Source organism: Zootoca vivipara, chromosome 7, assembly GCF_965207765.1.
Source record: "Zootoca vivipara chromosome 7, rZooViv2.hap1.1, whole genome shotgun sequence".
NCBI lineage: Eukaryota > Metazoa > Chordata > Lepidosauria > Squamata > Lacertidae > Zootoca > Zootoca vivipara.
The window spans coordinates 26,125,865-26,338,791 of record NC_142590.1 but is presented as its reverse complement, the minus strand read 5'-3'; the positions used below and the strand labels follow the sequence as shown (position 1 = coordinate 26,338,791).

Below are 212,927 nucleotides of genomic sequence, written 5' to 3'. Positions count from 1 at the left end.
CACCCTTCTAAACAGAGGGCAGACAAGGTTATAGGTAGGCAGGCCAGGGGAACTCCGCCTGCCCCTGAACATTGTTCCATGGAATTTGCACAGCAGGGTAGATGGGAACTTGGAGGCTAGCCAATGCTGGGAAGCCATACAAGTCCCTGAGCCAAGCCTTCCACCTTCCTGCATTTCTGAAGCATCAGGAAGCTCCTGGCCAGCATCCCAGCTTGGGAGAACTCATAGAAAACCCCCAATATTGTAGTAAAGGGGAAAGGGCTTGAGCAGGGGGGGGGGAAGAGATGCTCATTCAAGATATTGCACATAACATCTGTGAAAAATTATTAGAGGCAACATCAAGTTCATTGCTTGCATTCTCTGAAAGCAGTTGTCTTGATTTGGGGGGTGGGGGGTGGATACTCTACAATGCTGCTATCTGCCGGGTAGGGTTGGCAACCGTTAAGATATTTTATCTGCCCAGTTGGGACTTTTGCCCCAACTTCAGATTAAGGTTTTTAAAGAAAAAAATAAATATTTGTTTTAAAAAGTAACCCCCTCCCACTTTCACACTCTTCAGGGGAAGGGCCAGAGCTCAGTGATATAGCATCTGATTTGCATACTGAAGGTCTCAGAATCAGTCCCAGGTATCTTCAAGTAGGACTTAAGACTGTCCTGTCTGAAACTCTGGAAAGTCATTGCCAGTCAATGCAGATAGCCCTGAGTTAGATGGACTAATAGTCTCATTCAGGCAGCTTCTTATACCTCTCCTTGATCTGACTAGCCCCCCCCCCCCGGTCTTATCTACAAAAAAAAACAACACAAAAAAAACACAAGCCCAAAAGCAAACCACAGGCTGTACCCTAACCTGCCAAAATTCCACCAAGCTCCCAGCAACTTCACCCCCTTGTCTCAATATCTTTCAAAACACACCTAAGAACAATACATGAGTGCTTCGCTTTTCCTCTGAGCTAGAAATACCTGCTTCCTCTCTGGCCCCACTATCTTATTTGTGTCATCCTTTCCACGTCCAAAAGGGGTGCCAATCAGACCACAGCGGTCAGACACACCGTGTCCAGTTCTGGGTGCCACAATTTAAGATTGACAAGCTGGAAAGTGTGCAGAGGAGGGCAGCCAAGATGATCAAGGACCTGGAAACCAAGCCTTATGAGGAACAAACTGGGTATGTTTAGCCTGGAAAAGAGGAGACTGAGAGGAAGTATGATAGCCACCTTCTACAGGGAAGATGGAGCAAGCTTGTTTTCTCCTGCTCTGGAGGGTAGGGCTTGAACCAATGGCCTCAAGTTAGAAGAAAGGAGATTCCAACTAAACACCAGGAAGAACTTTCTGACAGTAAGAATTGTTCGACAGTGGAAGAGACTCCCACGAGCAGAGGCGGATTTAGGGGAGCACGGCCACTTTGGTCACGCTGTGTCTTGGGGGCACCACAGAGGATGCTGCAACTATTTGCTGCAATTATTTAGAATGAAGTACGAGAGGCAGTGGGACACCGAATTTTGGCGTCGCACATGTTGGTCGCCGCTGAAATTTGAGCCCCTAAGGTCTGCCACTGCTAGGAGAGGTGGTGGACTCTCTTTCCTTGGAGGTTTTTAAGCAGAGGTTGGATGGCCATCTGTCATGCATGATCTACTTGAGATTCCTTTTTAAAAAAGAATTATTATGCAATACAGTCTCCACAGAGAAAAGAACATAGCATTAGGTTTAAGGCATTAAGAGATTCCTTCATTGCAAGGGGTTGGACTAGACGATCCTTGGGATCCCTTCCAAATCTACAATTCTATGATAGTAAGAGTGTTGGCTTCCTACCAAATAATACAGCTTGACAGGAAAGAAGTCTACCTAACATGTCCGGCAATTATCTTACCTTTCTAATCTGTGACTACCCATTCAACTTGTGCATGTATGTGGAGCTGTAATTGTTGCAATTTCTTGTTTGTTTGTCTTGCATGCATCCGATTTCCTTCCATTTCACTGCAAACGTCCACGAAATAAAACCATATGCTCTGCCATAGCAACATTCTAATACAAACACAGACTAATCTTTGTTCACTAGAGTACACAGTTCTTTTTATTTCTTATTAACACAATCTGCATCTGCATACAGTTCACCCAAATTCCATAGCAACCACACAAATACAAATTAATGTTTTTGGGGGTTTTAAAAAAAATGTTTTCCGGGAAATAGCTTGGAACTTAAAAGGGCAGAATGCACTGTTTGTAAGCAAACACAGCTTGAATTGGGTAGTATTACTGGCTATAATTTTTTTTCTGTGTCTATCTCCTTGCAAGTTGAGGACTTCTATAAACTAGAAATATTTTGGTATTCATCAGTGCCTTGAAAAAGAGTGTCTCTTATACTAATATTCCTTATACATGTTATTAGAAGCAGCAGAGGCAGAAGGAGAATGCTACACAAATAAAGCTCTATTTCTGAAATTACTTGCAAATCCCACTGCAACTAGTGGGATTTATTAAGTTTGCATGTGGCTTGAAGAACTGAAATTAGATGCTTTGGATGCTAAAGCTTCCCTTACTTTTGCCTTTATATGCAGTTGAGAGAAGAAGGCAAAACCAGTCAGAGGCAGCAGCACCAAGTGTTAAATCTCGAAGACCTTTCCTACAACAAGGAAGCAGCTGAAACATTCCTGAAAGTTATCTGGAGCATTTAAAAAGACTCAAGAGTATACTGTATTGCCTTTTAAAGCATCCTTTCCATGCCTATTCATCCATACAGTGGTACCTCGGGTTAATTTGTTCTGGAGGTCCGTTCTTAACCTGAAACTGTTCTTAACCTGAGGTACCACTTTAGCTAATGGGGCCTCCTGCTGCTGCCGCACGATTTCTGTTCTCATCCTGAGGTAAAGTTCTTGACCCAAGGTACTATTTCTGGGTTAGCGGAGTCTGTAACCTGAAGCGCCTGTAACCTGAGGTACCACTGTATTCCCAATTGCATTTGAAAAATTAGCTTCCAGTGATTATGCTTGCCAAATACCTAGGGCATGTTGGTCGTTTTCAGAAGGTGGTGGTAGTAATATATTGCACCAGACAGCACTGTGTACCATTGTCATGTAGGGATGCAAGTGGCGCTGTGGCCAAAACCACTGAGCCTCTTGGGCTTGCCGATCAGAAGGTCGGTGGTTTGAATCCACAAGACAGGGTGAGCTCCCGTTGCTCTGTCCCAGCTCCTGCCAACAGTGGCGTAGCAAGGTCAGGTGGTACCCGGTGCAGAAAATTTCTTGTCACACACTCCCTGCGATCTACTCACAGTATAAAAAGACTGCCTGTGATCTACCCATTGTCATTGCCAGTTGTTGTTGAGCTTTTTTTAGGGGAGGGTTGGCCAAAGTTGTTGAGCTTTTCTGGGGGCAGCCCGGGAGCGCGAGCCTGTCAAAACGAAGGGGGAAGGCTACCCTGAGTCATTGGGGGAAGGGGGGAGCTGCTGCCTTCCCCCAATGACTCAGGGTAAAGGGACCCCTGACCATTAGGTCCAGTCGTGATCGACTCTGGGGTTGCGCGCTCATCTCGCATTATTGGCCGAGGGAGCCGGCGTGTAGCCTCCAGGTCATGTGGCCAGCATGACAAAGCCGCTTCTGGCAAACCAGAGCAGCACATGGAAACGCCGTTTACCTTCCCGCTGTAGCGGTTCCTATTTATCTACTTGCATTTTGACATGCTTTCGAACTGCTAGGTTGGCAGGAGCTGGGACCAAGCAACGGGAACTCACCCCGTCACAGGGATTCAAACCGCCGACCTTCTGATCAGCAAGCCCTAGGCTCAGTGGTTTAACCACAGCGCCACCTGGGTCCAATGACTCAGGGTAGCCGCGCCAAATGTCACCCCCCTCGGAGATGACACCAGGGCAGTCTGCACCCACCTTGCTCTGCCCCTGCCTGCCAATCTGGCAGTTCAAAAGCATGCCAGTGCAAGTAGATTAATAGGTACCACTGTGGCAGGAAGGTAAACAGCGTTTCTGTGCACTCTGGTTTCCGTCATGGTGTTACATTGCACCAGAAGCGGTTTAGTCATGCTGGCCACATGACTCTGAAAAGCTGTCTACGGACAAACGCTGGTCCCATCTCAATCTCTAGTGGTTCACTATAGAGCAGACTTCAGGAATTGCTCATAAATTCCCACATTTCCTTCTGTTTTGCTGCAGCTGTCATTGCTTACAACCAGCCACACCTTTCCCTGGAAGGGTGCAATACAGATTCATGTAGAAGTGTTTTTAGAATTGCCTCTTTGTGCACATTCAGGAAGCTGGGAAAGCAAACAGGGTGTTGCGAATCCATTTTGTTTTAAAAGGTTGCTGAGTCACACCTGGCAACTTGCCAGGAAGGCTCACCCTTTAAATGTGGATTTTTCATAGCCTAGTAAGACATTTTGTTTGGGTGGGCATGTGCAAAATATGACTAAGCCCCACCTACTAGCCCTTCTGCAAGTTCTGCCTATGCCTCCTGAGCTTTAATCACTAGTCGTGAACATACATGATTGTATACATATCTAGCCCCAGTGCCAATCCTTATTGATATGTAACATACCTTGGTTCTCAAATGCCTCGGTACTCAAACAACTTGGAACCCAAACACTGCAAACCCCAGAAGTGTCCCAGTTTGTGAACTTTTTTCGGAAGACGAACGTGCTCCATTTTTAGTGTTACAGTTCTAACTTGAGTGCTGCACTTCCATTTTGAGTGTTACGCTGAGGTCTGTCTGTTTTTGCTATTTGTTTTGTGTTTTGGTGGCTTTTTTTGTTTTGTTTTTGTGACTGTGTGGAACCCAGTTCAGCTACTGATTGATTGATTGTGTGACTGCAGTATATTGTTTATTGTTTTCATTTTATGGCTCAGTATTCTTGTTAGATAGTAAAATTCATGTTAAATTTCTGTTTTAGAGGTTGTTTTTAAAAGTCTGGAACAGATTAATCCATTTTGCATTACTTTCTATGGGAAAGCATGCTTTGGTTTTGGAACGGACTTCTGGAACAGATTAAGTTTGAGAACCAAGGTACCACTGTATTAGTTTGCTCCCGAGTATAAAACGGATCATGCTATAGGTTAAGGAAGATGTTACGTGAGATATAATTTTGTGACCCAATTTTTCAGCCAATTCATATCAGACCATTAATTCTTTTCTCATTGTCAATAAAAAAGTATTTTTCAGCAACAGCTGTATCAATTTATTCGCTTGTTCATGAAGTAGGCTTCACGCTTCAGGCAGTCACAATTTCAATCTTCCTTCCCTGTCCTACTAGCGGCCCCCACTAGGAAATACTACTAGTTAAAATCTTGGGCAGCTATCTGCAGTCAGTTGCAGAGAGTTCTTGGCCAGCCAGGCTGTTGGTCTCACTCAGTATAAGTCAGCTTCTCATAGACTATTCCTTAGGGTCCTCTGAACAGGCAGTTAATCTAGTAAACAGACCACATGAATTGTTTGGCTGTTGCTTTGGTATTGCACCAATTTTCTATGTGCCCTGAAACAATTACGGGGTTTGCTACACCGCCCCACCTCCTGTGATTTTATTTTTTTTGGTAAAACAAAGACAATAAAGTCATTGTAATAAATACTTACTCACTCTTTCATGCGAGGACAATGAGCTAATGTTTATTTAGTACTTTGAAGCTGCAAATGTACCAACACATGAGCTGAAGTTGCTATTGCCGCAGCACTTTTTCCAGTGCTTTGTCCAATCTAGCTTTAAATGACTCAGTTAATGAGATGCTCACCATTTCTCCAGGGAGATCATTGCGCAGTGCAGTTGAACAAGTTGTCAAGACTTTTAGGGTACTCATCCAAAATCTATCAACTGCTTGATTTTGTTGCGTTTTCTTATTTAAACTGAAGTCCATCCCAATCCACCTGGTCTATTTGGCTGATGCAGTTATGGCACACCACTGTCTACAGCTTCCTTATAGCACAAAAGGAGGCAAAAGTGGAGGCAAAAGTCAGCCCAGTGGATTAGGCAGCTAACAATATTCAAGTTCAGGAGATTATCCATGGCCAAATGTTATACTGAACAGCTTCAAATGCATATACTGTTTGGCTTCTCTTCTATCTAATACATTAGCTCATTTCAGAACTACAAATTAGCAAGGAACACATTGCACCTTTGCAAATAATTACAGTTGTCATTAACTAATTATAAGCTTAAACTATTAATGTGTCATTTTGAGGAGGGCTGCACTGGAGAGGAATTGTGGGAGCCTCCCCCTCCCCCTTCTTCTGATCAGGATCCTGAATCTTCCCAGGAGCATGAGGACAGTATAGATTCGGAACAGTGGCTTGCAGAGGGACATAGTTCAGAAGGCAGAAGCTGGAAAGTACTGGAAGGGGAACAGCTAGGAGGAGAAGCACTGGGAGAGATAGAGAGTTAACAGATACACTGTCTCTGGAAAGCGTTCATCTGCTCAGCCCAAGGTGAAGAAGAGCAGATAAGGTGGCAGCACAGAAAGCAGTGGTTACGGGATCAGGTTACAAGATTCAGTAGTGATGTGGGCGACTAGGGAGGAAGTGGGTGTAACCCTTAATTGGGAGCACCTTCATTCCTAGGAATGGATTCTTTGTTCTCTCGCTGTAATCATTAAAGGTTATAACTGGTAAGGAGAGTGCTTTCTCTTTGTTCTGCTTATCTACGGCCTGAAGCCTGACATCATGCAAACTATATAACACAATGCAATCCCCTCTTCTCAAACCTATTATCCCAGAGCATAAAATTCAACATGATTTGTTTCTTGAAGCCCGGTTCAAGCAAAGTTCCAGGAACATGTTTAGAAGAGGAGTGCGTTATGTGTCCTCTGAGAAGCATCTATTTGTTTCAGTTTTCATGGGCAGAAACTGAAGTCTTAATGAACCATTAAGGCTGTTGATGGGCATAACCCAGCCAAAGTAAGACTGACTTCAGATACTGATCTCACTTCACATTTCAATTGTCATCACCAGTCCACTATGGAGTGTAATTTTGAGGGCGCACAGCAGCTGATCCTTCAGGTGCATTGTATAAATCAAGAGAGAAACAAAAAAATCGCTGTAGACCACCTTATAAAAGCTAGTTGGGCTGTGAACTTACCTTACTTACCACATATACACACAGCACAGGAAGAGACCAGCTACAATGTAAAAAGAAGGGCAATCAACATATAGGGTCTTCCTGATATGAAAAGCTTGTTTGAATTACCTTTGAACCCGACTCCATGTCATCAGTTACATTACGGTAAGTTCTTGCCAGTTTAGTCCTTGATAACAGCATCTTGCCCGACAGGTACTCTTCTGAGCACATGATGAGGCAAAATTTCTCTAGATTCCATCCACTTCTGCTGCATCATGAGATTTGGCTCACTAGGTGGTAAAATCTTTCAATAGTATGTTAGAGTAGGGCTGGATCTAGACCCATCGAAGAAGCATTTAAGTTAAATGGGTTGCGAACTTTGTATGAGAAATCGGGTTAGCAAAAATGGAACTCCATAGCACCATCTTGTGTCATAGTGTTAGAATGCATAAACAATGCATATAAAGTGTTTTTTCTTTGCAAATGTAGCTGAGTCCTGGATGTCCTGGCTTTCTCTCATTTTCTTGTTTTCAATAAACTCACTAAGGGAACTTCAACACTAATCTCTCCTTAATATTTACCTTGCCTGCACTCTAGTTCAGAACTAGTCCATCTAGTTCTGTGACTTCTACATGGATTGACAGCCACTTTCCAAGGGCTCAGTGGCCTTGCCATGCCAAGCTACCTGAAATTCTTTTACTGAGATGTGCCTTGGGCTGAACCTCACACAATTCTTTCTAACAATGGTCTGGTTTGTGCATCACAAAAAGACTGGCTTAGAATGAGCACGTGAGCATGCATGCTCAAGATGATCAGAGAAGCTTTGCTTCTCCCTGGCCATTCTGCTGATGTACTGCACTAAGCCTCAGTATGTTATCCAAACCCAAGTTTGTGGTTTAGCTCTCCTTGACAAACCATGAGCCGTAGAACATAGACCAAACCTTGGGTGCAGCTCATGATTGGTTTGGAAAGAGCTAAACTGGAAGCCCAGATTTGGATGACATGTTAAGCCTAATGATGTCTAAGCACAGCGTAGCAGCAGAACAACTGGGAAGGAGCAAGTGGCTGCAATTTCTCTAGGAGCCCACAAACTCACCCCAAGCTGTTGCTTGGCTTAATGTTATGTGCAATCCAGACCAATATATTAAAGCAGGGATTTATTCCAACAAATACTTGTTTCTTTTATGAGTTGGTTGCTTCTGTTTCATGTTCTTTACCACACCCAGATATTTGTACTGATGAAAGGAGAGTTAGGTGCTTTATTAAAAGTATTTATAGCTTTCCACTTCAATAAGTGGGAAAAACAGCCAAGCGTACAAAGATTGGCAACAGAGTCCTGTAAAATTGTAATTGTTACATCAGTGATTTTCACAAAAGAAAGCTAGAGCTAGGCACCTTAATCTATAAACATAGATTAGAACATAATGTAGAACATACATTAACAGATTGCAGTGCTTTTTAATAGCCATAGGTTTTGGATACTATTAATAAAAAGCAATGCTCAAAACTAATTTGCTGAATATATGTTCAACAAGTCAGGTGCAAAGCAAGTTGCTTCAACTCCACATCCGATTTTGCTTTGTCAGGAGCTATCATGGATTTCCCCTTCTTCCTCAGACGCGTTTTCCTGATTGGATTTACTGGCATCTAAAGGAGAGAAGGGGAAAAAATACAATATTTATATATTTACTAAGCTAACCCCAGCCCCGGTTTGGCACACTCCACAAATGTTTCCTATTATTCTCTTCAATTTAAATTGATTCTTATCTACTATTTTTTTTGTATTTTTATTTATACCACTTACAAACTTTGGTGATTAAGTGATATAAAAAGAGGTGGAATAAATGAATAATAAATGCACATTTCCACAGTACATAGTTACTTGCAAAGTAACTATCAATCATTCATTCATTTATAAATTGTATACTGCCCTTCATCTGTAGGTCTCAAGGGTGGTTCACAATATAAAAACTCAGTATAAAACTACAAAATACACAATAAAAAAACAAGAACAAAAAAATCCCACAAACCAATAAACCTCCCCCCCCAAAAAACACACACATTTAAAAGGGGTATAGATGTTCATCATTAATAGGTGGACGTTCTACCAATTGTTCATGGAGTTACTCCTAAACCAATCCCTAAACAGAATCCAAGAAAGACTGCCATGTGGTGTTGGACTTCTTGCCTGAGTATTGTGTTTATTGACCAGACCTGGGCTTATAGTTCTGGAGGTGCAGGCTCTACATAGGCTTGCAATCTCTGAGGAGGTTTGGAAGTGTAGGAGGGCTTTGTAAGGGTGAAAGATTGCTTGGCTGATTTCTTGTCCTTCTCCTTAGACAGAGGAGTCAGGCTTTTTTTCTTGCCCCTAATTCCAATGAGGATAGCTTCCAAGTGGTGCTCAGAGAGTTACCTTCTTTAAAACGGGATTGCCTGTGACTGTTGCCTCACATCTACCACAAAAACTGCATACTTTTTTCTTTTTTTAAAAAAAATGTATAACTTCCTTTCTAATGCACAAGGTGGCTCACAACAATTCAAATCACAATATGAAAATATAATAAAAATGTTCCTTCTTGATGTGCTGTCGGAGACCCTGGATGCAGCTTCAAGTGAGTGCTTCTAGCAATTCGTTGGCCAGGAAGACCACTAAGAGGGAATTTTCCTGAGTGAGTTTCTTTTCTATTTCATTAAACATTTCTTTTGTAGGACAAAAGGATGTAATTCTTTCTATATAACTGATGGACAATACTATCTATTATCTAGCCTTTCCTTCAAGGAATAAAGCCAGCATATATACGGCCTTTATAGATCTTAAAACCGCCTTCGATTCCATTTCATGATCCAAGCTTTGGGAAAAATTGAAAGCCTCCACAATTGATCCTTGTTTATTACAGCTTATTTGATTGCTATATTCGAATACCAAACACATGGTACGTTGCTTGCAGCAGGACCACCTTACGAGTCCAGTGCCTACCATGCGGGGAGTTAAACAGGGACGTGTATTAGCCCCTCTATTATTTAATTACTTCATCAATGATGTCGTATCAAAACAATCGAAATTAGAGTTCCATCCACCCCAATTGGCAAACAATAAAATATCTATACTATTATATGCGGATGATGCCCTGATACTGTCTAGGACCCCTGTTGGATTACGATGGGCACTTCGCTCTTTGGCGGGATATTGTCAAGAGAACCTCCTTATGATTAACTATCAAAAGACCAAAATAATGTCCTTCGCAAAACGTCCCAAAATTCGAACATGGACTATAAATGGTCGAAGGATTGAACAAGTTCATACTGTAGTTTAAAGTATTTAGGAGTAGTGTTCCATGATAATGGTTTAACAAAAGCCCATATAACTAATGTAACAACAGAAGCTAACAAAACCGCTCTTGCTATTATAAGATTTCTAAGAACAAAAGGCGCCCATTACATTCCAGCAGCATTAAAGCTTTATGAGGCGAAGGCACAGGCTCAACTACTCTATGGGGCTCAACTACATGCCCCTATCCCAAGTTTAATCCAATTAGAAACAGTCCAGTCAAAGTTTATTAGAGCGGCTCTCCAAACAGCTCCCTGTGTGTCAAATGGCACCTTACGGTTAGAAACAGGTATGATACGGGTGGAGGCAAAAATCTGGATACAAGTGTGCAATCTATGGCTGAAATTACATCACAATCCTCAGGGCCTGGTCCCGTTGATACTGAAAGAAAACTATCGTTCACCATGGATTAGAGCCATTGAAAATAAGTTACAAATTATAGGCCTTCAACAAACCCACCTCATCTCCTGTAATTACAATATAGCCAAAAATATAGTCAAACAGAGAATAATTGACACTGAGAGGCAGAATGATTTAAATAAAGCTCCATCTTTCCCTATATTGGAAGACCGAAGAGATCTGTCGCTTCCAGCTGATTATCTAACCCACTTAGAGATACCATCACACAGAAGGGCATTTACTCTGGCCAGGTTTCATATACTGCCATCAGCGGTTCTATATGGGAAGTTTAGACAAGTTCCCCAAGAAGACAAGACTCTGTCCGTGCAGTTCTGGAGAAATAGAGACCACCGCCCATGTATTTTTTTGTTGCTCCTTTTAGAGACCTCCGAAACGAATCTACCCTAAAGATATTTTACGAGTTACCTGGATGATCTGAAGAAGTGCAAATTAAATGGCTCCTTTCAGACTCTAATCCAAAGGTCACCACTACGGTGGCAAGATTCTGTGCAAATGCTATCAAAATTCAGTGCGCCTACACAGGAAGTACTTAAATTAACTCCTGAATAGAGCCAGACAGATTCCATCCTAATTTATAGCGCAAATCAATATAAAAATAAGGATCAACGGTTGATTGATCCCTTTTAGATAAGTTATTTTGGTTTACTTTTAAAAGTTTTTAAAAAATATATATTTTAAACATTAATGATGTAATGTAAATGACTGTGCTGGACGGTGATCGTAACAAAGATTTATCTATCTATCTGAGGCTAAGAGATAGCGACTGGGTCAAGGTCACTCGGTAAGCTTTAAAGCTGAACCCGGGTGTTCCCAATCCTAGTCTGGCACTCTCAGCATACTGGCTCTCATAAGAAACTGTATTTATAAAGCAAAACTGGATTCGCGGAATACAGGGTGTGGTGATGTATCACTAGGTGGAAAGACTCAACATGACAGCCATCATTTGTAATGTCAGGCAGAACAGAATTTGGCATTTCGTTAAAACTTCTGATTTACACAGAGCACTACTGAGAATTGGTCTTGTTTCATGTTGGAACCCTTTCAACGAAACTAAGACATGACACATACATGCTGCCTTTTTGTATAGTTCAACATTTCAACATAGCGTTTGCAAGTCTGAGCCAAAGTGAAGATGTTACAGATTCAAGCTGCCCAGAGTCCCAGGACTGACTAATGTCATCATTTCCTTTTGTCAGCCTCCCCCTCCCTCTCCCACCCTCCAGTTCACCCCAATTCTCCTGCCACAGCCCTACCAACTCCTCCTTAGATGAGGTCAACACACACACACACACACACACACACACACACACACACACACTGCATGTTTGCAAAGGAAATACGCATAATCTTTCTTATGGGTGTTTTCATTTAACTAACATTGCTTAATGCCAATGTGCCTTTTTGCACATATGAGGCTAAAGGCTTCTTATTAGAGAAATATTACTAGGATGGAGTTAATGGGGAATTGCTATGTAGTCATGAAATGCTGAGCAGATGGTCAGCAGGGGTAACACTGGGATCAAGTGTGCACCTGTATAGCTTCAATGGAATCTAGACAAGAAAATAAAAGCACTTCACCCAGAAACGGCTGAGGTCACATTTTGTCTACATTAAATCTAGTGTATAATCAATTAACATCTATATGCCAGATATGTACTGAGTACTGAGATAGAAAGAAATGTTTTTGTCCCTAAGTCTTGTAATAACTTCTGTAATCCTTTAGTAATTCTAGCCGTGACTATGCTTGCAGACAGAAAGGCGAACACCTGTACTTTCTTTAAACAAGACCAACCATACTAACCCCATAAAGCAGCATAAACAATCTGATTTAAAATTACTTTTAATTTGAAGGCTAGGGCCCTTTTTCTATTACACTTTCATCGCAGAACACTGCCTTCTTTTTAAGGGGAATACTGGATTTTATTGTGTATGCATATATAAATTCAGGCTGTGTCCTTTGTCAATTTAAGCAGCGAAAAACACATACTTTCTAACATATTGCTCAGTTACAAACGTGACTAATGAAATATCAATCTTATTCAAAGACAAGAATATAAATCCAGAATTTTGGTGATCTCATTGCAAGGCCCACTGTAATATGTTTCCAAGGTGACCAGAACAGAAAGAATCTGCTGTTTCAATAGGCTCATGAATGTTTTCAAAGTTTTTGGGTCTCATAAGAAAAAACATTCCGATATTTCAATTCTAGAAGTGTTTGGTTGTGACCTGCACTTATATCCACATTACTACTGACTATCTATCTATGTAAAATAAAATAGAAAAATTCTATATAGGTGGCAACTAAAATACCATGGGAATGCAAAAGCTTGATAAGAAACAGCCAATCGGGCACAATTCACAGCAGCTTCTTAGCTAGAAGCTTTTGTAAGGTTCAGTTTCCCATTCAGATTAGCTAGTGCTCACATGTTCTACAAATGGAAAAGTGTGATCCACATTATGCTATTAGCAGCTAGATTATTATTTTTTGTTCAAGCTACTGAACATACTTATAGAGCAAGCTTTTTGGAAAAGGTTATTTTGATGTAAACCACCTTGTACTCTGGTTATATATACAAGACATATGTATACACAGAAACATAAGCAAGTGAAGCAGAATATCAGAAAAGCTTCCGTAGCCCCAAACTTATTCCAGAAGACAACAATGGCATCTTCCCTTTTTAAGATGTATGCCGTTACTGTGCCTGCTCAGCACTGCCAGTGCAACACTGTAGCCATTTACCACTGAAACCTACCCTGAAGTGTTTGATCTTTGTTATTTGTTAATTATTATTTGTATTTATAACACAATTAAATTTATAACACAATTAAAAATCATGAACTAAAAACTGCAAAAACAACCAATATCGGAACAAAAAACTGCCGCACAGAAAAGAGCTACGCTAAAATACCACAATATACAACTAAAATACAATGCAAGGGATTAAACATCGTTCCAGCTGCATTTAAAAGCTCATCTTCCATTAAGTGCAGCACCCTCAACTCCTGAAAACGTAGCAAAATTCCTTCCAAAGGAGGAAGGGAGTCTGCAGGTAGCACAAAACACTGCCTTTTCTGTGTGGTATCTTGGTATAACATGGAGTCAGTCTATGGCAGGAAAATATGTTGCTATGCACACTGGAAAGTTACTGCAGCAACCAGAGAGGTAAGGTTGTGTAGAGCTCCCCCCCAACAACAACAACTTTTTGGTACTTTTCATGTCACCCTTCGATTCTTGATTCAATTTGGACTCCAAGCAACATTTCTGTGCCAATTACTAATATATGTCTGGCTGCAAAACAGCCGGCCACCCAGATGCCACTGGGTTCTTTAAAGCTGCACTTGATAACCGGATAGCACTTTGAGATGCATTCGTTATTTTTTCTTTTGCATCCACTCTACCCAGAAATATCGGCCAAATGTATAGGCTATAAAACTCGAAATCACTTCGGCATGTTCAGATCTAGCGGATGCCTTATTTGTCATAAGAATGTAAGAGAGCCTTGCTAGATGAGACCTAAGACCCATCTAGTTCAGAATCCTGTTTCTCACAGTGGCCAACCAGATGCTAAGGGAAATCCACAAGCTGTGTATGCATGAAATAGCCCTTTTATGCCTTAGCAACTGATATCTGGACCATGCTTCCTCTGAGCCTGGAAGTAGCATATAGCCATCATGTCCAATAGAAACATTAACATATTTATGTGGCAGAATATTAAAATATTATTTCTTCCTAGCATACTGACTCTGGAATATAGGATATGACCAGGAAAAAGAAATGGAATAATTCTGTTCCAAGGTATTTTGAAGGTTTCACAGTAGAGGAAGCAAACTTTTCTCAGTTATGTAACCAACCATAATTTGTAAGAGATATTCAAGCATTGCCTGGTGCCTTCAAACTTCCAGCTACCAAGCAGGCATTTGATCTGGTAAAACAAATCAGCTGCAGATGTTAACAAATGCTATGCTGCAAAATTGTCTGGAAGGTTATTCATATAACAGGTATGTGTTTGTCTACCCTATCAAATGTGATGGCTCAAAAACCCGGAACTATGCTTTTGACGCATTTTAGGTATATTTTGTCCATGGAGTTTTCTTGGCAGGGATACTGGAGTGGCTTGCCAGTTCCTTCTCCAGGTGAATCACGTTTAGTCAAAACTCTCCACTATGACCTGTCCATCTTGGGTGGCCCTGTATGGCATAGCTCATAGCTTCTCTGAGTTATTCAAGCCCCTTCGCCATGACAAGGCATTGATCCATGAAGGGGATCAATGTTCTCGAAGCTACAAACATGAGTTTGACCAAACTGCAGGAGGCAGTGCAAGACAGGAGTGCCTGGCGTGCTATGGTCCATGGGGTCACGAAGAGTCGGACACGACTAAATGACTAAACAACAACAACAGGTATATTTTACATTATCATAAACTGGTACATAAAATGCTAATGGTATTACAGTGATTAAATGACTTGAAACCTAACTAGAAGGGATCAGCATATACACGGATAATATATATATTCTGGTGGTTCCCTTGTTGCGAGAAGCCAAGTTGCAGGGAACCAGGCAGAGGGCCTTCTTGGTAGTGGTGCCTGCCCTATGGAATGCCCTCCCATCAGATGTCAAAGAGAAAAACAGCTACCAGATTTTTAGAAGACACCTGAAGGCAGCCCTGTTTAGGGAGGCTTTTAATGTTTAATAGATTATTTTATTTTATTTTTCTGTTAGAAGCCGCCCAGAGTGGCTGGGGAAACCCAGCCAGATGGGTGGGGTATAAATAATAATAATAATAATAATAATAATAATAATAATAATAATAATCATTATCATTATCATTATTATTAACATAATTGCAACAGGGCAAAATGCTTTATTATTTACAAGCTGATGCTCATTCCTGGTTTTAACAGGATAAAGAGCCTTAATTCTTGTTTGCATAAAATGTTATTGCATTGTAATGTATAGTTTCTTACCCTGGCCAAGAATCACCATATCCGTCTGGAATTTCTTCAAAACAATATGCAAAGTTGGGTATTCTATGACAACCTTCCCTTTCAAATTGTCTCGAAGGCCTTTGCTGGCATCCAGTTCTTCGTACCTTTGAAAAAGTAATTGCAAAGGTTTATCGGCAAGCAGATATTTGAAAGCGTTAGCAAATCAAACTTATTCACAGGCATCGCGACAAATCTCCCCTCCTCCAAATCCAGTAGCGGCAGTAGGGCTGCAAAGGCGGTGTTGCACACCTGTTTTGCTGACGGGAATCACTGCTGCCATTTACCAAGGGGGGCGATGTAAGAAGCACAGAGGTGCTGGATTGGCTTCACTATGGCACCCACGCCGTGCTGCGCTCTGCACTCGTCAAATCCAAGAAAGGAAAGGGCAGTTCTGCAATCCAACATTGTGGCCAAAGTGTGGCTACCGCCGTAGTTTGTGCTGGAATAAGAACCTATATAAGTAATTCCAGGTCTCGTTTTGTTGATTACGTCATAAAAACCTCCCACTTCAGACTTCCCTTCTCTTGATAGTGCTGAAGTACCATGGCCATTTAGGATTAGCTCCACCATTTTAAGGGACAGAGTTAGAAAATAAAAATCTGAAAGGGAGGCTATCAGTGTACTCTGGGATAGATGTGAACCAAATTTCAGCTTCCTGGAAGTAAAACAAACATTTCATAACCTGTTGAGTCAGTCAACCGAAACCACTGTTTATAGATATATATATATATATACACACACAAACACACACACACACACGTAATTCAGTTTGTATGCTGTGCTGTATACATGGAGGCACATTCCCAGGCTGCCACTGGAAATCCCCCAAAGCTCATTCTAGTATTTGAAGCAGCAATTGCATGCCCACAGCTCAACATTCCGTACCAATGTGCAGTTCTCTGCTGGGTTGTTGGCCTCTGCCTCGAGACACAAACAGAAAAAATGGTTCATTTTTAGGCTCTTCAATATAACTTGGGCTGCAGGCATGTATCAAACTTTGGTTTTGCAAGTGATGTGGATATATATCACTTGCAACCCTTTTATGATTCTTTCGTTTTCGTATTCCTCTAGTAACAAGAGTGACTTGATTAAACTCAATAAATAATATGACCATTCTAGGCATGTCCGAGCAACGTGAGGGTCCTTTTGGACCTGGAAAAATGGGGGTATAATGGAGGTGGGGAATAACAGGGGGCAGTAATGCACACTGCACTGACGTGCACAGGGACCAGATTCTCTGTGCGAAATTGTTGCCGCCTATATAAATTTGCAGCTTTCCAGCCATGGCACCCGTATACCCTCCTTTGCTGCCCACCAAGGCTCTCCCATTTTCTATTTTAAAAAAAACTGGGGGGGGATGTTACCAGTTTTGGGGAGTGCTGCCTTCTCCGTCCATTTTATTTGTTTTAGTGGGATGCAGGTATTTTGCGTGATCTGGTTTTTCTTCTGTGAAGAAATGTGTCCTGGGCTCAAAAAGGTCGGGAACACATGTTTACAAGTAGCTCAATCATTTGAGGGAGATATATAAATGCTTCCTTTTCCAAAAAATAAAATAAAATCCAGTAATTAGGGTATCTTCTATCTGACTTTAGTGTTCACAACATTAAGAACTATCGTAGTTAGATGGCAAAGGTAGGATAAAATTATATCAATATACATGTGCAAAACTTTGAAAGTCACAGAACGGCACAATTATGTAGCGAAACAAAACCAGAAATCTAGTTGATGAAATTAAGAACTACAGTATTTGTTTGTGGAAATAGAATTTAAAATGCCATAACTTCATAGTATAATCCACAGCTACTCACACCAGCAGCTCCAAACTAAACTCCCGAAAGAAAACCTCATTTTATTTGTGTGTTCTGGCTCATCCATGTGATTTGGATCAGCCAGCCAATTCCATATAAGGGAGACTTTCTCCTTCTTGGGAGGATGCATTAAAAGCCAAAAACCAAACTGCGGGAGGCAGTGCAAGACAGGAGTGCCTGGCGTGCTATGGTCCATGGGGTCACGAAGAGTCGGACACGACTAAACGACTAAACAACAACAATCTGAGCAAAATAAAAAAATTCCTTCAGTAGCACCTTAAAGACCAACTAAGTTTTTATTTTGGTATGAGCTTTTGGTATGAGCTTTCGTGTGCATGCACACTTCTTCAGATACTATCTGAGCAATTACTACAAAAAAGCAAAGTGGGCTGTAATTTCTCAATTACCACCAATCTACTAAATCCAGTGAATAAAAAGTTAAGATATAAAGTATTTGCCTGAAATAGATTCCCAGTATGTTGCCTAGCCTTGACTTCCACCAACTAACTGTATTATCTATTGTAGAATTCCTTACCAGTTACCACAATATTTTAAATTGATATTACTGGTATACCTCACTTCTTATTGCATAACACTGTATCAGGAGTCAGATTTTTAAAAGTCAAGATGTTAAAAATTTGCAACTTGCTTTTCCTGGTTCTGGAAGAAAGAACTTTAAGCAATGGTTATGTCCCTCAAATCCAACTTCAATCATCATAAAAATATTTGGTTTCATGTTTCTTTCAACCCAGAGTAATTATGACCAGCTCTTTCTGAAACCTTTTAAAAAGGATAACAGTATATTGCATTTGTTATTCAATGAATGCATTCATAAGTTGTGGATTAACACATGAACAGAACCATATTTACTGATTTATTTACAGTACTTTAATGCAAAATGTGGCAATACCTTTCTATTGGCAAGAGTCTCAACACATTCTTTTCTGGTTAAGCAAACATTTACCACCAAAAGGCTAAAGTCATTCACATGCCACAATACACTTTCCATTATCTCATGTTTTAGACAAAACATCTTTAGCGTCCAGCTTGGCATAGCATAAAACATTTGTACTTTAAACTATTTTATGATAGTAAATTATTCAAGTGTTAGATCACCAAGGCATAGCTTTAAGTAAACTTTATTGGTTGACAGACAGTGACAGCTTTTGGCAAATAGCCAAGACTTTGGTGCAGTACGAAGAGCAAAAGAATCTTAAGAGAATAGTTTTTCCTGTAGGGAGCTAACTAAATCTCTGGAACTTACTATTTTATTTTGCTTTTACCTTCTTGGCTTCCCTCTCCCCATAAAACAAACAAACTGCTAACTGTATTCTGTTCTCTCTCAAATACAGCTTTGATTTGTTTTGCATTCATAAATTTAAAAGTGTCCCATTTATAAAATCTATCAACACATTTCGCTGCACTTCAAACACCCCTCCCCCAAAAAACTGTTGCAAATATTAAGTGTTTCAAAGTAAATGACAATGTTAGACCAATATTTTACCATTAATATTATTTTTATTGCTTTTGTCGATCACATTTTTGCACAAAGCAAGTTAATATTAAAAAAACCCATAAACAAACCGCATATAAAACCAGCAATAAACAAAAACAAAAAGACTCATAGAATTGTAGAGTTGGGAGGGACCCAAGGGCCATCTATACCAACCCCCTGCAATGCAGGAATCTCAGCTAAAGCATCCATGACAGATGGCCATCCAACCTCTGCTTAAAAAACTCCAAGGAAGGAGAGCCCACAACCTTCCATGGAAGACTGTCCAACACCTCTTACTGTCAGAATCCCCCCCCCGTATGTTTAGTCAGAATCTCCTTTCTTGTAACTTGAAGCCATTGGCTCAAGCCCTACCCCCCAGAGCAGGAGAAAACAAACTTGTTCCCTCACCCAAAGTATGTATTTCAAGGAACAAATCCCACCCACCCACCCAACCTTAAGACCACTTTTGGACATGTCCTTGGAACAAGTTGCACTCTCTCAGCCTAACCCACCAGTGGTTACTGTTAATGCTTAATACTGGCTCCAGAATCAGAGGCAACACACCTCTCAATGGCAGTCACTGGGGGAGAACAGCGGGAGAAGGCAGTTGTGCTCCTGTCATTGCTTGTGGGCTTCCGACAGGCATCTGTGCTGGTCAAAATGGGCTCTTGGTCTGTGGTCCATCAGGGCTTTCGACTAAGAGGGCACAATTGTAATTGGCATTCTTGAATTTTATCCTTGAGGGTGGGAGGTTTTAAGATAGATCGATTTCTCACAAGTCAGAGGCCGTGGTCTCATTAGTGACACGTTCAGGAACTTGTCTTTTAGTGAAATTTGTGGTCCACCCGGTACCTTTGGTGACATCATTTTAGCACCAGGTGAACGCTACCCTTTCCCCCTGTGCCACTGATGGACTGAGATGATGCTGTTCTGCTTGTGTGGCTGTTGTATGTTTTAAAATGGGTATAAATTGCCTGGAGACCTTTAGGTAACAAGTCTAATGATAAGTAGTAGTAGTAATAATAATAATGTAAAAGACCATTGGACGGTTAAGTCCAGTCAAAGGCGACTACGGGGTTGCGATGCTCATCTCACTTTCAGGCTGAGGGAGCCGGTGTTTGTCCACAGACAGCTTTTTGCGTCATGTGGCCAGCATGACTAAACTGCTTCAGGCGCAACGGAACACTGTGACGGAAACCAGAACACACAGAAACGCCATTTACCGTCTTGCCGCAGGAGTACCTATTTATCTACTTGCACTGGTGTGTTTTCAAACTGCTAGGTTGGCAGGAGCTGGGAAAGAGCAGCGGGAGCTCACCCCATCATGCAGATTTGAACCGCCGTCCTTCTGATCGGCAAGCCCAAGAGGCTCAGTGGTTTAGACCACAGTGCCACCCTCCCAATTAAGCAGTAATACCATTGTAAGATAAATAGATAAATAGGTACTGCTACAGTGGGAAGGTAAACGGCGTTTCCGTGTGCTGCTCTGGTTCGCTAGAAGCGGCTTTGTCATGCTGGCCACATGACCTGGAAGCTGTACGCCGGCTCCTTTGGCCGATAACGCAATAACGCCACAACTCCAGAGTCGGTCACGACTGGACATAATGGTCAGGGGTCCCTTTACCTTTTTACCATTGTAAGGAATATGAGGCTCTAGTGCCTTGATACAGGGGACAGTCTGCTGGAATCATCAAGGGCAAGCTCCCCCCTGCCCAGCATTCCTGCCAACTGGGGTTGGTGGTATCGTTTTTGCTGTTATTTGGACGTTTTGGACTTTATTGTTAGGCATTATTTCAGTGTTTATTAACATGAGATATTTGTTTGCCCTTAGTGATATTCGCATGACTTTGTGTTCTGCTTTGTAACTATTAAAGCATCATCATGAAATGTTGCATTTATTCTGTGCGTTGCTGTGAGCCACTCTTTTCGAGCATGGTTCTAGCATGGAAAAGTGACATACAAATAAGATCACGATGTACACACCTGCAATTTGTGTGTGTGTGTAAAAAGACTGCATTTTCTAGAATTGCCCTGTAACGACTACCATATTAAAGGATTTCAAACAGCGTCTGAACAAGTATCATGAGTGCAACATGATGGAATGGATTTACTTGTTGTGCCCCAAGAAAAACGATGATGCTGAAGAGAGAGAATACTGAAGAGAGAGAATACTGGCAAGAACTTTGCGCCTGCATTTTAATGCTTTAATTTTGTCCATTATGACTGACCAGAAGCCGCCTAAGCTCCGAAAGAGCCTACTGGCTTGCAAGAAGGCCAAAAAGGCAGCCAACTAATCCTTCTGAAAACTGCTGCATTCTACAGAACCCTCCATCATAAATGTATACCTCTCCCATGGAGCCTCCAGCTATTATCTTAGTGGTGAACTCAGTCATCCCTGCCAGCTCAGACAGCAGGAAATTCCCTGCTAAGATCAGTCCTTCCTGCATGTCATTTGCACAGCCTTTCGTTTTAATAACGGCATTTTTGTAGTCTGCGATTAAAGATAAAAATGAAAATCCCGTTGAGTCTACTCTCCTATGATAAAGCATGACTGCTCCATTGAAGCATCTTCACTGAAACAATGTATTTTACTTCTTGAGAGGGAAAAAAAACTCTTTTAACACAGGCTTTGAAATCCCCCACGAAACATGCTGACATCAGCATACAATGAAAAATGGAAGTACTTCCTGAAGCAGCTATGGGCACCATCCCATTTTATTGGAGCATTCCTTAACAGAAATATTACTGCCAAAACTCAAAATATAAATGAATTTCAGTACTACTGCTACTAATAATGCAGAAGGTTTAACCCCATTTTGGGAGGGGGAGTTAGAACACAGAGGAGATGTCCACAGCACTTAAGAATCCTTTCAAGTACTAGTTTTGAGGGGCTGCAGTGCTGCAGAGATAATAACTAACAGATGGACATTCATTCCTAAGTGGTGAATAACTCTTCCTTGTGGTTATGATTTGTGAACAGGAAAATAGTGAAATGCTCTTCTCAGTTATACAGCAAGGGGAAAAACTACATTCTGGATTATAAAATTCAGTTCCACCTACAACTATAGCATATCTTAAACTCTACACTTACGTTTGTCTCGTTACTAATGTGATCATTCATATTTGTGAAGTATTAAGGGAGCTAATGTTTTCCGAAAGGATTCATAAAAAGCTTTGGCACCTGAACCATAACTTGGTTTAAGCCCCTATAAAAAGGATTACAACACTACAATAAAATGCAACTTCCTGAAAATAGATATGCTTTGTACACTGAAATTATATCAAATATTCCACCTCAGCTAACCAAAAATGTCTGTGTGTACCACTCACTTGCGTATTTGCCAGCTAAAGATCAAGATGCTGCTTCAGAAGCATTTTTAGGAAGGATAGCAATTATCTTCCCTTCACTGCTACTTAGCTCCAATTAAGACATTTTGCCCAGCTAACAAAAAATAATTAGTTTAAATTGTTTGCCTCATGAAGCATATTTCACCATGAAAGCCTGACTTTTAATAGGACATATCCTTTACATTTAATTCTCTATTACATGAAGGTTTGTTTATTTATAAGCAGCCACCTTCCATTTAGAGAGGCTTTCAATGTTTAATAGATTATTTTATTTCAATTTTCTGTTGTAAATTTATACCCCAGATGGGCGGGGTATAAATAATAAATAATAATTATAATTATAATTATTATTATCTTTTGGAATATAGCTGACCCAAAGTGGCTTACAATTTCAGCCTAAAACTAGCAATGGGAGCATTAGCTACACAAGAGAATAGGTGTTGTTTAGGAGAAAGGATTCTGAAAAAGATGGGTTTTTAAGGTCTACTCAAAAAATAAGTGGCATGGACGCCACACATACCTCTGTGGGGGATAAGTTCCACTTTTTAGAGGTCAGGCTATATAACTATAATCATGTGAATTGTAAACCGGCACAGGCATCTTTGCCTATGTAAACCAAAATGGGGGACATGACAATATATGAAGAGAAAGTCCCTAGAGTGTGTCTGACATCTGAAGGACATTTTTGTCTTTAAAACATGCCACTTGTAGTCACTTAGGACAGCTCCACCACATGGCAGATGCAACAACTGGGAAGAAGTACCTTCACCACAATCACTGCTATGCAGTAGGGTCTAAGATCAGATCTCATCTGTGATTGATTGATTGATTGATTGATTGGTCAGGTCTGGTCTAGCTTAGCATCTTTGTTCTAGTCATCATTCCTGTCACTTCATTACACAAGCTCTTAATAGGGCAAGGATTTGCCTAGCTTCTAGCTTGCAGTAGGAAAACCCCAAGACCTTTCAGGAAACCACCGGGATCCACCTGGCAATGGACTATCTTAATAGATTCCCCCATGCCTACACAGTTTTAGATTCTCTGTAAGTCCTGCCACATAAAGATCTGTCCATAATAAAGGAGCCACACAAAGCTGCCAATCAATCCTGATCATCTTCGTATCCTGGATAAAATACCAGATCAAGAGCATGCCCTGCCACAGATATGACTGATCCACAATTGCTATGGAAAACATGGAATTCTGAGACACACCCGAGAAAGAGATCTTGGTATCAATGTTAAATGATGGCTGCCCCTTACACAGCTAAGTGTCTTCCTGCTTGAGCTGACTGTGGAGTTGGAATTACATCAAAGGAACCCCGATTCTGTCTCAAGAACCCAGTGCTAGGAGCACACTCTCAAAATCTCATGGCTTTTGGGCAGCTTATCCTGAAAGGGAAACAGAACCTATGACAGATCATAAGAGTCCTCCCCGCACCCCCACCATATCCAGGCAACTGATGAATCAAAAACTGAGGCGATTAAATCACCTACTATGTAGAAATCATGACTGCCTGAATCCTGCACTGATCAAGGAGAAACAGCCAAGAGAATGTTGAGGACAATAAAAAAGAAGATATGACACTCAAAGCAGGAGAGCACTTTTGATGCAGCAGTAGACAGAAGCCACTTTCCTTTCCCAGCCGTACTTTTCTGCCATACTCATCACAGGAAAAAGGACTACAGGCAAGAAGCAGATAATAGCTCACTGAGGCTCATGGGATTAAGTCATGTATCAAGACCCAGGTTTTATTGACAAGCCTGGAAAGGAAACCAATGAGCCGGTGGTTGTTTGCTAGCTTGATGTAGAAAGAGACTAAAGATTCTGGCAAACCTTAAGACATCATCATCATCCTTTTTATTATTCTGCCCTACATCTGTAGATTTCAAGGCGGTTCACAACACAGCATTACAATGTACAAGCCACAAAATACATAATAAAAATAAGAACAAACCAAACTAGGAACTAGGAGGGATAGATGTATATGGGCTACAAGGCCACAAGGGCTACAGGCCCTGATTTCTACTGAAAGGCCTCCCTGGATGTAAAGGTACAGTGCCCAGTGCAAACATTTCAGAGCCTAATCCAACAAACAGCCATTCACTTAGCAACAATCATTGTTTGTCCTGCAAGAGCAGCCACATTGCGTCTCTGTAAGTTTACAGAAGGCAGCAGCACAATGGCAGTCAAATCTCAGGAAAGCAGATGGTAGGAAAATATGCAACAAGTGAGGCACAATAGGAGGAAATATGAAAGGTAGTTAGGGAATCCCTGAAAACAAGCGCACACCCCCTACAGTTTCCAAGGGTAACACTGTTCAGTGACGCTCCATAGTGCAATGATCCAAAGGAAAAGGCTTGAAAAGCTAGTCTAGAACTTAAAAGGGGAAAAGATAGGTGGTTAAAGTTACCGCAGCCTCCAGAACTCAAAATGTCCCAAAAAGTTGGTGATTCCTGGTCTAGTTACAAAACACCAACATTGAGGGAATTTAAGATATTAACTTAAACATAAATGAAATTCATAAACATCTGTTAATTTTGTAGCTAAGAGAGATCTAATTTAATACACAGATGGTCAAAGAGTACAAACGCAGAACTTAACTATGAAGTGGGAACCGTGTAGCACATACAGAATCATCATGTTAAATCTTCTCTCCTACACCAAATGAGAACTTTTGTTTTAAAATGGAAGTTCAATACATTTCTTGTTGCTGTATAATGGTGTTATATGCTGATGAAGTTGCAAGTTGTACAAGCAAATTACCATGGCAAAAGATACATGCAAAACTTTCACATAATTGTTTTGCTATGCACTGGTAATCTAAGTGTAGGAAAGATGACACGTGTGCCACAAAAGTTATCTGGATTTATATCAACCGAAACATGTTTGAAGCATACATTTAGGAGCTTAAACTCTGGCAGCTAATCATCACTACTGATGGGAAATTGATTAGGAGCAGTAGGGCTGCCTGTCAATGGAAGTCTCCACCAAATTACTTAATCAAAAGTTTTCCCCACAAACCCTGTATCTGCCAATTTCCTAAACAGGGGTTTGGGAGAATAGATCAAAATTATTAAATTTTGATTTGGGCAGAGATGTTCCATGTATGAAATACCTAGTAACTGTTTGGCTTCAAACAGTGTCCCAGCAGTTTTTCTCTTATACCTTAGAACAGAGCTTTCCGAACTTTTCATGTTGGTGATACACTTTTTAGATATGCATCATTTCACGACACAGTAATTCAGTTTTATTACCAAACCAGAGATTAAACTAACCCCTTTCCAGCCCCGGGAGGAGCGCGGGGAGCGTTTACACAACACACCGACACACGAACATGTCATGATATAGCATGGAAAGCTCTGCCTTAGAATTTTGTCCAGAGATTTTGATGAAGCTTGTTACAGAGCAAACTAGGGCACCGTTTCAAACCACAGCATACAAATTCTCACCTTGCTTACACAATGATGTCTTTTAAAGAGAGTTCGTGCCACTTCTGGATTCATATTATGAAATTGTAAGCTGCCCTGGAAATGCCAATGTGACACTGAAGGCGCATAGTACAAATCCCACAAAAATAAGTATTGATTAAGCACAGCTTATTGTTAAAGAGTTGCCCTTGTTACTTATACCAATTCCCATGCAGATTCATTCCATCAGGTCCAACATCAGATGTAAGCAGTATATTATTGACACTGGACAGTCCATGATCTTGATATAATTTGGACATTTCTGTGATGTGAACAAATAGATTCTGTTGTGCTACATAATGTACAATTTAGCCCAAACTAAATCACATCAGTATGTGATGCCTGCTGCAAAATATCCCAATGGGATCATCTGGCCAATAGCTGAAAGACATAGAAAAACCTTGAATGTGAAAGCTATATTGACTGGCTGAGCAGTATACCATAGTCAATGATAGTCTAGAACCGTGGTTCCCAAAATAGGGCACATGCCCCACAGGGGGACAATTTGATTTTTTAGGGGGGGCAATTCGAGAATGAGTTATTAACAGTGAATGGCCTTTTAGGCTTCCTCCAAGTGAATGGGAGTTCACTTTTTGAATAATAAGAATTATATGTCACCAGGGGGGGGGAGCATCGGGATTTTAGAGATGCTTAGGTGGGGCATGACCAAAAAAAGTTGGGAACCACTGGTCTAGAATCACACTGTCTCTTTTTTAGGGGTATGTGAAGATCAATGAGTAGCTTCAGGGACAGTTGAAGATACTGATGGTGCAATTAAATAGAATTCTATCTGCACACTGGCTGACATAATGACCCTTGTTGGTTTCTGCAGCTGGCCAATTCTGAGCAACCATGAGCCTCCCATGAGATTTGGATCCAGGTTATGGATTTCAGATCTGCAAATGCCAAATAAGCTCCACTTGACCCACCACTATGTCTCCCAAACCCCCAGAATAAGGTCCTGTGTGTGTGCAAGCGTGTGTGTGTGTGTGTGTGTGTGTGTGTGTGTATACACACACAGAGAGACACACGATAGTGCTCTAATCTTGCCTAACTATAGTTATAACAAAACCTAGTGGGAATAAATAGCTGATGCAACAAGCATTACATAACGCTATGCAGCCATTTGTGGTTCTGGACAAGGCCATTGGGAACAGAAACACCGACTCTTTAATCTACTGTGGAGAGAATGAAACTTTATGAAAAGGAATAGTTACTCCTATGTATTCATTTTATTTGGCATGTTTTCTTCCATGAATAAGAGAAAGTTGAGGTTATTTTCCCAATTAACACGTACTGAGTTATAAAACACAAGTATCTTAATCTCCGTACTTTTAACATTCCCATCACAGGTCTTCACATTTTTACAAAGGTTGTATTTGCTGCCTGCCAAAAATTCACTAACCCTTGCAAAACAAACATGTTCCCTCTTCTCTGCCAAGGAAGGAAGGTCAAACCTCTCATGACAAGGTCAGAGGAACAGTTCTAGTTCATTACTGTCGGAAAGAGATAAACAGAGGGATTCCCTTTTGGCAACATAAAATGGAAAATCATTCTGGGGATTCTTTTTGACAGCAACATGTAAGATTCCCATCTCAAAACCAGTGAAAGAAACAATCCTACAAATACTATTCCCAGCTATGCCTTTATCCCCTTTTCACCTCAAAACACCAGCTCATATTCAGCTACATCTGTATACTATGACATATGTGTTTATTCCTCCATTCTAAAGTTACCAGAAAGTCTGTGGGTTGTATGAACTTTTACAAAACAGTTACAGGTCACGATGGTTAAAACGATTTCAACAAGATGGTTACAGAATAGACCCTTGAGTTAAGGCACTATCAACACCCTATAAACGCACTGTTTGCTCTGTGCAACTCTTCAGATATACAGCATTTTTCTTTATACTTTTGAAAATTCTGGAGGTGTTAACCAGAGATAAGAACTGACTAGACAGGTGGTGCTAGCAGACTGAATCACAAGGAAATGGAGATAATCAGTGAACTAATGAAAACGTTACAATGCTGGAATGCGAACATTCAAAGTGGGACAAGTTTCAATATTAAGATCCCCCATATTTATTTGAGGATCTATTGCATTTAATAACATTTAGCAACATTTTGATTGCTCCCTAATCGACTGCTTCTATACTACAAGCAATAACTTAGCAAACTTTTTGATTCATTTCTAGTCCATAAGGGGGAAATTAAACTTAGATGGTTGTTTTGGAAGGTTATTAATAAAGCAATGATGAACATCACAATCATCATCATAATGGCAACTAAATTGCTGCACTATCAACAGCCAGCACAAGGAGTCCTTAATAGTATAACAGGGCTTCCCACCCTCTCCTCTTCCCATGCCCCCAATCTGGGCACTAGGAGAAAGGGATTGAACCTGAGACTTTCTGAATGAATAGCAGATACTCTAAATGGCACTGAGCTGCGGCAACAGAAGGAGATGTCCACACACAGGTTATTTGCTGGATCAGGAACTTCAGAGGCAAATCCGATTTGTATCTGAAGGTAAGTGCTGCTTATTTGCATCCGTTCGCTTTTGATGAAGTGCATGGGCATACAAAAAGGCACCCCTATTAGTCACAGGTAGATAAATATGCAACTAGATCTGGAACAGAGCCAGTGTTGCTCTACTAGCCCATTCGCTAAAGGTTGGCCAGGTTTTTGATACAATGACACAAGTCACCCTTGCTAACATATGGTTATTTCAAAGTGCATTTAAAGTAAGCAGGAGTTTTCTTACTAAGCATATGAGACAAAGCCAGCTTGTTTTTCTGCAGAATGCAAATACCCACAAGGAAACTGACACAACATGAGAAACAAATGCAGAGACTACAGCAATGACTCTTAAATCCTTTTTGACTTTTAGGTATGTAAAGCTTTGTTAAGATCACACAAAAATGATGTACTTAAAGAGTAATTCATTTCACCAAAAGTTTACTTTTCCTTGGAACAGTGGTAAGGGAACAGGAGGTAGAAAGCTTCTCAAAAATTCTCCTCATAGACCACAAGTTTTCTAAGCCACAGCTATAAGTTAACCTGTTATGCTTGGGTGAAATTCAACAGATCATGGTTATATTTTTAAAAAGCAAAATTTGTGTCGAGGACTGTCCACTTGATTGCAGCTACTGGGTATATAATTCATGCAAGTGCTAAAATGACTGGTAGCAAGTTGTAGCCCTTAAAATATTTGCTTTCTATCCTTGGTTTCTGCATCTGCAAAGGAACTGGAAATGTGCTCTTCAGTGTACCCGATTCTTTCTCCTTCACAGCAGCCACTTCAAGTTTCGAACCACGGCTTTAACTTTCCCATGCCTAACATCTTTTGACACTGAGCCTGGGAAATGTGGGTGTGGCTCACCCAAAATGGCCTGACAGGCCTATCTCCATGGCCTTATGGGCCTAAATTTGGCCCACAGTCTGGAAGATGCCATAAAAATAGTTACCAACTTTTAAGTTATATAGGAAAATAGCACTGATAGAACTTAAGGCATTGACAAAACTGAAAGGTAACAGTCATCCTTACATATCCTTAAACTGAATTAGGAAACGTCTATTTGGGCACAAAAATGGATATCACACAGTTGAAATAAGTATCTGCTCTGAAAGTAAAACTTAAGACTGACATTTTATTGCAGAATTCACATAAGGAAAAGGATTATACTACCTCAACGAAGAACAAGGACTTCAAACAAGAGAGAGCATTAAGCACAAAAGTCTTACAAGACTCACTTGCAGTCTGTCTCTTTCCCACACTATGCTTGAAACAAGTCGCCAAATACATCTGTTCTACCACTAGCTTTAAAGAAAGTAAGGTCATCTTGAGATATCATGATTGGTAAACAATGGCCTGGTTCACGCATAAACCATGGTTTATTGCTCTAGCACCATATGCCTCAATAAGCCCAAGTGAAGCATTGCACTTGCTGCTCCCCTGCAGCTGAGAGGCTGACTGATGCTTTGTTCAGTTTCAGTTTTACTGCACCCTTAGCATTACATTTAAGCCTGGGATCCAAGGTTAAAATCGAAACCGTTCTTAAACCAAGGCGCGCTTTCCCTAATGAGGCCTCCCGCTGCCAGTGCCCTTCCACCGTTTGGATTCCATTCTTAGACCGAGGTAAAGTTGCAAATTGGGACACTACTTCCGGTTTGGCAGAGTTTGTAAACTGAATCGTTCGTAAACAGGACTGTTCTTAAACCGAGGTACCACTGTATAATGTTAAGACCAGATTCATAAAAATTAAATTCAGTGCAATAGGAGCAGGAGGATATGCATATGCCCACAGCTTCATTTGGGCCAGATTTGTTCAAGCCTGCCCACAGTGCTAAAAACATGGTTTAGCATTATGTGTGAACCAGGCCAATTAGTGCTTTCGATATGCAACCATCAAAGTAGATTCTGCAACAAAAGAAAAATACGCAAGGTGGAATTTAATGGGTGTTGCTCTGCTGATGAAAGACATCTATCAGCAAAATGGACAAAGAGACAATTTGCAGCAACCTCTCTTCCTCCACGAGCCTCTGCGCTGAAGTGTTAGGGAACCGTCCTGAGGAAGGCTGCAGAAGAGAAGATGAATGGCTGAAAATTGCTTCCTTCCCTATTCTGCTGATGTATGCCTTCTACCAGGGAATTGACACCCACTGAATTCCCATATGCTCCAATACTAGCTTTTAGGCTGGAGTCTACTGCACTGGAATCAGCAGAAGTACAGCACTAAACCAGCAGTCAATTGATGGGGTCCCCACCATACAAGGATCAAAACCCTAGAACAGTGTTTAGGTTCTAAAAACATATAGCAGAGACTCTTCACAAACGAAAAAATATATACCATTAACGGCTAGTGTAGGTGTCATGCTAGTCAACTGTTTAAGGATCTAGCACAGGCCACATGGTTTAACATCTGCCCTGATATTAACCAGACTTAACTGTACCCTTGAGACACACCTAACTGAGCATTAGAAACCAGGTAATGCTGGCATTCTATGAGAAATAGCTCGAGGGAAAGGTTGTCCTGCAATAAAACTTTGTCACAGTCAAGTGTCAGAAAGTCAAACCAGTCATTTGTGAATTATCACCAGGGTAGTGTTATACTTTGAATTAAATTAATTAATTATCTCAAACACTCATTTTGTCAATTAATATCAACTTCTTTGGTTACAAAGACTTGTCTGACCACTCTCCTGGGAAAAGGAGAAGGTGAACTTCCCCAACCAGATTGTATAATTTGGCAGCAGTTTCTTTCCTTCCTTTACTGGAAACAGCAATATCCCCTACTGCATGAAGTCATTCTGAAGGCATCCCAAACATAAAGCACTAGACAAAGTTATTAATTTATTCTGAAGAGGACAAATAGATATTTCTAAAAGGAACGCAATGAACTGCAAAAAACCATTCGGTATGCATCAGCTAAGCCCCACTTGGAACTGACTGCCCCCCAAAACAACAGGAAAAAAGAATAGTGTCACCTACTGCATTACCAGATGGCAAATTTGTTTCAGAAATTTATCCAGATTTTGATCATTGGCTTTTGCATCCTACTCAGAGGGAGAGTCTAGTACTTCGAATATTTAGCAAGCCTGTTGTTGTTTTTTATGCCATAGTATTTCTTTACTGATACCTAGCTGTTATCACCCTGAACACCTATATCTGAATTGTACAATATTATTGTATTATCAGCATTTCAGACATTATATTTTTGGAATTCTGGGTAACACACAATTCAGATACCCTCACAGAACTGGAGCCAGTCATGATTACGCAGAAGCAGATCCTAATGCTTTCAATGGAACTTACTCTAAAGTAAGGGCAACACTATATAACCATTTCCTGACTTCTCTGAGCAATTTACAATCCCATCTTCTCCTTTTCACATTCCACCCTCTCTTTTGCCTGGGACTTAATTAGTTCAGCTCCCGTGCTGCATCTGTTGTTTCTGAGGTGGGCGAGTCTATTTATGGACTTCCTTTGTGGATGCTGTTAAGCGTCTAGATCTGTGGATTTCTCTTTGTCGCCAAACCCAGAGCCAAAAAGAAAGGTAGGACTGGAAACCTGCTTGGACTGAAAAGGCCTAAAAGCCACTGAGTGGGCTGGTGCTGTAGTGAGTGATACAGGATTGTGGTGCAGATTCCCCATTCTCTGTCTACATCTACCACAGTGGCTCTAGGGGTTCAGACAGTGGTCTTACCCCTAGCCCTACCTGGAGATGCTAGGGACTGAATGTGGGCTCTTTCGCACATGAAACATGTACTTCATCACTGAGCAGCAGCTCTTCTCTAAAGTACCACAAGTTACCAAAAAAGTAACTGCGTTCTTCCATGCGTGTCTTGCATTTTGGACCTAAGGGACAACATTTCACTCCACATTCTTCTAAGCTGGCCATTTTATAGCCACCTTACTACTCAAAAGGTATATGGAGATACAGAGTTTGCTGCTTTGTAAAACAAAACTAAATCTCTTACCTGATGGAGTTTTGTGGTCTGTTTTCCACTTTCATTAAAATTCGTATGTCTGACTGAGGGGACATTGCATAGGTTTTTAATCTGAAATGAAAGGTGTAACATTAGATAAACCTTGCCATGTAACAAGAAATCTGTTTCAATCAAAACAAACCAGACCAAGTAATGTGCTTGGGCCGAGGGCCTTCTGGCGGTTCCCTCGCTATGAGAAGCTAAGTTATAGGGAACCAGGCAGAGGGCCTTCTCGGTAGTGGCACCCTGTGGAACGCCCTCCCACCAGAGGTCAAAGAGAACAACAATTACCAGACCTTTAGAAGGCATCTTAAGGCTGGTTTAGGGAAGCTTTTAAAGTTTGATGGATTTCTGTATTTTGGTGTTTTGTTGGAAGCCGCCCAGAGTGGCTGGGGTATAAATAATAAATTATTGTTGTTGTTGTTGTTGTTGTTGTTGAGTGTAAGCCACAATGCATCACAAGACTGCCCAATATGCTTTAATGACTGATTTGTATCTCAACAGAACGTTAGGATGCTAAATATTTAGAAGCACGTACCTTTGATGAATGACAGGATCAGACTCTTGAGGATCAACATACCGCTTTAGAATGTCATACAGTGGCTTATCATCTGCAACCCTTTACACAAAAAGACAAAAGTGTATCAATCATGAAGCTGAATACTGGCAAGAACTAGAATCATCAAGTTAACACGTGTGAAACTGTAGTTATATAAGCCCCAGTGTCAGAGCTGTGGAAAAGGCTGTAGCACAAGAGCACATTGAAGAAGAAAAGAGTACCTGACTTCTCTAACACTGGTCCAAGAATACCAAGGGTCTTTGGGGAAAGGCTTTCCTGTTCTAAATGTCTCCTTTCCATAATACAGAGATGAGCTGGTGCTTTAATTTTAAAGAAATCTTCCACATCTTTCAATCTGCTCTATGGGAAGACAGGCTTTCTCCCACCCTTTCTAGGTAAGAAATTATAGCTGGGAAAGTGCCTAACTGAGCAATGGTAGTCACCAAGCAAGATACAAAATGGATGGTAATAATTCAAGAAACATCTATGTGTTGCAACAGGGTCAGCAAAGACCATATAATGATCAGACCTGCCCTTGACTGCATGGTGAATGGATTAATAAAACCTAAAAACTATGGAACACATTCAGTTTTATAACAGATCAGTTACACCTCTCAGTGGTAAAGATGGACATTTTAAAACAATAGGTTTTAAACCAAGCCACAGACACAGTATTTTAAAAACAAGATTTAAATTTTATGCTATGAATTCAGTTTATTGTTTAGCGAAGAAGACTGCAGTAATCATTTTTATGAAACAAAAAGCAAAACAAACTGTGATACAATACAACAGTAGCTGTTTACATTTCATGGTAAGCAGAGGCTAACAAAAACATTTGGGTACCTTTTTTCTGTGAATTTAGCATGACTATGAGGAAATAGAAGCTTCAAGTGCCAGAAGAACTTTTGTTCCCTGAAACAAAACCAGTGCAGACTATTAATACTTCATTATGCAAACTATTAATCACAAATGCAGTTGCCTGAGCTCTGTGGCAGAGTCCAAAATAAACAAGGTGGTAGGATAAGGTTGATCAATATCACCACGAAAGGATTGTTCACATGATCACTTATACAGGTAACAAACTTCTTGAAATCACTTCCACCATGGGTTGTTTATACAGGTCAGTTCAACCCAACATTGAACAGAACTAATGACTACTGCATAATTCAAAGCACAATGGTGTCTTTACATTCTGTATAGCTTAAAATGTATGAACTGCTGCTTCCCTGATATTTAAGATGTGATAATACTTCTTTTATTATACAAGGCTATATATATATAAATACAAGTATCAAGTTTAAGAGGCTCTGATATCAGTGACTGGAAACAATGTACTGTTGCCATAGCAAAGTTACTTTGACTATTGGGCAGATAAAACATTCAGCTGAGTGCAACTTGCTACAGAAACATGCACAGTAGCAAAACAGTAGACAAATCTGTTGCTATGTACAATTAAATACCCACTTGAGATATTGTTGGATTGATCAGTATAGTAACGAGCAAAGCACTTTGCAATATTTACACAGAAAGCAAGATGCAAGTTTCGCTAGCATGAAGATGTCATGTTTTAGAAGCTGGCCAGGCAGAAAATGAGTATGCTATAAACATATTCTGGATGGGATTTGCAGTCCAACAATGGGATTTGGAGGTCCACAGGAAAGCCACCCTTGCTGTACAAGGGATCCACTCGCTTACAGAATAAATGGCAGCTGAAAGTGGATTTCCTAAGGCTATTTGTTTTCATGTCCCCATTCTCCCTTACCTCTGAGGAATCTCACTGTCATGAATGTAGGAAATTTAATCTGAATTAGTTTACTAGAATTCACAAGATCATGGAACAGGCTTACCTGTAGCTCTTTGTTGTTGTTGTTTTTTAAAAAAAAACGGTAAGAGTAATCAAAAGGCAAGTTATGAGAAAGAAAAATAGGCTAAGGTTTTGGAAACATTAACCACAAGTTATATAAACCACTTGTTGCATTGACATGGATGTCAAGTGGGGCAAAATTAAGCCAAAGTAATTATGAAAAGGTTTATTCTTCTTTAACTAGTGGTTACTTGTTTGTCCACTGGATATGGGCCACCACATGCTAAGCTTCTTCTATTTAGCCAGTCTAATCATGAGTCCTTGAGGGGGTCTGTCCACAAGGCTTCAAAAAGTAATGCTGAGGTATGTTAAGAGCAACAGTGGAGCCAAAGGAATGAGAGGGCAATAGCTACTACCCAAACATAATGTGCATTACTTCATTCTGTTCAGAACTAGACATTAAGGAGGGGAAATGAGAACCGGGATATGCAATAGCATTTTCAAACGACCCAAATGCTGCTTTAATACAGACCTTAAACTTATTTAAGAAATTTATATCCCACCTTTCTCACAGAGCCTCCAGGATGGCTTGCACCAGTAAAAATGAGGGGGGGGGGGAGAGAGAACTAGAGGAGGTCTGCAAAGGTAAAGCAGCATTCATTCCTGAACCTTAATGCATGTACAGCCAGGCTTAATTCACTTTTCAGTAAACGAGGTCCCAGCAGTGTTATATATGTCTCATAAGCTTCTGTAAACAACACAGATCCAGACTAATTAAGTGATTATAGTCTCCTGTGACCCCCCACCCCTGCCTAGAAATCTCATTAAAGTAATTGAGCACTGAGCCTTTTATGACACACCGGCCACTGAAGTGCCAGTGTGACATAGTTGAGGTCCTAAACCACGTAAGACACCAGAGGAGCCTCTGTTTTACTGAAGCTTAGCTAAGCATCAGTAACAACCCAGTAGAGATTTGACATACAAGCAAGAAAGTTTTGTTAACTTTACTGCAGGCTCACTTATTTCTTGATCCCTATAATTTGTAAAACAAGACAATTCACCTAGAACTGACTGAAGTCCATTTTCATGGTACACAAATGGCTTATCAGAAAGGCCTCACAAGAGCAGGAAAACTACCTTGCTAGGTGCACTGTAGTAGTAGTAGTAGTAGTAGTAGTAGTAGTAGTAATAGTAATAATAGTTGTTGTTGTTGTTGTTTATTTCTACACCGCCCATCTGGCTGGGTTTCCCCAGCCACTCTGGGTGGCTTCCAACAAAATATTAAAATACAAGAATTAATCAAATATTAAAAGCTTCCCTAAACAGGGCTGCCTTTAGATGTCTTCTAAAAGTCAGATAGTTGTTTATTTCTTTGACATTTGATGGGAGGGCGTTCCACAGGGCGGGAGCCACTACCGAGAAGGCCCTCTGCCTGGTTCCCTGTAACTTCGCATCTCGCAGTGAGGGAGCCGCCAGAAGGCCCTCTTGCTCAAGCATGATGCAGCAGATTTAAAATTTACAAGAAGGATAATTCCAAGGTGACTAAACAATTCTAAAATTATCAAGATTCTTCATCGATTGAAAACAATGTCTACTTTACTGGCTACATTTGCACATAAACCTTGGCTTACTACTACACACAAGCAAACTGCTTCCTGCTTCAATCCACCTGCTTTAGTGTTACGTCTGAAGCACTAATCACAGGCTGCTTTGCTCCCATTACTCTCAACAAACAATGACACAATAAAGTTTGGTCTTGGCTTACTGACCACGGAAAGTATCACAAACCCCTTGTTCGGACATATCATTAAGCTAGGGATCATGGTTTGCTTCCTCCCAGCACAAGCTCAAAGCAAGGAAGTGAGCACAATTTTCTTGTGCATGGTAAGCCAAAGTTTACAGCTTACCGTGACATGCAACTGATGTCATTCTTTCAGTTCATTTTTATGATCAGAATGGAAAAGCTACATTACTGTTCTCAATACATGGAAGACAAAAAGCACTGCAGCATTTGACATAGTACACAATTCTAACAGTCTGTCTAAACTGTATTGTTAACATGTATCTACATCAACATGAATTTTACACGTTGGGCCTTGGAGCTTAATTTGGATTCTGAAACATGAGTTCAACCATCATTGTGGAAAGACATCATGGCTTGACAACCATTGAATAATGCATTTTAAAGCTACACTTTACATGTTTTTGTTTCCCCTGATTTCTTCGGACCTGTATTGCTTGATTTACACTATATGGGTCTATTAGCATAATGAGTGTGGCTGCTGTTGATAGTATTTTGTCTGCATTCTGCTGACTGGAGAAACCCAAATGAACAGAGACCGTGATGATATTGGTTTACAGCTTGTGGCCAAGCTAAACCTATTTTTGTTAGAGGCGGAACAAAAATGGTTCAAAGTGTATGCAAGAAATCTCAATGTACCCAAAGCTTAATTCTAGACAAAAACTTGATCTGACCTGGCTAGTCTATGTGCCATAAAGCTGGGGAGTGATATAAAGTGGAACCTCAGTTTATGAACACCTCGGTTTATGAATTTTCAGTTTACGAACGCCGTGGACCCATCTGGAACGGATTAATTCACTTTCCATTACTTTCAATGGGAAAGTTCGCTTCAGTTTATGAACGCTTCAGTTTATGAACAGACTTCCAGAACCAATTACACCCATGCTTCGGGTTAAGTACGCTTCAGGTTGAGTACTCCGCAGACCCGCCTGGAATGGATTAATCCACTTTCCACTACTTTCGATGGGAAAGTTCGCTTCAGTTTATGAACAGACTTCCGGAACCAATTGTGTTCAAAAACCGAGGTACCACTGTAATCTAAAAGGCAGGGAGGCTCTGACCCACATGCCAAACTAGGAACATCAGGCCTTCACACTTGTCCCACAAGGCCATTTTGACCAAGCCATGGCAATGTGCACTACAGCTAAAGGGGCAGGTCTTGGATGCAAGGAGCTTTGCAGGCACTACCAACCAGCTCACTAGAAGTTCTTGCAAGCTCCTTGAATAGCACTTCCCAAGCATCTGACATTCAGCTGAACTTGGTGCTTTGGATGTACTGCACTAGGTGTTTTGCAAGCTTTCAAGGCAGGGGGAATGCAGTTTTTAAAAGAAGCATTTCCCCCTCTGCAGGGACTTCAAAGCGGTTTCACCTAACCGACAATCAGTTCAAGGGATGAAAATTTAAAGTAAGCCTTTTTGAAAGCCTGTTCCCAGTGCCAATCAGCTGTTTGCAGTTGAAAATGCATCTTCAAAGGAGGCTGGTCTAATTGACAATCAATTGATTGGGGGTTACAACTACCTCCTTTGATCTGTGTCAGGTGTCAGTTACCTGATCACATTATGACACCGGGTGAGTGACATGCTGGCAGTCCTACGCACCTGTCAACATTGGCCCACTCTGGTGGGGAACATAAGGATCTAGCCTGCTGGCAGGTTTCAGTTCTCCACCCGGAGCCAACGCTTGGAAATCTTTTATATTTTTCGCAGCATTATGTTAATAGGTCAACATCAGTTTTTGGAACCTCATTCTGTATTTGAAAGAAGATTCCCATTTTTTTTTGCTACCCAAATACCAACCAGCCACCTGCAAATGGTGACCCAAACAGAACCATACATAATAGAGTGTTATAGTGCAGAGCACTGGAAAAAATGTTAAGGAAACCCAGGTTCAAATCCCCACTCATCCATGGAAGTTCATTAGGTGACCTTGTGCCTGTCATTATCTCTTGGGTTAACCTACCTCACTGAGTTGAAGTGAGAATAAAATGGGATGGAGAAAACAGGGAACTCCTTGCAGGAAGGGTGGGTAGCTTATTAAAAAGAACAACTGCACATACCAAGTGGTTACATGCACATCATTGTAAATTATTACTAGCCAAATGGTTCTCTGTATTTACTTAGGATAAAATTGCTGCAAGCTAAAAGCTTGTCAGACTTAAAAATTATTTGAGTCCTGTTACTAGGAAGAAAAGATACAGCATTGTATTTTTTGGAAGAAAGAAAATTGCATTTGCTTTGCAAAGCTGCATACAGGCACTATCTTTTATATCCTGGACATAAGCCGTCAGGTAACTTTTTTGCAAATTCCTGTGATACTTTGTTGCTTAGTTCAGAAAATACATGCTCAATAGAGAACTATTTGCACTGGTTTCATAATTACTCCTTGAAAGCACATCAGTATTGGAGAATCTGTTTGCTAATATACTGCAAGAGAGACATCTACTGGTTTATAGTGAAATGTCACATTTTCCCTCCATCACTATTTGTAAATGAGAGAAGATTTTCTAGTGTTCCTTCCAAGGTATTACCCTAGGGCTTCTCACCTTCCATGTCTTTACTGTATTTGTTTTCTGAGGACATACTGTTTGCTAGAATCAAAAACAATTCCTTTGGCATAAACCACAACATAAACACGTGACCTATAAGTACCTGGTCACTAGTAAACAGAAAGCCTCTACCTACCACTAACAGAAACACAAGTGGATTAATTAAAAGGTCCCAAAATTCTTGATTGCCCCATACAGAACAAAACAAAAATATTGCAAAGCAAGGGATATCTGAACCCATGTCCCTGAGATTAAGAGACTCATGCTCAACCGACTGTAGGTACATTATGTTACTGAAAGTATATTTCTAATTTCACTTGACAATTAACATGCTGCCCAATTCACATCCTTTCGAAAAATCCCAGTATTTCCTAAAATGTGCATTGTAGTTCAGAAGTACTATGGGGTGGAATTCAATGCTGAACTTCAGCTTGCCAAATGGGATGACCCCCCCTCTCCCCTCCCCAGGCACACTGTTAGTGCAGGGTTCTTCGGACACCCCCCATAGCCAACTGCAAGGGAGGAGAGAAAGGCGGTGGGGAGTCCCATTGAGCAAGCAGAAGTCTTTGTTCCGGGCTTAAGTTGATGGGGTTACTTAGGTGAATCCTACCTTATATTCTCCCAAAAAGAAGAAATGCAAGTTATTTTCTACAGTCAAGATTTCGCTTCATCAAATATTCATTAGAATGTACTGAAACTGTTGAAGACATTGTATTAATATCAACTATATTGTTTTTATAACCTAAGTATTCATCAAGGGATTGTTCCTATTGTCGAGGCATCCCCAAACTCGGCCCTCCAGATATTTTGGGACTACAACTCCCACCATCCCTAGCCAACAGGACCAGTGGTCAGGGATGATGGGAATTGTAGTCCCAAAACATCTGGAGGACTGAGTTTGGGAATGCCTGCTATTGTCCAACTATCGCCATGGCATAAGTTTAGCACATAGTAAAGGAATTAATTAAATAAAAAATCTTTAAAACACCATGGGCTATAATCAAGCACAAGCCTTTTTTATTTCAGTGGGCTTAATACTGAATTGTGACGTATAGGCTTAAATTTAATGCATGAGAATGACATTTAGAACAGGTCTGTATAACTTGGGACCTTTCAACTTAGCACAGCCCAAACCTATTTTTGCAGTCCTAGCAAACCTTGACCAAAAAACAGGTATCGTTGAGTTTCTGATCAAGTCACTCTTTCTGGCTGACGGGCTAGCTTTAACTTGGTGGGCCGCAGGTTATTCAGAATGACAACTTTTGATGACATTATCCCCACAGTAATATTAACTGGAAACTTACTTGTTGTTAAAGAACGTAGAATTCTCTCGTCTCTTTGTGAATCCAATTGGCAAAGTTCGTAGGCAGATGTCGTACCTTCGAGCTCGGTTTCTCAAAAAATTCACCTGATTGTTTCAAAAGACAGAAAAAATAATTGCTGACAATTTCAAAGTCCAGGCTAATTGTCTTGTTTTTATGCAATGCTAAGCCATGGCTTAGTAAGTGTTACAAGAATGAGCTGCAGTAAGCTTTGCACTTGCATGTTGTGACCATAAGGAGAAGTTTGGAAACTGCTGCTTTGGTTTTTGATTAACTGATGCTTGTTGAGATACCTGAACATGGATGAAACATAGCTTATTGTAATGATCGTTTATTGAAACAACCCGAATGCAAACCAGTTTATGAAGCTGGCTTGTTTCAACAAAGCATAGTTAAGATTAACCACCGTTTATCTAGGTTTGCATATTTGTAGTTAATTTAAAACAGAAGTGGAAACTTCTTATCTCTCCTCTTTCCAGATATACCAAAAGAAGAGAGGGTGGAATGTTTGAGTCCAAGGCCCAATGCAGTTTGTTCTTGAAACACTAAACTGTGGTTTAACATTACATCCAAACACAGCCAATGAAACAGAGCAGTGGCTAAAGAGCTGAGTGAGAGGCAAGTACAATTTCTACATGAGGACCTAAACCCCTCAGGCTCAGATAGGTGTTGGGCTTAATTTCCAGGAGTTGATATTATTATTGATTTATACTATTTTAGTATAGTAGTCTTTACAGAGATCAGATAAATAACCAAAAGTGCAATTCTCAAGCTACACAAGAAGTAGCTGCTCTCATTAATGGCTCTCATTAATATAAAACATATATAGCTGGAAGTAAATCCCATCAATTTCAATTGGATTTATGTCTTAGTAAGATGTAACTAAAAGCATAATTATGCTTAAAGCTGTATTTTAAAGGCCCATCCATGTACATTTTTAGTAGCACATAAATGCCATTACTTGATGAAGAACTATTTATGTATTACTGTATAAATAATACATCAGAACTCTAAAACAAATTTCACCCATGCTGTTCCCTTAAGATTCAGAAGATGTTTGATTGGTTTTATACACAACTAAAATAAAAACTATTACTTCTGCATTAATAATCCAGACCATGATATGAGATCCTACTGCTTTAAATTCAGATACCAAGATTTAAAAACATTTGCTAAGGTGTGTGTGCATATATACCTTCTATATGTTACAATGTTGTTACCAGCAACAATTCTATAGTGTATATTGGTGTACAAAATGCTTCTCTCATAGCACCACAAATTCTTAAGTGTACAGCCAGGTTGAGAGTGGCGAGTTGCCACTTTCCCTCCCTTTGCAGGGTTCCTCTTCCTTAATAGTTACCCCACAGGAAGTAATTCAACAGGTGGCATTACCCATCACTGCATATTTGTGCTAGAAAGTAATCTACCTGTGTGACCAAATGGAGAGAGAGAGAGAGAGAGAGAGAGAGAGAGAGAGAGAGAGAGAGAGAGAGAGAGAGAGAGAGAGGAAGGGAGGAAATACTTTTTCTCACCTTGGCTCAGTGACACCCTCTTACAGATGAGTGGGCAGAGAAGATAGGCAATTTTTAAATTGGGCAAATGTTTTCCCCTGGCACCACCTTTGAATCCCACTCCCATATTTCTCATGTGAGGAACAGAAATTCATATGCCCATGTTTATTAGTAAACGATTACAGCACAGTAAAGCACTCTTCTGTGGCGTCAAAGGTTGCAGACGTTCTGCAATGTTCCTGGATATTACTCACTATATTCAACACTTGGGCCCATTAATAACTAAAACTCTATCCCACAATGTACAGTATATGCACTCTTATAACAGCTACAATACTGATATCACTGTAAATACAATGGTAAGTAGTAATGTGATTCTGTTAATCATAACAAAAATCAGATTTTGTGTTCTATTTCTTTTCAGATACTGTATATTTTAATCACCTTCTGCATATTTTTAAATACTTGTCTTTAGCAATAATTTTAATGTTTCATATTTATGTAAGCCACTTATATACCAAACTAGGGTATATAAGTTCTGTTAAATAAAAATAAACAAATAAAAATGTTCTAACCCCCTAGCAACCAAGAAAGAGGCTGAGATTAGATTCTTTCAAGTTGCCGTTTCACGGGATAGAAATGTGGGTACATTCCTTCTAAATGAGTAAAGAAAGTTTTTACCAAAATTGTTCCTGTGCTCTTTTAGATCCATGAAACTCAGTTCCCTGATCCAACCCATAAAATTTAGACATTATCAAGTTATCAGGACATAATGTAATAAGCTGGATTGGATCTTGCTCCTGCTAATTCAGGCAAATGCTGTAGTTTCGTTCCTCACATTTTTTTTCAATCTGACTTGAAGGACAAATATTTTAAAACTGCTATTAAAAAGAGTTATGAGTGCTGTTTTTGAAAGTACAAGACTGAGATGATCTTGATAGTGGAGTTAGCGTGGCATTACTCACTAAATGTGTTATCTCTGGAGGAAAACTAAGTGTGAAAAACACTTAATCTATCATTGTATCATACACTGCAACCTTTAAGTGTCAAGAGGAACTAAATGAATAATGCCATTAGATTACATTATAATGCCCAAAGGCTGCCCTCCACTTTGAGGGTAGATGTATGTACTGTATGTATCACACTCCCCAAACCTGCACAATTGTCCCTGTGAACCCTGAAGCAGGCCATCTAGCTTTGGCCAACCCAGGTGCACAGCTCGTTCTGGACCAGTCTCCAGAGGAGGTTTCATTGGGGCTACATTGCAACTGGAGAGATCCAGCTAGGGAGGCAGGCTTGGCAAGTGATGGAAAGTGAACAGTCCCCCAAACCCCTACTAAAGTTAATGTAACTTACCAAGGCAGACAGGGGAAGGGGCAGAATGGAAGAAGCCAATGCTCTACAAAAGCTGGCTTGAGATGCTATTCTATCTGGCCAATCTCTCCAACCTCTTAAAATACAGCAACATCTGGAGGACAACACCTTGGCTACTACCGGGGGGGGGGGGGCGTGTTGACACACAGAAAAGCAGCCAAACTGTCTGACTACAAACAAAATTAAGCCCTGTCACCAATTAATATCGCTACGTTTACAAATGACTAAATTCAGAAGAGATGGGTTTTTCCTGATGCTTCATTTTTAAAAAAACGCATCCTCTAAGTTAATGAGGTTTTGTTTCTTTACTTTGCTTTTAGAAAATCTGCTACCGATAGGGGTGACTGAGAGTGAAGAAGCACTGGGGAGAAGGGGCACTTAAATCTTTTCCCCACTCATTTCTCTGCTCAAAACAGCTGGATATAATTTTTGTTGTTCTTGTGGGTTTTTAAATGAACACAAACATTTGCACACATCAGGTGTGTGTATGTGTGTGTGTGTGTTAAATACACACATTTGTGTATAATTTGTACTTGAGTGATTTTTTTTAATAATTATTTTTATTAAGGATTTTCGTGGGTTACAAAGGTAGTGCAGTGTCTCATGCATCATTTTTACACATCAATTTTACTTATTAAGACATTATGAGGGAGGGGGGAAGAGGTGGGTAGGATGGGGAGTTGGGTGTGGTGGATCGTCGATGTTTCTGTTTTTCTTGCTATGTGTAGGGGTTTGTACTTGAGTGATTTTCTTTGACAAATGTATTTAAAACATTAATCTTCAATTAGAGGGATCACTTTTTGAATCTGGTTCAGTATGTTTCTCAGTTTGAAGGATAATAAGCAACTACTGTGACTGAATCAAAATTCCTCCTTCCACCCCCATCTGGTATTTGTCATTTAAGTTTCTAATACCACCATTTTGTTTTTTAAAAAAGTCAATGAACATTTGTTTTCTGTAGTATGCTCAAGGTAGCTAGAAAGACTTACAAATTTATTGCTTTTTGGTCTATGTGAAGTGTCGTCTCGAGCAGCGCCATCAGCCGTTCTTCCCACATCTTCCAGAAACCGGTAATCTGAAATTGATAAGGGCAATGGGGAAATGGCTCAAATGAAACTAGCTCCCAATACCATTTACAACGCGATTCTTAAGGGATCGTAAGAAAGTGATGGGTTTTAGCATAAGTTCACAGAAAATAAGAGAGGGTGTGCATTGAAAATTTGTCATTTGGTCTAAAGCTCAAATATGTGATATTATTGATGCGTTTTTAAAAATGTGAACCAATATCTTCTATCTGAAGCAGCAAGGACGACAAAAATGTTTTAAATGAAATAAATGCCTGTGCTAAAACCATCCTAACTACTTACCTACTGTGCATTACTTACATGCTTCATACAGGGCCAGATTTCTCTAAGGTGGACAAAGTTTGTAGGGTAGCAAGGAGTAGGAGGACCTGTTTTCTTTCATTCACCCCACAAGCTGTATTTATTGTGCCATTTAACAGCTTTGTGCAACTATACATTTGCTGATGGTGGCTATACTTAGGCTGCAATCCTAAACCCTGTTACTGGGGAGTAATCTCCACTGAGTTCAAAGCACCTTATTTATATGTAAACACACTAAGGATTGCATTATTACTTCAGTAGTGCCACTCAAGCCTTGTGCCTACTGGCAATGCAAATAGGAAACTCCAACAACACTATATAATGGTAGGTACAGAACATTGTAGATGTAGGAACATTGCCTCCTCCATGCCCACCCATCACAATAACACCCTGGGGATTTTGAACAATTGAGATTTTTAGACTTTCTCTTACCACTTAGAAGATTTAAATCACTGAACTCATTTATGGAAACGAATGCTGTCTTTTCTCTTACTCCGTTACAACTGAATGCAGTCTTATGTTTCTTCACACAAGCCAAACTGAAAGCACACAGAGAAAGCAAAGCAATGTTGTCACTCTCTTTTCAGTACACAAGAAAAATAAAAGCAAGGGGTGCCCATCAGTTTATATCTACCTGCATGAGTATTTCATACAACGGGGGCATCGATATTTTGCTTCTTCTGTATTGCAGATTTCACAACTGAAAGGAGAGAAAAATGAAGAGAGACATCTTTACGTTGGAACATGGGTGAGTGCTAAAACACCATTTTGAGAAAGTGTCCCTTCATGCTAATAAGCAGTAAAAGCAATAGATCTATTTGGTAAGTGTATGTATGTATGTATGTATGTATGTATGTATGTATGTATGTATGGGACGCGGGTGGCGCTGTGGTCTAAACTACAGAGCCTAGGGCTTGCTGATCAGAAGGTCAGCGGTTCGAATCCCCATGACGGGGTGAGCTCCCGTTGCTTGGTCCCTGCTCCTGCCAACCTAGCAGTTCAAAAGCACGTCAAAGTGCAAGGAGATAAATAGGTACTGCTCTGGTGGGAAGGTAAACGGCATTTCCATGCACTGCTCTGGTTCGCCAGAAGCGGCTTAGTCATGATGGCCACATGACCCAGAAGCTGTACGCCGGCTTCCTCGGCCAGTAAAATGAGATGAGCACTGCAATCCCAGAGTTGTCCGTGACTGGACCTAATGGTCAGGGGTCCCTTTACCTTTTATGTGTGTGTGTGTCTCCAGATGGCCCAGAACATCTCTCAATAACAAGGATTAAGTAGTATCGATATGCTTCCAGCAAAAGGCTCTGTGATACAGGCACAAGTAATATGAGTAGCTCAGAGCCTTCAGTCAGAAACAACAAAACATGAACTACCGTAACGCTCCTCTAATGAGCTGCCACTATTCTGAAAATGTTGGACAGGTATTTCTCCAACACCAAGCTTGCACTTGCTTTTTACTCAGGGTGGATTTGATTTAAATCAAACTGATTTAAATCACGATTTAAATCACGATTTAAATCACTAGTCAGTAAGGCTTGATTTAAATCATAGTTTTCTACATAAAGACTAATTCTTGCTGGTATAACTTTAATATGCAAGTAGATGAAGATTTTTAGAATAGCAACTTTTCATATTAGTTTTTTATCCCCAGTTTAATAGGTTAATCATTCATATTTGGACAACTTTACTGTTGTACTTAGGAAGGAGAAAAATAATCATTACCTTAATAATAACAATTTAAATAGATTTATTCAACTGAAACAATAACATTACAGCATATGTTATTTGCTTAAACAAACATCCATGTTTGTTAACTAATTTGGCTAAACAAAAACAATATATATATATTTTAAGAAACTTAGACTGTCAGCCCAGCCTACACATGAAAAACTTAAATACTGTCCACTCCAAACAATCAGAAACATATTGTTTCTATTCTATTCACTGAACTTCTTGAAACTTAGCACTGAAGGGGTTGTTTCTGTATTCATAGGTTTGTAGAACAATAGGATTAAGGTCTTTTTCTCAACTCTGTTCATGTTATAACATTTCTGCTGGGAAGAAGAGGCATGTGATCTCTGTTGAGTCAAATTCAGTTTTGAGAACTGCAAAAGTAAACCAAGCACCTGTGATAATATCTTGTAGGCAGAGAAACTGCCCAATAATCTTACAAAAACCTCTGAAAGAGCATGACATTGTGGATGGATTAATGGAATTTATTTACCCCAAAAATTAAACATATACAACCTTATTCTAATAATTAAAAAAACTAATCTTTATTTCATGATGGAATAACCTTTGGGTGGTAATATATTTTCCTCAAAAAGCATTTTATTTAAAAAAATCCAATTTAAATCAAAAAAATCGTTTTAAATCAAAAAAATCCGATTTAAATCAAAAAAATCCGATTTTTTTGATTTTTTTAAAAAAAATCATTGATTTTTATCCACCCTGTTTTTACTTGTCCTCTTCTATTCATTAGCAAGTAATCGTCCTGCCCTATGATGGATGATGGTAACATCTTAATAGCAGAGTCAGTGATTTTATATAAGAGTTCCTATTTTAGGGGGGGGGGAGTCTGACTGGAGCATTTGGGGAGAGAATGTGCCCAATCACAAGAAATACCTATGATCCAAAAAGTTCTTCACATACTCCCATCAGAGCAGAATGACCTTATTTACACACAGCCATCCCAACTTCTGGTTTAACTCCAGATGTTGTCATGTATCGGCATTTTTAGAAATTAAATTTGAAAGCTAGGTCAGACTGACCCAGGCTACAGTTTAACACAGTAAATTCGAGGAAATGGTTTACAGATCTGACAAAAGGCAACAGTGAACTAATAACTCTGGAACTTTGGTTTGGGGCTGCCATCCCCCCCCCCCTCCTGACAGGGTTTCTATGCCCTTTACAGCTAATCACTTAAGTGTCTTAGTTAATGCTGTCTACTTTATTGTACTCAATATGGAACAAGTAAAGACAAAATACACAAAAATCACGCATTGTTTGAGCATAGACCACCTCAGACGCACCCCAGGGCCTTGCGGGACTCGAGCCAATACAGCCTGGGTCTTCCCTCCACATGCCAGGCACTGGTGGCAGAGGGAGTCAGGCGCAGACAAGCCCTATACCCGCGATATACCTACCGCCAGGGGGAAATCCCATCACGCTCTGACCCTCAAACCGGTCCTGGGTGATGTACTGTTACATTGCCCAGGCCTATGTACAAATTTAATAAATAAGTAACAAATAAGGTGTTTTTTAAAAAAATCCATATTAAGAAAGGCATGGGCTATCTGGTATCCCTTTTAAAATAAGTTGCCCTGCCCCAAAGATAAGAGGAAGGCTAATTTAGACCCATATTATTTTCCGCAGAAGAAAACTTCTGGAAAACTACCATCCGCTGCCTGCAAGGACATCGCAACATATTGTCCCCATCCCCACATAATAAATAATATAATAAATTTATATATATATATATAATTTATTATATTATTTATTATACATACACACACATATTGTGTATGTATATACTGTGCATGTATGTATGTATGTATGTATGTGTATATATATATATGTAGATAGATAGATACTGTATGTATATATGTATGTGTGTATATATATACAGTATATATATAACGCCGCTCTTTAAATATTATCCTGTTAACTTTGCTCGCTTTCCCGTCCTTCCAGACACGTTTGCCGCGAGGAGCCCCCTGGCTTTGCGCGCGTGCCCCGCATCGCCTCCAGGGTGTGCGTGTGAATGTGTGGGCGCGTGTGTCGGACCCCCACCTCTTTCCCGCTTTCCTCCCGGCTTGAGCCTCCCCCCTCCCAAGCCAACCTAATAATAATAACTCGGGGGTAGGAGGGCAGTGGGGGAAGAGGCCAAGGAGACATTCCTCCCCACCTCACCCACACACCTTCGCAGCGACATCTTCCGCCTCGTGCTTCCTTCGGTCTCTGCCGCCGCCATGCTCAGCAAACGGACTGCCCGTCGAGTTGGCTCCCCTTCCTCTTTCTCGAAGTCCTAGACAGTCGCCTCGCCCCGGCGGTGCGCAGGGGAAAGGGAGGCTGCTGGCCCCTGGCGGGAGCTATGAGAAGTGCAGCGAAAAGGATGCCTTCGAGGTTGGGCGGTGGGAGGAGGAGGCAGGGAGTATCCTCGTTTGGGGATGCTGTGCGCAGTTTGGAGGAGCGCAGTCCCGCGCGCAGGAGGCTCCCCAAACTTTCCCCGTTTGAAAACGGCTGAGGGGAGCTTGGCGGACCGATTTGAATTGGTGTTTTGGGGGGTGTTCCCCTCCCTGCCCTTGCTAGGCAGTGCCTGGTTTGGGTTTGGGTTGTTTTAAAATTGTATTTTTTGTTGTTTTAACATTTCCCGCGGCTCCTCCTTTCATTTTTTTTTTTTTTTGGTCACACTTCGAATTCCATAGACGGTACAAAAAATGCAACAGAAGGAAAGCAGTTAAAACCTCAGCGTTAAAATATGGGTGGAAATGGGAGTGTTTTATTATGCATTTTGTGTTTTCATGTTGTGATTTTAGGTTCCATCTTCGGGGGAAGGGTGGTGTACAAGTTTAATAAGTAAAACGGTAATGCGGAACGGATGCACTGCATGGGCCGCCCGAATGAAGCTTATGGACCTCCGGCAGATTGTTCAGTTGGTTAGTTAAGAGGGTGGTTCTGATAACACCAACGTTGCAGGTTCGATCCCGTAGCTGCAAATTTCTTCATTGCAGGGGGTTGGACTAGAAAATCCTCAGGGTCCCTTTCAACTCTACAGACCACTATCTGGGGGCCTTATCTGGGAGTAAGTCCTGTTGGACCTTACGGAACTTTGCTCTTCTGAGCCGACGTGTGGGACTCCAGCATCCTTAGGCTTCCCTGCGTCAGGAAAATTCCTGACATTTTCTGGTTTCTGGGTGTAAAAATGGCATCCAGGGGGATTTTTGCCAATTTTTTGTTCCAAAAGCTTAAGGTTTCCCCAACAATTTGGGTTTCTTCCAAAAAAAAAAAAAAGCTCAGGAATTTTACTTTTTGAAATATGGCAACCCTAAGCATCCTATTGGGGCGGCACTGTGGTCTAAACCACTGAGCCTAGGGCTTGGCGATCGGAAGGTCGGCAGTTCGAATCCCCATGACGGGGTGAGCTCCCATTGCTCAGTCCCAGCTCCTGCCAACCTAGCAGTTCATAAGCACGTCAACGTGCAAGTAGATAAATAGGTACCGCTCCAGCGGGAAGGTAAACTGCATTTCTGTGCACTGCTGTTTCGCCAGAAGTGGCTTAGTCATGCTGGCCACATGACCCGGAAAAACTGTCTGCGGACAAACGTTGGCTCCCTCAGCCAGTAAAGCGAAATGAGGGCCGCAACCCGAGTCATTCACAACTGGACTTAACTGTCAGGGGTCCCTTTACCTTTAAGCATATTACTATTATTATTATTATTATTATTATTATTATTATTATTATTATTTTGTGGTGTTGGTGTTTATGTGTATTCTGCCTTTTCCCCTGACAGGTAAAATAGATCCTATTCCTTCAACTTGGCAAGCAAGTCCCATTCCACTTCTCAGGAGCTCTCCTAGTTAATGGCAGCAGATGGAAGGAGCCTCCCATCAAATACTGTCTGTGAGGTAATGTAGACCCCACTTTTCACTATATAGTGGCTTGAAGGAACTTCCCTTCCCCTGGCCTTTGTCTACAACCCACATCTGCTAAGGCTTCTTCACGTGTTATACAATTCCGGAAGGTAGAGATTAAAGGGGCAACCATGTGTAAAGGTGTAACAGATGAGCTGTGGCCTTCAGGGAGACATATTCTGAACTCCTCACCATAAGTGTACACTTGGGACTGTTTCTTATAAGTGGTAACCCTAACTATGGCTATGTAAGATATCTGAGATGTCCTTTGCAGCGTGAAAGAAGGAAGTGTTGCTAGCTACACAAAATTGTTTTGAGACAACAATCTCTCTGAGTAGTGCTCCCAGTGTATTCAGAATAATCTGTCCTGGGCTGCAAGCCTAAACACTCTTTCTAGTGAATAAGCCCCATTGAAGATACTTCTTCCAGATCTACTCTAAAAAATCCTAAAAACATATCCTACAACCATAAAAAAAACCAATTGTTTCTAGGCAAATCAAGGGATGCATAACCAGCAAGACTATGTGTGTACATGTGTTTTTAATATTCCTGATGCTTCCACCATGTATACACTCACACATCTACGCATACGAATGTGCAGAGTACCTGGAGAAGCTTAGGATATGAAAGGAAACCCCTCCTTTCTTTTCCTGCTTTCTCATTATACCCAGGATGGTTCATAACACGTAGCACAAGATGGCAGCCACTGTCTAGAATTTATAAGCCACCTCCTCTGCCATAGACACCTTTCTAGTCTCAGAAATTTAAAAAAGCTATACTGTTACTTACATTCCAGGTTCTTATGCAATATATTTTCTTTACAGCATTGGCCTTTCCTTTTGCTTCCAAACATATCCACAACTGAGCAACCTTTCGGCTTTGGCCCAGCCGCTTCATCAGCTCTGAATCTACTTGTACTTGTCTTCTGCTCTTCCTCAGTAGCATGCTGGACGCCTTCCGACCTGAGGGGCTCATCTTCCAGCGTCATAACTTTTATATGCCTGTTGTCTTTGTCCATTGAGTTTTCTTGCCAGGGATACTGGAGTGGCTTGCCACTTCCTGCTCCAGGTGGATCATGTTTAGTCTCCACTATGAGCTGTCCATCTTGGGTGGCCCTGCACAGCATAACTCAGGGGTCCTCAAACTAAGGCCTGGGGGCCAGATGCGGCCCAATCGCCTTCAAAATCTGGCCCCTGTTTGGATTCTGTTCTTAGACTGAGGTAAAGTTCACAAACCGGGACACTACTTCCAGTTTTGCGGCGTTCGTAAACCAAATCGTTTGTAAACAGGACTGATATTAAACCAAGGTACCACTGTACATATATAATGGTAGTAAATTTTCAGGATCTGTTGAAACAGAGAACTAGGCACTTATGTAGAAATCCTTAAACTCTTCAGCGGATAGAAATTACAATGCAGTATAAGCAAGCTACATTTTCCAAGTCATTTTACACTAGAATGATCCCTTTGATGAGACTCTCAAGTAACAGACTTGACCCTAGAGTTAGGGTTGTTTACAATGCAATCCTTTTTTTCTTTTTTGGACAGCAACTGACAAATTTATGAGGTGTTGGTTTGGGTGGATCTGTGAAACAGTGACACTTTACTTGTTTGCTTCCTAGCAGAAACATCTGCAATAATGATACTACTAACCAATGGATGAAGCATTAAAAACAAATGCAGTAGCTGTATTTTCAGATCCAGATGCATAAAAAAATATGAACCAGGTTCCAAACTCCATCTTTGCCGCTTAAATCACAACAAGTAAGAATGGTTTTAAACATCTGTGGGGTTTTTTTTTTGCTTCTGAACATTTAAGCCACAAAGCCCTATGTGTACGACTTTTTCTGTAGCCAACCCTTTACATCTCCTTTGTCAGATCTTACAATTGAAGCTATGGGAGTAGGGCTACATTAATGAGTTGACTAGCTTGCAGAACACCAAGTGAAGGCTTTCTGCTGCTGGTGGGCAGACTCGAGGTACCGTATATGCTTAGTAAGTTTTACCATTCCGATTCATGAAACTAGACGTCAAATCTTAGTCTTCATAGGATCTAAGAGTTGCAGGGCAGGGCAGGGCATCTTGTAATCTGGAAGAACTGCATAAATTATTTAATGCCTGTCCAAAAAGCATCCATCAGGTTTTAATGGTCATGTTGAGGAGATTTTAAAGAAGGTAATTGACAAGTATAAGCACCTAGCATAGGAAAACCAGATGGTGAGGAGTCAATAAATATCTACGAGGAACAGTTGAAATAGATTGGTACATTTAAGGCTTGCATAAGACTATTAAGCAAAAGATGGCACAGACTTGTTCTGTTTGCTCCAGAGGGAAGGACTGGAACGGATCCTGTTTAAAAACAAACACTTTCCCTCCCCAAATACAAGGAGTTGCAGATAATATTGGATTAAACCTTGTTGACAACAAAAATGAACTTTTTAAAGGGTAAGTTGCTAGACTGTTTCTGACAGTTTGATGGATAAAATATATTATGATTACAATTATAATTATGATTAGAATTCATATACCACCCTATACCCGGGGGTCTCAGGCGGTTCACAAAATAAAATCAAGATATAAAACCACAAAATTCCTAATAAAGATAAAAACAACAACCCAAGAAGTATCTCCCCCCAAAAAATATTTTTTTAAAGGGCATGGGCTGTAAATCAGATCACCAAAGGCTGGTTAAAAAGGAACGTGTTTGCCTGGTGCATAAAGGTGTATAATGAAGGCACCAGGTGAACTTCCCTGGGGTGAACATTCCACAGATGGGGAGCCACTGCAGAGGAGGCCTAATTCTCGTGTTGCCACCCTCCAGACCCCTTGAGGAGGAGGCACACAAAGGAGGGCCTCAGATGGTGACCACAAAGTCTGGGTCGGTTCCTTGAGGTATTGCGGTCTTGAGCCGCAAAATATTTGGGCTGAAATAAATATATATGTGAAACAGTATAATATTACTGGGATAGAATGCCCCAGAGGTTGAAGTAATTAAGATTATTATAATTTAATAGCAGCCATTTAAATATATGCTGTATTAACATTTTCAACAAGTTACAAAATATTTACACAATACATCATTGTAGATGGCCCTTGATAGATAAAATCTTTAACTGCAGTCCAAAAACTTCTTAAAAGACTACTGTGTTTAGTCCTCCTACAACTACAAAATCCTGATCTTCTTATAAGCACCAGATACTGTTCTGCCTCATGTACCATTTCCATGTCTACAGACAGAAAACATTTTAAACAAGGTTTTCACATAAATAATGTTTTCACTCATAATGAAGTATGTGACCAAATATTTTTTTAAAGACACAATTTTACAATGAATGCAACCAGCACATACAGTCTGAAAAAAGTAATAAAAAAACAGGACCCAAATAATCTTGACCAAGGCCACAAAGACTTTTTGAGTTGTACGGAAAGCACCAGGCAACACAAACAGGAAACACATAAGAGGTAGTGTATCATCTGTTAAGATGTCTGTGTCCACAGAGGACTGTAATACAACTTAAGTGTTTAAGGGAACGATTTGTTTTACGGTGGCATAACTCATTGTCATACAATTATAATACAAGCTATTGCACATTTGGGAGCATTAGCCAGAGTTGCTCCTAATCCTGCATGCCTCTATCTTTCCTTAAGGTGTCCCGGGACAATGCTGTTACGAAGGTTAAAAAACACTGGGTTTTCTGAAGAATTTCCAGATATATGTAGTGTTTTCAGTTCCAGCGAATAATATAAAAAGCACCAATGGAAACTTAAATACTTTATTAAGGTTGTCAAGTTCTCTCTCTCTTCTTCTTCTTCTTCTTCTTCTTCTTCTTCTTCTTCTTCTTCTTCTTCTTCTTCTTCTTCTTCTTCTTTATTTAAGAGCAATATCTCCTTCTTAGGAGGAAGTCTTTTTCTTCCTGAGATTCGTTTAGAAAGCACCAACATTTTTCTTTATATTTCTTCTGCAGTTTTGTTTTTTTAAAACCACTACTTGCAGCAGTTCCATGTTGAGAAACTCCACTCCATTTAGAAGTCTAGAGAAAACACACCGGGCCACTTTCTATGTAGCGCTGTTGTCCTTGTTTGAGATGAGGAAATTTCTGCACTTGAACAACTGGAAGCTGAGTGGTGTCTTGAGTGTGAAAAAGGAACTGGGTTTTATGCCAGCTGCCATCTTGAATCTGCAATGCATATAACAAGAGTGTTAATTAACACACATTAACAATCAGCCCCTATGCTGTTGTTTTTTTAGTATTTCCTAGGCCTTTGAGAGAAAAGCAGCAATAACAAAGGACAATTATTTATTCATTACACTTGGTCTTGTACAGTGGTACCTCGGTTTACAAACACAATTGGTTCCGGAAGTCTGTACTTAACCTGAAGCGAACTTTCCCATTGAAAGTAATGGAAAGTGGATTATCTGTTCCAGATGGGTCCACGGAGTACTCAACCTGAAGTGTACTTAACCCGAGGTATGAGTGTAATTGGTTCCGGAAGTCCATACTTAACCTGAAGCGTACTTAACCTGAAGCGAACTTTCCCAATGAAAGTAATGGAAAGTGGATCAATCCATTCCAGACAGGTCCGCGGAGTACTTAAACTGAAAATACTCAAACCGAGGTGTACTTAAACTGAGGTATGACTGTATATTAATGTGTTCAGGATTTGGTACATTATTTTATGCCATGGGTAGGCAACCTAAGGCCTGGGAGCCAGATCTGGCCCAATCGCTTTCTAAATCTGGCCTGCGGACGGTCCAGGAATCAGCGTGTTTTTACATGAGTAGAATGTGTGTTTTTATTTAAAATGCATCTCTGGGTTATTTGTGCGGCATAGGAACTTGTTCATTTTTCTTCTTCTTCAAAATATAGTCCGGCCCCCCACAAGGTCTGAGGGACAGTGGACCAGGCCCCTGCTGAAAAAGTTTGCTGACCCCTGTTTTATGCTTTCTTAATGTTATGTGAAAACAGCACCATGGAGCTACATCTTAGTACACACTTCAGGATTGATAACGTTTGAATCAAAGCCTTGTGCTATATATATATTTTTGTTTTTGCCCAACCAGTCAAAGATGTGAGCACAGTGGAAGCCATTGAAAAGTGAAATCCCCGCAGATAGGCACCTGTGAGATTCTGTAGGAATCTCTTTCTTGCAGAAAGAGTTAAAGATTTCAAAGAATCTCACAGAAAAACTGCACTTTTCAGTAACTTCACAGCACCACCTTTATCATATATCATATTTCCAGCCTGCATTCGCCACAGTTTCATAAAGAGCCAGTGTGTTTTAGTGGATAGTTTGGGGAACTGCAGAAATCTGTTTTCAGATTCCTTTGTACTTACTAAATTTATTGACACTGGACTAACATATTATCATTCAATCCCACCTCACAGAGCTATTATGGGATGTCCTTGTGTATACTAACCTGAGCTGTTTGGCGGAAGGGTAGGATATAAATATAGTACATAAAATGTTTAATAGCTGTGAGTGGAAAACTAACCAAATGGAAAATGCTGATTTGATAGCATTTTAGCACCTACTTTGCACAGCTTCCAGTTCTTTAAGGGCTTGTCATGCTGACATTTATTCTGCTCTTTGAGGTTAGGGAGAGCAAATGATGACAAGACCAGATCATGTGTAAATGGATACTTATTGGCTTTCTCAAATAAAAAACATGGAAGTATTTGGATTGCAACATCTTGTTCATAAACCAGAGGCAATCCAATAGCGACTGGGAGGGGAAAGGAGCTCCTTCAAGTTTTCATCAAATAGTCCGAAACATTCTGACTTTTTGAGTTCTGTCTTTCGTTTAGGACAGTGTTTCCCAAACTTGAGTCGCCCAACTGTTTTTGGACTACAACTCCCATCATCCCTAGCGAGCAGGACCAGTGGTCAGGGTTGATGGGAATTGTAGTCCAAAACAGCTGGAGACCCAAAACAGAGGGATTTGTGGCACTTGTGCACTGTTGCAGAAGGGATCATGGCGCCCACACACCCCTTTATCATCCTGTGAAACACTACTGCTTTCTCCCAAGCAGAGGCTTCTAAATACAGCTTGATAGGAATGTTGTAACCTGCCCAGTGAGTAATTAAGAACACCAAGGCTAACAACTCCGTGGTTACATGGAGTCTGATGCTAAGTGACGGGGAAAGAAAGCACTACAGCTGCTTGCAGCTTTTGGACAGATGTACATTTGGATTTTGCATGAGTGCTAGGTGTGCCTCTGTGTTAGTATCTTTAAGAAATAAGAATCACTGTAAAATCTTAAGTAAAATCTTAAATGTTAACAGTAGTGGGTAAAGTAAATGTCCAGAATTTCAACTCTCATCTGTATTAATTCAAACCAAACACTACTTCCACTGCAAATTTTAACAATGCAAGCAGATGGCTTACCATGCATTCATCCAGAAGCACTTTTGGTTCAAGTGGAGCATTTGCTTCAAACATTTGGCCATTCCATCCTTTGAAGCTGACAGAGGGCCTCTGGGCACGCAGGTCACTGGTTCCCCACACCGGGGTGTTTAGACAGTGGACTGTGATGGTATGGATTGCTTCTGAACTCAGCAAATGAAGGAAGTTCATCTGCACTTTTCCGGTGCCAAACTCCAACTGTTTTAACAAAAACACACGTTAGTGCGGAAAGTCAGATTGCACTTTAGAGCCACAAAAGCACGGTGATCCCATGCAATTTAGGCATACCTTTACAAAGGCTCCATAAACATTTCTTTCCACCGGTATAACAAACTATTGACATTTAATCTGCTAATGTAAACTATTTAGACAAAACGTGCATACCGCTCTCCGCAGAAATATGTCCTCCTTACTTGCACGATATAAATATGAGTAGGAAAATGACAGCGTACAGTTCATAATGTTAATGGGGGGGGGGGGGAGAAGACGGCATTCTTTGAAGCAATGCCTGCTCTTCCATATGTCACTCCCATAGGACACTTTGCTAGTGTTTTCCAATGTTTCTTCAGCTGTGTACAACATGGTCTTTTACATTAGTCTATGTCCCAGGGTGTAACAGCATTTTAAGGCACTCCTGTTCTTGTTTTTTCAAATTTTCCATTAAATCCACCAAACGTTCTGGGAGCCAGGGTGCGGTGCCACATCAAACAACAAAAATTACTGCGTGATAACTGTCATTTTATCAATAAGTAAAGAGTTTTGTCTTGAGAATTCAAATTAACCACTTGCATTTCAATGCTACGATTGCTGGAGACGACAGTAAGTGGAGCTTACTATCAGGCAGTCACTCAGAAATACTTATTTTTTTATTTTTGGACATTCATGACCGGACTAACATTTCACTGCAGCTGCATATGACATTAGCCTAAGAGTTCACTGTTGATTGCAAAGGTTACTCCCCACCAGCTTCCTCCCCTCCACCTTGGCTAATGTTCTGAACCTGATTTATCTTGCAAACATGAGCCTGCAACCCTGTATGGAGAAAAGTAGCTGACGGGGGAAGGTTAAGCATACATTTCTCCTGCCCCTTCTCCGGTGTAAAGCACCCTCTTTTGGGGACGGGCTGTAGCTCAGTCGTACAGCATCTGCCTTGAATGCAGAAGAGCCCAAGTTCAGTTCCTAGCATCTCTCGATAGGGGTGAAGGAGACATACTGCCTGAACCCCTGGAAAGCTGCCTGCCAGTCAGTGCAGACAATAATACTGAGCAAGCAGAACCAATGGTCTGACTCTGCACGGCAGCTTCCTATGTATATATTGTCAGCATGTCCAGGAGGGTGCCTACTAGCTTCTCGAGCATTCTTCAGCCTGAACGTCACAGTGGCTGGTGATGTGAAGCACCAGCACACTTTAGGGACCCGCAGAGGCTTGCGCAGTTGCGTGACAGACTCAGTAGCACAGCATTTGGCTAAGCTAGTTTATTTACATATACACAGACTCGGAGCTCTTCATTATGGCTCCCTCTCTCTAGCATTACAGGCAGTAAAGAGAATGAACAAAGGAACAACAGTCCCACTTAGGAACACAGTAAGACAAACATCCTGTCTACGTCACATCCACTCTGTGGAATGAAAACACATACAGTCATATGATATACAATAAACCTATGACTGCAGACGGGGACGGGGAATGAATCTCCCAACATATATTGCAAATATTCACTGGCCCTAATGTGGAGTTGAAGTTAACAGATTTTCAGAAAACTATCTAATCCAGTGCTAACAAAGACTCTCAAGGTATTTCCCTGTTCTTAGGTGCATACAGTGAGGTTACATTAAAAAAGGCATAAATAGAATCCAGAAGACTGTAATGTGGGTCTTTCAGAAGAGAACAATATACCTTAGTTATAGAGACAGGTGATAAGCATGTCTGGCCACCAGCGCTGAAGTTGCAGAAAACCTCAATGGCATCAGAAGGACACCCAATATTCGGATCAATCCAGTATTTTCCTATCAATTGGGGAAGGCAGAAAAATTAGAAAAGAAAATAGAATTTTCCAGCCTTATGTTTCCAGTTTCCAAGATGGGGAGGGAGGGGAAAAAATAGATGCGAGTTTAGGCTCAAATATGTTCAACAGAGAAATCCAGAAGTGGGAAAAGGTGTGACAAAGTGTTTTACAAGGTTTCATCTCCTTTTTAAAGTTGGCTCCACAGTGACAACAGCCAAAGGGTTGTACAATCATCTTGTGAGAGAAGCGAGAGTAACCTTTCTCTTGGTGATATGTTTATGTTAGCTGAATTCTGCAGCAGCAATAGGAGATTCAAGAGAACACTCAAGGAATATGAGAGCCATGTTGCAGGGGCTGTGACCTTCCAACCTAGAAACAGTACCAAAAGTGCCCAGATAGCTGAATTGAACCCAAAACCAACTGCACTGTAGATTGTGTACGGTTGCTACAGATATGATTAGGATTCATTTCAGAGCAATTAATAACAATGGGGGGCGACTTACCATCAGACACCTTACGTTCACAGTTAAGCAAATCCCTGCAGATACGTGCTGGGTTATCTCGAGTTCCCAGAGGGTTCTTAATACTGTGCAGTAAATTGCTAAGGTAATGTAATGTTTTGAATATCTCGGCACTGTGATCCAGTAATGTTACTTCAGTGTTTTGGTAGCTCTGCCAAGGGGAAAAAAAACCAACAGTTGACATTTTATGGCATCACCAAAAAATGCCTTAGTACTGAGACATGGCCAAATGGCAAACTGGCAACGTATTCATGAGAGATACTGAAAGTTACAAAAGATAAGTAATAAAGAGGGAATTTAATTTTTTAAGTGAAAGTGATTCATATATGCAGAAAATCTACACATGCTACCCCCCCAATCCAAACAAGTATACCCCAATGACATTTTTGTCTTCGAAAGACAGAATAGCTAATCACTGTTCTAAGGCAATAGCATGAGATCCTTCCCATACATAATGGCGCATGGAAGGAAACAAGAGATTGGATGCTGCTGCTGCAGTAAATAGGAATACAGTGGTACCTCGGTTTATGAACACAATTGGTTCTGGAAGTATGTTCATAAACTGAAGCGTTCATAAACTGAAGCGAACTTTCCCATTGAAAGCAATGGAAAGTGGATTAATCCGTTCCAGACGGGTCCACGGAGTACTCAACCTGAAGCATACTTAACCCGAAGCATGGGTGTAATTGGTTCTGGAAGTCTGTTCGTAAACTGAAGCGTTCATAAACTGAAGCGAACTTTCCCATTGAAAGTAATGGAAAGTGAATTAATCCGTTCCAGGTGGGTCCACGGTGTTCGTAAACCGAAAATTCGTAAACCGAGGTGTTCATAAACCGAGGTTCCACTGTACTGCTTTTCCTTTTAAGGAAAAGAATAATAACAATAATAATGCAGATTTGCATTCCTATCCTAGAGAGGGTAATAAGAATTGTGAAATGAAGAAGGGAAAGAAACCACCACTTCTTCAAAGGTTAGATGGGTGCTTTGTCCCTTAAAGTAGGTTGGATTTTTTTAAAACAAACAAACAAACAAACAAACCTTTAAAAAAACAAAAACATCAAATGGCTCAGGGGTTGAGATATTTATTTAACTATTCCACACAGCGATCGTAATGGTGGTGGACGTGTTTGGAAGAACAGCGTTCCCCAAAATCTGAACCTTGGGGGTCTGATTTCTGACAAATTGGGAACTCTCTGCAGAAGAACATCATTTCAGCCCCCCCCCACAACGAAGACTGACCCCCACAAGCACATTTATTACACGAACGGCAGCGATGAAACAACCTCTGATGGAGTGGTAAGGTCCAAAGACAAACCATCAGTACATTTTATAAAATACGCTTTGCACTGTGTGCGTACCTATCTCAAGTTGCAGCCTCACAAAAAACCACAATACTTCATTCATATAATGTGTTTCCAATTAAGCAGACCACTATTGCACAACGTTCTGAGCATTTAGGTCAGAGGTCTCAGCTACAAAACTTATTCTCTATACCCTGCAGAGTTTATATGAATAGTTTTCCCCTCATTATTCCTGCCCCTGCTAAGTAGTATGATATTTGTAAATGTGTGGTAAATTAAATATTTGTGAAGACATACATACAGCTTATCAGTGAAGTGACTTTATAACATGTATACATAATGTGAGAAGCTAAACATGCAAATATTTTTACCTCCATCTGCAATGCAGCATTGGATTCAATCAAGGCTTGAATAGCAGCACTGATGTCAACCTGCTTCTGTATATAATCAAACATTTTAATATCAGCAGCATAACAAACAAACCAGAACATCAAAAATTAATTACGCACATTTTTAGGCTCCTGCCACATAATTAAAATACGTACTGCCAAAGAGTATTAATATTGCTGTTGTTGTAAAAGGGATTATTATTATGACCGGAATGCAATTGAAATTAAAAAGAGTTTGGAACGCAGGAATAAAGAAAATGATCAAACCAACAAATCTAGCATGTGGGGGGGGGGACTTTATCTAAATTATATAATTTGGTATTTGAACGATTGGTATTAATAATTGTATTATAAATTGGTATTGTTGTAATGAGGCTATTATTTGACTGTAATTGAAAACTAATTAAAAATATTATAAAAAAGAGATGGCTTTTTTGGGAGTGAGGAGAGTGTGCTAATTTTACTACAATCTTCCAGGCTTGCTTGCAATTCCTACAATTGCCATTTCTATGCTTCAAGGTAGTTTGTGCCTTGTAATGCAGGGGGCTGCCATAAATCACACGTTAAGGCTTGTGGTGAAGTTGTGACTGAGGGCTGGTGGATACTGGTTAAAAAGAACAAAATGTGGCAAGGAAGGGAGAAGGGTTTTTTAAAAGCGTGAAATACTTCGGGTGGCACACTTCCGTAATACTCGGAGTAGATGCAATGGACTGAAGTCAGCCATGATCTACCCTTAGCATGCATTAGCATGATACTGCCTTTTAGGAAGGATCCCTAGGAACAGCATGATGTGTAATATTTTACAAAGACTCAAGATATACATTATACACAGAACATGAACCAAGTGAAAGGCAAACCTTTCCATGCCCTGATGCAGCTCAAGGCTGCAATCCTAATGCACACTTTCATGGGAAGTAAACATGCCTAGGAGTAAAAAGGTAAAAGACCGCTGGGTGGTTAAGTCCAGTCAAAGACGACTATGGGGTTGTGGCGCTCATCTCGCTTTCAGGCTGAGGGAGCCGGCGTTTATTCACAGACAGCTTTCTGGGTCATGTGGCCAGCATGACTGGCACAATGGAACACCTTGACGGAAGCCAGAGCACACGGAAAGGCCATTTACCTTCCCGCCACAGTGGGACTCCAGGGGTCAGCAACCGAAGGCCCATGGGCTGGAAGCGGCCTGCGGAGGTCGTTTGACCGGCCCACAAGCTGCCCCCGAACTGCCTGCTCGTGTGCTGCGCTAAACCGGCGCATGATATGGGGACTCGCTTCCGTGGTGCCAGAAATTGCAACTGCGCATGCGCAGACACCGAGAATAATGTCTGCCCAGATGCAGATGCCGAAAATCGTGGGCGCGTGATCTGGCCCACAGAGGGATCTCTGTGGGACCGATCCATCCCAGGCAAGATAAACCTTGCTGACCCCTGATCTACTCACACTCACATGCTTTCGAACTGCTAGGTTGGCAGGAGCTAGGGCAGAGCAACAGGAGCTCACTCTGTCGCGGGGATTCAAATCACCAACCTTCTGACTGGCAAGCCCAAGAGCAGGGGCCGGCAAGGTTTACCTGGCCTGGGTGGTTCACTCCAGCGGAGATCCCCCCGTGGCTGGATTGCGTGTGCGTGTGAGTGCGCGCACCCACAATTTCCAGCATCTGCGCAGACGCGATTTCCGGAGCCGCAAAAGCGAATCCCCACACCATGCTGCTTTAGTGCAGTGTGCGGGGACCCACCGAGCGGACGGCTCAGTTCGGGGGCAGCTCATGGGCCAGTTAAACAACCCCCGTGGGCCGCTTGTGGCCCATGGGCCTTAGGTTGTCTACCCTTGCCCAAGAGGCTCAGTGGTTTAGACCACAGCGCCACCCGCGTCCCACTACACTGCATTGCCCCTGCTCAGTGGGGAGAGTCCTCCAGAATCTCCTCCTAGGCATGCTTCATTGAAAGGGGTGGTGGCTGGGCAAGAGTACTCTTGTCCACTTCCCATTCATTGTTCTTATTATTTATTAAATTTGTATACCGCCCTTCATCCGAAGATCACAGGTCGGTTTGCAACATAAAAATACAAAAACGAGAACATGAAATACACTCCTCTCCCCAGGGAGAGTTCGTCTGGCATCTTCAGTACCAGGCCTTTGGCTGATTCATGTTCTACAGCCTTTTAAATGTATTTGTGTGGGGGGGGGGTTAAAAAAATTATTTATTTGTGTTTTATCTATATTTTTATCTATGAGCGTCTCCACCCCCATCGTTCTGCCCGGACACTGAGGTCCAGTACCGAGGGCCTTCTAACGGTTCCCTCATTGTGAGAAGCCAAGTTGCAGGGAACCAGGCAGAGGGCCTTCTCGGTGGTAGCGCCTGCCCTGTGGAACACCCTCCCATCAGATGTCAAAGAGAAAAACAACTACCAGACCTTTAGAAGGCATCTGAAGGCAGCCCTGTTTAGGGAGGCTTTTAATGTTTGATGGATTTCTGTATTTTAATATTTTGTTGGAAGCCGCCCAGAGTGGCTGGGGGAATCCGGCCACATGGGCGGGGTATAAATAATAATAATAATAATAATAATAATAATATATTATTATTATTATTATTATTATTATTATTAATGTTTAATTGTTTTATTTCATTTTTCTGTTGGAAGCCGCCCAGAGTGGCTGGGGAAACCCAGCCAGATGGGCGGGGTATAAATAAATTATTATTATTATTATTAATTATTATTATTATTATTATTATTATTATTATTATTATTATCTTGTCAACCACCCTGAGATCTTTTAATGAAGGACGGTATATAAATCTTACAACAACAACAACAACAACAACAAACTAATACCACTACCCCTTCTTAATAGTGACTACAGAAGTTCTAGAGGATAGTGCCCCAACTCTTTTACTATTCAATGCTGAAACCATCATAGAAAACATATCCAACTTACTCTTGGACCAGGTGGCCCCGGTGGACCCTAAAAGGTAGGAGAGAGGGAAACACCATATAAGAGTGGTTTGTACAATTATGCAGTTATGCAAACTTTAAAATAATGCATTATTCACTTACAGGTAGACCTGGATGGCCTCGTGGTCCTTGAGGTCCCTGAGTAAAAAGAGATGATAAAAATGCATGAAATATAGTTTTTCTTTAAAAAAAAAAGTAAAAAAAATCTCTATATACCACCTTGGAATGAAATGCAGTTTACAAAGAAGACTGGTATGTTTAAATGCATATATTAAACTAGCTGTAAAATGGACCAGGACGACAAAGGCTATTCTCTACCAGCTATGACCTACACAAAGATTTCTTAGTGCACTGTAGACCATTTGTCTGAGTTGCTGTATACTTTTTAAAGCAAGTCTGTGTACTGAGTAAGCTTTCTGTCGAAGGTGTCAGCCCAATACGACTCAATTACTGAAGTTCTCTGTTTATCCAGTCCTCCCCCCTGTGAATACTGTGGGTGCATTTAGCATTTAAAAATGCTTTAATAAAGGATTTAAAGCATGTCACGAGCAAGCAATTCTGTGTGTTTTTCGACCAGCCAGCCTGTTAGTAAAAAAAAAATCATTTATTAAAATTTGTATTATTAATTTATTAGTCATGTATAATGTACACTGTGTTTTTCAGAAAATTAAATAAGCATGTCATATAGAGAAGCAGCACCTCCCCATATAATGTCTACATGCTGTACCACGGGATGGGTTGAATCCATTGGTTCGGGTCCTAGCCTCCAGTGCAGGAGAAAACCAGCTTGCTCCATCTACCCAGAGACAGATATTGGAAGATGGCTGCCATATGTCATCTCACTCTCCTGTTTTCCAAGCTAAACATTCCCAATTCCTTCAACCATTCCTCATAAGGCTTGGTTTCCAGACCCTTGATCATCTTGGTCACCCTCCTCTGCACAAATTCCAGCTTGTCAATGTCCTTCTTAGACTGTGGTGCCCAGAATGGGGCAGAGTATTCCAAGTGTGGTCAGACCAACACAGAATAGAGCAGGACTATGACGCTATATGTCTGTTGGTGGAGCCTGGAATGGCATTAGTTTTGTTTTGTTTTTGTTTTTGCTGCTGTATCATACTGTTGGCTCATAAAACCATAGAATTGTAGAGTTACTTTCTTGGGCTCCTTGATCACTGCAGATGGTGACAGCAGTCACGAAATTAAAAGACGCCTGCTTCTTGGTAGAAAAGCAATGACAAACCTAGACAGCATCTTAAAAAGCAGAGACATCACCTTGCCGACAAAGGTCCGTATAGTTAAAGCTATGGTTTTCCCAGTAGTGATGTATGGAAGTGAGAGCTGGACCATAAAGAAGGCTGATCGCCGAAGAATTGATGCTTTTGAATTATGGTGCTGGAGGAGACTCTTGAGAGTCCCATGGACTGCAAGAAGATCAAACCTATCCATTCTTAAGGAAATCAGCCCTGAGTGCTCATTGGAAGGACAGATCGTGAAGCTGAGGCTCCAATACTTTGGCCACCTCATGAGAAGAGAAGAATCCTTGGAAAAGACCCTGATGTTGGGAAAGATTGAGGGCACTAGGAGAAGGGGACGACAGAGGATGAGATGGTTGGACAGTGTTCTCGAAGCTACGAACATGAGTTTGACCAAACTGCGGGAGGCAGTGCAAGACAGGAGTGCCTGGCGTGCTCTGGTCCATGGGGTCACGAAGAGTCGGACACGACTAAACGACTAAACAACAACAACAACAACAAGGGACCCCGAGAATCATCTAATTCAATCTCCTGGAATGCAGAAATATGCAGCTGTTCCATACCTGTCCCAAACCTGCAACCTTGGCGTCATCAGCACCACGCTCTAATGTTAAACTTGTGGTCCATACTAAGACCATTAGATACTTTAGCTGAAATTTTTGCATAGCAGGGGGTTGAACTGGATGACTCTTGGGATCCCTTCCAATTCTACAATTCTTTGATCTTCCCCCTTGAGTTTCCCCCTTTTCTCCTCCTCCTCTGTCAGCCTTATTTCCTCTGTGTATGTATCGCCTTCTCTGCTACGCCAGTTTCCCTTATCTGCTCTGCCTCCCTGTTTACACTGCAGAAACTAAAAAATGATTGTCTGTATAAGCATCGCAAGGCTTCAGAAGCCTCAGTGTCACTCTGCGGTCTCATTTCTGGTCTGTCCAACCCTATTATCGGGTAGGACCACCCAGGATGCAGCATGACAGTTGGCTGTAGTCTCTGTGCTCTCCAGACATAGATACAAACCATAAAACAAAAACCACATTAAATATTTAATAAAATTAAAATAATAAAACCACGACACTACAGGTCAGTAGGTAGGTGGCAGTAATAGGGCCTTTCCTCTGCCATTGAACTCAAGAGAAGAATAACTTTGCCCTAGCTTTGCTTTGCAGGCTCTTCCACAGGACCAGAACAGGATAGCTATGTGATGCTGAGTATGCACCATAATTTTGAAGAACATGGCTTTCCCACAAAGAATCATGGGAATTGTAGCTTGTTAGGGGTGCTGGGAACTGTAGCTCTGCAAGGGTGTTAACTATAGTTCCCAAGATTCTTTGAAGGAAGTCAAAGGTATGTCTTAAATGTGTATTGTCTATTCAGCCTGACTTTCTAATACTGAAAAGGAGAGAGAGAGGTTTGAGATATATTATACCTCTTATAGAACTCTTGGGACCTCCATTATAGTTTGTTTCCCTCGTCCTTGTATCCAGCCTTTTCAGACTCAGTTACCATTTTCTGACTATTGATGTCCTTGGTTTCCCCCCGCCCCCCAATGTGAGCAGAAGACTATAATCCTGAAACTCAGAGAAGCATAATCATGCTGTTTCTGCACTGCATATTTTTTGCTGTACACTCTCCTTGTCAGTACTGAACTGACAAAAAATATTGTTTCCAGGAAACACAGTATACTTTTGACTTCTTGTTTATTCATAGAAAAAGGCTACCCCTTTCTTATTTATTGTTTTTAATTGCTCTGCTCAGAAATCCTAATACCATCCCGTGTTAAAAGCAATCGGGCATCTAGGAAGGATGCCAACAGTTTTCTTTGCTTCAAAGGAATGTGTTCAGACTCAGTACAGAGCTGAACGAAAATAATTTGATGTCTGTGAAAATACATGGAAATAGAACTTTTCCTCCTGGCTGTAAAGGCAAAGTTAATTGCTTTGTGCTGCCAACAGTCGCGTCCCCCTTTTCTGACAAGTGGCTCACGCAATGAATTCGTGATGGAAGGAAATTGCTAATTGCCAGCGGTGCACAATTTCAAAGGCAAAAAGAGTACTTAAATGATACAGAGACGCCTATTTTCCACTGAAACGCCCTGGAAAGATCCATTAACAATGAGACGTGTTTATGTGACAGCAAAGTAGACTATCAAGCAAAAAAGAAGAGGAAAAGTAGGAGCATCTTCGGACACTGAACATCCATAAAAATATAAAGAACACGGAAGAATTTACTTCTGGTAACCATGCATGGAACATGTCTGCTGCCGAAAACGCAAACAATAATGATCACAGAAACCAGTGATTGTTTTGAAGGTTTGCCACGAACTTGAAAGTTATTAGGACCAGACTACTGTGGGTTCTTATATGGGAAAGACACTGGGATGTACCATAGTTTCAAAAGGTCTCTGATAATTGCTTTGCTCTCAAGTAAGATGGAGCTGCAAGGATTTGACGTTAAAGATGACATTTCTGAGAAAGGAAAAAGTCTGTACTCTCTGGCCTACGTTGCTCCATCCCTTAGTACTAAAATCAATCTCAATAAAGGTCACTTATTGTGGGTTGGCCCAAGAAATTTTTGCTGTTCCAGTCATCTATGCTATGATCTGAGATAAGTGTCTCAAGACCCCTGAACAAATCTTGAATTTCACGGGTTGTTTTTAAAGTTGGGCTGGTCCTGATCTTCACTCCAGTCACTGCATTGACATCAGAGTTCAGGATTAGTCTGAGTGCTGCTGGACTTGGCTACTATTCTGTGAATGTATTAACAAGCGTCACATAAAGACGCTCTCAACAAAAAAGCCCATATTACTACACAGCAGCTGCAAGCATAACTAACGTTCCTGGTGACATTCTACAATTCCTGGCTACGCAGAGGGACATCTATCTACCACTAGGACTTCTGTCCCCACAAGCTATGTAATCATGATGTTGCAGGAAGCACTGTACTGTAGGTGAGTGGTAGAGTACGGTATATCCTTTGCATGCAAAAACTCCCAGGTTCAATTCCTGGCATCCAGGTGAGAGCCCTGCCTAAAACGCTAGAAAGCTGTGGCCAATCAGTGTGGAGAATACTGAACCAGACAGGCTAGAGACCTGACTCAATGTAAGTGCATAAATTTCTTTCATCTGAGCAGCTGGAAAGATGCAGATAAACACAGCCTACAACTTTTTAAAAACAAGGAATTAGTAAGGAAATTATGATCCCTCTCCCCAACTTGATATGTTTGCAGGATGTGGGTGGAGCAGAAATCACCCCAAACAACTCTGTTTTTAACATTACAAACTTTATTTTCACGTACCATTTCGCCTCTGGATCCCTTTTCACCCCTGGGTCCCTGAAATTAAAAGAAATACATGTCATCTTAAACCCCCCCAAATACAGTGAATTATAGTCACTCCAGAAACCCATTTATTTCAATGTGTTTTACCATTCATTTCTACAGAACAGAAGGATATCTAAGTTTACTTCACTTATGCATGACATTTGTGCAGCTATATTGGAATGGCTCAATACCACCTGAACGAACTAAGGAGAAATACTTACGGATTATAGCAGCCTTTGCCAACCTGGTGCGCCCTCCAGATGTTTTGGACTACAACTCCCATCATCCCTTGTTATTGCCCATTTAGGCTGGGGCTGATGGATGTCCAGAGAACACCAGGTTGGCAAAGGTTGGATTATGAAGGGAAATCAGTGCTCTCATGTTCTTCTCTACAAAACAAGTCTTTTATCTTGCATGCATGTTACAATGCAAAAGAATTCTCATCCATTTGCTGTTCAAAGTGTGGAAACCTTCATGCGATGAAAAGCAATGCTGGGAAAGACCAAGCACTTACAGGTTTGCCTGCTGGACCTATGATGCCTTCATTACCAACAGGGCCAATGTTTCCCTAAAAACAAAATGCAAATAAATTTTTAGAGCAATAAATAATGAACGACAATACCGTGCTGTGTGACATTTGACTATTTAAAGAACATACAATTCCATGCCTGGTGAAAATTAAACAATAGTGAAATGATATGAGATGAAATTCATATTCAAAGAAGGCCAATTCTGTTTCTGGATATAAGAAGGGCAAATAGACAAGATAAGTTTGCATCCCTTTCATTTGCACACCAAATCTATTGTATTTCTGAGCATGCATTTATGAACACCTGAAAAGTGAAAAGAACTTGACCTCTGCTGTTTTCTAAGAGCCCTATCTATATGTGATGTAATTTTCAGCTTAACAAACAAAAAAAACCATTACTTGTAATAAGTAATGAGAGAAAGCGATCCTTAACTGGTATGCTTGTGCAACTTGCACAGCGATCCATTTGGCAAGTTCTGAAATGTTCTGGCTAGTTAATTGCTGGGGATTGTGTGTGGGAGCAGGATTACTATTAATCTATGGTTAAAGCAGGCACCCCCAAACTCGGCCCTCCAGATATTTTGGGATTACTATTCCCATCATCCCTGACCACTGGTCCTGTTGGCTAGGGATGATGGGAGTTGTAGTCCCAAAACATCTGGAGGGCCGAGTTTGGGGGTGCCCGGGTTAATGCTTCAATGGTGCTGATTAATTCATTAAATCTTGAAGAAAAGCAAATTTTGCCTCCATGGTGATTAGAATTAAAGTAAATAACTGGCAATGTGCTACCCTCCCTTGGGTAACCCCCAAATTTTCAGTCAGAAGCAGGTCACCTGACCCTGCCTCAACCAGGGTCAACCAAGGTGTAAGTACAACTTTCACAAATTCTGCTCTGGGTCACCTGTCCACGAATTCAGCTGTTCCTACTTATCTGCTGGCATAGGAGGAAAGTGGTCTGAGTTTTCACTACAAACCCATGGGAACTGCAGAGATGTCAGTTAAGATTGTACAGCGAACAGTAAGTTTATTAATAGACAGAATCACTTACTATTTGTCCTACTGGGCCTTTAGGTCCCAAAATCCCAATTAAACCAAGGTCACCTTCAGGACCCTAAAAAATGAAAAGAAAAAGCTTAGTCATAGTACATCTGATACACTATTTTCAGTCAAATTACTGTAGTTATTTCACAAAGTGAAATATTATTTCCTTTGCTCTCGGGGAAATTATGAAGTGCTCGCTGAAGATCTTTCATGCACGACAGATGTCTTACAGTTCAGCTTTAAAAAAGGACATGACCCAGCCACACAAAGTTTAAGATGAACATGTTAGGTCCATTCGCTCCAATGGGAGGGTTAAGGGCATGTTTAACTATTTCCCATTTAATGGGATGTAAAGAGGCTTAGCTTTGGGACTGGGCTCAAAGTGAGCACATACCTTTGGACCGGGGAATCCCTGAAATCCCATCAAACCATGATCTCCAGGTTGCCCCTGGAATATTAGCAGATAGGAAGATTAATATATGAAATTGCACCCGAATGGTACTAAGAACTGTTTTACAAACAACAGGCGGTACATACAGCATGCCCCTTGAGGCCAGGATCTCCCGGGGGGCCTTGATCGCCTTGGGTCCCAGGATGACCTCTTTTACCTTGCTTTCCTAGATGACCCCGAAGCCCTTGTTCACCCTGAAATAAGACGGAAAGCACCCATTCATTATTAGTCTTATACAGGAGAAGCATATGGTGCCTCGGAATTTCTTCATGAAGAAATCATAGATAATGATTGCTGATGCAGAATTCACCCTGATTCTGAGGTTCAGCGATTAAGGGATTCTTTCAAAAACTGTGCTTAGGATCTGAATAAGACATAGCCTGATCTTGGTAATGGTGGTAGACATCTGTTGTTGTTTGTGTTATGTCATTAATTTTGGCCCTTGTTTTCTGTTGAATTTTGAAGGGGGGGGGGAAGCAAAAAAATATCAGCTAATTTGGACTGAATGGTGAGACTTCTTGCATTGCGTGTTCATTAGGGTGATGACTTTTTCATTTTTTTCCTCAAAAATTATTTCCTGTAGCACAAATGGATGAACTTTTGCCTATTCATGACTAAGATGAGGTATATTCCATTAAAATATTTTAAAAGGTCACGCACAAACCATTTTTAATTTTTTTGCATGCCATTTTACCATTTCATAAAATTGTATTAACAATTCTATATATATTTCATATCTAATTTGGACACAACACCACATTCCACAATGGGGAGTGTTTTTAGCAACATAGGGTATACAAATGTCACACCTGCGTGATGTAAAAGCCCCTTTTTGGGACCTCAAAACTCAGCCAGCAGACCCTGCCGGGCATGCAGGGAAAAGAACCTACAGGAGAGGTAGCAAAACTTCGTCCTCTAGCGGCATCTATACTGTTACTGCAGCTAAAAAAAGCTTCCTTGTGTGTTTGATGACCCTATATAATGTTGTATATATGTGACTCTAAAGCTTGGGTTCACAGGGCCGGCTCTAGGTAGAGTCCTGGTGGTGCGGGGCGTCAGGGCGCCGGGCCGGTAGGCAGGCCGCTGCGCGGAAGCCATGCTGTGCCCTGCGAGGACGAGGGCGCCGGAGTGATCTCCGCCCCTAAGCGCCAGGGCACGCGACCTGCTTGAGAGTGCCCTGTGGGTTCAGTTTTATATATGCTTACAGTGACTTCAAAAATGGTCAAAAAACTGATAAATATTTTTTTTAAAAATCATTTTGTGCATGAGAGATTTTTTAATCAAATCTCTTTGAAAGTAAGATTTTATCTAATCTTCAATGAAAGCTCATTAAATTATGATACAGGGAAATGAGGTTGTAAAAAAGCCATCACCCTAGTGTTCATAGAAGGAAAGCTAATGCTGCTGAAATAAAATAAACCTGGCAGAAGAACACCTTTCAAACCTGGCAGAAGAACACCCTAATACCCACTCCACCAGGCATGTAAACTGAGTAAGAATATTCCTTCCCACCAACCACCAACCACCCCCCCCCCCCGGATCTTTACTGCTAGAGGGGGGTTGGGATATGGTGGAATCGGCACACCTTCAGCCTGGGGAGCTGGGTGGGTTTCACTGCTGCAGAGACCCTTATTGTGCCAGCCAGATGGGAAACAAACACTGTTGGGTCTTCTGCCACTGATGGAAGCCAGCAAAGAACCCTGATATGGGGCATTTCAGGGTGGGGAGGAGCAGTGGTGCAATTGAGTCCAAAAGATCCAAAGTTGCATTGATTTCCCCAAGCAGGGAGTTAGGGTTACTCTGCTGTTTTAATGTGCTCCCAGCTGGCAATATAGCAACCAATAAAGTGACAACCCTACATTCCTCCACGGTACTGTATTAACAAATGCAATTATAACGACAGTTACAATTACCCCCTCCCCTCCCCAGCAGTTCGCTTTAAGTTTGATTCACTTATCATGAAAACAGAAAGCAGTCTCTTTTAAGGCAATTAGTACAAACTAATTGGCCTTCCTTTTGGTACAGAGAGTAGGCTGTGCCTATCTTTCTTTCCAAACCGCTGGGAAATTAAATGCTCTCTCTCTCTCTCTCTCTCTCTCTCTCTCTCTCTCTCTCTCTCTCTCTCTCTCTTTTTACCCTTTCAAAAAGCCTTGTCTTGCTCCTGAAGTAAATTCAGAGAGATAGCACAATTTGCACTGGGGCTGAAGAAATGTCTGTACCACTCCTAGACTAATTAGGGCTTTCAAATTTCACGGGTCTCCCTTGTGATCCTATAAAATGCTAGTGTGAACTGCGAAAGTTTGTAAAGAGCCTATAAATAAATAAATAAATAAATAAATAAATAAATAAATGGGGAGCCCTATAAGAAAAAACCCTTTTGTTTTACGGCATGCTTACATACATTCATTTTCAGAGAGGGAAGGAGTGTACTTCCACATTACCAGGTGCATAAGCTTTGGTACAAGCTGCAATTCTGCCTTTGATATTACTTCCGAATGAGCGGGCAGAAGGATTTCAAACACAGTGCCAGCCGGCTTGAGAAGCTCCCCATTCGAAGTACCTTTAGTCCTGGTGGTCCAGTGTTTCCTGGCATACCTGGTAACCCCTTTGGTCCCTGAGTTCCAGGATATCCTGCCAGTCCAGCTAGTCCCACGCTTCCTCTGTTACCCTTGACAAGCAAGTTATACATAGTCACATCAACCACTGGCTCCATTTGTTTTGAGCAATATGCCAAATACATGCTTTTGTTTCTTCAAAGTAGCCATGCTCATTACACACAACATCGTACATCTACCTGCATGCACACTCTTACACAACATCAGTACAATGATGGCACCTATAAATTGTTATCTAAATAATTATGGTATTCTATTATTATTATTATTATTATTATTATTATTATTATTATTAATTACCCCACCCATCTAGCTGGGTTTCTCCAGCCACTCTGGGCAGCTCCCAACAGATTATTAAAAACATAATAAAACATCAAACATTAAAAACTTCCCTAAACAGAGCTGCCTTCAGATGTTTTCTATAAGTCAGAGAGTTGTTTATTTCCTTGACATCTGATGGGAGGGCGTTCCACAGGGCAGGCGCCACTACCGAGAAGGCCCTCTGCCTGGTTCCCTGCAACCTCACTTCTTGCAGTGAGGGAACCGCCAGAAGGCTGGAGGTACTCCTTCAGCTATACTGGGCCGAGGCCGTTTAGGACTTTAAGGGTCAGCACCAACACTTTGAATTGTGCTCAGAAATGTGATTAAATGATGGTGATATTAACAACACTATTTAAAATGAGGACATGCTATCTATTGAAAAACATTGTTACGTAGAAGTTAACTTTTAACATTTCATAAATAAGCACTAATTTCGCCACCCCCTAATGACTTAGGGAAATAAGGCCCTAGATCAAAGCAGACTAGGGTGATCAGGTGTAAAACTGGTCAGGGTTACTGCAGCCATAGAAAGTGTTGTTTCAACAGGTGTATCCCACCCTGGTATCTGTGTTGATGAAAGGTGGGTTGCAAATATGCAGGAATATGCAGCTGTCCCGTACGGGGATTAAACCTGCAGCCTTGACATTATCAGCACCATGCTCTAACCAGCTGAGCTATCCAGGTGTTGTGAAGCTACAGAAGCTCTGTGTCTTTTGCACCTTACCGCTCTAAAACAGATTGGGGCCCCTGGAACTGATTTTCTATTGCAGAAAAAAAAAGGCACTAAGGTTGTGCAGAAAGGTGGCCAAATCTGATCAATATGTTCACATTGCAGTATGTGAGATACTTCTGCTTAGTTGGGCCTACACCACAACGGCACGGAACAAGAACCATACTGGCAAACAAATGATGTAGCTACTTCTCAAACAGGAGGAAATTATGGAATTCTCTTCTTCCATATGGTTCTTGCTTACAGGTGTTTATGATGCACTGAGAATATTTAAAGACTTTTTCATGTGGAAAACAACCATGCAAGTACTACTCACAGGAAGGCCCTGTTGTCCAGGTAAGCCAGCCTTTCCAGGATTCCCAGGAATGCCCTCTGGTCCAGGATAGCCTTGTACACCCTTCTGACCCAAAGGACCGGATATACCCTGAAATAAATTTGAGATGTATTAGGACAGCCCTGAACAGCACACTATTTGCAACTAAGCTATGCTAAACATGATTTTACACAATTTTTTAAAAAGTACAGTTATATACCTCGAGAAAGTTACTTAAGTTTGAGAGCAGACAACTTTAATTTGTTTTTTAGATATGCTTCCTCTCTGGAATGGATGGAGACACTTTATATTCTGGATTTTCCTTCTTTTGTTTTAAGGAAATAATACTGGCTAATGCCTTATTTTTTTAATCAGTAGGACTGCTAAAGTGCAACACCTTGCAACATCAACTACAACCACTCTTTCCATCCAGGCCATTCAGCTTCTACAGCAGAAGAACAAACATGTTGTACACAACCATGCAACTATGGAAAAAATCAGAAAAGAGGAAAGATCCATATTAGAGGACTTTCCCAGGGGGGGGGGGGGATACTTGAAAATGTGCCAGGGAGTTCCCACCCACCCCCGTCCCACTTGTGGGTTTCATTACAAATCACCATTGAAATCTTAGGGCTTCCTTTTGTATCTAGGAACAGGTTCATGCTTTAAAGCACCGTGTCCAAGCATGCTACTTTTTTTTTTGGCCCTAGTGCTTTCCCTGCACTTTACCACTGAATCAGAGCAAACAGCAAATTGGGAAAACCCTAACTGCCATTTGTTCCGATTCAGTGATAAAGAGTGGGCTTTCGCAGGAAAAAAATGCAGGGGCAGGCAGGAAAAAAAGTGACCAGCCCTTTGTAGGCATGCCTAGGACTACAACAGAGACTTTATGAAGTGCGGCTTTATTAGACTGCAATCCCAAACACACTAACTAGGCAGGAATCCCCATTAAGCACAGTCCAAGTAAACATGCTGTAAGGGCACTGTGTTGCCTCCTCACGAGTAACGCACTCCAAACTCCGTGACTGGTTCTTACAGAGTTTTATTATATACATATGTACAAGACAGAGCGATAATGACCATGACTGTCTAGTCCAGGTCAGAATCCGGAAGTGGCACATGTCTAGATTGGCACCAACAAAGGAACTTGGGAGCCCTCAGCTTCTGCTTCTGCTCCCGCGTTTATCCCCCCCCTGCGCTCCTGGGGTGAAGGGGCGGGGACGTGTCCCCCCCCTGAACAGGTTCTCTGGTCTCTGACACTTCTCCCTCCACAGCGCTCAGGTCTGACACTTCAGACCTTCCCCACTGCTCCTGTGAGCCATCAGCATCCCCGAAGCTCTCCTCCGCTGCAAGAGCCTCAACACCACCTTCTGAGCAACACTCTGAAGCAGCAGCGTCTTGGAGCCCTTGCACCATCCCTCTGGGCTCCCTGCTGACCCCTGATGGTCCCCTGACACATGCATAGAACTGAGATATAAAGGTGAAATATACACAAGGTACAATTTAAACCAATTTTTCTACTTTGCATGTTAGTGAATATAACTCCATCTGATTAGCTGTTTTTCATCACTACATGTCACTGCTTTCTTCTTCTTCTTCTTCTTCTTCTTCTTCTTCTTCTTCTTCTTCTTCTTCTTCTTCTTCTTCTTCTTCTTCTTCTTCTTCTTCTTCTTCTTCTCCTCCTCCTCCTCCTCCTCCTCCTCCTCCTCCTCCTCCTCCTCCTTTCTATACCCCACCCATCTGATTGGGTTTCCCCAGCCACTCTGGGTGACTTCCAGCACATATAAAAACATAATAAAATGCCAAACATTTAAAACTTCCCAATACAGGGATACTTGCATTTGCGGTGGGTACCTGATACCTGAAATCTAGTGTGTGATTAATAAAACATTTTGCTTACTTACAGACATCCCAGGTTTCCCAGCTTGACCGCTCATTCCTTTTTTCCCAGCAGGACCCTAGAAATTTCAAAACATGTGTTTACTGACAAAGCCAATGAAACATAAAAGCAGTATAGAAGCTAGGAGCATATTATCTAGCACTGGGGTCAAAGAACACAAGAATCACTTCAGTTTCAGGGGAATCTAAGATCATAAACCGGCTGGATATTCTTTCTACTTGAGTACAAAATCTGTCAAAATACCACATTCATTCACAAAAGCACATTATCATTTCCCCGAGGTTATTCTGTTTCAGCAATATGTCGCTCATGACAGAGCATAAATGCGCCGGACAGAATTACACCCACTTTGCTTTTTGTTTTTTAAAAATGTCCCCTATTTATGGGGTTTGCGGTATTTCATATTAATAAATGAAACATCCCTGGAGTACTTTAAACTTTTAACTGCTCTATATTAGCCCAAGAATAGATTGTGCCCCAGCCAGAATACATACTGCTTCCGTGCTTAAGACTGTGTAAAATAATACAGTAGTTCTGTGTAATCCAAGCCAGGAAAACTGGTTTAATCTCTGCTTACTAACCAGGGCCGAAACGATGGTTCATTCAGTCTGAACCAGGACAATGTCATTTTACTTAACGATCATTAATTTCTACAGCAGCTTCTTTGTTATAAATGTAAGCTATATTATTATGCATCATTGTCTTTTGAATCACAGCTGCTGCCCGCCCGACGTTAAAATTGCAATATCCATAAAGAGAAGATAAAGCACGCTGGGCTGGGTCACACAATCTCATTTCTCAATCTGTGTATGTTTATTGGGGGGGGGGGAACAGGATTATACACATGTCCCTCCCTGCTTTGGAGGTAATGCTAAACCCCAGTGCATTCTAGGGACAAACCTAGGTAAGCCTCACGGCTGAGAGTTTGCAAGCTTCTGCTTCCATTTTTGACTGGCCACAGTTTGCAGGGTCATCTGAGCCCAACAAACTGTGGTTAATATTAACTAGGGTTTGATGGAACAAGCCAACTTTAAAACCAGAGTTTAAGAAAATGATTTGTTTCAATAAAACCCAATAGTTAACTCTAGGTTAAACGCAAATCTGCAGTTATTTTTTAACAAGGAAGCAAATGTTCCTATCTCTTCTTCATGGCTGCACTGATGAGAGGAGGGAGGAATTTGCAAGATTTGCTGAACTAATAGTTTATAAACTACGGAACTTGCTTCCACAGGAGGCAGGGATGTCAACCAACCTAGACGGCTTTAAAAAAAGGATTAGACAAGTTCATGGAGGAGAAGTCTATCAATGGCTATAAGCCATAGTTGGAGGAACTAACGCTTCTGAATACCAGTTACTGGAAAGTGCTCAGGACTTGCATGCAGGTTTCCCATAGGCCACTGTGAGAACAGGGTGCTGGACTAGATGGGCTATTGGCCAGATCAAACAGGCTCTTATGAACATTGGCTATGAACCCTCCTACGCAATTTTACATTTGTTACCAATTTGGAGTCCATGTAAAAGAAAAGCAGTTCACGTATTATTTGGATTCCTGTTTTGTACATGATGCATTTTGCAGAACTTAGCAGCACAGAATGGTTCAACTTATGGACACAGGTTTAACTGCAGCCTTAAGATGTGCATTTTTCATTAGGCTTCTGGTTGTTAAAACTATTTTTAGGAATAAACTCTGATATAAAAATTTCAGCCTAAGGGACATCATAGAAAGTTTGAAAGAAGTCCAAAGAGGCTGTGGATTTGGGGTTCTATATTATGCACACCCTGCCAAAGCAGCTTGGGATCACAGTGTAGGCTTTACAGAAATACTGAAATATGCAAGTTAATAAAATGTGGTTTTGCTTTGAGTCACAGATTATCACATACCCTTCAGAAAACAACTTTATTGCAGCAAGACTTGGTGGAAAGTGGAAGTATGAAGGTGCAATGGGGGATATTAAAAGCTGTTCCTTATGTAATCCTTTAAAAACATATTAAAAGTCACTCTGTGGCAGAGCAGAGCATTTTTTTGGCAGCTTTCACTGTAGCCTCAATTCAAAGTATTATCCAGAAGTGGAACATTTATACTTGGCGCTCTGGAACTTGCCCAATATACACATTACGCCAAACATGTATGTGCTGTGCCTTCTTTACAAATGAGTCCAAATGCATTTGTACCATGGCCAGAATCCAGAGAGCTCCTATGGATCTCGTGCATGCTCAGTGGGATAGCAAACTCCCCGTGCCCAAGAGTAGCAGCCCCCAAATGCCACACCTCTGCTCTTGAAATGGACCTTATTTCCAAATGTGCTGGAGGGCAGAGGAGGGGGAGGGGACTGCTGGTAAAAACTAGACAAGGCAAAAGTTCTGCAAAGGTATGCAGAGTTTGTTGTGTGGTTCTTTTGATGATGCCCTTTGTCAGCCCAAATGCTCATCCAGTTCTTGCTTCCTGAGTTTACTTTTAAAGTCACAAAATAAAAGGATTCAAGGATTAAAGTCGCAAAATAAAAGGATCCCCCCCCCCCCGGGAAGAAGCATATTTTCACACACACACACACACACACAATAGAGAATGGTTAAAAATATCTGCAGAGATGAAGCCAGAAAGGCAACTGTCCATAAATGCTGCTGCCCAATGTATCACTGATGTCAGCACTTAAGATCTTCATCTGCTTATTTTCTAACAGCTTCGTTCTAGGAACTGCCTCTCAAGATATCACACCACAATGAAAATTAAGCTCCCTGCACTTGAGATAAACACCTGGAGTTCTTGTTCCTAGATCCTAGATCCCTGCAGGTTGCCACTGTTTGCTGAAAAGTGCAGCAGGTATCACCTAATGCAGGGATTGGGAAAAGCTGGAGTCTTGGTGACCACAGGTTCCTCTTCCCAGACATAATGAGATATGCAAAGCTAATTGCAACATCTTGCCCAAGGCTTTTTCACCAACAGTGGCCGAAGAGTTGCCTCTGAAAACTCAAAGGTACCTCTTTCAAAGTGCCTTTTTAATGTAAAATTAGACAGATGGGGTTAAGGAAAAGGACTTTCCAGCAAATGGCACTCTCATTATGAATCATAGCTGCCAAGTCTCCCGCAAAACCCCCGTTTTTAAAGCCGTTTCCCGCTGTCATCCCGAATGGCGAAATATCCCATAATTCCCCCGTATTTCTTTCAGTGCCACTCTGCCCATGTCTGGGCACTGGAAATTGGGCAGCGCTGCTGATCCCGTATTTTTCTAACAGGGACTTGGCAGCTATGTTATGAATACATATCCCACTTTCAGAGTAGCTTCAGCAACATATTATAATTCTTTTATAGTTAATGGGTTCTGGAGACAGAAACAAGCTAACAAAACAAGCAGGCTTATAAATGAAACTGCTGGTCTGTCTAGTGTTGCAAAGCTCTAATTTCAAGTATCACAAAAAAGTGTCTTGCTCTTTTCTACCTACTTGAGATCCTTTCTCTCCTTTTAGTCCTGGTTCACCACGTTCACCTGGCTCACCCTTTGGAAAAAAAAAAGCAATATGAATAAAGCCTAGAAGACGTCAAGGCAAACAGAAAAAGGAACAGGGATTTCCCATCTGGTTAACAAATATAGAAGCACAATTCGTTTTGTTATATTTATCAAACACAAAGTCAACCTACTTCACAAGAGACTTACTGGTGGCCCTTGTTGTCCAATAGCACCTCTAAGTCCTGGAAGCCCTGTGTGACCCTAGAAATAGGAAGTGCAACATATTATTGGGCAGGTAACTAATACTATCAGTTTCTGGTGAGAGGACAAGCCTGAGAAGAGCCAAGGTGTACTCCAACATGTTTTTTTCAATGTATTTCAATATATTAATCACCTTATTGGAACTTGGTCTTCAAGATATATTCCATCTCCCCAGATGTTGTGGACTACCACTCCCATAATCCCTGACCACCGGCCATGCTGGCTGGGGATTATGTGAGCTGTTGTCCATAGCATTTGAAGGGGACCACATTAAGTACCCCAGATATACCCCATTCAACCTGTTTTGTCCTAAAGCATCTATCGCAACATATTGCATTAATCTAGTAATGCTTTGCTCCACCTATTGGTTCATAGCCTGGTAAATCTCTCCCCCGCCTTCTATACAACCACTTGTTCATCCATCTGGCTTTTGCCATTGGAAAAATGCTCACATGCCTTTATGTGTCCATATTTCTGGTCTGTATCTGCACTACCCCTACAACATATCCAAGTCTTAAAGCCATGCTACTGCCCACAATCCCAAGGGGTTGTTGTCAGATAGCATTTGGCCCAGGCTTCAATCCTATTCATCTGTTCTGGCTCCTGCCCAACACATACATGCAGAGGCTCTAACCTGAAAGTAAGAAAGGGATCTCTATTCAGACAAGTAGCAGTACAGAGTCAGCAGCAAACAAAGAGGTTCAGGATCAGGGCAAGGCGGTTAGAACTGAATGGAAGCAACACAGATGTCCCAACAAGTTTTAACCCCATTCATCCGTCCAGTTCCCAAATCTTTACCCAGTTTTCCAGTGGTGACCCTGATACAGTTGAACCTGAATTCTGATTAGCTTATAGTATCACATCCTGTCCATAATTTCTTTGGCAGTAGTCAACTCTAGTCCTGTCTTTTGCAATATCACTTACACTGTAATTCTATTCATATCTAGACTGAACAAAGATTCTTAGAGTTTAATGGAATTTACTCCTCGGTAAGTTAGTATAATGTTGGTGATATTGTACTTAACATGCATTAACATGTACGAAAGAGTGATTTCCCCCCTATTGCTGTTTTAAAATAAACTACAGAGTACATCCCATATAAATACAAATGAAAGCAGGATTCTACCTTGTAACCTAAATCACCAGGTTCTCCTCTCTCTCCACGTTCACCAATAGGGCCCTAGAGAAATAACCACAAGAAGTCCAGGTGGTTTAAAATTTCTTTGAAATATGGCTGCTATAGAATAAATAAAAAATAAAAAATGGGAACTTAAATTCAAAAGAAACTTTGGGCAGGCCAGGGGAGCGGGAAGAGAGAGAAGAGAGAAAAAGAAAGGAAAAGGAAAGGAAAGCAAACATAGTGAATACAATAAATGATGTCTAAAATTATTTGAACTATGGCTAGTTGAGGTTTTGAATCACATATATGTTAAACAAAAAACAAACTAACCGAAAATGTAGGTTTGCTCTTCCTCATATGTCAGAAAATTTCAAGAAATTAGCACTAATCATACTTTAGTTATTGATAAGAATATTTTAAAACTGCAAACTCACTAAAAAAATAACATTCTGTGTACAATAAATTATCAAAATGCCACAAAATTACAAAATCATAAAATGCAAAACCAATTATCATCATGGAATCAGATTAATTCTCTAAAAACAAAGGCAAAGCAAAATTGTTTTGAGCAAGCGATGAAACAGAATTGTAGGCACCTGCCTGGTTTCTATAGCAACAGTGTTTTAAATTACTGGTACTGGTGCTACTACGCTAAAAAATCTTTGTCAGACTTAGCATTTATACAGAAGTTCGAACCCTCTAAAATGCTTCGTTTAACATTACCTTTGGGTCAAACTAGATGAGATACTAAAAGTGTTAAAAACTATGTTTTACTTTGAAAATAGGTCCGATTCTCATCAGAACTGTGACTGGGGAGGAAAACATTAAACCTCATCTCCCTGTGCCCTGCTATCTCTGTGAACCCCCACCCCTGCCCTCACACCCCTATTATTAAATGTCTGACAAACCCTGGCACAGTTTCTAATTACACATTTAGTGCCACTTCTAGTTTAACCCCTTGGTACCCCTTACGTTTGCTGCTTTCCAAAAAACAAACAAATATGCAATTGCCGGTACCAATGAAAAAGCTGGAACCTGTACAAATCCAAACATAGGTATTTCAAAGCAACTACACCAATTCCACACAATCTTTGCACAACATGAGTGTAGTCTCTGGAGGGAACTGTATAATTTTGGGGAACACTTTCAATTCTGAATCACATATAGAGTTTTCTGGATAAAGAAAGACCTACTGGTTCACCTATGGGCCCAGGTGGTCCCAGCACTGTGCTGTCTTCCCCCGGGTAACCCTGTAATAGAGACAAATCAATGGTTTATTGGCAATGAAGCCTCAGGGTATTGTTAGTAAACTATGCATGAAAAATCGAAATATACTTTGCTTCAGGATGAGAACAGAAATCATGTTCAGGCAGCGCAGAGGCAGCAGGAGGCGCAATTAGCTAAAGTGGTTCTTCAGGTTACAAACAGTTTCAGGTTAAGAATGGACCTCCAGAACGAATTAAATTCTTAACCAGAGGTACCACTGTAATCTTTTGCCCAACGTGCAGCTCGAACCCACAGCCCTGAGATTAAGAGCCTCATGCTCTACCGACTGAGCTATCCCTGATTTTTACAGATTCTTATTTTAAAACTCTGAGCGAACAATATTGTGTGATGAGAAACCTCTGAATATTATGAATGAAATGACTTGGGTTGGGTTGCACACATTTATGCCAAAGCATAAATCCTCTGGTTTGTTTTACAGCATAGATGCACTGATCCTCAGCCATTCTGCGTGACTGAAGATATTGTGCTGGGAGCAGGGCTCGTGCTGATTTTTCTAATTTCTGGGTTAGTGGAGTTTGTAACCTGAAGTGTTTGTAACCCGAGGTACCACTGTACTGCGTTGCAGGGGGTTGGACGAGACAACCCTAATGGTGCTTTCCAACTCTACAATTCTAAGTGGATGGTGGGGGAATGTGTAAAATATATGCTTATTTTGTGAGCCTCCGAGACTTCTAGCCAACTGCAACAACCTCTGTCAACTACAGTATTTGCTACCACTTGTTACTCTTCATACCTTCTCTCCTTTGGCTCCTGGTGGGCCAGGAGCTCCTGGCTGACCCTGGTGACCCTAGGAAAAGAAACAATTGAACATAAATGTCATGCTGTGTGTGCAATATGTTTGCATTGTTGTGTAGTCAATATGCTGTCAAAGCTGACATGTCAGGCAAACAGGATAGTTGGACAATTGAAGACAATAGACCACAACATTTGGGAACAGAAACCAACAGTTTTCAACAGGCCTGGATTCAGTTTTAGTTACATGTGTTTTCTGGTCTTGTTGGGATTGATGAAGGATGCCTTTTGATCCGTGGTGGAAGAAAGGTGAGATATCTATGTTTTGTTTTTTAAAAAATCCCAACAAGAAGTCAATAAAATCTAACATGCGTTTGTCAGTTTGTCTTTTTGATAATTTTCTTGAAAAATGGAAGTTTCCCCAACAATAAATAAATAAAATGGAGCTATCTAATGTGTGTGTGTGTGTGTATCAGTTAGATTTTTTAAAATATAATTTTCTTGAAAAATGAAAATTCGATGGTTAATTTAAACTGCATTTTTTAAAAAAGAGAGAGTTAAGTATAGCTGTGGGAAGAATGGCAGCTTTCAATAGGCTTCGTTCAGAATGGCCATCTTGAAGCAGACAAGGGACAAATGGGCAGAGCAATCCGCACACATGCCTTGATGCCAGGCTGCATGTGCGACTTATGTGGCGGTGTAGTTCTGTCCAGCTCTCCTGGCTAAGCTGGCCTCCTGCCAATGGTAACCAACCTCTCCTTTCTGACTAATGAATGGGTGGGCGAGTGGCCCCCACCAGCGGGAGACAGCAAAGCACCCAAATTGGGGGGGGGGGTTATAAGAATTTTTTGCACAAGTCAATGGGCCATAACAAATGTAGCACAATGTACACAGATGGCAGCCAACAAACTCAACAGAAAGTACAGACAGACATTCAGGAAGTGCATCCTACCCCGTAACCTGGAATTCCTGGCTCTCCTGCAGATCCCATTGGCCCTAAATGTCCCTGTATGTATAAACAGCAGTAAACACATTTTAATTAGTTAAGCTCTCAATCGATGTTGCACTTCTGATCAGAGAAACACAAAGGGCATAATCCCAACCCAAGTTAAGCAGATATAAATCCTGTTGATTTCAAATTGTAAAAGTCAAACACATAAAAAAGGTAAAGGGACCCCTGACCATTAGGTCGAGTCACGGACGACTCTAGGGTTGCGGCGCTCATCTCGCTTTATTGGCTGAGGGAGCCGGTGTACAGCTTCTGGGTCATGTGGCCAGCATGACTAAGCCACCTCTGGTGAACCAGAGCAGTGCATGGAAACGCTGTTTACCTTCCCGCCGGAGCGGTACCTATTTATCTACTTGCACTTTTTGGGGTGCTTTCGAACTGCTAGGTGGGCAGGAGCTGGGACCGAGCAACGGGAGTTCACGCCGTCGTAGGGATTCGAACCACCGATCTTCTGATCGGCAAGCCCTAAGGCTCTGTGGTTTAGAAAGAGTCAAACACATACTGTCAAACTAACTTAAATATGTAAATAGTGGCTGGCTCATGCCCGATGATTTTTTTCTTTTAATGTAGTAATATTTATACAACCAAATGCCCCGGGAACCCAAGTGTTTGAAGGTGTAGGATATACATTTAAGAAGTTAATAAATCATACGATTAAAAAAAATGCAAACACGAGGTCTGATGGTGTTCTCTCCTGAAAAGCACCTAAAAAGGTATAAGCATGCACATTCTAACTACTTTTTTTTTTAAAAAAAAACCCACACACACAGCCTAGCAGGTAATCAGAATAAACGCAGCTTAGATTAAAGTCTACCTTCAGCATATTTGAACCAGAAATAAATCTTTTAGATAAAAATAATGCTGTAAGCAACACTAATGTCTCACAACAAATGAAACTGATCTGTAGAAAACACAACTTGAAAAAAGAGACAATGCATGTATTTTTGTAATTGACGAGATCTTTAATAAAAATATATTTATAAAATAAAATAAAAATAATGAAAACACATATAATATAGGTATAAATAATTGGTGAAAGTAGATGCAAATTGCTTCTTTGAATACACCATTTCAGAATATATATCTGCAAATAGGTATAAGCACAATGTTGTTGTTGTTGTTTAAAAAAGGCATATGCATTAAAAAACCCCACCCAAAGCCTATACCCTAATGAACTAAAAATATAGGCAAACAAGCTCTATATAAGAGTTTAGATAAACAAATGAACAGAGAGTCAGAGTGGCATGGTGGAGCAGGAAGATCAAGGTTCAAATTCCCACTCAGCCATTAAACCGACTGGGGGTCCTTCAGCCAGTCACATTCTCTGTCTCTGTCTCTGTCTCTCAGTCTAACCTATTTTACAGGGTTGTAGTGAAGGTAATAGGGAGAACAACTGTATACCAACCATTGGGCCTCTAGTTCCTCTTGAACCCTTTGGACCAATTTCTCCAGGCTCCCCGCGGTCACCTGTGGCGCCAATCTCTCCTGGGGGGCCATGCTGTCCCTTTCCCCCCTTTTGGGGAGGTTAGGAGTCAAAGATAAGACAATACAAGATGTTATTCCAAATGCAAACCGCACTGGAGAGCCAAGCAAGACTCCCAACATCCTGCTAACATTCTGTTTCAAAACTGTTTGTTTACGACCTGTCCATTATTAATAAATAAATGCTAGGCCCTCAATTAATACAAATACATGACAGATGAACAAAGATGAATTACCTTTTTTCCTGGGCGGCCCCTTTGACCTAGATTTCCTGGAGCTCCTTCGGGCCCCTGAAATATTTGTTATGAAGGAAGAGAGCTTTGAGAACATGTTTAAACTTTGGTGTGAACTGCATAATCTTAGCAAGGACTTATAACATTCAGCATGAGGGTTATGGGAAACTCTTATTAAACATTAGTGTGACTGTTCTGTTTTGGAGAAGAGTGATACAATGCTGGTGATTTTTATCAAGCCAGTGAAAATGCCACAAAAATCTAACATGTCTGGACAGAAAACAACAGCTGGAGACTAAAATAAATTTTGTGCTCAAGCCAAACACTTCATTTAGTAGGGAACTATATTCAATCAGGGAAGGACTAAAGAATGTCAGATTCAGGCCAGAGAAGCATCACCAGTGGAAGTAGATGTATTTGCATTACTACAGTTCCTGACTGTAAGATCAAACCTATCCATTCTTAAGGAAATCAGCCCTGAGTGCTCACTGGAAGGACAGATCCTGAAGCTGAGGCTCCAATACTTTGGCCACCTCATCAGAAGAGAAGACTCCCTGGAAAAGACCCTGATGTTGGGAAAGATTGAGGGCACAAGGAGAAGGGAACAACAGAAGACAAGATGGTTGGACAGTGTTCTCGAAGCTACCAACATGAGTTTGACCAAACTGCGGGAAGCAGTGGAAGACAGGAGTGCCTGGCGTGCTCTGGTCCATGGGGTCACGAAGAGTCAGACACGACTAAACAACAACACAGTCCTTACTAGGCTTCAACAAGGGAGATACGGTAGTAGCCAGCTAGGGATCAAGCCCACTGGGGCAGACACATGTCCGGTCTTCAAGTTTTCCTCCTAAGCAATACAAGACATGTTCAATCACCCCTACAAGTTCTTGATTGGGAAAGCTTTTGGGAAACAACAAGATATTCTGCATTTGCCTTGGCATGGTGCAAATCAAAGGCTCAGGAACCACCACAACTGAAGCAATATGCAGTCCACTAATACTAAATTTATTATGTAGCCACCGTCGCCATATTCCCAGTGTTTTGCAAGAGCAAAGAGGTCAACAAGTGTCCTCTCATTGAGCAAGTTAGCGCTCCCCTTTTATGTGGCAGTCAGGGATAAAAGCCCCAGCTACCAATTGGCACAATGGAAAGAGAACTTTCCCCTCTGGTCCTGAAAACTCTCCTTCTCTTTGTCCCACCCAGCTCTTTCAAACACCTTCCATGGCACCAATATGCACCTATATTAAATGTAGGAGGAAATTAGAGTTGCTATAATTCAAAAAGTTGTTGAGCTTTATTGGAGGAGGGAGCAGGGTAAGTTATACAGCTTTTTTTTTTGCAAAATCTCCACACACAAAAAAAGAAATTTGCATTAAAAAATCCCAGATGTGCCCAGGAAGTTTTGGACATATGACAGTCCTAAAACAGTTCTAGCAAGAGTGTTCGCTCATTCTGGAAATGATAGCTCAATTATCATTGATGAACTATAGCTTAAAACTGGAAGCCACAGTTCCTGGCCTAGGCATGAACAGTATTGTGTACCCGTTCTCAGCCGCACGGCAGGACTTGGTGGAGGAGCCATAGCTCAGCAGTAGAGTATTTGCTTTGCTTCTAAAATCCAAGCAAGTCACTGCTACACAGTGTTGATATTACTGAGCAAGAAAGACCACTGTGTGTCTGACTCAGTAGAAGACATTTTCCTTTCCTATGTTTCTAATCATTTTGTTGTTGTTGTTTTGTCTCATTGATTTCCTTTGCATACATTAAGTGGATGCTTCATCACTCTGTTTAATTTCCCAGCCCCCACCATCCGTCTTTTTTATGGCTACAGGAAACAGTAATTTAGGAATGGAGGAAAGCTGTTGATTGCCACGCTACAAAAAAACAAACAGCACATCCAAAGTAAGATTACAGCAGCCATTTTCATAAACAGCTGACTTCCGCATTAGACTCATTAACTGTTAACACTTTGGATATGCTTGGTGACTAAGAAAAATAACTAGAGGACAATGTGTTGCAGCTGACCAGATTTTGTTTTTCTCATTTTTGGCTTTTCTAGCCAACGCATCATGCAAAGCAAAAGCATTTCTGGTTTGTTCCAAACCATGTGGTTATCTTGAAAGATCAGCAGCATTGAAGGCCAAGCTAGACAAGATGCCAATCATGCAATGAACAGCTCCCGTATAACATCTGTGACCCCACAAACCATGCCAGAGTCCAAATTAAGATTGCTGCTCCCTCCCTGTGCCCACTATTTACTTTTCAAAAGCCATTCACACAATAATTGCTAGCTGAATGAACGGCATGCATCTTGTTTTTATCAGCCAGGTTTCCTTTAGGAGGGAGGATGGGACAGAAATTTAACAACAGTAACAATCTCATTGAGTTTGGTCCTGAGATAGAATGGCCGTGCATATGTTCCAGTGCTTAGGGGAAATCTATATTATAAATTGCATCTTAAATGGATAGTAGCAAACAAGTGTTCTGATTATACTATGCTGTTAAAATGTCCTGCAAAATTTGAGACAGAAAAGGGGCTGCGTGGAGCATCTTTGGAATACATTGTGCCTTTTCATTATATAAAAATATACAGTGAAACGGTATGTGACATGCTAAATCTATCCCATGGTCCAATCAAAAATACTGGCATGAATATATGTTGGGATGTACTTAAAATGAAACTGAACTGCATCAAGCCGGCATGCGCATTGACTCTGAGTAACCAGGATAGGATTGCCAAATGAACCAGAAAATTCTGGTAATGTCCGGGGTAGCTATTGGCGGGGTCTCTAAACCTACTATTCAAGTACGAAGTTACTATGTGATAATGTGTGGATAATAATAATGTGAAGGAAGTGGATGTGATTTACTACATTTTACGTAGACATGTGCAAAGAATGAATAGCGGGGCTGACACCAACATCAAACATTTGGTTTTAACTAACCTTGAAGATACATGCTACATAATGAAAAGAAGATTTAAATCAGGAAGAAATAGCACCAGAACATTTTACAGCAAAACAATAATCATAGCGCAAGGAAGAGACGCTTATAATGTAAGCTACACGTCTACTCAGAAGTGAACATGACTGAATTTAGTGAGACTTACTCCCAAGTAAATATGTATAAAATTGCAGTCCCAAATCCTTTGATTTTATGCGTTGTCTCTTGAAAATCTGCATCTCTGAAGCATTTTTTTTTAAAAAAAAGAAGTCAACATGTGGAAAGCTCTGGTTTTGAGCGGGATTTCCACACTTGATTTCATTCTAAGCCAAACAACTCAGTGCAATGAGTAATGTTCTGCTGGATTAAACCATTGGGATGAAAGTCTGTTTTGAGACCAGAGTCTTCCCATAGGATTAGGTGGGGCTTTGAACATTCAACAAGCCATGGAAACAGGAAGCAGAAGTGAACATGCGCTTTTTGTTTTCATGCTTCTGTGCAACGTCTGAAGCGGGAGCACAGATGTGTAGAAACAGAAACTGGAAGGATAAGTGCCACTGCTTATTACGTGAAGTCAATCTGAGACACAGTTAATTCTCCACAACCATCCACAGTGGTGGTCCCATTCCTGTGCTTGCCAACAGAAGTGATAATTAGTGCTAGCTGTGAGACAGAAACCTATCCAAATTGAGCTGGACTGGAATCAACAACTCCTGCCCTCCCCACTCAGCTGTTGCAACTTTGGCCATGGCTTCCAAGGCCTATATTGACAATTTCTGTACACTAAACCTGTGGTTCTGATGGGGGAGTGATTGGAGAGGATCCCAACATTCCCCCCCCCCTTTGAGGCAGTGTTTCTGATATGCAGGAAACCATATTTTCTAGCACTCGAACCACATTTTGTTCCTGGGAAATTGCAATTCCCCACCACCCACCCCATTGGGGATGTGTGCATGCAAGTGTCATGGGAGGCACCTAGTGGCATCAAAGGCGATAAGAAAAATAACTCACCACCCCAAGCTGTTTCATGGTTTTGTATTTAACTCTTTATTCGCCTAATACACCACTCGCACAAGAGACCACTTCATATAGCATGCTTATCTGCCAAGTTCTCTTGGAGCGAATAGGTCACATTGCTGTTATTTGCACTATAATTCTGAGAATACTTACGGGAATGCCCCTTATGCCCGGTGCACCTGAAGGGCCTGGGATTCCTGGGATTCCTGTCTCTCCTTTTTCACCATCTTCTCCAGGAAGCCCTCGGTCTCCTACACTGCCCTAAAACAGCCACATGCATAAGCAAAGGTCAAGAGGGGATGGAATCTGTTTATCAAGTTCAACCACCTTGGAAGTGTATATTTGATTCTGATCAAAACTAAGCCCCCTAGAGCAAAAAATACATAGGAAGCTTAGTTTGGTCAGAATCAAGTATACACTTCCAGAGTCAACGCTACTACCACCATCGCTGCTAGAGGGCCATGAAAATTTGTGCCCGGGCTTTTCAGACTCGTCTACCCATGTACTATCTGAAACCAAAGGGTTGAATTGGTTGCCAGATGTGAATTATTTTTTCCTACCCCACTAAATCACCATCTTAATCCTTCCATTTTGTTGCAATGTCTGCATGAAGCCTGCTTTACCAATCGCAGGAAACCAGCCTGAAATACATTTCAAAATACAGTGAAGGAGTGGTGACAACAGCTCTTTTGGACAGGAATTATGCGAAGATGCGAATTCTCTGTGCCTTTTGTTTCTGTGATTTCTCAATGAGCGTGCAGCATCAGTGTGACATTGCTGGACAACTTCTATGTACACAAATGCGGCAATGCTCTATTTTGTTATATATTTTGTTTAAAGAAACATGGTACAAAGACAACGCTGGGGCTGTTCAGTTGTTAAAATGTACCTTTGGTCCATCTTTCCCTTGGACACCATCTTCCCCCGGTGGTCCTGGCACACCCTATTTTTCAGAAGAAATAAATTCAAATGTTGTCACTTCCCAAAACTGTGGTGTACAAATACCTATAATCGAGGTAGGTTACCCCAGGGAACAACAGTATAAAGAACACCATGTGAGGGGTTGGGATAAACAACTTATTGAGGGGGGTTGCCGCTGTCTTGTCTTGTCTTCCCACAACACCAAGACCTGCCTGAAAAGGAGAGGGGATAATCAGGGACAAACCTCCTGAGCATATCTTGGTAGAGTGAGTTGTGAACGACAGTTCAATAGGGATTTCAGCTCCCTATACCTGAGATGTGTGTTGCCGGAAGGGGTGAGCAGGAGGGAAGGAGGGGGTTACAGGGGTCTGAACTTTTAAAGCAAGGCTTAGCACCCTCCGCAAAATGGGAAATTTCTATGGGCTTACATCATAATTTGAAATACGTCTGAAATGAAAGGGCTAATGTGTTTATTGGCAAGCAGCATATTCCTTTCACTTATTCAAAACAACTTAACATTCTGGAAGAAATGGTTTTATGTTGATGACAACAGACTGCTGGCTTTCGTATTTTCGAAAGGGGGAGTGGTATTTGCCTCCTTTTCACAGAATGCCCTGGTGCAACCTGAGACTGCTAAGATATACAGTATATACAATCGGGCCCATTAATCGGCAAAGCAATGCTTTCATTATCATTCTAAGATTGTAGCTGGGTTTCCATCGTGTCTTCTACCAGAAAGGTCTTTTTCTAGCCTGAAGACGAGTTCATTATCTTTGCTTGGATTGAATAACAACATTATTTCAGTGTCTCCAATGATGACCATGTATTTTTGTTGCCTTCATATTGAAGAGAAATCAGGATTATAGAAGACTAGAATGCAGCAAAACTGTCAAATGCCTACATAGTTTAAAATGAGCTATAATAAACATACCACGCCACACCACGAGGTAGCGATCGCCAATACATCTGGCCATTGGGTTTCCCTCCTCTTTGTCACTTTTCATATTCTATCTATGGGTCCCTTGCTGTGGTGCCATGATTCCAAAAAGATTTTGTGCCCCACAAAATATTTACATTATTTTAAAAGCTATTTTTAATGACAAAATGTCTTTGTAACCCCATCAAAACCCATCCAAATGTGCACCTTTATACTTTGGCCACACTCATTTTTACATGCAGCCCTTGAAGGGTTAACCAAAGGGGCCAAAGGGGTCCTTATGCCGAAAAAGGTTAGCCACTGCTGCCTTAGATTTATGCCTCCTCCTCTTACAAAATCCGATCCAATCCGCAGTTTGCCATTGCATACAAATCAACAAACTATGGTTTGCGCTTGACCTCCAAACCATAAGTGAAAGCCAATATTTTGACTGTGATTTCCAATTCTGGTTTGGAGGCAAGCAGAAACAATAGTTTGCTGTAATTATGAACTATGATTTGCCCTAAACAAGCAGATGGGTATGGAATTACAGTACACAAGGATAGGAGGGAGGGGAGGAAACGAACATGCAAATCTAATTCAAGTAACACTAAGTGATGGTTTGACAAGTGAATTTAACCATTGTGTTCAGGTTTCTTGGACCAATATTAATATCTTTTTCAATGAGGAACAAGGCCCAACTGTGCTCTTTGACTCATCATTAGCCAAGACTGAAAATAAAACCAACTCTGATATGAATTAGAATGCCTATTGCAGTTACTCCCAAAACTGTGTTCAAGGCCGCATTGCTACAATGAAAAAGAAATATGATTAATTAAGGTTTCTTATGAACCTGTTTCTGTGCAGGATTTACTGCTCTAGCCTTCCTTGCTTCCAATGCATCTCTGCTGGGAACAAGTTATTCTTTTATCACCAGGTGTGACTGGATCTTGCCATCCATTGCTATGGGCTTAGGTAAAGGTAAAGGGACCCCTGACCATTAGGTCCAGTCGTGGACGACTCTGGGGTTGCAGCGCTCATCTCGCTTTATTGGCCAAGGGAGCCGGCATACAGCTTCCAGGTCATGTGGCCAGCATGACAAAGCTGCTTCTGGTGAACCAGAACAGCGCACGGAAACACCGTTTACCTTCCCGCTGGAGCGGTACCTATTTATCTACTTGCACTTTGATGTGCTTTCGAACTGCAAGGTGGGCAGGAGCTGGGACTAAACAATGTGAGCTCACCCCTTCACAGGGATTCAAACCGCAAACCTTCTGATCAGGAAGCCCTAGGCTCTGTGGTTTAACCCACAGCTCCACCCGCGTCCCTGGATCTTGCCATCCACTGCTATGGGCTTACCTTTTTCCAATAAAGAGGCACACCCAGATCACTGATTTAGAAACTGATAAGGGAAGGAGGTAAATCTTACTCAAGAATGCTCTAAAAAGTAATCCTATTCAGGTGTAAGAATGAACTGTGTTTCCATTTTTCATTCCGGAAAGAAAGGAAAAAACACATCTCAGTTATGAGAAGTTTGGATAAGGCTGACCTAAAGCCTTCTTATACCTACTGTAGTCCTATTAACATTAGTTTATTGTCTTTTTCAAAAATAAGATAGCTACACTATTCATAACTAGTCATATTTAAGCCTCTGCTTATTATGATGCTGAGAATTTTCCAGGCATAGGAATCCAAGAGTCTCCCTTCATCCCTTCTCTGGTGTCATAATTTGCATACCACTTTGCATTTCTAAAATTCAGGACTCTCTTTAGTTCCAAAATAGGTTTCATATTTACCACTTACTCTTAAACCTTGTTCTCCTGATTCTCCAGCATTGCCAACAGGTCCAGCATCACCCTATGACATACAACACAAACACATGAAGCCTATGGACTACATAACAGGAGCAACAGAACAAAAGATTATATCTAACATGGCAGAAGTCTTGTAACAAAATAAACCCAAGCAACAACAACATTTTGTTTTGCATGCAAACAGTAAACATATATTGTTTGGTTGGAGAACTAAATTGCAAAAATCGGAAAACTGTGAACTTTTAAGTGTTTCTGTTGGCTCAAGAAGGCAGGACTCAGGCAGCATCTTATTAAAATGGTAGTAAAATCAATTTCATCCTTCATCCTTACTTAGAAGTGTGTCTGTTTCCCACATTGCTGGGCTTTAGACATCAATCTGAAACATTTTAAATTTGCTCAGGCTTTCACAAATTAATAAGGGGTACATCAATAATGTACACCAATAATGTACATATTTCTTTTCAAATTAAACTATTACAAATGCTCTCTCTCTCTGTGTGTGTGTGTGTGTGTGATTAGTGCTGGTTTATTGCATTTTTTTCATATGTTTGATTTACATTGTCCTGGGCTCTTACTGAGAAAATGTGATAAAGAAAGAAAGAAAGAAAGAAAGAAAGAGAAAGAAAGAAAGAGAAAGAAAGAAAGAAAGAAAGAAAGAAAGAAAGAAAGAAAGAGAAAGAAAGAAAGAAAGATTATTTTGCAGCAACACAAGCTGGTAGATTTGCAACAAGTACTTTAGAATTTTGCAAGCATCTCTATTGGTCTGCCTTATTTATACCTCACTCACTCAATTATATCAATAGAGAAATTGGCAGCCTTTCTTCTTTCTTCTCCTGGCATGCATACCTATAGCACACAGGCCCATTTTATTTTCAACAATAGCCATTCATCTCAGCAAGAACATGCCATACTCAGGTGCGCCTGAGATCTAATCAAATGTGGCCTGAGAGGCAACTCCCCACCTCTTTCTCCCCATATCCCAGAAGGTCTCCCTGAAGCAGCATGCCAACAATTACCTTTGTGCCTGGTTCTCCTTGTGGCCCTGGGTCCCCCTCTGGGCCAGGTGGTCCCTGAATTGAAAACATAAGCAAGCTTATTCACTGTCCACCACTAAATGCTTCCCAACATAAAAGCAAGATGGAGCACACAAAGAGGATCATACAACTAGAGGGGGAGGGATTAAAATTGGAGGTACACTTCTCCCAACAGGTTTGTGCATTAATAGGGGGCTTCTACAATGTCCCATAAAACCTAAGGTGCTTAAATGCTATCTCTTCTAGAGGTCTTGGTGTTTCTTACCTTGTCCAGGTCAACAATGGCCACTGATGATCCCTTGCACCTGCTTTCCTTCCAGACATCTGTCCTGTTCACATCCCAACATCCTTCCCTATGTGTTGCATCCTAGTTGTGTTGCATAGCTGAACATCTGATAACACTCTTCCAACCCCTTTCCCAGAAAAACTATTTCCCTGTGTGATAGCCAACGGGCACACTTAATCGGCATCATTCTAATTCGCACACCTGTTGCCTTGGAACACTCAGTTTTGCTGAAGGTGGCTATCCTAAAACTGTATGCATTTCCTCCCTTTTTTTCAATAAACTCATGCCAGACTCCTGGCACTTCTTTGTCCTTAGACCGTCGGGGCAAATTGTGACCCAGCCTTTCCTCTTCTTCTTCTTCTTCTTCTTTCTTCTTCTTCTTCTTCTTCTTCTTCTTCTTCTTCTTCTTCTTCTTCTTCTTCTTCTTCTTCTTCTTCTTCTTCTTCTTCTTCTTCTTCTTCTTTACACATATACAGAATGCACGCATTATGAAGTGTACAATAAACCTAGCCAGCTCCCCTCCCAGGGCCAGCAAGTGACCGGGCTGCCTGAAGACAGTCACACCCGTGTCTTTGTAAGGAGCAATATCTGCAGAGCACAGTAACTCGAAGCGCAATAAAACAAGGTGTTCCTGTGAAATACTTACTTCAAAGCCTGGTTCTCCTACAGGACCAGCATCACCTTGTTGTCCCCTTGGTCCCTAGTGTTAAACAAAAGTTTATGTAGGCATGCCATTCAGTTATCTTTTGTAGGAACTAGTACAATATTTACTACAGCAGCTCTGCTCATAAGAAGTGAATGGAAGTGTTGCTTTTATACCTGCAAAATTAGCGCAAATCAGAATATATACGAGAATCAGTCTGCTCCGCCTAAGGATTATTCTCTTCCAACTTGGACCAGAAATAAGCTTTCTGTCTCTGTTATTCTGTCCTCCTTTTGACTAATACAGTATAGACTTTGTTTAGATAGGACGTAATTTGTTTTCTGCTTTGTTTTGTTAAGGCAGCCTGGAATTTAATTAAGTGAAAGTAACTACAAATAACAGCCTTGTTAGTCGTTAGTTCAAAGAAAAGAGTGAGCATTTATTATTATTATTATTATTATTATTATTATTATTATTATTATTATTTGTAAAAAAACCGCCTACGGTACATGTTAGCCTAGTGGCAGTTTGGAAACTTTTACATGCAAATTAACCAGTGCTAGTCTTTCACCTGAGTTCGGAAACTGTTTTTTTTTAATAACATGGGAGGGTGATTTTGTGGAAGAAACCTGGCTTTCCCTGTCATCTGCATACTTCCCCCCGTCATTCTATTCACCACCCCTCCTCTCTAATCTCTAGCAAAACATACAAGATGGGGAAGGGGACCCTTATCAGTTTTATCTGCATATTTACAAAACAAAACAAAACAATGCAAACCACCAAGGGTGAATGAAACCCTGTATCTTATTTATTAATTATTATTTACATTTTTACCCCACCTTTCCTCCAAAGGGTTCAGGGAGGCATTTTATGGTTCTCCCTCCCTCTCGTTTTATACCCATAATAACCCTGTGAAGTAAGTTATCTAAAAAGGCTGTGACTGCCCTCTAGATTACCTAGTGAGCATCCTGATTGATGTGAACTGTGGTCTCCCAGATTCTAGTCCAGAGCTGCCATCGTCTCAAGACAATTGAGGGGGCCCAACACTATATCCCGATGTAACAAGGAGCCAGAGGGCAGAGCCGAATGCCCTCTGAAGATTGATGGTGCCCAGACTCCTAAAACAAATATTGGCCAGAGTGCTGAAACTGCTTTGGCCCCTAGGAGTTGGCACACCTGTTCTAGTCTAACCACTAGGCCACATTGGAGCAGGAGGAGAAGGAAAGCCTATATCGCAAAGTGGGGAAAGCAAATGAACCCATGGAAAAGCTGACAGAAGGCAGAGAGACAGGCAGAGTAGCAATCACAGACAAAGTTAAGTGGTGGGGTAGGAAATTCCTCTCCCCCCTAGCACCACAGTAAACAGGATACTGCTGAGAACTTATCAACAGGTGCCTTCCTGAATTTTAAAACAAGGTCCAAATTACTTCAAGGAATTGGAATTTCACCATTAGGCAGAAATCCATATGGCAACCTAAGTGCTTTGAGCACCTCCGCTGTATTCTGCTGCTTCGGGTGTCATGAAGATTAGGGTTTGATCGAACAGGCAAATGTTCCCCCCCCCCCCATACTATTCCCACGGAGCTCAGACAGGCTTGGCACAGACACCTTTTTCTCATGACTCCAGTGGAAAACCAGAAGTCAAAGCACGCAAGTGAACAATACTGGAAAGCTCAGGTGCAACTAAGAACACGCGGTCACCAGCACAGATTTTAATGAGGCGGTGTGACACTGAGGTGAAATCCCTTTCAAAGTATGGCCAGTACTACTTTGCAACCTCAGTGGAAGGGACTTTGTTATGCACTAAAAAGGGCACAGAATTCCAGAGCAAATGCCCATCAGTCATGAATGATCTAGTTGAGATTCCTGCATTGCAGGGAGTTTGACTAGATGATCCTCAGGGTCCCTTCCAACTCCACAGTTCTATGATTCTATGACTGGTTGCTTAGACGCTGGGTTTCTCTAACTTGGGTCTCCAATTGTTGCTGGACTACAATTCCCATCATCCCTGGCCACTGGTGCGGCTAGCTAGGGATAATGGGAGCTGTAGTCCAACAACAGGTGAAGAGCTAAGTCTAGACCCCTGGCTTGGAGCATCTTGCCCAAGTTTTTAAGAAGACAGAACAAGCACCTCTTTGCTTTTTGTAAAATAAAAAAAATTCCTTCAGTAGCACCTTAAAGACCAACTAAGTTTTTATTTTGGTATGAGCTTTCGTGTGCATGCACACTTCTTCAGATACAGTGAAATGGAAGTTTCCAGGCACTTATGTAGAGAAGGGGTGGGGAGGGGTGGGGATGGGGAGGGGGAGGGGGCATCACTCAGAAGGGTGGTGGAAATGGGTGATTGACTGACTGATAGCTGTTGATGACTGCAAACGACTGCAAATGGTTTTGCATGAAAAAGCAAGGGTTGAGATGGCTGAAGATCGCTTATCATGTATAATGAGATAAGAATCCGATATCTCTGTTCAAACCAGGTCCCTCCATGGTTTTGAGCTTGGTGATAAGTTGCAATTCAGCAACTTCTCTTTCCAGTCTATTTCTGAAATTCTTTTGTAGTAAGACAGCTACTTTGAGATCTTGTATAGAATGTCCTGGGAGATTGAAGTGTTCTCCTACTGGTTTTTCTGTCTTCTGGTTCCTGATGTCAGATTTATGTCCATTTATCCTTTGGCGTAGGGTTTGGCCTGTTTGTCCAATATAGAGAGCTGAAGGGCACTGTTGGCATTTGATGGCATACACAATGTTAGAGGATGAGCAATTAAATAGTCCTGAGATGGTATGTTGGATGTTGTTGGGGCCAGTAATGGTGTTGTCTGGGTGTATGTGGCAGCAAAGTTGGCATCTGGGTTTATTGCAGGCTCTGGTACCAGTGTCCATGTTAAGTCTGGTGGTTGTATTATTGTGGGTGAGGAGTTGTTTAAGATTGGGTGGCTGTCTGTAGGCAATGAAAGGTCTTCCTCCCAGAGCTTGAGAAAGGGAGCTGTCATTGTCCAGGAGAGGCTGTAGATCTCTGATGATGCGTTGTACTGTTTTAGCTTGGGAGCTGTATGTGATGACTAGTGGTGTTCTGTTATTTTCTTTTTTGGGTCTGTCTTGCAGCAGGTTCTCTCTAGGTATCTGTCTGGCTATGTTGATCTGTTGTTTAACTTCATCAGGTGGATATTTTAGTTCTAAAAAGGTTTGCTGTAGATCTCTTAGGTGAGATTCTCTGTCTGTAGAGTTGGAACAGATGCGGTTGTAACGTAAGGCCTGGCTGTATACGATGGATTGTTTGGTATGTTTGGGATGGTAGCTAGAAGCATGTAGATATGTTTGTCGGTCAGTTGGTTTTCTGTATAAGGTGGTGTCTATATGTCCATCCTGTATTTTTATAGTAGTGTCCAAAAAATGTATTTCTTGCATAGATTGGTTCATTGTTAGGTTGATGGTGGGGTGAAAGTCATTGAATGTCTGGTGGAAGGTTTCCAGGGTCTGTTGTCCATGTGTCCAGATAATAAAAATATCGTCAATGTATCGCAGGTACAGGAGAGGTTTGAGTGGGTAGGAGTTAAGGAAACGTTGTTCTAAATCTGCCATGAAGATGTTGGCATACTGTGGGGCCATGCGGGTGCCCATGGCTGTGCCGCTGATCTGGAGGAACAGGTCATCACCAAATTTGAAGTGGTTGTGGGTAAGGACAAAGTGGCAGAGTTTGGTAGCAAAGTCCGCTGTGGTTTTATCTGGAATGGTGTTCCTTATGGCTTGTAAACCATCATTGTGTGGGATGTTGGTATATAGAGATTCCACATCCATAGTGGCTAGTATAGTATTGTTAGGAAGATTGTTCAAATATTGTATTTTCCTCAGAAAATCTGTGGTGTCACGTACGTAGCTGGGAGCACTGATAGCATATGGTTTCAGAACAGAGTCCATATAGCCGGAAACACCCACTGTAATGGTGCCAATACCTGAGATGATGGGGCGTCCTGGGTTTCCTGGTTTGTGTATTTTGGGTAGAAGATAGAAAGTTCCTGGCCGAGGTTCCGCTGGTGTGTTTGTGAGGATCTGTTCTTGGATGTGTAGGGGTAGCTCCTTAATAATCTTGTTCAGTTCTTTTTTGTATGCTTGTGTGGGGTCTGAGTCCAATTTCATGTAAAAGGCAGTATTGGAAAGTTGTCTGTGGGCCTCCTGGATGTAATCAGTTTTGTTCATGATGACGACAGCTCCACCCTTGTCTGCCTCTTTAATTATAATGTCTGGGTTGTTCCTGAGATTTTCTATGGCTCTCCTTTCAGCATGGTTTAGATTTTGTCATTTCAACCTTCTGACACTGGGATGGGGAACCTGTAGCTCCACAGATGCTGCTGGACTGCAATTCCCATCAGCCCCAGGCCAGCATAGACAATGGTCAGGGATGATGGGAGTTGGAGTCCAACATTCATCTGGAACACCTCACGGTCCTCATCCCTTTAGCTGCTCACATTTTCCTCCTGAGCTCATGCAGTGAAAATAGGCATGAGGGATTGTCCCACATGATATATAGATAACACACTCACCCCCACACATATATCTGTATTTTCCCCTCACTATGCTGTGAAATATGATTTTTCTCACCCTCTGCCTGCTAGATTTATATTGTATTTCTAGCCAAAAAAGGTTATGCAACAAATGCCTGCAGGCACACTTCTGAGATAAGTAGGCACAAAGCTAGACCTTGAAAAATTCACAGTGGTGTAAATCTTAGAACTATATTGCTGATGTACATCACTTACTGGGAAGGGTACTTTTTTCAGAACAATGAAATCTCAGAATTAATGTTGACTTTTTGACATGTGAAATAATAGTGCTGCCTCAATCAAGAAGCAACATACTACTGCATGACATTTGTTCGCCTTTTCTGGATTTCATTGTGTTTACACCTTTCAATTGATTCTACATTGTATTGCATTTTCAGTAGTTTTAAACAAATGAAGATCCATATGGAAATGAGAACAAGAAGACATTCTTCAGCAAAAGAATGTCTGGTGTTTACAGCAGAATACTTTTTGATAAAGTACTAACAGGCCAATTGCATGCAGCTCTAAAATTACAGAATGTCTAGAGGCAGAGGCAACACAGAAGCCCCTAACATTAGCATTTAAAAACTATTTATATAAACATGTAAGGTAGATGTGTCTACCTCCAAGCAACACGGAGCTGCATAAGAAAAGGACTGTACCAACCTAACTTCTGTTGGATAAGTTTTGCTAAAGCGATGCTCTTAAACTCAGACCAACTGCTTATGCATGCTGACAACCTCACACAACAATGTGGGTGAACAGCATAATAACACAAACAGTATTTTATACAGCAGCATCAATGTACACAAACAGGAAGGGAGAAGGAGAGAACATTGATATCGCCTACTTCAGGGAGGAGGAAGCTGTAGCCCTCTAATTCCCATCATCCCCAGCCAATATGGCCAATTGCCAGAGATGACGGGATCTGCAGTCCAGCCATATATGTAAGGTCACAGTTTCCCTATCTGTGATCTAAGTGTTCTAGGAGAGTGTTCCCATAAGGGGCACTGCTGGAATAGAGATGCAGTCATTTAAGGATACAATGGAATTTGGGGAGCGTGAGAAAGGTAGAGTTGGAGAAACAGAGGGCATGAGCAGGGATGCAGAGCAGCGACGTGAAAATCTTCGATTGCATTGCTCTTCCATTTGACTGAGTTGTATGTATCTTCCAACCACATGCAACGTTAGGTGCCTGTAACATTACTGCAGGCACTGCAAAGTTATATGCGGGGGTGCCAGAAAAAGCCGACTGCTTCATCTGGTGGTGGGTGCAAACGATTAGACTACTACAAGCTCAAGTAGCTAAGCACCAATATGAGCAGATTTTTCTCATGCACTACCATAGGCTAAAATAATCATGTAAACAGACTGCAAGTACAAATTAGTATGTGTAAATGACAGGTTTAGCAACACAAGCCTATACTTGCTTACTCAGAAGCAAGCCCTATTGAATACAATGGGACTTACTCCAAGGTATGTGTGCAAAGGGCTGAAGCCTTAGTGTAGCTCCTTTTACAAGGTCTACTTAATTACAGTGCAAATGCAACATCTGTTTTCCAAGGAATTCGGCATGGCACGTGAAAGTGGAGAAATCATAGAAATCAACTTACTGGTTCACCCATAGGACCACTGTCTCCTGTGTTTCCTGGAGGACCAGGCAAACCCTAAAAGCAGAAAGCCAACAGAGGGAAAAAAGTTGTTTCAAATTCCATTTAAAAGGCATTACATTCCTTGGCCTACACAATCAAATCACTGCTCACAAAATCCCTTCATGGACATTTATGGCTTTCTCCCCAGCTCTTACCAAATTAACTCTTGTGGTTAATTGGTTAGCTGCTTTGCCAATTAAAAACAGAAAAAAGCTTAATAGTATTTGAAGAAATGAATGCACACAAAAACTAAGTTCAATAGGTCTATTTTGAGTCAAATACTATCCATGATAACTGAATAGAAATTTAAAAAACATCAAAACTGGCTATGCCTACTGTAGCTTGATTTTACATATCATTCTTAAAAGTTCAAAATGGAAGCAATAATATGCCAAAGCAGATGGGCATAGCAACACGTTTAGAAGGCAAAACAATGCACCTCTTTTATAATGCTGAAAAGTGTTTCTTCTCTGTAGGTTTTCTTACTTTCTAGTAAACTGTGTATTTCAAATGTTCTTCAAATGAATACAATAAAGACCATGCTTGTGGCACTTTAGATAGCCACAGGAAGGGGGCAGCAGATTTCCAAATTAAACAACAACAACAACAAAACAGCAGGAAAACATGTCAAGTAGATCAATGGCAATGTTAATCAGAATGACTGAAGTGTAACAGTGCATTGCAAACACACCAGCTTTTCTCAAGAAATTTTGGGTTTCTCTAGATTTTTATTTCCCCTTTTGCAAACACACCAGCTTTTCTCAAGAAATTTTGGGTTTCTCTAGATTTTTATTTCCCCTTTTAAAAAAGCCTATATTCTTTGGAAGTTCTCTCATCTTTTTAAAATGACTCTCCAAGAAAACCCCACATTTCCATGTGTGACTTTGCCGTATTCTCTTAAGAAAGACGGTTGAGAAAATACAAGCTACTTTGCTCGATCAAGCCAAGGTCCAGCATTCTGCCTACAACGGTGATCAGCCACAGATATCCACAAGTGTGGAATGGTGGAGTTCCTATCCATAGGGTACTCAACAGTCAGTTTAGATCCTACACTGCAGAACTGGCTCTTCAGATAGTGTGGATTTGCTACACAAGCTTCTCTGCTGGTGGGCCTCTGTTGCTGACCAGGAGGCGGAGAGGGAGGAGGTCAGTACAGTGCAAATGTACTGGAAGGAGTGCAAGATTGGCTGCATCTGTGTGTTTGCACCATGCCTACCTCCCTCCGCTCTCCTTCCAGTCAGCAACAGTGACCCTCCTGCTGGAAAAACAGCTGCTTCTGCTAACATTGCCTCGTTTGCCATTCTGTCACCAGTTCAATCAGCAACAAATCATTTCCCCTGTCTGCTCCTTCTGCCACTTTTTATAACATTTGAAAATCAAATCTCTTGGGCAAGTAAATTTATATGCCTTTTTATTATTATTTTGAGCAAACCACTTGAACTCTGTTAAAGTGCAAACTCACAACTGTCCCCTCCTCTTCCCAAGGTTTTCTTTTTACAGTGCAAAGCAGCATTTGATGGCTTCAGTGTGAACAGAGGATTGGCAGGAGAGGGGAAGCGGTTGTTCAACTCTTTATTTGCCAAATACTTATTTGCTCAAACCTGCCCCCACCAGCTGCTTTTCTTTCGGGGGGGGGGAGAGAGAGAATATGCTGCTCTGATGTTCTTGCCGTATTGGGAAAAGTGTTTCTGGAAGTCTGAAGGGGATTAACTGATGTCAATGAAAGTGTTAAATAGTCCCCTACACTTCTCTCAAGTCTCTGCTCAATCTGAAGCCACCAGCCCCCCCCCAAAAGGAACAATTATTCTGTCCTCAGTAGCAGATAATAATATAGCAGGGAAGCTTAGTTAGATCATAACTGAAGTCCTTCAGATGAAAAATGCAAAATAATACAGGCACACATAATTAGGTTTTGGGCACAATGGCAATATAAAGAAATCTTCTGCCTAAGTATGAAGAACTTACTGCTGTTCCTGGGCTACCTCTTTCTCCAGGGTTTCCAGCTTTGCCCTGCTCAGACAAAATTAAGAGAATGGTAATGTAAATAAATAAATAAAAATTCTAAGAAGCATTCTGGCTACAATTGCAACTGTAAATATAAATGCTGAAAGAACACTACTTCTCTGGCACGCACAATGAGTCCTGGGATGCCTTTCTTCCCGGTGTCACCACTCTCTCCCTGGGGGGAAAAAAGGCAATGTAAAGCCAATTTATTGTAAATTTACAATGAGAAGTCGACAGTTTCTTCAGTTTGTCTTTTAAATCCTAAACCAGCCATAGGCAAACTGCAGCCCTCCAGATGTTTGGGACTACAATTCCCATCATCCCTGACCACTGGCCCTGTTAGGGATGTAGTCCCAAACACCTGGAGGGGCGGAGTTTGCCTATGCCTGTCCCAAACTATGGGCCTTTTGTCACCATGTACATAGACATGGAAATGCAGAGATCAATATTCTACTAATAAGTCCCATCAGAACAAGGAATTCTGCTTGAGCCATGGGACCTTCCCTCTCCTGCTTTGTATGTGGGAACCCCAGAACAGATTTAGGGGAGTGGGGGGAGGAGGTAATGGAAAAACATTATTGTGCATAAGGAAAAATCCTTGCACTGATGAAATGTTCACCTTAGTGCTATGCTGAATTCCACCAAGCACTCCCATTGTTTATTTTAAAATGTATACATCACTTCCACACTAGTTCTCATGAGCAGCCGACAAGAATGCTCAACACAGGAACCACACAGAGCTGAAAGCAACAACATCTCAACAGTCTCCGCTTTCATTCACCTTCAAGCAGCATGATGACAAACTTTCTGAAGTGCAAAAGAAGAACAAATTAATATTACCTTAATGCCTTGTGTTCCTTGCTCTCCCAGAGGACCATCCTGGCCTCTTGGTCCCTACAAATTAAGAAATGAATTTCTGGTATATAAAAAGGGCATTTCAGTACTGGTGCAATTGTGTGTGTGTGTGTGTGTGTGTGTGTGTGTGTGTGTGTGTGTGTGTGTTAGGGAGAAAGGCTTCTCTCAAGTTGGCAGCATTTCCAGCAATAGCTCTCTTACTGTTTTCATGAAAACAAGTTGTTTTGTGCACTTTCTGAAACAATATGTGAACTGAAATTCGCACATCTTTGAATTTTGCAATGCAGTTCTGCAACCAAGTAATGGGTACAAAAATGTATATAGTAGGGAAAGTATGCATAAAACGCATATATTCATGAAAATAACTTATAAAAATGCATTATATTGGGGGAAAGTGTTTTGCAAAAATGTGTATATCAGACAACAAATCAACACTAACACCCTGATGAATTTTCATAATGACCTTAAATAAAAAATTAAATAAAAAATAGCAAATTAATGTGGAAATGTGGTAAGGAATATGCAGGAAAGGGTAAGGAGTTCCATTACAATTATATTATCCCTCTTGTTATTTGCTATGGCCCAAATCTCAATTCATTTACATGGAAGGGATATGTCAAAAGCAAGGCAGAAGATAATGTAATTATTTATACCATTTTTTGTGCATGCAGGTGGATAGCATCCTGCTGTCTCTCCCCTCCCCCCCCCGGCCATTCAAAGCAACTGCAATGTGGCTAAAACTACATCCACACACTCACAAAGAATTCAATATAAATAAAAGGCTCACAAAATGGCATATCACTGCTGCTTTTCACTTTTAAAAAAGCGAAGCGCTTCTGTACAGGAGCTGTACAGCAATAAAGTGTACCTCATCCAAAAACAAATAATTAACAATAAGCACAAATTCCATCATGGGTCAGAAATACTTCTGTAACCACATTACAGGTGAAACTCGAAAAATTAGAATATCATTAAAAAGTGCATTTATTTCAGTAACGCAACTTAAAAGGTGAAACCAATATATCAGATAGATGCATGACATGCAAAGCAAGATATATCAAGCCTTCATTTGTTGTAATTGTAATTATTTGTCGTTAGGCGAGTTAATTATAAATGGAATGTAATTAGTGAAATGTAATAGCGATGTTTATTTTTGTATTATTGTAACTATTTGTTTTATTACTGTGGAATTTCCAAAAGAAAGCATTTGTAAAAATTAAAAGAAAAATAAATAATAATAAGTTGCATTACTGAAATAAATGCACTTTTTGATGAAATAATAATAATAATAATAATAATAATAATAATAATAATAATAATTTATTTATATCCCACCCATCTGCCACTCTGGGCGGCTTCCAACAGAAATATTAGAATACACCAATTTCTTAAAGATTAGAAGCTTCCCTAAACAGGGCTGCCTTCAGATGTCCTCTAAAAGTCTGGTAGTTGTTTTTCTCTTTGACATCTGGTGGGAGGGCGTTCCACAGGGCGGGTGCCACTACCGAGAAGGCCCTCTGCCTGGTTCTCTGTAACTTGGCTTCTCGCAGTGAGGGAACTGCCAGAAGGCCCTCGGCACTGGACCTCAGTGTCCGGGCAGAGCAATGGAGGTGGAGACGCTCCTTCAGGTATACTGGACCGAGGCCGTTTAGGGCTTTAAAGGTCAGCACCAACACTTTGAATTGTGCTCGGAAACGTACTGGGAGCCAATGCAGGTCTTTCAAGACCAGTGTTATGTGGTCTCGGCGGCTGCTCCCAGTCACCAGTCTAGCTGCAGCATTCTGGATTAATTGTAGCTTCCTGGTCACCTTCAAAGGTAGCCCCACAGAGCGCATTGCAGTAGTGCAAGCGAGAGATAACTAGAGCATGCACCACTCTGGCGAGACAGTCCGCGGGCAAGTAGGGTCTAATTTTCTGAGTTCCACCTGTATTGGCTTCCTGCAGCCAATCAGAAGCCGCACTTTGGTTTCCAAATGTTTTGGAAGTCGAATGGACTTCCAGAACAGATTCCGTTTGACTTCCAAGGTATGACTGTACTGGAATGATGATGCTAAAGGCTATTTCTTGTTGTTATCAAGCGATGGGTCTTGCCAACTCAGGAACAACCAATGATGCTCTTCCATAACATTATAGAGGCCCTAGAGAAAACATCCTGAAGAGTTAGTAAACCATCACCCATCACCGCTGCCTGGGAATTATCTACGGAGAATGAGGAGAGTCACTCCAAATCAGTTCTCAGGAGCCACAATACAGATAATTTTTCTAAACCTTTCAGGTGCAATGGGAAGAGGCCCTACATATTTGTTCTAATACAAACAAGCTGGTTATGTACACCAGCAGGTACCAGGAGTTTGAAACTGATATAAACCCCTTTGCTATAACAGACCAAAATAATAATACATTTGGAGTGGACTCTTGGACTTCCCTAAAAAAAGAAAGAAAGAAAGCAGAGTTGTAGTATTTCTATAAATAGCACAGTGTGACTCACTGCTGGCATCCCACATTTTCAGGGAGTGCACAATGGATGCACTAAGCTACTTGGCTATGGTCACTTCTGCTGGGCTGTCTGCTGTACGATTCCATATAAACAAAGCAGTCAAAAGCGTAACTTTGCCAAACAGCAGCTACTGCCTGCCCCGCCCAGTGCCATTGAGTCAGCTTTGTTTCGAAGAAAAGTTAACAGGACATTGCACACTTAAATGTAGTGTTTATATTGAGTTGTAAGAAGAATTTAAACATCTAATATCCAAAAATGTTGCAACAATCTTCTAGGGTAGATTGACTTCACTGTTCCCATACTGCAAATGAGGGGCTGAGAGATACAACGCTACATAAAGTTGACTTGTGAGTCCAACAACACTTTCCCCTCTGTCCCATTTTTCCATTCCCTCCCCACCTCCACCAAACAGATGCTCAGTGTATTTTGGCCACTAAGCGTAGCCCACTCTAATAAAGAGAACTCAGAAGTCTGAATGCCTTTCAGTTTAGAAGGGAAACAGGGCCACTAAAAACAAGACTGTGTTTTCTACGTGCTCAGAGGACCCTCAAGGTATGCAGAAACATATATAGTGGTACCTCGAGTTACGAATGCCTCAGGTTACAAATGCTTCAGGTTACAAACTCCGCTAACCTGGAAGAGTTACCTCGAGTTGAGAACTTTGCCCCAGGATGAGAATGGAAATCGTGCTGGCGGCGCAGCGGCAGCAAGAGGCCCCATTCGCAAAAGCACGCCTCTAGTTAAGAACAGTTTCAGGTTAAGAACAGACCTCCGGAACAAATTAAGTTTGTAACTAGAGGTACCACTGAAGCACCATGATGGTTATTTCATTTACTTATGCTTTTTGCAGAAAAACAAATCATTTGAATTAACAGCTGTATCTTTGAGTAAGCCCCATATATACACCAAACCTATTATTTTTGTCTACATTCCAACAAACACTTGTGAGCTTATACTCTTGGTCGCAATTGAGCATACTGAAAAGCAAGTGGGGGACGGGGGTCTAAAGCAGGAATAGGTATATTTCTAGTGCTCCAGATGTTTCTGGACTGTGACTTCCACCATCCTTGACTTCTGGCCATGATGGCTCAGGCTGATGGGAAAGGAGTCCTGACCTAAGGGAACCAGAAATCAGGTAGACCATGTCTCCATGGACGACAACAATTGAGACGCAGAATATTAGGCTAACAGTATCGTCTCCGTATCATCTCTCTATCCTTTCTGTATACTAAATGAGGTCAAGTGGTTCTTAAAGTTTGGCATAAGAGTTCTGAATGTTAACACCAGCTCCTATGTGTGCAAAGGCTTATTAGAAAGCACTGTACTAGTATCGGTGACTTGGAAGCAATAGCACTGTAAAATAAATAAAACTTACATAATAAATTATTTCCTTCTGATTCTGTTCAGATTACTTAACTTCAGAGTAACCAACATCCAGATGTAAGCTTTTCCGCTACATTTCCGACATGAATTGCAAAACTGGATTTGACAGTACAATCACTCAAATCCTACTGTTTTCAAAAGTTCTCAACGACTGCATGAGTTCCATTTTCCACAGCTTTCTCATATGGTGGATTGTATTAACTAGTTTGCACGTAATGCAAAGCCAAATCATGGCTTAGCATGAACATGCAAAGATAAAGATAACGTGCTAGTTATAAGGGAAAGAATAGTTCTTCTTTCTTGCAGTTTTTCCTAGTTTTAGAAAAGCTTTTAAAATCACTTAAATACTCTTCAAAAAGCTCACACAGATGTACTATGGGTCCTTTATCCAGACCAAGGAAGGAAATCTGCATGTGGAAACAGACTTTCACCTGTGATTTGCCCTGCATAGTGTATTCTATGTGTATTTAAAATGTGAGGGGAAAAATGTGGATTTAGAACCCAGGAGTATTCAGTGTGTTTATCCTACCTAGATTACTGGCATGAGCTCCTTTCAAAACACCAATTATAGCTGTAGGGACTGGAATCATATTTCAGATGATCTGAGATTTATTTTTTTGTAGGCTACAAATAAAATAAATAAATAAAATACTACTACTCACTCTTTGACCTTTGGGGCCCTGTAGTCCAGGAGGTCCTCTTGCCCCTGAAGGACCCTATAAACAAACAAACAAACAAACAAATATATTTTCAACGTTAATAATTTCAGAAGGCCAGTTGAGGCAGCTAGTGAATACAATCTAATTTTTTGCATAGATAAGTGCATTCCGAAGTGCTTCAATACCAGCCAATGGCAATCAATCAATCAATCAATCAATCAATTAAACAATAATCCTCCCATGCCTATTCCAAGTTGCTTAAGCAATTCGTTTTGTACAATTTTTTCCTAGATGGGAAGTGGTGATGATGTAAGCACATTAATATGTTGTTTATAACTTTATCCAAATAGCATTGCAAGCAGTGGGTTCTTAAGAACCATGTTGCTAAATGAAAGGAAATTGATTAGATCCCCTTTAGGTCACTAGCTCAACACTAAGGACAAAGTCGTTTATTGTTAACTGAGTAGGAGACTGCATTTAATATCATATTTTCTTCCAACCTTTCTTATAAAAAACTCACTTTGTAGCAGACCGAATATGAGGGCTCTCTCTAGGTTAGGTTAAGACTTATGTAAAGCTATCCAAAGCTTTTTTTATGGCAGAAAAAATATATCCCCCCCCCCGATTTCCCAAGTAAAAGAATCTATTCACACACAACTTTTTAGTGATATAAGTTCCACCACCTTCCAAATATTTGTTGATGTTGGTTGAGGAAGCAGATTAAGGAAAACTTCTTGTATGAGAGTCAAGTTGTTATTATTTTAATATGTTTTGTGAAGTTTCTTTGATATTTTTTAAAGAAGCACAATGCAATAACATAGCAAGTCATGCTGTTCCCACTTGACTAAAAGGTCAGGAATTTTAAACGAGTTACTAACAGGTGCATACATTTCCAAGTCACTACAGTATCAAGTCATAGTGGCAAAGGATAAAATCTGTCAGGCTGGATGTAATGGTGCCCTTCATTTCATGGAAGAAGCTCCAATTCAAATGAAACGTTCATATCATAGAAATGGGGAAAAGTGATTTTGGCCAGTTCCCCCTTCAGCCCAGCCCATTCAACAAACCTCTCACACTGTTCCAGGGCTTGAGAGGAAACGTGCAGGGAGAATAATAAAATATCACTGTTCCCGCTGATAAATATGCTGGTGACACCCAGCTTTATCTGTTGATGGACTCAGCCCCGAACACACTGACTAGATGCTTGGAAGCTGTGGCTGGATGGCTGCGTGGGAGCCAGTTGAAGTTAAATCCTTCGAAGACAGAGGTCCTCTGGCTGGGTCGGGACGACATGGGGTTGGGGGGCCAACTCCTATCTCTTGCGGGGGCTCAATTAGTGCCAGCGTCTTCTGACAAGAGTTTGGGTGTAACCTTTGATACCTCCCTTTCTGTGGAGGCGCAGGTTGCAGCCACAGCAAAGGTGGCATTTTTCCATGTCCGCCTTATTAAGCAGTTTGGTCCCTTACCTTTCTTGCCCTGATCTGACCACAGTGATCCATGCGACGGTCACCTCCAGGCTTGATTATTGTAACTTGCTGTACGCGGGGCTGCCCTTGAAACTGACCCAAAAACTCCAGCGGGTGCAGAATGCCATGGCGAGGCTCCTTACGGGGTCCTTGCCACGGGATCACATTCATCCAGTGCTTTACCAGCTGCACTGGCTCCCAGTGGAGTACAGGGTCAGGTTTAAGGTGCTGGTTTTGACCTTTAAAGCCCTATGCGGCCTAGGACCCTTGTACCTACGGGACTGCCTCTCCTGGTATAACCCGAGGAGGACCATAAGGTCCATAAATAACAACACTTTGGAGGTCCCAAGCCTCAAGGAGTTTAGATTGGTTTCAACTAGGGCCATGGCCTTTTCAGCACTGGCCCTGACGTGGTGGAACACTGTCACAAGAGACTAGGGCCCTGCAGGATTTGACATCTTTCCGCAGGGCCTGTAAGACAGAGCTGTTCCGCCTGGCCTTTGGCTTAGACTCACTCTGACCCCTTATATGGGATCTGGTATAAAAAATTTTCCCTTGGCTTTTTTGTAGGACCAGCATGAATAGCTGGCTCGGGTGAATATCTGATGTTTCCTCCCTTTATGGTCTTGATTTATGGGTCACTACTAAAATGAGGCTGCATTTTAAGCTGCATTTTAAGCTGTAATTTAATTAACTGTTTGTTGTTGTGTTTTTTTGTGCCCCCCATTATGTTTTATTGTAATTCATTCATATTTGGTGCCAGCCACCCTGGCTGGGGAAGGGCGGGGTATAAATAATAATAATAATAATAATAATAATAATAATAATAATAATAATTATATCAAAGCCCCTTCTGTTAAACATGCACTTAAATGTCTTCTTCTGAGCTGACACTTGCTGACTATTAATTATGGTGGTATAGTATGGCTGGTTTTGTCTGGCTGTGTCTGCATCCCACCCCACAATTGCAGTTGGTGAATTTTCATCAGCTTTCTGCAATGATACACAGTATACCAACAAAGCTAGGGTTAATATGTAATTGTCGGGTGATTTGTATGTGTGATACACTGCACCCAACAAACAAAAATAAGTTTCACTTACAGGCAATCCTTGTGGCCCTATACCCCCAGAGCCTCCTGGAGGACCTGGATATCCCTGAAATGGAAGGAAATGGTTAGTCTGGTTGAATGGCAGTCACCGAAATGCTCTCATGTGTTTTCTCCCACTGCTCACAATTCAACTCCTGTGACTGCTTGAAACTTACCAGCACCATGTTCATTCTGCAGGTCAGAAATACCCAACAGACTCAAGGCTTTAACCTTTGGGTCTTCACAAACACATGAGAATATTTACGAGGGAGGAGAATGGCTATTATCAGAAACAATTGTCGCTAATTGCTCTGGCCGGATGCTTATTTTTGAAGTAGGAGAGTTGGCTTTCCCAGAGCTTCAGATACTTTAGATTTTTATTCATATGCCTGGCTAATTTATCATTTCTGAGACTTCTTGTGTTGCCCTGTCGATTATATCCAGGCGCACACTCTATCCCAGTGAAAGTGGCAAGTTGTAAATTGCTTCTTGAAAAATCGGGCCACAACAGGTTTTGTTTCGTTTTTTCAAAAATACATGTGTCTACTATTTTCTTTGATATGACAGCTTCTCATTTTGTATTAAATTGAGGCTATTTCACACAAATGCCTCTCCAAGCAATCATGACTTTAACACCTTGAAGTTAACATGTGACTTGGTCCTAAAACGCTTCTTTAAAAAGGATTAACTAACACTGCTTTTCCTTCTTTTTCTTGCAAGAGTTCTTTCCAAAGTAGAAAATTTCCAGTAAGTTTCTAAGTACTAGATTTCTCACTGTTCAGGCCACAAATAACATAAATATGCATATAAAGTTGCTTTCCATTAATTACTTACCATGATACCCTTTTCCCCAGGAGGGCCAATTGGGCCCGGACTACCCCTCTCTCCCTGAAAGGTAAACAACAACAAAAATGAAACTTAGTGATATGTTGTCATTGCATTTTTCTTTCTCTGTGAGAAAATACAAGGTTAGTTGTGGGAGAATGGGGCTTGGTCATATAATTCTTCTGCCAGGGTGGAGAACGCATGGCCCTCCAGATGTTGTTGGACTCCTGGCTAGTTTTCTGGAAAATTTTGCTTACAAAAAGTTATAGATCCTGAAGATGAAGTGCTCAGTTTCTCAATGTATTCCTGAGTTGGTTCCTGTGTGGCTCAGAATACTGGGAGGTGGGAGAAAGAACCACTTGCTCGTTGGCTGGAAGAAAAATGATGCCATGAGGGGACATCTTTATTCCTGCATGGTCTTCTGGCTAGCGGAAGCTCTCTTCCTGCTACTGCTTTTCTTTTCTTTTCTTTTGGCTTAAACTGAGCTCCGCCTGCTTCCAATGAAGTAAAGAAGGAATTTGGGGTTCCCTCCTCCAAAACAGGCAAACTGGAAACTGTCTTCTTGGCCTTGGATGAGGGACCTTTTTTCTACTAACTGTCTTCCTCTACTTGAAGAGAGAAGTGATGATTTTATGGAAGAAGGCGCCAATCAGATTTATCTACATGGCAATATTATGAAGGATAACATAGCATGCCGCAGCCATATTTTCCATAAAGTGCTCCTGCTAATGATGCCGTATTATCATGTATCATCGTTCCCAGGATCATTGTTGTTGTTTGGTCATTTAGTTGTGTCCGACTCTACATGACCCCATGGACCAGAGCACGCCAGGCACTCCTGTCTTCCACTGCCTCCCGTGGTTTGGTCAGACTCATGTTGGTAGCTTCGAGAACACTCTCCAACCAACTCGTCCTCTGTCGTCCCCTTCTCCTTGGGCCCTCCATCTTTCCCAACATCAGGATCTTTTCCAGGGAGTCTTCTCTTCTCATGAGGTGGCCAAAGTATTGGGGCCTCAGCTTCAGGATCTGTCCTTCCAGTGAGCCCTCAGGGCTGATTTCCTTCAGAATGGATAGGTTTGATCTTCTCGCAGTCCATGGGACTCTCAAGAGTCTCCTCCAGCTCCATAATTCAAAAGTATCCATTCTTCGGCGATCAGCCTTCTTTATGGTCCAGGTATCACTTCCATACATCACTATTGGGAAAACCATAGCTTTAACTATACGGATCATTAGCAAGCCTATTTCCCCAAGGGCACTGCAGCTCTGTTGCTGTGTACGCTGCTGTTGAACCATAATTTTAATTTAGAAATTAAAGGGTGGGGGACAAAATTAAGAACACAGCCCTTGGGTGGTTAGTAAAGTACTATAACCTTGCATCATCTGATTTCCCTGGCTTGGCAACAAACCTCTGACCCTGCTCTCAGTCTGGGAATAGTTTCATACTTCTGGCTGACCACTGCCCCCCAAGTATTGAAAAACTCCCATGTTGTGAAGCATCATGAGATGTACAGGTATAGTAGGGCGATGCACCAATCTAAATAATAACAACAACTTTGGCATACAAACACTTTGTGTAGCCCTAATGGAATGTGTATTAAAATAAAATTATCAACAACAGACAAAAAAAGGTGTTGCACTATCAAAATACACTTTACAATAATACTTTCATGTGTGTAAAATAGTTTTATGAGAAAAATATTTCAGCACTCTATGTAAAACGATATGTTACAGAGAAATAAGCAAATGCTGTGATAAGGATAAGTGCCTCTTAAGGGTTTCTTTCCATTTGAAAACCGATTAATGACCCCAATACTTTATTCTCTTGATTCAAAACTTTCGTTTTATCTGAAAATAATCTTTTCAGTTTATCCTTAAGTAGCAACCAATTGCAATTACTGTGTCATACTGTTTGGCATTATTAAAATCCATCTCTTAGTTATATCCTGAAGAGAGGAAATAAGTTTATTTTTCAGTTATTTTACTTTGATGTTAACATATAACAAAAGTGACTTTTCACATTTTTCATGTCAGATACAATACAATCACAGAATAAAATTTTGGGGTGGGATGCCACTAAGTTGTTGTGTGCACAGAACAAGGTCCACTTGTGCAACAGGACTTCTCCCCTCTTCCTCCCAAATCTGCCCTGACTTAGGGGGAGGGGTGGGAGGAGAGATAGGGGACAGCCCCATTGCGTGAGCAAACCTCGTTCCCTGCATACATTGTCCACATAGCGCTATGCTGGATCCCTCTCTTTCTCTAGAATTTCCTTTTGAATTCCTGCCATTAAGCTGGCTGAAATAATTTTTCCCTTCAGGGTAGAAATAACAAATATGCTAGATCACACTGAAAAATATTTAGGTTTCTAGCATAATGAAACCTGACATCCATTTAAATAATAGTTTCCTGTTTTCAATTTTAAGAAAAGGAATAATGAAGAATTCTTCAGAAACTTAAAGGGCTGTATTAATAAGAACATTCGGAAATGTAACTTAACCCTACTGTAAAATAAAAAAATTCCTTCAGTAGCACCTTAAAGACCAACTAAGTTTTTATTTTGGTATGAGCTTTCGTGTGCATGCACACTTCTTCTGAAGAAGTGTGCATGCACACGAAAGCTCATACCAAAATAAAAACTTAGTTGGTCTTTAAGGTGCTACTGAAAGCTCATACCAAAATAAAAACTTAGTTGGTCTTTAAGGTGCTACTGAAGGAATTTTTTTATTTTACTTCGATCCAGACCAACACGGCTACCTACCTTTAACCCTACTGTGTATTCTAAAATTAGATAAGGCTATTAATCTCCCAGACGTTCCAAATGCTCTTGGAATAAAACTTCTTGCTTTGCCAGTCTTTTATTTTCATGCAAAATAAAAAAAAATTCCTTCAGTAGCACCTTAAAGACCAACTAAGATTTTATTTTGGTATGAGCTTTCGTGTGCATACACTCATCAGATGCCATACCAAAAGCTCATACCAAAATAAAAACTTAGTTGGTCTTTAAGGTGCTACTGAAGGAATTTATTTTCATGCAGTTCTCTTCTCCCTCAACCTTATACTATACAACATTAAAGTCTCACATTCAGTATGACTGTTCTACAGACAGGACTTTACAATCTGAAAATTGAGACAATGTACGTATACTCTTGTAACCATAAAAAAAACATTTAATAAAATATAACAACAACAACAACAACAACAACAACAACAACAACAACAACAACATTACAATTCAACAGACACCATAGGCAAACACCACTAATATGTGTGCATGTTCAAAAGGTGTCTAGTTTGTAACTTAGGACCAAACTTGACAAGACACCAAAGATCAAGGGTGTAGATTTCCATTTTTCAATTGTTAGCAGCTGCTGTAGACTTTTAATCTCAATTGGGGTCACACAGGCCCTCCAAAACCCATCCTCCCTCATACACTTTTTTGATGAAAGTCAACTCTCAAAGGTGCTATTTGCCCCATTAAGGAAACCTTTCAAATAAATGTAAGCTTCCCCTAACTCCTTTAGGAGTTCCGCTCAGAAAACTAACTGCTCCAGGGGAAGGGTTCTTTATAATTGGGGAAATGGCACAGGGGGAACTCCTATTCTCCATACTGGGAGGAGGCAGCAGCTGATTTTAGTGAAAAAGATAAAGAGGTGGGAGGTCCAAGCACAGGTCTTCATCATCTTGGCAAGTTTGGCAAGATTAACCAAGATCAAAACCCTCAAATGCAGCTTTTGCAATTTTACTGTATTTGCAACATTACGTGTGCCAGAGTGATTATTACATTATCAGTACTAGCATCTCATTATACACCTTCTCGCCGGGTCCTCCAGATGATCCAGTTTCACCAGGTAAGCCGATGGGACCCTACAGGGAAAACAAAAGTAGATGGGTTTCTAATTTCATATCTTCATATTTGAGCATCAGCTCATGCCAATTACCGGAATCATCAATGTATGTGCTTTTCCCTACACCCAAAGATACAGAGTTTGGTCCACTGGGGTTTAGTGGGAGCTAATTATTATTTCCTCACGTCTTCTAGTGATTTCATCCGTATACATTTCAACTTTGAGATTAGTATTTGAAGAGCATGAATCCTAATAGCATAGCTGTTTTAATATCACTTTAATCCTAGCCCATCAAGCTGCCATAAATTCATCACAAGTGTGTCACTGGAATGACACTACAATGAATGGGTCCAATCTTTATTTTAAACGAGCTCATGGAACTCATTAGTGTTCCCTGTGGGGGGTGGGGGGCGCTTAGCCCAAATTCATTTTGCTGAACTGTCACACATTATCCGATTTTCTGGCCTAGGAGTGGGGAACTTAGGGCTGCCAACACTATATTAATATAACTAATAACTCCAATCAGTCTGGACAATTATTCAGCTTGGTGGGTAAAGATTGTTTACTACTTTAAACTGTGCTTTCTTGTTATTGTATTATTATTTATTTTGCTGAAAGGTGCCTCAAGACTTTGGAAGGGGAGAATACAAATGTCTCAAACCATATAAAATATGAGCGAGAGAGACTCTCAAGTTTTACAAAAAGCTTATTCACATGGTGCCTTTAAGGCAATCCTTATGAACCACAGGCAACTATTTATAAGCCTCACCCAAGACTAATTTGGCTAACAAAAGCACAGAGCTTTCTGCCTGCCCCATAAACTGTTTGCATGCTATATTTCTACAGAGGAAGTTTAGCAACCGCCAAATAAGTATTCTGGAGGTCATAATTCTGGCTATCTTCAGAGCAGAAGGAAAGGACAAGAGCAAAACGAGTGCAAGTTCTGAAGCTTCTTGCTTAGGTACTGGGAGTCTCATCCAAGAAAAAAGGGTAGTTGCAATACAGATGTGTTTCTGTGTATAAATGGTCTCAGCTGCAATATTTTCCTTCTTCCCTGGGAAAATACCTTTGAGACTTCAAACAATAGCAGTACCCAAACTTTAGGAGGCTCAAGATGCTGTAATTGTAAAACAAGTATTATTGGAAACATCGAGTCTTTCTAAAAGCTTCTAAAATTGGTGTTTGATGGAACAGCTCTAAGAGCCCGGGATCACAAATACCGCTAACAGAAGCTGACAATCTTTAAAAGATTTAAACAAGGTATTAGAAGTGCAATGTAGCAGACTGATATGCAGGGCTTTTTTCAGCCGGAACTCACTGGAACTCAGTTCTGTAACCTCTCAGGTGGGCACCATTGCTTGGGTGATCACCTTCCTCTGGGTTGTTGCGGACCCTCGAACTCAGTCGCCATCCCCGGGCAGTGAGAAAGGAATGCACATAGCCAGGCGGCCACAGAGGGAATTCTCATTGGCCGCTTGAGTAGCTAGCGTTGAGTTTCCACCAGCTGCTGCATTTCAAATTGGCCAATGAATGGCCTCTTCTGGGGAGGGGGGTGCCTTGCAGGCTGAAAAGGCATTGGTTGCACACATGCCCTGGCAACCAGGGAGGCATAAAAGCCTGCAGCACCATCCTTCCTCAGCACATTTAATGCCCATTTAATAGACATCACAAAACCAATTGGGGTATATTTTCACATCCATCTTAACACGTGCAGCAAGCCTAATCTTTTTATTGATCATCTGGACTTCTAAAAAGTGCTACTCTCAGATGTTTTCCTGAGAACATTTTAATTAGAGGGTGGTTTTTTCTTCTTTCTTCCATAGTGGAGAAGTTGGAGATTGGTACTGCATTATGCACTCTATATTTATAAAGGCTAAAAGCCAAGTTGTTTTTCCTCTGCTTGAGAAAATATTCCCAAGGCCCATGAGTGCCAGAGACTGACTGGCATGGTCCAGCCCCCAGGGCAAGTGACAAGCTATAGATTAAACTTGGGGGGGGGGGGAGGAATTAAAAAGTTCAGAATGAAATGTATCCGGAAAATGTCTAATTAAAAGGCAGTTGACAAAATATCGTAATGAAACCCCATCCAGGACAAGCAGAGATTCAGATCAGGTAGGTTTGAAATGGGAGTGCCTAATCACCTCATCTGTCTCCTGAGAAATCTCTATGTGGGACAAGAAGCTACAGTTAGAACTGGATATGGAACAACTGATTGGTTCAAAATTGGGAAAGGAGTACGACAAGGTTGGATATTGTCTCCCTGCTTATTTAACTTATATGCAGAATTCATCATGCGAAAGGCTGGACTAGATGAATCCCAAACCGGAATTAAGATTGCCGGAAGAAATATCAACAACCTCAGATATGCAGATGACATAACCTTGATGGCAGAAAGTGAGGAGGAATTAAAGAACCTTTTAATGAGGGTGAAAGAGGAGAGCACAAAATATGGTCTGAAGCTCAACATAAAAAAACCAAGATCATGGCCACTGATCCCATCACCTCCTGGCAAATAAAAGGGGAAGAAACGGAGGCAGTGAGAGATTTTACTTTCTTGGGCTCCTTGATCACTGCAGATGGTAACAGCAGTTATGAAATTAAAAGATGCCTGCTTCTTGGGAGAAAAGCAATGACAAATTTGGACAGCATCTTAAAAAGCAGAGACATCACTTTGCCGACAAAGGTCCGTATAGTTAAAGCTATGGTTTTCCCAGTAGTGATGTATGGAAGTGAGAGCTGGACCATAAAGAAGACTGATCGCCAAAGAATTGATGCTTTTGAATTATGGTGCTGGAGGAGACTCTTGAGAGTCCCATGGACTGCAAGAAGATCAAACCTATCAATTCTGAAGGAAATCAGCCCCGAGTATTCACTGGAAGGACAGATTGTGAAGCTGAGGCTCCAATTCTTTGGCCACCTCATGAGAAGAGAAGACTCCCTGGAAAAGACCCTGACGTTGGGAAAGTTGGAGGGCACTAGGAGAAGGGGATGACAGAGGACGAGATGGTTGGACAGTGTTCTCAAAGCTACGAACATGTGTTTGACCAAACTGTGGGAGGCAGTGGAAGACAGGAGTGCTTGGTGTGCTTTGGTCCATGGGGTCACGAAGAGTCAGACATGACTAAACGACTAAACAACAACAGGTTTGAAACTAGAAATTAGGTTTTTTAATATAATCAAGACTGGAGCACAGAGGGGATCAGAGAGCCAGAACAAAGCTGAGAAATAACAAGCACAAAAAAGCAAAACTGTAGGATTTGAACACAAAAATATTCAAGCCAGCATCTGAGTCAGAAACAATGGGCTACCTAACGATAAAAGGGATCATTTCAGCACTCCCAAAGGCTATCACAATTTAAGCACAGGGTGAGAACCAGAAGCTGCTGGGTGCTGGTAAAGTCACTGTCCCCTGAAACAACTGGTTTCCTGTGCGATATCGTACTAAAGAAAATGTCACACCCTCCAGTTCCCTAAACAGCATACATGGACAATCTTAAACTGAAGTGGAAGGCGCTTTTAAAACAAGTACAGAAAATATTGTGCCGTGGTTTCTGTTTGTCTCTCTCTCTAACGGCAAAGATGACTTTTTAGAAGCCTCCTTGACACATGCGTTCTTCTGGAAAATTAATCAGAGGGTAGATCCCACATCTAACACATGCTTAAGTCAGGCAAAGCTTTTGCCAGGGCATCTGCTGTGTGTTAAAAAGTTGGACTACAGTAAAATAATTGGAAACATGCTGCATGCTTAGTGGGGGGGGGGGAGACACTTGAGCATGTAATAGCAACGATAATCATGCTTCAGTAGACCCTTTTAGAAAGAAGATTATAACTAGGTAGCTCCATGAATTCCCTGCACAAGCAGTTACTTATCACGTATATTTATATACACATTACTTCTTCCTGTACCTCCAACGCAGAATTTCTACCAGTTTTCTGAAGGGATTCCAGATGCTCAAAACAATTACCTCATCTACATTTATCTTATCATTTCCCCACTACTGCTATGCACACTTCTCATTTGAGAAAGCTGATTCATTGGCTGAAGTTTGTGCCTTCCTTTCTGGCATGATATGTTTTTGAAAAGTGCACTTTTCACATACAGTTGCTTCCAACAAGAGAGCAATGGAAGGAAATGCCTACAGGCACAAAATACCTCAAGTTCAGGGAGTTTAAGGGGTGGAGTGGTGGAACACCAAGAATAGGAAGAGTTAGGAACTAGCAGGTGGATAGTGTTGCCTCTTTGGTGGAAAGCCATACTGGTAGTTAGCTATTGCACCCCCAAATTAATAAAGCCTGCATTTCAATTGCATTATCTTGCTGTGCTAATGTTGCATCCAAACAAGCCTTAGCGTTGCTGATGCATTACTTTTCTGTAACTAGCTGGAAGTGGAATTAAATCAGGGAGTCCATACAGCCAGAGAGAGAACTGCCACGTTACCCCGAAATGCCCTTCCCTATGGCCAACATTTTTCTATAATGCTTACTTATAGTGTGTGGTTAAGAGCGGTGGTGTAGTGTAGTGGTTAAGAGTGGTAGACTCGTAATCTGGGGAACCTGGTTCGCGTCTCCGCTCTTCCACATGCAGCTGCTGGGTGACCTTGGGCTAGTCACACTTCTCTGAAGTCTCTCAGCCCCACCCACCACACAGAGTGTTTGTTGTGGGAGAGGAAGGGAAAGGAGATTGTTAGCCGCTTTGAGACTCCTTCGGGCAGTGATAAAGCGGGATATCAAATCGAAACTCTTCTTCTACTTACAATCACAGCTTGTTGGGCAAAGGTCCTACACAAAGTCAATTAATAGTTTCCCGATTCAGCTTTTTCCTTCCTTATTTATGTTTATTACAGCTGGGGATTACTAATCATCAGCCTGCTAATGGCATCATTGTTGGTTTCTGCTCCTGCAAGGGTGAGGAGCTTTAATTATTGGTTTTCTTTCCATTTTTATGTCAATGTTTCACTATATAAAAAAGAAAAATATATATGAGAAGGTAAACCCTTCCATTACCCCACAGCATGAATACAAAGCAATGTTGGGGCCATCAGGGCTAAACAGCCCTGTTTAGGGAAGTTTTTAAGGATTTTAAGGTGCTGTATTGTTTTAATATTCGATTGGGAGCCGCCCAGAGTGGCTGGGGAGACTCGGCCAGATGGGCAGGGTATAAATATTATTATTATTGTTATTGTTATTATTATGTTTTAAGATATGTTGTAAGCTGCTCAGAGTGGCTGGGGGAACCCAGCCAGATGAGTGGGATATAAATAATGAAATTATGATATATCGAGTAAACCTATTAATCACTAATCCCCCAACTAAGATGTATCGCTGTTCTTCTTGTTGTAAAGGCGGCATACAATTATGACAAACCATGATCAACAGGAAGCAATTAAATGGACTGGATCTGCAAGTAAGAAACTTTAATTAAACACACAGGGGCCACAAAAAGCCTTGATAGTACTTTGCCTGTCCACACTGGACAGTGTTTTATTGCTAAAATGTGGGGAGGGGTGGGGATCACCACAGATCAGGCCTGGAGGGGGGACAACACACAAAACAGACTGCAACAATTTGACATTGCATGGATCCTCTGCAAAAAGTTAAGTGGACAGATGGTAATTCCAGGGAAAACGACTAGCATGGAATTAAGGACATATGTAACAGAACCCTGATCACTTTTTTCTTTTCTTTTTTTGGTAAAAGAAAAAGAAACACAGATTTTCTTGAGGCAGCGGAGTTATAAAAGTATTTCAGACAGCTTGTTCTGTATACTGAAGCACAAGACGTAATTTTCCTATAAAAGGAGATCTATCAAATTTGAAGAATTGCAACACATAACTATCCTGGAGAGACTAGTGTGTTTCATCATTCCAGATGGATCAATGAATCAGGAACAACTGTTCATTTATAGGAACTTTAATTTGTTGTTGTTGTTGTTGAAACTGATGTTTCACAGGTGATTACAGGTACTGGTATGTACCGTGATTTCTCTATATGGATAAAAACTCACAGCAGTACAGTAAAGTACAGTACTATTTGGATATAATTTGAGTCTCCTTATCTGTTGTCCAGCCTATTGTTTTTAAAAGAGGAGCAACTTCAAAGAAGAGCTGCAGTCTTTTGTAATCGCTACCTATAAAACTACAAGTGAGGCCTGTAACAAAATATTGCAGTACAGTATATCTTTCTTCCTATTCAGAGTTCCAGGCACCCATTGTCTCCAAGAAGGGCATTCCAATCATCTCATCCTGTCGCCCCATTCCATTTTTCCTTTTCCAACATCCCACGGTACATTCCATGGCTACTGATCATGCTCAGTCCTCATTGGGCTGCTTAAATTTAAATACCCCCAAATGCATATGCATGCGAGTCCCCACCCCAACAAACCCCATTAAGGTAGGAGTCATATACAGAATTTCTAGAGAGTAAGCAAACTACAGGCCGTACTTCTGTGTAAAGCAGCTATTTGCCACAAGCATGTCATCTTAAGATTGTAGAGTTTTCCAGACCTAACAAAACCATAGTTCATTTGGCACTAAGTTATAAGGCTCCCTCGGCCAATAATGCGAGATGAGCGCGCAACCCCAGAGTCGGTCACGACTGGACCTAATGGTCAGGGGTCCCTTTACCTTTACCTTTACCTTTATAACAGGGACCCAGGTGGCGCTGTGGTTAAACCACTGAGCCTAGGACTTGCTGATCAGAAGGTCGGCGGTTCGAATCCCTGTGACGGGGTGAGCTCCCGTTGCTTGGTCCCAGCTCCTGCCAACCTAGCAGTTCGAAAGCACGTCAAAATGCAAGTAGATAAATAGGAACCGCTACAGCGGGAAGGTAAACGGCGTTTCCATGTGCTGCTCTGGTTTGCCAGAAGCGGCTTTGTCATGCTGGCCACATGACCTGGAAGCTGTACGCCGGCTCCCTCGGCCAATAATGCGAGATGAGCGCGCAACCCCAGAGTCGGTCACGACTGGACCTAATGGTCAGGGGTCCCTTTACCTTTACCTTTACCTTTATAACCAAACCCAATACAGTACTCAATTCACAGAGTAAGGGCTGCTTCACTCCATCAGACTGACAAGCCGGAATTTTTGTGTGTGGTCCTTGGGTTGATGCCTCACCTTCATATTTCAAACTCAATTTCCTGCCACTTAGCTGAAGTACTAAGAATGTTATGCCAGGCGCACCAGGATCCACAGAAACTCACTCATGTTGGGAATATGATTATAAAGGTGTGTTTTCCTTCTAAAGGTTCCAAAGAACTGAGTCGGGTTGACGGTTGTGTTAACATTTTCCGACTTGTGAAATCTTAACCTGGTAGCAAATCAAAGGTTCGTGAGTCAGGGTAAAAACCTGTGTCGTTAACCCACCACTGGGTTAAATACATTTTGCAAGATGAACCACGCGGCGTCCACATTTCAAATGTGCATTTGAAATAATATAGGATCAGCCAAGGATTCTCAAGCAAGGAATTCTCATTTCGTTTCAGAACCAACCTAAGCAAATGAAAATATGGTTCAAGTCACCCCAAACACAAACAACTAAGTTTTTTGGGGTTGGGGATTACTGGTTTGTTTCGTTCTTGTTTGGCAGTAGCAATAGTTGAGAGCTGGGACGAGGAAGGAAAATTAACTTCTTGGTCCCTTTTCTGCTATTGCTGCCACAATCCCTGGAAGGGAAGGGAAGGGAAAAGAAGGAAAGGGTGCTTTGGGGGCTGGCAGGGACAAGCAAGGGTGGGTGGGTGGAAGCAATGCACCCATCTCTAATCCAGCTATTGCTCTGATCCAAATAAGGTCGTGCATTGCTCAGGGGAGTTCATAAAAGCTTGCCTCTCCCGCAAGGAAGTGTTTTAAGAGCCCTGAAAGGCACTCCAAGTCAGGAGTGGTTGAATTTCTGGAGCAACCATAGGAATCAACACAGGGCACTTAATACACAGAAATTATATAGCTCTCTAGGCTCAATTCCCTCAGTGTCATTTTCTCAAGTTTCTTCTGCCACCTTCAGTATTGAAAAAAAAATCATCACAGACTACCACTTACTTTTCGGGCACAGATCAAAGTGCTGATTTTTACCTATGAATCTTAAGTGGTCTGGGCTTAGGGCACCTGAAGGACTGTCGGTTCTCATCCAAACATGCCCCGTTCGTTATTGGTGTTCTGAGGTGAGGTGATGGTGAAGGCAAGGCCTACTTAGTTGTTCCAAGTCTAAGGAACGCCTTTCTCCTGTCCGCGCCAGTAGCATGCTCTTTGATGGCATTTAAAGGTCAGCTAAAAATGCTGTTGCTTTTCCAGCCATTTAATGAGATTAAAAAAATTAAAAAGCCTTCTGTTTTAAATTGGATTTGCTCCTGCTGCTTTAATTGTAAATTTAATTTGTTGAGGCCTGTTTCTGATGTAATGTCGTTTGGACGGAACACTGAAATATAACAAATGGACCGGATCAAGTTTTAGGTCAAGCAATCACCCCATTTCTCTGGCAGACGTCACGAGCATCTGCTTCTGGGTTTAACCTTCAGTAGCACCTTAAAGACCAACTAAGTTTATATTTTGGTATGAGCTTTCGTGTGCATGCACACTTCTTCAGATACAAACTTAGATATAAACTTAGTTGGTCTTTAAGGTGCTACTGAAGGAATTTTTTTATTTTGCTTCGACTCAGACCAACACGGCTACCTACCTGTAACTGGGTTTAACCTGTTTCCTTAAACAAATAAAGATACACTGTGGTCTATGGTCCTGGCTAGTTCGAATAAACTGTAGTTTAAACTAACCACAGATCCCGGTCCAGACATAACAAAGTGTGGTTAGCTTAAACCAGGAAACAGATGCTTCCTGTCTCCTCCTCCAGATGACGCAAATAGACGGGTATGTGCTCAATCACAAGGCCGCACATTTGAACTGCACCTATGTGTTTTGTTGCAATTCTTTTTTCATGTTGTGAGTTACCTTGGAATGCATGGCTCAGAGACTTATGACCCATGTGATGCTACAAACTCACACTCTTGCAATACAGATGTTAATTTTGAAAACTGGCTTAGATAGTTATATCTTGTGCTAATGAAACAATAGCAGTCCAGTTCTTCTGCAATCATATTGCAGATTTATTGCTTTGCCTTCTATTTCTTGGCTCCCTATCTCCAAACCTGAGGCATTTCTACAAAGTCCGAAGAATTTGTTCTACTCAGCATCTTCAAGTCCTCAATCATTTAAAGCAATTTCAATTTTCCTTTTAATTTTGGGCATAGGCAATTATGATTTTCTCTCCTAGATAAATTGGGTATCCTCAAGGCCTAAAACAAGTTTAGCAATGAGGCAGTTAAGTGCAAAGCTTCCAAGCAAGCAGGTCTATAAAAAAAATATTGGCCATGCCTTTTCTTAAACGTGAGCCTGTTATAGCTCAACCAGGCATATCATTTCTAGCAGAACTCCTGTACATTGTTTTAGTTACCCTCTGTGTGTTTGTTGCTAGAACAGAATGCATATACTTGTAATGAATACCTGTCTACCAACAGATTTATGTATTTAAATACAGTTTGCAGGCATTTGTTTGGTGGTATCCCATACTATAACACTGGACCACATGCTTTGAATGCAAAAGATTCCAGGGTTGATCCTGGGTTTTATCTCCAGTTTAAAGAACTCACTGGGTTAGCAAGGGCCACTGCTTGAGGCCTGAAAGAGCAAATCAGAACAGGCAGTACTGGGCTGGATAGACCAATAGGAAGCTTCATATGCTCATATGACATTCTTATTTGCCCTTCTGACAACAGCTCAACATTCTTGCACTTTATGGTCCTTTGGTCTGCTCAATGTGCCAAGACATTTTCTATCTTGGTCTGACTGTCTGCAGACTGAATTTTATATTGGGCTTCTCTACAAGGGACCCACATCCATGTAAATAAAATATTCAGAGGGTGTTCCCTCCGCCCCTTGGCAATGAGTTATAATGTTTCCAAGTAATAATGGCAGCCAAGAAACATAACGCTTTTGTAGATCACATTAGTTTTCATGTGTGAAAGAATGTAATCTTTCAATCATCTTTTTCAAACGTCTAAAGCCATTCATGCAGTGGATTATGCTCAGCGATAGACAAGACAGGTTACATGTGTCTGCGCATAATACAATGTGGTTTCAAAGTTTTGCCAGCTAGTAATTTAAAAATCTGGAACTCAACTGTGCATGCCAGCACAGTTGAGACTTTTCTCCCTCTAATCCAGGGGCAATTTTCTCAGTAGCTGAAGCCAATGTTTTTCTTGGCATCGCTTAAAAAAAAAACCAACCCAAAAAAACACTTTGTCTCATCAGCATTGTAAATCTGCTCTGGCTGAACTCTTTTAGTTCTCATTAAATTAATCAAATGCTGTCTAAAGGAATCTGCTGATTCTGTAAGAGGTGGCTAATCTTACCAGCCAGGGAAAGCTGCAGAATTCGACTTCAGGTTTTAAATTCTATTCTGTCAAAGTCATGGATCTAATAAGGATCTTAAACAAATTAGCTTCCCCTTATATAAAAAAAAGCCTGTTGCATTCCAAGGCTCACAACAACAATGAAGGGGGGGGGGAACCAAGATACTGGCTTGCTTGGAAGTGTCTGCAGACTCATTGTAAGCAATAACTGTGGCAAAGACAACTTACATGCATATCCTCCACATATGAAAGAACTATGGCCAGCTGTGCCTGTTAAAATCCTATTATAGCAAGGCATTCCCATTATTCCTGCAGAATTTTCCACAACTTTTATCTGCTGCTTCAAAAGTTTCATGATTTTCAGCACATCAGACACCCATTTTATAAAGCTTCCTTGATGCCCTTCCACTCTGGAAAAGCCAGAGAGAGGTAAACTGTGCACACATTTAATGCTATTCCTATCATCTATCAGTGGGACTATAGATACCATCCACATTCATGCATACATCACTGATAAAAGCCAAGAAAGGATTTCAAAATCCATATATACTATTTCAGTCTACCCTTGGTCTGGAAGCTGCGCGCCTGGTACAGAATTTGGCCAGGAGAGCTGTAAACGGAATAGGGAGGCTCAGTTGTTCAGCTCCATGGATTTGTCAAGTTTATGCACTTATGGTAATACTGAACCAAAGCCAAAAAGTTCTTTCCATTACTATTCGATGTTATCATCTACCTCAAAAATATTCCTTAAATGCAGTAATTGCAACATTTACAATTAGGTGTTGTGTACACAACTCACCATAGTTCACTACGATTGTTTTTTAAAAGCATTTTTCTTTTTTGGCTACTGCATCATATAGGCCAAATGTGCTGTTTATTTATTTGATCATTTCTAATGAAGTAAAGTTGCAAGATGAGTTTTTACAATAAATATACGTCTGGTTATATATTTGATTGTGTAAATACAGCTTTGTTTCATGAAAAGAAACCAAACAAACAATACATTTGACATACGTTGTATGCAATATCGATAATATTTTTAGAGGGAATTAAGGCCGCTTCTGTACATAATACTCATTTGTAAAGTAGGGGGCAAAGGTTACACAAATATATATGTGGTTTGGAGGCAAATAACGTGGGATTCTATTTTAATGTGAGTTATCCCTTTCTCTCTCTTGAGTATTTCATCCTTCAGACCACTGTTCTAATATTCTGTATTAGTTTCTATGTGTTCCTAAGGGGACGACTAATATTTTGTCTCCAGTAAAGGTAAAGGTAAAGGGGCCCCTGACCATCAGGTCCAGTTGTGTCCGACTCTGGGGTTGCGGCGCTCATCTCGCTCTATAGGCCGATGGAGCCGGCGTTTGTCCGCAGACAGCTTCCGGGTCATGTGGCCAGCATGACAAAGCTGCTTCTGGCGAACCAGAGCAGCACACGGAAACGCCGTTTACCTTCCCGCCAGAGCGGTCCCTATTTATCTACTTGCACTTTGATGTGCTTTCGAACTGCTAGGTGGGCAGGAGCTGGGACCGAGCAACGGGAGCTCACCTCGTTGCAGGGATTCGAACCGCCGACCTTCTGATCAGCAAGCCCTAGACTCTGTGGTTTAACCCACAGCGCCACCTGGGTCAGAGCGCAAACATTTAAGACTCAACTAAACAATTCATTCAGTTCTACTTTCACATTCAATTCTGTTGAAAAATTCTCAAATTTTAGCAAGATTCATCTTGTCATCAGAACCTGGGAGATAGCCCAGTCAATCAGTTCATGCACATGAATCACATATGCCTCAGCTGTCCTGATTCCATTTTTTCTTGCGAGAGCATGGCAGCCATTTTGGGCGCCGTGCTCTCGCACAATTTCTGGCCACTATCTCCCATTCCCCAGCACTTTTTCAGGGCCACGATCTCACGTGGGAGGGCCACGATCTCATATGGGAGTGCAGCCCCGAAAGATGGGGTCTCAGATTGTCCCTGCGTCATATATGGAATCACAGTTTAAGAACCTTGTGAACAACTACCATAGAATTATTTGTAAAGCTCCAGGAAACTTCAGTCACCGACACAGGATACACAACATAGCTCGAGGAAATGCCGAAATGCCACAAACTGATTGAGGTCCAACACAGAGACAGCTGTTGTTTTTTTTGTTTTTTAAAAAAAGCTCAGTAGTTCCACTAGGCCAAGAGACAACTTTGGGATTACCTATACAAAATATCCGTAAAATTTAATTACAGTGTGGATTCAATAAAAAGGCTGAGACCAGATGCTAAACTTTAACCCTGTTTTGCTTTATATTCCAAGGCATACAGTTTCTTACAAAAGAATACCAATGAATCCATGAACATTTCTCCATAATTCTTTCCAGATAGTATGCCACACTGGTATTTTGGATTGGACCTCCCCTGTTCATCTTGGTTAATGTCTACCTCAGATTCTTGATTTGTAAAATGAGGGGCAATAATATTTACCTATGTCTTTACAAGAAGCAGGGATGAATGTCTGCCAGTATTTTGAAGAATGAAACGATAAAGTGTGTGTGTGTGTGTGTGTGTGTGTGTGTAACCACTATTCCAAAATTTATTTCACTTGTGGTGATATTCTCCAACATCTGTTTCAAAGTATTGCAAGACATGCCATCTAAAATACTTTTCTTCATATTTTATTAGCTCCATTGCAAAATTTGTGCCCCAGCAGATGAACATGTTTAGTAGTGTCTTGTGTTAATATTTTCGGAGTTTATAACTCGATCTCCTCTTTATTGTATATGAAATATAGGCATTGCCCTAAATATTATTTATGGAAAAACATAAGCACCAACGGCAACTTGAAAAAACCCCAAATTCCAGTAAACTTCATTATGTGCACATGACCATGCTCTTAAGGTTTTTTTGTTTTTTGTTTTAAAGTAATTACTTTGCACCACACTTGAAGGTACATCTCCACACTGTTATCAAGAAGCTTGGTTTAGCTGGAACTCTGTGCATGTCTAGCGCCCATTTGTTTGATTTCGCTTTTCTCTGAGTTATATCAGTAGAGCCCACCATGGTGGACAAAGGAAGAAATAGAGTGAATGTGAGCAAATAATGATATTCATCTTGAGTAGCAATTATTTCCAAAAGCCAATACCAAAGCTAATGCAGAATAGCATCTATAATCAACATACACACCCAATCGTAAATTAATCAAGACTTTCTTTCTTTCTTTTGTTTTCTTTTTGTGTCACCAGAGAAATACAAGCTCCTTCCCCTCAGTGGAGCAGAGGCACATTACTCATGGTCAGTACTAATTATTCTGTTTTGTGTTCCTTTCAGGGCTGTCTTAAGCATATGCGGTGCCGGGGTGCAAAGATCCACCCTGCACGCACGCCTCAGGTTGCCCAGCCCAAGGCACGCAAGAGGGCGGAACCGGTCGGCTGCCTCAGCATCTCGCTGGCTCGGGCACCCCTGAACTCACGGCGCAGAGCCGCCCGCAGCAGAAGAGCCCATCACGGCTCTCCAACCAACAGACGGGCTCTTCCCTGGACTCAACTCTCGGGCCCTGAACTCTCAGCCTGGCGCCCCTGAGAGTCCAGCACCCAGGTGCCCCGCACCCCTAGCGCCTACAGGTAAGACGGCCCTGGTTCCTTTCAAACTTCATGGGGATCTGAGGGCCCCCGGTAGTGGTTGTTGGGAACAAGAAAACTGGTATTGTTTATGGACACCATAAAGGTGAATTAAAGCATGTCTACAACAATGTCAGGTCTTTAGGTCAACTATTGAAAGAAAGCGCTCCTACAGAATCTGTGAAAAGAGGTCAAGGAAGTCCTAATTATAACAGTGAGCACCTTTGTACCATTTATACAAACCAAATTAAATGTGATATTGCATGCAACTTTGCATGTAACATGCATGTTTTTAAAAACGCAAATAGCAGCTCTTGAGAGGGGCTGATAATTACCGAGACTGCAGCAGATTGGGGGCAGGAGTTTAACACTTCTGAAGAAAACAGAAGAAAATTGCTCTTCTTAAGCTGCTATTGGGATGCCATTGAAAACTGCAGCCCCATGCCAAGTTCTTCCCCTGCCCCCAGCACCACTATTTACCGTAAGTTGTAAGTTTTCCCATTCCAAATCACTGGCTACCATTACAAAACATACCATATGGTGAATAAAACATAAATTTATCCTTACTGTTTCACCAATTTTCCCAATAATTCCTTGATCTCCTGTTTCTCCCTGTGAATTAAAAAAAAAATAGATTTAGTAATTTAGCACACAATTTCATTTTAACAGAGAGGGAGTTTTCAGTCCTTACTTACAGTACCTCAAACAGCTTAATGCATTTCCTCTCCCTAAGGCATGAATGAATGAATAATTTATTACGGTCGGAGACCAGCGTCCCTAAGGCAGTTTATCAATGCACAGAATAAAATATTTTTGCTTTTCCAATACTACTCATCTTTACAAGTTTGCCATGTTAAAATAAATTGGCTTTATTTTGCATTTTGTAATAATGATACTTGGCCAGAGCCCCCTTTTAAAAGCACAATATATTCATTGATTATTTGTCGGATGAGGCTGATTAGTTCAGGAAGAAGTAATGCATACATGTTACTCAAAAACTGAGGCAATTGTGTACTTGGCAGGAGGCCTTTTCACTCCATCTTCCATGGCCCACAGGTGAATGAACGCACACAGCACCACACCAGATGCTACTCACAAACATGCCTATGCGCACCTTCAATATACCTATTCCAGGTAAAACTGTAAGGTCATTTGTGGAGAAGCTTTCAGAGACATTCAGAGGCTTCAACTGGTGCAAAATGACTTGCATCCTGAAGGAGTGGGTCATAAGGAGTACAATGCACCATCGATCCCAACCTGACTCCCGACTACATTCCAGGTTCAAGCAGAGGTAATTTTGATGACACATAAACCACTAAAAAAACAAGCGTATCGAGGAGATTTCCCCCCTGCCCCTATCCTCCACCATGTCTAGGGACACTTAAAAAAAAAGTACACCATCAATGCACCAGGTCAGATCTACAATGGCATCTCTTGTGGGCATCAATATGTTCTTCTCCTAGACACCTGCCACAGCCCAAGCCTGTATATTTTTGAGAAGCGGTGTAAGTTGTTTTTACTCAAAGTGGTCTCTAGATAGTGGTTTGCTGGTCTGGATAGGGAGAATAATTGACACATTGTTGCCTGCTTTGAAGTCCTGGGTTGGGGACAGCAAAAGCAACACAAGCAATCCTCTGCCTTAAACATTTCATCACATTAACCCTCAACCCAAAGCTTGCTGGGGTGGGCTAGAGTGACAGGATTCCTGCATTGCAATGGGTTGGATTGGTGATGACCCTTGGGGTCCCTTCCAACTCAACAATTCTATGATTACGTATATGATTTGTTCCTGCTGACTATGGTCTCTTGATTATGGGCGCCTTCACCATTTGGACTTTCTTTATAAGAGTGGACACCGCTGTGTGTTTTATGGGCAGGTGGCCAACATGTGCACAAAGTCCTACACACTTGGAGATTATGGCTTGGAGCCACAGAAGGGAAGCTTCCTATCACCTTCTCCCTCGGGTGCCCATAACATCCCCAAAAGCCTCTCGGGTGGATCAAGGATCATACTGAAAATGTTGGTGGAGATAGGAAAGGCTGCTGGAGAAGAGAAGGTGGGGATCTTCTACTTATCCTTGGGTATGTTGGGGTGAAGTTGAATCAGAGAGAGTGGGGGGGGGAGAGAGAAATAATTTTTGGTTTATTTATCCTTGTTCCGAATGCTCATTTTTGTAAGTCACTCTGAGTTTCATTTTTTTGGGAAAAGGAACAATAAATTGCAATAAAAATTGATATATATTTTTAATAGCTTTCAGTTTTCATCTCTGAACCTAGTATTAGCTAGACAATATATATACTATATATATATATATATATATATATATATATATATATATATATATATATACAGCAGCAAATTCAGAAAAAACTCAACCCTACCTTCAGGCCTTCTGGTCCCAGTTCACCTGCATAACCTTTTCGACCAGGCTTTCCCTGCATTCAAATAAAGAAAAACCTCTGTTTTTGAATGGGTTTGGAATAATGAAATGCACCAGAGTTGCATCATGCCTGACACAAAATACCTGCCCATGCTTCAATGGACTGAGCTGAGTTACGCTGACACAGTAAAAGCAATGCTTAGCTAAACTTTGCCACTGTTGATTAGCTAGAACTGAAAATTGAACATATAGAGGCTCTTGTATTTATTTGAACAAAAGAAGCTTAAAGTAACACAGAATATGCTATATTACACACAGTAACAACCTGGGCAATTTGATGTGCGCTAGGTTTGGGAACTCTTGAGAGTCCCATGGACTGCAAGAAGATCAAACCTATCCATTCTTAAGGAAATCAGCCCTGAGTGCTCCCTGGAAGGACAGATCGTGAAGCTGAGGCTCCAATACTTTGGCCACCTCATGAGAAGAGAAGAATCCTTGGAAAAGACCCTGATGTTGGGAAAGATTGAGGGCACTAGGAGAAGGGGACGACAGAGGACGAGATGGTTGGACAGTGTTCTCGAAGCTACGAACATGAGTTTGACCAAACTGCGGGAGGCAGTGCAGGACAGGAGTGCCTGGCGTGCTATGGTCCATGGGGTCACGAAGAGTCGGACACGACTAAACGACTAAACAACAACAAGGTTTGGGAACAGAATAAATAATGTGCAGAAGAATCTCAAATATTACTTTTATAAAAAGGTCGCATTAGCAGAGTATTTTAATGGATTAAAAATTAATAAACATAATAAAAACTTGAATTTATTCCTTAAAATTATTCCTTAAAATTCATTGAATTTATTTCTTAAAATCATACTGAATTCTGGGATGTTCTTACAGTGAAAGACAAGAAATGGAATATGGAAAACTGGTTGCTATCAAAGGTGCAAGGATAAATTTTAAGAGAATGAATTTCCAGCAATTGCACCATTAATATCAACTCATTAGATAACCGAGGAACATGTTTAGCATCCTACTCATCAAGCAAGGTTCCAAAAATATTATAAAAGTGTCTTCTTGTGAAGCTCTAGAAGAACATCTAATCAGCAGATGCAGAAAGTGTTATGAGATTGTGGCAAGCGGCACGTGCAGAAGAGATTAAACTAGGGATATATTCCTTCATATTATTGGTGAAAGCATTTGCCTGGGCCTTTTTTTAAAAAAAACTCCACATCTATCCTGGGTCTTCAGAGGAAAAAGCAAACAGAAAATAGAATAGAAAACTTGTTTAATTAATTAAGTGTACATACATTTCAGTAGAGCATATATTTTCAAAAAATAATAAAAAGCAAAGTGATATCATTCAGCTTTCATAAACCTTGACATTTTATATATTGTTTTCCATCTGGTACCTTGTCAGAGCCAAACCAGAAATGACACCATTCTTGCAGTTATGTGAACACTGTCCTGTCAACTTTGGCCCTCAGATAAGAGGCAGGAAGGCGAAGAGCAGAAAACATGAACTACTGCTGCTTGCAATAATACCATTCCCATTTCAGTGCAACTTTCACATCCAGATGCAGTATACCTTTGATGACCAGATGGTGGCAACAAACATCAAGTGATGGCTGCTTCCATTACCCCCCCCCCCCAACTTCTCTGAACTTCTCTGAGGGTCAAACTACATGTCATGCTTGATGAGTTGGGATCAAAACACACAGAGAAGGTACAATTATCCCTTCTTCCCAACTGCAGCCTCCTAAAATTGCCTCCCCAAAGTGGTAATGAGTCTTTGTAAAAAAGAAGTAATGTTTGATGCCAATAAGAGCTTCTCTTCTCTTCTCTTTGTTTTCTTTTTACTTTTCTTTCCCTCTTTTCTTCTCTAGGCCTCCTGGTGTAATATTGTTTTTAAAGCTTTTCCATGTTTTACTGCTTGCCTATTGTTGAACGGTGCCCTGATGTTTCATGAGATGGAAGTATATAAATAAAATAGGGGGTGTGAACGGTGATTTTCAGAAGGATCACAGCTGAGCGGCAAAGAGATAACCCTCCCTTCCCTGCGCACTGCAATCCAGTAACAATGGGGGACATGGCTGTAACTAATCTTAGAAAGACAAAGAGACAGCTGCATGTGGTGCAGTAAGGGCATCACGCAGTTTTACCCTGAGGCACCTGGCAGATCACTGATGGAAGCAGAAAACTGGACAACACTGACTATGTTCCCTTCCCAGCTTTCATCTGAACCTCTCAGAGCCCTATGAGGCAGGGACGTCAAGAGAGAGTTTCATGCCCAAGACTACCTAGCAAGTGTCACAACCAAGCAGGGATCTGAGGGTTTCCTATGCCCTATTGATCCACTTAGCAACAGGACGACCCCTCTAAAAAGTCAGTGACAGAAATATAAACCCAACTCATGCCCATCAGTCCACAATGGCAAACAGTTGGAGAATTTCACTTCGAACAGGTCTTCTACGGCGGTTCTAAAATATGAAGTTACTTACCCTTGGTCCAGCTCCCCCGATAGGGCCAACAAGTCCTTCTTCTCCCTGAAATAGAAACAGGTTAGCCATTCTTCTCCATTCTTGAAAACTGTGTTTATTTTAAGCACAATTCTCTTAAACACCCAAATGGGTCTGTGTGCAGTTAAACATGAGGGTGTTTGTTTGTTTTTAAAAAATCTTATAACTAGCAGTCATAGATCCAGAAACAGGAGGGAAGGCTGTGGCCTTCCAAATGTTGTTGGACTACAACTCCCATCAGCCCCAGCCAGAGTGGCCAATGGTTAGGGTTGATGGAAGTTGTAGTCAAACAACATTTAGAAGGCAATTGGTTCTCCATCTCTATCTCACTCACACACACCAAGTATTTGATTGGCTGTATTTACTGGAATTCTCAAGGTAAACACATATTCATTAAACCAGGCATCCCCAAACTTTGGCCCTCCAGATGTTTTGGACTACAATTCCCATCATCCCTGACCACTGGTCCTGTTAGCTAGGGATCATGGGAGTTGTAGGCCAAAACATCTGGAGGGCCGCAGTTTGGGGGTGCCTGCATTAAACCCTATGTGGATGCTACTTATACCTATGTTTCTGATGGTCACAATGTTACGATATCTCCGCTGTCTCCACAGCAAGTGGAATATCTTTTAACATTAATACCTCTTAAAACTAACCTTACAAAGAAAAAAAAAATGTATGCACTCAAAAACTTCATTCAATTTATTTAGGCATCCTGATCATTCTTCTTCAGAATGTGAAACTTAATTCTTCAGTATATCTGCAAGCTGCCAGATTCAGCTCATCTAAACAGTGCATAAGGAATCAAAAGAAATAAATAGCACAGTGATGTGTAACAGTTTCTATTCAACACCTGCCAAAACAGAAGGTCGATATCTTTGCAAACAAAAGGAACCACGTTAGTGAAAATGGAGTCCAATTTCAAGGGAAAAAATGGTGTGAAATTAAGGGAACAATGTAGCTTTCTTACCTCAACACCTTTGGGGCCTGGTGGTCCTGGAGGTCCTCTGTCACCTAGAAATCCCTAAGTAACACACACACAAATATTTAGATTAATGGATGAGCATGTTAAGTCTAGACAACCTAGAAAGAGTGATGCCATAAAAGCTAAGACACTTCACTCTATTTTATTCTTTTAAGCGTTTCCTTAGGAAGCACATTTGTGACCATTTTTATTTCTTAGTAAAACTACAATATGTATACAATTATCTGCATATGCATTTCAGTTGCACAGAACAAGGCAGCTTACAATGGGGAACTAACTGGTTATAGCGAGGGAAATCTGATAACCATTTCCTGCTGATAGCACTGATCTGTATGAATCCATATTTTCCTATTTTAGGTGAGAAAGAAACTGGGAAAGGCGTTTTGGACACAAACATAGCTCCATGGTAAGAGTCTCCAACAGTTTTGCTGCAGCAATCAAATTGATAACTCCTCAAGACTGTAGTATCAATTCACTAACAGCCTGGAACGAGAGGAGTGCATTGCACAACTTATTTAAAGTTGGCCTCACAGCTATAATTCGACCATAAAATATCCAGTTGTGTGTCTCATTTAAGAAGCATAACATCATCTTTGCTATATTATTCAGTATGCATTCAGTTATTAAAATGCTACTTAAATAATACACAAGCAACCCACGCTCTAAGATTACCCACCACCGGTTGTTTTCTGCAAGCAACTGCTCTGAGCATAAGTCCTGATCAAAAGGAGAAGTCCAGAGTTGCAGAGATGCAAGAGGCAGCTTCCCCTAGAGCTGGATAATTACGCTGCATTTGTGCACTGCAAACTGCTGAACAATCCAGTAATACTTGCCGGAGACGTGGAAGTACTGCTACAGCAGAAATGTATAGGAATGAGGCAATGCTGGAGCAGTTAATCATACAGAGACACAAGGAGAAACCTCTTTTGATGCATTAGAAGTAACTGAGTTAGATGCCTCTCACCAAATGTAGGTATGTGGCACGTCTGCCAGCCCCAGCTTTGGCTGACATGAAGCAGGAAAGCCCTGAACACTGAATCATGCAAAAATGCAGGTCTCCTCCTCCTCCTCCTCCTCCTCCTCCTCCTCCTCCTCCTCCTCCTCCTCCTCCTCCTCCTCCTCCTCCAGGGATGGGTACTTGCAGGTGCATTACTTAATTAATGTTCTTCTTATAACGTATCAGCAGTTCTCTCAGAGCAGACCAGCGTGCCCCTGTGTACAGTTTGGAAACTGCTGTTTTATACAATCCAGCACCACAATATAGCATAGCCAATACAGTGGTACCTCGGTTTATGAACACAATTGGTTCTGGAAGTCTGTTCATAAACTGAAGCGTTCATAAACTGAAGCGAACTTTCCCATTGAAAGTAATGGAAAGTGAATTAATCCGTTCCAGATGGGTCCGTGGTGTTCGTAAACTGAAAATTCGTAAGCCGAGGTGTTCATAAACCGAGGTTCCACTGTAATGTGACTTCATCAGGGAAAATTATTATATTGTTCTGGGATACTTCAGGGTAGAAAACAAGGGTTGAGGAACAAGTTCAGCACTATGAGGAGGTCTGGATCCAGTGAAGCACTACTGCTTGTACCGTAAATGGCAACAGCTTTGCCATTTCACATTACACCACAACCAAGCTGTAGATGGGAGTCCAGGTGTTTAGCTTCGTCACTTTCACCACTGTTTTGCAGGGCTACCCTAATATTCAGGGATATATTCAGAGGTAAGTCCCACCCTCACACGTTTCTGATTGGGTTGAGAAGTTACAAAACTGCTCAAATAATTACACGCACAACTATAACAGTACTAAGTTACTACTCAGTAAGTGGTCAACTGCTTTCACCATAGGGGAAGTCTACTTTAAAATCACTAACAGTAATTACTACAATCAGTTTGCCACATGATTTTTCAGTATGGTAACTGGCTTACAACCTCCTTCATCAAGCTACATTTCCAAAAATTTCTCACGATAGGGAGACGTGCGATTTCAACAAGTGTTTACAAGGCTAGAACCGAATTCAACCAATCGTTAGCTCGCCACGTTGCTTGCTCCCTTGTGGTAGGTTGTGTGAACCACCCCAAAAACCAGGAATGTTCACTGAGAAACACAAAGTTCTGTATTGTCTACCTTGATTGGCAGCGGCTCTCCGGAGTTTCAGACACAGAACAGCCCCATCCCTACATGGAGATGCCACAGATTGAAGCAGAGTCCTTTTGCATGCAAAGCAGTTGCTCTGCCACTGAGACACAGTCCTTCTCTTCATAGGCAGGGCAGTTGTCTAAATGCCATTTTAACAGCTATTATCTGGGAACAACAGCCACTGTTATAACGGCTGTGAAAATTCTGATCCTAAACCTCTGCTGCCTTGTGCCTATACTCAATCATAAGAAATGGTTTGGGAGTAAACCCTGAGGGAAAATCCATACTCACTCCCTTGCAGGAAATCTTCAGGCTCAAGAAAAGGCTAAGGAGTAAACCCTACAGAATCCCGAGTCAAGTCCCTAAGACAGTTGGACTTGGATGGCGTCTCCTTCTGGCAACTCCTGCAGCCAATTTGGTGCAAAATGTATTGCTCTACTTTCCTTTGGACCACATCAGCTAGGCCCAGAGAGAGGGCTTGTCATCTGGGCAGCACAAGACCTCCAGACACACTGCCCAGGCTTGCGCCCCAGAGAGGTCTATTCAGCGTTGCTAACGCAACCAAAACAATGTGGGATGCAGCAGTCACAAGTTACCAGTCTCTGCAGCAGTGTGAACTTCTCCCTCAGAGGCGCCCTCCACCGTCTCTTGAGACAGATGGGTGCCAGCATATACTTCTTCTTTTAATTGAACACATCTCCAGTTTCCAGCCTAGTGGAGTTTGGCTGCCCAGCCTCTGTTGCCACTTCATCCTTTCTCCTTGGAACCACTCTCAAGCCAACTCCCTGGTCTTGGACTATGTTTTATCCTGCTGACCCAGCTAAACCACCCATCTAGTGGATTGCCAGTTTATTCCTCTTGGACCAAATGATCCTGCAAACATACATTAAACCCAATCATGCAAGGTATAGGTAAAAGGATAAACAGATCCTCAGGTCCTACATGACCCTTTTGAGTTAATGAACCACATTGCCAATGAGATCTGCTAGACTGTGGTTTGTACAATGCAGCCTCTGCTTCTACATTCAGCATAATTTTAAAATAATTTCTGAATGGCTTGAAGAGGGCCAGAAATGGCACATACCAGATCCAAAATTCTTGGAAAGGGCCAAAAAACACATTCAAACATTGACGTACTGGGGAAATATAAATATTACTAAACGGCTGTTGGTTTTCTTTCCCGTATGCCTGTCAACGAACACGATATACTTTTCACTATTAATTAATTAATGTGATGCAGATGGGCAGCAACTTTCTTTGCTACTGGGGATCTTTAGACATGACTTATCCAGTTTGCAAAAAGTGTTTCCAGACACTATCAGGATAATTGACTGAAGTTTCCATTCCTTCTAAGAGTTTCAACTAAAAAAAGAAAGTAAGTGAAGGTCTTTCAGAGATTTATCAAACATGCCAGGAAAGAATCTAGAGAGTCTACAAAGAGTCATATATACTTCACATTGCTATGTAACTTCCCCATTAGCTTTCTCTTACAGGATTAGTGAAGTTCTTAATATCATGTAAGCAGTCCAAACAAAACACCAGAAAGTAATGGAAAGAAGCTACCAGCTATTTCCATTTTTACAGCATGCGTGGCAGTTAATTCTCAAATAAGTGTGCTGAAAGACATAAATGAATTAAATAATTAAAGGTTCCCGTAGGCGGCCACAGATGAAAGGCCCTGCACTTACTATCTGAATGTATACTTGATATAGGCTTGCTCCCTTCTAAATCCAACTCTGCTAGAAGGTTAGATACCACTGCAGTGGGCATACTTGGATCATTCAATCACAAAATTACATAACTCCAGAGGTTGTTGCATCGTTGGCCTGAGTCACTGCTCTAGGCCTGCCCATTTTCAATCAGGAGGCATGTCAAGATCGCTGACTCATGTAGAAACCTGAGTGGCAGCCTCCTCTGAGGACAGGCGGTTCTTACTCTTACAATAAAGCTTTTCGGGTGGAAAAGAAAACCATCTCTCCAGATTTACATTGGAAAGAAGACAGCCTTGCCTTTCAGCAGCTTGTGGAAAACACAGTGGTAATGCATGCAGTGGGCACAGTCATGAAATTTCCCTCCCAACACTGCTTTACGGGACATACAAAGGTCGGGGACATACAATTGCACCAGTAGAACTAACAATCTGGTACTGCTGTTGGCACAGCCACGTGGCCCCAAGCTCACCATGGGCCTTGCCCATTCTGGTCCAGGTTGGCTGCAGAGATACCACCGTCAGAAAGGGTGACTCTGGTGCTCTGCCCCATCACACACTCTGCTTTTGGGTGTATGGTTAAATGGGACTGGATGCCCATAATGGCAAATGCTGTTTCCCACATCCCCACCAAGCGCACCTTTGTCGGAGTCAACAGGAAGGGCTTCAGAACCTGAGCCAAGTTATTGTGCAGGTTCATATGGGAATAGATAATTTGTAGTCCATTAATCATATCAATATGAGCCGATTATTTGATTTATCAGTCTATTAAATTTGCATAAAACTTCAGACGGGGGGGAAACATTCTCTCTTTGTTCTGAGGGTCACGTCATCCAAGGCCAAACTAGCTGTGATGAGGATGCAGCTGAATTTGCACATACTTTGATCCTTAGAAGACACATTGCCACTTTTAGTACACATAGGATGAAATGCCTCTTTGAAGATGGCAATTGCTATCTGCAGTGTTTTTTTAAAAGTATAGTAATTAATATTAATTATCAAAAAATCACTTGAGATAAAATCTGCTTAAATCTGTTAATTCTGGAGGCACCTTTATATTCAAAATGTTTTTAATTGATTCATCTAACCAATTAGCATCCTTACGTCATCTGCTCTTGTGATGGAGAGGCCAGAGACATCATCAGCAAACACAACTCAAGGGAAAGCACACATAACAAAATCAACCGCCAATAGGTTCTTCTAAAACTAATGAAATGAAAATACTTCCAACGATGTTTGGATGTTAATCACAGGACAACAGCCCAAGGTCAAAAGCAAAATGTTGTTTACAAGCTGAACTTTATGTTCAGATCATGGTCCATAATAATACAATTAAAATATACCAGGGAATTACATTTGTTGATTACTGTAGGGATTTGGAAAAAGAAATAGAAAAATAATAATGAACAAGCCAGTCTAGTGTTTGCAGACAGTATGAAACACGGATATCTTAAACTAGTGTTAACACAAAAGTTCTGTAATCCTTTCTTGGCAGTTAGCATACATTTAACTTCTGTGGAAGCATAAAAACAGAAGAATGAGGAAAAGAGAGGCTTAGCAAAGCTTTATTCCAAAAATAAAAGAGAGAGGGAACTCCTCAAAACCGCAGTCAGCACAAAGCAGCTGGGAGTGCTAAAGCTGAACATTTCCAGTTTCATGTAGGCCTCGACTCTTGGTCTTACAGACTGTGTAAAAGCTTTTCCATTTTGTCTAACGCTCATCTCAAATGTAAGACACCAATTTTTCTCTGATTAGAGATGGCTGTCTGAGCTCTCCATGTATAAGAGCCAAAAAAATCTATGGAGACCATAAAGTCTCTTCGTAAAAGTTATTATTATAGCAAACAACATTTGACGTTTCCAACTAAGTAATCAACATTTTGGCAGGGATCTGAGAGAATAGCAATAAACTAGAGCAGTGAGGGTTGTGACAGTATATTTTAGTAGGGAGAAATGTGAACATACTTCCCGATTGCAGATATTTGTACCCAAATAAATGGCTGAAATGTTGACATAACATCAACATTAATATCAACATGTGTCATTGGACTTGGACAATGATTGCAATCAAGTTGTTGCTGCAGGAGAGGTGCTTTTTCTAGCTCTTAGCCTTGGGAGAAAGTCATAGTCCACCCAAGGTGTATTTAGAGTTGATAGGCATTCTAGCAGAAACTTGGGGCAAAGTCATACGAAAATTTCAACCAATGGCAACCATGTTTTAAAGCTGTACCTGCCAACTTCTAAACAAGTCATAAGGACCAGCCTGTTGGATCAGGCCAATGACCCATCTAGTCCAACATCTTGTTCTCACAGTCGCCAACTAGATGCCTGCGGGAAACCTCCAAGCAAGACCTGAGCACAAGAGCAGCGCTCTTCTCTCCTGAGGTTTCCAGCAAATGGTATTCAGAAGCATCCAACTGCAAACCAGGGAGGCAGACCACAGCCGTCTCTTACAGCCACTGATAGTCTTCTCTTCCATGGATTTTGTCTAAACCTCTTTTAAAGCCACCCAAGTTGATGGCCATCACTGCCTTCTGTGGGAGCAAGTTCCATAGTTTAACTATGCACTGCATGAAGAAGTCCCTTTTAAAAAAAATCTGTCATGAAATCTTCCAACATTCCGCCTCATTGGACATCAATGAGCTTTAGTGTAAAATTTTTAAAAAAATCCCAAATGCTGCAACCTTTCCTCATGGATTGAGTCGCTCCAACCTCTTAATCATTTGGGTTGCCCTTTTCTGAATCTTCTCCAGCTCTACAGTATCTGTTTGGACATGAAGTGACAAGAACTGTACACAGTATTCCAAATGCAGTCACACCAATCGCTTTGCCTAACAGCATTATGATACTGGCAGTTTTATTTTCAATTCCTTTCCTAATGATCCCCAGCATGAAATTTGCATTTTTCACAGCTGTGGCACACTAAGTTGACATCTTCATTGAGATGTCCACTTTGACCCCCAAAGTCTTGTTCCTGGTAAGTCACCACCAGTTCAGATGCCATTAGCATATAAGTGAAGTTAGTACATTTTTGCTACAACATGAATCACTACACACTTGTTTATACTGAACTGCATTTGCCACTTGACCGCCCACTCAGTTTAGAGTGGTCCTTTTGGACCTCTTCACAATCTCTTTTTGTCTGAATGACCCTGAACAATTTAGTATGATGAACAAATGAGGCCATGTCACTGCTCATCCCTAACTCTAGATCGTTTATGAGTAAGTTAAAAAATACAGGTCACAGCACCAGTCTTTGGGATACTCCGCTTCCTACATCCTTCCATTCAGAGAACTGTCCGTTTCTTCCTACAGTTTGCTTCCTGCTACTTAAGCAATTCCTGATCCACAAGAGGACCTGTCCTCTTACTCCATGACTGCTAAGCTTACTCAGGTGTCTTTGGTGAAGTACCTGAAACTCCATGTGCACTATGTCAACCAGATCACTATGTCAACCAGATCACCTCTTAAAGAACTCTCAAGGGTTCGTGAGACAGGACTTGCCCTTGCATAATCCATGCTGACTGTTTCGGCAAAGCTTGTTCTTCACCATGGCCTAGGTGGTCACATGCATGCTGACACCATACGTTCAGTTCATCTTTGGGCATTTGATTGCAACCACTTGAAAATCCAAAGTCCCTTTGAGGCAGCTTCGAAGAGTACCCTCAAAATTCAGTGGATTCTGTGCCAGTGTCACCCCCAACTGACCTTTATCAAGATACAACTAGCATTACCTTGGTTTCCCTATTCCCACTGGATCCAGTGTTCCTGAAGCCTATCCAAGAAGAAGCAGGAATAAGCTGCTGAGAACAAGGCATTTTTTCACCTGAACCCAACTCTGTCACAGTTCTGATAGTGCTGTCTGTTTATGACTCAATGTGTTAGTCATTCAGCCACAAAGCAAGGATACTAGATCATGGCTGGGGAAACCACATTCTTGCCCTCGTTCTAGACAGCCTGTTTTAATTAAGAGTCCAAAATTCCTGGTAACAGTGGATTAGAAAATGTTAATAGCTGCATCAGAGAATTTAGGATTCAGGCTTACAGCTCCCTTGCATATTCATCTTACTGCTGTCTTCATCATCCATGAATGATTAAGAGATCTGGCCCTGCCTATGACTAGGTAGTCATAGACTAACGGTCTCAATTGTAAGCTGAACACTGACCATGCCTAGAACAGCGTCAGAAAGTCTATGGAGTCTCCCTTCTGGCTTCAGGGATCCCTTGATAAGGGAAGTGGGCTTTTTGTGAAAACAACTAAGGCAGGATCTGTTCCTACAAACTCCTGCCTATTTTTTTTTTACCCTTGCTTCCTTCATACATCCAACTGGTAGGATCCAACAGCTGTGCCTATTTTTCTTCCATTTTCCTCTCCTACTGTGCTTTTGAGAGAGAACTATACAATTGGATTTTAAAGAGCAGCAAGTTTACCTATATCAAGATCTAAAAGATTTCTCACAGACCGACCTCTGTATAAAAGTTATTAGAAGCAAATAGATAAGGACTTCAAAGTAAAAAAAATAATAATACACTTTTTCTAAGCAAGAAATACTGATATTATCCTGCGCTCTGAAAGAGCTTACAACAGTACTTCACATATGCTTACCTTTGGGCCTTCAGGGCCATTCAAACCAGGAGCACCAATATCCCCTGGAAAACCCTAGAAACCAAGAAATAAATAACGCTTTTATTTTGCTGACTCAGTTCTAAAATCCAACAGGTCTATAGAGAAAATGTTGGTGTGGGTGATGCAATTGAGAAAGACTTTACTAATTTCACGTTTTCTAGATCAAGCTAATACAATAATTTATTTATTATATTATATTATTTATTTATCTAATAATAACTTACTTTATATCAAACCATTCACTCTTAGACATAAATACCTAGGAAATGTAAAAGTCACTCTGCAAATCTTTTCACATTCTGTTCCCCAGCCCATATTGTAATGGTTTCTTCTATTTTGCTACATGAGAGAAACCAATCTACCTCAAAAGACTCAAAACGATGTTATACGCTTAACTGCTCTGCTACATTATGCAAGCCATATGCAAAGCTATTGAAAATAATGATTTCAGAAATGAAAATATTCCTTCAAAGAATCTGTAGATTTTGCATTTTTAGTAGTTCATAAAGTTCTGTGGCAAGTAAAAGGAAGGAACTACTTTGAGGAACAAAGTTATCTCCAAAGCTATTTTTCTAGAAAAAGAGGTGCCAGAACTCACCATGAACACACACACACACACCCCGGTTCTCTCAGAATGGCAATGACGCCCACCTGAGAGGTGCCGGAACTGAGTTCCGGCGAGTTCCAACTGAAAAGAAGGCCCTGGTTATTTCCACCCTTTCCTTTTTTGTTCACAAGCCACCTCAAGGTCATCATCGACTATCTTCCTCTGCAGAACCAACAGGTTTGTTATAGGAAACATGGGGTGCCTCCTTCGACCTTGGGTGAGACTACTGGTGTTCTATGGGTCAGCAGCAGTGACTGGCAACAAACGTTTCAGATGGATTTTTTTCTTAGTTCTACTTGGATTGAACCTAGGAACTTCTGCAGACAAATCACGTGCCCTATTACTTTAGTAAAAGGTGACAGATTTATACATTCTGAAGCAAAACCAAGAGTATGTGCTCTAATACAGTGCTATGGCTGTTATGCATAAATACAAAATATCTCAACGTTCTAGGAGTTCCAAACCACAGAAGAATCAGTGAAATTTAGGAATGGTAACGCAACTGCTTTGTGTCTAAACAAATGTCAGCTAATTTCCCCATTAACTAAATAAAGCTTCACACACACACACAGCCTAACAACCAAAATAAAACCATTGCTTGAAATAATCCAAAGAGGTCTTTAGGCTCACATGTTAGCCTAGCTGAATGTTTGCTTTTCTTTGAACAGCAGACCTCTTATATCATAACAAGATGCTTAAAAAACTTCCCTCAATTTTAAAAGTGGTTCATACCGTGGCATTTAAAAGGACAGAAGAAGTTACTGTTTGAGGGAAAATAAGTCTAAAGCCTCCAAGTGTGTGTGTGTAATTGTTATAATTTTAGTTTCACACTTCAGTCATTGCCTTTCTGCGAGTCTTTATTTTCACTTCTGCAAGTCAACATTAAAATATTCCATCATTGTACATGTCATTAATTTTACTAGAGCTGCTCTGCAAAGGAAAATCTGCAGGTGTTCTTAATGTCAAACACAGAACTTAAGCAATGCTAGCACATTTCTGTTGGAAATATGAAAGCCCCGGAACATGTCGTGTTTCTTGTGACCAGGTCTGGAATTAATGAAAAGTTCATTTTTCCAGTACAGTAATGGTTCATATATTCAAAATCACCCATGCTATGCAGTCATGTCACTGTAGCTGCATGGAGAAAATAATATATGTGCTAAATGTTCCACAATGACATCTTGCTTTTACAATTTCTGTTACCAAAAAGGGGGGTTAGGGTTGGGATATCTTATCCCTGGGACCTTGTCATGTGCAGATATTGTCATGGAAAGCCCAGATCACCTTTTACCACCACCAGGCTGTTTGAGCACATGAAATAGGGCAACAAGTCCTGAATGGTAAAACAGACACTTCCTGTCAACACAAAAGGCTGTGCACAGCAATTTAAATTGTGACGTTTCCCATGAGGAAAAGACAATCAATTGCCTTGAAAGGAGGTTTAGAAGACAATAATGTTTTATGGATACATAGCGTAATTTCATTCAGTGCTAGCCACTTGTTCTGTACTATAGAATTTGACAACATTTTAAAGATTTTATTGTACACCACCATGATAATTCTTTTTAATGAGATGGTGGTTTCGAAGGAGTCTTATAAAAGATATACAAGTCCTAAAGCAAAACTGGAAAGTGAGTGAATGGGGCTATATGCAATATATAGTGACCAGACGCCTCTTATGTGTCTAATTTCAGATAACTGCTCCATAGTTCCCTTGGTGTTTCTTACTATTAGAATTTCCACCTAACAAACCTTGCTTTGAAAATATAGGTCGAAGCACCTTAATTAATTAAAATACTCTTGGCCAAAAGCACTTGAGAATCAAGAGATTCAAAGCACTCTCATGTTACAGGAAATTATGCAGAAGCACTGATAACTATAACTAACTACCAGCTGTTATGAGGTTGGTTTTTTTAAAAAATATAAGTAATAGTAAACAGAAGTTATTGGATATCCCAGTGCTTACAGCATTGTCTGCAGAACCTCAAAACGTCACAGTTTGAGATGAAACATGGCTTGACAGTAGACTTTTGGGAGCACGATCAGTGATTCGTGCGTAAGAAACATGCATTTTGCTGCCACCAAAGCATGAGTCAAATCAAACGTGCCCCTTTTCCTTTGAAATTCCCAAGCTCTGTGCACAAAACATATGGCAGCCGACTCCCATATGGCTGACCGTCCTGAAAAAAATTAAGTGCGCAATTTCAGATCAAAACAATTTATGGATACAATGAAGTATCTATTGAAATAAATGACTTATGTTTTCTTTACTCCAGATGCAGTCTGGAGTAAAACCCCTTGAGGAAACAATAAATTCTGCTTTGAAAGAAGTTTGTGGGATGCAATGCAGGGACTTCCCCACCAAAGGGGGAAGAACCCCACGAAGACACAGAGAAGTTCAGTTTGCCGGAGTTGGCAAGGAATCCTTTTTCCATACACAGGATAGTGGTTTTAATCAGATGGCTTTCCAATGGAGATAATAGTAACAAGACTCCTGTTTTCATGAAATTCCATTTTAACAGCAAAAATAAAAATAAAGTCTTTAAACTCCCTCTCCCTGCTTTCGGTCAGCTGACCCTCATTACCCACCACTGAACACAAGCTACATGAGAAAATGCTTGTTGAAGTACCCTGCAGTTTGCCATGCAACATAAGCATTAGATTACATTTATGAGCCTTAGATTATATTTATGAACTTTTGAACGTATTTCTGCAATACAGTGTAACCTCAGTTTTCGAACGTAATCCGTTCGAAAGACTGTTCAACTTCTGAAACGTTCAAAAACCAAGGATCAATGGGCGGTCGGCAAAATCCATTGAAATATTGGAAAAACATGCAGCGGAAGCTGTTCAACTTCCGAGGCATGTTCAAAAATGGAAGTAATTACCGTATTTTTCTGTGTATAAAACATCCCCGTGTATAAGACAGGGGGGGACTCAAAATAAAGAAAATGCACTATGCATTATCCGGGTATAAGATGACCCCTTATTTTAAACTTCAAAAATTTAGGAAAAAATATAGTCTTATACACGGAAAAAATATGGTACTTCCGGGTTTTCGGCGTTTGGGTTCTGAATCGTTCGTCAATGGAGACGTTCGAGAACCGAGGTTCCACTGTACCGCAGGAAACAGCAATGTATTAACCAAATATTACACCTAGTTAAGGCAGGTAAACCAATTTTAAAGGGTTTTCTTCTTCTAAACAACTTATTGGCTCTTAAGCAATTACACTCCTAACTTAAATATATTTATGTATTGCAAAACATGAAAAGGATCCCAGCTTACTGGATCCGAGCCAAACTGTATATACTGCTTTCCAAGCAGGTACTGAATAACATCTGCATTAAACGAAGAATCAGCAATGGCTATTTATTTATAACATGTATACACCTCCTTTCTTCTGGGGCATCCAAAGTTCCTAAGTGGTCTCCCATTCAGGCACTGACCAAATCCAGCCCTTTTCAGCTTCAGTACAGTTACTGCATCATAAGCCAAGTCAGCCACCTTTCATGCATGAGCAGTGAAAGCTTGGCCTAATTGTGCAGTTTTCAGTGCAAAATAGGATGCATTATTTACTTCTTTAAATAGTTCCTTACCTCAGGTCCAAGAGGTCCCGGTGGCCCTCGGGGTCCTGGATCTCCTGTTTTACCCTAAAATTAGAGCATCCATTATAAATCCAGGTTTTTCCTGATGAGTTCTGCATAAGACGTTTCCTATTTCTTAACAAAAACGTACATCTGAACAATTATCAAAAGAAAAGTTTGTATCTATCTATCTTGATTTTACAGGTTTCATGGTGAAATGGCTCCCGTTTTTGGTAAATTTTAATTCGAAAATAGAGGTGTATTAAAAGGTATCAAGTATGACTTGTCTTGGATACAACCCCTTTATCTATTTATACCATTTGTTATATTTTCACCAACAGACAGTCCAAGGAATATAAAGTTCCCTATTATCGTTTTAGATATTGCCAATGTATATGGCTCCACTCTGTACTGGTTACTAATTTATTATTTAGTGATTAAAATAATGTCAATGCACGCATATCGGAAAATATAACTAGGATGCATCAAATTCCAACAAATCAAAACAGTTCAGTTCCTGTCACATGATCTCCCCCCCTCCTTTCTCTTATATGAAACAAATATGTTAATGGTTTTGAATCCATTGGGTTCTTATTTTGTTCAACCAATCAGATTCTGTAGGTGTTCCTCTTTCTCCCTGGTTTCTTGTTGTTATTCATTTGGTCAGAATTTTTAAAAAATCATTTACGTTCTTCAAATTTATAAACGATCCTTGCTTGCTTGAACTAAGAAACACTTATAACCAGTATCAGGACTTCAGATTATGAAAGCTGAATGCTCCCCAACCACATACACATCCCAAATATATTGCCCAATGATTTATTTCCTTACTTCTTATAAATAACATGCATTGTATGGCAATGTGCCAGATAAGATTTGGTCAGCAACCTTTTATATATTACCAAATTGTCAAATAAGTGCTACTAAGTTGTCAAAGTGCAAATGAAGTGTTAAGACATACCGGGGGTCCTGGTTTTCCTCTGATTCCTGGTGGCCCTGGCAAACCAGCTGTACCCTTTGAGAAGCACAGTAAGAACGGTGAAAATTTAAGTGAGATTTAAGTGAAAATTATGGCAGTACATTCCCATTAAAAATAGAAGGGAGATGGTTTTATAAACTATCTGTCAGAGGACTTGTTATGCTTCCATTTTTGGGATAAAACATTCCTATAGAAATATAGGGAAATCCTGCCCAGATACCGCCTAATTCCGCAGCTCAGCTAAAAAAGAAAAAGGGAAAAAAAGATTATTTGGCTTGTCCCCATAGATATTTTGCATTACAAAGCTACATGGGGGCTGAAAAGAATAAAAGACAGACATTTATATTTTCTTCTTTTCTTTTTTGCCACTGCTACAAAACATTTTTCTTTGAAAACCAATCCACCTAGATAGATTTTAAAGCAAAACAAAATGTCTTGCTTCCCTCCTGTGATTATCCTTCCCCATTCTGTCATAGAAACATAGGTTGCTTCCAGGCAACCTGTTAACTGAGCAATCATCCTGATTTGTTTGCAGGGAGCTTATCTAGAGGATATACGGCAGGCATCCCCAAACTTCGGCCCTCTGGATGTTTTGGACTACAATTCCCATCATCCCTGATCACTGGTCCTGTTAGCTAGGGATCATGGGAGTTTTAGGCCAAAACATCTGGAGGGCTGCAGTTTGGGGATGCCTGACATACGGGGAAGGGGAAAACGTTCTGTTGAGCAAGGGAAAATCCTTGCACTAATGCAATTTTAGCCTTAGCACTATCTTGAATTCCGCCAAGGATGTTGTTTTCTGGAAGGCAGCAACATACACTTTGGAATCAATCTGCCTCAAAAAATACCACAGGCAAAATGCTCCTGACCCCGAATACAGTGATTGAAGGCATCCGTAGCAAGGTCTTATGCATGGCTTGCCCATGGGCAGTCCTGCACACAGAGTGCCGAGTGGGTAAGGATGCCAAACACCAATTTAGACCAGTGCCTGGGAATGGGTGGCTTATACAGCCAGGGAGAGGATCAGAGGGAAGTCAGAGATGAAGTCTTCCCTCTGGTCTGCCCCCCGGGTCATGCCCCCAAACTCACCCACGATTGGATGCGACCAGTCAGTGCAGCCGAAGGAAGACGAAGTGATGTCAGCAAGTCTGAGAATGAGTTAGTTGGATACCACCCATGATTAATAAACACAACAGTTTAGAACGTAAGACCACTCTGTATAGGCATTTGCAAATCAATAACAAGCTTCGATTTAAAGTGTAGCACATTTCCAAGAAGACTAAGACTTATAGAAGTTGGTCAAAACAGAGCTGTTATGAATTACCTTGTCTCCTGGGTATCCCAGCTCCCCCATCTCTCCTGAAATGCCTTGTTCGCCCTAAACAATGTATTAGTATATTAATATGGGAGAGGGAGGAGAGAGAGAGAGAGAGAGAAGGGACACTTTAATAGAAAGTTTTATAAAGTCCAACAGAAATATGTCAATATGGCTTGTTATTCACAGCCCAAATGCATTGCACTGTTGCACAAATGAATACGATTTCAGAACCTCTCTAATGGCTAAAACAGGTCTCAGCATTTGATGAGATTATTCACAGTAATAATAGCTACAGCAGCAGGAAGTGTGTGTTGGCACAGATTCTTAGCCCTGAGCAGCTTGTACAAAACAAAGCGGCGGGTAAAATGCAGAACCTTATTGCAGCTTCTTCCCCCCCACCCCCCAAAAATAGAAAAGTAAGAAAGGGTTCTTTGCAGAATCACATTAGGAGGTGTAGATAAGGTTCAAAGTTAAAAGAGCACCGATAATGAAACTATTTAGATCACCTTATCACCTTTCAATCCAGGTTGCCCCATACTCCCTGGAAGACCCTATGCAGAAGAAAGATAAAAGAAATTACAAAACACAATTGTTCAACTGTTTGGCGGAAAAGGGCTTTCAGCAAAATACTTGGGTATGAGCTACAAGACACTGTACCAGAGGTCCAGGAATCCCAGGTGCGCCAGATGGTCCGGCTGGTCCTACAACACCCTAAAAGACAATAAATAACATGACTGCTCTGTGTGTTTACTCTCAAAAGGGAACTAAGTCATACAGAAAGCCTGTATAACAGGAGTATCCAGCAAAGAATCCGCCATATGCATTTGGCCCACAAATCCTATCAGTCCCAGTCAGCACGGCTAATAACCAGGGAAGATGTGGGTTGTAGTCCAACAACATCTGGAAAACAACATGTTCGCCACCTCTGTCATAAGACAATAGAGTGTATTTGCTGCTTGAGTGCTGGTTTTCTTCTACACCATCCATGCTAACCTGTCTGAGAGCTAATTAAACAACAATAAAACATCCAAGATGTGCATGTAATTATTGCCGTTCTTTTTCCTCAGCTAGGAAATACATTGCAAGGATATCCTGTCTGCCTGATCGACTGGAAAAGGGCTGAACAATACAGCCAGGGTAGAACTTTCCTGCTCTTTCCAGATAGGGAAATGTCTATGCTGAATGATGGGATAAAAAGGAAGGATCAGGAAGTGCCACTCATTTGCTCGCAAGTGTGGAAGGTCACGTTAACCGATTTCACACCCTATTAGCATGCATTTGGGAGAATGCACATAAGGTTATCTGCAGGTGGTACCCATCCCTCCATGCCCTGAGCAGAATTACTAAAACAACAAGCTCAGTTTGCTGGAGGAGGGGGAGGGGATGGGTACATCCACCCATATGCAGTGGCCTTGCCCCATTATTCAGTCTTTCAACTCTTTATTAAATAAGCCTATCTTACATTCCAAACGTAATCAATGGACCCAGTGATGGCCCTTTTTTGAAAATTCAGAAGCAGAGTTTTCCAATAAAGAACTACTTTGATTCCTTTGGTTCACAGCTGCCACGCTTATAGTGGCCAGACAATTGAAGTCAGCTACAGGGGATATATAAGACTATTGGTACGACATCCGAAAATGAAGGACAACTTTTTTAAAGTTTGGCATCCATTTACTGAATGTATTAAAGTAAAGGAACAGCCTTCTTCTCATGAAAAAAAACATTCTGGGATAATATGCCAATAAAGGACAATTGTCTGGAACTATAATGCTATTTTTTAGAATAAACCTAGAGAGCATCTTAAAAAGCAGAGACATCACCTTGCCGACAAAGGTCTGTATAGTTACAGCTATGGTTTTCCCAGCAGTGATGTATGGAAGTGAGAGCTGGGCCATAAAGAAGGCCGATCGCCGAAGAATTGATGCTTTTGCATTATGGTGCTGGGGGAGACTCTTGAGAGTCCCATGGACTGCAAGAAGATCAAATCTATCCATTCTTAAGGAAATCAGCCCTGAGTGCTCGGACAGATCCTGAAGCTGAGGCTCCAATACTTTGGCCACCTCATGAGAAGAGAAGAATCCTTGGGAAAGACCTTGATGTTGGGAAAGATGGAGGGCACTAGGAGAAGGGGACGACAGAGGATGAGATGGTTGGACAGTGTTCTCGAAGCTACAAACATGAGTCTGACCAAATTGCGGGAGGCAGTGGAAGACAGAAGTGCCTGGTGTGCTCTGGTCCATGGGGTCACGAAGAGTCGGACATGACCAAACGACTAAACAGCAACAACAACAAACCACTCCCTCCTCTCTTCTCATAGCCTTCCTTTCTTCCCCTCATCTTGCTTTGGCAGTTTCTCTTTATTGTTGTTATTTTTGCTTTTTGTGTATCAGAAAATGAAAACAATTACAAAATAAATAAATAATGACAAACACTTTGAACTAAGCTCAAAATATGACATGGAGTTAGTGAAGTTGGTAAAAAAAAACCACCCACAGTTGAATGTTTTCATTTCGTTTTGTATTTTTTAAAAAAACTGGCCTTGGTCTGAAGTGTAGCTACAGCATTTTGTACCAGCTGAAATTTCTGAACACACTTCAAAGGCAGTCCCAAGTACAGCCTGTAACAGCAAACTAGCCTTGATAAAATTAAAGGATGAGTGACCCAGGCCATGCATTCTTTCTGCAATCGCCGCTGGGACACAAGCTTATGTTATACCAAAGCTCTCCTAGCAGAGCCAGAATACGGTTTTCCCATGGGAAGTCCAAGTCTAAAGGTACTCATAGGCTATGAACCTGATTCTTCAAGGGCACCGCAACCCTGTCCAAAATTGGCTGTATCTCTATGCTACATCAACCATTCTACCAACAAGAGCATTTCTGTCTTGTCTCAGTCTCAGCTTGCTCTCCTATATCTGATTTCAGACATCAGTTCAAGATCTGAATGTTTTGGAGGGCTAGCTTTCTAAATACAAGACATTCATAGGGAGCACTGGGAACATATAGGACTTTTAGAACAATTTAAAGTGGGTCACTTATGAATAACTCATACCTTGTGATTATTATGAGGGTGTAGATCAGGCATCCCCAAACTGCGGCCCTCCAGATGTTTTGGCCTACAACTCCCATGATCCCTAGCTAACAGGACCAGTGGTCAGGGATGATGGGGATTGTAGTCCAAAACATCTGGAGGGCCAAAGTTTGGGGATGCCTGGTGTAGATCAACTCTGAGTAATCACCCAGGCCAAAACTCCTCTGAAGAGTGGGTTGTGTCTCAGCAGAGGCAAAGGGAAGAATGCCACTTAAATGGATTGTGTATTTTTCAAAACAGAAATGGACTAAGTAAACCAACAGTAAAGTAAGTAAATATTCCCCTGAAAATGAGTGTAGATAACTTTTTTTAAAAGCCTTTTTTACTTCAGGTTTTGAAGCAGACATTTGGACTAGATTGCCCTGATGTGTAATTGGCCCTTTCATTTAAATGTACATACATGTTCTGTCACATCATTTATTCCTAGAAATCAAAAGCAGCCACCATACCATTAGTCTTAGTATTTTTTGGCCAAGTCCACCTTGGTTTCGTTTCCAGTTATAGATTTTTTTGGAGTTTGTTTGGGTCTTTTTTTAAACAGTAGAATATTGGGACCTTATTTTAACCACAACTTGGAATTGATTTCATCACTGATTTCACTGGGACTTGCTTCCAAGCAAGTGTGCTTAGGATCTCAGCCATAAACTGGAAGCCTTAATCTGGCAATGGCTAAATGTACTTTTGTCTAGAAACAGCCAAGCCAATGTTGATGTTATGGAAATATCCATATGGCAAAGTCCTGCGCCGACTTGAGAGCCAGCTGAAACTATTCCAGCTATAAGAAAGAGAAAACTTAGGCCCAGTGTGTTGATCTACTGTAGAGTAGACTCACATGTGAGCTTGGATGCAAACGAAGGCTTTCTACAAGCACAGAATGGGAATATGTTTCCACCGAAGGGAAGAAATACTTGTGCTACTTGCTCCTTAGCAACATCCAAGAAAAACACATTAAAAAAAAATCTGTTTTAGGAAGCAAAATAAAAGAATGCTGTGAAGAATCAAAATTATGGCACTGAAAGGCAGATCATGTAACATGATGACTAAAGGATACAAGCGCTGCTGTACATAAGAACTCATTTTGCTACTTAGAAAGTAAGAAAAGAGACTACTTTTAATTTGTAAGGAGCTTTGTCAAAAGTCTGAGCAGGTTTTACGAAATCAAACCAAAACAATATAGTTGAATCAACATCCTATCATTTTTGTGTCGCTGCGTATATTTCAGGATGAATGACCAAACAGCATACATGAACAAATTTGCAACAAATGTGCAGCTACTTTTGCCACTGGTGTGAAATGGCTAAGGATTTCGTGCACGAAAAGAGTTTCTGGCCGAGAGACCATGTTTTAACATAACTAAACATGCAGTTGGGCCTTTATACTGTCTTTCTCAAATGCATTAAGATGCAAAAAGACTCTTGAGATCAAGAATCGGATTTTAAAAGCTCCTTCTAATGGCAGAGCAGTTAATTTTGTCCGGGGGCCAGAGACAGAGCACATAAGTTTGGCAGTGAACCAGCACTTCCAGATGCTACACATGTGCTATAGCCTTGCACTCTGATAAGCACATACTCCTATCATGCGTCTGCCTGAGTGGTTGTGGCACAGAGGACGGGGTGGTTGGCCACAAAATGCCAACACAATCCCTCCCTCCTTATTGATTGCTTGATGCATGTTTCCTCTGGAGAGAATTGGCGTTGCCATGCATCTGTGTAGGTGGCTCATGTTTTCAGTTACATGCTAAAAGACTACAGTTCACTTCTTCCTGTTCAGTAAATAGCATATAGGCATATATCTCCAAGCCGTGTTTTCTCTACTCTAACCCATTTAAGCACTGGTATTTTTCCCGGAATTAAAATAAAAAGCTTCTCTAATAAACACGCATAGTTTGTGTTGCAGCATGACCTACTTTGCTCTTTATTTCAAGTCCATTCATCCTTACTGCAAACCTCCCCCACCCCACAACCTTTTGCTTTCTGTTCCGTTTCTGTCTTGCCCCAGCTCCCATTCAGCCAAATGTGCCACTGTGTATGGTTTCAGCAGGAAGCACTAACACTCAAGCACAGCCCCTAGTGTCACAGCACAGGTTGCCACAATTCAATCACATCAGTTATGAGATCACGACAAAGTTAAAATAACCACAGATCAGGGCAGCCATGTACAAGTTGCATGCACATTAGTGAACTACAGAAAGTTTGTTTATAAAGGTTTGTGCAAATCACTATCCCTCAATATTTGGCAGAAACGTCTGTGAATGCATGGCACAGGGGCCATAAGTAATTAATTGAACTTTTGAAAAAAGGATGAAGCATATCTACTCACTCGAAGTCCAGGAAATCCAGGAGGACCGACACCACCAACAATTCCCTTTGGGGGGAAAAAATGGGCGTAAAACAATTAGAACTGTGTATGTTTCTAAGCAAAAGTTCAGATGGTGAAAAATACAGGGCACAGATTGCAGAATAGGAGTTCTGCATAGGGGAAAAGAATGTAAGAGCCCCGTTGGATCAGAACTGTGGCCAGATGCCTACAAGATGCTCACAACATCCAGAGGCATGTTGCCTCTGACCCTGCAGGCGACAGACAGCACTCATGATCACAAGCAGCTGATTCGCCATGAATCTGTGTAATTACCATGTAAAGCAGAGGGTTGGTTCCCAGCTCCCCAATGGGGATCCCCCTTAATAAGGGATTAAGAAAGTCTACCTTCTAACAGTAGACCCAGCTTCAGGGGTCTGCTGCTTGGCAACGCTCACAGGTTTCCTGAGGAGCCCACCGGGACTGGTCCATGCTTGTAAGTAGGCTTGTAAATTCAGGGCAACCCCCTGTGGACAGACCCCAGCACATGGGCAAGGGGCCTTGGACTGCAAGTGAGCTGCATGAATGGGACCTGCCCTGTGCCATACAGCCACCCAGGTTGCTGTAACCCAAAATAAAAATTGTGGCCTTGTCTCCATGACATTTATTGCTCTGACACCCCACCTTTCATGCATCTGGGCACGTGATTTTTGTGACAGCAAATTCCACACTCTGTGCAAAAAAGGTGCTTTGCTCTGTCTTTCCATTTATATGCTGCTTTATCTGTTCAGTATGCAATGGAATCAAGGTTATTGCTTCACATATTTCCATTTGCAGTTCTGAGGACTCGCTGTTGATTGCAAAAGCCCTCAATGTGTGAAATATACCATTTTATTTATTTATCGTCATGCAGACTACTGCTGCACTCAAGGATCTGTGAGGGTGGTGGAGGTTTACCTGTAAGTGGGACTGACAATTCTGTTGCACAGTTACAATAATTCCTACTTCACAATCAACATTATTTTTCAAATAATGATGAGAGTTCACATTCACTGTAAGTGTTCAAAGCATTCCACACACACCCTTCCACCACCGTGTAGAAAAAAACCCCAATAGTATTAGTCCCATATGGCAGATGGTTGACGTGGGAGCATGTTTTAGAGGGGGACTTAATGAGATCTAAAAGGATTAACTGACATCAAAAGTTGAAGCATGATTCGAACCAGGGACTTCTTGATTTGCACTCTCACATGCTATTAAGCCACAAAGAACCACAGAGAGGGGTTTGTTTTGTTTTGTTTCTTCCATTCGTGTCAGTCATTGGCATTTTAAACAGCTGTCATGTGGAAACTCAGGTGGCCAAATCCGTATCACGGAGTTGGTATACCCTCATTTCCAGTTCCTATTTTCAAAATGGTGATGTAGAAAGGCAACTATAACTAAAACTATTCTTTAGACAAGCATTTGCTCTATTATAGCAGAACACGTGGGGCAGAGGAAAGTATATAGCAAGGGTTGCCAATGTTTTGGGCCTGTGGGCACATTTGCAAATGGTATAAGGCAGGGGTCCACAAACTAAGGCCCAGGGGCAGATGCGGCCCAATCGCCTTCTAAATCCGGCCTGCGGACAATCCGGGAATCAGCATGTTTTTACAAGAGTAGAATGTGTCCTTTTATTTAAAATGCATCTCTGGGTTATTTGTGGGGCATAGGAATTCGTTCATATTTTTTTTCAAAATATAGTCTGGCCCCCAACAAGGTCTGAGGGACAGTGGACCGGCCCCCTGCTGAAAAAGTTTGCTGACCCCTGGTATAAGGAGAGATCTGTAGTTGCCTTTATCTGTGACTTATCCAAAGTGCTGGGTTTATGTATGACATCTAGGTATGTTTTAAGCATAGGTTTCTCTTCATTACCAGCTGCTCAAGTTCTAATGTCAGAGTTTGGAGGAAACCTGCATTAGCTTCTGAGCAGTCCCACATTTTTACTACAGTAGGTGCAATAGCTATCTTATTAGCATTTGCAACCCTCCCCACCGTAGCAGCTGCAGGCTTGGCAGCTTGCCTGAACCAACCCTGCGGGGCAGGCTTGACTGGTTGTTCAATGGCAGCAGCTGTCACAGACAATTAGAAGGAACTCCTTTGCAAACGGATTTATTGACTTTTCTTCTTCTTCTTCTTCTTCTATATAAACGTTCTCAGTTGCACTGAATAGTTTTTGTCTCTCTCGCTCTTTTCGAATCCAGGTTCTGCCAAGTTTGATTCTATAATTAAACTGTTTATTCTGCAGCAGCATTTGCAAAATATTTTATCTGAGCATTTATAAAGAAGCAGCTGCTAGCAGTTAGCTCAGGCTTCTTACATGGCCGAAGGTCCAAGGTATTTTCTTTACTTAACAAAACTAATCCCACAACAAACTAATTCAGATATAAGCAATTATTAAGACGCCCCCATAAAATGGTCTGACAAGTGTCCGGAGCTAACAGCATCCCAGACTACAAACTCAAGATTGCTGTGAATTCCTAGTCATCCAGGACGACATTCTTCATAAGTCCTAGTTCAAGTGTTCAGTTGTTACAGAGCTGCAGTTTGGCTTGGCTTGGTGGAGCCGAGTGACAGAGATGCCCTCCCAACATCAGCACTGCTGAACCTTCCTTGGGTGGGACCGAAGTGGGGTAACACTGAGGTCAGGGCTGCACAGATGCACTGGCAGGAGTGGCGGATCGGCTCTGCCACAATGCCATGATCAGGAGTGCTGGTCCACAGCTCCACAACAGCAGCTACTGTTATAAAGGTCTATCATGAATACAACCAACAAAATCACTTGCCTTCTTTCTGATGACATCCCCAACAGCAAAATGAAACACAGTTAAAGGCTTGACCTAATCTGTCTATCTGTATTAACAATAGTAAATAATGATCACAATAATCATACAGTCAAGGGAGGCCCTGGTTTAGACTGGGACCGCAACATACGAGAAAAAGGACGAATACATCCACATAATAGTGTTCTCCTGAAGAAAAACACTGCCATTCACCTTCAGCAGTTGTGCAGCTTTCAGATGCTTAAAATACTCTGCACACAGACTCATAATGCAAATTTGCATATGCTAATATATATGTGAACTCTGGCTACCAGGGCTATCTGTGAGCTATGCAATGACAGCAGGATTTTCTGAGCCTGGTACACTGTTTGTGAATTGGACCTTCCTAGGAATTTCTGGACCCCTAAGAACTGCTGCTCATGTACATATTAAAGCGGAAATTGTGCCTCTGGGCAAATTAAGATGATGGGTGGCTGGGATCACACTAGCACTGCTCTTTGCAGTGTGCATGTATGTAAAGTTGTAGTTGTTTGTTGTAGTTGTAGTCGTTGTTGTTGGTGGTGGTGGTACTAATGAGTTTCATAAAAGCAGGGGGGAAGACATGCCACAAAACAAAAAACCTTGGGCCTTGGGCCTTTCCCAAACAATGTCCCTGGCATTGCGGGGAAGGGGGTGGATTCTGCTATTTGCATCCCCAGTAGCTCACCCGTCCCCTACACAAGGCACATAGCAAAAAATAAGAATAATGATGGCACAAGGAGCAAAGTGAAATTCCCTTTCTCCTCCCATTTTGCATGCCAATTACTCCAAGGCTGTTATTAGTTTAAAGATACACAAACACAACCATGCATTTGACCTTAAAATGTCGCTCTGAAAAGATAGGGACCTAGGATGCTCAATCTCTCCAACCTATATTAACGTCATATTAGGTAAATGGGGCCTCTTATAGATAGGAATGTGTTATAATCCTGGAGCAAGGCCTCTTACAGGTTGTCAGACACTGAATAAGCTCGAAAATTCCATCTTATTGTTTTCTGTCGCGTGACATCATACTTACAGGACTTCCATCAGGACCAGGGGGGCCTCTATTTCCAATATCACCTGGTAATCCCTGGTTAAAACATCACCAATAGTTTTGTTAGAAGTCACAGCATATAGGAGTGCATATTTAACATTATATGTTGAGAGTTGAGAGTAAGCTGCTGGTGATGGGGACTTGCTCTTAGGAATCTTCAAACCAAATAGTGTTTAGGGCTTATTCATTGATTTACTAATTTAGTCTCTTATGGGCTTTCCAGCTCTAACAGTCTGATTCCCACATAAAGAGCCCCGGCATATCAGGCCATCTAGTCTAATCTAACCCACTTAGTCTTGCATCCTGTTGTCACAGTCAATCAGAAGCCTGTGGGAGACCTGAAAGCAAGACATGAACACAACAGGACTCTCCTCTCCTGTGATTTTCAGCCACTGGCATTCAGATGCATGCAACCTACGACGGTGGATGTACAACTTAGTAGCCTCTGATTGCCTTATCCCCCATGAGTTTGCCTAATACTCTTTTTAAAGCTGTCCAGATTTGTGGCTACCCCTTCTTCTTGTGAGAGCAAATTCCATAGTTTTAACTATGCACTATGTGAATAAGCACTTTCTGCCATCTGGCTTGAATATTTCAACATTCAGCTTCATTAGCCGAAATGTTAGCATTTCAAGATAGAGAAGTTTCTCCCTAGCCACTTCTTCCACATGAGGCATACTTTTATATCACTCTGCCACACTGACCTCACCACTGCCTCACCCCTTCCATTCTACCTCCTGGTAACCAGTAGTGACACAACCAACTAGAGGTTAGGTGACTGCCACTGTGTTTGCTACTGGAAGCAAGTGGTGAAGTAGGAACTCCTTTTTGAGTGTTTCTCTGGATTCTTACTGTGTTAATGACCCCCTGGGAATCAACTTTTACCGTGACCGCGATCAGTCAACCACTGCAACTCCACGCCATGCCAATTTAAACAAGTCAGTATTATATAAAAAAGCAAGACAGAACAGAGCACAATTCTATTCATACTACTATGAACTGCTACAGCAAGGCAATTCTTTAATTCTCAAATATCGGTTGGCGTTGTTTTAAATCCAACACTGTTCAGAAAACTGAGAAGTCCTAAAAATCAGGATCCAAAGAATTACATTGCTAGCTTTGCGTTCCCAGGGGTGCTTTCAAGTTGTGTTCCTTGAACAATACTCCACTATAACCATTCTCTTTTGACACTGAGGCTGCTTTCAAAAGAAGTATCTGATACGGCATGGCAGCAAAGAGACAGTCCTCAGCTTAAAAAATAATAGCAATAACAGTCCAAAAACTTTTGGGGATACAAAAATAACTCTTCAGATGCCAGTCTAAATCTCCCATAAGCCACTGTCAGGATTTGTTTTTTTAAAAAATGAGTTATCTCCCATTACATTTTAAACATCCCTGTAACAATTCAGGTGGTACACTGTTCTTTAGCATTAAATAGTACCAGTTGCTGTGCTTCTGTAGAACATCCCTAGGAGGAAGTCTATTAATATTTTACTAGGAACTATGATTGATTGTTCTTGCAGCTACAGTGAGTTAAACTGGAAAACTGTAAATTCAATTTATGAAGTGTCCTAAATCAGATTGACTTCTAGCTATATAGAATAATTCCATGTATAAGAAAGCCCTCATATAATTTATTCTCCCGACCAAATATAACGTTTGCAAAAATCCTGTGTATCAAATATAATACAATTGGCAATAACTTTCAAATACAGTAATACATGCCAGTTTTCATATAACATACATAATGTGGAAAAGAAACTTGATACATATGTTTTGAATAACAGAGTGTTTTTATTTAAACATACTATACATTCAGAATATTAAAAACGCTTGTAGCCCAGACCCTATAATTTTCTTAATAATAAAACTAACCAGTTTAATAATTTGTTCCACTTCACGTATGCCAAGAATATTTGAAGTACTAATCACAACTGCTCTCTTAGCAGAATCCCTTTTTCTCTCTCCTAAAGTCTGACGTTCTAATGCTACTGCCTATGAAACGGTAGCAAAAGAGTAACCAAGATGGAGCCAAGATCATTCTGAAAGGAGTAAATCAACCTATATATTGGCGGGGAGTGGAAATCATATCTATCCCAGGAGCTGTTACGGCCCAGGTGGGCAAGCCAGGCACCACAAAACTACTACAGCTGCTTTTTGGATTTCAAGGAGTGTAATTCACACATGGTGAAAGGTGCATAGGAATGGCTCTCCCCGTCATTTAAACTAGCCTGATCCATTTCAAATGCCGAAATCTTTCTTTAGGAGCAACCCTACTTATCATTTTTTTCACAGAGCGCTACCTCTCGTGCTGTCTCTCACTGCACAAGTCTATGAGACAGCATGAAGCACTACTTTGATAAAGCTAAGTTGTTCTCGAAGCAAGGTTTTACAACTAAAGTGGGGAGGTTAAAACGTTATTTGCTCTTTCCAAAATCCTGCTGAGGTCCTCTCCATTCAGTCTGCACCCTTCTGCTTTGATACGGTCCTCTACTCCCTCCCCTCTTCTCTTTTTCAGGCCTTTGTACAGAACATCCTTTTAATAAGAAACCTTTCCTCCAGGACAAAACCAAAAAATAATATTAAAAAAAGCTGAGGAAGCAGCATTTTAACATTGTTAAGACAGAATATAATAGGGAACAACCAATCAAATTAAATAAGCAGCAAACTAAGTACAGAATACATTGTGCCGATAAAGGCTGAATGAATTAATGAATGAAACATTGAGGCACTTTACCTGTCTCCCTTTAAGACCTCTTTTTCCAGGTAAACCTGGGATGCCCTGAAACAAAAACGTCACAGAATGGAATCCTTGCAGGCTCTTTGTTAATGCCATTTGTTTCTATTACTGTTCTTGTTATTTGTTTACAATCTTTAATGAATAAATCAATTAATTCCATAATGTTTATAGCCTGCTTATTTTTTTAATTTAAAAAATCTAAGTGGTGTATACGAAATAGCATAATTTTGAATAATATGCAGCTAAAATTAGCAAATTTTAAAAACAAGTATGAGTAACTAAACTATACGTCCTGCTGAAATAAAGTTTTTTTTAGTAGGCATCTAAAACATTATATTAAAAGGGGCCTATCTAATGTTACTAGGCAAGCACAGATTTAGAACATGAGGCTGCTGGCAAAAACTGATCCCAAAAGCCAAATTAGTAAACTGTACACAAAATGATAGCTATCTTTTGGGGGTGGGGGTGGAGATGGAGATATACACCTGTGGGTACTATTGGCTCCTAAATGACTCCATTTATATTGACATTAAAAAAAACTGAGTAATTTGTCTATTGCAAAAATAGACAAAGTATTGCCTCTGTGTTCAATGGACAATGAAAGACCAGATATCTAAATATATGTAGACATGTTGGCATCTGCCTGTCCCGCAAGACGATGGAGTTTGCCTCATGAGGCGAAGTCAACTGCTGGAGAATCACAGCAGTTCGTGTGCATGCATGGTATCTGAAGAAGTGTGCATGCACACGAAAGCTCATACCAATGACAAACTTAGTTGGTCTCTAAGGTGCTACTGGAAGGAATTTTTTTATTGATTGATTTTGCTGTTGTTGTTAAATTAATGAAGGAGAGGACATGACAAATTACACTTCCTGGAGAACTGAGTTCCCTTACAGCAGCTGTTTACATTTTATGAAATGAGCACATGTCTAGTTTGGCCTTCTGTTTGGTGTATGTGAGGCAGAGTCCTATGAAATGCATATCACATTAAGATTTTATGGTACTTTTTTATCATAAATGCGTAAAAATTCCATAAAACCTACTCTTTCTCCCTCGGGTCCAGGCAGTCCTGCCACACCAGGGGGCCCAATGAAACCCTTGATAAACAAAAGAAATAAGCAGATCAGAAATTTTTTCTCCAGCACAAAGTCACTTACAATTTGCTACACTCATGGATGACCAGCACCAAATGCTACATGCAATTTAACCAAGGAGGAAAACATGTCGCAGAGAAAACCCTGTTGTTGAAACTAAAGGAACTGATCAAAAGAATAAATAGTCATTTGTCTGGGTGCCCATGGCAAGAAAGATTCAAGAAATGGGTTGTTTAGAAAAGGAAATCAAGACACAACTGAGTGACTAATATGAGGAGAGAGAGATCCTAAAATCTGTCACTGGCTACTAACTTTTGTATACTTATTTCCATGGCTGAACTATCCAATAAAGTTATTTTAATTCAAATATTGAAGAAACACCTAGCTTTTATTGCATAATTTTCACTTTGCGAATTGTTCTTCCAAACTAATTTTTTCCCAATCAGCCTATTGTCTTTTAAATATAACTAAATTTTCCCCACCAATTTAACAGCCAACTGTATCGATTTTGATGCATTTTCCAAACATGGCATCAGAACAGGAACTGAATCTGTATGTCCAAGTAGTCTATACTTATGGTGTCAAAATATAGAAAACTATAACTAAAGACAACTGTTCTCAATTGTGCACATGATACATACACACACACACAAAGAAAACCCACAAAGGAAAACAAAATCTGTGCAGTAGTAACCAGGGTGACAAGCAAATGTTTATTGAGAAAAAGAGTCTTATTTCTCAGATGTTGCCACAAAATATTCCACTAATCGGCAATTAAAATGAATAGACTTAGTGGTAGAAGGATCCCACGTTCTATTCCCAGCATCTCCAGTTAAAAATAAACTTCATGCACACCAGAAAATGATGGGATTGATAATGCTGAGTAAGTTGGGCCACTGACTTACATTTAGTGTAAAACAGCACTTAAGTCCTTTAACTTCACAGAGCTTGTTGTCCCGTTGACTGTTGTTGACTAGCTATTCAACTCGTTCAGTAGTGACTCCTTAGAATCTGAAGTAACCTCTTCCATGTACAGTAAAAGAAATGAGCAAACTAGTTCCTAGATCAAGTGCATAGCTGCCAGGTTTTCCCTTTTCTCGCGAGGAAGCCTATTCAGCATAATGGAATTTCCCTTTTAAAAAAGGGAGAACTTGGCAGCTATGCAAGTGGCAGGTGTAGCTAATCCATGGCCCTTAAGATACTGAACTACAGCTCCCAACATCCCTCATCACCAGCCATGCTCAGCGGCTGAGCTTCATGCAGGCGCGCTGCCCCCAGTGACGTGGCGCGTGTTCTGGGGGTGGGGCGGGGTGCACATTTTGGGGGCAGGGCACGCCGTGCGCAGTGGTGGGGCGCGCGTTTTGGGGCGGGGCTCGTGTTTTGGGGCGGGGCACGTGTTTTGGGGGTGGGGTGGGCAGCGGTGATGCGTCGCTCGTGGTGCACCACCCCTATCTTCCTACTGGCTGGGCCCAATGGGAGTTGTGGTTCAGCAATGCTCGAGGGACAGATTAGCCACCATTGCCTTACGGCAACACTGATCATGCCCCTGCACCGTTACACCTTTCTGCTAAAACTGCTATTCTAAATAGAATGATGGATTGCTTCACTTTTCGATGGCACACACATAACTCTTTAAGACATTTTCTGCTTAGCAAGTTCAGTATCCAGGGTCAAAGGAGATTTCACATTCTTCTGGGTCAGTTACAGAGGGACTGGGTGGAAGTACACAAGCCCAAGACCTCCTCACAATCTTACTGCGTTCAGAGGAGAAATCAGGAAAGTATCGTCCAAACACACCTTTAGTTTTGCAAACCTGATAACTGTGCGGAAAGTCTGTTTTATTCTTCCATCCTGTCTTCTTAACAACACAAAATCAATTGTTTCAGGCACAAAATGCCCAGCATCCATACATGCACATCCACACAATGTTCCCTCCGGGGTCTGTCTCTCTCTGTTTATATTCCAATCAAAAATGGAGCACTAGCATGGATAGACTGTAGACTGTGAGCACAATGAAACAAACCCTTCCATGAATGTTAATGAAACACAGTTTGTAAATAACTCACATAGTGACCCAGTGAGCGGAAAAAATAGTAAATCTGGATGAAGTATCTGCAGTTCCATGCTACATTGTGAATGGGCAAAAAATAAAATAAAGTCATGCATGTCATAATCCTTTAAAAATGCTTACTTACTCTTACACCTTTAGGGCCTGGGTTACCTTCTGGTCCTGCTAAACCCTAGCACAAGAAGAAATGCCTTTTACTTCATTTTTAATACACAGAGATACTATATTTTAAAATGCCATAGCTATTCATTTGCAAAACTGGCAAAATGCTTTTTCAAAAATTATGAGTGTGTAAGTCAGAACTCTCTATATGTAATCAAATTTGCAGAGGGTTTCTTTTAAAACAACAACATGTAATTCTCTTGGTATGGGTGCAACTTTCTTTCTTTTTCTTTCAGTTCATTATTTGCAGGGATCGCACCTCACCCCCTTTCAATTAGAGACTTGGCTTAATTTGACTTCACAACCATTTTATTAATAAACTTTTAAGCTCGGATGCAATTACAGACATTTCCCGGAACAACATGCTGATCCCAGTCATTCAAAGTGCTTGATAGTTGGGAAGAGCTGGCAGGCTATTATCCTGTTGCTATATAAACTATTAAATATTTTAATAGTCCCTATTCATGACTGTGAGTTATTAGAAACCAATTATCAGGCACAGAAACACTGCAAAAGCCAAAATTAAGGGATAAAACTGACCCCTTTGTATGTGTACATTGGAATTCAACTTCGTTCCTGATATTAAATGTATTAATGAAATCCTGTGTCTATGACGATGGATATTTTAGTTGGTTCTCTCTCTATATGTACTGACTTAATGGAAAGAGTCGTTTAACACATTAACGAGCTTATAAAAGTTCCAGTGGTTAAAAACAATTAAGAAACCAAGACAAATATTGAAGGGAAAGTACAGTGCATTTGAAGTAGTATTTTTGTTGTTGTTATTCCAGCGCTGGTTCTCAGAAGGCTCTTCAGTTCTTGACTTGTTCCATATTTATAACCCTTTGTTCCCTACTGCTAACTTTTGGCAGTAGCCCAACCGTGAGGATACGAACCATCACCAACCATTAACACTTTATATCTAATTGGTGAGCCACTTTGTGTCTCTCTCCTAAATTCTGAGGACCACTGTGAGGGACCTCAGTCTGTGCTATTCATGATGATTACTATTTAACCTCCTTGACCTGAACGACCAACATTTAAAAAGTACATAACACCTTCTTAGGTGGACAGAATTCAAGCTTGCTGGGTGAACTTTTGTTTTCTGATAGAATTCTGAGATTCACCAGAAGAAACCAGGAGCAAAGTAGCAACTCAATGGGGTGGGCCCATTTAACAGTTGAGCACACACTCAGCCTAGGAATTTGTTTTTGATACCAGAACAAAGTTCACACAAACCACACCATTCCCCAAAGTTCTAAACCACACCATTCCCCAAAACTTTCTTCATCTCAGCAGTCTCTTATTCTTTTTTGGCAAGGAATGCCTTTTTCTTATTGGAAGTCAGAGAGCCTTATGGATTCGTTGAAAACTACCCAGAGATCTACAAGTGCCACATCTACTTCCTGCATACACCCCATGAGCCTGCAAAGACAGTTGCAACTGTTATGCTCTATCATATTATTCATTTCATTCAGCTTCCTTTGCAGTTAATGTCTGTGCTTCTGAAAAGTACAGCCCCGATCGTGGTTCTTCCTGTTGACATCTGTAATTAAGATGTTAACAACATGGAGGATGCATGGTTAGCCGGCTCTAACACCTGATAATGAGTCACTGGATTTCAGCTGGCCAACAGCAGTGGCGTGTGGAGGACTGATCTGGTTGTTGAGGTTTTAAGAACCGGCAGGACCTGTTTCTCTTTATAGGAACTGGCCCCAGGCAAAGAGCTGTGGAAAAAGTAATGCAGAAGCATCCATCTTGGATATTTTGGACCATGGCTTGAACTGAAGACAGATAACATAACTGTATGCTGTAACTACTTTGCTTATTTTCTCCAATCTGGGCACTTCACATGACAAACACAACTGGTGTTTCCCACAGGGAACACTGACACTATCGATGCCTTAATCTCATGTTTTACAAAGGGCTTGGATGTCAGTATTCTCAGATGTCTTTAAGGATTTGGGTATGTCATCCACAGGGCATTTATTTTCTGCACATGTTACATATTTGGTACACCTTCAGTGTACACATAGTAACTGGGTTTGCCAAAGAAGGCCTGGAGCCAGTTTTAAGTCGGCAGCGCAACTGGCCAGTTTAAAAAAGTAAGCTATTATTTTGCCAGATGTTCTTTTGCTCTCTTTTAATCATGAAACTCCTTTTTGCGAGAAGATTCAGTCAGTGAGAAGCAAGACTCCCTTACAGTTTAAAAATAGGCTTTTATGCTTTCTTGGAATTAAACCCGCAGAGCCTGGGGGAGAAGTTGACAGGGGTGGCACAGAATCTAACAAAAATGTTTTTGGTTCATGCTTCTTTCAGGCTTTCAGCTTGGCCAGTATTGAGAATCTGACTCAAGTTTTGCCTCTTTGCTTTTATATAAATAAAACTACGCTAGTGGCAGCTGTTAATAAATATATCACACTCCCAGATTCAGACTCTGGATAGACTCTGGTGCTAAAAAATATATTCCCATCAGAATTGGGGTTGAAAACCAGCAGGTGCTTCTTACTGTCCTAAAGTGGCTTATCACATAATTATTCCCTCCACAAGAATCAAAACAGATGCTGGGGAAAGTGGGGGAGAAGGAGTTTTTGTAATTTCTGAGTGTCTACTGAGCTGGTTATTTGGTTTCTAACATTTCTGATGGAAGGCAGGTGTGTCTCAGAATAACACAGAAACAAAAACATTGAAGGAGCATGAGAAAGAGCTGTAAACAAAAGAAAAGGAGAGCAGGAAACAAATATTAACATGGTTGTTGCTCCAATGGGGGAAATATATCAAAGCCTATTATCTATGTATCTCGTTATGCATAGAAGTTTAAGACAAATGTTGCATAGGACGAACCAACAAATTCAAACAAAAAATAGAGTGACCAGGGGGTAGCCTAATTTATATTAATAATCTTTATCAACTTTACCAGAACACAAAACTTCTAGATTTGTAAACACAAATGCACACACTATATCCTGACACAAAACTCCACATCTCTTCAATACAGTCATACCTCGGTTTAAGTATGCTTCAGTTTGAGTACTTTCAGTTTAAGTACTCCGCAGACCAGTCTGGAACGGATTAATCCACTTTCCATTACTTTCAATGGGAAAGTTCGCTTCAGCTTAAGTACAGACTTCCGGAACCAATTGTGTACTTAAACCGAAGTACCACTGTATGCACTTTACTTAGTATAATATCTCTTTCAAGGATCTTTACAATACACCAAAGCCAGAATCATAGTTCGCTTTGCTCCTTACAAAACATGGTGATATGCCAAGGTTTGTTATTGGTTAATTGACTGTGTCTTGTGATCCCTGGTTTGGGCATATTGCTAATCTAGGGATCACGGTTTGTTTCTACCAAGTGCAAGCTGGACAGTTTAAATTTGAGGGGGGCAGGATTTCCCACCATTCCTTGCATACAGCCAGGAAAATTCCCCAGCAGCCGGCTGCCATGTTGGGAGCGTTTTACCCCAGGGAGTTAGGGGGTGATGGGCTGCAACCACCGTCCACCCCAAGACTAGGTAAGTGGTCATTCTTTTATAACTGTTCTGTGAATAAACTGTGCAAAGAAATCAACAAGCTTAAACAGCGCAATAAACAAATTATTGTGGGATTGTATTCGTGTCTGTATTCTTTAAAAAAAGAAAAAACTGATTATTTGGGTATTTAGTAAAAAAGGGGGGGGGATAGTTTAGGTTTGAAGTATAGTTACTGCACCTGCCTGCCAGGGTAACCTGGAGCCCCGGGATTGCCAGCCATTCCTAGAATTCCCTGAATTGAAGAAAAGGGGTGGGGGAAAGAAGAATTAATGCATTTTCTCACTTGTAGGTAAGCCCTAAACGTTCAATTCAAGACTGCCTTTCACATAACTTACCGAAAATGTCAATCCTGTGCATCAGCATGATAACTCAACCAAGCAATGGAACATGAATCTCAACAGTTAGTGGGCGGAAGAGGAGGGCCGTGACATTCAGTGGTGAAATGTGAGACACAGGCTGATTCATGAGGGAAACTGTTAGACCACTTTTCGGAAAAAGTGAAACATGGAAGATTCCCTCAGGGGACTGTGATTTATAATGCAGATTACAGAAACTGAGCCTGAGCTTGGTCATACGATTGCTATTTACACTGGGGTGGGGAACCATGTGAGAAGGTATTCAATATCTACATAAGAATTTACTCAACGCTGTCTGCTGTCAGGTACCCGGTGCAATAGTTCAGAAGCCAAATTAAATCATCTGCCACTTCAGTATCTGAAGCTTGGCCCAACTAGTTCAATATTACAGTGAGGGGGAAAGTATTTGATCCCCTGCTAAATTTGCCCGTTTGCCCTCTGACAAAGAAATGACCAGTCCATAATTTTAATGGTAGGTTTATTGTAGCTGTGAGAGACAGAATAACAACAGGAAAAACCCCAGAAACCCAGAAGACAAAAGTCAGAGATTGATGTGCATTATAATGAGTGAATTAAGTATTTGATCCCCTTGCAAAAGATGACTTAATACTTGGTGGCAAAACCATTGTTGGCAATTACAAAGGTCAAACGTTTCTTGTAGGTTTGCACACATCTCAGGAGGCATTTTGTCCCACCCCTCTTTGCAGATCCTCTCCAAGTCAGTAAGATCTGGGGCTGATGTGTAGCTACTCGAACCTTCAACTCCCTCCACAGATTTTCGATGGGATTAAGGTCTGGAGACTGGCTAGGCCACTCCAGGACCTTAACGTGCTTCTTCTTGAGCCACTCATTGTTACCTTGGCCATGTGTTTTGGGTCATTGCCATGCTGGAATACCCATCCTCAACCCATTTTCAATGCCCTGGCTGAGGGAAGGAGGTACTCACCCAAGATTTGATGATACATGGTCCCGTCCATCGTCCCTTTGATGCAGTGAAGGTGTCCTGTCCCCTTAGCAGAAAAACACCCCCAAAGCATATTATGTCCCCCTCTATATTTGACAGTGGGGATGGTGTTCTTGGGGTCGTAGGCAGCATTCCTCCTCCTGCAATCACAGCAAGTTGAGTTGATGCCAAAGAGCTTGATTTTGGTCTCATCTGTCCACAACACTTTCACCCACTTCTCCTCTGGGTCATTCAGATGTGCATTGGCAAACTGCAGACGGGCCTGTACATGTGCTGTCTTGAGCAAGGGGACCTTGTGGGCTCTGCAAGATCTCAGTCCTTCATGGCGTAGTGTGTTACCAACAGTTTTCATGGTGACTATGGTCCCAGCTGCCCTGAGATCATTGGCAAGTTCCCCCCGTGTAGTTCTGGGCTGCTTCATCACCATTCTCCTGATCACTGCAACTCCACGAGATGAGATCTTGGATGGAGCCCCAGAATGAGGGAGGTTGACAGTTATTTTGCGTTTCTTCCATTTGCGAATTATTGCACCAACTGTTGTCACCTTCTCACCAAGCTGCTTGGCTTGTAGCCCAGTCCAGCCTTGTGCAGGTCTACAATCTTGTTCCTGACATCCTTAGACAGCTCTCTGGTCTTGGTCGTGGTGGCTACTTTGGAATCTGCTGGATTGATTGCTTCTGTCGACAGGTGTCTTTTGTACAGGTACTGTAACGAGCTGGGATTACAGTTACGGTCTTCCCCTTACAGCAGGTGCTTCTAATCTCAGTTTGTTACATACAGTGAAGATACCAGGTAGCCTGATATCTGGCTGGTTGATAGGGGATCAAATACTTATTTCACTTATTATAATGCACATCAATCTCTGACTTTTGTCTTTGGGTTTCTGGGGTTTTGTTATTCTGTCTCTCACAGCTACAATAAACCTACCGTTAAAATTATGGACTAGTCATTTCTTCGTCAGAGGGCAAATGGGCAAATTTAGTAGAGGATCAAATACTCCCCCCCCCTCACTGTATCTACTGTGACTAGCAGTGGTGCTCAGATACCAGAATATTCCCCAGTCCTGTTTTTCTGAAATCCTTCTAGCTGGCACTGCCAGAGATTGAAACTGGCCCCTTACTCATGTAAAGGATGCTCTACCACTGAATTTTGGTTCCTCCAAAAATTGCCTACGGTATCAGCCTCACTTTCCCAAACTCTGACAGAAAGCGCTTATTAAATGAGAGGTGCATTATAAGAGACGCATCAGATTGTGACTGGACCACTTACTTGCTCTCCACGTGGCCCCGGTGGTCCTGGATACCCCGTGGGACCCTACAGGTATGAAAGATAAATGTTTCAATGAATGCTGAAATGATCATACACACACACGTCAGGTATCGACAATCTGCTTACCCCTCCCCACCGCACCCTTAAGCAAAGAAAATTTTGCCAAGCCTATTTTCATCTGATATCAATATAGCTTAGTTTTAACAGCTGACGTCTGAAAAGACAAGTCTATTGGTGAGAAATGGGGAGAGACTTGTATCTCCATACTCTTTATCAGCTTCTTGATATGCCAACCTGAAATCAAGCAGAGGTTTGCAATAAGAAACACGTAGATGAAAAAGACCTCCAGGAGCAATCTGCTTGTAATTACTGAATGTTGGATCCGGTCCAAGAAGTTTCCCCCCATGCCAAATCCTTTTCGCAACACTCTGAGTAATACTGTTTCAGTGAGGTAGCTATAGAGAAGTTTTTTCACAGACAGCTCCAAGAAGCTATCTAGGAAAAAAGATTAAGATAATTTTACACACGTAAAAGAAAACATCAATATTCCGATAAATTTGGAATATTCAACAAGCCAGCTTATGCAAGCTGTTGTCTCACTACTTAAATAGCATTGTCCTAAACTGAATTATACAGAATACCTCTGATGAAGTGTGCATGCACATGAAAGCTCATACCAAAATAAAAACTTAGTTGGTCTTTAAGGTGCTACTAAAGGAATTTTTTTATTTTGTTTCAACTCAGACCAACACGGCTACCTACCTATCACTTGAATAATACAGAATTATTGCTATTTAAGAAAGTGAACTAAACCTGTAAATTTTACTGTCTGGCTTTGGGGAAATAATGTGAGTTGAGAAAGTTTATGATCACCAAAAAACAACAACCCAAAATTACGCTCTGATCAATACTTTGCTATTTCTATTCTTATAACAGTAGAGGAATTCATTCCATTGTAGAGTCCACCTGCTCATCTCACCAATTTCCCTCTTCTTCCACACAAAAGATCCCAAGGTATGTTGTGGCAGTTGTACACAAAAAAGCACAAAATCCTTGGCATTCTGTTTGTAAGCACCTTTCAAACCGTGGGTAGAAGAATTACCTTGTGTTGTGCATGCGTGCACACACAAACACACGCACGAGGCTAGCTTTGGGGTGGTGAGCAAAATGGCTGTTGGATGTACCCCTCTCTCCTCTACTGGTGACCCTGGCAGGCATACCTGGCAGCAATGGCAGGCTGCAGCAGCAACACCATCTTGCTGGGGCTGGGCCACTTTCATGTCTCATGATGCTCTGGAGCTACATGCTTACATTGGGGGACATTGTGGAAAATCAAAATGGCAGCTGCCCAGTGCTCCTTGAAGAAATGTAGCAAGGGGCCCAGGGCAGGCATCAGAAGTTGGACCTGCCAGGGTACTGGTGCCCTGACAGACCCCCAAGGATTCCAGGTGCTGACAACCAGTCCTTACACACACACACACACACACACACCACACACACACACACACACACACACACATGAAGTGAAGACACATGAAGCCAGCCACAATATTTAAAAGGCTAGTTTCTTTTTTAGCGCAATAGGTTTTTTTTAAAAAAGTGAGTGGGCTGGATTTCAGCTCCTTCTCATTGGAGTCCTCCCCATTAAGTGACAAAACCAGGAAACACATGCAAATAAGTGTGAACTGCAGGATGGATTACATAAAATGAGGTATATTTTGCACATCCGCTGAATTTTTCTATTCTATTCAGGCACAGAAGTGTCCCTGAAACTAGATAATCTGGGCCATAAATTTTCTCGACTTTAAAAAAACACACACAACCAAACACCTCTATGCATGCAATTGATGGTGAACATTTTATTTCTATTTCATGATTATTTTATGTAAAAAAAAATCTAAATCACATTAAACGTTCTACTTACAAGATAATGTACAAATTGAACATTTCCCCCACCATGTAACAATTACACATTAAGCTTCCGTCTTTTACTATTTCAAGTTGCTAACTCATCTCTTGCTTACAGTTCTGCTTAATTAGGCATATTATATTTGTTCTGTGTCTGGAATAGATTCTAGAAGCAACAGTGAGAAGCGGTAGGCTTGAATCGCTGCTTTATGGCTTCCATAGAATTGAGTCAGATGCTTCTTACAGTCAAACCAGCCCAACTTTGCCTATACATAGAGTCCAGACTTCACATCCAGCATGAGGAAAAGTGCACCCAAAATTACACCCAAAGAACCCCAAATGCATGCCTTCCACATATACATAGAACTTCAGCTGTAGCCCTTAACACAACATTGAATTCCTCTCTGGGAATGTCTCCTCTATGACTCTCATGGCTAGCTTTTGGAGAGGGAGGGGGAAAGCTGCTTTGAGGAGGCAGATTTTAAATTTACTTCAGGTTCTTTAAGAGAACTATTTTGGTCAGCAAAGAAAAGAGCATGTGCTGACAAATATGACCCTATCAATTTGCATTATATCTGCAACCTTCCGAATATACTAACTGCAACGTGGTTAATTAATTTCACAGCTTACTGCAGCTGTAATCATAAAAAAGTACGTCAATTGTGCCTAAAATATAGACCAGATGTATTGGCCTACAACAATATAAAGAAGCATTGAAGGATACTTTAGTCTGTGTGTGTTTTCTTGCATCACTCTGAATGGAAAATGAACGCTATTTATGTATATACACTTCATCAACATGTCATCAACAGCCCATCCACATTTTCCATTTGCAACTAGAAATGGGCATATTAGGATTTTGGAGGGGGGGAAATCTGTCCATGCATAGTACATTTTTAGGTTGCTCTGAAATGTGACTACTGCAGTCTGTACCTCAATCTGGCAGAGATGATATAAAATTTCTCTTTAAGATCACTTAAAGAGTCTCACTCAGCGCACACCATTTTGGGATAATCTACATGTGTCGTTTTTGGAAGTGAGGAAGTTTTGAAATTATATCTCAAAATAAAAAGCAGACTAACAGATCTTGAGACAAAAGCATGGTCACCAACATGTTTTAATTGGATTCATTAAGCCTAACAATAAGAACGTATTTCCTTGTATGACACGTTATTATTATTTAGCCCAGGGGTGCCCAGATTTGAGGACCAAAGTTGTTGAGCTTTTTTTAGGGTTGAAGTTGTTAGCTTTTTTTACGGTTTTACCCTGAAGTTGTTGAGCTTTTTTAGGATTTGACACCAATAAATAAACTGCCACAAGACCCGGATAAAACCAGCTGGATTAGGCCCCTGAAACAGACTTTGGACATGCCTGGTTTAGCCAATAACTTGTTCCTCATCTTCCCATCACCCCTCATATTTGAACTTCATACTTTCTTTTCCTACAGTAGCCAAGGCACCATGAAATAATTTTACTACAGAAATTACTGCTCAAACGCTATGGTGAAGTGAATAAAAGCACACTTAAAAAGATTTTGGTTCTTGTGATGTATGAAAGCTATTTCAATGGATAAACATGCATCACCCCTGTGGTTTTAGAACATAACTTATATTGGAACTTTTAAAAGACCACTGCAGCACGTACTTCCAGTAAATCTATAGGCTGCCCTGCTATTTTCTACTCAGATGGTAGAGGAAATGGGAAAGGACGGAACTGTAGTTTTGTACAGTTCAAAATGCTTCACTTTTTACAAGCAGCTCCTCATAGCAAGGTTTATAGATATCATTTGCTAAATTAGCGCATAGATTTGGCAAAGATCTCTATCCTGCCAGCCTAGAAAGCATGTCAACTGTGGACAAAGCAAATGACAACAGCACTAAATTCCAGTGCCGAGAAATTAAAACAACTGCAATTCCATTTCTTGTTTGCTGCAGCGCACAGTGGAGAAGCTGCCTTCCATACGCGATCATTTAGCTAACCTCTGTGACAAGAGCTAAAACAGTACAAGCTTGAGGATCCCATGGCAATCAGTCACAGAAGGGACATTAGATCCCCGCAAAATCAAATATTAGAATGAAATTCCACAATCTCATGTTTTCCCAAGTTAGCGCATTAAAAAAAATTGAGATTTCTTTAGATTGGGTTTTGTGGCAAATGATTTTTTTAAAGGCTTCTGGAAAAAGGTATCGCTCAAGACTTGAGAGCCACAATTGTCCCTGAACAATTACGCTCTGATCCAAAGCTGTGTTTGCTCACTAGCAATCTTATTCATGGGCAGCTTTGCACTGGTCTGTAAGGAAACCCTTCCTTACACTGAAACTCTGTGAAACTCAAGCATTCTCTGTTTGTAGACTTCCAGTAATAGCAGTAATAATGATGATAATAATAATCTTACCTTTTCACCTTTGATGCCTACAAGGCCTGGCAAGCCTATTAGTCCTGTATCGCCCTGTAATTTCAGAATTCAAACAATCATTGTAACCGGTCACAATATTGGGAAGGGATGAAATCGTAACATGTCTAAGGCTGGAAGACATGATAAAGGTCACTATGTCCCCCTCCCTGAAAAATAGAGCCATTCAGTCACCACAGGAGTCTCCCACCTCCCCAGCCAGTTCAACACAAGCAAACCCACACAACACCATTTGGCATGCACAGAACTGGTGTAAATCATCAGCAATATCTCCAAAAGACAAGAAAGGAGCCATATCTCCATGGCACAGCACATGCCTTGCATGCAGAAGGTTCAGGGTTCAATCCTTGGAATTCCCAGTGAGGAAAAAAGTCTTTTCTATTGCCTGCTACCTGGATACTTTTTCAAGCAAGAGACTACCAATTGAACCTGGAGCTTCTTTGCACATGAAGCATGCATTCTATGACTTAGCTAGGTTGCCCACCACCCCACCTTATTTTCTCAGAACTCTGATTTACACAAGCACCGTTGAACATATTGAAATGAGATTTGAGTTGATCTAGCACCATTTTCTGAACAATGTAGCTAGGGTTATTAGGCTTTCCAGATTCAGATTCAGATGGGGCTTCAAGGCAAGAAAGGGTATTTCCACACCTGCTTTTGATGTCTGCTTTAACACAACTCTGACTTTGGCACTAGTTCTGATTTGTATCTAACAATAAAATATAAATGTTTTCCTCCAAGTTGCAAATTCCCCAGTATAAACAAGCTACCTGTAGTTTGTTACTGAAAACATTCAGGAGAGACTTAAATTTTATGTCATGAGTACAAGAATATTGGCAAGATTTCAAACATTTGTGGAGATGGCTCTTTAAAAATTAAACTAGTTACCTTTTCCCCACGTTTTGCTTGTCCTGGGGAGAATCCTGGATCACCTTTGGGACCCTGTGGTTGAGAAATTAAATAAAGAGTTGAAAACAACAACAACATATGATTGGTATCATTACTTAGGAGATATGGATAATTTGCTTCAACATGGTATAATATCTAAAACGCGCCCAGGATTTTAATATCTACTTTTTTGTATGTTTACTGTTGCTACGATAATTGTTTTTGTTTCTGATGTTTTTGATCTGTTTTATATTTGTTTCATGGTTCTCTTTTGTAAGCTACCTTGAAAATCTAGATTAATAAAATTACGATTTTTTTAAATAAAAAAAATGTATAATGGAAATCAACTGATTAAGTAGGCCATTGTTTCCCAAAATTAATGTCATACATAAATGGTTTTATATATGCATTTACCATGTCAGAACCTCTGGAGTTTTTTTGTTTTTTGTTTTAATGGATGACTTGGGTTTCACCATCTACAAGAATGCAGCAAAGTATATATTTTTGGCCTCTGCAAACTAGTTTCAACTTAGTCAATACAGCACCAGAAATTATCCGAAACATACATTTCATAATAGTTGTTGAATAGACAACACGGTAAATGTCAGGATGGTGTAGTGGTTGCTCACGACACCAAACTCCAACCTGAACGTTTACAGGTTTAATGTGCATAATATGTACAGTGCAGAGCTACAAGTTCATGTCTGTCTCAGTCACTCGCAGAATCTGGGAGTGCCCCCTTCCGGTTTCAACCCCAACATAAGAACTTGGGCACCCCTATCCTCCGCCTCCCCTCTTTGCGTTTCAATCCCCATGGCAATTGGGGCGACGGAAGTAGCGTCTCCCTTTCTGAGCCCTCTTGGCTAAGGTGGTGCAAGGGCTCAGAGACAGCATCCTGAAGCCCTCTCTCCTCCGTGCTAGCCACCTCCCTCTCCTCCCCGCTGGACGTTTGGCTGCTTTCCAGGCTGGATGAGGTGCTGCTCGACAGAAGGGGCCGAGGCTCCCTATACTCCTGTCTCACTCCTCCCGCGAACCCTGTGGGCGGCCCCTGACAGTAAATGAACATGCAAAATTGTTCTGTGGTTGCAATCCCAAACACAGTTGCAAGGAAGTAGGCCCCATTTGAACACAGTAAGTAAATCTGAATGTGACTACACCATTAAGTCTCTACATACTATTACAATTGGAAGGAAAGGGGTGATGAAATATACTCGGAGTCCTGTAAGTGACTTCATGCTCTTTATTGCAGCTTGTAAAACGGTGAATGCCCCCCCCCAAAAAAAAAACACCTCAGGCTTTTATATACATTATTTACGCAATGAGTCCTGTCTGATTGGCTGATTCTGCTTCCCTCCTGGAGCCTGATTGGTCTTTTCCTGCAGGCCAATCAGCTGTTGCATTCTAGGATCCTACTTGCCTATTGTTCTAGGACCCAAGCTTAGTACATAACAGGTGATTAAAAAGCGTTCGGCACCCTGAATCAGTATGTCAAGACCTACAAATTAGTAGTAGTAATTTGAGCAGCAACTGGCACTGAGGTGACACTAGCTCTCCATGGAGCTACAACTTCCTCAACTTGAGTTTTGATGATACAGTCACCAGTTGCCAGGCAGAAGCAACATCTGATAAACAACAGGCACAATGCCTGCACTACATTCAATGGTGTTTGGTCCGAATTCGAATTCTCATTGGGGATTTTTTTTTTTTAAGAAGCCACTGCTCATATATTGATAAAAGTGCTGTGGGTGCCAGCCCAAAATGGCTGCCATGGGCAACCAAACTAGAGGTGCTGACAGTGACTACTGTCACAAAAAAGCACTGCCTATTCTGGATGTCTCTGGTGTTTTCCCCCTATTCCTTCTCTCATTCCCTAACTAACTCAATCAATCACCATTCTTCACTTTTTCCTCTTCTGTTATTTCCTGGGTTTGGGTCATAGGAGGAGTATATGTCGCTTTGTTTTGCATTCTAATAATATATATGCCATGACATGTTCTGTTTTGTATACAGTACGTCCAAATCCTGAAAAAAGGCAGCTGACAGATTTTGTCAGTACTAAAGGGGGGGGGGGAACCCTGAAGTATATAGTAATACTGTCAATCAAAGAACAGTAAAGAATGAGAAGGAACATCACGACTTGCTTCCTGCTCCCTCCTACACCAGGCAAAGTGCCAACATCCAGGTTTCAACCTCACATTCACCAGTTTATTTATTTTAGGCAACAGACCAGAAATAAGACCAAAAATAAAACTATACAATGCACCATAATCTTACATGCATGATAGCAAATGATCTCAGTAACCCCTGAAAGTTTTAACCTCAGTCAGCTGTCAATAAACAGGGGTCAGCAATGAAATGGGATGAGGTGGGACTTGGCTCTTTGTACATTTATTCTGCCTTAGAATGGTTTAGTCTCTGAACTCCATTAACTATTTGCTGTATCTCCTTTCTGAACTAAATAGCTTGCAAACTGACAACTTGCTCCAGTCAAAGGGAAGTGGCATTAAACCAGGCATCCCCAAACTGCGGCCCTCCAGATGTTTTGGTCTACAACTCCCATGATCCCTAGCTAACAGGACCAGTGATCGGGGAAGATGGGAATTGTAGTCCAAAACATCTGGAGGGCCGAAGTTTGGGGATGCCTGCATTAAACAGATGTCTCTAAAACAATAGCTATCACCTCTCATTGCCTTCAGACAGAAAGGGGGGTGATGCTTGTACAAATGAAATGAAAATATTGAGCTTTCACAAATGTTGGATTTTTTGCAGTAGAAGAAAAAACAAGGGGTGGTGTTTGTTCGTTTTTAGCACATTAATAGTAGCCGAGTAATGATGATATTGTGTGGCACCATGCCAAAAAACTGCCAAAAATCAACAACCAGCATCTATACCATTAATAAATTATTATTATTAGTAGTAGTAGTAGTAGTAAGTGCAGAAAGGCCCAGTGGGTAGGTTCTTCTTCCAATACTTTGTTAAGGTATCATCCATGTAATCTACTACCCAGCTGCTATTTTGCCTTTATTTATTTATCAAAATATTTGCCATGCATATAAAATATATAGCCACAGAATATTAATATGTTAAATAATTAATGTGTGGCTGGTTAATAAATAACTATCCTTGGACTAAGAATTCAGCAGGAATTGGGATTACAAAAGACACAAAAACCCCATGGAACAAGTACAAAACAATTCTTGCTTTCTCAACTAATTAAGTACAAAAAACAAAAACAACACCCGGTAATGTTAGAACCAACAAAGCCTTAAAAACTGGATTTGGTGAAGCCAACGTTTCACCTCAAAATACCAGCGACCTTGTCACTGAAAAAGAACGTCATAGGATATGTCCAACAAGCCAAAGCTGTCAAGTTCTCCCTTTTTTAAAAGGGAATATGCTGAATAGGCTTCTTTCGAGAAAAGGGAAAACTTGACATCTATGCCAACAAGCAGCTTCTGATTGGTCTGCCTATATTTTAACTCAACGTAAAACCCGCACAGATAGAACTAGTGACCTTTACATATTCCACTTACCTGCTCTTAAAACACCAGATGCTAATAAGAGGATGTCCAACCATCATGGGCTACTTTGTTTTACAATGTCAAACTGTGAGAGCCTTATTTGATATATTTTCTTGGCCCGGAGCAATTTTTAACACCTGTCACTACAGGTCAGATTCCTGCCATGAGGAATCACACTAAAACAAATCATGGTTGGGGCTCCGTTTCCCCCCACCCCACCCCCTCCAACATATCTATCAAACTGTTATAACTAAATATGAGCTGAAGGCATTCCACAATGGCACAAATCTGTCTAAAGCTATTTACGTAGCTTGCGCTCCTCTGGCTTGAGTTCGGAGTCGCACACTAGGCCTTAATCTGTCAAAGCTTAATATTGTCTTTCCAGTTTAACCGTCACTGAACCTTTGACGCAATTTGGTGACGTTTTCCATCTGAAACGGTTCTCACATACAAAAATTAATGATGACTTAAAGGACCAAAATCCATATCAATATTTAATTCTTTGGGAGTTTAAAAAAAAAATCTGCAGTACTGTCTGTTTGCACTCAGGCTTGCACTTGTTTACTAGCTATATTTGCTGAGAACCATTTATAATCAGGACCTCATTTATAAACCAAATACATGACTTTCATTAATTTCAGTGCAAGCAGGTTTTAACCGTTCCAAACATGGACATATCAGAAGAGTGCTGGATTCACACAGTAGTTTATGTGCTTACCTTGGGACCAGGCAGCCCTGGCAGCCCCGGGTTCCCGTGTGGACCTGGAATACCCTACAGAAAGCAAGAGGAAATGTTACACAAAATAGTAAGAGTAAAGGAGTGCTTTGTGTAAAAAATAACAAACAGCCGTTCTGAAAGATCATTAGTTCAATAGTCAATAGTGTATGGGGGGTATCTCCAAAAAAATCCAAACAGGTTAATAACTTGCTAACTGCCTTATTACCTATATTATTTAGTTGCTATTACTGTGATTATTATGGTTATATCCTCCCTTTCTCCATTGAACAGACCCAATGAAACAGTTCTCAATCAAAACAAAATTCATTTAAACTTTCTCTACTTTACCTTTCTACCTGAAATACCCAGGCCAGTCAATGAAACGTACTCAAATAAAAATGCAGTAATGATAAAAAAATTAAAAAAGAAAAATCCTAATAAAACACATCGGGTGAATGCCAACTCAAAACTAGTTAAGCGTTGAAAGAACGAAGGACATCTAGCAAATGTCTCTGGAGAGGGAAGCCTGAGAGCTACCACCGAGAAATAGTTGTTCCTACACAACATTCACAGAGCCTCTTACAGCATGAGCAACTGGTTCAGGGCCTCCGTTGATAAGCATAGTAAAATGGACATGCTCAGTATTTGCAATATTTCATGTATTAAAGCAATGCAAATAGATGAAGAGAATAATATTATACAGTATATATAGCAGCATATCCACAGAGGTCCTCTCTGGAGTATGATTCAACAATATATGATTTCTTTACCACTGCCTGATTGGGTTGTATTTTTATACAATGAACTTTCTTTGTTTGTTTACATTTGTTTGTTTGCTTAAGATTGTTGCTTTCCACTGTTTAGCTATTTTTTGTTTAACTGGTGAATAGAGTTGTATAATAAATAAAAGAAAAACAGCAAAGCAGGGTTATTCCATTCACACAATTGGCCTTCCTTGACTAACAAACAAGGGCCTAAGTGAGGCCGCCATGTTTATTATGGCACCCTCAACTGTCAAGTCAGTAGAGGGGCCAACCTCTTGCTCAGCCCTTGTTTCAGTCTCTCAGTCCACCCTCAGCTATTTCTACATATTCTCTTCCAATAAGCAAATAGGTGGTTTATGTGGCCCTGTATCATCACTCTGCTCAGCAAATCCTAGTGATTTGTTTAACTTGGCCCCACCATGTTAAGCAACAGATAATGAAGTAGCAGCAGTAGTAGGTGGTAGGGTAGGGTTGCTAAGTCGCTGCTGAAAGCTGGATAGAAAAGTGGGCAACAGTGAAATGCAAAAGTGCCTGAGGAGCCAACCTGGCACTCTTACTGGCACGGTGGCACTGAGACACGCCCCCTCCTTCTCTGCCCCAGTAAGTAGGACCAACTCAGTCAGAGAGGTCAGATGAATGGCACAGCCCGGGACTGAGTAATGGTAATATATTATCATTATCATTATCATACCGCTTTATATTTTTAAAGGGGGGGACCTCAAAGGGGCTTATAATGTACATTAAAACATCAAATGAAAGAAGCCAAAATAAAACATTGTAGCCTTATCAGCTACTAAGGGTCCTTTAAGTTGCGCCCAGGCAGGACAAAGATAGTCAAAACGACACCGGGGTTGAGTTCCAGAGAAAGAATTTAATTCTTAAATTTAAGAGACTCTTGGTGACCCATGTTTCACGACAAGAGTAAAGAAACACAAATTGCAAAGCTTCTTATACACTTCTTTGGGCTCCTTTCCCCCTCCCTGTAAATGTGCGCACGCAAGGGGGTAAAGGGTTGCAAGTACATATATGGATCTTCCTGTGTCCGGTCATAAACACATTACGCCATGTGCGTAAACACATGCTGACTCATGCTACCCTAGTAGCATCCTCAGGCAGCCTTGACTTATCTTGCCTGTTCTGCGCATCAGACTGATAGCGTCAGACAAAGCCAGCCATCCAGCCTTGAGCTGGGCATCCTGTTCCTTTTGCTTTGCACTTTGACACACTTTGGTGCAGAGACGCAGAGGCACTGAAAAGCATTTTAAGAAATAAGGCATCCGCAGAATAGGAAACTATATGATCAGATTTGGCTGATCAACATCAATGAAGAAAGTCAAACACAAAGCAACACAAGTTAACAAAAAATATATTTTAACATTTCCGAGAAAACCATGCTAAAGGAAGTCAAACGTAAGATGTGCACTAAAAACACAATTAGCAAGAGAATGAAAAATTATCAGAAGTTCAACATGTTGCATATTTCCCCCCCAGCAAAAATAAAATAAAATAGAGAGAGGGGTCAGCAGGAAGTGTTCTGCTCCTACCCAAATAGAAGTGCGTGGATGAAAATTAGAACCCCATAGTTCTATTTGTAATGTATATAAATATATGTTTGAACAGAGATGCTGTTCAAATATACTCAATTCAATTTCTGGACATGTTTCACATATGCTAGTTCAAGTAACTTTCCACACCCTCATGCAAGTCTTTACTGATGAAAATGAGATGAAATAACCAAGTCCCAGTGATTTCAACAAACACCAAATTCCAGATCATTATGCTAATCAAGAAAGATTAATTAATCCATGTGCAGAAACATGCTCCTTTGTATAGAGGCCACCTGTTAGGAATGGGTCCAAATGCAATGAGAGTGCTGTGGAGTTCTGCACCATGTGCGTTTCTGCACCACATATACTTAGCCCAAATAATCAGTCAGTGCAGCCAACTCTGATACTGCTGAGGTAATAAGGGCTGCCAAAACTGACACCTTCAGTCATTTGGCAAGGAGACCTTCATATGCAGCTTGCCAATACATGTGGGAATCTCTGCATCAGTGCCATTGTTTACTTGATGAGTTAGTTTTTGCTAATTATAACATGCTGAAAGGTACTTCTTAAATATGTCAACTCATTTGCAACTAACGGTCTTGCCACTGGAACGTCGAAATGTGGTCATACCATTTGTGACATATTCAGGTAAATTTTAGGGATTTTTAAAGGAAATTTCAGGGATAACCCAGGGATGTACAAGAGAAGTGCTATAACTTGCAGTTTCAGAAGTGGGAAGTGTTACTCTAAAATAAAGTAGCCTTGGAGTTTGTAACATACTCAGAATTGTATTGTTGCAAACAGCCACCCTTGAATAGGCAAAAAACAAGATCAAGTAAACAGCTGTCAAATGCTTCAGAATTTTTTGACTCGGGATCCAATTGTCTTGTTTTGTGTGAAATCATCAAAGCATCCTTTAACTTCGTTTTCATGTGAGAAATTCCATACACCAGTGAAGTTTTATTTAACGTTAGAAATGGACAGAACTATGTAACCTTAACTAAAGGCATCTCCACACTAATTGGACTACTAAAGTGGCTGCATATTGACCCAATTGGGCAAAGGATACAAATCAAAGATTAATGTTTAATGGATAAGCAGGATACTTATTTAATGGATCTCCTTTCCCCAAATTTTAGGTCCACGTTCCCTCCTTCTCCACTTAAGAACATAAGTTTATAAGAGGGTGCTTTCAATCCAGTATTCTTTTCTCACAGTGGCAAACCAGATGCCCATGGAAAGTGTATTTCATTAAGAGCCTACTTCCCCTAATAATCTGACCACTGCCCCAAGAGTTTCCCAAATATTCAAAGCTCTCAGGGACAAAAACTACCAAATATTGCATTAGGTCAGATAAGCCACATGATGTGCTTTAATGGAACTTTGCTTAATTTCTATAATTGCAAAATGAGCTGTGTTGAAACAGAATTTAGGTTTTTCTTTTGAAAGGGTGCAATCCTGGGTATTTCAGGGGGTATTTAGAAGGGGTAGAATTTTCTTGCAGTCGTTCAAAGTATGACTGCATCATCCTGCTAAGAAGGTACACTATATATTCCTAAGGCAGCTTTTCTTCTCTCCAGCTGTGGATAATTCCTCCTTCATTGTTTTTTACTCTCTAGCTCTGGAATGCAGTGATCTAGGAAGCCCACTCCCCTTCATTCCAACAACCAAATGAACATGACCTTTAGGTTGCAGAGTCACAGATGATGAGAAGACTGAAAAACATAAGGATTAGTGTAGCAGCAAACCAACGTTCAGTGGAAGTGCAAAGCAAAAAGTACTGCCTTGTTTATTTCTTATATGCCATATCATGATAATTAACAACAAAGCTTTCTGCACTTAATTTGTTATGAGTGTATGAGAAGAGTCATAGATATAGCATCCGATTTTATCATTAATGATCATGTTTTAGGAACAACAGATCAGCCTTTACTTACCCTCGGACCTCTTTTCCCTGCTGGACCAGGTAATCCTGGAGAACCTTGGGGTCCCTAGAAGAAAACAAACAAGCAAACAGGTTAACATCAAACAAATGAATGAACTCTGGCAACAAGTGTAACTCAACACATCCTATTTCGACAACATTTAGACACATTGAATTGCATGAGGTTATTTTTACTGTGTGTTCTTTGAAAGAGGAAATGGCATTGCTGGAAATAACCACTGCAGCAACTCTCATCATCCCTAACTATTGGCCATGCTGAGTGGGACTGATGAGAGCTGTAGCTCAAAACATCTGGAGGCCACCATATGGAGATTAAGATTGCAAAATGTTTAATCATAGAATCACAGAATTGAGTTGGAAGGGATCCCGAGCGTCATCTAGCCCAACCCCTGCAACGCAGGAAACTCAACTAGATTATACATGGCAGGTGGCTATTCAATCTCTGCTTAAAGGGTCCATTTGCAGCTTTTTAAACTGTGAACATCTAACCCCTTTTAAAGATGCCACAGGGATAAGTAAAACCAAATCCCTGAATTGTGAAAGTTAGTACAGAACCACAGAATGAAGATCACATTCTTCTGTCATCCCGACCCAAATCCCACTCACACAAAACAAGGACCTATGATTGGAAGCTGCCCAAGAACAACTGTGCATATACATCTGCATTATCAGCCTTTGTGCCCCTTCTCTAAGAGGGGAAAATGCCATTTTCTGCCCAGGACTCTTGGTTACTTCTTACTCTTGTGGAGATCTATCCCCGAGTAGCAGCAACTCTCTGCAAGATGATTAAGGGCGCCAACTGGGAATGGGGAGCAAGGGGCAACTTGCCTGCATAAGGCCCCAAGTTCAAATCCCTGACATCTTCCACTAAAAGGATTAGGTAGCTGGAGCTACCCAAGGGAGGGCACTCCTTATGACAGATGCTACCACCGAGAAGATGCATTTCTGTGCTGTCACCTGGTAACAATCCTGTGGTTGACAAATGACCAGAGGGTCTTCTCAGAAGGTCTTATGAATTGCCAGGGAGGGGTGTCTGCAAGGTCCCTAGTGGTTCTGGGTTTCAGCAGCAAAACAAACCCGGCAGTAGTGGGTTAGATGGACTAAATGGTTTGACTTGCTCTAGGGCAGCTTCCTCCCAGTTCAAACACCTGCTTGATCCTGCAGAAATCTACCCTGCAGCAGCAGAGGGTGGGCTTCCACTCTCCAGCTCCATCCCTTCCATTCTAGTACATGTGTGATTTGGTTTAGAGCAGAGGATGAGAGCCTATAACAATATCAGGCAACCTGCTTCCTTCTCCCACTCCCCCTGCCCCCCCAATTGCTGCTCCTGGCATGGCTACGTGTCTGCTCAACTAGCTTCAGCTACTAGGGCAGCCTTGGCGGTCTCTGCTAGAATGCATATACCAATAATAGGCTCTCTACAAAGCCAGCTTGAATTTTTACTCAGTGGGATACCCGGGCAACAGGTTTTAGGCAAAGAGTAGTGTTGCGAACATTTGGTAAAGATGTTGACAGAGTAGGAGGAAGGTGAATTGAATTAGCTATGCTACTTTAAATAAATAGCGCAACAGCATGGGAGCTGAAATTCGTTTTTGGCCATCAGCAATCACATACTATTGCTATGTACATTATAAATCTCAGTGAAACATCTGGTTTCTCCATTAGTTTGTTTGCTTTTAATTTTTCAAACATCTCTAATCATGCTTTCTGCACGTGGCTGCAAGAAGTAACACTGATATACAGAATTCCACAGTCTGGATTTCTAGGAAATACACATCCTATACAAAACAAAAGCTATAGTCGCAAGCTGCCTTAAAATGTTTCGAGATACATTCCTACACTTTAAAATGATTCTGTCGAGAAATTCAAATAACACAAAAACATAATTACATGTTACAAAAGCATTCTGAAAATGATTATTTAAATAGCTGCTGTTAATTTAACATTTACTTTTAAATAAGTCACTTTTCTGGTTGCCTGTGGATCAAATCAGAGATTTCATCCTGTGGTTGTAAAATGATATGATGCTAAAAAGACGTAACTGAAAAGCAGCTTCTGTCCCTTTAATTTATTCAGTCTGGATGCATAAAAACACAGGGAAACCATTGGGGATATCTACTTTCTGTACTTTTCCTGGTACATAAACACACACATCACCTTGCACTGCACACTATAAACTGTGCTCTTCTGACACAAGTATTAATAGGAAACTGGTATACAGGAAGGAGCACTCAGGGACTCAGGAGTCACGACAGAGTTGTATCTTTGTAAAACACAAATGGACTACATTGTTGGCAACAACAAAAAGTGCATTGTGTAACACTTACAAGCCTAACCAATGTATTTTGGCATAAGCTTTCATGAACTAGAGTCCAGTTTGTCAAATGTTGATACATTGTTAGCAGCCTAGAAACCACAAGAATCAGGAAAAGGGAGTGAAAACAGAAGGCCTCATTTATTGGCAATTGTAGAATGGGAAGCAATTTATTGTAGGCCAATAGGCCATGGAACTAAATATATTTAGCAACTGTCCTGATATCAAACAATGCAGACTTCTGACAAGTGGCTCAAAAGCAGCACAAAGTACCTGAACACAAAACTAGAGAATCAGAAGCCTAGAATATGTGTGGCGTTCCTTTGGCCCCCAGATGTTGCCAAACTACAACTCCCAGCCCCAGCCAGCATTGCCAATGGGATAGGGATGCTGAGATTAGCAACATGGGGAGGACCAAAGATTCCCTATACATGATTCTAGAACATGAGTAGGCAAACTAAGGCCCGGGGGCCAGATTCGGCCCAATCGCCTTCTAAATCTGACCCACGGATAGTCCGGGAATCAGTGTGTTTTTACATGAGTAGAATGTGTGCTTTTATTTGAAATGCATCTCTGGGTTATTTGTGGGGCATAGGAATTTGTTCATTTTTGTTTTCAAAATATAGTCCAGCCGCCCCCACAAGGTCTGAGGGACAGTGGACCGGCCCCCTGTTGAAAAAGTTTGCTGACCCCTGATCTAGAAGACTCCTGGAAATTACATATCTATCTCAGAAATGATCCCAAAAGGAGGGATTATGTGTACTGAATTGTTTCTATGCCTAAAATAACTTTCATTCCTGACATCAACTACAGGCAAATTAGACAACAATGCCCCTGTGCTGTTTCGGCTCTCACCTTGCAACTAACTTTGGGCAAGCACATTCTGCTGCCACTATAAACTATATATAACTATTTACAGCAGCACTTTTTTCTCTTCCAGAGAAAATAGCAAAAAAGAAAGAAAGAAAGGTTCCCTGCCTATTTTCCTTGATTGTTCCCTGTAGTGATGGCTCCTTGCACCTCCTTGCATGGGACAAGTTCATCAGGATGAAGCAACTTCATCAGTTGGAAGAAGAAAAGACTACTCAAAGAAGAGTGGAGTAACCTCATTATAGGTGTTACCTCGCTAAGAGGGTAACGAACCAGCTCTTAGAGCAGATACCTTCTACATATTAAAACATGTTACAGATTAAACAATATTATCAAGACCCTAAGGCTTCTAGCATTCACATAGTGGGATATCATAAATAAGAAAAGGTTCTAGCCTCTTCCTCTAACCTTCAGTTTGACATGTTTTTTCTGCATTCACAGCAACAAACCCTACTTTAATCAGGGACCACAAGTTCAAGGTTATTTCTCATACTTCCATCTTAAAGTACCAAATTGAAACCACAGGAAATTCCTGCATCAGTGTACTTGTTGAGTCACTATGGTGCATAACCTGCAAAGTCCTGCTGCATTTTATTAAGGAACATAAACAAGACAACTTACCGGCAGCCCGGGGTCTCCTTTAGGCCCTCTCAGATTCTCGAGTTCAAACATTCTTTCCAATTCTTCATAGTCGTAATCGTAACCGTCCATATCAAGTTCATAACTGGTTTCTGCGTTGTAAGTCTCATCGATCGGAAATGTCCCTTCGCCCCTTGAACCAAGCTGGTTATCGGAAGGTGTGGAATCAGAAGCTCTATATAATGTTGTGTTTAAAGCTTGCTGCAGCTCCACGGGTTCGTATGGATACTGCTTTGATGTGTCAGTTTTGGTTTTAGTCTGCTTTATGGAAAACAGCAGATCGGGGTAGGTTTTCCTGCTTGTATCATCCGTGGCATTATCTGTAAGGTTTGGAGGCAATTTTGTGAGAGTCCGGAAGCCATCTTTCTTTTTGCTGGCATCTTGCTGAGGAATTTTCAATGCTTTCACAACTCCCTGGTCATCTGGTTCAGGTATAATTTCCAATGCAGTACCATTTTCTAATAAACGAGGTGTCAGGGGAGAGGTTGTCTCTAGGGGTTCGGGTGGCATACGGACTGATGCACCATTGCTGCTACGAAGGTTTGGTTCTCCTTTCCTTGTACTCAATGGCATGGAATATGGTTGGGTTTCTTCATCCAACTGTTTGCTTGGCGGCACCCCAAGGGATGTGTCTGGAGGTATCGTTTGAGACCGGTATGTGTCAGCTTGGCGACACTGTTGTTTCACATATTTACAATAGTTTGCCAATGCTTGTGCAGAGGGGATAATGTCCAGCTGGCAAATTATTCCTTCAAAGTTGACTGAATGGGAGTTCATCCTTCCTAAAGTAAACAAACTCTGTGAATCGAACGGCTGTACTTTAGAAACAATCTCCCTGCTGAAGTGCTTTCTTCCACACTGAGTATATAGGGACACGGTTTTTTCCGTAACGTCAATAGCAAATGTGTGCCACTGCTCATCGTGAACAGTGTAATCAAAATATACAGACTGCTTCCCTCCAGTATGCACCATTATCTTCCTTGGAAGCAACTGGACACCAAACTGCAGTCTATTTTTATTTCTAACACTGAAAAGAAAGGCATTGTTTACTGCGTAAGAACGTAAGCTAACCAATACGGTGAACTGGGAGCCTACGTGTGATGCTATCACTTGAGAGACAGGCACCTCAATGGCTGCTTTTGTGGACAAAACAACTCCTGAGGCACTTAGGTGAACCCCCTGAGGTAATGAAGTACGTGACAAGGGCTGTGCAGTCCCTGTTGATGGTTGACGAAGAGCTTGCCCACTTAGGCCTAAATGATGAAGAATATCTATGCCTAGGGGAGGAAAGAGAAAGGAAGGGGTGAGACAACTTCATTCTTAATTTCATTCAAATGCTTTATATTAACTCTGCGCTTATCCACACTTTCTTTTCCTCCACACGTTCCAGGCATGGTCCACACCTGAAGCGTCACAAAAACCCACTCTTTAAAGCTGAATTGGAGCAAACAGAATTGCTGTTTGTTCCAAGTGAGTAGCAAAGAGAGGGTTTTCCAGCTCAAACACAGGATAGGAGAATTGCAGAAGGTGTGGTATGGATTCATATGAATAATGTATGCCTAACAGTATTTCATAACAACATTTCATATATATAACGAAGGCATCTCTCCTGGTTCTGTGGATCCCACCACATTATGTTATTTCCACATGGCTGACCATAACCTTGACCCTTGCACAAGGCTAACAATTCTACTTAATGATCTTCCCAACTAATTTCAAACATTAAAATTTCATCTAGGTCAATTTTGTTTTAAACGGGGCAACCCGCCCTCAATATTTCAGAATTCTGCTGGTCTTTCGACAACATTTTTCATCTGACTTCATAACTAGAAAGGCCTGCATTTGGGGTCGCTTCCAGCTCTAATCCAGCTCCCTCACCTCTTGCTCACTGATCTTGTGCTTGAAATCTTCTATCTCCAACCTAGTTCATGGGAAAGAAATGGCCACCTGCTTCTGACACATGGCTCTGCCATTCTCACAACTAGTTTGGACCTGATATATTAAATGTTGCTTGGACTAATGTCAACAGAGTAGCAGCTCTGTGTTTAAGTCCTAAAAATGGCATCACATCCTCATACACCTAGCGCCTAATCCTAAAAGCTGCTATGCCATCTCATATTATCAAAGCAGGAAAGGTATTTACATGATCAATTGCTCTTTGAGTTCTGAGAACAGCAGGATGTTACATCAGGATTAAAGTGCGGATGAACGGTCAAGTCTCTGTCAGCATGAAAGCAAGTCAAAGCCAAAACTAAGTCAAGAGAGTCCTTGAAACATAAGGATTTCCACAGACTTTACCAAGAAATTAGGTTTCATTTCCCAACTTGCCTTCCCTCTGTTTACCAACGATATTACTAGCAAATGTTAAAAGCAGACACATCTTGGCTCCGGTTCCAGCAAAAATGTGCACATATGCACACAAATATCGAAGACATTTCTGGAAAGGTTTTAAAAAATTGGCACAGAATCCATACATTTGACTGTGCTATACATCTTGAAAATTAGTTACACACCTTGCAGCGGTACTAGTCATGTTAGGGAGTGCACAGTGGTGCCAAGTTTACAAATGGCAAGCAGCCAGCATGGTCCGAGGCACAGGAAGTCCTATCATTTGGGGTGGGGGGGTGGGGGGGTGACACATCTGCCAACTCTTTTGGATGTCCAGCTACAAAAAATTCATTTATTTAAGCTATAGTCTAATCTGCAGTAATTGTACAGACTTGGTTATGGTACAGTGAGAAATCAATGTTATAAGTTGAAGGCCAAAATCTCCCATGCATGATCATGGCTTAGCTGCAATTGGTTTTTGTTTTGTTTTTAAATTTTTATGTTTTTGTTTTTGATACCAATAAGACACCGCATGTGCGTCTTATCAAACTGATCAGCTAGCCTAGCATTTATTTGCAACTGGCATCCCTTCATTCTTACTGATCAACTTGTATGAAACTGATTTTTCTCCACTTCACATCACTGTGAGATCAGCAGCGGACGCAAACAGAGGTATCCTGAAGAATTATGATATAGGCCTCTCTGAAGGTGGAAGGTGTTTCTCTGAAACAACGGTGGGAGCTGAGTGCAGGTTGGGGACCAAAGGTGGGTAAACTACCCCAGAAGTAACATGATGTGTCCCCCACCAGAGGTACTACCCCTCCCCTAACACCCCATACACCCCACTATAGGTATATGTTTCTGATTAAGAGCACAATGCGTCAACCCCACAAATGCAGAAAGCAGATTATTCCTCCACGTGGCCAGTTATGAATGCACAAGCAAACTTTGGGATGTGAGGGCGATCACCTCTACAGCAACGACCCACACTGCTTTGGGCAGGCCTTCGAGCCTGAGGCAAATGTGCGGAAAGCTGTAACGTCATCTGCAGTGCTCAAAAGCTCTTTCTAAACATAACAGTGTTCAAAGACACTTAACAGAAGGCATTCTTTTGGAGCACATGTAATCCACTTGCTTTCTCCTCATTCCAGCGGCCATCTCTCCCCCCCCCCATTAATGATCAGTTCTTCCTTCCCGCACACAGATGTCGGCATCTGATTTCATTTACTCTCTAAATTAAAAAAGAAAAAAGAAATCAAAGGACAGGCAATCTCCTTGCAACATATATTTATGATTTGTCATCTTGAAAATGGCTTGTTTCAAGTCCAGGGTAGACTTTCTTCTATGCTTGCCTGCAGACTCCCATTAATCATTTCCCTAAATCATGGGGGGATAAGCGTAACAGGGCTGCCTCTTATCCCTCAAACACACCATGCATTGTCAAGGAAGCACAGTCAGGGAAGCCATCAAACTATTTTCCTCCCTATATGTGCCACATGTCTCCAGTTTTTTTCCTGTATTTCCAAAGTTTTCTATTCTAAATAACCTAAGAAATCCAGATGCCAAATGACAGAACAGGTTTTCAGCCCATCACATCTAAAGGGCTTGAGGTAAGCAATAATGCTTTAAACAACACAGGTGCGTGTGATAAATTCAAGAGCGGCAGAACATGAAGGAAAGAATACAAAGAACTATGAAGCTACTTCGCTGTTTCTTCAGGTTTCTTAAATGGCATCCCTACCATCACCACAATGAAAGTCACTTTTGAAACACAGAGAAGTCTACTGCTCAGTTTTTTTAATAAAAAAAAAAACAGCAAATTGTGCTAATCCCAAATCCTTGGTGTTCCTAAACCAGCCTTTTGCATCTTGGCCAAATACTAACTGCAGCCATTGCCAGCAGATATGATGGGTGAAATCTTCAGAAGAATGTAGTAACTTAAGAGTCAGTGAGTTGAAATACCTGTTCGGTCATGAAGCCCACCAGGTGAGCCTGAACCACTCACAATTTCTCAGGTTGGTCTACCAATCGGCGCAGTGGGCATCCGGCCCAAAGCCAGGTAAGTTTGGGGACCCCTGCACTAAGTCAAACTAGGAGAGTGTAAATTTGTAAGCTCTGAGAGAGAGGAGATTGCAGCCACTTTTCTCCTCCTCTGGTCCTGCTGCTCAATGAAGCCATGGTTTGCCTTTACGGTGTCAGAATCTGGGCTTATGGTTTGTTTCCTCCAGATAAACATGAGTTACTTCTTGTGGTTTATCTGGAGTGAGACAAGCCAAAAGTCTGGAATCAGGTAACATGATAAGACAAACCATGGCTTATCTTACAGCAGGGCAGTTGCAGCTAGACTAGAGGAGGAATGCAGCAGCCACAATCCTCATTCCTAGAAGTCTCACACTCAAATATTCAAATGAAACTACAGCCTGGCTTGGTATAGATTTGGGGAACCTGTGTCCTCCAGAGGTTGCTAGGTTACAAATCCCATAATTCCAACCCATTGTCCCTGCTGACTAGGGCTGATGCAAGTTGGAATTCATGAACATCTGGATGGCCACCAGGTTCCCCGTCCTTGGCTTAGTGTTCCATGCAAACCAGAGCATTTGTTTCAAATATGACAAACCCAACACAGGTTTTAACTGCTGCTAAAATAGATACAGATGCTAACTTCAGATGTTAGCATCCCAGAACAAGTGCCCAGCCATCTGTCCCATTCATCAGTCCTCTGAATAAACACAAACAACAACAAAAGCACAATCAGTTGCTTTTTAGCCAACAGCTGCATCTGAAAATCTGTGGGTGGAGGGAATAAGCCAAAAAAGCAAGTTTACTTTTTTGGCCTTAAAAATGCAAGTTCAGACTAAGTACTTATTATGTGAACTAGTTTGTTTTGGAGAGTCCCAAGAAGTGCAAAGGTAATCCAGCTTCGGTTTGCCACCCCCAAAAACACCCACGTGCAATGAAGTCACAATCAAAGCCTTTACAATGTACAAAACTTCCTTTTTGCAAGGAGTCTGCCTAAATATGTAAGCAATTTCACAGACAGAAAATCTGAGTAATTTTGAAAAGGTCAGCCTTCCTGGTTTCTTTAAACTTCTGCTCCTATTGTAACTATCTGGCATTAGAGGCCTTTGAAAAACTGAATTTCACGTCATTACTACCAGAATCCTTCATATAATTTCTCTCTCTCTCTTTTAAAGGAAGATCATTCAAATATTCTATAATAAAATCAGGAACATGTCTCACCTTCTTCTAGTATTTGTGTAGCACCCACAGCTATACATGTTGCAAAAAAAAGGAGGAGGGTTTTCCTAAAAGAAAAAAGAAAAAAAAGATCAAGTTAAACACACAGAAAAATATATGTTTTATCACTAATAAGTGTTGCATCAATCCTTAGGCATGAAACAATTTATTCACCATCCAATTCTCAGATTCTATTAGGCCTTTCCAGGTCAGTATCCAGTTTTGCCAGAAGACCACATGTTGGTTTAGCAATGGGTAAATTTGTTACGTCTCCACCACCATTCCTGGCTGTCCCCACTTTCACAGTTGTCATTTTATCCGTCGCTACCTGCATTTTTTATTCTTATATTTCTTCTCTTTGGAATTCCTCATTTGGCACAAGCACAGTGAACAGTAGAATTGTGAGGTTGTGTGCTAGCAACAGAGTTATATATCCACAGTTACACACTGTGTCGGGGCTTTTTTCAATCCCGCAGCCATCATACCGTGCAATGCAAGGGCCCCCAATCTTTTTGGGCCCGGGACACATTTGGAAATCTAAGAAACAGTTCTGAGTGTCACACAATGTCCATTTCATAGAAGAAACATGGGCAAAGCTCAGAATTCCACTCAGATAACAGGCAAAAGACCTAGGTGGTACCCCAAGACAAACAACAACGAAAAAGCAGTATGCACCACAAAGAAATAAGGCCCTAAACCCTCAATTTCTTTGAAGAGATATATAAAACTGTCAGGGACAGGAGGATGCCAAAGAAGGTTTTTGTCTGAGGCTGACCACCTTAGGGACTCCAGCTGTGATATCCATTAATGTTTGTGCTACACAAAACCTTAACATTTCGCCATTAGTCCACCTTCTAGAAATCCAATATTAGAGTATCCCCAACAGATGGGTGTCTGGCCTCTGACTGAAGGCCTCCAGTGAGGGAGAGACCACCACCCATTGACATAATTAGTTCCACTGGATTGGAAACAGGTTTCCTCTAATGTTCAACTGAAATCTATCCTCCAGTCACTTGATGCCATCAGATTTATCCCTGACCCCTGTAGCTGCAGAAAACAAGTCTTTGCCCTCTTCTGTGTGACAGCCTTTCAGTCAACAACAAATTTATTATTATTATTATTATTATTATTATTATTATTACAGTATTATATTTTCATTTCAAAACCTTAATTTACTCTATCCCTTCATAGGATTGTTATTCTTTTAATGTTCCTATAAGGAAGAAGGAGATGGTGGCAGCTAGATATGCAAACACTCTCATATAATGATCCAAGAAGGAAAAGAAAGAGACCAGCACTTGGAAGTGTCACCTGAGCATCAGCAAAGCAAACTATCCTGACCATTTTCCAGCCTGATCGATTAACATCACCCAAGGCAACTGATACCATGGAAAGTACAAAGCAAACTAAAATGAACACACATGGTCTGCTACGCACACAGCATGGAGATCTGTGGGAAAGAATTTACACAAAGCATTTCATAGAATGTAGAGTTGGAAGGTACCTCAAGATTCATTCTAGTCCAACCCCCCACAATCTCTTGCCCACAGCCATCCATGGGTGGGCTTGAACCACCAACCTTCCAGTTAACAGCCAGACGCCACTGACCCATTTGCTCCATGTTGTTCTGGACCCTTTCCAAGAGCCCTTTTACTCTGCACCCAGTGGGTGCCAAACACAGTCTGGGACTATCCTTGGGAATGCTGCCTTTTCATCTGTCTCCACCACCACCACCCGACCTCGTCAAACTGATTTTGATCCAGATGGAGAAAAAGAACGAGCTGCGTTTTTAAGACAGCAATGTACCCACAGCCCAAGTAGGCTGCTCCAAGGCAGAAACCCAGCTCCCCACCCCACCCCATTTGTTCTGGGTCTTGCAGAAGACAAATCAAAACGGGGGAGGTACTCTTATTAATTTGTTATTTACATTGTTATGCTTTTTTATTAGGTTTTTATTCTTGATGCTCTGTAAAACGTGTTCATAATGTTGTATTGTACACCACCTTGGGATCTTTGGATGAAAGGCAGTATATAAATCAAATTAACAACAACAACAACCAAAGCTGTATAATTTAAATAAGCTCCTTGTTCACACCTCACACCAATCATTCAGAAGTCAAGGAGTGGAGCCAGCAAGGATGATAATGTTGGGAGTGAAACAGGCACTGGGAGAGGAATTTCAGACAGGGGCTTATGTCCCATAAAAATCCATGAACAAAAGGTCTACAGCAGGCTTCCTCAACCTCGGCCCTCCAGATGTTTTGAGACTACAATTCCCATCATCCCTGAGCTCCGGTCCTGCCAGCTAGGGATCATGGGAGCTGTAAGCCAAAAACATCTGGGGGGCCAAGGTTGAGGAAGCCTGGCCTACAGAGTAAAAAAAATTCCTGTAGCTATTGCCTGCCTGCGCAGATGTTACCTAAATAGTGAACAGGCTCTGAATTTATCTATCCTGTTATTTTTCAATCAGTGCAGATTCTAATCCCCTTGTCCTAAGATATGTATCAATGTTATTTTTGCATGACCAAGTCACTATTAATTTCGTATTGTCTTTCAGATTGACTCGAGTGAAAGAAATGCACTCTCCAAAAATGAACACCTGTGAGGAGGAGTGAAATTGACATAAAGCAGAAATGCATCCAGCTGTTCACAAGAGAGAGGCTATTGTGCATCTTATACTAGTGTTAATAGTCAAGGAAGGTGAAATGTAATACATGAATCAGCCCTGAGTGAAGAGTAAACTAGTTGACTGAAAACTATAGACTTACCAACCTAACTCTGCATGAAATCAGGCTGCACATATATTGTGTTTTGTAATTATCTTTGCTACCATTCTGAATAAAAACAACTTTTAAACTGGCTTTGGCCCTACATCTTTAACAGCAAGAAGAGTGCAGATGGTTTGGTTCAAATGCATTAAATGTATGAAGCATGGGCTTGCATGATAGCTTTTCCACCACCACCACCCATTCCCAAGAAGGTGGGGAGATTAGGAAGTAGCCGCTTCCACTGTGAAGCTAACAACAGTTCCTCGTTACATCCAAACCTGGGAAACTCTGGTTACCTGAAACTTCAGTTTGAGAACCAAAGCTGCCAAGTCTCCCGTTTTTCGCAGGAACCCCCGTATTTTAAACCTTTTCCCGCTGGCAGCCCGGATTGGAAAAAATCCCGTAAATCCCCCGGATTTCCTACTTACCAGGGAAGCTCCATTTTGGGTCCTGGCGCCACCCGATTTCCAGTGCCCAGACATGGGGAGCGCGGCACTGGAAGTTGCTTCTACGCATGTCCAGACATGCGTAGAAGCTACTTCCGGTGCCGCGCCACTGCTGATCCCGCATTTTTCAGCGGGAGACTTGGCAGCTATGTTGAGAACAAGTCGGGATCATAAACAACAACTTGATAATGGCTGGTTTGAAGAAATCACATTTTACAGTAACAAGCTAAAACAAAAGTGTCCAATCTTGAAAAGAGGAGCAGTCTGTGAGTGAGGCTCCTGCTGGCTTGTGTTGTAATTCTGAATGACAGGTGGCTAAGTTGTGGCCCTGCAGATGTTGTTGGACTACAAGTCCCATCATTCCTGTTCACAGCTTGGGCTGACAGCAGTTGGGAGTCTGGCAACAACCTGGAGGGCCACAGGTTAGCCACTCTGCAATAAACCATAGTTTAGCACTTTATTGATACAGGGTCTTTCCATGCCAAGGCAAGATTCACCTTCTAATCTTTTGCCAACATAACTTTATAAGTGTTTACCCCAAACAAATAACAATTTGAGACTTCTACAGAAAAAGCTTTGCTGTTTGCGTCTACACAATATTCACCACCACCACCTCTGTCTAAATACAAGAAGTGTTAGCAAATTTTTTCAAGCAGGGTGTTGAAGGCTCTGCTAGTTCACCTTGCTATTTCTCACACAGCTTTTAAAAAAAACTTTCAGAAAAATGTTGGCAACCTGAAATGTAAAAAAAAAAAATCATTCTTGTAAATAATTCACTTTTACTATACAAGTTCTTCCTGAGAGGCTACTCCAGCTGACTTCATTCTGTCTGGTTTCCCTTCGACATCTGATATAATGAGAAAACACACCTGCTGCAGATGTTATACTTCAGAGGGAACTTTTTACAAATTACTAAGGCATAGGCTCTGAATAATGTTTCCTTCGACATTGTTTTGTCTCTAGTCAACATTAAAAGGTTTTTTTAAAAAAAGAGAAGAAAAGAAAGAAACTGTGCAGCCCAAAGTGTGTAGCTCCTTCTCTTTTGGCTGCATAAGTCGTCCTACTAAAATCCAGGAGAGAAAGCAACACTGATAATGATATTTTATTCTCAGCGGCCAATTCTCAATTCAGAAAACTAGAAGAAAAGGAACTGTTCATTTTATGCTAAAAATGGCACTAGATAGATATATTTCTGAGCCTTCCAAAACTGAATGAATGTTTTATACCTGAACACCAGTCTGACGGGAGCAGACTGATGTTGCTTTTGTCTGCCGCCCTCCATCTTTTCTTCCTTCTCAAATGCCAATTTGTGGGGCCCTGGCTAGAGAAGGCTACATTAGCCTGAAGGATACTTGAATCAACCCCCAGAATCCTTGCAATCTGTTATGTGATTATTATTACAGTTATATTATTATCGGGTGAGATATTAATAAATGGCACATGATTTAGAATAAAGCCCAGGGTCAGAAGCTAATCAACATTATTATTATTTTTGAAATAAAGAAGGTGGGCCGGTGGAGAAGCAGCTATTAAAAAATAAGTTATCAAGCTATGGCAGGGAAGGAAAAATTTATTATCCCTGTATAATGATGGACCGTAACATCAGAACTTCTAAAGAACAAGGCTACAGTAAGGAAATTATGAAATCAGGTACAGTACTTCAAAATTGGCAACAGTACCCGTTAAAATGTGCCTCTTAAAAACAAACAAGCATAATACTGATTACCCTATAATTAAGTTTCAGTCCTGGTTAATAATTCATACTTTGCTTGGCAGTCTAACTCAAACAATCCCAAAAGCCCCAGATTTAAGAATGATTGAATATTAGTAATGCTACATTTTGGATTACAAAATAAACCAATCAAAGAGATCTAATAAACAAACCCCCGCAAAATCCTAATGTCCTATTGTAACTGATACAGTATATTGATCTGTTTCCTGTTGTCAGAGTTATCTTTATCAGAAAAAAAATCGATTTTATATATGTATATGTATACGTATATATATATATATATATATATATATATATATATATATATATATATCCCTCATAAGGTTTCTGAAAATTCACTTGGCCATGAGTTATTCAACTCTAGCATAAAGGAAGATAGGGAAATGGATGTTCAAGGTCTGCAGTTCTTTCTGCCTAATATAAAGAACAGAGGTAGAACTTACAAGAAACTATAAACAAAAGGTAGCCAGTTCAGGGATTTCTAAAGATTGGCAATCCATTCCTTAAGCTACAGAAGGTGAATCAATTTAGAAAACTGATCTCTTCCCATGAATACATGTATTATTTCTTTTTCCACAGTTGTAAGTTGGGAATGAAGAGAAGGAAAAAATAAGTCTAAGTCCCCTTCATGTTAGCTTGAATGAAACTTGAACGCAATTACTGTGAAACATTGCAAAATACTTCCTTCATTTTCTATAGTCTTATATCTATGCAGATTTGTCTGATGGTCTGCCACCTGATCTCAGAGGGTAATTTCAGAGATAATTTCAGCTGATGGCCATATCCATGTGTGGAAAGTGGTCCCAGTTTAGACACTAAGGTCTCAGGATCTTTAAATCTTCAAAGGTCAAGACAAGCACTTGTTGGGAAGCACTGGGAAGCACATTAACAATGGAATAATATGCTTAGGGTAGTCCAGATTAACCTTTCATAAACTCTGCTTCATGGTTCCCTTCCCTGGAATCTGCAAATTGTTTGCGGCCTCTCAGAAGCTGTAGCCCACCTCACCTGCTTACCCAAAAGCCAAACTTCATCCTGGCCATTTCTTTCACAGTTCCGATAAACACGCTTGTGATTATTCCTCTCCCCACCACCACCACCACCACATACATCCTTTTGCACACCAACTTCAAAATCTTTTCCTCATCTGGACCCAATCTGCAAGGCCCCAATACCAGCCAGGAAACTATCAGAGGGTCTCTGGAGAAAGATGTACGCAGAAAGACAAATGACGAGCAAATCCCATCACAGCTACTCAAGTAGTGAGCAGTTGCTCAAACCCCACTACCTACAGAACATTTCTCCATTGCGCTCTAATGGAGGGCACAGGGGGGCGGAATGCAATTTAAAGCAAGATTGTATAGGAAAGGATACTCACTTCATCTTTCACTTCATATGCATTTACAGTTTAGCCTCTTTGTGTTTTTGCTTAAAGTGATAAACTCTTAATATTTCCCCCCAGCATTGGCTGGAAAAGTTGTAGACAGCATTTCCCTAATATTCCATACAGGCTCTTACTACCCCCACCCCCCGCCCACATGGTTAGCTGTCAACATTCACATGCAGTACACAGGTGGGTAGTATGCAGCCTTGGAAATCCTCCTGTGCAGCATATAGTTTTTTGCTAGCAACCTAAGAGTCTGGGTTTTGGTTTTAATCGGTTATTGCTGCAGATATGCGCTTTAAAATGCTTTAGCCTAAACAAGAATGCAGGTAAAACAAGGCAACAATCCAGTCACTAGGAAGCAGAAGTATGAAGAGTGACGTTGCACTCCTGTCCTGCTTTTTGGCTTCCCTTAGATACCTGGCTGGCCACTATGAGAACGGGATGCTGCTCTGATTCAGAAGGGTTAAGAACTTAATTCGTTCTGGAGGTCCGTTCTTAATCTGAAACTGTTCTTAATCTGAGGCAGCACTTTAGCTAATGGGGCTTCCCGCTGACGCCACCTGATTTCTGCTTGTTTTATTCCTGGCATTAATAATGATATTGCTGATGCCCTATCCTGTTTTCAGATGGAGCGCTTCAGATCCCTGGCTCCAGGTGCCCAGCAACTTCCGGAATATTTCCCAGCCCCACTTTGGAACCTTGGCAGCAACTAGTTTTGCAGGGAGTAGTAGCATCTATTTTTCCTTCCACTTTGAGGTCTTATAAGAAGGCATGGATGGACTTTTTAGCTTTCAGAGCACAGCTCACGACCAACTTTACCTCAGATTATCCATCTACACAGCAGGTGTTTCAGTATTTGGCATGCCTGCGTTTTATGGGTTGTGCAGTGAAGTCCATCCAAATTCAGTCTTCTGCCATTTCCTTTTTCTGTAAGTCCCTTTATTCTAGAGACCCTTGCACTAAATTTGTTGTGCGCAGGGCCCTTGAGGGCTGGGCCAGATTGCAACCACCTAGGGCGCCAGGTAGGAGGCCGGTCACATTTGACATTTTGTGTGCTATCCACAGCAATCTGAGGCTAATTTGCCGGTCTACTTATGAGTAGAGACTCTTTTCTGCAGTGTTCTCAACTGCATTTTTGGGTGCACTGCGTTTGTCACCCGGCAACTCGCTCCGTAGCGCGCTCTGCTTCTTCCTGCCTGGGCGGAAGAGACGAGGGGTGGGCGCTGCCCCCGCCAGAGTGGAGCTAGGGGCGGCCCGTCCCCTTCACCCCTCCCTTGCTACATGCCTTCCTTGATGAGGCTGCCTGCCACTGGTAAGCCTGTCCCTTGTTCAGTTAAGGATGCCAAGAAATATCTGTCACTTCGCCCGTCTGGGGATGATCGCTTCCTGGTTCATGAGGATGGGTCATCGTTAAGGAGGCATCGATTTCCTGCAGTTATGTGTAAGGCGATTGCAGCATATGGCCTGTCGGCCTGCAAGTTCGCACCTCATTCATTTCATATTGGGCCAGCTACCATCGCTGCACATTGGGGCCTGTCCGTCAACAGGATTAAGGACCTGGGCCATTGGAGATCCGAAACATACAAGGGTTATGTTCGGAAACGGTGCTGGGGTGGAGTTGCTAATTTTGTTTTGTTCATTCCTAGGTCCGTCTTCCTTGCACATCTGGATAGTCGGACACAGCATTGTCCACTGGGCCAGCAAGAGGGCGGCGGAGTCTGGATTTGGACGTAGGCTCGGGCTCCACGACCACATGAGTATCTCTTGGGTGTCCAGACGAGGCATGCATTGGGAGGAGCTTCTTCCAACGGTGCGGGCAAAGGTGTCTGCAGAAGGCACACCTGCGGCGATGGTGCTGCAGCTTGGCGAGAACGACCTGCCGGACCCGCATGCAGGAGAACTTGGAAGAGTTGAAAGCAGCACTTTCTGGACTCAAAATATTCTGGTCACAACTGCTGCCATGACCTGAATGGAGAGGAAGTCATTGCCCAACTGCCACCGAGAAGGCCAGGAGGCACGTCCAGAGTGCAGTGGCCAAGAAGGTTCTGGCCTTGGGCGGGACGGTTATCCATCACCCAGGCATTACCTTCCGTGATGCATCCCTTTACATGCCTGATGGGGTCCATCTGTCTGTAGCTGGGAATGATTTGTGGCTGACCTCCACATCAGCAGGGTTAAGGGATTGGTTACAGGTGTGAGTGGTTGGCGGTGAGCCTAGTTCTCGTGTGGCAGATGTGTGATAGGGATGGGGGAACGCTCTTGCTATCCCTATGTGAAGGGTATTCCGTTAAAGGAATCCAGGCTCTCAATGGTTTGGTCAACCCTGCGAGGGGCTGTGCCCGTGCCTGAGTCCAGGGGGACATCTGGGTGGCGGACATAGCATGTCCCCGGCTTTCTAACATTCCAGGTGTTCACCCTTGGCTGACCTATGCTGGGACCCTGGGTCAGCGCTACCTGCATGGCAGGGAGCTAGTCGAACTGGAGCCTATGCAACCATTCACTTGCTGTAATCAATAAAGTTGTGGCCTAAATTCTGCCAAAAACCAAACCAAAATTGGTTTGGGTGAATTCATTTATGGGGGAGGTTTCAAGGTCTGAACACGCAAAAGGCTAGCAGCATGTGTTGCGTGTGGAAACCCTACATAGGACATGGGACAGGAAAGGATAAGCAGGTATCTGAAGCAGGCTGTCCAGACCCTGATGCTTTTAATGCCTGCAGGCTGTGGCTGCATGCTCCCTATTATGACCCCAAGGCAGGGGCTTACCATATGTGCTCCTTACTAAGAGGATGACATGGGAACAAAAAGTAGAAACTGAGCTAGTGCTTGCAGAGATGGTTTTACTCATTGACTCACTCCACAAGCTAAGCAGTAAGTCAATGATTCTTTAACACCCTCACTCCTCACACAGGGCTATGTTATTCACAAGGCAAGGAGATTGATTCTTTTGTTGTTGTTGTAAAGCTCTCAGCTTGCACTGCAGTGGGGTGGGGTGGGGTGGGTCCAGTATTGGCAGTGTGACAGAAAACTTGAGAGCTCCCAAACCACCAATTACCCAAGTTTCTTGGGGGTTTTTTTTGGAAATAATGCATTTGTTAATGTAACCCAAAACAGTACAGTAGGCCAGCAATTTATGTCGGGGTTACGTTCCAGGGATTACACCTAAAGCCAAAATCATGTATAGTCAAAACACATTGGGTTCACTTGGGGAGGGGGCGTGGATTGCCACATTCATTTCCCCCCAAACCTTCCCCCCTTTTGTCCCCCCCTTTTTTGCCAAGTGCCTAAAGCTGAATGTGCACAAGTTAAATGCATGCAAATTGCAGGGGCTTACTGCATTGCCATTTTTTTGGCTGCAGCCATCGCATTCATATATTCAGTCTTCAGTCCACAATGGCTCCTAGGTTTCAGGACTGTTACTGTCTAAACAACATCCTGCATATAGAAAGTTATAACATAAACAGTATTTTACTATTTTTATAGCAGTGCCAATATTTTTAGCCACTGCCAAAAACGTAAACAGTCATTACATGACCAAATCCTTCAGTAATTCTCAGGGCTGGCAATATATGCTGCAGAAAGCGTGAGAAACAGATTTTCTTGGTATCAGCTGTCAAGACACCCTGCCCCATAAATTTGGGGCTGTTTCCAGATGGAAGCTTAATATTGCAAAGAGTTGGTCAGATATCACAATCAGGTCAATGGCAAAAGCTTTTTTGTTAACCAATCAGCTTCCCCCCAGAAATGTTAAATCCAGATTAAATAAGGACAAAATAGGGGTTGGCATTTTTGACGCCAACGATGTTATGTGGATGTTATAGAAAAAAGGTAAGCATGATGAGCTCCCATCCCATAATAAAGAGCTATCCGGAAGCATCTATTAATCACAGCCAACAGGACAGACACATTTTGTGGCCTGAGGCAAAGGACAAGATAGCAATCCCTTATAGTTCCACATGCAGAAGCCAAATAAATTAGCAGTTGACTCTTACTTCAACACTGGTGACAGGACAGCTCCACCACCACATCTGGGGCAGCAGACCAGCTTAGGGAGCCAAGACAAAGCCATGTAGCAGAATAGCTGGAGGTGCAAAAGGATCTGCCAAGAATTGTTGCTGCCCCTGGATGGCTGCCCAACTCCCTAATGGTATGGCCAGCCCTGAGAAGCACTGATACAGGGTTAGCCGACACTGTGCCCTCTAGATGTTTGGGGATACAATTCCCATCAGCCTCAGGCAGCAAGGTCAAAGGTCAGGGATATTGGGAGTTGTAGACTAAAACATCTGGAGGGCACCATGTTAGCTATCCCTCCTGTATTGTGGGGATAAATTTTACCATCATTGGTGAAATTCACAAGGGCTGAATCAACACACACATAAAAACGTTGTGCAAATGCTTTTTTAAAAAAACCGTTTTTAAAAACATGTTAAATTTGTTGTTAGCTCACCAGCACCATCTAGTGTCCCATTTGTATAATGCACTTAAAACACACTTAAAACATTACATTTGCAGCTGTATAGCCGAGTCCAAGGAGCTCTACGCACGTACATACATACATGCATGCATACACATGTAGGGTTCCCTCTCATGACTGCTGAACCTGTGCCCTGCACATGCATCAGCTGGGACTACGGTAGCTTGCATGACATCATGATCCCCTCGCATTTACTCATCATCTGAAATCCCTCCCCTACTGTCACTAGCCTTTGTGAGATAAGCCTGCATCAAAATCCTATCATAACCATCATCTACTAGGCCCATGCACTAGCTACAGGCAATGAGCCAGTGTGGCATAATGGTTAGAGTGTGGCACTATGACTTGGGAGACCAAGGTTTGATTCTGCACTCAGCCATGAAGCTCATTGGGTGACCTTGGGCCAGCCACCATCTCTTAGCCTAACACAGGGTTGTTGTTTCAAAACTAGTCAAGTATTCAATCTAACGTTTATTATAGAAGAGGAGGAGGAGTAGTAGTTTGGATTTGATATCCTGCTTTATCACTACCCTAAGGAGTCTCAAAGCAGCTAACAATCTCCTTTCACTTCCTCCCCCACAACAAACACTCTGTGAGGTGAGTGAGGCTGAGATACTTTAGAGAAGTGTGACTGGCTCGTAGAAAATTAGACATCTAGCTCCTAAGGGGCAGGTACTGATTTGGGCTGAAACGCTTATGCTTATGGAATGATTGCCAGAGCTCTCCGATAAAACTATTGCTCCCATAATTTTTTTTTTCTGGTTGAAAGGACATTCAGTCATTTGAAGTGCTCCTCTCCAGATCCATGTTTAACTACCTCAATGAGAACTGGGCCTTAAAGAGCAGACACATCTGACGAAGAATAAATTCAGACCAGCGAAGCATAAAACAAAAGGAGTCAGCCTTGCAAATCTCAACAAAGCAAATTGCTCTCCAGCTCTTCTGTGGAAAGACTACCTCGCACGCCAAGGGATTTGTTTACAGAGAGCTGCCCCAAGAGACTCTGCTGTATTAAATTAAAAGAATTGGCTGCTTGGCAGAGCCTGTTGATTTTCTAAGCAGAAAATGAGCAAAAGCCCAGGGCAAATCAGACTGCATCCAGGAAGATCACCTTGATTTCTCATGCCTGAAAGTCAAACCTAACTAAGTAGTCCTATCCATCACAAGTAACAACAAATGCCTCTTTGCTCCTGTTGCCTTCAGGGAAAGAGAAAGATTATTACTAAAGATGAACTAGAGGAAAGCAGACTGAAGCGACGTTTTGGCAACCTGACCTCTCAATGCAGCGCTTGCCTGTGAACTGAGCAAAAGAGGGTGGGGGGGGAGAGGTTTTCCAGTCAGCTGCCTCCCTGCCCCCTCCTCTCTTCCCCCCCCTCTCTCTCACACATGTACAAACAAGCAATGCTTCTCCAAAACTCTCCTTCCTCTCCCAATAACAGTCATCTTGGGTGCCCTTTGCTTCCTTCCCCAAACCGGGCTGCACAGATGGGAAAGCAAGCGCTTTTCTGTCATGCTTCATGAACGCAAGAACTTTAAATAGCCCCAGATCACCAGTAATAATAATAAAAAAAACTTTTTATGATTAGTTTAAAAATAAGGGGATTCTTTCTTTCTTTTTTAAAAAGGCAAGTGTCTGCAGGCAGCTAAGTCCTTGCAGCAGCTCCCTCCTAGAATGCTTGGAACCCAAATGGTTCCTTCTCTAAAAATAACACACATGAACTGTGCCCTTCCAGGGAGGATGGGGGGGGGGGAGGCACAACTTCACCCTCATTATGTCTCATACCATGAACATATCACACATGCAGTAGGGGCCACAGGGATGTGCAGCCTCCCCACATGGGTTGCATGTTGTCCTTATACCCTGACAGGCTCTTCCTCATCAGACTGGCGTTCCTCAACGGGCAGGAAAGGGCAATTTTGCTCCTAGGTAGGTAAGAAGTCCAAAGACAAAAAGAACCCATGTGTTTTAGAACTACTGGCTCTAGGGAGCATCAATGTTCAGAAATTAGGGGACAATCATTATGCTCCATTGTAGTGACTGGGACAGATCCGCTAATCTAATACAGTAGTTCACAATAAGCAAGTTCTTGCCAGAGCGGTAGATGCTGAGTTGGGTGGGTGGGCTTTTCAATCTTGGTTGGGGAGCTGGAATCCACACACAAGTCCATCCCCAGTTCCAATAGGAATGATATTAATTCTGGGAGCTGCTGCTCTGCAGAGCTGGCATTTTCCTTGCAGACTATCCAGGAGAGCTGGCAAACTGTGGAGAAGAATGCTGTGGTTAAGGCAACCAGAGACATCTCTGGTTAAAAGAGATGCTTCCTCCCTAAGTCTGCTCTCAGCAAACCCAAACAAACTTGCCAGTTCATCATTAATCAATCAACTGCTTCCCAACTCAGGCCAGCCCTCTCAAGTTTTGTCATCTGGTGCTGGAAATAAAACAGAATTAATATTTTAAAAAATAAAATGCAAAAAAAAAAAAACAGGATCCATGTTTCCTTCTGGTTTAACGAGGGAAAAGGTCAACAGAGAAAGCTAGAATCTCCTGGCAGATGAGCGGACCTAGTAACTCCCAGGGACAGCTGGGGAAAACCTGGGAGTCCCGACATCCTGTTCCTCCCAAGAATGGGAAACGCGCCAACAACCTTCCCCCACGAGGGCTTTAAAACATCAAGTCCAGAAACAGCCTCGCCGGGCAAGGGGAACGGAGGTCTTCAAACAAACGAGCATCTTGCTGTTGACCACTAGCGATCGATTGTCAACTCACTCGTTCCAACTTGAATAAAGCAAAGCCCCGCCCCGCATAATCAATCATCACAAGTTCAGGGCGCGCGCACACCGTGCGGATGGCCATGCCAATGGCCATCAACTTTTCTGGGGAGGGCCCTCAAATATTTCATTGGGGTTAGCAGGCACCCCCACCCCCTCGTCACTGCAACAGCCGGGATCCGCTGCTCGGCCAAATCGTTGACAAGCGGCGAGAGCGCGGCGCGCCCCGCGGCTCATCCATCCCGCGCTCTCGCCTCTCCGGCTGCCGTTCCCCCCCCCCGCGCCGCTTCCCCCCCCCGCCTGAAACTCACGTTTTCGCGGTGGGAGAGATGCTTCCACTCCTTGTCCTTTGAGCTCCTAAAGGCATTTGTATGCATTTGTCCGGGCAGCGAAGTTCTAACCGAAAACAGAAGGCGGCTGTCTTCTTCCCGGCGGCGGGGCGCCCCCTCTCCTCCTCCTCAAGCGCTTCCTCACAGCCAGGGGCTTCAGGTACTGTCCATGAAACGCCGACGCCGCTCCTCGGCTCCGCTCCGCCCAGAGAGGAGCTGCTGCTGCTGCTGCTTGCGCGAAGGTCGCCCTAGCGGGTCTTGCTCCGCATGGCGGGGAAGCGCCAGCTCGGCAAAGGCGCGAGAGGGGGCGCCTCGCGCGTGCCTCGCCGGCGGCCGCCTGGGCGCTGTTGTTTGGGTGTCGCGTGGTGGTTGGCGTGAGGGGCTTCGGCGGGGTGGGTTTTTGCACGAGTTCTTCTGGGGCAACGGAAGGGGGGGAGCGTCCCTGGGAGCAAAGGTCCAGACAGGCAAAAAAAGAGGGGAGGAAGCTCTGCAACGCACAGGCAGAAAAAAACAACCCCAAACTTTTTAAATTGCTCTCTCTGCAGCTTCTAGTAGCAACAGCGCAGGCATCCGGAGCTGAAAGGAGACTCTGCCTCTGGCTGCGGAGCAGAGCAGAGCGAGCAGCCAACCCCAAAGCAAAGCAAATCCTCCCCACAGCGGCTCGGTGTTAAATTTCACCGCTCACTGACTGGCGATTACATCATCAAACGCATCTCTCTTTTCTTCCCCCGGCCTCCCGGCAGCCGCCAAGCAGAGGAGGCAGAGCGAGAGACAGAGCCTGACTCGGGATGGCTCGGTTGGGCGGCCCGCCGCCGCCGCTGGGGGGAGCCCGGGAGTTGCTGCTGCTGCTGCTTACTTTGGGTTCCCCTATTGCAGCGCCCGAAGAGTGTTGCGCGCGCGCTCTCTCTCACGGCGGCCGCTTTGGAGGGAAAGCGCTTTTGCAGCGAAGCCGCCTGCTGCTGCTGCCGCCTTGATATGGCTTGCGCCCCATTTTTAAGGCTGCAATCCCCCAAAAGCGCTTTTTCACAGAGTTCAGTCAGTGGGGCTTAACTGCTAAGGAATCCAGTGCCGATTTACGTATAAGCTAAACAAGCTGTAGCTTAGGGCCCCACTCTTTGGGGGGCCCCCAAAAAATTAAAGGAAAAACCCACTGGATATAGATTTCCAAAATATAAGATAAAAAAACAAATAAAATAAAACCTACATACAGCAACGTGTGCAAATGGCTTTAGATACCTATTAGGTCCATAAATTACCATGTAGCATATATCCAACAACAACAAAAACAGCAACAATTTGTTGTTGACAAAGGACAGCTGGACATATAAAGGGCCCCATTACCTTCAGCAGCTTCAGGCCTCAAACCTAAATCCTGCCCTGAATATGACCATGGTTGCACTTTTATTGCCTTCCACCTCACATTTTGTACCTCACTTTTTTGTTTTTTGTTTTTGTTTAACTGAAAGGGGCTTTTTAGAGGCCACCCTCTCTAAGGAAAAATGTCTCCTTACAGCACTGTGTGTCAACACAGGGTTCCCCCCCCCCTCAGCTTGGGTGGTGGAGGTAAATATGCACATAAACCATCCATATTTCAAGTCAGACTCAGCATGTTAAGATTTTACATCTCTAAAAGACAAAGACAAAAAATATACTGTACAGTAGTGTATTCACTTTCAATGTATACAATGGGTACTTCTACATTAGAGTGTGGTGTTTGTTTTGGTTGCAGGGCGGGGGCGGGGTGTGTGTGTGGATGGAATGCCACAATAGGTGTCAGCAAATCTGACAAGAATTTGCATTGCAGCTGTTGGAACTCCAGCAGAGAGGGAGATGAGAAGATGGTTCTTCTCAATGTGTTTTGAATCAGAGATTTTAAAAGTTTCAGTGCACTCACTGTAACACACCTCCGAAACGTTCCAATTCACGCAAAAGTGGGATGGTTAAAAAGATGAGCTATATACTGTGTTGTAAAGCTTATCATTAAATGTAGAAGAAACTTCTTGGATTTCTGCGTCATCTGCAATGACTAAATGAAATATTGTGAAGGAACTCGCAATAAGGTGCAACATTTTTATTTCAATTGTTTTTACCCCACTCTGAAGTTGAAAAGCCCCCCCCCCCCATAGTGGTTTACTTACAGTGCTTGCCTTCAGATTTATTATCTAAAAAGGAGGGCACAAAAGGAAAGAGAGAAGAGCGAGAAAGAGGAAAACATGCAAACTGAGGCATCGGTTTTTAAAGTTATACAGTTCTTATAATGACCAGCTTGAACTGAAGTCATTTAGGGATAGAAGAAACCACATAGAAGAGGTATTCCCACAGTGCTAATGAAGTACCCCTGCTTTCTACCACTCCTCTTCTAAGAAATTCAAGGCAGCCTTTACAAATTCAACCTCCTTTTGAAGAAGACAGTGCTAGAAATTAATGATAGTTCTGTACCAATCTAGAAGTTTGAGCAAGCATTGCAGAGATGGATAAGCAAGCACATAGGGATTGATGATGCTGATGGTGCTCTGGGACTAATGATAATGTTCAAGTATCTGCTGGCCGAATCCAAAAATGGCTCCCATACAAGTAGCGCTTTGCACATTCTGGCCACTCGGCATTACAATCCCATTTCAGCACCCGAGTAGCCTAGTAGTGGCTTTAGGTAAAAAGCAGCCTTAATACACTCTCAGGGGCCTCTGGCCCTCATCAGTGGCCAGGACATGTTGTTTTAAGCCTAGGGAACCAACTTTATGTTCTGGTTAATTTGCAAGCATAACTTGTACAATATGCAAACTACGCCTTTTTTCAGAGTTGTAAAAAAAGAAGTCTGAAGGCCATGTTGTTTAATTCTTATTTGAACCCACATGTAGAGTTGTTGAAAGCAAATAGTTAATTTTTTAAAACTCATGGAGCATTTTTTTTCCTGTGTAGTATTGCCCATTTGTATAAAATTACCAGAAAGGTTTTTTTAGAGGGGCAAAAAGTTCCTGAAAGTAGTGAATTGCTTTTACTTTTTGTTGCCTATTAAAATATTCTCAGAAGTCCAAAAATAAAACTAGAGTTGAAAAATAGTCACAGAAGCGAACTTCACAGAATTGGCACTTTGGGGTGAAGCTTGACGGTCTCTGTGAAGGTTTCCCAGATTTAAAACCCCTTTTTTGACAGGTAATCATTTTGTTGCCTCAATAAAACCTGCAGAACGGGAGATTCAGTCGCTCTTGACATAATTCAGAGCCAATTTTCTGGTATGCCAAGAAGTGGACCGACATTATTGCAGGGGTAATTTTGGTTTGAGCATTTCGCCATAAAACT

The 212,927-nt window shown here is 41.4% G+C and overlaps 2 protein-coding genes across 4 annotated transcripts; both read right to left on the bottom strand.

Moving 5' to 3' along the window:
- Positions 1–8,286: 8,286 nt before the first annotated feature.
- ZNHIT6 (zinc finger HIT-type containing 6) lies at positions 8,287–48,724 on the bottom strand. Its single transcript, XM_035123685.3, has 10 exons — positions 48,608–48,724; positions 45,319–45,384; positions 45,117–45,223; positions 44,289–44,374; positions 40,397–40,500; positions 33,785–33,853; positions 32,921–33,001; positions 32,374–32,454; positions 15,755–15,879; positions 8,287–8,688 (listed from the first exon to the last, which is right to left on the bottom strand). The coding sequence occupies exons 1-10, from the start codon at positions 48,658–48,660 to the stop codon at positions 8,624–8,626; spliced, it is 837 nt and encodes a 278-aa protein (XP_034979576.1). The 5' UTR covers positions 48,661–48,724; the 3' UTR covers positions 8,287–8,623.
- Positions 48,725–53,312: 4,588 nt separating this feature from the next.
- On the bottom strand, positions 53,313–210,207 carry COL24A1 (collagen type XXIV alpha 1 chain). Of its 3 annotated transcripts, XM_035123684.3 has the most exons (60): positions 209,610–210,207; positions 195,727–195,791; positions 190,141–191,435; positions 186,328–186,381; positions 182,080–182,133; positions 177,841–177,894; positions 176,932–176,985; positions 172,629–172,673; positions 170,218–170,271; positions 166,470–166,514; positions 164,224–164,277; positions 163,177–163,221; positions 160,422–160,475; positions 156,567–156,611; positions 151,818–151,871; positions 151,667–151,711; positions 151,167–151,220; positions 149,825–149,878; positions 148,876–148,929; positions 144,651–144,704; positions 136,185–136,238; positions 135,197–135,241; positions 132,700–132,753; positions 130,885–130,929; positions 116,284–116,337; positions 112,483–112,536; positions 111,662–111,715; positions 109,098–109,151; positions 104,541–104,594; positions 103,831–103,875; positions 103,662–103,706; positions 101,658–101,711; positions 95,510–95,563; positions 94,560–94,613; positions 93,533–93,586; positions 90,782–90,835; positions 90,046–90,153; positions 85,936–85,989; positions 85,623–85,730; positions 84,161–84,214; positions 83,210–83,263; positions 82,383–82,439; positions 81,196–81,249; positions 80,016–80,069; positions 79,804–79,857; positions 76,367–76,420; positions 74,466–74,573; positions 73,044–73,151; positions 70,570–70,677; positions 70,427–70,480; positions 70,040–70,102; positions 68,977–69,030; positions 68,439–68,474; positions 63,996–64,031; positions 63,877–63,903; positions 60,927–60,992; positions 59,237–59,405; positions 58,625–58,734; positions 56,710–56,925; positions 53,313–54,499 (listed from the first exon to the last, which is right to left on the bottom strand). In XM_035123684.3, exons 1-60 carry the CDS (start codon positions 209,663–209,665, stop codon positions 54,353–54,355), a joined length of 5,070 nt encoding a protein of 1,689 aa, XP_034979575.3. In that variant the 5' UTR covers positions 209,666–210,207; the 3' UTR covers positions 53,313–54,352. The 3 variants fall into 3 exon arrangements, 2 of the variants coding, with proteins under 2 accessions (XP_034979575.3, XP_088530001.1); XR_015950978.1 differs by lacking the exons at positions 53,313–54,499; positions 56,710–56,925; positions 58,625–58,734; ... (5 more) ...; positions 68,977–69,030; positions 70,040–70,102 and having other exon boundaries at positions 70,461–70,480; positions 73,079–73,151; XM_088673875.1 differs by lacking the exons at positions 53,313–54,499; positions 56,710–56,925; positions 58,625–58,734; ... (6 more) ...; positions 70,040–70,102; positions 70,427–70,480 and having other exon boundaries at positions 70,561–70,677; positions 73,079–73,151.
- Between the last annotated feature and the right edge of the window lie 2,720 nt (positions 210,208–212,927).

What these genes read in the sequence shown, in the direction of transcription:
- ZNHIT6 (XM_035123685.3), bottom strand. Translation starts at nt 48,660, where the DNA reads ATGGCGGCGGCAGAGACCGAAGGAAGCACGAGGCGGAAGATGTCGCTG. An exon ending in GCTAAATTCACAGAAAAAAG is followed by an intron (nt 33,002 to 33,784) that starts GTACCCAAATGT and finishes TTTTGTGTAAAG; the next exon opens with GGTTGCAGATGATAAGCCAC. An exon ending in AGACCACAAAACTCCATCAG is followed by an intron (nt 15,880 to 32,373) that starts GTAAGAGATTTA and finishes ACTTTTTCAAAG; the next exon opens with GTACGAAGAACTGGATGCCA.
- COL24A1 (XM_035123684.3), bottom strand. Translation starts at nt 209,665, where the DNA reads ATGCCTTTAGGAGCTCAAAGGACAAGGAGTGGAAGCATCTCTCCCACC. An exon ending in GGGGCCGCCCAGGAAAAAAG is followed by an intron (nt 85,731 to 85,935) that starts GTAATTCATCTT and finishes CCTCCCCAAAAG; the next exon opens with GGGGGAAAGGGACAGCATGG. An exon ending in CTGGCCTCAAGGGGCATGCT is followed by an intron (nt 70,481 to 70,569) that starts GTATGTACCGCC and finishes CTAATATTCCAG; the next exon opens with GGGCAACCTGGAGATCATGG.